At 40.6% G+C, this 288,358-nt stretch overlaps 4 protein-coding genes across 8 annotated transcripts; 2 read left to right on the forward strand and 2 right to left on the reverse strand.

Annotated features, from left to right (window-relative positions):
- Positions 1-16,718: 16,718 nt before the first annotated feature.
- Positions 16,719-167,871, forward strand: LAMA4 (laminin subunit alpha 4). Of its 5 annotated transcripts, none has more exons than XM_032650950.1 (39): positions 16,719-16,733; positions 17,031-17,377; positions 56,872-56,973; positions 67,982-68,106; positions 74,682-74,762; positions 83,743-83,957; positions 86,176-86,271; positions 88,134-88,285; positions 90,315-90,425; positions 96,049-96,160; positions 99,206-99,373; positions 101,595-101,788; positions 107,484-107,600; positions 119,913-120,061; positions 123,249-123,390; positions 123,999-124,095; positions 128,608-128,724; positions 130,307-130,486; positions 132,825-132,964; positions 135,375-135,551; positions 136,225-136,370; positions 137,022-137,184; positions 138,067-138,200; positions 138,667-138,838; positions 141,862-141,993; positions 143,430-143,572; positions 145,168-145,306; positions 145,762-145,899; positions 147,529-147,662; positions 148,578-148,742; positions 150,602-150,755; positions 155,653-155,840; positions 157,128-157,317; positions 158,061-158,216; positions 159,597-159,756; positions 161,718-161,848; positions 162,899-162,992; positions 163,463-163,582; positions 167,408-167,871. In XM_032650950.1, the coding sequence occupies exons 2-39, from the start codon at positions 17,183-17,185 to the stop codon at positions 167,551-167,553; spliced, it is 5,475 nt and encodes a 1,824-aa protein (XP_032506841.1). In that variant the 5' UTR covers positions 16,719-16,733; positions 17,031-17,182; the 3' UTR covers positions 167,554-167,871. The 5 variants fall into 5 exon arrangements, with proteins under 5 accessions (XP_032506841.1, XP_032506840.1, XP_032506844.1 ...); XM_032650949.1 differs by lacking the exon at positions 16,719-16,733 and adding an exon at positions 16,762-16,927; XM_032650951.1 differs by lacking the exon at positions 16,719-16,733 and adding an exon at positions 16,779-16,927 and having other exon boundaries at positions 86,176-86,250.
- An 8,202-nt stretch (positions 167,872-176,073) lies between these two features.
- FAM229B (family with sequence similarity 229 member B) lies at positions 176,074-184,902 on the reverse strand. Its single transcript, XM_032651515.1, has 3 exons — positions 184,699-184,902; positions 177,451-177,589; positions 176,074-176,288 (listed from the first exon to the last, which is right to left on the reverse strand). The coding sequence occupies exons 2-3, from the start codon at positions 177,573-177,575 to the stop codon at positions 176,162-176,164; spliced, it is 252 nt and encodes an 83-aa protein (XP_032507406.1). The 5' UTR covers positions 177,576-177,589; positions 184,699-184,902; the 3' UTR covers positions 176,074-176,161.
- Positions 184,903-184,910: 8 nt separating this feature from the next.
- Positions 184,911-204,310, forward strand: TUBE1 (tubulin epsilon 1). The gene is given in 13 exon segments (XM_032651517.1): positions 184,911-185,018; positions 185,113-185,186; positions 185,822-185,874; positions 188,354-188,411; positions 192,054-192,169; positions 194,792-194,913; positions 198,318-198,505; positions 198,713-198,812; positions 198,815-198,893; positions 199,698-199,838; positions 202,642-202,782; positions 203,422-203,596; positions 203,906-204,310. Coding segments are annotated over 13 exon segments (1,431 nt in total). The 5' UTR covers positions 184,911-184,993; the 3' UTR covers positions 204,065-204,310.
- Positions 204,311-204,700: 390 nt separating this feature from the next.
- On the reverse strand, positions 204,701-214,941 carry CCN6 (cellular communication network factor 6). Its single transcript, XM_032651514.1, has 4 exons — positions 214,650-214,941; positions 210,548-210,790; positions 207,080-207,273; positions 204,701-206,043 (listed from the first exon to the last, which is right to left on the reverse strand). The coding sequence occupies exons 2-4, from the start codon at positions 210,552-210,554 to the stop codon at positions 205,762-205,764; spliced, it is 483 nt and encodes a 160-aa protein (XP_032507405.1). The 5' UTR covers positions 210,555-210,790; positions 214,650-214,941; the 3' UTR covers positions 204,701-205,761.
- Positions 214,942-288,358: the final 73,417 nt, after the last annotated feature.

The following is a 288,358-nucleotide window of genomic DNA, read 5'->3' on the forward strand; positions in this document are numbered from 1 at the left end:
GCACATGCGTGTGAGTTTCTCCTGGGAATTCAGGGAGATGCAGAATAGCTGGGTCACAGGTATGAGGATGTTCGACTTTACAGTCCAGTGTCAAACATTCCCTGGGAAGTGTGACTCCTAATTTAGATTCAAATGGGGACCTCATTCCACAAGAAAGTAGCTCCTCCAGAGATGTGAATCAGGAAGCCTGTAGACTCTAGATTGTGGAGAAAGCATAGTGACAAGCCCTAGGCCACAGATAGCTAAGGGCTTTACTAATTCTGATGTAGACGTGCTCTGAGTTAACATTAGACCCATGCTGGGAAAATCTGTGTTTTGTGATGTATTTTTACGATCCAGTTAGCTGTTTAGTAAACTATGCGTAGTTATTTCCATAGTGTGTGGGCTCAGTCATTCTCAATAAATTCATTTATTGGTTTGTAAATATTCAAATTAAGGAGCTTCTCCAAGTATAACAGCCTACTCCCTGAACTGGGGGAGTGATGTGAGAGCACCAACAAATATAGCAAGATTCTGGTATCTGAAGGGAGCAATCAGATAAATCAGATACTGTTTTTAGATACTGCCTTACTGGCTTATGTGAGTATGTTACATAAAACCACCATTGTAGAGATGCTTCTCCATGCCATTTAAATGGAACTGTTTTCATTTTCAAGAAAGAATCCAAATTCTGTATTTTTTTCTCTGATTTTAATTTTTTTGTTTTCTCTCTTCTCCCTCCTGCCAAATTACTAGACATCATTTCACTTTCTCTTATAATTGTGCCTGTTTTCCCCCTTATGAAACAGTCTTATAATCCACTGTGGGCTTAGAAACCACTAGCCAAACTTGTTACCATTGTGGGTAACATAAGAGTAAACGGGGTCCAAGAAAGAGTCTGAAGAGGCTCTCTTCCAAGTAAAGTGAATTTCATGGGCTTAACTTTTAAGGGCTAAAGACCTCTTTTGCTCACTTTCTTGTTTTCAGTTGTGTTTTGAGTGGGAGAGGTAACTAAATGGCCAAATTCCAACTATTTAAGATAACTGAGCAAAGGATTCAGACCACAATTCAGGTTCTATTTCAATTCTGATATTTGATTTCTATGTGATTAAGCACAGCCTTAATCATCCTTTAGCTCTCTCAGTTTATGAAACTAGAAAATGGAAATGGCCACCTCTCTTCAGGTATAGAAAGGCTTAATTGTCACCATGTACCTGAATCTTCAACTGGATGGCATTGTCACAGCATAGGCATTATCCTAATGAATTAAGATTTCCTTAGCATATGTTGACCCCTGTTTAGAAATCTCAAGGAAAGAGTCCCAAGTTTCTAAGCCTTTCATCAGGCAAAGAGCCAACTAGCTGAACTTTCCTAACAGATATTCTAGCTGGTGCAAAAACATCATACCAGGCCTGAAGGAAGACATTTTATATAGTTGAGGAGAAAAAATCCAAAATATTGGATATCTAGAAATCTAAGTTTTTCTTAAACCGTTATATAAAGTAGTGTTGTACCGAAGTGGATCAAGTGAAAGAAAAAGGCAAGGAGAATGGTACATTTATTCTTCTAATTATTTTCGACTAAAATTTGCCAAAGCAGATGACAGCAAGCTCAGTGTGGTATATTGCAAATATGATCACAAACTCATCACTTTTGCCCAGTAGGACATTAGCAAACTGGACACATGCAAAAGCTGAACTTACCCTTGCACACTGGAACATGTCTTTTTATTGTTCTTAGAATCTGCCTCCACCATGTAAAGAAGCCTAGACTAGCCTGCCGGAGAATGAGAGAATTTCTGCAGAAGAAGCATGTGCCCTCAGCCAGCCGACCCTCCAAAGTAAAGCCACGAGTCCACCCATACCTGACTTCAGACACATGTGGGTCTGAAATTCAAAAACAAATGAAAGAACCATCTAGATGAGCCCAGCCTAAATTGCTAACCCCCAAATCATACACTGAATAAATGGTGATTATTTTAAGCACTAACTTTTGCGGAGGTTTGTTACTCCATAATAAACAGTTGGTACACTGAACATCTATTCCTCCTTTCTTGCTGTCAGACTTCAAATTAGTCAAGTGATTTAGAAGATGGTGACCTAATCCCCTCCTCTAAGAATGAGTCTTGATTGATCTAGGCCATTGATCTACTACTATCTTGCCATTTATGGTTTATTGTCTATGCCATTAATATCTGCAAGTTGTAAATGATCAATTGCCATTGATTGGTGAGTAATGAAATCTGAGGGGGCAATCTGTTGGGGGGCTGGATACTTCTCTGCTTCTAAGATAATATCTAGTATGGCTATGAGACCTGGAATTGCTACCAGCCCAAGGATAACCAACATATAGAGGAAAGAAGAACCAACAGATTCGCAGAAAAGCAGAGCTGGAGCCCTCACACCCTGTGCCTGTGGCTATAGCCCCTGCTTCTGGACCTCTTGTGATGGGAGAACCTGAATTTCTCCATCGTCTGTGCCAGTTGGAGTAGGAGTTTTCAGTTTCTTGCCTTCCTTGAATACTCACTCCCTGTACAGCAGCTAAACTAATAGCTAGAAATGTGTCACTTGCAATAAACGTTTTACAGCTATTGCATAAAACTGTTCATCTTTTAAAAATAGAAACACATAAATAAAATATTTACTTTCCATGTTTCCATACACTTTGATCTTATTACATTCTGGAAATATTCTTTGATGTGCAAAGAAACAAAATTATGCTAGCAAAGCAGTGAATATAGTTATGGGAACATAATTTCAGAGCTACATACAGGCTTGGGCAGTTATAACCAAAGTCAGTTCTAAGACCTAAAGAAAAATGTAATGTATTTGTTTATCTGTTATCAAATAAACTGATAAACTTGGCCTCTATAAAATGCTAAGTATAATAGCACAGTTTTTCCACTTGGAGATACATGGAAATAGTAATTTTCAATGGAAATTAGTAGATACCACTTAAAAGACAACTCTTTGTAAACCCAAGCAAGACCAAATGAGAGACAAAGTGAGATGTCTACTGACCACTTAAAAGACTTTTGAGCCGGAGTAATATTGAGTAAGTATGAAATTGTTTTATCCATTTTAAAAAACGTGTACATCTCTGATTTCTTTCACACTGATATGGAACTTGCCTGCAATGAACTGCCAAATGTTTACTTTCTGGAATCAGAAACAATGTCAGGCAAAAAGCTCACCATCCGTTCTGCATGGCTCTCACCAAACTTGGCCCTTACATATAGCTTACTCCTGAATGAATTCAGTGAAATGACACATCAAAATGCTTCTTTTAGAGAATGATTTCTTTTTTCTACGTGTAAATTTGCCAAAATGCATTCCTTTATTTCCAAAGATTCCTCAATAGGTTTCTTTTGAAAAGAAGTGTTCCTTGGGGCTTCCCTGGTGGCGCAGTAGTTAAGAATCCATCTGCCAATGCAGGGGACGCAGGTTCAAGCCCTGGTCTGGGAAGATCCCACATGCTGTGGAGCAACTAAGCCTGTGAGCCACAACTACTGAGCCTGCACTCTAGAGGCCGTGAGACACAACTACTGAGGCCGCATGCCACAGCTACTGAAGCCCACGTGCCTAGAGCCCATTCTCTGCAACAAGAGAAGCCACAGCAATGAGAAGCCTGCATACCGCAATGAAGAGTAGCCCCCACTCACCGCAACTAGAGAAAGCCCGCACGCAGCAATGAAGACCCAACACAGCCAAAAATAAATAAATTTAAAAGAAAGAAAAGAAATGTACTTATAACACACACACAAAAAAGAAGTGTTCCTTGGTCTAATAAGTGGAGAAATGCATAGGACCAGTGACTCACAATGCAAGGCTCTGAGAAGTATTGCTGTTTTTTTTTTTTTTTTTAGCTCTTGTTTATGCCATTATCTGTAAGATGCTGCTTTGTGAAATGCTGCTTTAGTATAATCTATTGACTTGGCAATAGATAGGAAATGAGGTTCAAAAGGAGAAAGTAGTAAAAATTGTGTTTACATGTTGAGGCTGGCTGATTGGAAAAACGATGGTTCTTTTAATAAGAAAGGAAGCATGTAGAAGTTTTCAGGTGTGGCAGAATGAGGAGTCCCATTCTGAGCATACTAAGTTTGATGTGAAGATCCTTTTTGGGGTATAACTGTCCACCAGTTGGAAATTCAGGACTACAGCTTACTAGAATGGTCCTGACCAGAGATGAAGATTTCACAGTCATATACAGAAGCAACAATTAAAGCCAGGGCAATAGATTAAATTGGGAAGGAACTGATAAAAGAGAGGAAAGAGTGCCAAAGGCAGAACGTCTCACTGTATTTAGGGAGTCTAATCAGAGAGTTTAGAAGAGAACAAGAGATGTATGTTCCTTTAGAAGCAAGAAGAGGAGACAGTCTTAATAAGGAAGAAATGCCACCCAGAGATTGAAAAGATGAAGACCAGAGATAATAAGGTCATTAAATGATGTGATCTGAGGTGACTGAGGACCTTCTAGAGAACAGGGATGGTGTTATGGTGAGAACCTAAGCCTTATAAAAAAGACTAAGAATTGAAGGGGTACCAAGGAACATATGGCCAAGGAGCACTGACTTAGTATGTCAGTGATGAAAGGAATGAGAAAGATAGGTTGGTAACTTAAGAAAGAGAATACAGGGAATATTCACATTTTTAAGATGTAGGATGGCCTAAGCTTTCTTGTAGGCAAAGGAAGTGACTCCAGATGTAAGTTAAAAGGGAGATAGTTGATAAAGTAACATTTCAAAGAAGCTGGAGGACTGAGGTCAGAAGGCTGATTGCTGTTGATAGAAGATAAATTGATAAAGTCTTTTTAGAGAGCAATGTGACAATATCTGTCAAAATTATATGTATGCGTACCCTTCAACCCAGCAATTTCACTAATATGATTCTGACCCACAGAAAAACTAAAGCAGGTATGCAAGGATATTCATTATAATACTAATTGTAATAGCAAGAAATGGAGAACCTGAATGCCCTTCAACAAAGAAACATTTAAATAAATCATGGTAGACCTCTTGTATAGGATACCACACAGCCATTAGAAAAAATGAACAAAATATATATATACTGAAATGGAAAGAAGCTCAGTATCTTTCCACAGCACTGTAAGCTCTACTGGAGCAAGAACTATGTCTGTTTTCTCAGCTTGTATATCCATGCCCTAGCATAGAGCTTGACCCAAAGTAGGTGCTCAATAAATACTTGATAAATGGAATGTTGAGTTTTAAAAACATGTTGCAGAATAACAAGTAAAATGTGAAAAGATTCACATTTGTTTTACATATACATACATATGCTTAAAATATGTATGTATAGGTTTGCATGTGCATAGAAAGAAATTCTGGAAGACTACTCAGGAAATTAGTTACCTTTGGAGAGTAGGATTGGATGAGAAGTGGAGCAAGAGAAGTAAGTACATATACTTTTAATTACTTCTGTATTCTTAAATTCTTAAGTTCAAACATAGATTTCTTTCATAGTTTCAATATGTCGATAAAAGATATAAAATCACTGGAGAAAAGGGAAGACAAGTGCAATAGAATGGGTTAGCCTTGAACAGGGTCAAAACCCCCTCTTCCTGAAAGAAGGGAGTGAACCACAGCAACATTACAGAAAGGAGGAAAAAATAGAGAACCCAATCATGTTGCTCAATAAAGTAGGAGCCAGTGTCATCCCTAAGAGTGAGGGCAGTGGTGACTGGCATCTGCGAAAGGTTGAGAAGGTTCAGAACATGGACTCGGTTCTAGAGCTGTGGAGGCCTTGGAGACGATTCAATCTAACCACCCATTTTACACAAGGATTTGCCAAAAAACACACATTTTTGTGAGCGACGATGCCAGTCCAGTACAACAGCCTCTAAAAATATGCAAAAATAACTCGAAACAGATGAATAAATGGATTGCCAGGCATTTGTGAGGGGTCTGATAAAGTTAAGAGGGAGGAAATGTATAGAGTCTATGCTATACTATGGCATTCTGCATCAAGGCCAGGCAGTCTGTAAGCTGGAGCAGAGGGAGGCAGTGAGTGGAGAATGGGCAAGATGGTGATGAGTCCTGGCAGATAAAAAATGTTTCAAACAATAAACACATAAAGAAGCAGAATGAGGAGCTGGAACTTGTAAGCTAATGAGAAAAATTCTTTCTGAGCTTAGAAAAACGGTGTCAAAATGGGAGACAGCAGCATTGATGACTGACAGATTGGAGTTTAGATTGACTGACTCAAATGAGCGATAGGCCACTGGATTGTTCCACTTTCATCCAAAGAATCATATCTATGCTAGTGTCATGTGAGTAGATAAGTGGACGGAGCTGTTGCTTCAATTGTAAAGGCAATACCCGCTTGCTTAATAAAACATAAAAGCACGCCAGTGAATCAAAATGTCTGCTGGTTCCCAGAATCCTCAAGGTGGATCCTGACCTACCACTTTGAACAGGTTTAGGGCAGTTCAGCCCTTCATGAAGGCAGTGGCTGATTAAGGCTAAACGTCCCGGCAGCTGTATCTGGCTGTATAATAGAGGGGTGAATTAAGGACAGGAGACATTTTTAAATTCTTTTCCTTTTAAATTCTTTCACTTTGGACTGAAAGAGCCAAGTAATTAAGGACAGAGTGGTTGGAGCCATGAATTATCTGGATGGTGCTAAGGAGTAAGATGGGACCTATAATGAAGGGCTCGATGTTATCTTAGGTTGATAATGAGACCACAGCCATGTGATAGACTGAGTAGCAACCTCCATGAAAAATGTTAACAAATATTAGATACCATGTTGATAATAAAGCATCTATAATTAAGCTATAGCTTCTGAATATTAAAATGACTAAAAGAAAAGTGAGTACTTACTGAATTGCTATAGGCAACAGAGAATTTTATTAACTTTATCATCAATCTCTCTCTCTATCTTCTAGTTTACTCCAGAACACATTATTCATATAACAACTGGAATAATACTAATATTGGTAGTAATGATAATAGTGGCTGAAGTTTATTGAGTGCTCACTATGTGCCAGGCATCGTTCTGGGCAATTTATATGCATTATCTTATTTTACCCTCACAAAAACTCTATGAGGTCGGTACACTCCCCATTTTACAGACGTGGCAGCTGAGGCTTTGAGAATGAAATAACATCCCGAGGTCACACAGCTGGCAAGTAGGAAAATTGAGGAAAACAAACAATCTGAATCTGTAGACTGGGTTTTTAACAACTACATCTAAATTATCTTTTAATAAATGTCTCCAAACTGACAAACTTATAGAAAATCAATATATTGCATATACAGGTTTTGCTTTTCTGTTGACTCCTTCCAGAAGACTAACATCCCTGTTAGTGGCTCTGCCAGCCACCTCCTATTTCTCACTGATACACTCATCACAGTCCTTTTCAAAATCACATTTCTTAAATTCCTACTGTTCTTGTATCAGAATCCTTTTGGTTTTCAGTAACAGAAAATCTAGCTCAAATTGACAATAAAAAGGTATTCCCTGGCCCATGAAACTGGAAAGTTTAGAGTTCAGTTTGATTTCACAGCTGAACAACTTCTTCCAAGACCCATTTTCTTCCTCTCCTCACACTATCTTCCATGGGGTCAGTTTCTCCTAAAGGTGGCTTCCCTTGGGACTGCTAATGACTGCAAAGGCAAAAACGTCCCTCTTCCATATGCAAGATATAAGAGCTGCCCACCTCTAGAGGCTCTCTCCAAACAAAAGAGAAAGCCTCTTTCCAGAAGACCCTAGCACACCTCTCCTTCCACACGATTAGCCTGTGTCAGTCACATAACTATCTCTGACCCTATAATTATGCTCCAGGATGGAATGGGATTCCACTGAATCATTTAGATCTGAACCAAGTACCCCTCCTCTAGAGCAATGAGACACTAGCATAGGTACTGGGCTGGGGAGTAAAATAAGAGTAGTTACCAAGAGCTCTCTTAATTTCTCCTAGAGTTCTCATCAGTATCTCTAGGGTCCCAGCAATATTAGGGTGAAAACTAGTTTAGAAATCCCAATAGAGGTACTTCCTTGGTGGTCCAGTGGTAAAGAATCTGCCTTCCAATGCAGGGGACGCCAGTTTGATCCCTGGCCAGGGAACTAAGATCCCACATGCCACCAGGCAACTAAGCCTGCGTGCCACAACTAATGAGCTCATGTGCCTCAACTAGAGAGCCTGCATGCCACAAACTACAGAGCACACGGGCTCTGGAACCCATGCATCACAACTCCAGAGCCCAGGTCCCCTGGAGCCTGCGTGCCACAACCAGAGAAGAGAAAACCTGCATGCCACAACTAGAGAGAAGCCCTCGTGCTGCAATGAAAGATCCCACATGCCTCATTGAAGATCCCGCATGCTGCAACTAAGACCAAATGTAGCCATAAATAAATAAATAAATAAATAAAATGAAATCCCAATAGAGAAATGTGGCTGTACTTAAAGGTGAGAACCTATGTTGATGGGTCACTTTATTAGTAAGAAACTACATGAACTACAATCCCAAATATCATAATTGTTTGTTTTTACATACTCTTCTTTAATTATTAAAAAGAAAAGAGGTTTTGGGAGCTGACTTAATAGGAAAGATTATCTTTTTATTAAATAAAGGAAATATGTACTTAGCTTGAGATAAATATAATTTAAGACAGTGTGGGACTTTTGAGAAAGCAAATGGGGACTAAAAAAGAAGAAGAAAAGAAAGCAAGAACAAAAGAGAGAGGAAGGGAGAAAACCATTAGTGGCCATTTGGAAGTAGTCAAAATAGTCAAAGTAAACCCAGGGCCAGTAATTAATCAACTTTACTTAAGGATGATGCGTATGATGGATAGAAGCTATCTCAAGGAATTACTGTCAAGCAACACCTTCCACTGGCTTGGCAAACTCATGATGGTGTGTGCTGGCTGGGAAACACAAGTTTCAAACATTGCTTTCTTTCCGGCCTATCCGTTCCTTCCAAGGCTAGGCGGTGGGGGGGCAGGGGCAGGGGGCTGACTCTATTCAAGCTAAAACTCACCTCAGTTTCAAGGAAATATTGGTTTTACAAATTGAGATGTCTGTGATGCAACTGGATTGGTCCAAGGATGGGGAGTTGTGTTTGGGGGACACAGTGACAGTTCATAAACATTATTCTATTTGTCAGCTGAGGCCTAGACTGTTATTGCAACAGTCTCCCAACTGGTCCCCCAGGCTCCAGTCTCTCCACTTCAGTGCTCTCTCCACATGGTTATTTGATTAACCCCTCTGTGAGCCTCTCACTCTCTTCTAGTAGTAAACTAGTAATCAGCTCCATACCTATCCATACCATATTATCTCCAATTATTCACCCAAAAAAACTTCACCCAATGACTCACCCAGTCTGCCCTTGCCTGAATGTGCATGTATTTTCACTCTCCTATTCCTGTGTCTATGCTGTTCCATTTGCGTAACATTCCCTTCTCCATGCCCTTCCCCCACCAGTCTTTCCATATCTAATTCCTATACCTGTGTGGAGATCCAGCTCAAATCTATAATACCTTCTCTTCTTATTGAGCTCAAAGGGGTCCCTTTCTGCTTAAAGCAATGGATTTATGCCCACCTTGACCACCTGATGTTACCCACGTGCTACAAACCTCCCTTACTAGACTGTAAGGTCATCCCATAGTATTATCTACAGTATTACCCACAGTGCCTTGTAGATCCCAAGTAAAAAGACAGTTTGTGCCTGATGCATTATGTATTATGAATTTATAATGTTTTAAAAACAAGTATTTTAAAAAAGGAAGGAATACAGTGTAAGAATCCAATCTAAGAAGCATCTCAAAAAAAACTTGTCCAAAACTAAACTCTTCATCATCTCCATTGCCAACTTGCACCTCCGATTTTCCTTCTCATGTTAGTAATGGCAAATCAATCATTTAAGTCTGTTCAGGCCAAACAACATGGACTTCAGCCTTGAGTCCTTTCTCACTCTCATTCTTCATATCCAGCAAATGTCATTGGTTCTACATTCAAAATAAATCCAGAATTTGAAGGCTTCTCACATCTATTGCTAACATTGTGGACCAAGCCACCATCATCTCTCACCTGTACTATTGCAAGAGCCTCTGCATAGTCCCCCTACTTCCTCCCTCATCTCTTTCCCTAAAGTCTATTTCCCACATGGCAGAGAAAATAAGTCAAATCATATCACTTGTGTGCAAAGAACATCCAAATACTTCCCATCTCACTCAGGACAGAAGCCAGAGTTGTCACAATGATCTCAAAGGTCCTACATAACCCACCTCAGTGGCCCCCTGCCTTTCTGACACTGTCTCCAACTACTCTTTACTTCCATCACTTCATTCTAGCCTCTTCCTCAACAAGGCCAGCACCTTCCCCCTCTGCAGCCTTCACTCTCTATCCCACAGCAACTTCATGTTTCTCCATAGCACTTACCATTTGACATAATGTATTCCATGCATACATATTTCTCTTGCTTGTTTATTCTTTCTCCTACCTGTGCCTCAGTTAGAATGTAAACTTCATGAAGGCAGAAATTTTTATCTGATTTCTCCTTTGCTCTTTCCCAGAGCCTATAAAAGTGCCAATGGCAAAGTAGACACTCAGAAAATATTTGTTGAATGAATGGGTGATGAATAAATCTTATTTAGAGTGTTAAATATTCAGGGGCTGTAGACCACCTAAGGGATGTGGTGGACAGTGACTTGAGAATCTTTCTTCTAAAGGTCAGAATCTGTACAACTGAACTTTTAGAATCGGATCAGTTTCTCACTTGTTAGAGGAACAGTAACTGTACTTCAACTCCAAACTATAAGGCACCGTGCAAATATAAGGCATTGTTATGGTTATGTGCTCCTTATTATGAAATATTTTTTCCAAAGTCAGTTGATTTCCCAAGGTAAGCATGTCCAGTATGCGTTTTCTAGAGGATAATGCACGGGATGCAGAGCTAGACTGTGGAACTTTTGAGTTAGCATCTTACAGCCTGGTCTGCAGCTGCTCACACAAAGCAAGTTAGAACATATTTTAGCCCTCCTCCCTGCTTATATGCCCACCATGGTGACAGCAAGACTTCTCTTAAAGAATCTTCTCCTCCTTTTGTGGTGCTGGGGGTAGGGTGTGTGCAAGGACACAAAAAGCCCATCTTTCAGGCCTCCTCTTTTGAATGTTGCCCAATTCTCCTTAATTTCATTATCAAGTCCCAGGTGCTCCTATTTTCTACTGATCTCATCACTGAGTTAAGGGATGCTGATGCCTCTGTACTCAGTTGATTACATTACCACAGAGCATCCATCACTTCCCTTTAGCCTGATGAAGTAATTATTCCAGCAGACCTAAAGGAAGGTCACAGCTGAGGCAGTTGATAATCCTTATTAGGACCATTCTCTCTTACCTGTTGGTTTCACCCTTTCTCCATCAGGATGAACGACTTGCATAAGAACATCCTCATTTCTGTTATCATTCCTAAATGCTCTCTGAGCCCCCTCTTCACTGGTACAGTCCCTGCCCTTGGAGCTGACAGAGCCAGTGTGAAGAGAAAGGGCTTCCCAACCTCCTACTGGTCCCTCAGCACTGCCCTTATCCACACTAGCCAATCCTCCCAAAATGCCAATCCGAACACTGTGAGCTACTCACAGTAACACTGGAGTTACAGTGACATGGAGAAAAAGTTTTAAATATTATATACAGTTTGATTCATTTCTGCAAGAAAAAAGGAGATGGAATCTGTAAAATGGATATATATTAAAATATATTTTACATGCACAAAAATCTATGTATATATAACAGAATACATAAAATATAAAAACAGATGGAATCCGTCAACATAGATGTAACAAAAGCCTGAAGGTTACATTTACACCCAAACATTTTCAGTGTTGTCAGTCATTGCCCCAGAGTGGTATGATTCCTGGTGCCCCTCACTTCCTTCTTGTGTGATAGCTGTAATTTCCTATTTTACTGTAATTATTATATTTGGTACTTTTTAAACTCTTTAAATGAAAATATGAGCATGTCATTCTTGGGCTTAAATTTTTTCACTTAAAAAAAAACGATCACGGGCTTCCCTGGTGGCGCAGTGGTTGAGAGTCCGCCTGCCGATGCAGGGGACACGGGTTCGTGCCCCGGTCCGGGAAGATCCCACATGCCGCAGAGCGGCTGGGTCTGTGAGCCATGGCCGCTGGGCCTGTGTGTCCAGAGCCTGTGCTCTGCAACGGGAGAGGCCACGACAGTGAGAGGCCCGCATACCACAAAAAACAAAACAAAACAAACAAACAAAAAAAACGATTACAGTTTTATGATGGGATTGGTCAGAGAAGCAAACATGAGCTCTCCCCTACCATGAGGTCTCCAGCTGACCGTCAAGTGGCAGGAAGTTAAGGTGGGAGATGGGGTCTTCTGCTCGCACTCCTCTCCGGCCACACGTCTCCGAACGATTCTGGTGGCAGTTCAGGCCACCTGAGGAGGAGCAACAGCGAGAGTGCTGGGAGAGGACAGAGCTTTTAAAAGTGGTTCTTCCCTGTAGATAAAATACCACATTGTACCCTTCAAAACTGGTTAAGAGGGTAGGTCTCCTGTTGTGTTCTCACCACAATGAAATTTAAAAAATTTTTTTTATTTTTAAAAAAGTTGTTCTTCCTCCCAACAGTTTTCTCAGGCTTTCGATCAGGACGTGAGTAGGACTGTGAACAGCTCCCCAGTCTTCAGATATACATTTTGGGAGGATCCCTCTGTGGCGGTGAGAGACCAGTAGGAGGCGGGGAAGCTGTGTCTTCTCACCGGGCTCCGTCTCACAGCCCTGAAGGCCATGACTATGAGCTGTGAAGAGGGAGGCTCAAAGAGCCTTTGGAAATCCCACGGCCTTCTCACCCTCCTGTGGCATCGGGGCTGTGGCACATTTGTCCCTCTGCACATACAGTTCTTCCCCCTGGACCACCATTCTTCCCTTCCTCCCCTCAGTTAAGACAACACAGTTTCCCCCTTCCGGAGCCTTCTCCCACACTCCCTTGCTGAGCTCCAGTAAAGGGCTTGTTCTTCTGCTTTCAATCCATGTTAATCACTTTGCATTGCTTACAGGGTCTACTCATGGTCTGTCCCACCAGACTCTGAACTCCTTGAGAGTCAGGATCATGTTTTTATTATTTTACCTTCAGCATCTCACATGCCATACTGAAGTGTTCAATAAATGCTGATTAAATAAATGAATAAGTGAATTAATGAATAAATTAATTAAATAAATACTGGATGGATGGATGGAAAGGATGCAGGTGGCACATGCTAAAAGCCAGGTGAGGCTGTGACAAGTGTCATAGTCAGGAGACAAAGCATAGGGAGCACATACTACCCACACCCCGAACAAAAGTCTGAACAAACTGATGGGAAAAGAACCACTTTTAGAAGACTTATCCTCTCCCAGCATTCTCGCTGTTGCTCCGGTGGCCTGAACTCCCACCAGAGTCATTCACAGAGGAGACTCCTGGCCAGAGAGGAGAGGAGTGTGAACAGAAAAAGAGACCCCCATCTCCCTCCTTACTTTCCGTCCACTTGACTATCAGTTAGACAACTCATGGCAGGGATAATGCATCTTGCATCTCTGACCAATCTCATCATAAAATTGTCACTAGTACACAGTCCCCACAACAATCCCCTGTCTAATTATGTCCAAGATTAGCACTTAAAAATCCTAAATAGCATGTGACACGACTTTCTATTTGCAGAAGGGCACATGGGATACATTAACAACACCCTTGCCAGATCCTTGGACACTATGGACAGGCCCAACAGCCAAGTGCTGAAGGGAGTGGGCAGCCTTGATCTGTTGCTAACTGCAGCAGGGGACTCAGAAGAGAATTCCAGAACCCTCTGTTGATAAAGCCTCCAAACCACCAGATCTGCTGCTGCCAGAACTAAAAATAGCTTGGTCTGGTTAGGAAAGCATTGGTCTGGGAGTCAGAAGGCATGGGGCCCTCAGCCTGCAGTAACCGGCCTAGTGTCCTTGCCATTTAACCTCTTAGCCTGTCATAATGCCATGCTCTCTTCTGTGCGTTGGGAATGATGGAGCAGTACCCCTTCCATCATGGGGTAGGTGGGGGTCCCAAAGGAGAGAGTGGACATGAAAGTACTTGCTGAATGCCTGAAAAGGGAGAGAAGGAGGGTCATGATAAGAAAGCAGCCATACTGGAGACACTCCACAGTTGTAGTGTTAGCAGGAATAAGATCCTCCCACATTCAGGCCTTTGATGGTCTTGGGGTGGCCCTTTGGTGATGATTACCTTTGTTCTAGTGCCTTCCAGCTTGCTATAAAATAGTCAGCCAGTCTCCCTCCTCGCCTGACTGCTCTATCACTCTAAGATGCCTCATTCATGGTTAATACAAGGAAGTCCCAAGTAGCAGCCAGAAATGTGAACGGCTATTCTCAGCAAATAGGAGGTTACCCAAGTCACAGGATAAATAAACATGCTTATTTTTTCTCTTTAAAAATAATGATTCTGTGCTTTTTTAAGACTTTAAAATAGTTAAATAGTAAATATTGAGCAGTTGACTATATGCCAGGCTGTGTTAATGCTTTATTCACATTATTTCATTTACTACTCATGAAAGAGGCATCATTATCCCATTTTACAGATGAGGAAACTGACACCCAGAGAGACTAAGTTCTGTCAAGCTCCCAGAACCACTGTAAACAGACTTAGGATTTGCAGCCTAATTTATTTCATACAAAACCCATGCTTCTTGTGTATTTTGCTGTTTTGCCTCAAAACAAATAATACTATCTGGAGAAAGATGAGGAGGAAGAGTTAGAAACATATATTTAATCAAAAAGTTCACAGGTCTTGAATAAATGCACTCCTACCCCCACTGCTCAGGCCTCTCATAGAACCTGACACTGCCTGGCAAGCAGGGAAAAGAGGCACTGGGTCAAATAAAAAGTGTGAGATTGATTGACATTTAATGAAGAACAGGACATAATCCAGCAGGAAGCAAATGTGAACAGCTTTTGTGTACTGACGAGGTCTATATCTGAAGTCAGAATATAATATGTTCCTAAATCATTATTGTTATTAATTATTATTTAAAGTTTTTTCAAAGCGAGAGTAGGACAGGATATTTGAGCATCATTTTTTCCTCTTCAGAGTCTGGCCATCTTGTCTCCCAATGTAAGTCTCTTGAAGAACCAACCAAACCAAACATATATTTTTAAGTTCTTTTACTTAATTTAGTGGGTTAACCAGTTTATGTGGAAGAAGATGATCATAATTTAGCTTAATGGTTCATTGCAATACTATTTTTATATCTTGAATTGAAAACATTACAGACGCTTTGGGAAATATGAAAACTTTTTGCTTCTTCCAGCTTTGGCACTTTTGTATTATACCAATTTGTTGTTGAAAACACCAATGACCTTAGCATCAGATTTACCTGTTTTAGTAGTACTTTTACCATGTACCCATTACCAAATGTGTATGACAACGCCTATCTCATTATAGTGAAGAGGGAAATAAATGAGATAATTTATGCAAACTTTTTGGCACCTAGAAAGTACTCAAAAACTTGGGATTTTTGTGAATATTTTAGTGCAACTCTTCTATCTCTGAATTTGTGGACTTTATTTCATGAATTTCAGTGTGGTGTAAATGTGCAAGATAGTTTTGGAATCAGTGAGGAGTGGGGCCAGCTTTCTAGCAGCTGTGTGACTTGGGCAAATGTCTTAGTCTCTCAGAACCTCCCTTTTTAATCCTATAAAAAGGAAATAATAGTCCTATTTTGCAAAAATGCTATGAGGCTTGCAAATAACACATGCAAAGTATCTGGCATATTGTAGGTGCAAAATAAATGGCTGCTTTGTTTATCCTTAGATAAAATGATTTTTGTTCCATAAATAGAGCTAATGATTAGACTTCATTGAAATGCTTAGTTGCATGATTGTGAGTGATTTCAAACACCTAGAAACTTAAGTGTTATTCTATGGTTGTCTCACTTAATCCTTTTTAAAACATGTTTGGGTCTTGTGGGAATGTTTAAAGCTCCTTATGAAGCCAATGAATGCAAACATATCTATCAGCTATCAGTATCTAGTGGCCATTGACCCATCCACATTGGTACCCCACATAATTGTAGCTCAACTTCACCCCGAAGCCTTGGAAAGGTTACATGACAGACAGATGTAGTAGGCATGAGATTACAGGGCAAAAGGAAGAGGTCGGAGCTGTGGGCAGTATATTTGACAGGCTCATACACTGCAAGCCTTGTTCCGAGCCCCTTACAAAGCACCTCTTTAGGACGGAAACAAGATGTTCTTTGTAAATAAAAGTTCATGCATTTGAGTAATGAAGTCATTTTCCAGTGCTGCAGTGAAATATATTCTTCTCCCAAGCCCTCTGGGTGAGGACTGTCAGGGGGAAGAGGGTGGCCAGCCAGTCTCCAGGGAAGGTATGAGCACAAACAGTGCAGTAGCCTGTCTCTAGAAAATGAGAAACACTGCCCAAGAAAGGGGGTGCCCTCCCCCTCTGCCATCTGAGAGCATCCACCTCCGGCTCCAGCCCAGGAATCCCTTTTCCACCCACTTTACTGCAAACTATCAGGGCCACATAAAAGATGTACATAAATATAGATAAGACATCCGGCACCTTGGCTAAATAAATAAGAGATGTGAGGAAGCAATCACAAAAGCTGAATATTCATCTGGGGCCCTTGGAGGGGCTCCAAACTGAGAGGGGAGGGGAGGCCGCCAGGAAAGGCCCGGCCACGGTGTCTGAAAGACCAACTTGGAGGGGGAGGGCCTGGAAGTGAAGGTAAAAAGGGAGTGGTGAAAATGGGTGTGGGAAGGAAGCCAGGACAGCGCAGCCCTCAATCCCGACTGCCAGGGACAGGAGGTGGCCGGCGCTCGCGGGGCTCGCCCCAAACGCATCCGCCTCTTGATGCTGAGCTTTAAGCTCCATCCATCTGTACATTCTGCAGCGAGAGCCTCTGGGGAGAGAGAGAGAAAGTGAGAGAGAGAAACGGAGGGGGGAGACAGAAAGAGGAGAGAGAGAGAAGGGGGGGTGGAGCAGGCTCTGGCTTACTCTCTCACTCTTCCTTTTTCTACTAAGTTGCTCCCTGGGCTGCCTTGAGTTCCCACATCTGGATACTGCAGACGCACAGAAGGTAAAATAAGTGAGGCACCGCTGCACCACAGGGGGGACCGGCGAGGACCAACAGTGGCCGAGCCCCTGGAAGAGCCCTGTCGGATGTCAGCGGAGAGATGGCTTTGAGCTCAGCCTGGTACGCAGTCCTGCCCCTGTGGCTCCTCTGGGGCGCCGCCTGCTCCCGCGCCGCGTCTGGGGACGACAGCGCTTCTCCTTTTGACATTGAAGGGAGCTCAGCGGTCGGCCAACTAGACCTGCCTGAGACCATCGAGGCCCGCGTGGCTCTCGGAAGTCTGCCGCCTGCTGCCAAGGTACAGTGCCCCTGCCATTGTCACCCTGCTGGGGCACCTGTGCCCCGTGTTGTGTGTGTCACACTTGTGTCCCCCTCTCTCCCCACCCCCTTTCCCTTCCCCACCCGCCTTATGAGTTTCACCTGGACGGGTCAGTTCAGAAACTTGAAATAAAGAGTTTTACTTTGTACGTTAGATTTGGACTTTGTGATTTGAGAGCTGAGGCTTTGGAACACATCCCTGTTCAAGCTGGTAAAAGGGCATGTGTCTTGCATACTCTGAGTTAGTAGGCTAGACTCTCAGCTGGGGCTGCAGTAGCACGTCTGTGACTTTCCGCCGCTTGTTATGTCCCAATAGAGTCATTTTTGTCAAGCCACACCACTTAATGTGTGTGCCCTGTCACTGGCTTCCTGCTCCTCTGTGATGTTAGGACAGTGGGAACAATACTGCAGGACTAATCTTTTTGTCACAAATTAAACAGAAGGTCCTCTGCAAGAGGGGAGGGTGAAGAGTGGGTGAGGGCACTAAAGCTGTTAGGAAACTGCAGAGCAGTTACCTTAAATAGACACAAGCCATTGTATTCCAGAAACAAGAAGTCATGATGAAAGACAAGCCCCATCCCAAATGTAAAAATGACAGAGATATGCTACTGATGATATGCTTATTCAAAGAGCTGCTGTTTGAATCCCTTGCAAAAGCATTTATGTTAAAAGCAAAACCAAAGTGTAGAAACTGGGTAAAGGTGGATGAATCCAGAGTAAGTGATTTAAGAACCCCCTGAGCCGAGACGGACAACAGCATGTCCAGGGCGTGGGAGACACGAAATAGGAGGAAAATGAAGTCACCTAAGTTCATGGGAAAGGAAAGAGCAGTTGACCTAACAACACACACACGCACACACACACACACACACGCACATGCACACACACACACACACACCCCCATAGCTATGATTACAGCAACTATAGAACCAAAGCAGTTATGTGGATTGATACATTTCTAATGCCATTGATGCATTTCTAGTGCCATTTCTAACAGCACTGAAGTCTGGATTATTGCTATTAGTCCTACTAATTGTTAGTATAACCGTAGTTATTAAACTACTAATAAGATAATATGCATGAAGATGGTCCTTCTCCAGGAGTGAGCCCTACCCACACCCCAAAATGAGGGGAGGATGGGTAGGGCCAAAGCATACCAACTCCCATTGTGGTGTGAAATGTAATCCCCATGAGAAAGAGGGGCACGCCTCCTGGTCAACTTTGTACTCAGACATGGGGAGAAGCCAGACCAGGAGACACTCCACACAATGAGAAGGCTTCACTTCTCTACAGGCTTGGAATCAACCCCCCAGGAAGCATTATCTCCACCTGTTGCTTTGAGTGGAAAGTTCCAGAATGAAACGCTTAAGAGTAGGATTGCCAGATAGAATACAGGACACCCAATTAAATTTGAATTTCAGATAAACAGCAAATAGATTTTGGTTATGTCTCAAATATTTCATGGGATGTATTTATACTAAAATTTTTTTCACTGTTTATCTGAAATTCAGTTTATCTGGGCATCCTATCTTTTTACCTGCTAATTCTAAAAAGACAGGCACACATAACTTTTTGTAACTCTCATCTCACAAAACGTAAGAAAATAATTGATTTTTTTAGGGAACCTTAAATTTATTGCTGAAACCCTGAGCAACTGCTTATATACTCGTATGTTCAGTGAAATAATATGAAGGCAGCACAGCAGAGGGTTTTAGATTGCAGGCTTTGCAGTCTGATGGTCCCAAGTTCAAATTTCAGCTTGCCTGCTCCTTACCTTGGGCAAACTACAGATGCCCAACTTGCAGATAAAGAAACTGAGACTTAGATAAGTTATTGATGTCTACTTCATATTTCATACAGTTACTGTGATGAAATTAGATAAAATACATAGAGGACTTAACACAGTGACTAACATGTATAAATGCTTAATACATCCTACGTGTTGTCTTTATTATTATTATAAAAAATACATGGCTAGTTGGATTAAAAGAAACCCTTATTTGGGAATATTTCTCAGAACTTTATTTTCATGGTGCTATTTTACTTAATATTGCTTGTCTGTATCCTTCCAATCAAAAAGAATGTCATGTAGTATGTTAAATTTGTAATACTGTCGGAGACTAATAGGTCCAGAATGCCCGTTGAGGCTTCTGGTTTAGGGAAACAGAATCTATTAGTCATTCCGAAGGGTCATATGATGTAGAAAGGGTGGGATTGGGGTAATTATGTTCCCACTGCATAGTTTCACATAATGCCCTCCAGTCAGCCTGCAGTCCCACAGCGATTCCAACGCCCCACCATTCGGGTTTCCCATGCTTTTTATAGCCAGTAAGGAGACCTGAAAGCAAATACATTCTGGAGATTTAATAACATGGTACAACCACTCCACTGAATTGGTTCAGGAGGTTATATTTCATCTGTAGAGAAAAAGAGAACATGGACTCATACAAGACATTATTCGTGGGCGTTTGGAGAGGTGGATGGAAGGATATTCTAAAAATACATTCATTTTATTTGAATCGGATATATATATAAATGGTCATTCCTCAATTCTCCTTCAAAGGGAAGAAAGAAAACTAGTAAAGCAAGCATGGAGCAGTGGGAGGTGCTAGGCTGACGGCCTTCCTAAGGCTCTCCCACACCCCTCCATAGCAGGACTGGCATCCTCTCCACCCTCAGCACAAACTAGGGCATACTGGTACACAGTGTGGGTTAGGAGAACAAATACATTCAACATGCACTGAATAAAAGGATGGGAAGCATGGGCTGACCAAGAAGGAACGCCCCTCCTTTCCTTCTAAAATAAGCACAAGCTCCTCCAGGATGCAGAGAATTTGAAAACAGGAGCACCACGGGTGCTAGTTGGTAGGATTTTCCTACTATCTGCTTTTTTACAAGCAGATAATTTACTGAGTCCATTATTTCTGAGTATATGGTGAGAACAATGATTCTCAGCAGGTGGGGTTGGGCAAAGGGGAAACTAGGTAGTGTCAAAAAGTGTATTTAGTATTCTAATATTCCACTTTTAAGAAAAGAAAGACTTAATTTTATTATACACATTATAGCAAGTGAAACTAGGCAAAAGTCTTCTTGGCCAATACGGAGATGCAGAAGAATGGGAGGGGACACAAGGATGGAGATGGGAACAGTCCCCCAGAAGAGGGTATCAGAGTGTCCTTAGGAAGAATGACATTCTGGTTTATCAAAAAGAAGCAGGAGTTAAACAAGGTCAAGAACACAGGTTAGAGGTTGATTAAAAGAAACGCTTAGTTGGGAATATTTCTCAGAACTTTATTTTATGGTGCTATTTTACTTAACATTGCCATATCCCTGTTGTCTATATCCTTCGTGGCTGGAAAGAAGCCACCCAGAGACTCAGAGAGGAGTGGGGACTTTGCTGGAAGGGCAAAGCGGGAGGTGGTGGAAGGCGACAGTGCTGTTACTGCCTTTGGTAGATTATTGAGAAAATAAGGAAAATAATTGACAATACTGAGCAAACTTCCCTGAGAGGGGAAACCAGGAGTTTATCTCCTGATAACCTGATTGGATTTTGCAGTTGCTGTTCTTAGCTTCCCTCCAAGAAGATTCGTGCCCCATGAACCACAAATGTACCTCGCGCTAGACAAACTTGCTTGCTAAGAAAAAAAAAGCAATATGAACTAGACTAATTTTGCGGGGCTTTTCTTCTAGACACCCTTCATGGTTGATCTGTGATCCCATGCTCCAACACGTAGTTAGGTGCCCTGCCACTAAAGGATTGTAGTATGTTTATTAAAAGACAGCTCAGATCCCTTTCACTATCTGCTTTCCGTTGCCTTATCTTGCTCCCTTACTTTGAGAAAGGCTTTGTAGAACAACATCAAGACTTCCAGTCACTGGCCTAGGCCATCATTCTATACCACTGTTCAACAGAGCAGTTGGTAATTTAACACCCACACCCCACCCCCAGCCTGGCATGCAGTCATTATTTCACTCACTTAATACCATCCAAAGAGCAGGTTTGGAGACCTACCATGTACACAGTAATAAAGCAGGCACCAGGCGGGACAGAAAGAAGGCAGAGTCACATCCCTACCCTCAAGGAGTAAGCAATCTAAGACAGAAAAATATACACGTAGCCACTATATAAAGCAGAATGAATTTATGTTCTGTAAGAGCGGCTATCAGCTAAGTGCCATGGGGCTAATGTGGAAAAAGTATTACTCCTGGGCTAGGCCAGTAGGGCACAGCCACTTACTCACCAAACACCAAAGAAAGTTCCTGGGAAACATTATTTTAGAAGGACTGGAATACAGTAATGGTAATAATAATAATAGCGTGGCTTATCGATGACACTCATTGAGTATTTACCACGTGCCAGACACTGGTCTAAGCACTTTCCATGAGTTATTTCCTTTAACCCTCATAACAGTTCAGTGGGATTGGCGTACTTATTATCTCATTTTGCAAACGTGGAAACTGAGGCACAAAGCATTTGCCCAGGCAACCTGCCTGGTAAGTGGCCCAGCTAGGAAGGAGTTTATGAAAGTAATTCAACTGTGCAAGAATATCTAGAAAAATGTGGTGAGGTAAATGTAACTATCTGTAGGAACAATTTTAGTCAAAGTTTGATAATTTCTTAAAGTGAAGATATATAAAATACCATTCAAAGACCATTTATGCAGTGCTTCCTAGATGAGTAGCATAAATTACATGGCCTATCTTACAGAATTTATTATAAAACTGCTGGAAAACAGAGAATTCCATTTGCTATAATTCCAGAGTTCTCAGATTTAACCAGAAGAAATGGTTTTTTTTAATTGTGGTAAAATATACACAAAATTTATTATTTTAACCATTTTTAAGTGGCATTAGGTCATCATCATCCATCACCACCCATCACCATCACTACCATCCATCTCCAAAACTTTCACCTTCCTAAACTCAAATTCAATACACATTAAACAATAATTCCTGTTAGCCTTTTCCCCAGGCCCTGGCAACCACCATTCTACTCTCCGTTTCTATGAATCTGACTACTCTAGGTATCTCATATAAGCGGAATCTACAGTATTTGTCATTTTGTGCCTGGCTTATTGCACTTAACATAACGTGGTCAAGGTTCATCTATGTTGTAGCATTTGCCCAAATTTCATTCCCTTTTAAGGCTGAATAATATTCTACTGTATGTAATATCACATTTTACTTATCCATTTGTCTGTTGATGGACATTGAGTTATTTCTACCTTTTGGCTACCGTGAATAGTGCTGCTATGAACATTGGTCTACAATTATCCATCAGAGTCCCTGCTTTCAGTCCTTTTGAGTATATACCTAGAAGTGGAATTGCTGATCCTATGCAACAGAGACAGTTTTAAAACTCAGATTTTTACAGAGGCCGAGCAAAAAATAACTGGGTAGGGAAAGGAACACATCCTGTGAGTGGGGGGGCCCAAGCAACAGCAGAGGACGGGATGCCTCTTCCAGAGGGCACCCACCTCTCTGTGTTGCCAGGCCTTCTGTTTTTTTACAAGAAGACAGAATCTGGATTCTTAAGTGAAATTGCTGACTCAGTTTTTTTAATGCCCTGTGGGAAGCACATCTGAGGACTGTTTATTTGCAGTCTCTGCTTTACAACATTTGAAATTCACCTTTCATCAAAGGCACAATGTGGGCATCTAGCCAGACAGATGTGCTATGAATCCAGCTCCCCTACTTTCTAGCTGTTTGACTTTAGGCAAATTAGTGCATTTTTCAGAGGCTCCGTCTGTTTGATTTTAAAATGAATACAAATGTATTTTCTTTGCAAGATATTTGTGAAATTTAAGTGAAATCGTGTGTATAAGCTGCCTAACTCAGTCTGCCCTCATCCTCTCTTCTCTCCCTCCCTCCTCACCCTTTTTCTTCCATTATCTGTTTTTATCTACCTGCGAGTTCAGATTTGTAGTATCAGTCTATTTTCATCTAAATTTTTACTTATTCTGTAAATTTGATTACTTTCAACTTTTGCTTACAAATTTGCTGATTATCCAACATTGGACAAGAAGGAGACTAGTTTAACTATTAAAATAATTGTATCCCTAATGGTTCTTTAAACATAACCTTTCCCCAGAAATAGGATAATCTGAGCAGTTAAGAGAAATGAATGAGTTTTCCCAAATACCCAAAAAACTAAACAAAAAACCCAGCATATTTGCTATGACAAGGACTATAACCTTTTTTTTTCCCTTTCACAATTAAATTCTAAAATCTGACTTGTCATAGATTCTTGAAGCATATAATGCTAAAAACACTCCTCTCCTTTAGGGTTTTTATGTGCTGAAAGTAACCACATAAATATAATGATGGCCAGACATAGTTATGAGACATTTGATTGGTTAGAAACCATTAAAATCAGATTGCCAGTACATGCTTTGAGTTACAAAACTTAGCATTTCCAAACAATTACTTTCGTGTTTTCTAAAGCAAATAATCTGCTACTTGACTGAGATATAGTGACCACATAGAAGAATATTTAAATATCTACTCCAGCATTTGCCAAAAAGCAGCATTCTTTTTTCAATTGCTTTTCTTTTTGCTCCTAGTGTGGTAAAGTTAAATTCTGGGAAATGGTTTACTAAAGGGAAGTTTAACCACAGATGTTTGTAATTCCAACTTAAGTTTCCCATCAAAGTCTTAATGAAATTCAGCTGCCAAGCAGTCAGCTCTGAATCTGAGTCTTTTTATCATGAGAAACTTGGGGAAAACAGCATTCTGAGGCTGACTGGTAGTGGGAAACTGTTCATATTCAAGCCCAAATCCTCTACATGAAGGAAAAAAAAAATACACGAAGAAACAAATTCTCTTAAAAAAAGGCTTGGGGGGTGGTCAAATGTACTTTAAGTAACATGTAATACGGCCCTCTTTTCACTTCCAGGAATTTCTTAGTTTGTGTGTTGTGTTTTGCTGGAGGCTAGAGATCTAGTGTTTACCTAAATGGAGTAAAGTATCAATGTTTATGACTCCATGAGAACCAATGAGTTGGAGAAATCCCATAACATTAACAGCTGCATTAACCCAAGCCCCCTGGAGACTAGAGCAGTGACCCATGCTGCATACTACAGCTAAAAGGATGCTTGAGCACAGTGCAAATTCTGTATATTAGTATTTATTTTGAAATTATGCCTTCCATTCCATGGAGTGGCATGATTACTTTAAAGGAAATCAAGATGTCTAGAGATCAAAGATGTCTTCACTAAAACTCACCTTGGACGTGACTGTTACATGCAACACTGTTGTCTGTTTACAAAGTGAACTGCAACATGGCACACTGCACTGAGCAGCTCTGTAAAGCCAAACGTCGACCCAAAGGAATGCATAATATAGACACAGCAGAAGGCAAGATAAATGTCTAAAAAGCCTTGTACCGTGGGATGCCAGGGCTGTAGAATCATCTAGAATCACTGCAAGAGCCAGAGCACAAATTCAGGGTTTAAAATCATGGCTGGCTGCTTCTTCCACACAGAATTATTCCACAGTGCCTTTCAAGGTTCACAGCCACAGTGTGTATGTTTCCCTTTGATGATCAGTGATATAATTTGACAAGCTAAGTGTGCCCTAAGTGTAACCTCTCTTCCTGCCGATATGCCATGAGTCCTAGGAGCAGCAGAGCAGTTCTGTCATCTGTGATTCTGTTAATCCCCAGGTCACAGGTGAGGTGCTAAATGCCTGTTATTTGGAGACTGAACTGAGTTTGAATGCCTGGAGATGGGCCAGTGTTTCTTTGTGGTGAATGAATAACTGCCTCATTCTATATTGTTCCCTTGGAATTGCTGGCTGTCGTGATCAATGCCAGCAGACACCCTGAAATTCCTCTCATCAGGGACAAGCCCTGAAGCCTCTATTGCAGCACAGAATTCAGCATAGAGGAGACGGGTTTGAATGCGGAGCCAGTGGGTGGTTATTATTGGATGCATAACTCTATTGGACCTTGCACTGGGAACCATAAAATCAAAGGGATCATAGGATGTTAGATCTAGAAAGAGAGTTGAGAGATTCAAACCCTCTCATTTTGTAGGTAAGGAAGCTGGGTTTCAGAGGGGTTGGGGTGCTTCACTCAAGGACACAAAGTTCCTTAGCAGCAGTGCCAGGAACTATGTCTTCTGACTTCCAGCCTTATTTTCTTTCAAATTATTTCAATCAACTGAATCATCCTTAGCTTTAGAACTGGGGATCATTAAGTAAAATATATATTTTTTAATAAAATATATATATGTATACACACATATATATATATATACACACACACAGATATATCTTTAAGAGAAGAATTATTTACTTCTAATATACTATCACTTTACTCTTCATTGTTTCTAGTTAACCTTAAGTTGAATCATCAGTAGGAGAGTCTCCCAGAATTGAGTGGAGTGGGGAAAGCACTGAACCGTGAGTCTGGAACTAACTATTCTTGTCCATGGCCGTGCCACTAACAGCCAGATTACCCTTACCAGTTAAAGGAACCTGGGTAAATCCCTTCACCTCCTGGGACAGCTTGAAAAGAACAAAACAAAATCAAGGTTACTTCAAGCAACCAAGTTCTATAACTGGCTAATAAATAGATCAAATTGTAAACTACTTAAAGGGGAGCTGACCTAAGGAACAGAATCACTCAGAGTCACAGCTGCTGTCCTAGTTAGAACCCCAAGATTTAGTATCCAGAACCTGAGGGAAACACAGGGTCCTGATCTGGTTAAGAGGGTTGGGTGGGGATGGTTTAAGAGTCCTTTTTCCTGCTTCCTTCAGGGTCAGAGCTGAGAATGGTTTGCAGGACAGAGCACTGGCCCAGCCACTGACAGGAGCCTTTCCAAGATGACACGCCCAGGAGGTTTCCCAGCCAGCATCCGGTGCAGACACCTAAGTGTGCCCAATGAATATTAATGGTCTCCCATGCCAGGGTTCCTGCTGCCATCTGCCCTCTCCAGACCCTTCAGGGTGACCCTAAGCATGAAGCTCCACATGGAAAAACAAGAAGGATGACAATGGATGAGATAAGGGACATGGGGACTTGTGTCCCTGAGTCTTCTAAAACTTAAGTGACATGTGACAGAGGGTCCAGAGAGGAGAATGTCTTTTCACTCTGCACAAAAGGAAGGAAGAGCCAGTGAGGGATTATTAATTCACTGTAAACATCGACTGAAATCACTGCATTATAGTAGACACACTAATGCCACCAACTAAGCCTTCATGACAACGTAAAGAGGAAGCTTAATTTGATAGCCTGCTCTAGATTGAGCAGAATGCAACATTTGGAAGCAAATATTTTAAAGGGCCTTTCTGGAAGTCAGAATCGCCAGTGTGTGAGGGAGCCTGCCCTGGGGGTGTGAATGACTGTGGGGAGGAGGGGTCGAAATCATGGAGGCCCCAAATGTGGCCCAAGGACAGCGGCACCAGCGGCACGAGGACCCGTACTGGGAATGCAGACTCCCAGGTCCCACTCCGGAATCAGAATCTGCATTTTCACCAGATGCCCAGGTTGTTCACATGCACATTAAAGTATAAGAAGCACTCGTCTCTAAAGTGCAGCTGGCCTTAGATTTTACTGGACTTCAGGAAATTGAGAATCCAGAAAAGGGAAGCGTTTCTGACATAATTATAGAGGGGCCTATAAAATAAAACCAAATCATGGCTGCATGAGGCTAGTGAGAGAGCTCATAGGCCCACCGGGGTACTAGCCCCCAGCCTGGAAAGGTGCACCTTAGAATAAAAATCAAGCTTCAAAGAAAATTGCTGCTTCAAGGCATCTGGAGGAGCTGAGAAGGTAATATCACTTCCTGAAACCCTGGCCCGCACGCAGCAGGTGTTCAGGAAGGGAATTTAAAGAAAGACATGAATAATAATAATATTTTTAATGTTTATTAAAATGCTTAGAGGATATCAAACAAACAGACAAAAAAGCCAGACATGAAGTGATAAGGAAGGTTTCCTACTCCTAGCACACACAGCCTAGAAACAGGACCACTGGAGATCTGTGTCCTTGAGGGGAAGGGAGCAGAGACAGGAAGAATTTACTTGTGGAACCTTCTTGGAAACAGGGCATTGCCAGACTCTTAGGAAATAGTGGGATTATAACGTTCTCTCTTGCTAACAAGGGAAGCTTTCTAATTCAGGATAGTGTGTCTTCGGGAAGTGAGGAGTGTGGTCTCTGGCCTAAACTAGAAAGAAACTTGATAAGAGATATGGAAGAGCTAGCTCCCCGGAATGAGAATTGCCAAGGCTAGCCCCCAAAATGGAACCTCTCTAGAGGGATTGAGATTTGCAGGAAAGTGCTCTTGAGACAGGGTCTCGGTCTCCTCCTGCATCAGCAGTCATCTCCATTCTCCTGGCCCATTCCAGGTCTCCTTGATGCAGCCACAGCCCTGAGAGGGCCCCTTGTTATTCTGTAACAGCCTTACAGGACAGCTGTCACCCTTTTGATTTTAATGCCTAACCACCTGCTTAGCACTAGCTGTGTCCTAGGCATTGTTTGAGGTGCTCTATGTGTATTATTAATTTTGCTCATAAGCTAATGAGGAAGGCACTGCTATTAGCACTATTTTACACTTGAGGAAACTGAGTCATCTAGAAGTTGAATAATTTACCCAAGATCACAGTTTAGGGAATCTGGCTCCAAGCTCTTAATCTCTGTCCTGTAAATGACCCTCTAATGTCTGTTTCTAAATCTCAGAGTGTCTTACAATAGCTCAGCTAACAAGGGTCCCCAGTATCATCCAGGAATGCCAGAGTGGTCTTAGAAGCTGATGAGTCTATTTAAAGAACATTTAACTTAGTGGTATGTTTATACTTTGACTTGTTTTTCAAGTTATAGAGTAAACTCACTCTATCATCTCAATAACAATACGAGGTTATTCTTTAGGCATAATAGGAATAAAGATTGACATAATATCTGAATGTATACGTATTTATGTGTCTCCAAATATGCTAAGCATTAGTCATTTCAGTGGAATCCTGAGTTTACATTAGGGACCTACAACTTAAAAGAACTTGATAGAAGGCTAAAGAAAGAACTTGAACTGTAGTAAAAGCAGGATCTCAGGGGAAATGATTAGACAAAGTATGTCAATCATAGGAAAACTGAATGAAGTCTTAGAAACTATTTATCTTTAAAAATTTTTCTTTATAAAGGAAAATATGGAAAGAAATGGAGTTTGGCAACTGAAAGGATTCAAGTCAGACCTAAAAGACACATAAGCTGTTAACTTCTTTCCTAGAAAATTTTTTTAACCTTTGCTTTTCATTGCTTTTGTAATTTTTTTTAACTTTAATTTTTTTTTAACATCTTTATTGGGGTATAATTGCTTTACAATGGTGTGTTAGTTTCTGCTTTATAACAAAGTGAATCAGTTATACATATACATATGTTCCCATATCTCTTCCCTCTTGCGTCTCCCTCCCTCCCACACTCCCTATCCCACCCCTCCAGGTGGTCGCAAAGCACCGAGCTGATCTCCCTGGGCTATGCGGCTGCTTCCCACTAGCTATCTACCTTACGTTTGGTAGTGTACGTATGTCCATGCCTCTCTCTCACTTTGTCACAGCTCACCCTTCCCCTGAGAAAACCATAATTCAAAAAGAGTCATGTACCAAACTGTTCATTGCAGCTCTATTTACAATAGCCTGGAGATGGAAACAACCTAAGTGCCCATCATTGGATGAATGGATAAAGAAGATGTGGCACATATATACAATGGAATATTACTCAGCCATAAAAAGAAACGAAATTGAGCTATCTGTAATGAGGTGGATAGACCTAGAGTCTGTCATACAGAGTGAAGTAAGTCAGAAAGAGAAAGACAAATACCGTATGCTAACACATATATAGGGAATTTAAGGGGAAAAAAATGTCATGAAGAACCTAGGGGTAAGACAGGAATAAAGACACAGACCTACTACAGAACGGACTTTCCTAGAAATTTTCAAGCACTATATAAAACAACATGTCTGAAATAAGTGAGTTATTCATTCAGCTCAAGTGATTAAGAGCTGAGAGGAACCAGGCAAGGCATCAGTGATTCTGTCTGGAACAAACCCAGGTAGCCTCCACCCTGCTGGACCAGGAGGATAGCTCTGCTAGCAGCAGTCACTTGTGGAGTCTGCTGTTAGCCTGGAAGAAAGGAAGGTCCCCCAGATAATCACGCCCAAGAATCTCTACTGCTTCTCCTATCCCTCTAGCCTCAGGTTTTGAAATGTTTTGCTTACTGTCTTAGTTTGCTAAGTCTGCCATAACGTTATACCACAAACTGGGAGATTTAAACAACAGAAATTTATTTTCTTACCTTTCTGGAGGCTAGAAGTCTGGAATCAAGGTGCCATCAGGCTTAGTTTCTGGTGAGAGCTCACTTCCTGGATTGTAGATGGCCACCTTCTCTCTGAGTCCTCACATGGCCTTTTTCCTGTGCACATGCAGAGAGAGAGAGAGAGAGAGAGAGAGAGAGAGAGATCTCATCCTCTTTTATAAAAACACCAGTTCTATCAGATTAAAGCCTTACCCTTACGATCTCACTTAACCTTTACTAGCCTCTTGTATGCCCTACCTCCAAGTACACTCATATTAGGCACAGAACTTCAACATATGAATTGGGATGGAGGAGGGGTGTTAACTGAGTTGGTAACACCTACCAAGGGAAGCGTGGTAAGCAGTAACTCTTTTTTTAATTAGGCAAATTAATGTATAATAGCAAAAGAGAGCTTCTGGTAAAATTAGTAGTGTTATCACTCTGTATTAACCTCAGCCAAAAGCAAAAACAAACACAAAAATTTCATTAGCATTTCATTTTGATTGTATATTTTTATGAATGTGTCACAAGTAATTTTTATTAGATATTTTGAAATATGGAGAATAGTACATTCAGCCCTATATTGCCATCTTGTATTCCTTAGGTGTTCAGGGACACTTGATTGATTACCATTAATGTTTTTATTCTCTTATTTTAAAAAGGTACCTACTACCTCAGCCAAGTTGCTTTGTATGATATAAACAGGAATAGAATCCAGTCAAAGAGATAAAACAAGTAAACAGTAGTGTAATACAACTAAATGTTATCAAAACTCTTAGAGGGTTTAGAAGGAATGTTCACTCCTGGTGGGAAGTTCACAAGTGAATTCATGGAAGAGGTGACATTTGAGTTGAATCCTTAAGATTGAAGAAAATTCAAGCTGAGGCGATAGGATAAGTAAAGTCAAAAGACACAGGGTTCTTCTGGAAAGGGATATAGTCCTAGTTGGTGGTACTGGATAACAGGGAGCCACTGAAGATTTCAGAGCAGAAAAGATGCTCAATGAGAATTCTTCATCAACATTAATCTGGACATGGGCTATTGGATGGAGGACGCAGTAGGCAGCAGAGAGCCTGGAATCGGGGTAACTTATATCATGTATTGGTAATTGTCCAGGAACGAGTAAGAAGGGTCTGGATTTAAATAGTGGCCATGGTCTGGAAGGGAGAAAACAGACGCTGGGGTCATTGCAGAGATTCTATCAGATGACTTGCCCTGTTTTGGAGAGCAAGGATGACAGAGAAGTCAGAGGTGCTGCTGCTGTTTGGAGAAATGTATTACATCATGGGAAAAAATCTTGAGTTCAAAGACCTTTTAACACAAGACCTACTAAATCAGTGGCTTTCAAGCTGAGGCTTCATGGAAATGCATTGCCTTGGGTATAACTTGGGGTAAGGGAGGCTGAGCAGCAAGAAGTGGGGGCTCTTCTTCCTTCAACCAGTGCATCTTTTTAATCTGTCTTATAGATGAATTCTACATGAGATTTCCCTGGGAAAAAAGGAATTCTCTGCCCTACAATGTTTGAGAACCATGGTGCTGGGGGCTTCCGAGTTGATATTCTAAATCATGACAGGTCTCCAAAATATTGCCCAAAATCTCATTCAAATCAGTGCTTCCTAGGCAGCTTCTCAGTGTTACATATACCTGCCTCTGGGCCAGTGCATATTGCTGATTGCACAGAGCTGCTGGTGTTCTGAGCATCTCTGCTGCGGCTCCAAACACAAGTTAGAAATCACTGAACAACTGGTGCTCTCCTAAGAGATATTTATATGCTTCCTGTTCCCTGTCTGAGGATATTTTTGGCCCTTTCCTAGGAAATTCCACTTTTGTCTCAGTTATTAACTGGGAGTGCTGAGGAAAAGGCAAAGGAGTTTTGGAAAGTTTTGGAGGGTGGTAGTGGGTTGAACCGATAACCGGTATCTTTCAGTCCTCATAGGAACAGTCAGATGTTTGCATGGTTCTTATTTTTCTAAACCAATGGTTTCATCATTATTAACATCATCTTATCCTAAACCTAAACAGTTACTCACCTGCACTCTGACCTAAAAAGACAGCTCTTAGTCTTACTTTCCCCTCCCTCAACACTGGATTACACCCACCTTTGGTCCTTCATCTCCAAGGGCCAAAATGCTTCCACTATGAGTGTTATGTCTATTAAAAGGGAGAAAATAAACATCTAAAACCACATTTGATTTTTTTTATTTGAATGAGAAAAGTGACACCTTAAGCATTTCACAGTGTCATTAAGGCAAGTTGCCACTTATTTTATTTTGCTTTATGACATATATTCAGAACACTGAGAACTGATCTGTTAAATTAGGAAAGCTTCCTATATATCTCAACCCAAGTTTAAAGAGCACAGCTTTCAAAAAGCTCTTGACATTGGACAAATGTTACTTACAACTGAAAAATATTGGAATATCCAATGACTACTAACTCAGTTGAAAAACAATGTTAATACTTTAAAGCTTCCATGAGGGGATATGGGGATATATGTATACATGTAGCTGATTCACTTTGTTATACAGTAGCAACTAACACAACAATGGAAAGCAATAAAGATGTTAAAAAAAAGTAAATTTTTAAAATGTTAAATAAATAAAAAAAAAGCTTCCATGATTTACAAGGTATATTCATACATATTTCCACCTTTATTCCTTTCAACTATATTACAAACCAGGCAGGCCACTGGTTATTAATCTAATTTATATAAATGTGGAGATGTTAAATACTTTGCCCAAAGTTTCATAGCATGGAACCAGTATGAAACAGCAGGCAGCTTTATAAAATTCTAGACTGTTAGGATGGGAAGAGCCTAGAAAGCATCGTGCCACTAATATCATTGAAAGAGGAGGAAACTGGAGCCAGAAGTTAAGTCACTTCCTCGAGGTCCCACAGCAAGTTTCTACAACTGGAACCAGCCAAGTTTCCTGACGCTTAGAGCAGTCCTCTTGTCCTACTGAATGACAGCATGGATGCCATCACCAGAATAAATAATAGGGATGAGGAACACCTAGTGATCTGTATGTTGGGATATTAAACAAGTTGGATCAGACAAGAGCATATCCATGTGTACCTTCCCGTTATGACTTATGTCACCATCTGTGCCTTAGTCCTAAATAATTTAACTCCTAAAATATTAATTCTCTTGGCCTTTTGGTCAGTATATTTATCCCAATTTTGAATTTAATTTATAACCACACTATTCATACCTCTTCTTTCATTTCAAGGATTTTTGCTTTGTCCCCATATGGCTGTTGACCCCTTAAATTATGCTTTCAGCACCCATACTTAAAAAGAAAGCTTTCAAGTGCACTAAGATTTCAGAATTTCCGGTTAGAGTTTCCTGATGGTCATATAAAAATAAACAACACATCCTGGATCTTAAAAGGAAGAAAGAAAATAAGATCAATTTCAAAAATGAACAATGACACTTTTGTTTTAAAACAATTGAAGAACTAAGTTTTAAAATTCCCAGACCACATTATGTCTGCTTTTCCCCCTGCACAGTCATCATTCAGGTTTCCACATGACTGTAAGAAACTTCCCTATCATGTAGCAAAACAATTATAACATGAGAAATTAATGAGGAAAATTAAATGTGTGCTGGCACCAAAGTGGTCTACTCTGGCAGTTGTACCCCGTTGTGACTGCCCCAACCTGCTTTAAAACAGTTCTGAGTTTCAGCATCTCCATTTTTTGTTTGTGGAGCTTTTTCACTGCTGATTTCAAAGTCAAGTCACCCCACTCTTGTAACAGCAAGTTTCTCAAAGGCAATCTACCAATTGCCAGCAGAACTGTAGTTAGTAAAATCCAGGGACCGCACCAGGAGTAGCATCTGCTTAGATGTGCCCTGAGTCTAATAGAGGATAAGAAATAAGGAAGATTTCAGGGGTTGGGGCAGCCTGCTGTGGTCAGCAAAATAAGGTCTTTGGGAGGCAGAACAGTTCTAATCTGCTGCGCACTCAGTGGTTCACTTTCAGAATGGCAGGCACCATCATCCCTTGTTCTCTCCCGTGGTCTTGATGTGAGGAGGCTGCTCAGTATGGTGAAAGTAATACCATATTTAAGGAAATATAAATATCTTTGTCAGATCAGAGTAATAATCTTTTGGGGAAAGGAAAATATTCTTTGTACCGGGCTTAAAATCTCTGTGTTTTTTTAAAGGGCTGGGCTCTTCCTACTCTCAAACAGTATTGGTGATTATTTTGGCAGGTGAAGCACATTTTCCTTGTGACCTGTGTTTTGGGACCTGCAATATATCAAAATGTTCAGTGGAAATAAGCATTTTGTTGTTTTCTTTTCTGCAGAATATCTTTTTATCTGCTCTTCCATTCAGTTGTTTTGAAAGCTAACAAGTGTTGGATGCTTGTTTTAATTTTAAGACATTATATCATCATCTCAGATTATCTAAACTGTTTTGATTTTCCTTTGATTACAATCTCTCTTTTTGTAATCTGCTAACATAAGTTCATCTAGAAAATGTGCTTTCTCCTCAATGTCATAAGTCACCATGGATTTCCTTGGAACATAGTTCATATCGTCTAAGAAATTTACAAACTTTTTTTCTTTATATGCTATTCACTTTTTTTTAACATATTTATTGAAGTATAATTGCTTTACAATGGGGTGTCAGTTTCTGCTGTATAACAAAGTGATTCAGATATACATATATCCCCATATCTCCTCCCTCTTGCATCTCCCTCCCAACCTCCCTATTTCACCCCTCTAGGTGGTCACAAAGCACGGAGCTGATCTCCCTGTGCTATGTGGCTGCTTCCCACTAGCTATCTATTTTATATTTGGTAGTGTGTATATGTCAATGACACTCTCTCACTTCATCCCAGCTTACCCTTCCCCCTGCCTGTGTCCTCAAGTCCATTCTCTACGTCTGCATCTTTATTCCTGTCCTGCCAGTAGGTTCTTCAGAACCATTTTTCTTTTTTTTTTACATTCCATATATATGGTTAACATACGGTATTTGTTTTTCTCCTTCTGACTTACTTCACTCTGTATGACAGACTCTAGGTCTATCCACCTCGCTACAAATAACTCGATTTCATTCCTTTTTATGGCTGAGTAATATTCCATTGTATATATGTGCCACATCTTCTTTATCCATGCATCTGTCAATGGACACTTAGGTTGCTTCCATGTCCTGGCTATTGTAAATAGAGCTGGAGTGAACATTGTGGTACATGACTCTTTTTGAATTATGGTTTTCTCAGGGTATATGCCCAGTAGTGAGATTGCTGGGTCATATAGTAGTTCTATTTTTGGTTTTTTAAGGAACCTCCATACTGTTCTCCATAGTGACTGTATCAATTTACATTCCCACCAACGGTGAAAGAGGGTTCCCTTTTCTCCACACCCTCTCCAGCGTTTATTGTTTGTATTTTTTGAGGATAGCCATTTTTACTGGTGTGAGGTGATACCTCTTCATAATTTTGATTTGCATTTCTCTAATGATTAGTGATATTGAGCATCCTTTCATGTGTTGGTTGGTAATATGTATATCTTCTTTGGAGAAATGTCTATTTAGGTCTTCTGCCCATTTTAGGATTGGGTTGTTTGTTTTTTTGATATGAGCTGCATGAGCTGCTTGCATATTTTGGAGATTAACCCTTTGTCTGTTGCTCCATTTGCAAACAGTTTCTCCAATTCTGAGGGTTGTCTTTTCATCTTGTTTATGGTTTCCTTTGCTGTGCAAAAGCTTTGAAGTTTCATTAGGTCCCATTTGTTTATTTTTGCTTTTATTTCCATTACTGGAGGAGTTGGATCAAAAAGTATCTTGCTGTGATTGATGTCATAGAATGTTCTGCCTATGTTTTCCTCTAAGAGTTTGATAGTGTCTGGCCTTACATTTAGGTCTTTAATCCATTTTGAGTTTATTTTTGTGTGTGGTGTTAGGGAGTATTCTAATTTCATTCTTTTACATGTAGCTGTCCAGTTTTCCCAGCACCACTTGTTGAAGAGGCTGTCTTTTCTCCATTGTATATCTTGACTCCTTTATCAAAGCTAAGGTGACCACATGTGCGTGGGTTTATCTCTGAGCCTTCTATCCTGTTCCATTGATCTATATTTCTGTTTTTGTGCCAGTACCATACTATCTTGATTACTGTAGCTTTGTAGTATAGTCTGAAGTCCGGGAGCCTGATTCCTCCAGCTCCGTTTTTCCTTCTCAAGATTGCTTTGGCTATTCCGGTGTCTTTTGTGTTTCCATACAAATTGTGAAATTTTTTGTTCTAGTTTTGTGAAAAATGCCATTGGTAGTTTGATATGGATTGCATTGAATCTGTAGATTGCTTTGGGTAGTAGAGTCATTTTCACAATGTTGATTCTTCCAATCCAAGAACATGGTATTTCTCTCCATCTGTTTGTATCACCTTAAATTTCTTTCATCAGTGTCTTACAGTTTTCTGAGTACAGGTCTTTTGTCTCCCTAGGTAGGTTTATTCCTAGGTATTTTTTTCTTTTTGTTGCAATGGTAAATGGGAGTGTTTCCTTAATTTCTCTTTCAGATTTTTCATCACTGGTGTATAGGAATGCAAGAGACTTCTGTGCATGAATTTTGTATCCTGCAACTTTACCAAATTCATTGATTAGCTCTAGTAGTTTTCTGGTAGCATCTTTAGGATTCTCTATGTATAGTATCATGTCATCTGCAAACGGTGACAGCTTTACTTCTTTTCTGATTTGGATTCCTTTTATTTCCCTTTCTTCTCTGATTGCTGTGGCTAAAACTTCCAAGACTATGTTGAATAATAGTGGTGAGAGTGGACAATCTTGTCTTTTTCCTTAACTTAGAGGAAATTGTTTCAGTTTTTCACCATTGAGAACGATGTTGGCTGTGGGTTTGTCATATATGGCCTTTATTATGCTGAGGTAAGTTCCCTCTATGCCTACTTTCTGGAGGGTTTTTATCATAAATTGATGTTGAATTTTGTCAAAAGCTTTTCTGCATCTATTGAGATGCTCATATGGTTTTTCTCCTTCAGTTTGTTAATTTGGTTTATCACATTGATTGATTTGCATATACTGAAGAATCCTTGCATTCCTGGGATAAACCCCACTTGATCATGGTGTATGATCCTTTTAATGTGCTGTTGGATTCTGTTTGCTAGTATTTTGTTGAGGATTTTTGTATGTATAGTCATCAGTGATATTGGCCTGTAGTTTTCTTTGTGACATCTTTGTCTGGTTTTGGTATCAGGGTGATGGTGGCCTCGTAGAATGAGTTGGGGAGTGTTCCTCCCTCTGCTATATTTTGGAAGAGTTTGAGAAGGATAGGTGTTAGCTCTTCTCTAAATGTTTGATAGAATTTGCCTGTGAATCCATCTGGTCCTGGGCTTTTGTTTGTTAGAAGATTTTTAATCACAGTTTCAATTTCAGTGCTTGTGATTGGTCTGTTTATATTTTCTATTTCTTCCTGGTTCAGTCTCGGAAGGTTGTGCTTTTCTAAGAATTTTTGCATTTCTTCCAGGTTGTCCATTTTATTGGCATAGAGTTGCTTGCAGTAATCTCTCAGGATCCTTTGAATTTCTGCAGTGTCAGTTGTTACTTCTCCTTTTTCACTTCTAATTCTATTGATTTGAGTCTTCTCCCTTTTTTTCTTGATGAGTCTGGCTAATGGTTTATCAATTTTGTTTATCTTCTCAAAGAACCAGCTTTTAGTTTTATTGATCTTTGCTATTGTTTCCTTCATTCATTTCTTTTTCATTTATTTCTGATTTGATCCTTATGATTTCTTTCCTTCTGCTAACTCTGGGGTTTTCTTTGTTCTTCTTTCTCTAATTGCTTTAGGTGTAAGGTTAGGTTATTTATCTGAGATGTTTCTTGTTTCTTAAGGTAGGATTGTATTGCTATAAGCTTCCCTCTTAGAACTGCTTTTGCTGCATCCCATAGGTTTTGGGTCATGATATTTTCATTGTCATTTGTTTCTAGGCATTTTTTAATTTCCTTTTTGATTTCTTTAGTGATCTCTTGGTTATTTAGTAGTGTACTGTTTAGTCTTCATGTGTTTGTATTTTTTACAGATTTTTTCCTGTAATTGATATCTTGTCTCATAGCATTGTGGTCAGAAAAGATACTTGACACGATTTCAATTTTCTTAAATTTACCAAGGCTTGATTTGTGACCCAAGATATGATCTATCCTGGAGAATGTTTCATGAGCACTTGAGAAGAAAGTGTATTCTGTTGTTTCTGGATGGAATGTCCTATAAATATCAATTAAGTCCTTTTTTTAAAAGGAGAAAAAACTGAAAAGCAGTTGAAGCTTTAAATGAGGATAGATTTTTGCTCTATTTCAGCTGTTCAGTGACTGGGCTATTGACAGTAGAGTATTAAAAACCAAGTGCACCAGGTTCTTGCTTTAATTATTGATAGATTCTCAGTCAATTCAATCAATCTTGTAGCTACCAAGAGAGCCACACAACCAAGTATTCCTATTACCATTCTTTTGCTCATCTCACTTTGGGTAAAATGCATTAGCAGAATGAAAGAGGATAAAAAAAATATTCTCTTCTTACAGTTGAATGGCATTATCCCTATGCATAAATTATAACTTGGAAATTATTGTCAATTCCAAACTACTAACTTTTAAGCCACATGATAGTCCCTTATGGGATCCTGGTGACCACAAAGAACTAATGAGGCTTCTAGGCATACCTAACACTTAGTTCAGGGATTAGGGCATGCCTCCAGTATTATCTACAATATGGGGACAGAGAGTGGTATCTCTGTGTTAGTATACTGTAAGCCAGAATGTTGCTGAAGATGTCACATGAGTTTAATCGCTGATATTAAACTAATCCTTCCAAAAAAGATCACAGAAAGTAGGAAAAAAGTCAGTCCATCTGGTGCCTTTTATTGAAGTAGATTACGTGGCCGGGGGGAGGATGCCAAGTTTGAGCAATAAAACAAAAGGAATATAAGTTTGAGCCTCTCTGCCTTATGGGAAGTGACTAAAAAATGCCCTGTTTTCCAGCCTTTAGGCTTCAGCCTTCTCCTTGAAGAAAACCGTGCAAAAATGCCACCTCCTCTGAAGAACCATTCTTGATCCATCCCCCACCCCCATGTTAAAAGTAATTTCCCCTTCCTCTTTACTCTCTCAGCATTTCTCTGTACCTCTCCTATACTATGATTCTTAGCACTTTCTACCATATATTATAGTAATTTACATATGCACTTTAAATGCCCCCACTAAACTCCTGGAGGCCAGCAGTGTCCATGATTCATCTTCTGATTCCCCAAATTGACTGGCCAAGTGCCTTCAGTATAATACTTGCTCAAGGAAATAGTTCATGCATTCCTTATTTGTTGAATGCCTGCTTTGTGCCACACCCTAAACTGGGCCCTGGGTAAACAGTGCTACATGAAACAGAGAGACAGAATGAATAAGTGACCATACCAAATACTGAAAGCCAGAACGGTGCTGAGTTTTCTGTTTGTGGCATGTGTCCATTCTGACATAATCCTGTCATATACCTCTGATGAACAAGTCAGCATTCAGCTTGACATCAATAATGAACCATGACATCCCTAGGCTGTTCATTCCAGGAGCTCTGTGCTACGGGCGAGAATGCCTTTTAAGCTAAAAGCTTTGTCTTTCCCACTGTATATGGAAAAATTGACTATGCACTTTCATGGAGAAGGTCTAGCTAAGAAATGTTTATATTGGACCAAGCCCCATCTCTAAATCTGGGCTTGTTGCTGAATGGTATTTTGTTTCCTTGGATCAGGGAAGGGGTCTGGAAACATCTGTAACTAAAGTATTGTTTTAAAAGCAGCACAATTTTTCCCCCTCAAATTACAGATAACAAAATTACTTTAAATCAAACATTCTCAGCCTTCCTCATCCATTTCCTTTCATAAATGTGTATTATTTTGCTGTCATTAAAAACAGCAGTGCAGAGAATAGATCTATAGCACTTAAGGCATTGCCATCTCCTTTGCAGTCATTTTCTTTTCACTTTGTGTACTTTACCTTCACTTTTATAAACATGCTTTAACACAGTAAGTATCTGGATCAAAACAGTAATTTGGGCGCAAAATTTAAAAGCTATAAACAGATAATGTCAGGTTGTAAAGTGATTCTGAAACTACCCTTCAAAATTTTTACTAAAAGGAAAATGTGCAGGTTATTTATGCCATTTATCAACGTAAAATTGAATGAAATAAAGATTTAAATAGTATTTTACCAAAATCACAAAATAAAATTTTAGGGGAGGGAAGTTAGGGAGGAAAATTATAGGAAACAATCCCAAATAACATGAAAAGAATGGAAATTCTGTACCAACTTTGAATCTCATTCATGTTCTAAAAATAATAGAACTTAGGAACAGTTCATAATATTGTAGTTAAAATTTTGTTCATATAGATTTACCACTTGTTGGAAAAGTTTTTCTGTTATTGTTGTTTTAATTAGCTCCCCAAATTGAGGAGCTAAATGTTCAGGATGATAACTCATTTGCGTTGCTTTCTATAAGCAGTTGGTGTTTGATATATTTGTTTATTTATGAACTGTTTGAAAATGGCCCTGTCATCAGAGACCCTGAACAGACCATCACTCTGAAATACTTCAGTCGTGGCCAGAAGATTCATTCTCCTGAGCCTTTTAGGTGCTTGACACATCGTAGAGACGTAAAATGTTTGTTTAATGAATTCTACTGCTCCCATTTTACAAATAAGAACACTTGGGGTAAGAGCTCACTGTCATTTGCCTCATAAAATTTGTCTTATAAAATATATCAAAATATATCAATATATAAAATTTATCAAAACTTACAATCCTAAGTTTTGAACCAGTCACAAACCCTCTGTGGGATCTAGCCTCTCTCAGTGTTGAAGGGCAATGGTGTTAGTTTCATGGCCCAGTCAAAATTGTAGTGATGGTATTTTATTAGTACAATTTATAGGTCATAGTTTTCCTGTTAGGTGGGTCAAGCTGTCATACATTCTGCCCAACCAGACATCTGCTTCTGATTCATAAGGGAAACACCTGCATAACCGCTGCTGTATGTTACACAAAGGGGCATCCTTTCCCAAGGCCCATTGTCAGATCCCTCAAATGAAACAAGAGAGGTGTCAGGGATACAGCTGGATGTCATACAACCAGCTTCTAACAAGAGTTGACTTCTCTAATGAGTAATTACATTATTTGCTTCACAGTCTATTTCTATCTGCACTAAACAGAAACTGCTAAAAATTGAAACACCAGCTATAAATTATTATATTTACATTACAAACAATTGCCATATGCCAAATCTAGTAATTACAGAGGGCCGACGGACAAGGTTTCCCATCTCAGCTGAGCCACACAGAGCAAACCTGAGCAAGATTTAAAAAGTGTTCTCCCCCCTCACCTGCCCCCACTTCTCCATCCCATCTCACCCCACTCCCTCACCCTCGTGCCTGGGGAGTGGTAGTCAGAACTCTGGATGATGATGGCACTCACCTGTGAAATGAGGGCGATGGTACTACTGGAATAACTTTAATGAGATTCTTGATAAATCTGATAACCATGAGCAGAGTTGACCTTTATCCCAGATAAGCCTGGGAAAGGCAGAAGTGGACAGTGTGGGCCTGTTTGCAGCCCCAGAACAGCCCCCACCATTCTTAACATCACTTTTTTCATCATCATCAAGAAGTGTGGTTTAGTGGAAGGTGCACTAAGGGTGGCATTAACTTGCTGTATGTACGTGACTTTAGATGAGTCCCTTACTTTTCTTGGTTGCAGTTTTCCAAACTTTAAATAAGAGGTTAGATGAAGGAACAACTAAGATCCTTGGCAGCTCTGGAATCCTGTGATCCTATAATACCAATGTATGTATAGTGCCATACATTCACTACATATTCATTAACCACCTGCTGTGCAAGGCACTGAGGATACAGTGACAAAACAGACAAATCCAGATTCTGTTCTCTGGAAGCTAAGTCTTCTGAGGAAGAAAGACAATGAACCAGTAACTTCAGGGGTCATTGCTGAGCTGTGTTCCATAAAGGAAGACTTATAGCTTACTGAAAAGCTACCAGTTAAAACAGATAACCTGGCACAGACACATCCAAAAGGAAGGGAGGAAACTAACAGCTATTGAACCCCTTCTTTACCCTTCCATTGGACTTTAACTGCACAATATTAGTTGATACTCACAACCACTCTAAGAGATAATATGGTGATCACTCCCATTTTTTTCAGAAAGAGAAACTGACACCTAGCGTTAAATAAGCCAGGCCAGGTTACCCAGTAGTAGAACTGGAACTGGAATCAAGACCTCATGTTTTCCACTGCTCCCAGTTGTCTCCAGAGGATGCCACTATAAGGAATTATGGCTCCTGTAAGAAACAGACTGTAGTGCACCACATCAATGCACATAGGAGATAAAACAGTGATGTCTAGAAGCTGGGGGTATCCTCAATGGAAGCATATATGGAGAAGAAATTGATCCATTCACTCAACAAATATGTACAAAACTGAATGGCTGCCAGGTATATGGCTGACAAATGGGGACTTGAACATGGATATACATGTGTGCACTTCTTAAAATGGCAAAGAATAGATTTTCAACATATTCTGACAATTTAGGGTGCAAATTCTAAAGAAAAACTACCTAAAGAGATGTGCTATAGAGTGCGGGGCAGAGGTGCAGGGGGAGGATTTGTAAGCTGTTGGAAGAATAAGGGATAAAAAGAGGGACAGAGAGAATACATTCGAAAAGAAAATTTCCCCCTACCTATGAAATGCTCTTAATCTTCTTGATTTAACAATTAACTGACTGCATTTATACTAAGAAACCTATCAAAACTGATACTTGAAAGGGATCCCACCCTTGAATACAAACTCGTTATCTATTTAGATTCCCTAAAAATATGCTCCATCAACTGAACAGGGGAAATATGTCATTTTTCCCAGATTGTTATAAATTATGAAAGAAGAGTCCAAACATGTGAAGTGCAATCCATCTTTAGATGGTGCAGCTTCAGCCTCCAGATGAATAGAAGTCAAGTTGCTAGCTCTTTTCAGTCCATTACTGGCTATTCCAAACATATTTCTTGTAAGAAGCACTTATATCCATGTTCTTTCCTGACTGTGGCCCCTAATGGACCCACTTAAAAATCTGTTATAACCCCCAAATTAATATTTAGGATGATTACAGCTAAAAAAGACCTTTCTACTTCAACAGAGAATTGTTATCTCCCAAGAGTTGATTAAATGTATATGAAACGTTAAGCTGAGTTCAGGATGTTGGAGGAGATCATGGGTGTGGTTATGGTTTTGCCTGTGTTCAGAGGCTTATGCCTGAGGAAGGCTGAAGAATAGGGCTCTCTAAGGCAAAAAACGCAAAGGAGATGCACTGCTCTCCACCAACAAAGCAAGGAGTGGGGCCACAAGGAAGATGTGATTAAAAAACAGCTGGATATAGATAAACAAGGTCCTACTACATAGCACAGGGAATTATATTTAATACCCTGTAAACCATAATGGAAAAGAATATGAAAAAGCATACATATATGTGTGTGTGTATGTAGGTATAACTGAATCGCTTTGCTGTATATCAGAAACACAACATTGTAAATCAACTCTACTTCCAAAACAAAATAACTGGATATAAATAATCCTAAACTTTTAGCCTAGTTCTAGCTCAATACACATAGTCACCATAATTTCTGGTATCACATTTAATAATTTTCTAACAAAATCTGACTTTGCTTCTGTTTTAGTGTTCGAAACCATCCTAATTAGTAAATTAACATTTTTTAATGCGCCTTCAAAGATTTGGTAAAGGTTATTTGATTCTTTGAAAGCGGCCTTGGCCTGGACTGTCTGAGAAAGTCAATCGGATGTCATTTTCTACATCTACTTCAAATGGGGACCATTTGAATCATCCCCAGATAAAGAGCTAGCAGGTCAATTATTTCATACTGCTGCTTGAGTACCTTCTCCTGCCACACCCCTGGGAATGAGGGTGTGTTGCTTACTCTCCACCTGCCCACTTATATTCCCCCCAGACCCTAGCTGTGCCTGCCTGCCCACCTTGCTCTGCCTCCAGAGGCAGACCCCTGAAGACTCCTCACTCAGGCTCCCCTGCTGAGTCAGAAAGGAGAGTAGAGAGGTGGGGCAGTTCTGCCCTGCTCCCTCTCTGCCTCACCATTGCCTCTTGGGCAGAAGCTGTGACTCCCCATGCCTGCAGGTCCAATAGCAGCCTCTCCTTCACAGCTCTGGCTGCTCTGTAAGAGGCCAGAGTAAGAGCTTTCTCTGTTCCTTGGGCCCTAGGGGTGCTAGGCCTCTGTTCCCATGGCCTCTCCATTCCTTGCTGCATTAACCTCCCCACGTGTCTGTAAACCATCCATCCATTCTCATGTCTTCCTTCTCTTCACTTGAATCCTCTAAAGTGACTTCTGTTTCCTACTGGGCTCCTGACTGACTGATTGACTAAATCAATGACAAGCCCTCTTTCAAAATTCATGGCTTTTTCCATTTCCTTTCTAGTGGGGGAACCCTTTCCAAAAGTACCTCCTGCAATTAGCTATTGTAATTTACAAATTATTTTAGTTTCGTGTAAAGGAATAATGGAGAAGAGAATATACCCCCAAAAAATTAACCAAGTATAAGAACATAATCTTAAATTCCGTAAGGCAGCTTCATTTAGTTTGAATCACTGCACACTCTTTTCCCATTCCCCTTTTTCAGCTCCAGGCCAGCTGGAGAGGGCAACCTTTAGCCGAGTTTGTGGGTCACTCTGCCATGTTCTGCCAGTTTAAAGCCAGAGATGCTTGGGGTTCCCACTATTGGCTGTTTTGGTCCCTGAGGAGGCAGGAGTCTGAGTCTGGACTCCAACTCCCCTCTTAGAACAGAAAACTAGCCTGTAAACCATCTCACATAGATTTTCACATTTTAGTTTCTCAGTCATTGGAAAATGGAAGTATTGTGCACTATTTTGAGACTATTTTACCTCTGCCTTAAGTTAGTAAGCCCCAACTAGAATAAATAAGCACCCTAAAAGTCCTTCAGATTGCACAGGTAGCCTAGGACACGTAGCTTTACTGATAGAATAAATTAAGTAGTGGAAATCAAATTAAGCAGTCATTTGAACATTTTAGAAGAACCTAAAAGCTGGTGTACATTTTAACTGAGACACATATACAGACACGTGAAAGGCTTCCACATGGGATGAGGTAGCTACTAGCTGTACGATGAAAAACAAAGGAAGAACAAATTAAGTAAGGAATGTTCCTCTGCTTATTTTTTGTAACTGTGTGAAATGATACTGGTACATAAAATGAATAACAAGGAAGTTAGGGAAATTATACACAAGCAGCTGAATCTATTATTATGACCACATTAGTCACTTCCTAGAGATGATGTTTTAGAGACCTTACCAGGTCTAGACATGGAAATCCAATAGCCAGCCAACCTACGTGGGATCTTTTGTCTTTCTTTCTTTCCTTCCTTCCTCCCTTCTCTCCCCTCCTTCCTTCCTCCCTTTCTTTCATTTTTTCTTTCTTTCTCTTTTTCTTTCTTTCTTTTTCTTTCTTTCTTGTCTTTCTTTCTTTCTCTTTCTCTCTCTCTTTCTCCCTTTCCTTTCTTTCTTTCTCTTCCTTTCTTTTTTTTCTCTTTCTTTCTTTTTCTTTCTTTCTTTCTTTTTCTTTCTCATGAGCATTTGTATCCCCTCCATGTATCTTAAGAAATAAAATATTGCCAATATAGTTAAGCCCATATATCCTCAATCTCATTCCTCTGCTTTACCCTTAAATTGCCTGATTTCTTAGGTTCCCATTTATTTCTTTTATTTTTCTTTATATGCATGCAGCCTTACACAGTGTATTACACAAAATTATTTTGCATGTTTTAAAATACAATATAAATATCGTACTGTTTCTATACTGCAGCTTGCTTTTTTCCTTAATATTATTTTTTAAAGATCATTCATGATTGGAAATCTTCACTTGTGAGATTTGCCAAATTTCTCTCCAAAGTTTTTACATGATTTTCCCCCTCTTGGTTCGTTCTTTCCAGGTTCAATCCATTTTTTCAACTAACATATTTTCAGCATCTACTTGCTATTTGTTAATCACTCTGATAGGTGATAAGGATACAAAGATGAATAAGACACTCCCTGTTCTCAAGGAGCTCACGGTGATTTCAGGGAGGCTAGAGTACAGATTAAAACTTGCAATAGCATGTTCCATGTGCTCTAAAGAGGTGTGTGCAGAGTGCCACGTGAACGCAGAGGAAGAGCAACTGAGTCTGAGACCGAGGAAAGGATTCATAGGTGATGGTGAGGAGAAAGGCACCCCAAGACCCTTTGTGCAGTACATGCAAAGTCAAGTTGGTCAAGAGAATGGTATGTTGGGGGAGGAGGGAAACATGTAGTTTAATTAGAGCAGAGGGAGCTGAGGTTGAACCTGAAGAGACAGTTAGGATTTTACTATGAAATAGGAGGCTTGTATGTCATGCTAAGGAATTTTACTTACTCATGTATGCAATGAATGAAGAGCCACTGGGAGGTTTGAAGCAGAAAAGCAGTATGATAAGGTCTTTAAAAATTAATTCTGGTAATAAAGAATGGACTGGAAGGGAGAAAGCCTGGTGACCAAGAGAGTAGAGTAAACGTAATTATGATAATCCAGGAGAGAAACGCCAAGATTCTGACCTAAACAGTGGTATTAGGAACAAGGAGGAAGAGTCATCTTGGTAAATCTCAGAGGAAGAGTGCAAACTCTATGAGGCAACAGTATACAAGGGTGATAGGAGGTGGGATCAGTCTTACTCAGGTGGAGGCAATAAGGAGTGCATTGTGTACAGAGAATTTTAAAACAATAATAAAACTTACTAAACCACAGTCTGCTTTTTATTAGCACCGTGTGCCAGCAATTCTAAATAATGTCCATGACAAAATTCTCCTCCCTGAGAAATTTTTTGTTGTCTAAGTTCTAAGCAGTCGCTGTGGTAACTGTTGAGTTTTAATAATATAACAAATACGTAAGCTTCAACTTAGCACATTCCAGTTACTTAACCTTGATAAACATGGTATTCTACACAGAAATTAATTTGGAGAACATCCAGTCCTACTGTCCACGTAGATAGAGATATTCATTTAGAGAGTAAATTTATAACAGATCAGAATTGTGTAAGGTCGTTTCTAACTTGAGACTCTAACCTCTGTGATACTTCATTTACCTCCATTTAAACCATAGATTTGAAATAAACAATGATAGCAAAGTGCTTGTAAAAAGGAAGAGATAAAACGTGAGTTCTTAAACTTTGTCATTCTATATGCAAACCATTCTCTGATCCTTGCAGAGTTCACTCTTTTGGAAGCATTTCCAAAAACTACATTAATGCAAAATACATTCATGTGATTTAAAAGCATTAATCCATTACTATTTCCCTTTATGTTCCATAATCTTTATAATTAACTGAGATATAAAGAAAAAAACAGATTGGGGAGAGAATATTATAAGGTCAGTGTGGGATACATTTAACTCCATGTGCCTATAGAGCTGGAGAAGGACTTGTCTAACAAGTACTTGGAAACAAGAGTGTGGACTAAAAGAGTGAGATCCGGGTTATGTAGAGAGTTTGGGGAGTTACCAGAATATAAACGGAGGCTGAAACTGTGGCAGAGGTTGACCTCACCCAGCAAGAGTGTGTTGTTAAAAAAGAGGGATACAGAGGTTATCTTGGGGAACACCTACAACGCAGGGGCAGCAGAGGAAGAGGAACAACCTACCTTCCTTCCCCCCAAATGCTCCCCCCACAGATACTGAGAAAGAGAGGCAGGAGAAAAACCTAAAGTAGGAGTTGTCCTGCAGAGAGAAGAGAGAATTTCAAGGAGGGAATTTCAAAAATATTAAGTACTGGAATAAGAACAAGTAACACTGGAAAAGCAAAGACATCACCCGACAGCTTTGTCAGGGCAGTTTCAGTGGCACCATGGAGACAGAAACTGGTTGATGGATACAGGCATAGGTTGGCATGAAGGAAGCGGAGCCAGTGTGATTGAGTTCTCACTCACCAAGCCTGGCTGGGCAAGAACGGAGGAAAATGAAAAAGAGGCAGAGCTGAAGGAAGGTGTTCTTAGAATCTGAACCTGGAGTAAGAAGTCAGGGCTTATCCAACACAAGACCCAGCACTTAACTGTACTCTGCTTCTCCTCATCCCTGTGGGTGCAAAGAGGTGGGTGGCATGTGAGGGAGGGAGGCTAGGTGACGGGTCAGAGCCTGCTGGCCACAGGTGTGTAAGCCCCAGAGCACGGATAGAGGGCTAGTCTTTCCTAACAACAAGAGAAGCACTACCTCCTCTGAGGTGGGCAGAGGACATCAGGATGAGTCAAGATAAAGACAAATTTTGAGAAAGAGAAGAGAGATAGATAGTATGAGATTTTCTACCCAATGACCTCCATGAGTAGAGATTTGGGATGCATTTCTCCTCTCCTACTAATTCACCATAGCATTTCTTCAGTGATGCCCAGACCCACAAGGAAGAGCATAAAGAATGACAGGTACTGCCAGTCACATTTTGCTTTGCATCCTGAATGGTCCAGTGTGAAGGTAGCAATGAAGTACACAGGGCACCTCAAGACAGAAACAGGTACATCTACTAGCAATGGAAACTGACAGAATACCCCAAACAGAGAACTCGCCTCAGGAAGCACTGCTGCCTTCCCTGGGCATACTGAACAGAAGCCATAGTCAGTTTATAGACAAACTTCCCAATTTCTTGTAAAAAGTAATAGTAATTTAGGCAGACATTTGCAATCCTGTGGGCTATTAAATGGTAATGATCAAATCAGAATATCTATAAGGAGCACTTAGCTCAGTGCCTGGTGTCTGTCAATAAATATTCGCTGTTATTATTCACAAAAACCAGTTGAAGAGGGCAGAGATGCCTGTCATCTCACAACACTGATTCCTACTAAGCGGTTAAGGAGTCATATCAAAATCCCCTAAACCTTGTAACTCTGAAGTCATTCTTCTCTCCTTGCTCTTAAGGCTAGCCCTTGTGGTCTGCATCTCTTCCTTTCTTGGAAATGTGTCCATGGCATTTGCCCCAGTAAATTAAATAAAACTGAGTCAGTTTTCAGATATAAAAAAAAAATCTTGCAGAGGCTATGTTGTATAACCATAGCCTGGAAGGCGAGGAGTGAAAAGCACAAGCCAGTTACATGAGGCAATGTGAGGAGGACCCGGAGCAGAAAGCTAGATGTTAGCAGATTTCTTTTTTAAGAAAAATCAAAGGAAAAAAGGCACTGCTAAAGCCCGATTATGTTTTATAAATGGCAATCACCACTATAAATGAGCAACTTATAAAGTATTTTAAATAACTTTTCAAGGAGAAAATTAAAGAAATTTTCATCAGTATTAATGAACATAATCATCCTCCAATCCAACACTTCAAAAGGAAAATCTTTATGGCTTTAGGGCTCTAAACTTTTCTTGTTTGATCCTTTTAGTTTTACAACTAAAGAGAGCTATTTACTGGCAAGTGTGGTAAGTACTTCATCACAGCCTGAGTCTGTTGGTATGTAAAAGTCCAAATAAGCATTTGATCAAGTGCAGGGCTTGAGAACAGTTATCTGAGACCTTTGAGTGAAGCGCTGGTTTCCACGCCCAAGAGAATACCCAAAAGACCCATAAAGAGTGCTGAGGAATAGCCACATAAATGTAAAGTAAAGGCCATGATAACTATCTCTCCACTCTACAAAATTAAAGGACCTGGCTTAACTATGGACAAGATAGCAGTGCTGTGCTCCTCAGAATTCCTCGGAACCTAAATCATTGTCTCTAATTCATTTGGTGATTAAATTGAGGGCTGGAGTGTTTTGCAAGTTTGCCACGGAATGGCAGATAAAGTTCCCAAGCAATAAGCACAAAGGTAGCTCTAAGAGCCAACTAGGAGAAACCAGTACCATAGTTTGTGTTCAGCTGATACCCCAGCTTTATTTATGCCAATCCTAAGAAAAAATATCTCTGAACTGGATAAACCCCTGAGGAATGTTGGAACCACTTTCCTAATCAAGCTATGGTGAAATCACTGTCAAAATCTAAAAATTAACTTCGCCTATTGAAATGTGGGGAATTTCAATTACGCAAACAACAGCTTAAAGAGACACAAGGGAGGGTACATGGGTAATTCTCTCTATATTCAAGTAAAGTCAATCAAGAAGGCAACTTGCTAACTGTAACCCACTGCATAATGCGTTTTAACTTATTTTGGCACTTCCATTATAGTTGTGTATATGAACAATCAAAACATGCTAAGTCCTACCAGAAAAAATACAGAGGCAAAGTTATCAATAGCTTAATTCAGGACTGCTTTCCATGTCAGATACTTTATCTTTTATTTTTATAGACACAGAAAAAAATAGCCTTTGAAATACCTACCCGTGTAATAAATTCATATGTTCTTAGAAGTCACTCCTCCTCAGCAAAGGCCAAATTGATATTTTTAAATAGATTCAATTGAACAATTGGTTCCTATTAGGAGGTCCCTGAATACTATCGGATTCTTAATTCTGCCCAAGTTTTAAGCAGATGGAAGTCAGCATTGTGTAAGATCCAGAGACTCTGAGTAAAGGCACAAAGCTTTAGCTCCTAAGTGAGCATAACATTCAATCTTAAGGTGACTAAATTTTAAGGTGACTAATACACTAAAACAAAAAATGGAATTCACTAAAACTAAAACTAGAGCTGAAATCATTGTTGCCTGGAAACAAGAAAAAAGTGGATTGATTATACCCATACAAAAACCTAAGCAGAAAGATAATTGAATGTGGGCTGTTAAGTTTGAAGAATACTAATTTGGAAGGTAGCAATGACTCTGGATACAAATGAATGAATTCAGAGAGATTTTTTTTTAAAGCTTTCCACATTAAGCCTTAGTAAATTAAAGCAAAAGTTGATGAATCAAAATTTTACAAGTCTAATTCAGAAAGCAAGATGAGTCAATATTTGTAAAATGTTTGTAGATCCTTGGTTGAAGACACAATGCAAATATCTATTCCAATTTTAGGTCAAATCCTATTAGAATAGGCACAGGGCTGTGGCGTGTGCTCTCTATAATGAATTTTATTATAATTAATTCATTATTTTTGTTGGAACTGGAGATTAGAGTCTGTTTCTCTCTGGGACATCAAGCACCTACTCAGAGATCTCAAGATGTGTCTCACACACTCAGATGACAACTTCAGGCCCCTCCTAAATCTGGTCAATTTTTGCTATTGTTAGTTTATTTTAATGGGTGATTGGAGACCTCAAATTCCTAAAGAATGCTATTAGAGCATTTAAATTGTTTAGTCAATTGGGCTTTTCAACAGAAATTCTGAAGGTCTTAGACATTCACTATCTATGCGAAAGTAGTGGCTTGTGGTCAATTAAACTGGCTCCTCTGTGACAATATTTGGAAAACACAGTGAGATTTTTATGAGTTTTTAACTTAATATTACTTTGCTTGGTATTCACTTTATTTGATAACTCCAAGAGATTTTTAGAAGTTTGCCACACCCAAAGGATGCAGACTGGACTATACTTCAAAAGAACACAATTTAAGAATTTTTAAGAAAATTCAAAACATGTTCTGTATGATGACAGTATTGTTGGTTTAAGTCTAGTGTTTTCAAGGAGACTTCTTTGAATGAGGACAAAAATGATCAATCAGCTGTATAAATGCTATCCTTTTTGTTAAGAAACAATCTTAATTACATCTAGTGAAATAATTAACATTGTGATTATACGATGAACCTCTGGAAATAATGCCTTCTTCAAGGATATCAGCATATATATACACTGTCATTTCCAGTTCCTCTAAATATAAGTGGCACATGGATATACCACACTAATTTCCTCCTAAGTTCTATCTAGTTCTGATTTCTATAAATATAAAATTAGTCAAGTAAACATATACTGATTTTTACTCCAAGCCAGACATCACACTAATCATAACAAAGTAAGCAAATGGCAATTTTAACTCTTATTCTTCAAAGGCAGAAGTAAATATTATTGATTAATCCAATCTCAGTGTCAGAGCAGGAGGCAAACTGTAGTAACAGAGTGGCTTAAGAATGGAGAGCTGCGAGCTTCCCTGGTGGTGCAGTGGTTGAGAGTCCGCCTGCCGATGCAGGGGACACGGGTTCGTGACCCGGTCCGGGAGGATCCCACATGCCGCGGAGCGGCTGGGCCCGTGAGCCATGGCTGCTGAGCCTGCGCGTCAGGAGCCTGTACTCCGCGACGGGAGAGGCCACAACAGTGAGAGGCCCACGTACCCCAAAGAAAAAAAAAAAAAAAAAGAATGGAGAGCTGTAAAAAGTCTACAAGTGATTTAGTGGAAAGCAAAATGACAATGTGGCTGAAATAAGTTGTTTAAAAAGTAAATATTCCCATTCAATGGTTTTTATATATTAATGATTGTATATATTTTTAAAGAATTTTTTCTGGGGCTTAAAGGAGAGGTTTTACATTTTTTATTCATTTCAGCCTGCTGTGGATTGTTCATAACAGCAAAAAATTGGAAATAACCTAAATGCCCAACAAGAAGGGTTTGGTTAACATATATTAATGGTACACCAGCAGGTTAAGAGCTCAAATGTGGGAGTCAAACAAAGAATCTAATTTCTGAGTCCACCATTTCTTATCTGTGTTACTTGGCCTGAATAACAATTCCTGTAAGCCACACAGACCACATCTGCAAAACGAAGGTAACAGAACTTACCTCATAGAGCTATGGTGGGGTAAAAATGCAAGACCTATACAACATGACCAACGCAGTGACTTAGCATGATAAATATTTATGTTCAATTAATTAAAATGTAAATTAAATAAAATTTTGAATTTTATTTATTTATTTACTTACGAGGGGCAGCATGGTATAGTAGAGAAACAAGAAGATTTGGAGCAGTCTGAACCTCTTATAAACCTATGTGACATTGGATACATTTCTAACCTTCTCTGACTCTCGGTTTGTTCATTTCTAAAATGCAGGTACTTATACCTAAGAGCAAATACCATAACATGGATAAAGTACTTATCACCATACTTGGTCCACAGGCTCTCAGTAAATGGTAACCATATTATAGTTATCATCATCATCATTATTGTCATTATTATCAATTTTTTAAAGGTTGTGGCACCATCCCAGAAGATACACATCTCCCTGAGTGCTCTCTAAATCACCCACCCACGTGTTTATACAGTTGTCTGCTGTAGGTCAATCTTATGTGGGCAAGACGGTTCAGGGTGGCATCTAAAAATTGATTGTAAGACTTCTCTTGCTTACTCACAACACTATATAATACATAAACACATCTTTGTTTAGTAAATTCTGGAGAATATTTCCAAAGAAAGCACACAGATATTATTCTCCTTGTGAGAAGACTATTCAGCTTTCACAGGCCTCTAAATAGCACAGGTCTTAGAATTACTTAGAGAAAAGATTAACCAAGAGCAAAACTAAAAAAGTAGCCACACTTTCATTCTTGAAAATATCTACCTTTTAATATTATGACAAAGGTCAATTTGCCAGTTCCTATAGAATTTCAAGAAGAGAATCCAAGTAAAACTTAACAGAACTTTCTGGGGAAAAAATGATGAAATGTTTTTACATAAAAGAAACAACCTTAAACAGCTCTTCCTGAGGATACTCAAGCTTCTTTTGAACCACTTAACAATCTACTGTTTCAAGGGAATCCTCTAAAGTTCTACAACACAAGGGTTCAAGGTATCCAGTGCATGGGCTCTAGTAATGACATCAGAAGCTCCCCATACCCAGGGCTTCCATTATTCCATATGGTGCCTTTATGCGAATTTTAAAATGGTGCCTCCTCTCTGGATAGATGAGTTAGAAAATACAATCCTTTCAAGTGTACAAAACTCAGCAAGAAAGGAGTTGGCCAGGCTTCCAACCCTCACTGCCCTCTTGGCAGGGGGCCAAGTGACTATTCCACACAACCCTGTCCCTGCCTCCCTTCTCTTCCCATCTCCCACAGTATGAGACCTGAGCCAAATCATCCTTCACACAAGGTCAGAACCTTCGTCTGGTGGGTGGATAGTGGATAATGACAGATTCTCAGAGTGAAGTCTCCTCCTAAACTTGGCATAACAAAGATTTCATCTTGTACACAGTCTAGTCAAGGCAGTGGCTGCCTGGACTGTGCTGAGAAACATTGGAGACCCAGTCCAGCCCCAGCAGAGAGCGGTGAGTAGATCAGCAGGGTAAACCACTGGTTTCCAACAGCACATATACCTCCGATGCCCTGTCCTGGTCCAAACCATTCAAATCACAATCACAAGTTCATTGAGCAATGAACATGTACAAGGTACTGTGACAGATGCTTTGAAGCAATCCTTCCAAACTTAGTCTCACACTGAAATCTTCATGGGGCTTTTTAAAAATTCAGATCCCTCAAAATATTTCAGTAAACCTAAAACTCTTCTAAAATACAAAATCTTCCTTTTTTTGTGTGTTTTTTTTTCCTATGTTGTGATAATTTTATTTTTGTTTTTTAAAAATGAGTCTCTTAATTTAGTCAGGGCCTCAGGCTAATAAGAGATTAGCCACTGTCATATTCACAATGATACACTTATTCAGGGCCAATCTTAATTTTCTTTGTCTTCGTCAGAAGAATGAGCTGCGAGAATGCCTAAAAGACTTGCACTACTATCAATTTAAAAACACCCTTTCAGAAATTTGATTCCTTGGGCCAGAGGAAGGTCCTTACTGTAGTTGATGGTACAAGTGGGTCTTTTCATGTACCGTTTCCAGGCATCTCTATCAGACTCCCTGCTACCACCAGTGTGCTTTTCTCTTCCAAATACACCTCCAGTCTCTGCCCCACTCCTTGGAACTCATAGAAACAGAGACCAGAAGGGTGGTTACAGGGGCTGGGAGGGGAGACAGGGAAACAGGGAGAGGCTGGTCAAAGGGTACAAACTTCCAGTTAAAAGATTAACAAATTCTGGTTATCTAATATACAGCGCCTTGATTATAGTTAATAATACTGTATTATACACTTGAGAGTTGCTAAGACAGTAAATCTTACATGTTCTCACCACAAAAAAGAAATGGTAGTTATGTGACATGATGGAGTTGTTAGTTAATGCTATGGTGGTAATCATTTTGCGATACATATGTATATCAAATCAGCATGCTGTACACCTTAAACTTATACAACGTTATACGTCAGTTATATCTCAATAAGGCTGGGGGGAAGAATTAATTAAAATAAATAATTTTTTAAATACACAATTTATTTTATAAAAAAAAATGTAGATTCTTTGGCTTCACCATCAGAACTATTGAATCAGAAACTCCCCCAATCAGATGTCTGTAACTTGGTCAGTTAGAGAACTCAGAAACCACTGGTATGGAGGGTCCTGAGATAACTAATACTAAGGCCCTCACTACTGTTATCCATTCCTTTTATAATTAAAAGCCTCCTAATGTCAAAATGCAGGATGCAAGACATTCATGGGTCATCAAATCAATGATATGTCTTAGGACCAGGATATATTTTTAAATAAAATAAAATAAAATGAAATAGAGAAGTTTAAAGTATATGACACATAGTAAGATTAATTACTGTTTTGTGAGTCTTTTTTCTTACTCTTGTTTCTGGGAATTCCTTTTTCTGTGTACTGCATCACAGTGAAAACATGTATTTCTTGTATTTTGAAACAAGTTAGAAATATGTGAAATTAGGTGGTGTGAATTAAATGCTTCCTACTGCAATTTTAGCACCTTTCCCTCTCTTTTGTTCCCTAGTGGAAACTGAGAAAAAGGCTTACCATCAACTACAAAGTTTCCATTATAAATTATAAATTGGTCCCTTCTCAGCCTTATTTTGTCTTCACTTAGACAGAATTTCTTTGCCTTTTCTTCATAGGCAAACGACATTATGCTCTATTAAACTTCCTCCAAATGGAATATGTTACATTTTAGCTTTAGGACTATGGGGTTTTTATACTGTGCATGGTGTCTAGTAATTCTTTCTCTACAGAGAAAAAAGCAAGAGGAAATGGGTTTGCATAACAGTCAGAGGGACCTCAGCCAGATACAATTAAAAGTTTCCTGGTAGCCAAGACAGTACAAACTACGAGTCAATGGCGGGTGTGATAGGAACCCTCCTCCTCTGTAAGTTTGTGGAAACCACCCAGATTCTTATCTGTCTGGAATTCTTTAGATGTAAATCTGTCTGACAGACAAGGAGTGGACTTCCAGGCCTATGATGTCATTTCTGCCTTGCAGCACTGAAACATTCCAAAGAAACATAAAATACATATCCATAAACCCAATGGCATAAACCAAGAACAATCTCACAAAGTTTCTCAACCTGAGCACAAGCGACATTTGGGCAGGGCAGTTCAGCAAATGCAAGATCGGTTAACATCACCACAACCCACACCTCTGAGTTTAATTATCTCACCACCGGAACGAAGAAAAACAATGTGTTTCTCGCAGTTACGAGGACAAATGAAATATAGGAAGAGCGCCCACGAAGGACCTGCTAAGTGTAAGGACTCATTAACTTCCTTACCCCTCCCTTTAACATTTTAGGATCTGAAAAGCATATTTTTTTAAGAGCTCAAGTTTATGACAGACACATCTCTAAGTTGTTCTGCCACAGCCAATAATTTCTGAACCCACAGGTCTTTATTCATAGGGAGCATGATGCAGTAGCGCCTCACCCAAATAGTGTGGATTTGTCTTGTTTCGGATTGGAAGAAAACATTAGAAAATTTCTCCTTCACTGTTACCTAAAATCTTACTTCCTCACAGTGATAGGCTGTGTCAAAGGTGCTCCTGTTCTGCTAAGAAGTGACAGGCGTTCACGCGGCGAAGGAGAGAAAGAGACGAGATCTTGCTGCGCGAACGGCTACGCATCGCGAGAATTGGACGCCATTTGTTCTCGTGGTGTCCGGGCCGTGGCTGGTCCGCCAACCTCTGCAGGAGCCCCCGACCCCAGGCCCTCCCCGCCCCCCCAAAAAAGGAGTGAAAAAAGAGGCAGAAAAGATACATAAAGAAAATTGGATATACATCATTGAATGGTAGTATAAATAGTTCATGTTAGTATGTTCTGTAAAGAAATATTTAGATCATTTACCAATCAGCTCCTCGTACTCCTCTCAGAAAATGATGGCCAAAATTGATCTTTTCAGTCATGAAGATGCTTTTGTTGTGTCTGTTTCAGAAATGTGACGCAGGATTCTTTTTTGCCCAGTCGGGAGAATGTTTGCCCTGTGACTGTAATGGTAATTCCAACGAGTGCTTGGATGGCTCTGGACTCTGTGTGGTAAGTAGGGGTCATCTATCGCTTCTCAAATATTGCATCGAGCCTTTGCATCTTGGGTGGGGATAAAAATATTCTTCCCGGATGTTTGAGCTACCTAGGAGCAAACTGCTAATCAAGCTTTCTTAATACCCTTCACTTTTCCTGTAAAACACCTCATATAAACTGCGTATGACTGTAAGTGGTCACCAAGGTGTATGTCTGAATGTGCGTGTGCCCCTAGCAGTAACTGCCCCGCCACCCTCGGCAGCTGGTTTCCTGCTAACAGCCGTTGGTGATGGGCTTGAAAATAATACACAGAGGAGGAAATCATCCATCCAAATTCCTCTGTAATAGCACAGTTTGCCATATGTTTGGCTTCACTCCACATAGACCAGGAGAATAAAACAGTTGTTTCATAGCCTATTTTACAACTTAAGATAGTCAGGTCTATAGATCAAAATTTAAAAAAAAAAAGGTTTAAACCAAATAGCTAATAAAAATGAAAGCTTTGGCGTTATGGCCTTTGTAACTCTGTAATCAAGCCCCCAAAGAATTTTTTTTTTCCTTAACTGAAATGAATTTTCCAATAGACAGTGAAACATGATAGAGATTTATGAAGGAGAATGAGAAACCTTTTAGCAAAAGTACGTGCTACATATTACCCATTTTCACTAAAAGGACTGACAACCTAGTGAAGATGGGGATTGAAATATTTACCAGAAGTGACTTCAGTAGAAGTCATAGGAGGCGTTTTTAAAGACTTATGCCTTAAGATCATGTTTTCCTTCATGAGTGATACTATTACACAGCAGTATAACAGTAGAAGTTCCCATGAGGCGAAGAGGTGTTCCAAAACTGCAAGAATATTTTTGCATAAACTGCAAGAATACTTAAATATACCTACCTACCTCAAAATTAGCATAATTGTCTGTATTAAGCAGATAATTTTGATTGTAAGTGGTCTTCAAGGTGCGTACTTGAAGGTGTTATTTTACTCATGTATTACGTTAAGATGCAAATTAGAACGTTTCCATTTATTTTAAACCTAACAATTCACATTTTTCTAGGGACAGAATTAAGTTGCAAACACTAAACATTGCTAACTCTTTGTAGTGTTTGTTTAGTCCTGGCGTTTCTGTTTTCCCCTTCCCCCATCTTCTTAAATAACCATTACATCCAGGATGTCCTCTGTAGCAGTGTAGGCACCCGCAGCTGCCAAAGTCTACCCCTTTCTAATGCTTTCATCTCCGGTTTCCTGTTATTTTAATCCCAGTGACATTTGAAAGGAAAATCCCATGGATGCACTTGAACTAATAATGTACACCTCTGATAATTTGACCAATTAAATTTGGGCTCTTTGTCATCTAGTTTATTTAAATATAAGACAACAGGGATTAGCCAGCCCATCAGCTGCTGTTAGACAGTCAGTAAGATGGAAGACTGAAATGAATTAAAGGGGAAAAATGTCCCTCCTGCTAGTGCCTATACAGGGCTATGACAAAACTACTGTTTGTTACAATGACCTGGTCAGAATAAGAGCTATCATGGTTTTATCTTTGACCTGGACTTGAGCTTCTGAAGGGGGCAGTCATCACGTGATTCCTTCATAGCTCCTGGGGCATACGAAGTTCTAATAAAAGTTTGCGAGGGCTTCCCTGGTGGCACAGTGGTTGAGAGTCCGCCTGCCGATGGAGGGGACACGGGTTCGTGCCCCGGTCCGGGAAGATCCCGCATGCTGTGAAGCGACTGGGTCCGTGACCCATGGCCGCTGAGCTTGCGCGTCCGGAGGCTGTGCTCCACAACGGGAGAGGCCACAACAGTGAGAGGCCCGCGTACCGCAAAAAAAAAAAAAAAAAGTTTGGGGATGGGCTAGGGTGTAAACATTTATATGCACACTCAGGGAAGTTGCCTATCTTCCTGTAATTACTTTGTTCCAAGATAGAACATTAAAGAAAAAAAGAAAATAGCCATCTTACTTCTCAGCTCCTGCCCTGTAGCCCCAGCTCCTTGTCATCGTTCAGGGAGCCAGAGAAGACACAGCGGCTCCACCTGAACACCTTGCAATTCACTGTGGGCACCAGAGTTTCAATCAGTTCTTACAGTTTGCCTGGCCTAACTCATTTCTCCCATATTCCATAAGCAACAAAATAAATGGCCTTCTTTTATTTCATTTTGTTTTATTTTGAAGGCTTGTAATGCCTCTGTCTTATCTTCGCCTCTTGGTTTCTAATTCTTCCTCCATTCCCATGATCAATTTCAATTGGACCTTATATTTTACAGACTGATTTTAAGGAACTAAGCCATTTGACAAAATATATATAGTAAACAAAGTTATGCTACCATTTCAGACAATACCAAAAAATCTTAAGAGATTTCTTCACAAGAGGAATGCCAACTCTTCAAATGCAGAAAGGTGGTTAAGTGAAAAGTGGATTAACTAATGAAATCCAGTATGCATTGATTGTCTTTCCAAAGGGCCACTTTGCATCTTATCAGAACCGGGGTGCACTGGGCAGGGTTCTCAGTGGAGTCAGCTAGGCAGAGACTTAAAGGCCAGGCAACTCCAGTGGGCATGGCAGACTCTCTAGGAAAGCTCCCAAAAGAGGCATGAGAAAGGATTTAAGGTGTAGAAACAAACAGAAGCAGACAGATGGCTAGTGATAGGAATGCCTGGTCACTGATAACCTATAGTTTATCCCCCGATCTAGAGGCTAGGTACAGAGAACCAAGAAGAGACCGTGACTAAGTCCAGTTACCATCTAAAGAACTGGTGCTTCATCATTAGGAGAAAGCGTGGAGCCCAATGACCAGAACTAGAGTGGAGAAAATCTGACTTGAAGTTCACCACTGGCACGGGCTCCTCAGGTTCCCTTTTTTTTTTTTTTGAGGTACCAGGCCTCTCACTGCTGTGGCCTCTTCCGTTGCGGAGCACAGGCTCCGGACGCACAGACTCAGCGGCCATGGCTTACGGACCCAGTCGCTCCACGGCATGTGGGATCTTCCCGGACTGGGGCACGAACCCGTGTCCCCTGTATCGGCAGGCGGACCCTCAACCACTGCGCCACCAGGGAAGCCCTCAGGTTTCTTTTGATTAAGCATTGGTGTATCTGTTGATTTCATTTATCCACTTAACAAATAAGCATTTTTTGAGTACCACTTATGTGCCTGGCACTATTCTAGGATTTGGATTAAGTGCTTTCCACTGTGTGGACTGAAGGGCTGTAGGGACAGAACACCTACTTGAAAATGCTTGTGGACGTGACCAACATAATGAAGTTCAAAGTACGAGGACCAGGGGCGCTTTAGAAACACATGCAGAGACCCCCACCTGCTCAGTGACAATCAAAGAAAAAAAAATTAAAAGATTTTGAGGTCTGTGCCAGCATTTCAGGAAAAAATCTAAATCTGAATGAAAAGATTTGGATTTGAAACCACTAAATAACTGCGAAACATAATTGAAATCTAAAAAGAAAACCATCAAGCTGTTAAGGATTCACATCTGGCTGGTAGAAATGTGGACGGGCTTTTATTTTCTTCTTTTCACTTTACAGTATACCTGCCCAAGTGTTCTACAACTGCCAGTAATTTTATAATTAAAAAGATATTGATATTTAGATGGACTTCTACCCCACCCTAAGCACAATGGAGAAAAGGAAGTCATTTAACATATTGAAGGCTAAGGAATTTTTTATTACTCTCAAAGCCTAATTAAAACCTAATTCAGGAAAGCAAAGTTATTACATTTCTAATTTCGGTAGACACTAGCATTTTTCTCCTGATTTTCAAACTGTCCTTTATGTGTATTAAGCCAAAATCAACCAATGTAAGTCCCTTTAAGACTAAACATGTGTGATGGATAAAGCAACACCCTTATTAGATGTCCAGTAGAAAGAAGAAATTGAGTAATAGGGAATTCTTTTTCCTGTTTTACTTGCAACTATAAAGTTGGTATCTAAATCAAGTGCATAATTCTTACATTAAAATTTTGACAATTTTCCAATCTGTTGCAAGCTTGGAAAAACCAAATTTTGCAAATAGTGATTGATTTGGTTCCATGTTAGCTAAAGTTTTGACATAAAGTCATAAAATTTGTGTGCAAAGGATTTTAAGGATGGCTAGCTCAGTGGAGTCTCTTGTTGCTTTGTGCCCCCAATGTAAGAGTATGATGGGAACCAAATGCAGATAATAAGTTCTCTATACATTGTTTTTTCCTTCTTTTCTCAACCCTGAACATGTTCCTCCTCTTGTATTCCCCACCTCAATTAATGACAGCACCATTCTGCCAATCCCTCATGCTGGTCCCAGATGCTTCATCAACTGCCTTTTCCTCTTCACCAATATTCAGCTGAGCACCAAATCCTGCCAGTTCAACCTAGGAGAGGGCCTCCTCTGTTCTGTGCCATCCCACTGTCTTAATTCATGCCCACAGTATCCCTCCCTGACCACTAGTGTAGCTTCTCAACTACTCATTATGCCCTTCTCCAGACTCTCTTCCCCCTCATCTGTCTTCCTCACAAGCAATGGAAACATCTTTAAAAAACATAACCTAATCAAGGCATCCCCCTTTCTAAAATCCTTCAAGGATTTCTATTCCAGACCCACTGAGCTTCTCTCTGCCACCTAAACTAACTCTGTACTTTCACTTTCTGCGTCTGAACTTGTGTTTCCCTGTTCTCTGCCTGGGATTTCTTGCTTATCCTTCAAGGCCTAGTTCAGATGTCACCACCTCCATTAAGTCTTGTCTTGCTTTCTCAGGAAGAGTAGACCCTTTCCCTTCTTTCTGACCCATAGTAGAGTCATAGCACCTAGCACACTATATTCTTCTCAGTTTACCTCACTGTTTTTATCACAACTTACTCAAAGTGAGTTATTCAAAGGCAGGAACTGGATCTTCTTCATTTTAGTAACTGTCACAGCTCATTGTCTGTCATTATATCAGCTTAATCCAGGTTTAAGTGAATGAATAACAAATTTACTTAAAAGCAAAAATCTTTAATATTATAATTTGAGACTGGGGTCCCCTTTATTGCAGTAAAATGCACTGTCTTGTTATTCTAGAGCCTTAGGCTTGGGCCGAGTGCTGAGTAACTAGCAAACAGTGCTACCGACATGAGGTGTTTCCATCTAGACCCTTGCTTCTCAAGTATAGTCTAGACCAACAGCATTGGTGATACTTGGGGGCTTGTTAGAAATGCAGAAACCCAGGCCCAACCCAGGCACCCTGAACAGAATCTGCATTTTCACAAAATCCCCAGTGCATTCTGTGCACACAGGTCTGAGAAGCTCTGATCTAGACAGAGCAGCAGTTCTCAAACTTTTTTGTCTCTTGAGCCGTTTACACTCGTTAGAATCACTCAAGGTGCCAAAGAGCTTTTATTTATGTGGATTATACCTGTTCATGTTTACTGCATTTGAAATTTAAAAGGGAAAATTTTTATAATATTTTCTTATTAATCTATTTGAAAAGAACAATAATAAACCCATTACATGTTAACATAAACAGTATGTTTTTGAAAAATATAAACGTATTTTACATATTGAAAATAGGTTTCATGTCTGGCTTAATGGAAGGCAGCTGGATGTCATATCTGCCTCTGCATCAATCTGTGGTGATGTCTCCTTGTCACGTAGCCTCAGGAAAACCCCCCTTACACACATGAGAAATGAGAGTGCAAAAGAGAAATAAAACCTTAGTATTATTATGAGACTAGTTTTAACTTCCCTGGACATATTTTGAGAACCACAGGTCTAGATAGACTGTAGTCACGCATGAAACCTGTGACTAGCCACTAACCTGATCCTTTTAGGCTTTCTTCCCACGTTAGGCTGGTGCTGTGGCCCAGTCATCAAGAGACTCCATTTTTCACATGAAGGAGACACAGCTGGTTCCCAAATGTCATTCCTGACACTTAACGTGCAATTGATTATCTAGATGTAGCTTTCTTAACCACTGGCCAAAAATTCAGAATGCTTTTTTCATTTTTAAGTGGGGTCGGTTTCACTGAAAAATAAATTTGTACCTCACTCCAACAACAGCGTACTATTTATTGTCATTTTTCCGTTTTGTTTTTTAAATGGCAGAGCAATGAAGGTAAAGGATGTTTGCAATCTCAGAGTAAAAGATTTTCAGAGCTAGAAGAAACCTTATAGACCGTCTCAGCTAGATCCTCGTTTTACAGACAGAGAGACCCAGAAAAGTCGAGTGACTTGCTCCAGGTCAACCAGCTAGAAAAAGGAGGAGCTAGGGAACTCTGTCCCTGCTGCCAGCACTATCCCTGCTGATCTCCCAGAATATGCATCAGTTGCCTTTTAGGGAATTTCATAACTAAGTCTTTAAAGGAAGGCAGATGACAAGAGTCAGTGTTTGCACTCTGAGCGTTTAGAGGTCTTAGTGATTTGGAGGCTTTTTGCCCTTGAGGGTAATTGCTCCCTGTGGCTGCCATGGAAGAATTAGTGCCCTGACAAGGAATCCAAAGCATCCATCGAGTCATAAGGTGACAGAATTGAGAATTGGCTCATTTTTGCAGTTAAATAGGCGCTTCAGGCATGAAGAGTGATCTAACATCTTACAACAGGCTTGTTTTCTTCTGCACAGATAGGCTTCATCTGTCCAACAAGGACTCAGACAAGATTGACCCCAGTCTAGAGCTGCCCTGACGGATTGCTTATGGCTTAGATTCCTGGTAGTTGGATAAGGCTCGTTGGTTTTCCCTGGGATGAGAGATTGCCACCAATTTTGAGCTGGCTTTGGGTGCATGTTAATTTCCTTTACTTGCTCCAGATGCTAATTCACCCTTTCCCACTTTTTCCTTCATTTTTCTTTCCAACAAACATTTACTGAAGATTGACTTAGCACTTGATACAGCATTAAGAACAGTGAGGGAAATATGTTAACATCCTGTTGTCTGTACATCATACTTTATTTTCAGTTTCTCTTCTGTCAGGTGGTCTGAACTAACCTCTTATCAATAATTCTATTCTGTTAACGTAATTCTAATCAGGACCCAAAGACTGTCCACATCTAATGGCAGATCAAATGCCCAAAGAGCATTCAACCATGATAGCTGTGGCCCATATCAGGATTCCTCTCTTTTGTCTAGTGTGTTGTTCTTGATATGAAGCTCAAACTGTTAGTAAAACAGTCTGACACTTTCTAATGCAGTCATTTTATGACTCTTTTGGGAAAGAAGCCTTTTCTCTAACACACTGGAGAAGCAGTATAATATGGGAGTTTCCAGCCTAACCTCTGGAGCCAGATTGCCTGAGTTCAGATCTCACTTTTGAGACACACCTACCTCTGTGTGACACTGGGCAATTTACTTAACCTCCCTGTGTCTCTATTCATTTGTAAAATGGGGAAAAAATAGTAACTTAGAATTATTGTGAGAATTAAATTAGTTAATCCAGATAAAATGTTTTGAGCAGGACCTCACTATTATTTTGAACATCAACATAGAACATAGAGACAAAATAACAAACTCAGAGTTAAGTTTCCAGTCACTCCGTTTTGCCTTCCGCAAGATTCCTCCACAGAGCCCAGTTTTTAAAAAGTTATCTGTTGGCGGTGGGGGCTCGAGCCGCGGCGACCAGGCCTGCGGAGGCGCCGAGCCCCCAGAGCCGCAGTCCTCGCAGAAGCTGCATGCCCATGCCAGGAGCCGGGAACGAGCGGAAGGGGCCGACCCGCTGCGGCTGCGGTACCGGATTCCGGCGGCGAGCGACGCGGGCCCGGCTCGGGGAGGGCCGGGGGCTCCTCTCTGCGCTGCTATGCTCCGCCCCCGCTGCGCCCCCTGCAGCCTTTGGCGGCGCTCAGCAATCTCCAGTGGCGCGGCCTTTACCATCCACCAAGTTTGGAGGGATGACAGTGTACATTGCCAACTGGATTGAAAGGGTTCCAGTTCAAGCTACCACACTTTTCCTATTCCTCCACCCACCTCTGACCTCCGACCTCCAGGGCCTGCTGCTGAATTGGCGTATTTGTTCTGCCAGGCTCCTTCTGTGTGGACCACTCAGCAAGGTATATTCCTAGTACCAATGGTGTGCTGGAGCTGACTCATACCAAATTACAATTGCAATAGCCAATTGTTGAACTTCAGGAATTTTGAAAGCTGGTGATTAAGCTCAGCTACTATTAAAAATTAAATTATATCTTTGACATAAATCACAGCAAGATCCTTTTTGACCCACCTCCTAGAGAAATGGAAATAAAAACAAAAATAAACAAATGGGACCTAATGAAACTTAAAAGCTTTTGCACAGCAAATGAAACCATAAACAAGATGAAAAGACAACCCTCAGAATGGGAGAAAATATTTGCAAATGAAGCAATTGACAAAGGATTAATTTCCAAAATTTACAACCAGCTCATGCAGCTCAATATCAAAACAACTAACAACCCAGTCCAAAAATGGGCAGAAGACCTAAATAGACATTTCTCCAAAGAGGATATACAGATTGCCAACAAACACATGAAAGAATGCTCAACATCATTAATCATTAGAGAAATGCAAATCAAAACTACAATGAGATATCATCTCACACCAGTCAGAATGGCTGTCATCAAAAAATCTAGAAACAATATATGCTGGAGAGGGTGTGGAGAAAAGGGAACCCTCTTGCACTGTTGGTGGGAATGTAAATTGATACAGCCACTATGGAGAACAGTATGGAGGTTCCTTAAAAAACTAAAAGTAGAACTACCATATGACCCAGCAATCCCACTACTGGGCATATACCCTGAGAAAACCATAATTCACAAAGAGTCATGTACCAAAATGTTCATAGCAGGGCTTCCCTGGTGGCGCAGTGGTTGAGAGTCCACCTGCCGATGCAGGAGACATGGGTTCGTGCCCCGGTCCAGGAGGATCCCACGTGCCGCGGAGCAGCTGGGCCCATGAACCATGGCCACTGAGCCTGCGCGTCCGGAGCCTGTGTTCCACAATGGGAGAGACCACAACAGTGAGGGGCCCGCGTACCGCAAAAAAAAAAAAAAAAAAAAAAAAAAAGAAAAAAAGTTAATTGCAGCTCTATTTACAATAGCTAGGACATGGAAGCAACCTAAGTGTCCATCAACAGATGAATGGATAAAGAAGATGTGGCATATATATATGCAATGGAATATTACTCAGCCATGAAAAGGAACGAAACTGAGTTATTTGTAGTGAGGTGGATGGTCCTGGCGACTGTCATTCAGAGTAAAGTCAGAAAGAGAAGAACAAATACCGTATGCTAACACATATATATGGAATCTAAAAAAAAAAAAAGTGGTCATGAAGAACCTAGGGGCAAGACAGGAATAAAGATGCAGACCTACTAGAGAATGGACTTGAGGATATGGGGAGGGGGAAAGGTAAGCTCGGACAAAGTGAGAGAATGTAATGGACATATATACACTACCAAACGTAAAATAGATAGCTAGTGGGAAGCAGCCACATAGCACAGGGAGATCAGCTCAGTGCTTTGTGACAACGTAGAGGGGTGGGATAGGGAGGGTGGGAGGGAGGGAGGTGCAAGAGGGAAGACATATGGGGACATATGTATATGTATAACTGATTCACTTTGTTATAAAGCAGAAACTAACAAAAAGAAAAGTTATCTGTTGAAGTTCTCATGCATAGATGTTACTAAGGGAATTGCTCAAACAGGAGGGTGCCCCTTCAATGGCGTTCTAATTCTAACAGTACAATTTTTCACTGAAAAGCCTATTTAAACTTTATACACTCTGGTGAATGTAGATGTCTTCTTTTCATCTTTGAAAATATCGTAGTGCTACTGGCATTGCCTTGTGCAATCCAGTCATGTCCAGTTGGAGAAAATATCAGTAGACTAGCATCACTGACTCTTCCAGAGGACTAGTGAGAAATTAATCCATCAGCTCAACAAACAGCTGCTGAGTACAGACTCCATTCAAGTTGATGGCAGTATAATGCTGAGAGACGCAGTGTGGAGGGAAGCGCTGCTGAAGCTCGGAGCTGATGATAACAGTACAACGTGGGCAATGGAAGGAGAGAAGGATCGGGGAGGGGGGCATCAGGAAGGAATCCTGAAGCTCTCAAGGCCTGGTGCAGATCTTGAATGATAAACAGACATTCTAGGCAGAAGAATCAACTGTTTTGTGCTTTTTATCCAATTATCCCCACCACAAATGGAAAAATCACACAATAAACCTGCTTACTATTTTTTGTATATCATTATCCAAGATATCAGCCCATTAGCAGAATATTCCTTACTCCAGAATATTCTACTCCATTTATGCTTTATTTGGACACATTTTGTTCTTCCAAGCGCATAAATTTTTTTAAAATATTTATTTATTTTGTTTTTGGCTGTGTTGGGTCTTTGTTGCTGTGCGCGGGCTTTCTCTAGTTGCGGCGAGCGGGGGCTACTCTTCGTTGCAGTGCGTGGGCTTCTCATTGCAGTGGCTTCTCTTGTTGTGGAGCACGGGTTCTAAGCACACGGGTTCAGTAGTTGCAGCATGTGGGCTCAGTAGTTGTGGCGCATGGTCTTAGCTGCTCCGCGGCATGTGGGATCTTCCCCAACCAGGGAACGAACCTGTGTCCCCTGCATTGGCAGACGGATTCTTAACCACTGGGCCACCAGGGAAGTCCCAAGCCCATAAATTCTTAAAGTGTTCCCCCTGGTGCTTACCCAGGCGGATTTGTTTTTTCATTTCATATTTATTCCAAGTCAGTAAACTGATGCTTCTAGGATATCCAGAGTTTGATCATTCTGATTATCATTCTGAATTGAAATGAGTAACTGATGAATAATGCCCTTTTCACACAAACTCTGAAGAGTCCCCAGGCTGCTAGTGCACACGCAGAGGTCATCCCCATTGTCTGCACTTTGTAGCACTGACTGGGGCCAGCGTGGCTCCTTTGTGCTGACCAGGACCATCGCACACCATCTATTTTGTCGCACCAGGACCATCGCACACCATCTATTTGCTTGAACTACTGCTTGATTGCCAGATTTGCTGTGTATAAAGTTTCTTACTGTGTTCTTGTCAGTTTTCTTATCTTTTGTCTTACAGCACTGCCAACGGAACACAACAGGCGAGCACTGTGAGAAATGTCTGGATGGTTATATCGGAGATGCCATCAGGGGAGCACCCCGCGTCTGCCAGCCGTGCGCCTGCCCCCTGCCTCATGTTGCCAAGTAAGTCTTAAAGAAAGATGGTCTCTTCTACCACTTATCTGCTTCATTTTTCTTTCTTTTTTTTCTCCCTATACAGAGTCCTAAGGTTTTTCCACAGTCAAAATTGAGTATCTCATGTTGCAATGAGACTGGAGAGGTATAGGAAAGTTTTCTAGCCTAAATCTACTTTCAGGAAAGCTTAAGCACTGCAGCATATGTGATGACTCTGTTCCCTAAATATTGGGGGTGGGGTACGGGGCACATCACAAAAGTCAATGAAGCTTCCCAAGTTTTATAATCAAGGCTAGTCTCATCTTTTCTTGGCCATCCCTTGACCTAGTAAAATCACAACTGGTGATGCCAACAGACATTATAATTCGTCATTTTCAGTGGTAGTGTTTCTCCTGCTCCCATAGAGCAGACATTTTCTACATGTGGCGGCTAAGTAGGCTTTCTATCAGAAATAGAACACAGATAAACAGATGTGCTTTAGACCAGTCAGCTCATAGAAGATATCTGAGAAAATGAATTTTCACTTCTGGCTATGTTTCCTGAGTGAGAAGTTAAAGACAATACACGTGCATCTTAAGGGAAATAATAGGATTCTTTTCAGGCACATATATGTATAAATCCAGTAGTTAGGTCATGACTAGCCATTTTATTGGCTGAAAAATGTAGAATGTAGAATTAAAATGATGTAGTGGTGTTTGGTTTTACAAGTATTCAACCAGTTCTCCAATTCTCTGACACCAGCTGGTGTCCTACAATCTAATCAAATCTGACACTAACCACTAGAGTTAGTGCAGACCCCATTGGTTAAGGGCTCAGTCCCACTTTGAAAGCCAGCCACAAGTTGGGGTCCCAGGCTACTCACTTTTCTGCCCAGCTAAGTACAAATTCAGCAGTCCCTTCAATGCCTCTCCAAGTTTGATAATTCTCTACAATGACTCACAGAACTCAGGAAAGCATTGTACTTACAAATACAGTTTTATTACAAAGGATACAACTCAGGACCAGCCAAATGTAAGAGACGCAGGGACATGGTATGGACAGGGAGATGGGAGGGAGCAGAGCCTCTGTGCACTTGCTCACCAGGCGCACCACCTCTCAGCAAATCTGTGTGTTCACCAGCCCAGAAGCTCCCCAAACCTTGTTGTTCCGAGCTTTATCAAAGTTTCATTATAGTCATGATTGAATTATTGGTGATTGAACTCAATCTTTAGCCCCTCTCCCCTTCCATGAGGTGGAGGGAGGGATGGGGTTGAAAATTCCAACGCTACTACAGGAACCCTACTACAGGAACCCTACTACAGTAGTAGGTTCCTCCCGCAGATCAGCCCACGTCCTGAAGCTACTGAGTCACCTCATTAACATAAACTCAAAGACCGTTGGGACTTCCCTGGTGGTCCAGTGATTAAGAATCCTCGCTTCCACTCCAGGGGGCATGGTTCGATCACTGGTGAAAAAAAAAGCCTTAAAAAAAAAAAGATACAATTGAAAAATTGAAAGGGACTCATTATGAATAACAAAAGACAGTCATGTCACTAAGAAATTCCATGGATTTTAGGAGTTCTGTACCAGGAACCAAGACAAAAATCAAATATATATTTTTTATTATCCCACAAGTGGAAGAAGTAAAAAATCTAGGTTCATATCTCTGCATTGGCACATTATAGCTGTGTTATTTTAGACAAAGTCCCTTCTCTCTATGTCTCACTTTCCATGAGATTTCAGGTCAGGGAAACTAGATTCAGATGTTAGCTTCATTTGTTGATTTGTTTAACCTGCTCTGGATCTCAGTTTTTCCCTTAGTAAATAAAAGTTTGTGTAAGGATCTGCCTCACAAAGTTGGATTAGGATAGCACGTGTGGAGCACTTGGGTTGGTGCCTCACACATAGAAAGGTGTATGTAGATGTTGGCTTTACTGAACACATACTTTATATTTTTTCTAACGCATTTTGCATACTCTATGTCAGGCACTCTTCTAAGTGTTTGGATGTAATATTTGCTTGATAGTTGTAGTAAAAATTAAGTAATACATATAAAATAATTTTTAAAAGACCTGACGCACAAACACACACACACACACACACACACACACACACACACTTTTCTTTTTTTTCTTTTCTATTATGGTTTAATACAGGATATTGAATATAGTTCCCTGTGCTGTACAATAGGAACTGTTTATCCATTCTATATATAACAGTTTGTATCTGCTAATCCCAAACTCCTAATCCATCCCTCCCTCCCCCTTTGGCAGCCACAAGTCTGTTCTCTATGTCTGTGAGTCTGTTTCTGTTTCATAGATAAGTTCATTCATAGATAAGTGTCATATTTTAGATTCCACATATAAGTGATATCATCACACATACTTTCTTATAAAGAGAAAAAAGATGACAACCAAATTTCCCCCTAATGTTTTTTCCCTTTATTGAACACCAGTACCACCTAACATTTCACCTAGTAGCTTGTGATTTGTTCAAATCCTCTGATGAGTCTGACAGTCAGTGAAGAAGTCAGATGTTTTACAGCCCCATCTTTCTTTAGAAACCATTAAACTGTCTCAGCCTTTGCTTTGTGATTTTTCATGTCCAATGGTATTAATAATGTGTGCAAAATGGATGGTACTGAGAGTGAGAATGGAAAAAAACATTGTGTTCTATTATTTTCATTCAAGTGTGTCCTGATTTACGAGCTCCCTTTGCCTCATCTAGGTATATTCTTTAATTGTTCATTAATATTCTGCTCTAACATAGAGAATGGACTTGAGGACATGGGGAGGGGGGAAGGGTAAGCTGGGATGAAGTGAGAGAGTGCATTTATATATATACACTACCAAACGTAAAATGGGAAGCAGCCGCATAGCACAGGGAGATCAGCTCGGTGCTTTGTGACCATCTAGAGGGGTGGGATAGGGAGGGTGGGAAGGAGATGCAAGAGGGAAGAGATATGGGGATATATGTATATGTATAGCTGATTCACTTTGTTATAAAGCAGAAACTAACACACCATTGTAAAGCAATTATACTCCAGTAAAGATGTTAAAATATATATATATTCTGCTCTAAAACATGAGTCTTAACCATATGTGATGAGATGTTTAGCATGCTGCTCCCTTACCGTGGTATAGTTATTTTGTTAAATATATTAACCTCCAACTTTCTAATAACAGGTTTCACTCATTCTCCCATATAAACAAAGATGTTATATAGCACCATCTGCTCAAAGCAGCTTTATAAGCTTAGAGCTGCAGTTTCTTTAGAAACTACCAGATGAATTAGAAAGGTAATCCCAAATTCTTCATTGTATTGTCCGACTTTTGTACTTTTTGCACCATTCATATGACAAGACTTCCTTATCTAAATTATAGGACATTAATGTCTTGAGATATAAGTCTTCTGGAGCCTCATTCCTATGGGCTGAGAAGTCTTGTCTACATAAAATCAACAAATATTAATCAAGCACTTATTATGTGCCAATCACGTACTGGTTGTTGGTCACAGTTGTGAATAAAACAGTTAAAAACTCCTGCCTTCATTGAAATGGATGAAATTACAGCAATATTTTGAAGCTTCTAAAGCAAATGACCTTTTTACCTTTGAGCCAGATTATCCAGTATCTTAGTTCATCAAGAAGCTCTTCTGAAGACTGTTAACTCTTTCAGATAAAAGAAGCAGAAACTTGCCAATCAGGTAATGAGCTTCTTGTCTGGAAAGAGGAAACACAGGTAGTTTCCATAGGCAACAAGAATCACCATTTCCACCCATGTTCTTTCTCTGCTGTGTGAGTGGATCCAGGTTCAAAAGAGCAATTGAGGGATTTAGGGAACAGGCTGTGCAGTTAAGTACATATTCACAGATGTAAAAGCTGAAGTCTCTAGAGCAGTGGTCCCCAAACTTTTTGGCACCAGGGACTGCTTTCATGGAAGACAATTCTTCCATGGAAGGGGCAGCGGGGGATGGTTCAGGCGGTAATGCCAGCGATGGGGGAGCGGCAGATAAAGCTCCGCTTGCTTGCCCCCTGCTCACCTCCTGCTGTGCGGTCCAGTTCCTGACAGGCCTCGCCTGTACCGGTCCTCAGCCTGGGGGTTGGGGACTCCTGCTCTAGAGGACAGATTTGAGGTGGAAAAACCTGCTGAAGATTAACACAAAAGCAAAAATATATGACCTATAAGTAAAGAACATTAAGTGGGAGTGTGGAGGAATTGGGAAGGGTGGAAGAGACCTGCTTTCTCTGTAGTGGCAATAGTTCTACTTCCTGAAATCCCTTGGGGGAGAGAACTGGATACAGAAAGCGGGGGTGGGGTGGGGTGGGGTGGGGGGATAATGTGTGATCATAGAACAGGACAGACTTGCCTGGATCCTATAAAGTGCTAGTCTTTGATCTGGCCTTATTATTGACTGAGTTAATGAATCTCAAATACTAATCAAATATCATAAAAAATCAAACTCCCCACTGCCTCTTTCAGCTTTTCTTAAAATTCGTATTTCTACTTTCTATAAAAAATCAAAGTGCCAGGACTTTTGTTTGAGATTTCAGAAAGGCACCAAGCGTGGAATCTGAATTACACTTTGAAAGATATGCAGGTTGAGCCTACAGACCCAGGATTTGGATCTCCAGATATTACAATAGCCACATCAGAAGGCAAGGAAGTGATGCTTGAGGGAGTTTTGCAAACAAAGAAGTGCTGAGTCTATTTTCCTTTAAGTTCCCTGAGGGTTTTCCAAGAACAAAAGACTCCCTTCCACTTAGAGAGGGCACCATGGTTATTAGTGTGGGCTGAGAAAGGTGCAGTGTTTTCATTTCCCTAGCCCAAAACAGACTTTAGCCTAAGCAAAATATAAACAATTAATGCTGATGGAAAATGGAAAAGGAACCCTCAGTGGCTCTACTACCTCTGAGTCTCCCTCCACCAAGACCAATATTCACACAGCTATTCCCAGGGACCATTTGCACAGAGCTCATTTATTTATTTTAGGGTTGGCCAGACATCCTCCATGTCTACTAATAATTGCTCCAAACAAGGAAAACATCGTCTGTTTGAAACTGTAGGACATGAGCTCAAAGCAGACAACTCCAGGCAGATATTTCATTCCTTCAAGCCATGGGTGGGCTGCTGGGCGGAACATCTTCAAAGAAACATGCATGTGGGTTTGTTCATGTTCTGGACACTTAACTGATACTGTTTCTTTAAGTAGGCTGAGGAATAAGAACAAGCAAAATAAAGGGTAAATGCCAAAGAAATGTAATTCATTGGAATGTTTTTAACCAGACTATTAGAGAAAATAAATTGCATGTACTGCCTTTCACTGAGAAGCACATTTGTTTTCTGACTGATTTTATAAATATTTTCACACAAAGCAAGCATATCCATTTGCTTTCCTCCAAAGATGGTTAGGTCTTTGCTGATACATGCAGGAATGTGAGAACAGCAGGTCACACTCCACGGATTGTACAGTACCTAAGCCAAAACTAATTTAAAAGTCTTAAAAATTTTGTACACCCTCCTCATGGGGATGGATTCATGTGTCAGTGTAGGTAGAATTTTCAAAACATATGGAGAACAATATTCCATTTCCCTTGCCTTCATAATTAAGATAGTTATTTATTTTGCTGAAACAATATATTTATTTGTTTTCTGTCCTGTGTCCTAATTTTTATTATCAAAAAAAAAGAAGAATCAAGAGAGTGGGTTTCATGAACTAGAATCCTTTTACTATGGGTCCTATTTCTTGCTTGAGTACTTGCTTTATGACTTTGATCAGCTGAGCCAGTCCCTGCACCCTTTATTCCTAATCTTTAAGGTACACATGAAAGAAATTAAAGTTTTGTGGAGATTATAAAGCATAGTTTAGAATTGGTTCATGAGCTTGAAGAGTGAAAGAGAGCTAGTGCAGAAAAAAAGGGGGAAACTTTCAAGTGAATACACAGAAAGTGGTAGGAATAAGAGAAAATTCTCATAGAAATCTAAAATCACAGGTAAAATTTACTTATTTTACTCTAGCTTTAGGATATGTGTTTTATATTTGCATTAAAAAATATATACATATATATTTATACATACACACATACACATATACCTGATGTTCTGGAAATTCCCACTGTTTCAAGTAAAAATAATAAAGTGCCTCTATGGAAAAATAAATGAGGTAGACATGGGAAATGGTGTCACCAGTGGTGTGTCACTTTCTGTCTGAGCCTGATAGTCTGAGCTCTCCTGAAAGGAGGAAGATTTAATTTAACTGAAGCAAATAATTGCACCCATTTGAACTTGAGGGGACCAAGGTAGAGACGATCTAATCAAAATCAAAAGTTAAGGGCTTCCCTGGTGGCGCAGTGGTTGAGAGTCCTCCTGCCGATGCAGGGAACATGGGTTCGTGCCCCGGTCCAGGAGGATCCCACATGCCGCAAAGCGGCTGGGCCCGTGAGCCATGGCCGCTGAGCCTGCGCGTCCGTAGCCTGTGCTCCGCAAGGGTAGAGGCCACAACAGTGAGAGGCCCACGTACCGCAAAAAAAAAAAAAAAAAAAAAAATTAAGACAGTCTCTTCAGTGATGTATGGAATTGACTTCTAATATTCTCTTTCAATTCCAGTTTTGCAGAATCCTGCTATAGGAAAAATGGAGCTGTTCGGTGTATTTGTAAAGAAAACTATGCTGGACCTAACTGTGAAAGGTAGGCTACTGAAAGTCACCATGTGCTATGGGGGTCAAAGGAAACTTCCTGTTTCTTACACTCATCAGCTCTTCCATGCTTTCGTTCAGTAGGTCTTAAGAAGAGGGAGTGGGAGATAGCATTTCAGAACCCCTTTGGGGAGCGTTCCCAAATCCCATGCCTCATATACAGCTATGAGAATGCTCCCTAGGTGTCCAGGGCTACATCTCAGGATAAATGGGTAAGGAAAGAGGAAAAATGAGTATGCGTATTTTGAAGAGATTCTCTAGATGGTTTTGGTAACAGTCCTCTCTCTCTCTCTCTCTCTCACTGAGAACGAGTAGTACAATTAATGTCCAAAAGAGAGAGAGAAAGTCTTCTTCAGTGATTCCTTTTTTATCAGCTGGTCAGTTATTAGTGTGATACATTGAAAAAAAGCACAAACCTATTATTTAACCTATTCTTTGTACCATCTCCTCTCCTGAAAAGTAAACTAATTCCATGAGTTTGGATTTTCTGAATCCCTTTTTGGTATTTACACCTAACACTCTTTTTTAAGTTGCTTTGGGCTTTGCTCAAACAAGAATGGCCTTGGCAAGCAAGGGTGCAAGACTCCCACTGAATGATTCCTGGCAAGATGTTTCCCATCCTCCCTCAGCTGCTCACAGCTTTCTAAGATAAAAGTGCTTTCACTGAAAGAGTCTCACAGAGAGGCCTTCTTATTTTTAACGTAAATGCCATTAATATCCTCCCCACTGTGTTTAGGCAGTGAAATGATGTGTGGTGTCCTCAAGACAGGGAGGGAAGGGGCAGAAGGGACCGGTCAGACACACAGTCCCACATCCCCACATCTGCAGCGTGCTCACTTCACCACAGCGTGCTGCTTACTGCCCTGGGTGGAGCTCAAAGATTCAGCCTGGGGCTCAAAAGGTAAACCTTAAATACCATCTCATTTCCAAGGAAAACACCCTCCATCTCTAAAAGTGTAGCTCTGGAACTCTTTTTAAAAAGCCACAGTGTCTATGGTACATAGAAAAATCTCTGTATTTTGAGGGCATTGTTATTGTGATTATTAAATTTGCAAAATGTGGATAATTCTTTTACTAAGGAGCTGTGGGATTCTCCCCCTTTTACTGTAAGAGAAGAGGGAAGTAAAAGGTGAGGGACCATATGAATGTCATCCTTTAAGAGGGACTTCTAGAGATGATCAGATGACCCTCGGCTGATTAATGTTGGTGACACGCTTTTCCTGTATTTCCTTATTTGGGGACCCAGGAGCATGAGCCACCTGATTTACTCATTATCTGGCTCAGTGGGGGTGAGAGGATTGTTCATCAGCCAGGGATGGAGATTTTTCTCCTCAGTGTCTGAGGTTTAACTCAGTTTAGTCAGATAAGGATTGAGCAATATTACCAGCTAATGGGTGTTGTATGGCTCTTGAAGGGGGAATTAATGGCCTTAAATAGAGTCCTGCTGACCAAATGCAAGTTCCTCCAGAAGTGAGTAATCTCAGCCCTAAGGGCTCAGTCCTACAAAATCACACAGGGGTGCGGATTAGGGTTCTGTCAGTGACAGTGGGGGGCCTGGCACAGGACATCATGCCCACCTCAACATGTGGCATTGTAGATGACAAATCCCCTGGCCCACATCAGAGGTTCCTGGAACCTGCCATTAATCAGCAAGGCTCAGTCAGATCTGCTGCTTAGCCTGGACCTGGATTGATAGGATGGAGGAGAGAGCACTAGTTTGGGAAGTGGAAGTACCGTGTTGAGATGTAGCATCAGCCTGGGTGGCTGTCTCTCAGCTGTAGCCCTTTATGGTCTCCTGGGCAAGTTATTTGATCTCTAAGTGGCTATTTCCACATCTCCAGAAAGGAAAAAATGAAAATACCCACCTCATAGGACTGTTGTGAGTAATACTGTGAAGTTTTTAGTATGGCACCTGGCACTTAATAAATGCTCAATAAAAATTAACTGGTGGGCTTCCCTGGTGGTGCAGAGGTTGAGAGTCTGCCTGCCGATGCAGGGGACGCGGGTTCGTGCCCCGGTCCGGGAAGACCCCACATGCCGCGGAGCGGCTGGGCCCGTGAGCCATGGCTGCTGAACTTGCACGTCCGGAGCCTGTGCTCCGCAGCGGGAGAGGCCGCAACGGTGAGAGGCCCGCGTACTGCAAAAAAAACAAAAAACAACAACAAAAAAAACATTGTAACAGTACGAGTCATTGTGCCTATTGTCCTGTTGCCACTGCTGGCATAATGTGTGCTTGGGACAAGCTGGCTCATTTCCCTGAATCTCAGTTTCCTTAGCTAGAAATAGTGCCCTTTATTGATTGTTTCCTATGTCCTCTCTCAGCCTCATAACTACCCTGAGAGGAGGTCGTATTTTGCATATGAGGAAACTGTGACTTATCTAAAGTCACATCACTGCTAAGTGGGGGAACCAGGACTTGGAAAGTTTGGCTTAAAAATCTGGATTCTTCTCCCATTCTGCTTTTCCCGAATGTCTTCTAAGAGTCTCCTATTTTAAACATTGACAATTAATGAATTAGATGAACTTCTGATATGGAGGAGAAAAATGGTTAGTCTGTTAAGTAGATTCCCTTTGACAGGAGGCTGCATTTACAAAGGTGCTGGAAGTAAGCATCCCTTCTAAGGCCTTTCATCTGCATTGGGGGAGGATCACTTTGAGCAACTTTCATTTCTCCTTCTCTTTCCCATCCACCCTTCCTCTCACCCTGTTCTTTTAAAAAGAATCCACTGAGGTCTTTTACATCAAAAATTGACCTGACAATCCAGGTAACTCTTTTTCAAAATAGAAATGACCACACAAACAGATGGGTGGGAAGAGTAGGGATGCAATACATCTAAGACATGTTCTCTTGTCCTCAATGAAGTCAAGGCTAGGGGAGGAGACAAACCTGAAAACCATTCATTGCAAGACAGAAAAAATGAAAAGCTAAAGAGAGGGCAAGGAGAGGCTCTTCAAAAGCGTAGTGAAAGGAGTGGTTTCCTTCCCACAGGGGGGCTGGATCATCCCACAGGAGGTGGCCTTAACTGCTTTTGATTTGTTTGACTCTGGGACTGAGGGGGTTTCTGTTTTGAGTTTACTCATCAAGTTGTTAAATTGTCCCAATTAAACTTCATCTAATATGTTTTCAATGAATTTGTAAACTCAGATCTCTCCACAAGATCTTTCCAAAATATGCAGCTGATTTGCATGGATATCTGTCTCATTAGTTCAAACAAGAACACTCTGGGTGTTTCTGTACCTAAAGATCATTTAATCGGGGTGATTTTCAAGTCTGACTGTGTGTAAGTATCTCCTGGAAACCTTTGGATTCCCTAGCCCTCCCTCACCCGCTCCGTGCCCCACTGAAAAGAGACCTCTCAGGTGAGGCCTGGGGACCCATATTTTGATTCCCCGTTGGGTTCTCACACCAGTCCTCTCACTGACTTGTGAACTACTGCTCTATTTCAACCTTTAATACCACACCCGCAAAATACAAAACAGTGATTCTCAAACTGGGGCTCAAGAGCCACTGACTGGTGTCCTTGGAAACATTCGTGGAGGTTCATGGGTTCTCAGTGAGTGTTTTCTTAATTTTGTGTTTCATTTCAGTGATAATCTTGAGAAAAAAGTTCATTGAAACATGTTCTGGACTTTCTGAAGTACCATTTTATAATAGAGGGGGATCTATCTGCCTCAGAGCTGAGGAGAAAATAATGGCTGATGGTGTGTCAGTGAGACATTACAGACAACTGGAGGCCGAATGACATGACAGTGAGGCACACAGAGTCGTGACATAGCACAGGGCAGGTCATGCATGCTGAACTCAAACAATCCTCTACCACATCACATTGCAAGTAACCATTCAGTTGCAACGACATCATCCGTTGCCCTGAATTAATAGTGTTCATTTGAATTCGATCCATTTTATAGTTTTGTTTTATTTGGAAAATTTATCTTGGTTTTTCAAGATGTATACAAGTCATAGACATAAGGAGTTACTACTTAGTTTTATGTTTGAAATATTTAAAGGTAATTTAAATGAACACTGGAAGAGATATTCTGTATGAATGTTTTTCTTTTCACAAGGATCCATACTACATACAATTTTGAGCAACACTGGTCTAAACATAAGACACGAGCCTCTTCTAGTACTGTGCAGAACAGCTCAAAGCACGCTTGTCTTCCCAGTAAGGTCCATGTTACTTAGCCTGCTCTGGGTCCTGCCTGTCTCTTCCCAAAGTCCTGTCTCATCTCACAATTTAAACTCCCCATGCTGGACTTGCTGCTCTTAAAATCCACCAGGTCAACTGTAGAGCTTACCACATTTTATTACATTTAGATGATGATCATGATGATGATGACAAAAATAATAACTGACATTTATTGAGTGTTTACTCTATGCCAGGCACTGTTGGAAGCAGTTCACTTGCAATGATACATTTAAACTTCAAAGTAAAATCCTATGAGATACCATTTTCATCCTTATTTACAGAGAAAGAAAGTGAGACACAGAGAGGTTAAGCCACTTGTTCAAAATCAAACAATTTTTTAAAATCTCATTGAAATATGAGCTTCTCAGCAGAAGTAGCATCTTATTTATTTCTCTATCCATTCTTCCTCCATTGCAGTGTCTAAAACATTGTAGGCACTGAGTTATATTTGCTTCAATAATACTTTTTAAAAACATTTTTTACTAAAAAAACCCCAGAATTTTTAATGTTCCTTTAAGAAGGCACGATGTAGTGACAAGAGTCAGTCACTTCTTGCCCCATTTGATCCCCCACTTCCCACCCCATGCCTGGAAAATCAAAGACCCAGAATTGAATAGAGGTTGCAAATGGAAGTCATCTTCCGATGCAAATAATTATAAGATGCACAACCGAATGGACAGGCGTTTTGAATTCTCATTCTCGTTCCAGAATGACCTTCCCTCTGCTCCTAAGTAGTACATTTTAAAGATGAGGGACCTGAGACTCAGAGCCATGAAGAAACTTAATCTAAGGTCACACAATTGACCCTCAATGTTCAACACAAAGTTTTCAGTTAATAAACATATATGATGTCAATGCCTTAGTATTCCACATTGTCTCTTGCGGCAGCTTTAACAGTGTACCTTTATCCATTCAGTTCTGCAGGGGATTGAGAGACATGCTAAAACCGTATGAGGTTTTATCATGTGGATCTTATTGCTTAAGGATCAGGAAAGAAGAATGGGGCAAATTAAAGCAAATTCAGGGAGACCTGAAAATCCTAACAGGAAAGGCCGAACATAGTATCATCAGGGACGATGATGACGGTGATAATGATTTTGATGATGACCTTGATGTTAGAAAACAATAATAAAGAGGAGGAAGAAGAAGACGCAGCTAACATTTATTGAGGCTTATGTTATGATTCAGGGCTTTAGTCTGATTCTTTCTGCAGGCGTCAAGTTTTTCAAACTTAAGGTATCAGCCCTGTTATCTGTATAGAATTCTTATTACTCCCTACTCTCTGCCCTGCCCCATTTCTGGATTCTGGCTCTGTGACCTGGAATGGGTTACTTATATTTTCCTAGCCTTAGCTCCCAGTCATTCGTAGAGAAGTAGAGAGCATTTATATGGCATCTACTATGTAACAGGTGCTTTTTTTTTTCTTCATTTAATTTAACCCAGATGACAGCTACAGAGTGACATCCCCCGCCAGAAAAGCTTCTATGCCACCTGGGCTGGGAATTTTGGCACCTTTGATAAAGGCATTTAGTAAGAGGTATATGGCCTTGGGAAGAGAAGAAAAGAAGAAGGAGCAGAGGAGAGGGAAAGCGCTACAAAAATTCCCAAAATAATAGTTGGTCAAAAGCATTTTTTTCCAAACAACGTATCTTTTTGTTTTCCATTTTTCCCAAATGATATGATCACTGACTGAAATGACAAAGTTTGTATGTCACAGTTCTTTCATTTACACTGTAATTTTATCAGCTCTATTTTCGCCAAGTGAATCAAGTCATTAATAAAGCTAGAAACAAGATTATGGAAGAAAATAAGAGTGCACCAGTACTGGGTACCTGGGCTCCAATGCTGACTCTAAATCCGACTCCTTGTCCTTTTGTATCCTTTGTAATTTGCTCTTCGAGGACAGGAATTAGGTGTATTAATGGATAGCATTTAATTACTCAACTGTTATATCATTAATGGACTTATTAGTTAACTCATTAACGCCAGATTTGTGGAGTGGAAAGAGCATAAGCTTGGAGTCCCATACGATGCTTGAGCCCTGAAGCAGTGAACCAATTGTCCAGCTTCTCCACGCTGTAGTTTCCTCATCTATAAAGTCAGGGTTAGAGGGTGCCATGAGTACAAAACCTTCGTGTGCTCATTCTATAAAATCTGGAGGGTTGAAGTTGGGACTGTGACTTCAGAATTGCCTCTGAGCCTACCACCAAAAGATAGTCTTGAAATTCAAAGTAACTCAAAGTAGGTTTCCACTGTGGTTGAGATTCTGACCAGTAGAAGACCAGGGGACCACCTATGGAGATCAAATACAGTGGAATTAAACGGAGAAAAGGAAGCAACTGGCATCTGGCTTCTGTGAGCTTGGACAAGTCCGTTCACTCCCAGACCTCAGGCTTCGCAGCTGCACACTGAAGTGGCAGATCTGAGTCCCATTTTAGTGAGCCTAAGTATCTAATATTCTGTTTGGTGAACTGCGGCACGGGATAGAAATTCAATCCAGCCATGTGTTCCATAGAGGAATGATTTATGCTGACTTGGGGACAAGAGGGCCTGTGAACCAAAGGTACAAAGACATGAGTATGAATAATAAAATTTATCAAACATTTCCTCAGGGGGATGTCTCTTTGTGGGTTGTGTGGCACTTACATTCATTCTTATCTTTTTCATAGTCCTCGACTTCTGGAGTTTGTGTAATTATGCCTAATTCTTTTCCTGTTCTTTCAGTGCATAGGCTATGTGTTTTTCCTCTTCCTGTCTCTTTGTGCCTTACACAAAATAGACATGAATTGTCCTTCTGTTGGATGAATTCACTCATTGATTTATAGCAGCAGCAGTGTGGTCCAGGGCAGAGCAAAGGAAAGAACATCAGGGTCAGAAGGTCTGGGTCTTACGCTGTCACTTCCTAGCGTGTGAGCCTGGAAAACCAAAGTAGCCTCTCAGCCTCAGAATGCCAAGCCTGTGTGCCCTACCTCCCAGGTGTCTGTGGTAACTAAATGAATTTACCTGGGTGAAGTCATGAGATAAGTTGCAAGTGACTGAACATACACCATTATTACAACTACATCAAAAAACTGGGACATAGGAATAAAACCTGGAAAAACATATGCAAAATGTTGAACAGTGATTGTTAGGGTCTTGGGATTACAGATGTGATTTTTTTTCATTTCTCTATTTTTCAAATCTTCTGAATCATGATTCTTTTACTTTAAATGGAAGCATTTAAAAAGGTGGTGTCCTATTATTGCTGGCTGGGTCTTATTGGTGTCCTTGGAAAGTCTTCTCTTCCTTTCCACTCCCAAGGCATAGGTCCCACCCCAGGCCCTCCCCACCCAGCCCTGGTCTCCCATTCCAGCCCCGAGTCCATCCTGAATTCTGATGCCAACACCAGCTTCATTCACCATCACTTTTATCACTCAGAAACCTTCACTGGCTCTCTTCTTTTTCTTTCTCATCAAAACTAACTCCTGTGCCTGACCTTCAGCCCCATGACGGTGTGACTGCACATTCCTTCCAGCCACTCCCAAAGCATCTTCAGCCCACCTTAGCCAGTCTTCAACACTGATTTAGGTCCATAGCAGAGAGGGGGCCACAGCCAGCCAAAAAGTGTGTAGTTTGCCTCAAAAAGTATTCTTACAAAGTTTGAGCCAACCTTTAAAAACTGAGATTTCACATAAAAATCCGAATATCAACTTTTTCCTTTAAAAATAAGATCTGACAACATAGATCCTTCATTCCTCAAGGCTACAGTATAGAAACAGTTGATAGGAGCTGAGAAGCAGCTACCCCCTTAGGTGGGGCCTGTGGGCCCATCACTCAGAGCAGGGCCTCTGCTGGCCGACAGGTTACCTTTTGGAAAAAGTAGAGAAAGGGTCTTTTCCTCTGGTCAGAGGCAGCCGCCCCCCAGAGTGCATAGCTTGGCAAGACCAGCAAAGGCTGGAAGTAGTTCACCCTCTGCTCTCCACCTGGGCTGGAGTCTCTCATTAAGGCCAGCTGGCATGACCGTAGGCCTCAGCTCTGCCTCCACAGCAAATGCAGTTAGGCACCTGGCCTCTGTAGGCTCATATATCTGAAACATACAGAATAATGGCCATCTGGCCCCAGCTCTGTTTATCTGTGGTACTCCCAGCTCTGCCCTCTGCTTTGTCTCCGCACTGTCTTCCTTCAGTCACAAGATGGCTGCCAGAGCTAAGCGTGCTGCCTGCCTCTTCATTCACCTGCAGAGGGAGAGAAGACCTTCACACAACCCTCAAACAAGAGCCCTGAGCTCCACTCCAGCTGAATCACTCCTGAGCCAAACCATTTTGGCCAGGACAATGCCAGGCACTGGCTGGCTCAGGTTTAGGTTATCAGAACAATTCACTATGGCAAGGTAGAATACATACCAGTGTTTCTCAGTAAAGGTATTACTAACATTTTGTCTGGGGCAATTCTTAGCTATGCCCTAGTGGCATATCTCACGGCCAAATGTAGCATATCTAGTACCACCATCGTATGCCAGCTGTGCACCCCAGTCATTGGAGTGACCAGAAATGCCCCCACCCTGGTCATATCCAGACACTCCTGCACCTGAAGGTCTCGCCGAACTGAATGGGCTATACAACACAATGGGGAGGGGTAGTTCCTTAAAAACAAAGTCTGGTCCTATTAGGAAGATGGGAGAGTGGGAATTAATTCTGGGAGAACAATACACAAATATTCATTACACTTTCTTCTAGGTGGGAAAGAAGCTAAAAAGGAAGAAAACTGTGGATGCTAAATTTTTAACATGTGATTCCCCTTCAGATGTGCTCCTGGTTACTATGGAAACCCCTTGCTGATTGGAAGCACCTGTAAGAAATGTGACTGCAGTGGAAATTCAGATCCTAACCTGATCTTTGAAGACTGTGATGAGGTCACTGGCCAGTGTAGGAATTGCTTACGCAACACCACCGGATTCAAGTGTGAACACTGCGCACCTGGCTACTATGGGGATGCCAGGAGAGCCAAGAACTGTGCAGGTATGGTTCTGTGCATGCTGCAGCAGCTACCCAGGCAGCACATGTGTGATAGGAGCAGGGTCTCTGTCAGTGCTGGATTTAGATGAATTTATCTTGGGGAAATATTGCAGTTACCCCCTTGACACTTTTCCAGGGCAATATAGGAATGTGCATCCCATACTTCTAGGGGTCGGTATTTTTATCAAGACTAATGTAGCTTAGCTCATGGGTAGAATGAACCATGAGACACTAACACTAGTGAACTTTTGTCTTATCATCTTCATGTCCTTTCAATTTTGATCAAATAAGTAAATCAGACTTCCATAGATTACCTGTCATTGACCAGAGGACTGAATGAAAGTTTGCATGTTTGACATCAATTTTCTTACTCTGCAAGCTATTTGTCTCTTTTTAGTTACGTTTGGTAAAATCAACATTTCAGTGAAATAGATTAGCAAGCCGTAGGTAGTTTAATCACCCCCCTATTTCCTCAAATTATCAGAGTAAATATTTCAGGGATAATATAAGAAATCTTCCTGGTCAGACTTCAGTTAGACTGAAAGGTACACATTTTATTCAGGATTTCTCCAATCCATTTGCCTCAGAGAGTGAAGGTCTTCAGAAGAAAAGTTAAATTGCCTTCCTCTAGGACTAAAGGGAGTCTGAGACTGAATATTCCTTCTCTTACGTGACTTTGAGGGGAAGAAGAGTGAGGGAGAGTTATTGTGCTCTTGTGGCATGCTTCAATTGGAGATTCTCTCACTGAAACAGATTTCCACTTGAAGAGATTTTTAAGAAGTGAAGAGTTTGAAATTGAGAAGAAAACAAATATGATCTGCAGAAGCAATACAAGTAAACATGTTTCCAGGAAAGCTATGTGCATAGAAGCGTAACCCCGAGAATAACAGAGTGGAGAGAGGAGCTCTGTGCCCAGTCAGACTAAAGAGAGAGAAAGTGGGCATCAGAAAGAGTGTTGGCAAAATCAAAGACTTAAACATTGACATCCTGATTCTCAAAATATTGACTCATATCAATATGTCAACTCATGTTTAAGTTACAGAGATGCAGATCAGTCTTAGAAAAGAAGCTGATGCTAGAAGCAGTAAAGCATGATCTTGCTGAATTGTTTAATAAATCTACATTTTGTGGAACATTCAACAGCCAAAATGTAATAAATGTATGTTACCCTTGAAGCTAATTTTTTATGATTATTCTGTAAGACAGTTAAGAGGTGGGAGGAAATTCACAATTCCAGCTTATTGCTAGCCTAGATAGCTTAAGAAATCCTTTGTAAATATTAAAAATTAATCTCCACTCCAGAAGCAGCCACATAGCACAGGGAGATCAGCTCAGTGCTTTGTGACCACCTAGAGGGGCGGGATAGGGAGGGTGGGAGGGAGACGCAAGAGGGAGGAGATATGGGGATATATGTATATGTATATGTATATGTATAGCTGATTCACTTTGTTATACAGCAGAAACTAACACACCATTGTAAAGCAATTATACTTCGATAAAGATGTTAAAAAAAATTAATCTCCACTCCAAAACTCAGTGGAAAATGAACAGTCTAGTGAGATCGGGGTTTTGTTTTTGGTTTTTTCCAAAAGGCATTCTTGAAAATTATCAGTAGATTAATAATGGGCACCCAGATCTTCTAAATTCATGTAAATATGGTCCTAATTCTTTCCACGACATTGTTGCTAGCTATCCCACTGATAGCTGTCATTTGGAGGTTTGGAGTCAGTCTTGCCAAAAGTCAAGCACTGTGGGACCCAAGAATCGCTCTTGGGTCTCCTCACTCACACCTGGCAGTAATCAAACCTGGAGCTGGATTAACTGGAGAATTTGACTGTGATGAAAGGATGGCTTTCAGATTCCAGCTGAGTGATGGACTCTGTGATCATTTTATACCTTATGAAACTGACCAGGAGCTCTTTGGACTGAAGCATTTGCAGAGTCATGTCAGAATCTCAAATAGTTGGGAAAGGAATCCTAGAACATTTAGATTTACTTTTGCCCCAGGGTCACCTTTGAAAATCTCCCTGAGCTGGGGCTTAACTGGGTGAGAGGAATAATCACTAAATCATGTATTCCACACGATCTTAAGAAAGAATATAATTAATCCCCATTGAAGAATTATATACCGATAGCCAGTATTTCTACAAACCACAAAAACATTGTCATATTTTAGGCATTAAGAAATGAATCCCTAATCTCTTGTTTTTGTTTCCCACAGTGTGCAGTTGTGGGGGAGGCCCATGTGACAGCGTAACCGGAGAATGCTTGGAAGAAGGTTCTGAACCCCCTACAGGCATGGACTGCCCAACCATAAGTAAAAATAACAGTACATGATTGACTAACCCCACTTTCTCTAATGTGCTGCAGGTGTAGGATTAAGAAAAGCTATGCAATACTCTCTAGAAACTGCCTGAGTCCAACCCTTGGCTTTAACCCTGTCTGTGCCTCAACCAAATGGACCCTAAACAAAAGACATTCAGTCCACTTGATTCCAATGGGCAGATAGGTGATTTACATTTAAACAGCTCTATTTTAGAAAATTTATTTTATCAAGTCTTTAAGTTCGGCATCTTACTTAGTAGGTAAAGGCTAAGTTGGAAATACAGTTCCCAGTGACTGAGTTCATTTTAGCTCCTTTTTCTATATTATCTCTTCAGGTCCTCAGATAAAGTAATCCACAGACTATGTTTTACAACATTGGGGAAACTGAGATGCCAAGAGATTTAAGTGGCTTTTCTCAAATCACTCTAAATCTGAAGTGGCACCAGAAATATAATATTCAGGCCTTATGAAATGGAGCTGCCTTTTCTTTCGGGCCCCTCTGGTTATTCAAATCATGAGTATTCCTAATGGTGCAAGAACCTGCTGAAACATTTCAAAACAAATGCCCAGACCCGGTCTCAATGACTTCTCAAGCATCCTTCAAGCCCTTAGCCTAGAGAAGTCCATGATTGAGTTTTTAGAAGGATTTAAGGAAAGCTTTGCCTTAGAAAACCTTCTATCAAGAAAGTAATATTTGGCTTTAGGTAGAGTGGTTTAAAGACTGCTTTAATATTAGATATCCCTTCCCCTAAACAAAAGTATCTTGGCCGCTCAGGCCCTCTAGGCACAAGAGATTAATATTACTGAAGGTGACATAGGATGGGAGGCACAAGCAGGACAGAGTTTATACACTGACAGCATAGGTGACCCCCTAAGCAAGGTCACTTTAAAGACATCAAGGTGCCTGCTTGGCCCTACGCATCTTTTCCACCAGCCTGATGTACTGGCTGGGGAACCATTCCTTTGAGAGCATATGAGGAAGTCTGCGTTGAACTTCAAATAACAAATTAACATATTAACAACCATTAACACTTTAGTCTCCATTTATCAGTTCTCTAGGAGAGAGTGCAGTCTGGGGGAAAGAGATTGGGAACAGAAAAGTTTCAAAGGGTGTCCTTTGTGTGTGTGTCACAGGAGGGCGCTGGGTCCTGGGGGTGATGACAGTGGTCAGAGGAACTCAAACGTGAAATGCAGGAAGCAGCGAGAACTGCCACCTACCTAACCATGTGTGCAGGTTCGTCAGCTATCAGGGAGTGATATTCACAAACAGTGATGCCCTGCAGACCTGCTTCTGCTGAACCATTCATCCCGACAGGAGGTCGGGCCATGGGGAGGCGCTGAGACATCCCTGGGGTGAGGTGAAGGCATTAGAGCCTGAATAGGCAGTAAGAAAAGCTGCCAGGAGAGGGGGAATACCTGGCACGTTCCATCTTCACTAGCCGGCACCAAGAAGAAGCCCAAAGCCTGACATGGAGAGAGTCATCCCAGATAGCTTTCCTACCACCAAAGTAAAGTGGAGAGAGGGTTCTCCTTTGCCACCCATCTCTCAGATGCCTTGCCCTTTGTGCTTCCTTTCTTTCTCAGTTCAACCTTTAGTGTTCATGTTAACCTAATTTTCAGTTGCATGTGTTTGTTTTTTTGTTACGTTTTAAGTGCCCGATTAACACTTTAGCTCATCTTAGGCCCTACTCTGTTTTGAGTGTAAGGACTATTTCCTGGCCCAGAACAACTCCTCAGGAAACAAAATTACAAGTAGTATTAACCAAGAAAGTGCATATAATAATCGACTTAAAGCAGTACGCTTCCCAGCTGACCTTTGATTTTGAAGAAATGACATACCCACTTTACCCCCAGGCTGTGATAAGTGCATCTGGGATCTGACTGATGACCTTCGGTTAGCAGCGCTCTCCATTGAAGAAAGTAAATCTGGTCTGTTGAGTGTGTCATCTGGTGCCGCTGCTCATAGGCATGTGAATGAAATCAACTCCACCATCTACCTCCTCAAAGTATGCAGGAATGGTATACCTTCTGTGTATTTTCATTCTGGTTTCATAGGGTCACTCCTGCTAATTCCTGTCCATTTTGGTATGAGTCCAGTGGTTATATTACAGATTGTTAGACCTAGGAAATTATGAAAAGTTGATTACAGTCATGAACTCCAGCCTAAACCAAGAGCTGTCGTCTATTAAAAAGGTTAATAGGGAAAATGAAATGACTAAAAAACTAGTATCTGTGTACAAAGCTATTGATGGAGGAGAAACACTCTTATTTCAGTGGAGCTGTACATTGGTTATTCAAGTCAACACTGCAGACATACCATTACCTTAGCTTCAGTTTGCTGTGTTTTCAGGAGTTTCTCTAAAAACTAACACACACACTCTCATTCTCTCTTTCCTCCTTCTTCCCTCCCTCTCTCTCCTGCCCTTACCTTTCCTTCTCACTGACACACATTCTTTCTCATCTCACACACACACTCAAATACACAGGCACACTCACATGCTCTGTTTCTCTGCCTAGATCTAGTGGTTAACATCTAATAAGCAAGTGAAAGGCAGGCAATAGTCAAAAACCATAACAGTGCTTGTATATCTAAGCTTTAAGAGGTGTTTTTTCCCCCTTTAAATCATGGGCTTCAGGGCTTCCTTGGTGGCGCAGTGGTTGAGAGTCCGCCTGCCGATGCAGGGGACACAGGTTCGTGTCCCGGTCTGGGAAGATCCCACGTGCCGCAGAGTGGCTGGGCCTGTGAGCCATGGCCACTGAGCCTGCGCGTCCGGAGCCTGTGCTCCGCAACAGGAGAGGCCACAACAGCGAGAGGCCCGCAAATCATGGGCTTCAATCACAACCAACGGATATTTTTTAAAACAATAATGATTTGCTGAAAGGATAATAGAATTAATACCAGCATACTTTTTTACTTTGTTAGTCAGTTTAGCATAATGGTTTAAGAGCAGAAACTTTGACACCAGAATGCTTGGATTCAAATCCCAGCTCTGACACTTACTAGCTATGTGACCTTGGGTAAGTTATTTAACCTCTTTATTTTTCAGTTACCTCATCTGGAATTGAGGATAATTATTACACCCACCTCATGGGTTGTTGAGGGAATTCAGTGAGTTGTTATATGCAGAGCAGTTAGAACAGTACCTAACATAGAAAGTGCTCATTACTCTGCTTTTCGGAGGTGCAAATGATATCCACAGCAATTGCCCAAATGTGCAAAGTGTAAAACAAAACAAAAATCACAAAATTGTAAACCTGGATGGTCTGGATGGAATCTTAGTAAGTACTCTATTCCCAGTTTAGGAATTGTTCTTAACCAGACTCATCTGTTTGGACACATAAAGGCACTGATTCTCAGAGGAGTTACCCAGACTCAGTCCTTTTGATACCACTTGAATCCTCTTTCCCCAACAGCACAACTTCAAGGTAGAAATAATTATTATATTATATTATATTATATATAATAATATTATAGCTGATGGGAAGTCAGTGCCAAGATTGAAGGGCTTACTCCAAAGTAATCGAAGGAAAGCTGCATTTGGACCAAACGGCTCAAAATGGAAAAGAAAGGGGAAAATGGTCTGAAATAAAGAGAATTGTTCTCCTTACACCAAAAAGAGGAAAGTGAATTTCTAAACTCCATTTGCACTGATTGATGTGGTTTATCATTTCCTCCAAGACCTGCGAAATTGAAGTTTTAAGGCTCAGACACCCAAGGCCACTGCCAGTCTATATTGTGCCTTTGTGCAGATTTGGAAAAGATACCCTTTCCCCAGAACCAGCACAGCCCAAGCCAGAATCTCCAGCCTGGTACGTGGAGCTTGCAGAATTTCTGCCCCTAGGGCCCTCCACCCCCTTGTGCAGACCTCAAACTTCATACCAGCCTGCAGTAGCCTGTGGACCCCACTATTTTGAGAATAAAGGCTCACACTCTGCTCTGAGTCCTCTTGCACTGAAAGAGTTTTCTGCATATTTTTACAAACCTGGTGTGCACATCTACTGACTATGGAAAAATACGTGTTTTTTTTTCCACAGACAAAATTGTCAGAAAGAGAAAACCAGTATGTCCTAAGAAAGATACAAATCAACAATGCTGAAAACACAATGAAAAGCCTTCTGTCTGACGTGGAGGAATTAGCTGGAAGGGTACGTGTTCAGTTTCTGGGACTAACTTCAGAGATGGGATTTAGCTGGTGTGAGACTGGCTAGTCACAAATGACTGAGGCTTAACACAGCCCAGAAAAAATGCAGTGACCCAGGTGCCTTAAAATAAATCAAGGCAAGACATTAGGAGAAAGTTAATATACTTGGTCTCTACTGTGTCTTCCCATTTTAATTGGTTTCCTTGAAAAAACAGGTTTATGGAAAACTCTCATTGTATTTGCTGCTGGTAAATACGGTTGATACATGTTTTAATTAGGGTAGTCGTTCAGTTGTTCACCTTAACATTTTATGGCTAAGAGCAATAAAACACCCAGAAATAAACTTCATTATATAGAATATAAAATTTAAGTGTTTGCTAAAGTATGCATTAAATAATAAAAGGAAAGAAGAGAAATTGTGTTGAGAAAGCAATTTTGCAGTTTGGCAGGAAAAAAACCCACTTTGGACCCTCATTTTATACCATATACTAAAATAAATTTCAGACAGATTAAAGACGAGTTTAAATCTCAAATCTACAAGAAAACACAACTAGATAATTATTAAACCTTGAAAGGAAATAACAATACACTTAAATATAGTGTGAAGAATTGTAATAAAAAGAAATAATAGATTTGACAAGAAAAAATTTCAAATACATAGTAAAACAACTAAATAAATGAAAAAAGTCACCAAGACTAAGAAAAATGTCAAGGGAAATATGACTTATAAAAGCTCTCAAAAATTAACAAGAAAAACATTAAAACATGAGCAAAGTCAATGTGAGAGACTATTAAATACATTCCCCAAGAGCCTAATGGAAAAATATCCATCCTCTGTACTAATAAAAAAAATACAACTAAGCCACAAGGCGCCATGTTTAACATGTTAAAATGTTGAACACATTTTTTTCCCTGATTATGTTCCACCAGTTCTGCCCAGAGTACTCTGGAATTTCTGCTTTCAGATACTGATGTTTGATGTTATAAATTGCTGAAGTTCTTTTCAAAAACAATTCTCATTTTCTACAAAAATAAAGGTTAAAATAACTCTGATAATCTCTTTTGACCTTGGACCTCTTAAACTAAGAGATTATGCTTCTAAAAATGTGAATTACTCTAATTGGATCCTTGGAAGATTCAACTACTTTTAAATGCATATAAAAATTGTGTCCCTCCCATGCAAAGGAGCATGTTAATCCAACCATGAGCGTTTGAAGAGCAGTGAGATCGCTTAAGTTTCAAAGGAAATACCAGGAAAGAAATCTTTGTGAAAACTCGTTGTAATTTCATTTGTGTCATGGCTATAACTTACTGAAAGTGTCTCAAATTCCTGAGGAAATGTTTTCACCAAGATTAGCTCCTCCCATAGCTCAGACATGGACTTACTGATTCTTTTGTTGTACCATTTTCCTACTTCCAATATAAGTTAAATGCAGGCTTTCATGGGGAGGAAATAGTGCAAGCTTGAAAGGGACATCACAGAAAAGGCTCCTGAACAATGAGAACAGACCACCAAAGCCAAAAGTTGATGATAAAGCGACTGGAGCATTCACCCAGCTGTTGCCATCGATTCTTATTGAAAATAACATCCTTCTGGCTATGACACAAACAGTCCTGATGGTGAAGGAACCTGCTGAAACATTTTGAAACAAACACCCAGAGGGGGTCTTAATGACTTCTCAAGCATCCTTCAAGCCCTTAGTCTAGAAAAATCCATAATTGATTCTTAGAAGGATTTAAGAAAAGCTTTATCTTAGAAAGCCTTCTATCAAAAAAATAACTAATATTTAGCTTTAGCTAGAGTGAAGGATTCCACTGTAGATTCCCACAGTGTGATAAAAAAAATCACAGTAATGTTGCCTCTTGAACTTGAAAATATGGTTGATCCTTGAACAACACAGGTTTGAACTGCACGGGTCCACTTATATGCAGGTTCTTTTCAGTAAATACGTACTACAGTATTACATGATCTGCAGTTGGTTGAGTCCACAGATACAGAACCTCGGATACAGAGGGCCAACTGTAGAGTTATATATGGATTTTCAACTGTGTCGGTGCCCCCAACTCCTACGTTGTTCAAGGGTCAGCTGTACCTCTGTATGCAAAGTACCTGTCACATGAATCTCATGTAATCCAAATCTCACAATTTATATTAACCTAAAGTTACTGTGTTTTTTCCCGACCTCCATATCTAAGTCCTCTAGCCCCCTTTTGATAAATCTTACTGCCTTTTCCCACCTGCTACTTCTGGGAAACCCCTACAGGATGCCCATGCATTTGTGTTCCCAAATAGCTGCTGCTCAAAAAGGTCTCACTTGTGCCAGTGCTGATCATGTCTGTAATGAAAGTACCAAAGCCTATGTCAAGATTCCACTCTCCCATATTCCCAAAGCCACCATGCTCAAAGTCAGAGTGGGACTAGGCTACAAGCAGAAGTGAAGATGGTGGCCCTCTCTCAATCTCAGTGCTGCCCTTTGCCATCTGGATCTAAAAGGCACACTGTAGAGCCCAGTCTCCAAGGGCTGGCCCAGGAGGGTGCTGCACCATTCCCTCCACTTCTCCATCTCCTCCCTACTCCTTCCCTATGTGGAGCCACAGCAAAAGTTCCCCATATATCAACACGTACAAAGATCTTTAGGGTTGGGAGGAAAGTGGGTCACTTCCACACATCAAAAGCAACTGAGCCTGATCTCCGAGCCTGATCTCCAATCCTGATAAAAAGACAGGACAAAAAGTCAAAATATGTTTCAATTCCAATTGACCAGAAGATTGAAGAACTTTGGCCTTGGCCTTGCAGAATATTAAAGCAAGGAGCAGAAGACAATGCTGAAGAAGTTCTCAGAGGCCAAATCATGAAGAACCTTTCCCACCATGCTCATCCTGTGGACTTTGGAAGATATTAGAGCATTTACCTACAACAATGAGCTGATTAGGTGTGAAGTTTCAGAAACATTCCTCTGAAGCGGGGATGGTAGGTTTAAGACTCTGAAGACAGGGACACCCGTCAGTAGACTGCCGCAGTAGTCCAAACAAGAGTGGTCAATTCCTGCCTTGTCTTCATTGGAAAAGAATTTGCAGTGAGCAGTGGTAACATGAGATTGTGGCGGTGGGGACCAGGAAGAGAGGCCAGAATGACAAGTGGAATAAAAATGACTCAGTGACCAATTGGATATGAAGAGTTGCAAGGATGTAAGCTCTGACGTGGAGAAATAGATGGCCAGGACTAAAAACTCAGAATGGATTTCCCTGGACCTTTTAAGGGTGAGCTCTCTGTGGATGCCAGAGATTTTAGTCTGTAGCTCAAGAGAAGAGATCAAGGCTGGAAAGGTATTTGGAAGTCAATGTTTAGGAGATAGTTAAACCCAAATTAGATATCACTGTACAGATTCTGAAATGGCACGCCAATATTCCTACTAGCATTTTGTCCAGCACTGCCCCTGTTTATGCTTGTCTCCCAGAGTGATTATTAAAAGTTCCCCTTTCACTCTCAAAAGTGTCCCAGTTTAAACAATAAAGTATATGGCCATCCTAGATATTATCATCCTCAATTTAATAGTATTCTAGGTACACTATACTTTATGCACTGTATAATAAATAAAATTCTTGCCACTTTTTACATCAAATATGTACAAGGAGAATTCGCTCTTGAGGTGAGTAAATGATTAATCCATTTGTAATGTTAAACATCAACCGGCTTATAGTTGAAAGCTAATTTTTTAATTTCAGTTTTTCTTAAAGCAGGGTGCACCTGTTTTACCATGTGCCTGTATCATTATTTTCCTTCCATAATCAAAGTTAAAGAAAAAGTAAAACTTTCAAATAAGGCGTCACTATATATTATATCCAGTAATTTTGCAATTTAAAGTAACATGTTCCTCTTTGCCGCAGTCTTTTATTAAATACATATATCTAAGCGCCCTCTGGTGTTTGTCAGAAGAGGTTGTCTTAGAGCTATGACATCTGCCAGCTGTCTTTCATTACTTCAATAATTCTCAAAGTTTCCATATCAAGAAATCAATTAAATGAACACAGTAATAACAATAAATCTTTTCCCCTGAAGGATAAAGCCAAAGTCAAAAATACGCATGTTGTGTTTTTTAAGTATAACTCAATTTAAACTGGACCAAAAATCAACTTGTTAAAATTTTTTTAATGTTTTATATGTCTGTGTCCCTATTTTTTAAAGGCGGGGAGGGGTGACATCAAGAATAGATTGATCTTATTTTCTGTATCATCTAATTTTAAAGTGGCCACAGATTTTTGTGTCTCTGGGAAGCATTAGAACAGGATAAGAGGGAGACTGGAATTGGGGGAAAGAACATCATGACTCAAGATTGCAGTGTCCATTCAGAGAGCCCACACTTTAGGGAAGGGGCTGCTGGCCGCAGTCTTGCTGCGCAGGGAGCTTTGTATGGAGGAGATTTCGGATAAAATGCCCGATGAAAGGCTCCTGGGGCATGTGTCTGCTAGGATACCATGTCTGCATTCTCTTCCTTGATGAAGAGCCACTTGCTTGGGTTATGCTTGGGAAGTGTAAAAACATTCCAGGTAAAATCATGGCCTAGTCCTCCAGCTGGAACAGTGGATGAAAGGAGAGAAATTTGAAATAGCCACTCTCCTGTCCTGGGGGAGTCTACCAGCCAGAACTCTGTGTAGCAGATCACCCTGCAGTCCAGTCAGGTACTGCAGCCCTTTGTCACAGAGCTGAGCCAAAAAGACACTGGACGAGGCAAGTGGGCACTTCACCAAATGTCAGACTGAAGAACTCTCCCTCCTCTCAAATATACCCATGAGTCAGTCTTTCTGATGCCAAAAGGAAGTACACGTCCCCATGCTGTGCATACAGGCCTGTGTCCTGGCCTTGAACCATTTTTTAGATCAGCTTCTGACCTTATACATACAGAGAGAAATACACACGTACACATGCACACCCACACATCCTTTCTTCAGGAGCCACATTTGAGCTGGAATTTCATTTTGACAAATCCTACGTGGGAGCTCTGTGAAACAGAGTTGAAAGAATGAAAACGGCTTCTCAGGGAAGGACTTCATTCACTCTGAGCCAAAGCTACTTGAGTAGTTATTTGTGCACAAGTGCCATCAACGTTGATGGGAATTTGAAAGGCAGCACTGAAAGTAGCATTTAGCACAGTGAGCATAATCCTTTAAATCTCTGTGGCAATTCAGTTGCAGCAGTGGCTGGACCACCCAGAAGCCACTGAATGCATGGAGCATTTTGAGATCTGCCTGCTTTCTCAACAAGTTTCCCTTTGAACCTTTAATCATTTCAGTTAGCACAATGACAAACTAATCAGCAGACATGGCTAATTCCCTAGTCTGGCATCTTGAGATACAATAAAAATTCAGAGGGTAAATTACATATATAAGATGGTTGGTTTGGGTTGAACTGTGATTGATGGCTTAGGAATAGCATCTATAATTCTAAAGTGGGTCATCACATCCGTCTTCATGCATGATTTCTGAGACCATGTTCTATATTCTAGAACTTTCACATGTCAGGGAAATTTATGTTTATGGAATACATTATGCCCACCCATCCCCACATGCACATACACAACCTTTCCTTCTTGCAAATTTAATCTGGTATTTATGCGGATTATTTATAGGAAAGTCAAGCCACAAGAAAGAGCCAGTTGGCTCAGAAGGAAAGCATGGATACCATTAACCACGCAACTCAGCTTGCAGAGCAAGCCCATGATGTGAGGGATAAAATCCAAGGTAAATATATTCTCTTCTGGTTTAGCTTCATATCAAGGAATCTTTCATGTTATTAACAACAATAAAAATAGTGGCTACTGTTAGTGTTTATTGTGTGCCAGGACCTGTTGTTAGAGTGTTATAGGTTTAAACTCGTGTAAGATCTTTCAAGTTTGTTTACCTGAGACTTCTGAGCACTCATCTCTGCTTACTATCTATTTTCAATAATAAATGCACAGGGTAGAGGGAATTCCCTGGCAGTCCAGTGGTTAGGACTCGGCGCAGCAAGGCCAAAAAAATAAATGTAGAAAATCATTCCCTTTCTAGGCATTTCACAGAAATGGAATGCCAAAATACCTTTCTGGTAGAGGAAATTACATGCTGTGCTGTCTGTAAAATGCAAGAGTTGAGTAGGAGTCACATTTTTCTCAATAATATGCTGTGAAAACACTGCCTTTAGAGTGGCAGTAAACTGTCCACTAATCCAAATCGTCCTAAACTGTGTCTATAATGCTTTCCCAAGAACCAGGCAGGCCGCATGCTCTGGTCCCCAATCCAGAAGAAAAGCCAAGAGGGGGTGTGGAAGATTTCTTTGCCCTAAAGCATAAAATTGTAGCAGACTTTACCTTTCTTCTTGAGGGTTTACTTATTTGTGTTCTAACTTCTCACAAGTGCAGGCTGCATTTTGAAGACTATCTTAATAGCACACTGAAAGCCAGCCTTCAATTTACCAACAGAAAACAGGCGATTGTGTTTGTTCTAAGATAAAGAGAATTTCCTTGGGTTACAGTCTGCTAAGATACAGTATTTGTGTGTTTCCATAGTTTTTATTATCCTATATATTAAGAGCTGGATGACAACTCCAGGTGCATCTCAAGGGCACACGACAGTAAAGGGACCCACAGTGGAAGATTCATATCTTTACACTGAGCTATAGAGAACATATTCCAGGAAAAGGGATGTATGGAGCCAAGATTAATCTTTTGCTATATTTCCTTTGGTGCCCATAATATGTAATAGAAACAAATGGTATGCATTTCAAACATCCCCTGCTCCCATCCTCACTATCTCATGCTTTTGCATCTATGAATAAAATATTCTTTTCCTATAATATTTTAGAGTTACTGTTGATTTATTTGAAAAGTAAGATTAAACCTAGATTAGCTGATCTCATCTAATTAAGAAATAAATGTCCCTCTAGGCAGCAAATAAAGCCAGTATCTTATTAAGCCATTGAGAAAAAAATGTCACCTTTCCTGTTGTAACTCAAATTTTGATTCTAAGTTGTTTCATTTGGAAAGAATCTAAGTCCTCTTATTTGACCCTTAAGGCATAGGAAAGAAGGAAAAAATACAAAAGAAATGTAAAGAGGAAACAATAATTTACCTTTTTTTTTTTTTTTTTTTTGCGGGACACAGGCCTCTCACTGCTGTGGCCTCTCCCGCTGCGGAGCACAGGCTCCGGACGCGCAGGCTCAGCGGCCATGGCTCACGGGCCCAGCCGCTCCACAGCATGTGGGATCTTCCCGGACCGGGGCACGAACCCGTGTCCCCTGCATCGGCAGGCGGACTCTCAACCACTGCACCACCAGGAAAGCCCCTTACCTTTTTTAAAATAATATATGAACAGTCTCAAAAACCAAAGGCAAAAATATTGTTCTCTGTATTTCCTTTTTCTAATCTAGACCAGATGTGGCTAAAATAAAATAAGCCATATTGTAAATATAATATCTGCATCAAAATGCCAAGAAATCTAGCATTGCAAGTGCTAGATCTGAGGAAAAGTATCTATGATTAGTTTATTTCAGGAGTTGATATTTTAGACTTTACTTGAAAAGTGAATATTTAATCCCTTCAGAAGTTTTTTTCTTTTTTTTTTTTTTTTAACATATCTTGGTTTCCCTAAAACTTTCTCAGTAATATTTACAACACTGAAAACCTCTTCTCCCATTTATCTCCCTCTCTTCAGAGTTCAGGGATGCTTCACAACACCAATAGTGTGTCATTCCTTATTGCCAACCATCTCCAAACCACCTCTAAAATAACTACTGGTGACCTTCAAGCTATTATCCATATAAAATACAAGCCCTTATCCTGGTATGATTTATGTGAGACCAGTGTTGTTTACCCATCTTGTCTGGCCAACCACATAGATCATAGTAAACCAAAGACAGACAATTTCATTTATGCCAGGGAGATAAAATGCTTCCTCCTGGAGCTGCCATAGGACAAGGTGGCAATTACATAACTATCATCTGATCATATGTAGTAGGAAGAGGGAGCCAGAGGCCTGCTCATCGCCGCCAGTATTCAGACAACTCATCTAATGCCTCTGATCCTCAGCAGTCCCTGTTGGTTCTGAAATTCTCCGTCCTACTTACAGATGTGGGGTGAAAATGACCCAAAGTCAAAACGGCACAATCTTGACAAGCAGTCATACCACAGAAGGCAAATAGCAATTGCAAAAAAAATGTATATATTAATGAGCAAAAGCTCACATCCTACTATAGCAAACCTCTATATTGTATCTAGTCTGTACGACAATCTGAAAGACTTGTTTAAACAACCGTCAATATACACTCATTTTGGCTTAGAGCTTGGGTAAAATCCTTGGCTAAATTGCAGTTAATATCTCCAATGCCTACTGCATGTGACAGGAGATACCTCAGAACATTTTCTCCATGTTATGTATTTTATATAAAAGGTTGGTCAAAGACCCCAGATTTGTGTGTCTTAAATATTAACAGTTTTGAATCAGAATAGAAATCAGATTCAGCTGAAATCAGGGCAGGCTTTGTATTAATTCCATTCCTGTTCTGAAGACACCAAATGAAAAGCAAAGAAGAGTGATTTCCTCGGGTTTAACCTCTCCCTGGAATATATGATGAACTCTGATGCCAACACATTCACAGCATGAACATCAGCATGCTGTCTTTGCTGAGTCTCTCTTTCCATTTTAGGATCAGCCCTTCCCTTTGTCCTCACTGTCCGTGTTTTCAGTGACATCACTGTCAAATGCCCAGTCATCTCTCCCTACTGTCTTCTCTCACCGTGTCCTTCCTTTCAGAGATCAACAACAAGATGCTCTATTATGGGGAAGATCGGGAACTTAGCCCTGAGGAAATCTCTGAGAAGCTGGTGTTGGCCCAGAAGATGCTTGAGGAGATCCGACGCCGTCAACCGTTCCTCACCCAACGGGAACTTGTGGATGAGGAGGCAGATGAAGCCTATGAATGTAGGTGTATTCGACTCCTAGAGCCCAGCATGTGTCTGCTTCCTTTGTGGGTCCAGGAGAGGACCCCCAGTCACAGGGCAACATTTGGTCAAAGCAACCAATTCCCAATATTCAGTTATTTAGTTTATACGTGGCCTCAGGGAGTCATTCAGGACAACTTGACTGTATGACCAGGATTTTTAGATCCAGACCCAACCTTGAGCTTTTGAGAAACAGCTGAGATTCCACAAGGAATCTACAAAATTTTACTCCTGAGGAGAAGAAATAGGAACTTAGCAGTTGGTGAAAAACAAGGGAAGGAAAGCTAAGGGGAACCAATTACCAGAACTACAATAAGAAGTCTCATTGAGAAGACAGTAAAGCTACAAGCCCAGCAACATTCATGTTCCAATGTCCATGAATGACTTTTTAATGACTTTGAGCCTTCAATGGAAATTGAACATTTCCTTTAATGATTAATGTAGGTAACAAACCACAGTAGTATTAGTGAATCTATGACTTGGTCACTGTATCAGTTATAAATTAGTATCTCACAATCCACCCCAAACATATTCATTTAAAACAATAACCATTTATTTGCTTGTGATTTCATAGGTTGGTAATTTGGGCTGGACTCAACCTAGATAGCTCATCTCTGCTCCGTGTGACATGGTCGAGCTCACTCACATGTCTGGGGTCTTAGTTGAAATGGCTGGGCCTCTCCCTCCATGTGGGGTTTTATCCTCAAGGAAGCTAGCTGAGGCTCGTTCATATGTCAGAAGCCTTCCAGGAGGGCAGGAATGGAAAGGGCAAGGTCTCTTGAGGCTTGGCCTTGGAACTCAGCAATGTCATCTTCATTCTGTTGATCAAGACTGTCCAGATTCAAGGGTGAGGAAAAAGACTCTGCTCTTGATGGGAAGAGTTACAAAGAATTTGTGTCCATTTTAATCTACACAATCAACAAAAGAAGCTCCAGGTTTGCATATCATATTTTAGTTGTTACTGTTAATCTCACAACATTAAATTCATCAGTAATTCAAAGTTTTAGCAGTTATTGGTCTCACCTCTAAATCTTGTTAGTTAATGCATTCATAAAGAAGCACATATTACCAATTTTTTTAATATACTGGTCTTTTTAATTCTATGTATTTTATCTTGTGCATTTTAAAATACATAAGAAGGGCTCTGAAGGCTTCACCAGATTGTAAAGGGGCCCATGATACAGAAAGGGTTAGGAACGCCTACGTTAGCTCATTTTCCTACAATTGTCACTATCAACTTCTGTTAAAACTTACTGTGAATATTCTCGAAGAGGAACATTCTGGACATAAAGGCCTATTGTGATAGCAAACTTATAAGGTCTTAGAAACAGTAAGAAATAAAGAAGAATCTCAGGCCCATTTCAGAGTCAGGATGAGGCCAGCAGTCAGGAAGGTTGGAGCTCTGATGTCACAGCCAGATACTTTCACGCTCCTTGCCTATTTTGGGATTTAACAAGACTGTTCTGGGGAAATGGAACCAAGTACATCTCCTACTTAGCCGCCTTCCGCCTAGTGAATGCATTTTCAACCACTTTCTCAACTCAGCCGTGAACTTTGTATCTTCTGCTCATGGTGATGAAAGTAAATAGAAAACCTCAATAAGACAGACTGATAGTCCCTGGAGAAAAAATAGAATTAAGGCACATAGTCAATGTGTGTAACTTTGATCAGAGAATTAAGATATATGCAAAGTCTAAGAATATATCATTGCCATTTAATCTTCTTTCCAAGATAATGATTTAGGTTTGACCTAAAGGAGCTAAGTAAAAACAGCTGCCTGGAGAGAATACAGAAAATGAATGGTTGTGAACATCATTTGCCAGTAACAGACAAAACAACTGGGGTTGTCTCTAATAGTAAGACTGTAGTATATCCAAGTTTCCTTTGTATGGTCAAATTATTAGTAATCTCGGTAATAATAAACCTAGTTTAATTACATCATTTCTACTTAAAGCATAATCTTCATGGGAAAACTAATCAACTCCCATTTTAGCTAATGGTGGTCCAGGGGCTCCCAAACCCTACAAAATAGTATTTAAAACTTCAGATATCAAAGATGGGGCTGTTTTTGTGAACAACAGCTTCAATCGCTATTGCTAAAGAAGACATACCCTGATGAATTTACATCTTTCTAAGTGCGGGATGGGATGGGAGGAGAAGGGAGAAGCCCAGACTGAGTTTCTATGTACCTTTCTTCCCAGTGCTGAGCCAGGCTGAGAGTTGGCAGTGGCAGTACAACGATACTCACTCTCTGTTTCCTGTGGTCCTGGAGCAGCTGGACGACTATAATGCTAAATTGTCAGACCTCCAGGAGTCACTTGACCTGGCCCTTGACCATATCAGGGATGCTGAAGACATGAACAGAGCCACAGCAGCCAGGCAGCGGGATCACAAGGTACAGTGGACACTCTAACTGTAAATGCATTTCGGGCATATACAACATGAAGTTATGCCAAGAAGGGACAGTTGGTAAACAGTTTTTTTTAATATTGGTACATTTAAATCTTTATTTTTAAAATTATCTGTACATTTTTCGCCACAATAATTTGCTAATATAAGTGTGTACACCTAAACTCAAGTTGAAACCATTGTAGTTGTTGAGCTTGTGCATTGATAAGAATGCAGTTGTTCCTGGTGCTTGTGTCCACCTGTGTTGGATGTATTGCTCTTGCAACTGAGTAGACAAGGCATGATTCCTGTGCCTAACTTTTTTTATACTGAGAGCAGTAAAAATCCCAAAGCAACCCGGAACCATGTTCCTGTAAAGATGTGTATAATTTTTGGAAGGGCCTGAAAAGCAGATCTCACAGCCTGGCTGGTCAGCAGCTGCAGAGATAGGGAGTCTAATTCAAGCTAAGGTCATACAATTACAAAGAGGTGAGAAAAATTCCCAGGCTTGGCCAGAGGTTGCCAAGGCAGTCACCCTACGGGGCCAGGATTTGTGCATGCCCATACCACCAGACTTAGAACTGGTGATGCTCACACTTCTGTGCCAAGTGATGCACACACTCATCACCAAGAGTGGTCATCTTCTGATAGGAAGACACCTGCCTCTTTGGACATATTTATAAAGGTTAGAGTGGAAAAGCAATGTCAAAAATAGGAAGCAACTGTGTGCAAACTCATTACTTTAGCTATGTTTATTGTCAGCAAACCCAACTTAAATTAGGTTCTCTGCTCTGATTTTCAGTCATCACTTTCTCTTAGTAAGTCATTGTAAAATTTCCTAAATAAAAGTGAGTTAATCTCTTGCATTCCTACACACCAATAATGAAAAATCTGAAAGAGAAATTAAGGAAATACTCCCATTTACCATTGCAACAAAAAGAATAAAATACCTAGGAATAAACCTACCTAAGGAGACAAAAGACCTGTATGCAGAAAACTATAAGACACTGATGAAAGAAATTAAACACAATATAAACACATGGAGAGATATACCATGTTCTTGGGTTGGAAGAATCAACATTGTGAAAATGACTATACTACCCAAAGCAATCTACAGGTTCAATGCAATCCCTGGCAAATTACCAATGACATTTTTTATGGAACTAGAACAGATCATCTTAAAATTTGTATGGAGACACAAAAAACCCCGAATAGCCAAAGCAGTCTTGAGGGAAAAAAATGGAGCTGAAGGAATCAGACTCCCTGACTTCAGACTATGCTACAAAGCTACAGTAATCAAGACTATATGGTACTGGCACAAAAACAGAAACATAGATCAATGGAACAAGATAGAAAGCCCAGAGATAAGTTCATGCACCCATGGTCAACTAATCTATGACAAAGGAGGCAAGGATACACAATGGAGAAAAGACAGTCTCTTCAATAAGTGGTGCTGGGAAAACTGGACAACTACATGTAAAAGAATGAAATTAGAACACTCCCAAATACCATACACAAAAATAAACTCAAAATGGATTCAAGACCTAAATTTAAGACCAGACACTGTAAAACTCTTAGAGGAAAACATAGGAAGAACACTCTTTGACATAAATCACAGCAAGATCTTTTTTGATCCACCTCCTACAGTAATGGAAATAAAAACAAAAATAAACAAATGGGACCTAATGAAACTTCAAAGCTTTTGCACAGCAAAGGAAACCATAAAGACGACGAAAAGACAACCCTCAGAATGGGAGAAAATATTTGCAAACGAATCAACGGACAAAGGATTAATCTCCAAAATATATAAACAGCTCATGCAGCTCAATATTAAAGAAACAAACAACCCAATCCAAAAATGGGCAGAAGACCTAAATAGACATTTCTCCAAAGAAGACATACAGATGGCCAAGAAGTACATGAAAAGCTGCTCAAGATCACTAGTTATTAGAGAAATGCAAATCAAAACTACAGTGAGGTATCACCACACACCAATTAGAATGGGCATCATCAGAAAATCTACAAACAAGAAATGCTGGAGAGGGTGTGGAGAAAAGGGAACCCTCTTGCACTGTTGGTGGGAATGTAAACTGATACAGCCACCATGGAGAACATTATGGAGATTCCTTAAAAAACTGAAAATAGAATTACCATGTGACCCAGCAATCCCACTAGTGGGCATATACCCAGAGAAAACCACAATTCAAAAAGACACATGCACCCCAGTGTTCACTGTAGCACTATTTACAATAGCCAGGTCATGGAAGCAACCTAAATGCCCATCGACAGACGAATGGATAAAGGAGATGTGGTACATATATACAGTGGAATATTACTCAGCCATAAAAAGGAACGAAATTGGGTCATTTGTTGAGACGTGGATGGATCTAGAGACTGTCATACAGAGTGAAGTAAGTCAGAAAGGGAAAAGCATCGTATATTAACGCATGTATGTGGAACCTAGAAAAATGGTACGGATGAACCGGTTTGCATGGCAGAAATTGAGACACAGATGTAGAGAACAGAGGTATGGACACCAAGGGGGGAAAGCCGTGGGGGCGGGTGTGATGAATTGGGCGATTGAGATTGACATGTATACAATGATGTGTATAAAATTGATGACTAATAAGAACCTGCTGTATAAAAAAATAAATAAAATTTAAAAATTTTAAAAAAGAAAATGAGATTCTGTCTGTTTAGGTATTCTCATAAACTCCAAAACTCCACCTTCCCAAGACTGTTTCTATCTCTTTTTAAGTGTCAGGAAACTTTGTTTTATTTTTTGCATACGTGAAATGGATACTGAAGCATGCTAAATAGTGCTAATTATTGTCGTTTTCACTAATTATTAGTTTCTAAACTTCCTTTTGTTCAAATTGTCCATCTTTCCGTGGGAATATCTTTGTTTCAAAGCTAATTTTATTCATTTCTGTCTAATGCTATATCTGGTAAATGACAGAAACCCTTTAATTTGAAGCATATCATTTTCCAACTACTGCAAATGAGCTTATCAGGCAGTGCTGTTCACACGTGGCTTTGAAGTTTGGTTGTTACTTCAGGGTGTTAGCTGTGTTCCATTAAGGCAACTCAGATAGAAGCGCTTCTGGAAGGGGTCATATCTCAAACTCTATAACAGGAAAACTGCTCTGAGACAGCTAGATAATACCAATCTTTTTGACCTCGCTTCCTTACATACTTTAAAATATTGCTTTTGTGTAGAGCTGTATTAACTACCTCTCCTTGTGAAGACAAGAACAATTAACCCCAGATAGTCGCACTGTATGAAGCTTGATGGATTTTGAGGGGAAATTGATTTTTTTTTAATGTTCTTGCTTTAAGAGGATGATCAAATGAGATACTTTTCTGTCCCTAGACCTATGTCTTTCCCTGTAGCAAGATATTTGGAGAAGATGGGTTTAATTCTTCTTTTCCACTAAATCAGAAAAGAGTCTAGGGAGTGAGAAAAGACATTAAGATGAACTTAGAAAGTTTTAAAGTATGTCATTCAAGTGTAGGCTTTTATAATTATTTCTGTGATATCCTAGATTATACCATAACAAAAATTTCAACCCTAATTTAAATTACCATTTCTAAAGTAACCAGCTCATTTTTTACTCAGATTATAAAATGGGTCTTTTACTTTTTGCATGTTAAATTTCATTCTGTGTTGCTTTCAATCTCTGAAGCTCTACAATATTTCGTCAAAATCATAAGATCCCTGACTCTAGAACCCCAGAGTCAAAGTATAAGTTAAAGTATTCATCAGAAAATATATCCACACTTGGAACAACCCAATCGAAAAATGGGCAGAAGATCGTAATAGACATTTCTCCAAAGAAGACAAACAGATGGCCAGTAGGCACATGAAAAAATGCTCAACATTACTAATTATTAGAGAAATGCAAATCAAAACTACAATGAGATACCACCTCACACTGGTCAGAATGGCCATGATTAAAAAGTCTACAAATAAAAGGGACTTCCCTGGTGGTGCAGTGGTTAAGAATCCGCCTGCCAATGCATGCCGCAAAGCAACTAAGCCCGTGTGCCACAACTACTGAGCCTGCACTGTAGAGCCCAAGTGCCACAACAAGCCCGCACGCCCTAGAGCAACTACAGAGCCCACGTGCCTAGAGCCTGTGCTCTGCAACAAAGGAAACCACAGCAATGAGAAGCCCGCACACCACAACGAAGAGTATCCCTGCTCGCTGCAACTAGAGAAAGCCTGCGTGCAGCAACAAAGACCCAATGCAGCCAAAAATAAATTAAATTAACTTTAAAAAATTAAAAAAAAAAAGTCTACAAATAACAAATGCTGGAGAGGGTGTGCAGAAAAGAGAACCCTCCTACACTGTTGGTGGGAAAGTAAGTTGTTACAGCCACTATGGAAAACAGTATGGAGGTTCCTCAGAAAACTAAAAATAGAATTACTGTGTGATTCAGCAATCCCACATCTGGGAATATACCCAGACAAAACTATAATTCAAAAAGACACATGCACCCCTATGTTCATAGCAGCACTATTCACAATAGCCAAAACATAGAAACAACCTAAATGTCCATCAACAGATGAATGGATGAAGAAGATGTGGTACATATATACAATGGAATACTACTCAGCCATGAAAAAGAACGAAATAATGCTATTTGCAGCAACATGGATGGACCTAGAGATTATCATACTAAGTGAAGTAAGTCAGAAAGAGAAAGACAAATACCACATGATATCACTTATATGTGGAATCTAAAATATGACACAAATGAACCTATCTACAAAACAGAAATAGACACATAGACATGGAGAACAGACTTGTGGTTGCCAAGGGGGAGTGGGGGAGGGAGAGGGATGGACTGGGAGTTTGGGGTTGGTAGATGCAAGCTATTACATTTAGAATGGATAAACAACAAGGTCCTAATGTATAGCACAGGGAACTATATTCAGTATCCTGTGATAAACCATAATGGAAAAGAATATTAAAAAAAGAATGTATACATGTGTATAACTGAGTCACTTTGCTGTACAGCAGAGATTGGTACAACATTGTAAATCAACTATGCTTCAATAAAAAAAAAAAACTGAAAAAAGAGAAGAAAAAAATATAACCACACTTGGGCAATTTCCCTCCTCAGAACATCTGAGCATCTAACATAAAGAGCTCAGAGTAGGAGGAAGCGAGATCACAATTTTATGTTTTGATAATAGGGCCATTTTAAAATTTTGAAAGGACATTAAGATTCTTTTGTATATACTTTATTCCTGTCCAAATGAGCTATTTGTGCCTGGCCCAAAGTTAGCACATGATAAATGCTTTTTGGAATTAATTCAGTTTTCAATTACTGCAAATACAGAGCCTGTTCAATGCTATCTCCCTAGCCTCATTTCACATTTATGGAGAAAGAGGCAAGGGCCCTCTCTGGAGTGTCAACTCTCTTTGATGTGGTGGCACTGTAAGTAATAATCATAACTAAGTTCTTTGAAGCTCCTGAGGTGCTTACTTTCATTATCTCCATTTTATAAATGAGAAAGCTGAGGCTGGGCCGGGTCAAATTGCCCAGAGTGACACAGCAATTCATTGGTGGGTCTGGGATAGGAACCTGGATCTGTCGGAGTGCAGTGGCAGCAAGCTGACAGCACTATCCCTGATGCCTTCTTTATCTAAAGCGACCTTTTCTTCCTCTCTCCCTTGCTCTTCCTCATGCAGAAACAGCATGACAGAGTGAGGGAACAGATGGCAGGGGTGAACGAGTCTCTGAGGATGTCTTCTGACTCACTGACAATGCCTCGGATGACCCTTTCAGAACTTGATGACATAATAAAGGTAAGGACACACGTGACTTGTTCAGGTTAGTATTTATAGCAGGTTAGAAAAGGAGCTCAGTGTCACAGAAGAATAATCAACTCCAATTCAATCTATCAAGTTAGCAGGAATTGTAAAAATAAGATCAGTTGACTGAATTTTTCAGTTCCTTTCATTGTACAGTTGCCACTAGCCACACATGGCTACTTAAATTTAAATTACTTAAAATGAAATAAAATTAAAATTTAATTCCTCAGTCACATTAGCCACATTTCATGTGCTCAACAGCACCACATATGGCTAATGTCTGCCATTTCGTTCAGCACAGATAATCACAGAAAGTTCTGTAGAAAGTGTAAATCTAGATACATCCTACTCACTCTTTACTTGTAAGTTGTGTGTTTAATAAAGCTGATATTCAATATCAATAAATGTCACATTTTTAAAGTAGAAATTTTCTGATGAATGCATCACGAAAGTACTCTTTTTTAAATTTAATTTTATTTTTTTTATACAGCAGGTTCTTATTAGTCATCAATTTTATACACATCAGTGTATACATGTCAATCCCAATCACCCAATTCAGCACACCACCATCCGCACCCCCCCACAGCTTTCCCCCCTTGGTGTACATACGTTTGTTCTCTACATCTGTGTCTCAACTTCTGCCCTGCAAAACGGTTCATCCGTACCATTTTTCTAGGTTCCACATACATGCGTTAATATACGATATTTCTTTTTCTCTTTCTGACTTACTTCACTCTGTATGACAGTCTCTAGATCCATCAACATCTCAACAAATGACTCAATTTCATTCCTTTTTATGACTGAGTAATATTCCGCTGTATATATGTACCACATCTCCTTTATCCATTCGTCTGTCTTAGATTGCTTCCATGACCTGGCTATTGTAAATAGTGCTACAGTGAACACTGGGGTGCATGTGTCTTTTTGAATTATGGTTTTCTCTGGGTATATGCCCACTAGTGGGATTGCTGGGTCATATGGTAATTCTATTTTCAGTTTTTTAAGGAACCTCCATACTGTTCTCCATAGTGGCTATATCAGTTTACATTCCCACCAACAGTGCAAGAGGGTTCCCTTTTCTCCACACCCTCTCCAGCATTTCTTGTTCGTAGATTTTCTGACGATGCCCATTCTAATTGGTGTGTGGTGATACCTCACTGTAGTTTTGATTTGCATTTCTCTAATAATTAGTGATGTTGAGCAGCTTTTCATGCACTTCTTGGCCATCTGTATGTCTTCTTTGGAGAAATGTCTATTTAGGTCTTCTGCCCATTTTTGGATTGGGTTGTTTGTTTCTTTAATATTGAGCTGCATGAGCTGTTTATATATTTTGGAGATTAATCCTTTGTCCGTTGATTCGTTTGCAAATATTTTCTCCCATTCTGAGGGTTGTCTTTTCGTCGTCTTTATGGTTTCCTTTGCTGTGCAAAAGCTTTGAAGTTTCATTAGGTCCCATTTGTTTATTTTTGTTTTTATTTCCATTACTGTAGGAGGTGGATCAAAAAAGATCTTGCTGTGATTTATGTCAAAGAGTGTTCTTCCTATGTTTTCCTCTAAGAGTTTTACAGTGTCTGGTCTTACATTTAGGTCTTGAATCCATTTTGAGTTTATTTTTGTGTATGGTGTTCGGGAGTGTTCTAATTTCATTCTTTTACATGTAGTTGTCCAGTTTTCCCAGCACCGCTTATTGAAGAGACTGTCTTTTCTCCATTGTGTATCCTTGCCTCCTTTGTCATAGATTAGTTGACCATAGATGCGTGGGTTTATCTCTGGGCTTTCTATCTTCTTCCTTGATCTACATTTCTGTTTCTGTGCCAGTACCATATTGTCTTGATTACTGTAGTTTTGTAGTATAGTCTGAAGTCAGGGAGTCTGATTCCTCCAGCACTGTTTTTTTCCCCTCAAGACTGCTTTGGCTATTCGGGGTCTTTTGTGTCTCCATACAAATTTTAAGATTTTTTGTTCTAGTTCCGTAAAAATTGCCATTGGTAATTTGCCAGGGATTGCACTGAATCTGGAGATTGCTTTAGGTAGTGTAGTCATTTTCACAATATTGATTCTTCCAATCCAAGAACATGGTATATCTCTCCATCTGTTGGTATCATCTTTAATTTCTTTCATCAGTGTCTTACAGTTTTCTGCATAGAGGTCTTTTGTCTCCCTAGGTAGGTTTATTCCTAGGTATTTTATCCTTTTTGTTGCAATGGTAAATGGGACTGTTTCCTTAATTACTCTTTCAGAGTTTTCATCATTAGTGTATAGGAATGCAAGAGATTTCTGTGCATTAATTTTGTATCCTGCAACTCTACCAAATTCATTGATTAGCTCTAGTAGTTTTCTGGTGGCATTTTTAGGATTCTGTATGTATACTATCATGTCATCTGTAAACAGTGACAATTTTACGTCTTCTTTTCCAATTTGTATTCCTTTTATATCTTTTTCTTCTCTGATTGCTGTGGCTAGGACTTCCAAAACTATGTTGAATAATAGTGGTGAGAGTGGACATCCTTGTCTTGTTCCTGATCTTAGAGGAAATGTGTTCAGTTTTTCACCATTGCAAATGCTGTTTGCTGTGGGTTTGTCATATATGGCCTTTATTACGTTGAGGTAGCTTCCCTCTATGCCCACTTTCTGGAGAGTTTTTATCATAAATGGGTGTTGAATTTCGTCAAAAGCTTTTTCTGCATCTATTGAGATGATCATATGGTTTTTATTCTTCAATTTGTTAATATGGTGTATCACATTGATTGATTTGCGTATATTGAAGAATCCTTGTATCCCTGGGATAAATCCCACTTGATCATGGTATATGATCCTTTTCATGTGTTGTTGGATTCTGTTTGCTGGTATTTTGTTGAGGAAATTTGCATCTATATTCATTAGTGATATTGGTCTGTAATTTTCTTTTTTTGTAGTATCTTTGTCTGGTTTTGGTATCAGCATGATGGTGGCCTCAGAATGAGTTTGGGAGTGTTCCTTCCTCTGCAAATTTTTGGAAGAGTTTGAGAAGGATAGGTGTTAGTTCTTCTCTAAATGTTTGATACAGTTTGCCTGTGAAGCCATCTGGTCCTGGACTTTTGTTTGTTGGAAGATTTTTAATGAAAGTTTCAATTTCATTACTTGTGATTGGTCTGTTCATATTTTCTGTTTCTTCCTGGTTCAGTCTTGGAAGGTTATACATTTCTAAGAATTTGTCCATGTCTTCCAGGTTGTCCATTTTATTGGCATAGTGTTGCTTGTAGTAGTATCTTAGGATGTTTGTATTTCTGTGGTGTCTGTTGTAACTTCTCCTTTTTCATTTCTAATTTTATTGATTTGAGTCCTCTCCCTCTTTTTCTTGATGAATCTGGCTAATGGTTTATCAATTTTGTTTATCTTCTCAAAGAACCAGCTTTTAGTTTTATTGATCTTTGCTATTGTTTTCTTTGTTTCTATTTCATTTATTTCTGCTCTGATCTTTATGATTTCTTTCCTTCTGCTAAGTTTGGGTTTTGTTTGTTCTTCTTTCTCCAGTTCCTTTAGGTATAAGGTTGGACTGTTTATTTGAGATTTTTCTTGTTTCTTGAGGTAGGCTTTATAACTATAAACTTCCCTCTTATAATTGTTTTTGCTGCATCTCATAGGTTTTGGATCATTGTGTTCTCATTGTCATTTGTCTCCAGGTATTTTTTGATTTCCTCTTTGATTTCTTCAGTGATCTCTTGGTTATTTAGTAACGTAGTGTTTAGCCTCCATGTGTTTGTGTTTTTAACGTTTTTTCCCCTGTAATTCATTTCTAATCTCATGGTGTTGTGGTCAGAAAAGATGCTTGATACGATTTCAGTTTTCTTGAATTTACTGAGTCTTGATTTGTGACCCAAGATGTGATCTATCCTGGAGAATGTTCTGTGGGCAGTTGAGAAGAAAGTGTAATCTGCTGTTTTTGGATGGAATGCCCTATAAATATCAATTAAATCTATCTGGTCTATTGTGTCATTTAAAGCTTCTGTTTCCTTATTTATTTTCATTTTTGATGATCTATCCATTGGTGTAAGTGAGGTGTTAAAGTCCCCCACTATTATTGTGTTCCTGTCGATTTCCTCTTTTATAGCTGTTAGCAGTGGCCTTATGCATTGAGATCCTCCTACGTTGGGTGCATAAAAATGTATAATTGTTATATCTTCTTCTTGGATTGATCTCTGTAGTGTCCTTCCTTGTGTCTTGTAAGATTCTTTATTTTAAAGTCTGTTTTATCTGATATGAGTATTGCTACTGCAGCTTTCTTTTGATTTCCATTTGCATGGAATATGTTTTTCCATCCCCTTACTTTCAGTCTGTATGTGTCCCTAGGTCTGAAGTGGGTCTCTTGTAGACAGCATATATATGGGTCTTGTTTTTGTATCCATTCAGCAAGCCTGTTTCTTTTGGTTGGAGCATTTAATCCATTCTCATATAAGGTAATTATTGATATGTATATTCCTATGACCATTTTCTTAATTGTTTTGGGTTTGTTTTTTTGTTTTTTTTTAATTAATTAATTTATTAATTTTTGCTGTGTTGGGTCTTTGTTTCTGTGCGAGGGCTCTCTCCAGTTGTGGCAAGTGGGGGCCACTCCTCATCACGGTGCGTGGGCCTCTCACCATCACGGCCTCTCCCGTTGGAGAGCACAGGCTCCAGATGCGCAGGCTCAGTACTTGTGGCTCACGGGCCCAGTTGCTCCATGGCACATGGGATCCTCCCAGACCAGGGCTTGAACCCGTCCCCCCTGCATTAGCAGGCAGATTCTCAACCACTGCGCCACCAGGGAAGCCCTTTGGGTTTGTTTTTGTAGGTCCTTTTCTTCTCTTGTGTTTCCCCCTTAGAGAAGTTCCTTTAGAATTTGTTGTAGAGCTGGTTTGGTGGTGCTGAATTCCCTTAGCTTTTGCTTGTCTGTAAAGCTTTTGATTTCTCCATCAAATCTGAATGAGATTCTTGCTGGGTAGAGTAATCTTGGTTGTAGGTCCTTCCCTGTCATCACTTTAAGTATATCTTGCCACTCCCTTCTGGCTTGTAGAGTTTCTGCTGAGAAATCAGCTGTTAACCGTATGGGAGTTCCCTTGTATGTTATTTGTCGTTTTTCCCTTGCTGCTTTCAGTAATTTTTCTTTGTCTTTAATTTTTGCCAGTTTGATTACTATGTGTCTCAGCATGTTTCTTCTTGGGTTTATCCTGTATGGGACTCTCTGCGCTTCCTGGACTTGGGTAGCTATTTCCTTTCCCATGTTAGGGAAGTTTTCGGCTATAATCTCTTCAGATATTTTCTCGGGTCCTTTCTCTCTCTTCTCCTTCTGGGACCCCTATAATGCGAATGTTGTTGCATTTTATGTTGTCCCAGAGGTCTCTTAGGCTGTCTTCATTTCATTTCATTCTTTTTTCTTTATTCTGTTCCTCAGCAGTGAATTCCACCATTCTATCTTCCAGATCACTTATCCGTTCTTCTGCCTCAGTTATTCTGCTATTGATTCCTTCTAGTGTATTTTTCATTTCAGTTATTGTATTGTTCATCTCTGTTTGTTTGTTCTTTAATTCTTCTAGGTCTTTGTTAAACATTTCTTGCATCTTCTCAATCTTTGCCTCCATTCTTTTTCCGAGGTCCTGGATCATCTTCACTATCGTTATTCTGAATTCCTTTTCTGGAAGGTTGCCTATCTCCACTTCATTTAGTTGTTTTTCTGGGGTTTTATCTTGTTCCTTCATCTGGTACATAGCCCTCTGCCTTTTCATCTTGTTTATCTTTCTGTGAATGTGGTTTTTGTTCCACAGGCTGCAGGATTGTAGTTCTTCTTGCTTCTGCTGTCTGCCCTCTGGTGGATGAGGCTATCTCAGAGCCTTGTGTAAGTTTCCTGATGGGAGGGACTGGTGGTGGGTAGAGCTGACTGCTCTGGTGGGAAGAGCTCAGTAAAACTTTAATCCCCTTGATTGTTGATGGGTGGGGCTGGGTTCCCTCCCTGTTGGTTGTCTGGCCTGAGGCAACCCAACACTGGAGCCTACCTGGGCTCTTTGGTGGGGCTAATGACAGACTCTGGGAGGGCTCATGCCAAGGAGTACTTCCCAGAACCTCTGCTGCCAGTGTCCTTGTCCCCATGGTGAGCCACAGCCACCACTCCCCCCGCCTCTGCAGGAGACCCTCCAACACTAGCAGGTAGATCTGGTTCAGTCTCCCCCAGGGTCACTGCCCCTTACCCTGGGTCCCAAAGCGCATACTACTTTGTGTGTGCCCTCCAAGAGTGGAGTGTCTGTTTCCCCCAGTCCTGTCGAAGTCCTGCAATCAAATCCCACTAGCCTTCAAAGTCTGATTCTCGAGGAATTCCTCCTCCTGTTGCCAGACCCCCAGGTTGGGAAGACTGACGTGGGGCTCAGAACCTTCACTCCAGTGGGTGGACTTCTGTGGTATAAGTGTTCTCCAGTCTGTGAGCCACCCACCCAGCAGTTACAGGATTTGTTTTACTATGACTGCGCCCCTCCTACCATCTCACTGAGGCTTCTCCTTTGTCTTTGGATGTGGGGTATCTTTTTTTGGTGAGTTCCAGTGTCTTCCTGTCGATGATTGTCCAGCAACTAGTTGTGATTCTGGTGTTCTCACAAGAGGGAGTGATAGCACGTCCTTCTACTCCGCCATCTTGGTTCCTTTCCCACAAAAGTACTCCTAGCTCATTTTTATTACCTTTAAAAGGTTTTTTTTTTTTTTTTTTTTTTGTGGTACGCGGGCCTCTCACTGTTGTGGCCTCTCCTGTTGCAGAGCACAGGCTCTGGACGCGCAGGCTCAGCAGCCATGGCTCATAGGCCCAGCCGCTCCGCGGCATGTGGGATCTTCCTGGACCAGGACATGAACCCGTGTCCCCTGCATCGGCAGGCAGACCCTCAACCACTGCGCCACCAGGGAAGCCCAAAAGGATATTATTTTAAAGTCATCTGATCACCATCTCATTCTTTGACTATTTTAGCTTCCTTTCCATCCCTGTCTTCCTCTCCATCCCTACTTCCACCACTATCCTTGCTGACATCAAAATCCAGATGGATGAGTCCACCAGCTCTCAGACCTCCGGTTCCTTGAACTTCTCCTGTCCAACAAGCTTTTCCTCCCATCCACCTCTGTAATCCCTAGTATGACCAGACCCAGATCTTGTCATCACTAAGAATGCCTCTCCCAAATCCCAGTATCAAGCACCTCCCTCCCTGAGCACCACCTCTTATCTCACTTACTCTAAAAGGCACACTCCACCAATTCTCTAGCCATGGCAAAACCTCCTCCATCTCGTTTGCCGTTCCTTCCTTAAGCTAAAATTATCAGTATAATCATTCTTTGGAAACACCCTTTACTTCCATACTTACCTCTTCCCCTATTGTACTCACCTGAGAATTCTAATCCCTTAACCCTGTAAACCCAAGTACCCTCAGCATCGTGGCCACACCAGAGAAGCCAATATGACTGGTGGGAAACCCACCTCCCCTTCTGTCAGTCTGGCTGGTGAATTTGCTTCATGCTTTGCTGAAAATTAGGAACAAAGAGAGGATAATTCCCCTCATCTTCCCTCCCCAAAGCTACCAGTCTACCTGCATGTGTATCTACACTTCTACCTTCCTACCTATTATAATTAGTGAAACGTCCCTTCTCCTGCCAAAGTTTACTCCCTCCACCTATGCTCTGAATCCCATCCTTCCTCTGCTCAAAAACATGGTTGCTGGGTTTCACTCCCAAACTGTGCCCTCTCTCTTCTGTTTTGCCCAATTCTTACTCTTTACTGAGTCATTACTGCCAACACAGAAACATACTCTAGTGTCTCCTACCTTTTAAAAATTAAAAAGAAGAACAACCCTGCTCACATCCCCTCTAATCTCTGCCCCATTACTCTGCTTCACAGCAAAACATCTCAAGAGTCATTTACAGTTGCTGTTTCCACCTTCCAGCCACCTGCTGACTACTGTACTCAACCCACTCCAAGTGGGATTCCATGTCCCTTCACTGAGACTGTTTTTGTCCAAGTCATTAGCGACCTCAACATAGCCAAAACCATGGTTGTTTCTCTCTCCTCAGCTTTATTAGCCCTGCCACTAATTACCCTTCCCTCTATTTTTAAACACTTGGAGCTCCTGTCCTGGGTTCTCCAATACCCCACTCATCTGATTCTTCTCCTTCCTCCGTGGCCATTTCTTCTCAGCCAACTTTGATAGCTTCGCCTCTGCATGTCCACTACATGGTAAATATTTTATGCTCTGCAGGCCACATAAAACTGTTCTCCCTTATTCTTCTTTGTTTGGTTTGGCTTGATGTTTTTTAGAACTCTTTAAAAATGTAAAAAATATTCCTAGTGGGGAGCTATATAAAAATAGGCCTCAGACCACACTTGGCCCTGGGCCATGTTGGTCCCTGCTCTGGATAATGAATGGCTCAGTGCTCAGTCCTGGGCCCTTTTTTCTACTTATACTCTCTCCCTAGTTGATCGCAATGAATCCCATGACTTTAAAGAACAATTAGATGCATGATTCCACAATGTGTACCTCTAGCTCTGAGACCTCCACTGAGTTCCAAGCTTCTATATCCAAATGCATACTTGACGTTTTCAAGTAAGAACTCAGTGTGGTATGTAGCTAAATCACAGTTTCATCTACCACTTAGGTGTGTAATAGGCATATCAAACTTAACATATTCTGAATAACTCCCTCTTCCCTAGTTTTACCTAGCTCAGTAACTGGCACAATCCAATTGCTCAAATCAAAATTCTGGAGTCCTTCTTGATTTCTCCTTTCCCCTCACTCCCATTTCAACAAGACCTGTTGGCCCTACCTCCAAACCGAATGCTGATTTCTGACCACTACCCTCTTCTCTGCTGCTACTCTTGAGTATGGGTCCAAGTCTCCTCATCTCCAGTATGGACTTCTGAAAGAGCCTCCTACTGATTCATTTGCCTCCACACCTGCCCCTCAAGATCCATTCTCTACGCAGCAGCAGAACAATCCTTTAAAAACATAATCAGATAACATTGTTTATCCCACACAAAACCTCCAGTGATACTTAAAGTAAGAAACAAACTCATGCTACATGGCCCATGAGGCCCTAAGTGACCTTACTCTGGCTCACCTCTCTGACCTCATACCCACTCTCTCCCTCCTCACTACACTTCAGCGCACTCCTGTTCATACACTCCAACTCCTCCCTGTTTTTCAAACATACCATACTTTTTCTTGCCTCAGGACTTTTGCACCTGATATCCCCAGATCTTCAAATGGCTAGTGTCCTTGTGAACATTCAGTCCAAGTAGCTCTCTTGCCCTCAGTCACTCTCTAACCCATCGTACCTGTTATCTTTTTTTTTTTTGCGGTATGCGGGCCTGTCACTGTTGTGGCCTCTCCCGTTGCAGAGCACAGGCTCCGGACGCGCAGGCTCAGCAGCCATGGCTCACAGGCCCAGCCGCTCCGCGGCATGTGGGATCCTCCCGGACCGGGGCACGAACCTGTGTCCCCTGCATCGGCAGGCGGACTCTCAACCAGTGTGCCACCAGGGAAGCCCCGTACCTGTTATCTTTTATTCAAAATATTTTTTATTCCCTGAAATTAGCTTGTTCATTTATTTAATCACTTGTTTTATTTATTACTGTATATTCCCACTAGATTGTAAATTCCTTGAGAGTAGAGACTGTGTTCATAGCTATGTGTTCTATATCCTGAAAGAGTACCTGGCACATAGTGGGTACACAATGAATATTTGTTGAGCAAATTAATGAGTAAAGGTAGAATATCCATGGTATTTTTTCTGCTTATACAACTAAAAACTTTTTTTTCACAGTCTTGTTCCCCAGATGACCAACGAAATGGACTACACCCTTAATGCTGTAGTTATAACATAAACCCTATGTGCTAGGGACTATGCTACATTCTGGGAGTATAAAAATAAATTAAACATAGTCCCTGCCTTCTAAGATTATATAATCTGGTGGGTGGAATAATAATGTGAAATCATAACAGTTGTGTGGCACGTGGATAATTGAAATATGTGGCAACACAGCTCACCCTAGAGAGGTTAGAGATGGCTTCATAAAGGAAGTGGTATCTGAGCTGAATTTGGAAGGATGAGTATAACTTTTCCAGGTGGATCAGACAGAAAATAAAGAGAAGTTACTCCAGACAGAGAAAATATGTGAAAAGGCACAGGTGCCAGAAAAAATTACAGAGCATGAAAACAACAATTAGTCAAGTTTGGACCATGGGATGCGGTTGGGTGGGAAGTGGTAAGAAATGATGAAATTAGTAAGAGGAGGAGTCAGTTGCTGAAGCCTCGCTTAGGAATTGGATTTGTTCATGCAAAGCAAGTGGCTGATTTTGAGAAGGGAAATAATATGATCAGATTTGCTTAATAGAAAGTTCACCATTCCTGCAGGGTGGTGGAGAATGGATCAGAAGACTAAAAGGCTGGGTTCAGAGAAAGGAGTTAGATGGCTCAGACAGGAAAGGCCTGAGTCTAGCCCCTAGGAACACCAGCTTTGAAAGTCTTCTGCCTGGCCAGAGAAATAGGAGACCAGGAGAGAGCAGCATCACAGAAACTGGGGGAAAAGAGGGTTTTAAGGCAGAGACTGTGACCAACACTGTCACAAACCAGAGACAGATCTGGTAAATACAGGAAAGTGTCTAATGGACCTGGCAGTATGGGGTCTGACATTGGGAACCTTGGGGCAAGAACCATTTCTGTAGTGAGCACTTCATCAACACAAGAGAAGAAGCTGTAGGGGAAGCTAGAGTCAAGTAATTGTTTGTTTGTTAGTAGGAACTTAAGCATATTTATATCTGAGAAGAGCCAATAGCTAGGGAGCAAGAAAACAGAAAACAGGGGCACTGAGAAAATAGGGGAGCATGCCTTGTACAGAACAGGAACACTTTTCATCTTAAAATATGAGGAAGATGTAGCTATAAGTAAGTGTATAGGGTTGGCTGGGGAGGGAGCTGGGGGTGGTAGCAAAGAGTTGGGGAAACTCCTGGTTGTCGGTGTTGGAGGCTCTTAGGGGCTATCAAAAAATGGTACCCCTTTCAGCACCCAAGTTCTAAACAAGTTGAAAAATAAACAGTAAATATTACGACCAAGAATATCACCTTTATTTCAGCTAAACTGAGGGTGTGGCTTCTTAAGAGATCTCTTAGCCAAGTGGGATTGCTGATACTCAATCCCAGAATTAGGCAGGTCTGCCCAAGGAGACCGGCAACACCGCAGGGTTCCTGGGGCAGGGAGGGGCTTCTCCCCAGGACAGCTTTTGCTGTGTGCAGGAGCACAGGGAAACTCAGCTTTCTGCTAGCTGCTTGCTCCCAAGAGCAGAAGGGTGGAGTTGAGCAGGCTCTGTATAGTTATCCCCTAAATTGACCAAGCAAATAAACCACTCCTCCTCTCAGGGCAGAATAAGGAAAAGGTGGAAAGGCCTGTAGTTCCACTAATTGAGCTGCCTTCATAGGGAAGGAATATCGCATTGGGAGCTGGAAAAAAGTGTTCCCACTAACAGTTAGCTTATGTCTTCTAAATAAAAAAGAAAATAAAGTGACCTGATGAGAATCGGAAAGGGGTGGGAGAAGGAATTATTATTGGCTTTGGAATGGTGACAGTGTTTAGAGTCACTATGAGAGTGACCGGGAGAGAGAATTCTTTTCAGCGTTGAGGGCCCAGCCAAGGCTGAAAGTCATAGGTTTGCAGCAGCATCCTGTGCGTGGTCTTTAGCTAAGATCATAGGTCTACTGTTGAATTGAAAATTAAGAGAGGTCATGTTACAACGTGAGTGTCAGGGAGAGTAGTCAGCAAAAGAAATACAGCTGAGAGGTCAGATAAGATGAGAACTGAGTGATACCCAGTAGGTTTAGTAACTCAGAAATCATTAAGTGAATTTCTGTGTTGGTGGAGTATTGAGGTAAAATCCAGACTGGAATAGGTCAAAAGCGTGAATTTAAAGGTGATGAGATAGAGATAGCATGCATAAACACTTTTTTTTGGGGGGGGTGTCTATTTTGCTATGAAAGGGATAAAAAAGTAGGGTAATAACATTAGGGAGAAGTGTGGACAATGGAGGGTTTCTGTTTAGTTTTCTTTTCGGACGAGAGATGGCAGAGCATGTCTGAATTGTAGGGAAGCAATCAGTAGAGAAGGAGTTGAAGATGCAAGTAGATAAATATCTATGTATGACCTTTTAGACTCTTGTAGATCTGTTCTGAAACTTACTGAACTCCATAGTAAGGAGGAATAGAGATTATCTTTGGTGCTCCCTGGGAAGAATATTTTAAGTCCCTCTAAATTCAATTCTTTTTTAAATATTTTTAGAATGCATCAGGGATTTATGCTGAAATAGATGGAGCCAAAAATGAACTACAAAGAAAACTATCCAACCTAAGCAACCTCAGTCATGATTTAGTTCAGGAAGCTGTTGACCATGCACAGAACCTTCAACAAGAGGCTGATGAATTGAGCAGGTAATATCCTGGTTTTAGAAATGCAAACATCTTTATAGGCTGAGTAACTTATTTTTATTCAGTTTCACATGACAGGGTTGCTGGGATACAGTGTTAGCAGTTTGGTTTTAGAGTTGGGTTTGCTTATTTGTTTTTCTGTTTGTTGGTTGGTCAGTCTGAGAGACAATTATTGTTTATTGCAGTTGCTTTGGGGAGACAGTTTTTCAATTTTAAAAAATCTGTCAGATTAGAGATCTGTGTTGTGGGAGGGGTAGTTCTGTTCCACATTATTGATAAGATAACCTAACACATTTTAGTTATAGGGATATAACTGCTGCCCAAAATAGTATCAAGTAAATCAGATCCTTCTGCAAGGTCTAATTCTGCCATCATCACCTATTTATTTCAGAGACAGCATTAGCTTTCCACACCCAAGTGTCTTAAGTAAAGCTGGTTGGAAGGTGGCAATACGAGGGACTTGTGGCAGATACTCCAACCATTCCCCAGTGCCCAGCAGGAACTATTTGATTTCAGCACCTGTTAAGAGAAAAATCAATTGATAATTTTCCTCGCAGTATCTAGAAGAGAGTCCTAAGCACTCATTTAATGTTAATTGAAATGTACTAAAAGACTGGCATTGAATTCATGACCCTGAAAAAATAGGTAGATAATGAGATCATTATAGAGAAAGATTGCAAGTCTGGCAATTAGAAACAAGGATCGTGAAGGTCATGAATAAAATAAGACCCAGTATTCACTTCTGTTCAAAACTTAAATCACCTTTCTTTCCTGATTGCCAAGGGCAGGGGTGGGAGTGGGGATGGAGAGATCATGGGTAAAACCTTGGTGTGTGAGATGGTGTTGTATCCAGCTCAGTGTCATGCTCCCAGGGAATGTGCTTCTGATCAAGCCAATAAAATGGAACTTGGAGAAAATACTAGTTTTGGTAACAACTGTATTGGTAGATTATTATTTTTGAGATTAATTCTGTGGCCCTCTTCGTTGTTCTTTTGTCATTTAGTAACTACATCCCATTGAATGGGATCCCAACACAGACCTTCTCAACCCTGCAGCAAACAGTGTTCCAGCTAGAACTTCTAAGGAAGTTACCCCATGCTTTACATGAAACATAATCAGAAATATCAATCACCCTGAAGTCCCTTTTTTATGTTTAGCATATCTCTGACTACATATATTCAGGAAAACATCCAAATTTATAGACGTCTTCACTTCAAAATGTGAATATTCTTCAGCATCTTTCTGGTGTACCCAGTGGTTTGCATGTTTTGCCTCAAACAGAGATAAACATAATTCATCAAGAAGCTTCCATTTCAAAAGCACATCTTTATTTTCTATATTGATGTAGTACCTGTTTTGTGCCTAGTAATGAAAACAAAGTAATAAAGGCTTTTTGTTTCAAGCTCTTTGATATATCTGCTCACCACTCTAGCCAGCAAAATTTTTAAGTATTAATAAATATTGGTAACATTTTATACCTTTTATCCCTTTCTTTTAAAACTTCCTCAAGTTTTACTCTCTGTGCCATTTCTGAGAACAGGGGGTTGTGGGGAGATTTAAGTAGCAGGCATTTGGATCAGAATTTCCTCTGCAGAGCAGGGCTGCGTTATGACCTTCATGGGCCATAAAAAAATTTTTTTAATTATATGTCATTACTACATTGGTATAAAGGCTAATGTAATCATTATTGTTATCCTCATTTTTTTCTTCTGATTTTAAAAAAGTTAACATGAAAGCATCTTTTTGGGCCCCTGAATGGTTGTCAGCCCTACTGCAGAGGAGCCAGAATGATGGTGAACTCCGACAAAAAAGAAGAAAGTTGCCAAGGAAATAAAGAGGAAGTTCCTCTGAGCCTAAGCCGGTGTACAGGGACTGAAACTGGTTGGAGGAGGCTGAGAAACAATTGGCTGAGCTCAGTAGGTCAGGGTGGTGTGAAGAGAGGAGCCAGTGTAGGATCTGCAGTGTCATGTACTGCATCACAGAGAATCTTCTGAGAAGTTACTGATGAATAAAGTGATACTAGTCATAAATTTCTAGAAATGGGAAAACAGTATGGAACTGGTGGAGTTAAGACTGAATAAAATTAAGACAAAGGATTTAGGATGAGCTGCAGAAGAGGGGGCTGGAGTTTGTATTATAGAGGAAGAAGTGTTTGTCAATAATATGAATTATTGTGTGGATACACTTACAGTTTGAAATTTCCATTTAGGAAATGGTTTAGGTATAATAAATCCTGAGATTTACTGCATGCCAGGCATGGAACCAAGCATTACGCATATTTTATCCCTGTTAGACCTCATATGAATCCTCTGAGGCACATACTGTTATCAACCTCTACGTGAGGGTGTCCAGTGCATCATGGGTATCAGTAAATGTTAGAGGAACCTTACAGGGGCCAGAAGGGACAAAGGCAGAGAATATGGTGTCAGGGCAGGGGTGGTTGTGAGATGAGGCTGTGCACTTAAGCGGGGGCAGCTGGGCCTCAGGAGTGAGACCTTAACCATGTTTGCCCTGGGCAAGCTATGCACCCTTCCTCAGAGCCTCAGCAACTTTTATGGAAAAAAGGAATAACAATATCAACTTCATGGGTGTGGTAAGATTTAGACACATAATATATGGCACGGGGCTAGCCCAGTATCTGTACATGATGCTCAATATGTGTTATAACCTTTCTTAAAGAAAAATGTGATCTGTTATATAAAAGAAGGAAAAAAGATTGAATAGAGTGAAACCAACTAATATTTAACACCAGCTGAGGTTATGCACCCTCTCCAAGGGCCTTAGTTTCTTTGCCAGGGAGGAAATAACAATGCTGATTCGGGTAAGCAGCAGGTGGGGATGATTGTGGGTTCATTCTTCTGCCTGACTTCACCACGTAAACAAACTCTTGAGTAAAGAGGTGCAGCCGCTGTTTTTAAATCAGCATTTTCTTTCCCTGAGGCTACTGCCAGGCAGGCAGTTGCCAAGGAACCAAAACAAGGTGAAGCCTTGAGGGAACCAAAAGTAGAGGAATGCAAAGAAAATGTGCCCTTAGGAAAGGCAGCTCGGGAAAACCTTGCCCAGCCAGGTACTTTAAATAACAGGAAGGAAGTACCTTTGGTCCCAGAAGTGCTCCAATCAGGCCCTTAAAATGGCCCTATTTCCCAAGGAGGTAAGAAGGAGAAATAATGCCACGTTTGTTTATTAACAGGAATTTGCACAGTTCAGATGTGAATGGGCTGGTACAGAAGGCTTTGGACGCTTCAAATGTCTATGAAAATATTGCCAATTATGTTAGTGAAGCCAACGAAATGGCAGAACAGGCTTTGAACATCACTGATCGAATTTATGATGTGAGTATTCCCTTACTTTAACATTCATTTATATGTTGCCTTTTCCTGGCTTATGACTTTTCTGTTTCCTAATGTCATCTGTTGAGCTTCCAATGTAATACAAATGGCAGAAAGGGCAGGAAAACTAAGAAAAGACCATTTTATTTATGTTATGAATGTTTTCAGTAATGCAGGTTCTTCAAGATGTGTCATACTCCAATCAGCAAATGCCAATGTCTTTGACAGCTTTTTTAAACCAAAGTCCCTGCGTAAAAAATATTTAAGACTAGTTCCTGCTGATAGAAAAGATACTTTATGCATACATTCAGATTTCCTCAACTCAAAAATTGTTTATTGAACAGCTTTTTCATGACAAGCACTTTGGTGGGCCCTTGGCCAAGCACTATTCCAAGTTCACTGAATTTTCCTCAAAAGCCATTTATCTTGAAAATGTCAAGGATATTATTTTCTCATGTTCACATTTGACCTTGATTGTGAGCTGTGAAAATGAAGCTGTATGTATCTTGCTTGGTGTTTAGCAGATAAACTGTATCATTTAAATCCTAGAACGATGAAAAGTTGATTTCTTCTGCCGTCATTCTTACTCTCTCCATCCAATTTCCTTGTAGGCTGTGAGTGGGATTGATACGCAAATCATTTACCATAAAGATGAGAGTGAGAACCTCCTCAGTCAAGCCAGAGAGCTGCAAGCAAGGGCAAATTCTAGTAAATATTTTCTCTTTCCTGTCTTCTGATTTATAGCTGCTTCCCTCCTTTCACACAGTGTTTCTGCATATAAACAGAGGTTTCAAAATGCTAGGATTAAAGAATAAATTATATTTCATCTGAATAATAAAAAAGCAAGTATTAGATATTTTCAAATAAATTGTGGTTTAAAAAAATTCCATGTAGTAAAATTACATGGAAACATATAGTTACCCAATATATAGTGGATATTCTTGCTAATCAAAAAGGCTAATTAATAGAAACCTACCATGAATGCCAATTTTCAAGGAGATAGTACCATAAAATACACTTTAACCCTAAAATTATACTGCACATAATGTAACCTTCCTTGAACAATTCAGAAGGCTCTTTACAATTTTACCATGAAGGGATGGGTCAGCACTGTGAGAGTCAGGAGGACAGGGTACCACAAAGCCATCTGGTTTTTTGCACTTTCTTGTAGTTTGTGTTATACAAGGTTGCTGTATTTAGGACAAGCCTAATGACCATATGGAAGAAAGCACTTCCAAAGGTTGGTATCTGCACCTGCTAAATCAAGCACATCCCAGAGTGGGAGAGGCAGGAAAAAATAAAAGTGAAATCATTTCAGTTAGTTTTGAATCTTATGAGTTACTCTTGAAAACAATCAAAGAATTTTACTAAATCTTACTCATCTCTGAGGTAATGAGCTCATTCCTGAGGATATTAGAGCATTGACTAATGAGGTTGGAAATCCATTATCTAGCTAACTTCTACCACCTAAAAACAAAGACCAAGTTTGAAAATTTCATGTGATTTTATCAAAGCAATTAACCTGCAGTCTAACTGTACATTTTCTCTCTTTTTTAAATGTAGAGCCATTATATAGAGAACATAAATGCATTTGTTTTTCATATGCAGACTATTTAACTATTTAATTACCATAAAGCAGCTATTATCTGAGTAAACAGACAATAAAAATGCTGTTTCTTCATTCTAATTAATTCATTATACAAGTTTAGTCTTAAACATGCTCTTTAGAAAAGAATTAGAATGTTAGCAGTAAAGAATTAGAATACTTATATTAAAATATTTTTGGATAAATGTTGTCATATGTATGTATTGCTTTTGTTTGTCAAGACCAGAGTATGTGGGTCTTCACAATGCAGTGACTTAAATACTTTATTCTCCTTGATAATTTGCAAAGTATTTTCTCAATCCTGTCATTACTGATTTGTTGAACCTCATGAAAGCAATTTTTCTATTCTGATAATGCTGTCTCTTCAAAGTTCCATATTTTATGTGTAGAGAAATCTCTCTGCTTTGGTCTCTTTGAATATTTTTCAGATCTGGTCACCTATTTCATGATCTTGTTTGGTTAAATCCCTTCATATGTTTATTTGCCAAAGGGACACTGATGGGGAGTTAGGACTGTGTGGATCAGAACTTGCCTCCCTTTAGAAAATATGCATGTTTGGGGCTTCCCTGGTGGCGCAGTGGTTGGGGGTCCGCCTGCCGATGCAGGGGACACGGGTTCATGCCCCGGTCCGGGAGGATCCCACATGCTGCGGAGCGGCTGGGCCCGTGAGCCATGGCCGCTGGGCCTGCGCGTCTGGAGCCTGTGCTCAGCGGCGAGAGAAGCCACAACGGTGAGAGGCCTGCGTACCGCCAAAAAAAAAAAAAAAAATTCAGTTATAAAATATGCATGTTTGTAATATAAATTCAGGTTTTCAAATTGAACCATATTTCATCTGTTGAGTTACACTGTAATTTCAGATTACTGTTAATTCATTTCCAGATGAATTTCAATGATCAGTAATCTTTATTTACCAGATTTCCTTTTTTACATTATCTATATCAAATAGCCATCTGTAATAAACTCAGGAAGCTGCTGTCTTTTAAAATCTTCTACTGAATTAATTGGTAAAATGAAAAATGTCTATGTAAGACAGTGGGTTCCAAATAGGACAGACTTTTTATGAAGCATTTCTTCTTATAAACATCCAGCCCCAAATAGACTCCCTTTCTCCTATTTTATCAAAAACTCCAAATACAGTTAAATATATTCTTTCTCAGTATATCAGCAAGTGTTTTTTGCAGTAACAAGACCCAAAAGGAAGAGCTGAATAGATTGCTTGTATTACAATATTCAAAAATTGAAACTAAAAGAGGAAGAGAGGGTGCAAAACAACAACAAAGTATGTTTAAGACCCTCCTTGAATTCTGGGAAATTTTTGGCACTACCCAGAGGAAACAAGAAAGAAATGCTTGTACTTTGGTTACATTGTACTTGGTACAAGTACATTGACAGGATCAACTAAGCATCACCCATATATACCCATTATGTACATGTATGGGGAAAAGATAAGTGAACAATAAACCAAGCACACCAAGACTGTATAATTGAAAAAAGACAGTACACCATGGGAGGGTATATATTTGCAAGCCCATTGGAGAGAAAGAAAAGAAGGGGAAGTGAAGAAATTATTTTTTTGTTTGTCAAGATACATACATTTCCTGATGCTTTGGAAGTAAACAAAGCATGAAACAAGAATTCTTGGGAAAGTTGATCCTTCAGTTCAGGTGACAAGATATTACATCATGACTTTTTTAGATTTGTGCCAAGGTAGCCCCAGTTAGGGTCTATGCTACAAGTACATTTTCAAGAATAATTTTTTAAGAAAAAGACTAATTATCAAAACTGATGCAAGAATGAATAGAAAATCTGATAGAACTGTATGTATATACATGTGTATAATAAATCTAACCAGTAATTAAGCCCTCCCACAAAGAAATCTCAAGGCTCAGATGGCTCCACCAGTGAATTCTCTGAAACACTTAAAGAAGAAATGACACCATTAGTACATGAATTCTTCCAGAAAATAGAAAAGGAGGAAATACTCTCTTTCTTCTATGAAGCCAACAAAACTTAGATATCAAAACCTAAGGACGTTATAAACAAGGAAAAATATAAGCCAAATTCTCTGTTAAACAGAGATGTGAAACTCCTAATCAGGATATTAGCCAATCAAACCTAGCATACATAGAAATGGTAATACATGACCAAGTTGGGTTTATTCCAGGATTTCAATGATATTTTAACATTTAAAACATCAGTAGCAATTCACCATATTTACAGAACACAGGAGAACATTCATATGCTTATCTCACTACATGCAGGAAGATCATTTAACAAAACTCGCTACCCACTCATGTTTTAAAAAAACTCATAGCAAACTAGGAATAGAAGGAAACTCCCATAATCTAATAAAGAATAATAAAATAATATTCAACAAACCAATATTCATACTGAAATATTGAAAGCTTTCCCATTAAGATTGGAAATAAAACAAGGATTCCCCACATTATCAATTCAATGTGTAAATAGCCAGTTTAATTCTATGTAAAACAATTAGAAATTAACTATTTTTAAAATAACACCATATGCAATAACATAAATTACCTAGGAATAAATCTGATGCAAGATGCTAAGATCTTTACACATAAAACTATAATATGCTACTGAAGAAATTAAAAGATGATCTAAATAAATGGAGATCAAAATGAGAATTTAGATCTAGGGAAGAATAAATAAAAACTGTGTTCATTAAGTGGAAGACTTGAATTTGTAAAAATAACAGTTTCTGCCAAAATTTATCTATAGATTCAATATAATCTCAATTAAAGTACCAGAACTGTATATACATATACAGGATGCTTTTAGAATTTCTTTGGAAATGGGGGTGGATGGGGGTAGGCAAGAATAGCCAGCACAGTCTTGAATTAAAAAAAAAAAACTGAAGGACTTAAACTACCCAATATCAAGACTTACAACTGTACAAAAATTAAGACAGAGATACAAAAAGATATAAAAAATTGCAATACTCTATCATTTCTTCTGAATAAAGCTTAAAAATAGACACAACTAACGGGCAGAGATAGCATTCAGAATAGTGGTCACCTTTGGGTAATCATGGAGGTCCCAGGAAACCGTAACGGGCTAATAATGCTTTTAAAAATGCTTTTCTTGACCTGGGCACTGGTTATATTTTGTGTTCAGTCTGTGAAAACTCATCAGGCTGTACACTTATAATTGTGTACCCTTTTCTAGATGTGTGTTGTATATCAATTAAAATTTATTAAAACAATCAAGAAAAAATAATTATTCTTATCTAACCAGTTGTCACCATAAGTATAGATAGATCTTTTCAGCTCTTTATCAATCGTGCTGCTCGTAGTTGTTAGTCACAGCAGTGCTATATTTTTCAATCAAAAAAGTTAGCCATTATCTGTACATCCGTAAGAGTTACTTTATGACATCCTAAATCACTCCGAAGCAGTGTTACAAGTTTTCTGCAATCCTTTACCTCTGAGTTGAAATGCCGCTTTCCAGAATTGGTGTTCTATGTTATATTATATTCAGAATATTGCAGATGACTTAGTGATACAAACCAGAATTTTTCTTGTTGCAGTGGAGATTTCTTTCCTGGCATCTTTGCCCTACTTGTACTTTTTTTGGCTTCTTCTCCACAGGCAATGACGAGGCAGTGGCTGACACCAGTAGGCGCGTGGGTGGAGCCCTAGCAAGGAAGAGTGCCCTCAAAAACAGATTAAATGATGCCATTAAGAGACTACAAGCCACAGAGAGAGGTGAGGATCTCAGGGAGAACTTAAGGCTCATCTGTTTGTTCACTAGTATTAAGGTAAACCTTTGAGGAAAGAGTAGGTGATTCTTTGCTTATTAATCTTTTTATAAATAAATATTGCTTTCTGATGACAAAAGAAACTATGTTTATCTCACTGACACACGCACACACATACACACAAAAGTCCTGGAAAATAATAAAAGCTGTAGTCATATCACCTAGGGGTGACAATTAAATTTGAGAGCATTTTCCTCCAATCTTGTGTGTATGTGTGTGTATGCACGCATGCATGTCAATGAGATCATGATGTTTATACTATTTGGTAACCTACTTTCTTGTGAACATCCTTTTTCATTAACGAATATGCCCTAATTTGGTTATTGGGTTTCTCTGGCCCCAGAAGTAAACAGCTGCTCTCTGTTACATGCCATGTCGTTCTTATAGTGCAAGCAGGGAGACCACTGAGCCAGAGAGAAAAACAAGAGCGCTCATGCTGCCTAATCTGGAACTACAGTGCTATCTTAGAAAGATGTGATCGGGCGCATAAGTGCCTTTCCCGGCATAGTGGAAGTTAACACATTGCTGCTGGATGTGGTGTTTCACTACACAGAGCAAATTCAGCTACAGAACTACAGGATGCCAAAGCCCTGGCCAGAAGGGTGTCATCAGCATCATCAGAGCTACCACATGCTAAGCACTGGGCTGTGTTTTACAAACATTATCTCATGTGGGAAAGTATTGCTGTTGCCTTTAGGCTGATGTGTACCCTGAAGCTTGTCAAGGTTGGGGAACTTGCTCCAAAAGGCACAGCAACAAAAAGAAGCAGACCCAGGATTCAAAGCTACATCCATCAGAGTTCAGAGCATGTGGGGTTAAGTTAAATGTTTCTCCAGTTAAAAATAATTAAAGCTACAACCTCACCTGAGTGATTTTTAATTGTTTTTATTACAGAAATAATACATGACCATTATAGAAAAATAAGAAAAGAGAAAGAAGAGAAATCTTTTATAATCTCATTACCCAGGAAAAAACCGTTTTGTTGTAAACTTATATTGGTTTTACTTTAAATATATAACTTTAAAAAATTTCACTATAGATCTCTTTTGAAACTTGCTTTTCTTATTCAAAAATACCTTTCCTTATCAATTTACTTCTGTACTAGAGCATCATTTTTATGACAGAAGCTGTCCCACAAAGAAGAAAGTGATATTTACAATGAATTTCAGACATAGGCATTTTATGAGTTAGTATCTCATATTCATTTTCTGTAGCTTCCTCACCAGGTCTCTAACCTGAAGAAATACTACTCTTTTTTTTAAATTTCCCTTTAATTTGGAAATGTTTTAAATGAACGACATGATTTTAATGAGACTTTAGAGTCTTTCAAGCTCACTTGTTAATACTATTTACAATATTCTAGTGTACCTGACTTACACCATAATTAACATTTATTTAATTAAAGATCTCGGTTTGGCTGAAAAGCCTGAATTTGAGGTCTCTTTCATCCCAGTGATGAAATGGATATTCATGACCCCATCAAATGTCCTACTTCTTTGCAAAGTAAATGTCCTGTGCTCTGTGTGAAGGTGACGCTCAGCAGCGCCTGGGTCAGTCCAAGCTGATCACCGCGGAAGCTAACAAGACCACAATGGAAGTCCAGCAGGCGGCCGCCCCGATGGCTAACAATCTAACCAACTGGTCACAGAATCTTCAACATTTTGACTCATCTGCTTACAACACTGCAGTGGACTTTGCCAGAGATGCAGGTATCACTTAGTAACTTCACAATTTGCATCCAATTGAGGAATTGGCCATTAAACCCTACACATCTTTTGTTAAGAAGCAATTTTTTTCATTCAAGTTTTAGATTGGAATATTGTAGGAGTTAGCTTAGAAAAGGATAAACTTTTTGCTCAGTTCATCTATCAATATATATGTATGTGTGTGGACATAGGAAATATATGTATTTCCCATAAATAAACACCAGACAGACTGGTTGAGTTAATTTTTTTCTGCGTGAAATAATGGTAACACTTGTTTTTATCAATGTAAGACTGATTCTTTGGGGAAGAAGGGCAATCACCTGTTAGAATAAATATGTTAACAAAATATTGGTTTGCTTTTAGGAAAAAAATTTACTAAACAGCACTGCTGTTACTAAACATCATTGCTTTTTCCTTACCTGAGTAAAGCAGATTATTACCGACAAGTACTGAATATGGCCAAATATAACTTCAGCTTCCCATTAAGAAGTAAAGTCTGTTGGCCAACTTGAATATATAGTAATGAAGATGAAATATGTTGATATCTATCTAATTAATTTAGTTATACATAGATATTAAAATCACATATTACTTGAGAATTATTTTCCAGTCTCATATTTTTATTCCATCTTTTCGTACCTCCTAAATATCAATGTCTTTGTCATGATTAGAACTTCAGTTCTCCAGAATGGTTTTGCAGACCGTATTCCCTTCACTTTCATCTGGATTAAGAACCAACTTTTTAAATCCACGTATGGATTTGTCCATCGCTAGAAATTTTATCCCAGGGCACAATATCCATTCCTGTAACAGGAAGATAGCTCTTTTATACTCATCTTTTAAGTATATATTCATGAGCCCTCCATGTAACCACTCAATTTCTTTTGAAACTTAATCTTTAAAAAATTTGCCTACGTGATAACCAATATTTACATTTGTAAAGATATTGTCTCAGGAATATTTACTAAATTGGTGTTAATTTTTTTTCCTCCTTGTTCAGTCCCATCAGTGATGCCAGTAACCAGCTAGGACTAACACTGATTGTGTGCTTTCCTCAAATAGCATTTTGTGGTTCAAAACAAAGTAAATGAAAAAGCATACCATAATATGAGACTTCATAAAGACTCTAAAGTGGCTCCCTTTCTCTGAGAGAATTGAGGGTAGAGAAACCTGTTTTGTACACATTTTCATAATCAGCGTTTAATGTAGTGCTTTAAACATACTTTATTGCCTCTGATGTTGAAGACTATTATACTATAACAATAGCCATTTTATAGCATAGCTATTGTGGTCAGTGATCCAAATAACAAATATTTACCGCTGTATTAACAAATACACTACATGATAGTAGCTATTATTTACCTGATTTCATTCCTTTTGCTGGAGAAGCACCTTGTTTCCTAAGTACAGAAAAGAGAAGTTTCCCAGGTCCTCACTGACATATTCTTCTGAATCTGAGTTTAGTTTGGCTCCAGGAAGAGGCTTGCTTTTGTTCAGCTGCTAATGCTCAGTGACCATGCCCTACCCTTAGATAGGAGTTTGCCCAAAGATATTTATTTTCAAGTCCAGTGGTTCTCAAACACTAGTGTGCATCGGAGTCACCTGAGCCCCACCTCCATGTTGCTGGTCTGGGGACCACACATGGAGAGCCAGTGCTCCAGTCCATGAAACTTTGGAGAAGTTACGGCATTCTCTGTATCTGGGGTTCTTTCATCAAGCTGTATCCTTATGATTTGTGCTCTTTTCTCTGTGTGTGTTATACATCCCCCCTCCCCACACAACAAAACATAACCTAAAAAGTCAGTAAGATCTGCTCCTACCATCACCTTTGTCTGGGACCATAAACCATGGCTGCCCCTCACCTTGGCACAACTGCCACTTTTCTGGATGCTCCCTTGTTTCTTCCATCTAGCTCTGCCTCTGCTTGGACCACTGCAGTGGCACTCTGATATGTGAACAGGCATTTTGGAAAACAAGATGCCACCTCCTTTTGCCCAGCATTCCTTTTGACCTGTTATATCAGTTATATTAGAAATGCAAGCAGAACTTGTGCTATATAGTGAAATGAACATCTGCATATTTGTCATGGGCCCTGCCCTTTAGAAGTGGACATTATATGTCAGCTTGCTCTGCATACAATTTATAGTTCAATATGTATTATAAATGTCACAAGATAGGAACTGATTATGCTTTGGGCTTATCTACTAATTTTTCAGAATTAAAAATAATTTCTTATAGTTCTACCAGAAGTAACCATGTATTTGTTGTCTCTTCATCTCATTCCTGAACTAGACTTAATACTGAGATATCTACTCAAGTGATTAATTTTTATTAACTGCAGTTGGAAATCTGACAGAGGTTGTCCCTCAGCTCCTGGATCAGCTTCGCACGGTAGAGCAGAAGCGGCCTGCAAGCAACGTTTCTGCCAGTATCCAGAGGATCCGAGAGCTCATTGCTCAGACCAGAAGCGTTGCCAGCAAGGTAGCCAGTGAAAGGAGTCGTCATCAGTCACTGGGTGATAATGATAGCGTGAGGCTGAGCTCAGGCTCCTTGGGCAGCTTCCAGAGCTGGAAACTTTCTACTATATTATCCAACTTGGTAGTTCTCAGCTCCATCCGTTCATTAGAATCACATGAGGAGCTTTGAAAACCAAACCAATTCCTGGTCCCAACCTCAAAGCAATACTCATGCTCTCTAGAGGAAGGGCTCAGAACCTGTATTTTTTTGAAGCTCCTCAGTGATTCTAATGTGTAACCAAGATTAAGAAGCACACATTTAACCTAGTCAACAAAGCTCGTAGAGCAAAAGGAATCAAGGAAAGCTAACCCCACTAAAAGACTCAATTTTATTATTATTATTCATTATCCTAACAGCTGTCTTTGTGCAGTTACTATATGGAATAATCTTGCTCATCTACCTCTTCAAAGAATTCTCTAATGCAACATAGATGATATGAAGCTTTTACTGACCTCTCTACAGGCGTAACACATAGCAGCTAAACTGAACAATTTCAACAAAGACCTCATCCTGAGATGCTATACAGAAGCAACACAACACCATAACCAGTGCTGGCGTTGATGGGAAATATCCTGACACAGCAATTAACATTTTCAGTGTGGCGAAACATGGCTTGTTCTTGGCCCCCTTTCTAATTTGTTTTTTATTAATTTATAGACCAGCATTATTTTTTACAACCAAATTATATGGTTTTATTTTTTCAATTGAGAGTCAGCCTGAACAGACTGTTGGTCCTAATTACTGACAGAATTAAGAACTGGAAATCAACTATTTTGTAATGAAGGAAATTATTATTGGTAAATATACCCAACTTTTTTTTTTTTTTTTTTTTTTTTGCGGTATGTGGGTCTCTCACTGTTGTGGCCTCTCCCGTTGCGTAGCACAGGCTCCAGACGCACAGGCTCAGAAGCCGTGGCTCACGGGCCCAGCTGCTCTGCGGCATGTGGGATCTTCCTGGACCGGGGCACGAACCCGTGTCCCCTGCATCAGCAGGCGAACTCTCAACCACTGCGCCACCAGGGAAGCCCCCAACTTTTAAATGATATATGATAATTGGTCCCACCCCACAAATCACCTTTTTTAGATACCTTGAAGAACGTTTCAAAAAAGATTTATTGTCAAGAAGTGGCATTTCCAATGCTAGGTTTCTGTGAATGCCTTCTGGTAGTTTTATTTCTGTGGGGTAGAATTTGGGGGCCTTAATCACCTGAAACCATTTTCTGAAGAGAGTCTTGGCAATGCCTTTGGGGCCCACACAGCTCCCCAAAGGGAGATGCTTTCTATGCATATATACATCTTTTTCAAACTCTCAGTTTTTACAAAGGAACTTTAATCCCATACACTGCTTGATTGTTCATTAAGATTTATTGTGCTTTACTCAACTGGCAACATAAGACAGCTGCACTCTAGGCACTTGGAAATATAATCTTGAACTCACTGACCATCAGTATTAATCAAATTAATATTATTCAGTTATGTAATACATCTACTTATTCATAAATATTTGCATAAACGACATGAATATACACAGTCCATCTACTTATTAATACTCTGAAAGTCACCTCGAATCAGAGCAGTTCAGCACGTTATATTGGGCCTCTTAGAAATGTATTTACTAAATCCTGCTTTGTTGTGATGCCTTTCTAAGGATCATTATAAGAAACATCTTAATGAACTCATCACTACAGTTATTATAATGATAAAGCCAGGCACTGGAAAACACTTTACAGTTATCATCTGGTTTCATTCTCATAACAAATTTATTGTCCTCATTTTACAGATGAGGAAACTACAGGTTAAGTGATTTGCTCATGGTTCCATAGCTAGTAAGTGGCAGAGCCAGGTTTTAAGACCCCATCTAAGACTTCAAAGCTGGCCTCTAGACCCCTCCCAACTGTCCAGACATGGTCAAGGATATTGCTCACAGCCTCACCCCATGCTCCTCTTTTGAAGACCCTAGGGAAAAGGTCCTAGCTATATTAGTACCCAAGATTAGTTATTATTCTCCTGATCAATTAGTTGTTAATTTTATGGGCGTTGTGAATTGTATAACTGACCAAGTATCCCTTCAAGCGGTTTAGTTCACCTTAACCAAATATGTAGTTCATTGTGGAATGCATATTTATCCTCATTCTTAGACCTACTTTGTCACCTTTTTGTTCTGCTTTCTTTCACCTCACTTTAAATTTAAACTGTATTATCTTCCTTAAATCCTTTCTCCAACAATTTGAGGACATAAGTAAACAAAGGCTTGGAGGTCATGGGTAAAGCTCAGAGACCTCATAAGGAATGAGGGAAGCCCATTGAGTACCATGGGAAAGCACTATGCCCATTTCTGCAGGGTACGTTTAATAGAATAATTTTGTAACTCCAGATCCAAGTCTCCATGATGTTTGATGGTCAGTCGGCAGTCGAAGTGCATCCCAAAGCCAGAATGGATGACTTAAAGACCTTTACGTCCCTGAGCCTGTACATGAAGCCTCCTCCTGTGAAGCAACCAGAGCTGGGTGGGACTGCAGATCAGTTTGTCCTATACCTCGGAAGCAAAAACGTAAGAGCATGTGGTTGTAAATGATGGAATAATGTTGAAAGGAAAGATAAGTGCTTTTTCTCTTGCCTTAAAACAAAGCTACCTGTGCAAATAAACAAAATTTCTATTCTAGCACCTCAAAAGGTATAGACCATTTTAAGGCCAAGACTAAAGTAGTGACTTTAGGACAAGTAATTCCTTCTCTGTGTGGGATATTTCTGTGGTTTCTTCATATCGGCCTCACACTGCTAACTCTGAGGAGTCTGAATGCAGCATTTCAAAGACACCCAGAGTACAGAGACCTATTATGTTTAATGCTGAACCCTGCTTTGAAGGTGCATAGCAATCGGTATTGCCAGGCTACATTATATCCCCAGATTAACCAAACAAGGTTAGCACCCTCCTGACAGCCATCAAATGTCCACAAGCCCACAGTTGCTTGCCTTCCTGCCCAAGGTATATTTGGACAGGCATGGAGGGATCGGGGGTAGGGGCAGCACACTGATGCAGCCACAGGGAGGCTGCAAAGAACGGGGCGCTGCCCAGTCTAATGGGCACTTTGGTAATAATTCAAGCCAGACATGCCTTATATACAGCCAAGCATCTGGATTGCTAATTGTCTTTTAAAGAAATGAGGACGAAAGATGATATTCATTCATATGGATTTTATTTAAGAGACTTCTTGACATTTCAGGCCAAAAAAGAGTACATGGGTCTTGCAATCAAAAATGATAACCTGGTGTACGTTTATAACTTGGGAACTAAGGATGTAGAGATTCCCCTGGACTCCAAGCCTGTCAGTTCCTGGCCTGCTTACTTCAGCATTGTCAAGATTGAAAGGTAAAGTGAATCCGTGACACAGGGCTCATCTGCAAATTTCATAAAAAATCTGTTGAATGCACTCATGCACGCACACACACACACACACACACACAGTCTTTCTATGGATGTTGCTCCTCTTTCTTCCATTATTCCTATACTCCTTCACAAACACCTTAGTGGAAAACAAAAAATCAGAAAGAATAGTCATCACTTCTAAAGAGCAATCTGATTATTAGATGTTTTTAATCTGGCCAATCCATGAATTGATTCCAAGATGGAATGTCTTTTTTTCCCTTTCCCTTTGATTGTTGACATTATATAAATGCTTATGAAAGTGACAAAATCAAATCACCAATTCTGTGATGAAGGGACATTCACATTTTGACATTTAAAAAAAAAAAAACATATTTTCGGGCTTCCCTGGTGGCTCAGTGGTTGAGAGTCCGCCTGCCGATGCAGGGGACACGGGTTCGTGCCCCGGTCCAAGAAGATCCCACATGCCGTGGAGCGGCTCCTGAGCCATGGCCGCTGAGCCTGCGCATCCGGAGCCTCTGCTCCGCAACGGGAGAGGCCACAACAGTGAGAGGCCCGTGTATCACAAAAAAAAAAAAAACATATTTTCTACAAATTATCTGGCTAATAAAGAGTGAAAATTCTTTATCTGAACAGGGTAGGAAAACACGGAAAGGTGTTTTTAACAGTCCCAAGTCTAAGTAGCACCGCAGAAGAAAAGTTTATTAAAAAGGGGGAATTTGCGGGAGATGACTCCTTATTGGATCTGGATCCTGAGGACACTGTGTTTTATGTTGGTGGCGTGCCTTCAAACTTCAAGGTGAGCTGTCCAGCTATATTTTGACTTATTGCAAATCTATAGTGATTGTTTTTAGAAGTCCATAAAGCCTACAGTGATTCAGCGCTTGGATGGAAACCTTAATATCTTAAAAAAAAGAGTTTAGCTCAGTGGGTGGTAGAATTCTGAATTAGGATCTATAAATCTGCTGCTTAAATCTGGTCTGTGCTACCCATATTTTCATAGTGTCAAATACTTTCAAGCTATATCTAACACTTGAATATCAATTTATTTCATTCTGATACATGCATATGTAATTAATTACCCCCACCTACTGCAGGAATGTCTGTACCTTGTGGGTTTATAGCTAGTCTTCAGGTTTACAGACGACAGTTTCAAAAATTCTGTTATCTCAGCTAATATACAGGCATGAAATGAAATACCTAGGATGAGGGAGGGGGTGGGGTCTAGGAGGGGAGATGAGACCTGTTGAAGGGCAGATACAGGAAAAGCCCAGGAAGACAGGGAGTTGATCCAGGATTTCAGTTGCAGAACTGTTACTCACTAGTGAGAGGCACATTATTGAACCCCTCTGAGAATTACTTTTCCCTCTCTTTATGTGAGGACAGGAATACCTTCCTCACAGAGCTGGTGTAAGGATTGACTTTGGTCATGAATCCAGTCAGGTGTGTGACTGGCACATATTATATGCTCAGTAAACCCCACCCTCTCTGCTAAGATATGGACAACTGAAAAATCTTTGTTATTCTAGATGGTTTAGCATAGAATAGACACAAACTCAGGTCTAGAAAGATATTTCTATCAGTGGGAAGGTCCCCTTGACCTACTGTTGTCTCACTGCCTGATCTGTGTGGACTGGATGAGATGTGGTCATGTCACAGTTGACTTCACCTTGTTTCACAGCTCCCTGCCAGCTTAAACCTGCCTGGCTTCGTTGGCTGCCTGGAATTGGCCACTTTGAACAATGATGTGATCAGCTTGTACAACTTTAAGCACATCTATAATATGGATCCCTCCAAATCAGTGCCCTGTGCCAGGTAAGAACGTGTTAAGAGTACTAAAAATTTGATAGCCATGCAAGAGCTGCAGATGAGACAAGTGTGGGTAAATATTCAGGTTTTCAGTCTTTTTTGGGGGGAAACCAGTTTTGAAACTGCATAATAGTCATGCCTGCACACAACTTTTCAGTTCTTCTCTACCATAATGAGCATGCACTATTATTAAAAGTGTTAAACTACTTGTTTGCAGCTTTGGTTTCAGATTCCAGAGACTGGGGTCTCACTGGAACCTTCTGTTATCTTAGCACATAGGGTAGAGAAAAAAAAAATCCATTACAAACAATTTGTTTAAATGCTTCTTTGTGTCTCCCATGCAGACATCAGGACTTCATTTAAATGCTATTAAGGCCCATGAAAAATGTCGTGAGAATGGGTTAAAAGGGCCTCATTTGAAAAGCATAACAGAAGCTGTCATATTCATATGATCCTTGTATTTTTATTTCAGAGATAAACTGGCCTTTACTCAGAGTCGGGCTGCCAGCTATTTTTTCGATGGTTCTAGTTATGCCGTGGTGAGGGATATCACAAGGAGAGGGAAATTCGGTCAGGTGACTCGCTTTGACATAGAAGTTAGAACACCAGCTGACAACGGCCTTGTGCTCCTGATGGTCAATGGAGTGAGTAAAAATAAAAATTCTACATCTTCTCCCTTATTGCCTTTACTTTCTGCTGTGCATGTTTCTAGGAACCTTCCCAGGTTGAGTGTGTCATGCCATCAAACTGACGTTTTAGCTTAGAAAGCAAAATTGGGTTTTTTTCCTTCAGGGAAATGATGTCAGCAGTAAGTAAAAGCAGCCATGAGATGCATTTCCCTGCAGTACGTTTTTGGATGTATATTAAATATAACCCCTTTAATAAACTAAGGGAACTTTAAGGAAAATCAGCACCAAGATCTAGGCGAGCATGTGTCTACAGAAATTTAGCACTGACTTTTTAAATCATATGCCCTAATCAGTTAAAAAGAAGTTTGCATGCTTAATATATGTGTGTGTGTGTGTATATATATTTATATACATATACACACACACACATACATCTCTTTATTAATGATATACTACATATGAATATAATATTCAAAACTAGGAAAAAGATAATTTATATAAAAACTGAATAAAAATAAATACAATTTTAAAATAAAGATGAAGTAAAATAAAATTAATTTTATTTTGCTAATGATACAAGAATTATTAATGGCAGTGTTAGTGAGAACAGTGTAATTAAACATGCTTAAGTATTTTTGAAAGTCTCATTAAACACATTGTGATACAAGTTTTGTCCTGAGTCCAGTTTATTTCAATACTAAGTTCTATTGGCTATCATAACTAGACAAGATACCTCATATAAATAAAAATGTAGGAAATATATGATTGGCTGTGCTTACTAAATCATGGTACGGTTATTCAGTCTCATTCACCAATTGGCAAAAGTTGTCTTTGAAATTCAGCTGGCAGATTTTCATCTTTCCTGATGTCAGTTCTTGCAAGGTAATCAGATATCGTATCATTTTGTAAACTTTAACAAAGGAATTCAAGACGGTTAAAAATCTTCATTTGAAAGACTTTTAAACAGGTTAGAAATTTCTTTCCAGAAATGTTTTAATAGTGCAGATATGAGAGTTTTTATGGTAGTATACTTACATTCTTTTCATCAACAAATTTACTTACCAATAGAAAACTTTTCGATATACATTTTTTAAAAACCATCTCCCCAGGGCTTCCCTGGTGGCACAGTGGTTAAGAATCCGCCTGCCAATGCAGGGGACGTGGGTTCGAGCCCTGGTCCGGGAAGATCCCACACGCCGCGGAGTAGCTAAGCCCATGCACTACAACTACTGAGCCTGTGCTCTAGAGCCCATGTGCCACAACTACTGAAGCCCGTGCACCTAGAGCCCGTACTCCACAACAAGAGAAGCCACCGCAATGAGAAGCCCACGCACTGCAATGAAGAGCAGCTCCCGCTTGCCACAACTAGAGAAAGCCCGCGTGCAGCAACCAAGACCCAATGCAGCCATAAATAAATAAATACACACATACATACATACATAATTTTTTTTAAAAAAAACCATCTCTCCAGAGTACAACTTTCTTCCCTGCCAAAATAGTTTCTCATCCATTGTTACAATGCCCCTACCTTGAAATTACAGATCAAGTATGTTTTTTTTTTAGTACCTAGTAGGTTTTATACTACTAAAAGACATTTGTCATCACAAATAAAGGTCAATAAATTTAGAATAGTAATTCATTTTATAAGGAAAATGTGTAACCCTCTTGAAACTTAACAGCATTTTTAGTAACTTACAGGAAATAATCTGCAAACATCTACATGTCTCAAAATATTTTCACATCACTGTATCTCAGTAGAAAATTACTGTAAATAGTCTATTATTAAGTGACCTCACTCATAAATCCACATAACCAGGCACACATAAACGTCAATAATTGCAATAGGCTAAACACAAAGAAATGAGTGGGGGGGCCATGGCCTGCCTTCAAGTGTGGAACTTCATTCTCAAAGCCTCACATACTGTGTGAATCTAAATCCCATGAAAATCCATCCAAAGGACAAAATGAAGGCCCAGAGTCAATCCATGTATTAAATATTAAAAGTTAGCTTCTTTCTCTATTTTAGAGTTTTAAAATGAGTATAAATAGAAGTTGAAATATTTTCTTTCTATACCTCAGTGGATTTTGTTCCACATTCTCAAGAGTATATAAATTCTGCCCACAAGATCACTTTCTGTGAAATAGGGACTTTCCATAATACTTTATTTTTCAAATCCATTGAATTCTTCTTTTTTTTTTTTCAGTCTTTATTGAATTTGTTACAATATTGCTTCTGTTTTTATGTTTTGGTTTTTTGGCTGAGAGGCATGTGGGATCTTAGCTCCCTGACTAGGTATCAAACCCGCACCCCCGTGCATTGGAAGTGCAGAGTCTTAACAACCGGACCATCAGGGAAGTCCCGAAAATCCATTGAATTCTTGTGTCTATGAACTATCTTCTAAAACAAGCAAGCCTGACCAGTAAATTACTTGAGTGTTACAGAATTACTTTGGTTCTTGAATATCACATGGTCCAAGTGCATAATAATTCCATATTTATCTACATAACTCCAGTGTTTCAAAATAACACAGGAATGGCCCTCTTTTTCTTAGGTCCATATTTGCTGATAATTTTCTAAGATTCTTTTCAGCATACCTTGGAATTCTTTTTCAATGTTAACCAGTTTTGCTCTTAAAGTGAAATGTAATCACATCTATTGGCCTGTTATAACTTTGAAATGTTGCCTTAAAAAAGGGCAGTTTGAATACATATGGTCTATAATACTCTGTTTTCAAGATTGTTAAAGGTCAATAAGGTAAATTTTAAATTTCATTAATTCACAAAGTAAATGAAAAACAATAGAAGATAGTTGTTTTAAATTGTAGATAAATATTAAAATTTTGGTGTATAAATGAGACATAACCGCTGATATGGATGTAGTTGTGATTTTTATTTCATAATAAGAATATCATGAGACTTCTTTAGTCTGCAAACAGTTTCAATAATAAAGAATACAGTGTTATTTCTCAAATTTAGCTAAACCTTCTCTTTCATAATAGCAGACGCTCACATCTTATAACTTTTTGTCTCCTCCACAGAGTATGTTTTTCAGCCTGGAAATGCGCAATGGTTACCTACATGTGTCCTATGACTTTGGGTTTAGCAACGGCCCTGTGCATCTTGAAGACACAATGAAGAAAGCTCAAATTAATGATGCAAAATACCATGAGGTACTGATCGTTGCAGTTTGAGTATTTTGTTTTGTTTTATTTGTATTTAGATCTACTGATCTAATCAGATGGTCAAATGAGATAGGTGAGAAAGTAATTAAACTGAACACCTTCACATATAAAAACCAAGTGAAAGGCCCTCACCTACTCAACTCCAGGATAACATTTGCTTTAAAAGAATGGATATTTTATCATATTGGAGTTGTTTGTTTGTTTTAATAAATTTATTTATTTATTTATTTATTTTTGGCTGCGTTGGTTCTTCTTTGCTGTGCACAGGCTTTCTCTAGTTGCCATGAGCGGGGGCTGCTCTTCATTGCAGTGTGCAGGCTTCTCATTGCGGTGGCTTCTCTTGTTGCAGAGCACAGGCTGTATGTGCGCGGGCTTCAGTAGTTGTGGCACACAGGCTCAGTAGTTGTGGCACACGGGCTTAGTAGCTCCGCGGCATGTGGAATCTTCCCAGACCAGGGATCGAACCCATGTCCCCTGCATTGGCAGGCGGACTCTTAACCACTGTGCTACAAGGGAAGTCCCATATTGGAGTTTCTAATAAAAGAGTCAGTGAAGATTCATTTTAATTGCTTCATTGATCAAAAGACTCCCATTAATACTCTATCTCTTGATTATGATGGCACTTCTATACATTTGTTGAAAATGAGAGTGTAGATACACAGCCATTTTTTTGCTTTTTCCTTGAGTCCCATTAAATGTAAAAAGAGTAGATATAAGTAAATCATTTCCTTTTAAACCATTTATCCAAAACTTAGAAAATACTAATACAGATTTTCTTATAAAGAAAACCCACAAAGAGTGCTCTTTAGTCCTGAACAGATGTGAAGTATACTGATAATATATTTCTTCTATTTTCACTAACAGCTACTTTAAATCTACACTTTAATAAAATATATAAAAGGCATAATATCTTTTAAGTTGAACTGAAATGGAGAGACTAGAGGCTATATTTCTCTTTTCAGTTCAAAGTCCATAGCCTTCATGAGGATGGTTTACAAAGAATATTTTAACTATTTCTCTGACTGGCACTTTCCCACATTCATTAAAGCATCTCACTACACCACCAAAAAATGACACCTGGCAGCATTCAGTCCAGGGCCCAGAAGGTAACTGTTTATAATTTTTTTCCTGAATCCCCTCAGAGGGGCAAAATAAAACAGTTGGTCTCATAGCAAAATTTTTCTTGGGCTAGCCCTATCTCCTTATGGAAACCCTTCTCCAGCAAATATGAACTTCTGGTTATGTAAGTAAGAGTTTTCATGTCTGTGAGTAAGAAAGGAAGATCTTATACCCCGCTTTGTGAACAAACAAGCATAAGAACATGGAGGCCCAGCTCTTACAACCAGAATAATTAAAATATATAGCAGTCTTCAAAGAGGTGATTGTTAAGCAGTGATCAACTTACTGTGCACTATTTCTCCCAGATCTCAATCATTTACCACAATGATAAGAAAATGATTTTGGTAGTTGACAGACGACATGTCAAGAGCATGGACAATGAAAAGATGAAAGTACCTTTTACAGACATATACATTGGAGGAGCTCCCCCAGAAATCTTAGAATCAAGGTAAGCTTTTTTGCTGTTGTTAAGCTGCTTGTTCCTAACGAAGCACTGGGCTGAGGATTCAACATCCAGGAGAGGTGTAGTAAATGTTTGAGCATTCCCATCTACTACACTTGTACACGTTTACAGAAGCACACACACAGCCATTCACCCATGGGCCCTGTGCAGCTAGTCCTCATGACCCCCTTAAATTGTCATCTAGTAGATGTGATCTACAGATTTCTTTAATTATTTATTACTCTTAGAATATAGTCTAATGCAGTATTTCTTATCCACAAGACGAAAGGTGGAGCATGTGTATTATGTGAAAACAAAGAAATGTTGTGTTCATTTACTTTGTTTTAGTATTAATTTAGACTTATTTGAACTCTCAAATAGCATCTTAGGGTAAACAAAAATTTTAAGCCTGTGGGGGTTGTGAATTAAGTATAATGAAACATTAATATATTCAAAATTTCAGCTGTCTCACTACCATCAGTTCATAGCATCAGAGACTCTTAAAACTGAGAGACAACTTTAGGATATTCCAGTCCAGTCACTCTCAACCCTGCTTCACATTAGAATAAACTAGAGAACTTTTATAAACATCGTTACCCATGACCATGCTCCAGAAATTCTAATTGTTCTGGGATGAGGCCCCAACCGTAAGCTTCCTTTCCAAACTAAATATCCTCTTCATTTCCTTCAGCCATGCCACATGGGATATTTAACCATTATGGTTGCTGTATGTGCACCTCAGTCTGTCAATTAGCGTGATCATGCAGGTATGATCTTGTCAGAGCAGAGTAAAGTGGGACTGTTACCCCTTAATTTGGCCAGTGTTCACCTAAAATACATGGAAGTCATTGTAACTTGCTCAAAATTAACTTCATATTCATACAATATCCAATAATATGTTCTTGGGTACTTCCTATCTATTAGCCATAATGATGGGCGCTAGGATTACAGTTTTGAGCAAAATGCCATCCTTAATCTTAAAGATAAAGGATTTCTCACTTTCCTGTTGCTCCAGAGGCCCAACGTTCACTAAAACCTTCTCTAGCCTTAGTTGATTAGTGTGTTGCAGATACATTTAGGACAAGTAAATGAGTTCATGACCCAAGTGGATTAGTGGAAGACTGAAGACCCGGGTTCAAATCCTAACTTACCACTTGTGACATTAAAAAAAATTATTTAATATTTCTGTTTCACTTTATAGGTAAACCATGTGAAACTGCCAATTTTTGACCCATACATATGTCAGTTCATTATGGTTCAACCTATTAATCATCTGTAAAAGGGAAATAATAACATCACCATCTATATCACTGAATTGTTATACAGATAAAATGAGCTAATGTAAGTTAAAGGATCTTGAAAATTATAAAGAAGTAAACAAATTGGCTTCATGCAGAATAAAGCTGTTCTGTATGCAAAGATTAGACATTACTGTGTGCTTATGAAAGAAGGCATGAGAATATGAATAATTATACAGCTATTAAAAATAACTATAAATAAAATCAAATTTTTATATCCTACATATGTAGGGTAACATCATCATCACCACCACTACCATCATCATCATGGCTATATCAGTAAAGACTAATTTTCTTTTCCAGGACCCTAAGAGTACACCTTCCCCTGGATATCAATTTCAGAGGATGTATGAAGGGTTTCCAGTTCCAAAAGAAAGATTTCAATTTATTAGAACAGACAGAAACCCTGGGAGTTGGTTATGGATGCCCAGAAGACTCTCTTGTAAGTACACGATCAAAAGGTTTTTAATAAATAGACAAGAAACGTACTGCTCTTAAAAGCTGAAAAAGCTCTTTTCTCTGTAATCCTGTGTACACCTTGGGCTCTTTTCTGCCACCAGTGGAAAGAAGAATCATTAAGCTAAAAAGGCTTGTGGGGATCCTCTGTGACTTGTCCAGTTGCTTCACTTTTCAATGGTTGGGGCTACCAGAGCCCAGAGAGGCTGCGTGAGCATCTTCACTCACTCACGGTGGAGGAAGTAGGGAAGCTGAAACCCCATCTTTTAGAGGCATACAGAAGAAAGGCTAGCATGCCTGAATTTCAGTATAAACCAGAAATTAAAACATAACTATTAACATAGGAACTAGCAGATAAGGCCTTTGGTATGTAAGAAATGGGCATTTTAAGCTTTTTGATAATTATCCAAACACTGTATTCCTACTTTCTTTGGCACACAGATATCTCGCAGAGCATATTTCAATGGACAGAGTTTCATTGCTTCAATTCAGAAAATATCTTTTTTCGATGGCTTTGAGGGAGGTTTTAATTTCCGAACATTACAGCCAAATGGGTTACTGTTCTATTATGCTTCAGGGGTAAGTATTTGTTTTTCCCTGTGGAATCTTCTTTGTGGTAATTGTTTTGTCTGTTAAAAATACTTTTAAGCACCTTAAAAGTGATTTTCAATTCAGATTAATTTTGACTCGTGTACACACACAAATGTCTCATTTCCAACACTTTGTAAAATATTATATATGTTGTATATGAGGAGTTTTTAACCTGGGCTTCATAGACCCACCTCTCAGGGGTTCATGGAAAGAATTCAGTGGGTCTGTGAACTAGGTGAGAAAAAATTACAACTTTATTTTCCCTAACTACAATTTAGCATTTTCTTCAATTGTGAATGTTGGCAACAAACCACAGTAATATTAGCAGTACCTGTCACTTTGTCATTAATAGAAATCACAGGTATTTTTCATTGCACATTATAGTAGTCACAGGTATCTCAAAATATTTTTGCTCATTGCTACTTCTAAATTGCAGTAGTTATTAGATCTGCTAATAGATTTTATTATTTAGTGCCTTAATGTAGAAATACATATATAACTATATCACATATTTATTGTTTCAATATTTTGAAACTGTATTTCAATGTAATTGGTTTCTTTTGTATTCCTACATATTTTGTTCAGTGATTTTAAAATATTTTATGAAGGGGTCCATATGTATCACCAAACTGCCAAAAGAGTGCATAGCACAAAAAATGTTAAGAACCTCTGTGTATATATACAAACTCATGTGTGATTCAGTTTGTGAAATAGTTCTTGAATTTGGTATAGAACACTGTAGCTTAGCTTATAAAGATATGCTGTGTTGAGAATAAAATAAGGTTTGTAAAAGTTTGGTGACCTTAAGTTCTAACTGATTTATCTCTGAAAAGGTCATCACCAATATATACACTGATGGACCAGGTCATAATATGATTTATAAAAGCAGCTTTTACTTTTCATTCTTATTACCTTGTACCTGTCACATTTATATCCAATTTAAATCAGTAGCATCTGTGAGAATTTACCCAAAACACTTTGTAGGACCTCTGCCACCAAACCTGCCTCAGATTACCATGGTTAGTTAAATAATACCTTTTGTCCACAAAAGTTGAGGGCTAACTGTAGAGGTTGATGCCCACATAGGGAAGAGAAGGAAGATTATTTTGCCAATATTTTAAGACAAGCAATAAGCAAATTCAGAAAAAGATGTTAACTTCTGCTATTTAAAAATTTTTCTTTCTCTGTAGATGAAAAGTGAAACATTTTTAAAAGCCACATTAGCAAATTAACCTATGCCTGGTCATCTAGCTACATCCCCAAGGAAATTCAAATATTGCCTTTTCAAAAGTGAGACTGATGACAGAATAGAAATGCCTGAGTTAAGAAAGTAACTGATGCCGGGATGACAACTACTTAGCATGACAAAATCGCCTGAAATCTTCAGTTCAAAATACAGGAAATTCCTCTTTCCATTGAAATGTATCTGATTTTATAGGTGACACCAATACAAGCAATAGAGTATTTTGTTGTTGTTGTTCATAGAAATTATTTTTCAAGCAAATTTCCCACACGATGGGTGTTCCTTTAAGCAATCCCATTAAGTAAGTGTTGAAGACGTGTCCATCTTTTGGATACCTGGCCTCCCTAGTTAAAAAACCTGTGCTTGCATTTCAGTCAGACGTGTTCTCCATTTCATTGGATAATGGCACTGTGATCATGGATGTAAAGGGAATCAAGGTGCAGTCAGCAGATAAGCAGTATAATGACGGGCTGCCCCACTTCATCATTACCTCTGTCTCCCCTGCAAGGTACAGCTCCTCACTTTATTTTCTTTCTACCAGATGGCTTTATCTGTAGGGCATGATTCTGTCCAGTGACCACTGTGAATAATAGGCTATATTATTACTTTTATAGTGTTTAAAAAAATGATAGAAGGAACAACTTACCTTCTTTTTAAAAATTGATATTAATTTTTAAGACATGCCAAATAAATCGCTATAAAATTAACTAACAGGTATGTAAAGTTTTTTTCCCAGTGAAACCATAAGCTATAATCTTGAGAGAAGTACCTGCACATAGCACTTACTAAATGGAGTGCAGTGTTTTGCACATAGAAGGAGCTCAGCAAATAATTGGTTTCATTAGGTTTTAATTAAACAATTGAGAATGTTGCATTTACGGCCACATTTTTAAAAGTCTAATAACTTTATCTTTAAAATATGTAATACTGAGTTTCTTTTTCATAAAAAGAAAGTCTTTCTGGAAAAAGAAAGGAATTTCCGTTGTAGACTGCTGCTATTCTATGTCCACTTCTATGGAGCCCTCCCATTATAAAAAACATTAATAGGTCTTTTCAAGACACCATTTCCAATCACTATCAGTGTGCTTTACAATGAAAATAGTTTCCCACAAGTGTGATTAAATGATCACCATGATTTATGTTCTGATTTTTCCACACCAAAGAAAAAAATAAAAAGTTGCCGATGACTAGTCATCTGAACTTGCTTCTATGGGTTTAAATTCTAGTCATAGTTTGGAGAGTCTTTTCTGCATATAGACATAGTCAGCCGTTTTATCCTGAGTCTCACGAAGAGTTTGGCAACTTTTTATCTTGTCATTAACCAGATGTTCCATTTCAATTCCATGAGAAAACCTGCAACCTAGAATGGAACTCGAGGTAAAATGTTAGCTGTGTAGTGCTTAAAGAAGCTTTTTCCTTACAGGTATGAATTGATAGTAGATAAAAGCAGACTTGGGAGTAAGAACCCTACCAAAGGAAAAGTGGAACAGACACAAGCAGATGAAAAGAAGTTCTACTTCGGTGGCTCACCCATCAGTCCCCAGTATGCTAATTTCACTGGCTGTATAAGCAATGCCTACTTTACCAGGTATAATATTTTTATTATTCATAAATCTGCATGATTGATAAAGAAGATTAAGTTGATAATGAAAATATTTATGGTGTTAAAACTTAGAACTATGAAATATCAGAGGCATTAGAGGGTAGTAATTAAAAGCTTGCATGTGCTTGAGAAACTGACACACTTGGGTTTGTGTGTAGGTGTTTTGCCTTTTAATTTCTGTATGACATTGGCTAAGTAAGCCTTCATTTCTTCACCTGCAAATTGCAGATAATAACAGGGCCTGCCTGGTAGACTTGTTATGAGGATTAAATGAGATAATGTGCATAAAGCACCTGGCGTACAGCAAACTATAAATATTAAATGCGATTATTTCTGTACTTATTATCAATGGTATAGTACAGAGCAACATACCCAAATCATCCTTAAAGGTCTCAGAAAGTCTTTTTTAATTTAATGCATGACTTCATTTTTGTCATCATTTTTCTTTTATTGAAATTTAGTTGACATACAGTATTATGTTAATTTCAGGTGTACTACATAGTGATTTGACACTTGCATATGTTATGAAATGCTCACCAAGATAAGTCTGCTAACCATCTGTCCCCATACCGTTATTACAGTATTATCGACTGTATCCCTTTTGCTGTTTGTTACACGCCAGGGGCTTATTTATGTTGTAAGAGGGGCTTGTACCTCTTAACCCTCTTCACTGGTTTTGCACCCCCACCTCCCCTTTGGCAGCCACCCATTTGCTGTCTGTATCTATGGCTCTGTTTCTGTTTTGTTGTCTGTTTTGTTTTTTAGATTCCACATATAAGTGAAGTCATGTAGTATCTGTCTTTCTCCATCTGACTTATTTCACTTAACATAATACCCTCTAGATCCATCCATGTCACACATGGCAAGATTTCATTTTTTGTGGCTGAATAATATTCCATATACATATATATACCACATCTTTATCCATTCATCTATCAGTAGACACTTAGGTTGCTTCCATATTGTGGCTATTGTAAATAATGCTGCAATGAACATAGGGGTACATATATCTTTTCAAATTAGTGTTTTTGTTTTCTTCTGTAAATACCCAGCAATGGAATTGCTGGATCATATGGCAGTTCTATTTTTAATGTTTTGGGGAACCTCCATACAGCATAGTGGCTGCACCAGTTTATATTGAGGGTTAGCACATCCTCACTAACACTTGTTATATCTTGTCTTTTTTATGACAGGCATTCTGACAGGTGTGAGGTGGTATCTCTTTATAGTTTTGATTTGCATTTCCCCGGTGATTAGTGTTGTTGAGCATCTTTTCACATGTCTGTTGGCCATCTGTATGTCTTCTTTGGAGAAATGTCTACTTAGGTCCTCTGCCCCCTTTTTTAATCAAGTTGTTTGTTTTTTTTTACCTTGAATTGTATGAGTTCTTTGTGTATTTTGTATATTAACCCTTTATCAGATATATTATTTGCAAATATCTTCTCCCATTCTGTATGCTCCATTTTTGTTTTGTACTTAACAAAGACAAAAAAAAAAAAAAAAAAAACAAAGACAGTGAGGGCCCCCTGAGTACAAAAACATGCAAGGAAGGAATTTAATACAGATTAAGTAACACAGATGAGGTCCCCATCATCCAGAGCATGGTGAGGGAAAACATGTTCATCTGTCAGAATGTGCTGGTGCCAGGTACAAAGTTATTGGTTAATTGGTTAAATGATCATTTCAAGGGTTCTCATTAAGGTAGTGGTTGGTGGATAAAGGCCCATCATGTACGTTTGCACACACACACATTTTAATTGCTAAAGTTCTTTGACTGCCATAGTTTCATCATGTAATTCTAAACAACATTTTTAAGGTTTTTCTTTCCTCTATTACAAACACAGGTTGGATAGAGACGTGGAGGTCGAAGATTTCCAGCGGTATTCCGAAAAGGTCCATACTTCTCTTTATGAATGTCCTATTGAGTCTTCGCCATTGTTTCTCCTTCACAAAAAAGGAAAAAAATCCTCAAAGCCTGAAACAAGTCAGAATAAAAAGGTAAAAGATAATGCCGTGCCAACTTCTTGATTGCCCTTGTATTCCACACACACAATTCTAGACACTGATGCTTTATAGAATTTACTCTTGTTTGCAACTGTGTACATATGAAAGATACGATTCTTGTAGTATCTGATATTGCAGTTTACCAGATTTGTTGTATCTTTTCTTGTTCCCAGAAAAACAGTTTGAATAAGCTTTTACTCATACTTCCAACTACTTTTCATTACAATGGTTAAAATTACTCTGTACTTTATAATATATATTATTTATTGTGCTAATTCTCTAGTATCATTTGCTTTCACATAACTATCTCTGGTTTCTGTCACAGTCATGGAAATTATTAGTTTCTGATCTTACCCTGTTTTCCCCTCCTTTCTTGACCTTCATTTTAACCACTCACACAGTTGACCTGTGCTATCAACTAGGGCAGCTCTTTCATCAAATTCTTGAGTCCTAAATTGCGTTCACTGATGACTATTCTTTCTCGTTCATTTACTCCTAGCATGTACACTATTTGCCTTCATTACAAGCGAAAGTCTAATTCCTTCTCATTATTTCAATCTAACCCTCCCTACTCCTTCCTGGTCAGATGTTAACAATGCACTCAAGTACCAGTGCTCCCATCCTGGTCCAAGCCATCATCATCTCCCATATGAATTACTGTAATAGCCTCCCAAGAAGACTCCCTGCTTTTACCTTGTTGCCCAATAGTATATTCTCAGCACAACAACCAGATCCTTTTAAACATGCGCTATCATGTTACTCCTCTGCTCAAAGTGGCCCCCCACTTCACTCAGAGTAAATGCTCAAGTTCCTACAATGTCATAAGAGGCCCTATATTTTCCAGGCCTCTTTCCCGCACTCACTCTTCTCCTCCCATTGATCTCCTGGCTATTTCTAAAACAGGCCATGTTCACTCCTGCCTAAGATCCTCACTTGAGCTTTCCTCTTGCCTGGACCACTCTTCCCCCAAATATCTGCATGGACAACTCCTTCGCCTTCTAGGACTGCCCAACTGTCATCTGCTCAGTGAGCCCTACCTTAACCCCTATTTTATTTTATTTGTTTTTTTAAAATTGAAGTATAGTTGCTGTATAATATGTTACAGGTATAAATATAGTGACTCACAATTTTTAAAGGTTATACTCCATGTATAGTTGTTATAAAATATTGGCTGTATTCCCCATGTTGTATAATATATCCATGTAGCCTATTTTATACCTAATAGTTTGTACCTCTTATTTCCCTACCCCTATATTGTCCCTCCGCCTTTTCCTCCCCCTACTGGTAACCACTAGTTTGTTCTCTCTGAGTCTGCTTCTTTTTTTGTTATATTCACTAGTTTGTTGTATTTTTTAGATTCCACATATGTGACATCATACAGTATTTGTCTTTCTCTGACTTATTTCACTTCGCATAATGCCTCCAAGTCCATCCATGTTGCTGCAAATGGCAACATTTTGTTCTTTTTTATGGCTGATTAGTATTCCATTGTGTATATATATACCACATCTTTTTATCTGTTCATCTGTTGATGGCCATTTAGGTTGCTTCCATATCTTGGCAATTGTAAACAATGCTGCTGTGAACATTGGGGTGCGTGTATCTTGTCAAATCAGAGTTTTTGTTTTTTCAGATATATGTCCAGTAGTGGAATTGCTGGGTCATATGGTAGTTCTATTTTTAGTTTTTTGAGGTACCTCCATACTATTTTTCACAGTAGCTGCACCAATTTACATCCCCACCAACAGTGTAAGAGGGTTCCTTTTTCTCCACATCCTCACCAATTTGTGTTCTTTTTGATGATAGCGATTCTGACAGGTGTGAGGTGGTATCTCACTGTGGTTTTGATTTGCATTTCCCTGATGATTAGTGATGTTAAGCATCTTTTCATGTGCCTGTTGGCTTTTGGCATCTCCTCTTTGGAAAGGTGTCTATTCAGGTCTTCTTCCTATTTTTTAACTGGGTTGTTTGTTTTTTCAATGTTGATGTATCTTAGCCCTTATTTTATACCCCAGCCCACCTCCTGCCTTCTACCACTACTACTGATCTTTTATCTTTTCCTAGTTGTTCTTTTTTCCATAGCACCTATCACATTTTAATTTATTATAGACTTTATTTATTATGGTTATTATGAGAGGCCTAATAGTTCATAAATGGAAAATGCACAAATAATATACCCTTTATAGAAAAAGGCAGAAAGCTGTCCTGCAGAGAAAAGGAGAATGAAAGCAAACACTGAGAAAAACAATGCTGAGATACCAGAAACATCCAGATAAGGAGTACCTTAATTCTTCCTAGCTTTCCAATTCCTGATTCTTGCCTGTGGTAGGACCCCCACTACACTTTCTTTTCTTGGATTGCGGAAGATACTCCTATATCCTTATAACACATTTCCCTCTTTGTCTTAAGTAGCTCAACCAGTTTGGCTATAATCTGAAACAAAAGAATCTTGCTAAATTGAAATTGGTACCACCAGTTGGATTGCAACTAATAGACCTTCAGAGAAAGAAATTACACTGGTAAAGTCAAGTCTAGTGGGGTTTAGTGGGAATCCACACACACGTACCCATTTTGGGATAGTAAACTGAGTCTCTGTGTTATATGGTAGCAAAGCAATTGATTAAATTATAACTTTTCTTTTTTTATTGTTATTCAGAGCATATATCCACAGAGGATTTAGGGTATTTGGTTGCCATATATAAATTTTATTAATTTTTGCAGCAGACAGAAGACAGGTCCTAGTCCATGTAGTCCCACGGTGAAGCAGAGAAAGGCAAGGCTGGTCAATTGAGACTCGTGATCCAACAAGCCCTGCTTTGCTGAGCCCCTGTTGTCTAAGTTACTGTCACTCTCCTCTCACAGCTAAGTGGATACACTGGTTGAGGAAAAGTGAGATCCTCTCCACTGGAATGGAGAGAATGAAGAATGGCCAGAGTTGGGGAAAGTCCCCGACCCCCACCAATCTCTCACCCGCACCCTCCATGCCACGTGCACACCATTTCCAGCTTTGTTCCTCAATGAGACAAAGGTGATCAATCTCCCATTATAAGGCTTGTTACTCCACTGGGGTTGGAATACAGTGTGGAGTCAGGGGAAATTTCCCAAGATACATTAGAGGAAAAGAGTCTCCCTGAAGCTCCACTCCAGCCCGTTCTGCCCACCCGTAGCTTGAAGCTATGGCCGTTATTTATAGGTGAGAGCCTGGGCCAACCAAAAACACATTGGTGACTGGATGTACTTCCTCCATCCAAGAGAGAAGGCTTGCTTCTATAGCAGTGAATCAGGTTCTGAGTCCTGACAACTATGTGAGGAATGGAAGAAGGGATGGTAGAACCAGGTGGGCTTTTCTTTAGGACAGGTGAGTCTCTGAGCACCACTTCACTTTCTCCAATCTAACCACCACTGAGAGAGTTTCCAGTATCAGGACCCAACTTTAAGAGCCTCTGCCCTGAGAGCAGGGCACTGGCACAGCTGGTCTGCCCTTTAATTCATTCATCTGCCCTCTGCCCACCATACCTGTATTTTGAGGGTAATTCTGGGATTTGCCTGGAACACTGATTTTTTTTGGAGGTCTTATATTTTGCCCATATGAGATTAAGAATTTTATTGTCAGTCTATTCCAATCCGTATTATTATCTTCTGGAAATTCCACACTGCTTTGTTCGACTAGTAGAAAGCCTCATAGACTTCCAGGACTATTGTGGATTTATTTTCATGTGTATAGTTCTTCTGACATTTCAGTGGGAATTAGGGAGGAGGAAAACTAAATGTGTGCATTCATTCAACAGCCTGAACCAGAAATTGTCTTTTCTCCTCTAATCCTGTGTCTCATCCTGACTCTTACTGTGTTCTCCAATTCTCCCTAGTGCCAAACATTTCCTTTTTCTCCACCCTTGCTTTGTTGCAGGATTTCTTCCCAAGTGGGTCAGATCAGGCCACTCCCTGCTTTTAAAACCTGAGTGTCTCCTCATCACCTAAACACAAGACCCCATTCTTTACCAAGTCATCTAAGGTCCTTTCTGTCCAGCAACAACCTGTCTTCCAATTTGTTGTTTAAAAGCCTATTCTTCCAAATCAATTTTCAGTCCTTAAAAAACAGGAAGCATGTCTCACTCACCTTTCTGTTCCCCACCACACACTGCCCATGGAAGGCACGCAGAAACGTTGATTTCTTTCCCCTTCACTCCTACCTACTAGGTACTCAATAAACATTTGCTTGAATAAATAAGTAGATGAATGCTCAGATTTACTTGCATGTACTTTTGCTTCAGAAATTGACTAAATGACCATTAAATAGTAGTCTATAGTTTCACAATTCTAAATTTTAAAATCAGTAGTGCAATTTTAAGAGCACAAGATCGTTTTTAAAAATTGTTTTATATCCTGTCACATAGGTTTGCTACATATCACCAAAAATATTCTTAAATATTTTGAAGATGTTACTAAGTTGTTAACTTTTTATACAGGATGTGTAAATAATAATATGTGTATTCAAGTGATATTGTTGCATATGATATGAGGATTTTATTGATTTGTCTCAGGGTTGTTTTATTGCCAGCTTTTTCATTTTTCATCATTGATTAAGATGTGCATTTAATTTACATCACAGAGCACTTGTCTCTATAGCTTCACTATCACAGACTAGAATTTTGGATTTGTTAACATACTCTGTTGTTGTTTGTTGTTGTTACTGCTGCAGCCACTGCTGGCATTTGCTTATGGTGGTAGAGGAAGGGAGAGAGAGGCCTAGTATTTTATGAGTGGAAAATGCACAGATAATATACCCTTGAATTATTTATCATCATTATTAATGATAAGAAAATCAAAAATGAATTTTTGCTACTAGTATGTCAGTTTTGTCCCTTAAATGATTCGTTGCCTATTCTTATAGGGAGAGAAAAGCAAAGATGCTCCTTCATGGGATCCTGTTGGCCCGAAATTCCTAGAGAGGAATGTTCCAAGAGACTCTCACTGCCACCTTTCCAACAGCCCTAGAGCAATAGAGCACGCCTATCAGTACGGAGGGACAGCCAACAGCCGCCAAGAGTTTGAACACTTAAAAGGAGATTTTGGTGAAAAGTAAAGTAACATACTATCCTTTCAGAAACTGGATGCCATGGCTGGGCTGCATCCTTATTTGCCATATGTCATCCTTTTCCTATAATTTTTCTGTGCCAAATTAATCGTATTCGTTTATCATCAAAACAAATACTAAATAGTACATGATTCATACTGTCCAACAAATAACATTCTCTGTGACTTTCTTCCCAAAAGTAAGGTGCATAAAACAGCATTCTCCTAGGAGTTTGCTGTACTTTATCAAAAAGAAAAGACAATCAAAGAAAGGAAGATGGGGTAAATTTTAAATGACTCATCATTTAACCTTGCTATCACCTTCCCTCCCCCATACAAACTGCTTTCAGATTGTAAATGGGAATGCATCTGAACTGCTGGAAGGTTAATAAGGAAAGACACTGAAAATACAAATGCGCTTGTATCTCTGTTGGCCCTCAAGCTATCTCTAAAGTTCATCACTCTTCCTGGTATTTCACAAATCTCCAGGTTACTTAGTATTATTGAAGATTTCTTTGTAAACTGTTAGCACCCAAATATTCTTATATAGGTCTTATATAGCTCTTTCAAACATTCATACAAGCAGTGCATTCAGTAAGAAACTCCTAATGCCTTCTAATTTCCTGTTTTCCTAATGGGCAGAATCAGTATTTTGTATTCTTCAGGAAAAATTTAGAGTTAATCAGACTGGAAATTAGCCTCATAAATGTATCTTACCTATGGCCTAGAGCTAAATTTCTGAAATTTTTATTTAATTTCTACACATTCTGGTAGCTGTTTTTAGCATGTGATATCCATCGATTAATTTTTACAGGGAGAAAATTGAATCTGTATTTTAGACAGTACACAAATCATATTGTTTCTATGCAAAATTATATATGCATATTAATTACTACTATTTTGTCCACATGAAGCTTCTTTAACATAAAGATTTTTACTAAACTAATTGCAACCATACTTTAAAAGGAAGACATGAGATTATCCTTTACTGAAACAACACTTTCTTAAATGTGGGATGTATCCCTGTTGTGTGAGGAAATGGAGAAGGATTTACATTTTTGAACTAGCAGTACTTACCCGATACTCACTAATAATACTAAGAATGTTAGTATTCTAATTTAATCTTTAATAGTATTCTATTCTAATTTTCTAATAATACTAATAATTAGAAGAATGTTGCTTGGGATTAGATTGAATGGCTTTATTCTTCCTTACACTCTGTTGCCTTGGAAAGTTAGAGATCACCCTCAGTCTCCTTTGACAGGTGGTAAGCTTTTTCTTCTCATTTACCAGATCCCAGTTTTCCATTCGTCTGAAAACACGTTCCTCCCATGGGATGATTTTCTATGTCTCGGATCAAGAAGAGAATGACTTCATGGCTCTCTTCTTAGCCCATGGCCGCTTGGTTTTCATGTTTAATGTTGGCCACAAGAAACTGAAGATTAGAAGCCAAGAGAAATACAATGATGGTTTGTGGCATGATGTAAGTTGAAGGCAGAGAATATTATTATCAGCCAATGTCCACCACTGTCAAATGGACTGACACTAATACCCACCAGGGGTTTTTCTAGAAACATCCATTTAAAAATTCTGTTGCTATATGTTCAATTTCAAAGCCTTCATTAACTCATTATAAAAATCTTGAAGCATATTATTTTAAAAGAAATACAGTCTGAGTATAATATTTTTGACAGATCAGTTTTTTTTTAGTGCAGTTATTTTAAACAAAAGATCAATGGCCAACATAAACCGAAGTTTGGTTTTTAAGGATATTTCACTCGACTGGTTTTTTTTCCACTGCCTATAATGTTCTAAATTTTCAATGATTGCTGAGTGTCTCGTAGACTAAGCTATGGAAGGTACAAAGTGAAGAGTAAATCTGTTAGGACAACAGGATACAACAGGTAGAATAACCTAAATATCAAAGCAATTCAGTGTGTATATACTGGAAAGAGTAAGCAGTGTCAGCTGCATTACAATTAATTATAATTAAATTTACAAGAGAAAGCACGTGGGCTGGCCAGCTGGGCAGAGCCTCAGAGAACTCTGCTAAACATAAGCTGTATTCGGAAATTAAGCCTATAACTTTAAATCAAGCATTAAAGGAAGAGACTCCTAACCTTCAGATGAAAGGACCACTTTTTTAAAGAACTTCTGTGGCATTGCAGTAGCAAAGTTGGGAGGAGAGGCAACACAGCCTTCTCTATTGTCCATCTCTCCATCCAGGTGATATTTATTCGGGAAAAGAGCAGCGGCCGACTGATAATTGATGGTCTTCGAGTCTTAGAAGAAAGTCTTCCCCCTACTGGAGCTACCTGGAAAATCAAGGGTCCTATTTATCTGGGAGGTGTGGCTCCTGGAAAGGCTGTGAAAAATGTCCAGGTAAGCCAGACGTGACCAGGTAGAGCCATCGACCTTTAGAGCTGGAAGATCATTTACTCTGGCCCTCATTTTACGATTAGGAAACTGGCAAAAGTAAAGCTGTAGTTTGGCTGGAGATGGGGTACATAAGTGGGTATTGTCCTGAGGTTGTCTGTCCACCCTGTGACATTACAAAGCCCAGAGTGATCTTTTGATTCTAGGGTAGAGGTGAGATGAAAAATGTTTCAGAGATACAAACTATCATGAAAATTTATGTCTCAAGGAGATGCTTATTTGTTCAGCAAGTAACCATACTTTTAATCTTAAAAAAATACCCAAGAAAGAATTCCCTGGCGGTCCAGTGGTTAGGACTCTGCTTTCACTGCCATGGCCTGGGTTCAATCCCTGGTTGGGGAGCTAAGATCCTGCAAGCCATGTGGCACAGCCGAAAAAAAAAGAAAAACCAAAAAAGAAAGCAAGTCATTCCATTATATCAATATATTATTGGATGAAAAAAGCCTTTCAGGCCCTTATGTAAACTATGATCTCATTTTCGTTTCTTATACACACACACATACACACAATTTGTAAATGTGCAAGGAAATGTGGTTACCCCTGGGGAGACATGAGGATATAGTAGAAAACAACAACATTATTTTTGTAATTTAAAAGTTTAAAATATTGGACCTTTAAAAATTATCTAGCAATAAAGGAATGCATCGAAGGACTAAGTTTTTTTAACATAAATATAGATTTGACTTTAACACAAAGAATTAATATACTTCTAAGATCTGTTAATATATGTGGATAAAGCAAAAAAGGGGGAAAATGTTCATGTTTAATTAGATTTTAGGTAAGTACCCACAATTCCATGATAACTTCTTTAAAAGAAAGATTTCCAAAGCAGTGTGAAATCAGTTATCTCAAGTGGCCCGTGTTCCATGTTCTGTAGCATGATAAATGCTCAACCACAAAACAATGAAGACAGTGAAGCAAGCTTTCTGCTGTTTATTTAGCCATGGTAGATTTAACGGTTAAGAACTTTGCTAGCCCTCATCAGCATTAGGTGATCTAGGGCACAGCTGTTCTTGAAGAGAAACAAACGAGGGTATTTCTAATGTTCAATTTGAAAACCACAGCTACAATTTACCTTGTCTTGAAAAACGTAAAAATTTTCGTTACCTTAATTACGGTAGGCTGTCATTATCAAATACAAAATTCCAGCTTCAAAGAGCTAGTTATAAAGCAACAACCTGGAAGACCACTGATCAGACAGCTAAGATAAATAAGGCAAGAAATTACTTGGTTTCTCTCTGGACTCAAATCCCTTCATTTTGTTTCCCTTGGGTACATCTGTGAGTGTTGAGAAAATGGATTTTAAGAAATGTCTTCTTCTCTCAGATAAACTCAGTCTACAGCTTCAGTGGCTGCCTCAGCAATCTCCAGCTCAATGGGGCCTCCATAACCTCTGCTTCTCAGACATTTAGCGTGACTCCTTGTTTTGAAGGCCCAATGGAAACAGGAACATACTTTTCAACAGAAGGAGGATACGTGGTTCTAGGTAACAATGACTTATGTTAAAACGTGAATCATGAAATACTTCATTCCTAGAGGTGGCTAACAGGGATATTGGGCCCAAAGATAAAAACCAGAAAATCTAACTCAGCCCTAGAAAATGGCCTCTTTCCATAAGGACCACCTTTCTCCTCTCCTACCCTCCAAACTAGACACATGGACCGTGCCCATCCCTGTTTGCTTTCCCCAGCCAGTGCTTCTCCACAGCTGCCAAACCTCTGGAGGTAGACCATCTTGGCCCCTTTAGAATTTCCTATGCTGTACCATGGTCTAACCTGTGTTGGCTCTTGGCCACCTCAGTCTCTAGGTCTTTCTCTGCTCCCTCTAAGCATCACCCATTGTTCCTACTAAGGAAAGGTCCACTTCTTCCCCTTGCCAGCAACTCTAGCAGACAACACTATCCCAAAAACATTTTATTTCTGGATTTTTATTCTCCTCAACTCTTACTCTCTCACTCATTCAACAAAGTTTTTATTGTGTGCCTCTGGTATGACAGTCCCTATGCCAGGTGATGGAACATAATAGTTCTAAAAATAAATAAATAAAATCCTGGGACTTCCCTGGCGGTCCAGCAGTTAAGACTTTGCCTTCCAATGCAGGGGGTGTGGGTTCAATCCCTGATCAGGGAGCTAAGATCCCACATGTCTCGTGGCCAAAAAACCAAAACATAAAACAGAAGCAATATTGTAACAAATTCAATAAAGACTTAAAAAAATAATAAAAGCATCAATAATTCCAAAAAATAAATAAATAAAATCCTAAACAGACTGCACACAATCACCATCCAATCCATTCCACCAACATTCTATAGAGCAACCATTAGGTGTGAGGAAGGTACCAGGACAGATGCTGGGAAAGAAGATAGGAGAAGGGTATAAAACCACATGTTCCCTGCCCTCAACATCGTCTGAATAAAGACATTACAGTGCAGCCAAGTATTCCTTCTTAAACCACCCGCATATCCAATAGAATAACCACAGGTAATATATCCTCTCTTTGTCTAGCTCATGGTTTCACTTTCCTTTCTCATCCTTTATCCCTACTAAAACACCTACAGGCACATTTCTCAACCCTTCATTGAATTTCGGTGATAAGAACTCAAAGACTTGGACAGCCTGAAAAGCATAGCAACCTGCACAATTTATTTTCTCAATAAACATTAATTAATATCAGGAAAAATTAAAAAGTTATCTATGAGGAGACACGTCAAGTGAACATTATTAAGATGCCCAGGTTTGCAATGAGTCTCTTGGAGTGAACACGGCTAGTCTTAAGAAGAATTCATTTTCTTGCATCACTGCAATAACAGCTCCTAACTGCTTTTGCTGCTCTCACTTTGTTTTTCCTCCCAAATGCTCTGCAGCACTGGCACCAGTTACTTTTTTAAGAATTATTTTAAATACAGATCTGATCAAGTCAGCTCCCTTGCTCAATGACTGCAAAGTCAAGTCTGCCTTCCATACTGGAGCACTAGAGCCCTTCCCAGTGTGGCTCCCACCAGCCTTCCCCATTCACCTTGCCTCCGTCTACCCTTACAGGGGACAGTCCAGCCACACTGGCATTCACAGTGCTCTCCAAATGTTCCAGCCTCTGTACTTGTGTTCAGACGACTCACTCTTCCCAGTTTGCTCTTTCCTCCTTCTCACTTTTGAGATATTAAATGGTCCTGCTAGTTGGAATCAATTTCTCCTCACCTGTGTTCACACAGCCATGCTGTGTTTTCAGCAAGCTGTTTCCTCCCCAGGCCCCAGAGCAGGAGTGGTGTGCTAGTTATCTCAGACCCCCACGGAGCTTTCCATAGTGTGTTGGACATGGAAAACAACACTTTCTGCTTACCTATTGAAAAATGCATCAAACTTTCAAAAACAAGTAAAAAACCTGCAATCAAACCATGGTTACAAAATTTAGGTTGCTGTTCTTGAGAACTAATAGTATTTCTCTCCATAGATGAGTCTTTCAATATTGGATTGAAGTTTGAGATTGCATTTGAAGTCCGTCCCAGAAGCAGTTCTGGAACCCTTGTTCACGGCCACAGTGTCAATGGGGAGTACCTAAATGTTCACATGAAAAATGGGCAGGTAATGTGTTAAAAATTGTCTTAACAGTCTGTCTCCTCTGATCTTGGATTCTGGATCTGAAGCAGGTTTATTTCACAGAATTATTTCATCAATCTTTCCTAACTGGGGGAAAGAACAAACAACAGGGAAGGTATAACATAAAATTAAAATGCAGGCAATATTCGGATTCATACGTTGGGAATTGATTTGATTAGAGCAAAGAGCCACGAAATTGTGGCAAAAATCAATAATTAAAAGGTTTTAACAAAAGAATCGGAAGAGAAATTTTTTACAACAAATGGAAGCAGCAAACATGTTCAACTATCAAAACCAACAGGTACTAAAACATCGCTCTATAATCTATATGCATATATTTTCAACTACTAAAAACAAAAAATTCTGTTATAAACACCACTTTCATCCTTAAATAATATTACTAAAGAACATTCATGAGAGTACTCAAATAAATATGAAGCATACTTTCAATGATGTCCCTAACTTAATATAACTGATTTTCATTTGAGTTCCCGTATATTCTATTAAACCATATAATAATAAAACAAATCCTTATATGGTGCTTTACTGTGTGTCAGATACCATTCCAGTTGCTTTATATGGCTTAACTCATTTAATCCCCCCAACAGCTCCATGAAGTAAGTATTATAGTTATCACCCTTATTTTGCAAATGAGAAAACATGGTGCAGAGTGACATAAGTGGGAGCGCTGGGGTGGGAACCCAGGCAGTCTGGCTCTTAGAGTCCATGCTCTTCATCAGTACCTTAGCCTGCCTTGTATAACACATTTCATCTTTAAAATTAAAGGAATTTATTGTGTTATCTTACTGTTCCTTGCCCCCTCTTCTCTCCTGTGTCATTTTTTTGTTCTCTCTCTGAGGAACAGTTTAAACTTTCTGTAGCCTACTAAAGAGTGACCCCTTGTGTTCAAATTGCAAAGCTAATCATGTCTGGATGTTAAAAGTTCTCCTTCCCTGTGGTAAATGTAAGAAATTTCATTTTATCACAATGAGGAGAAATGAAATTAAATTCCACAATGTGCCTTGTCTTTTGCAGGTCATAGTGAAAGTCAATAATGGTATCAGAGACTTTTTCACCTTAGTGACACCCAAGCAGAGTCTCTGTGATGGCAGATGGCACAGAATTACAGGTGAGAAAAGCTGAGTGTCCTGGGTTTCCTTAATAAAGTGAGCCTACACACCCACCTGTGGCATGATGGCTTGGCAGAACTTAGACTATAACTTATATGACAGAATAGGTAATAGATGACAGTCTAAAAGTGGCCAAGAGAAGAGAATCAAATGTTACTGTACTAAAATGTGTATATTGAATCCACATGTGATTTGAAAATACTAATGCTGCCAGAATAGTCTTCGGGAGTTGTTTAAATAATGCATACCTTATGGAGCAAAGAAGTAGCAGAAAGAGTATCCTAACTATTATCCCTTTCAAAGGAAAATGTTATTTTTTGCTTAGACATTGATGTTTTCAGTGATTAGAGGAAAGTGTATGGTTTATTCCAGAATAAATAAAAGCCATTACTGTAATGAATTATTGCCTTTCATGTGAAAATTAATCACTTCAGTGTCACTTATGACCACTCTTTTCTCTGTATTTCAGTTATTAGAGATTCAAATGTGGTTCAGTTGGATGTAGACTCTGAAGTAAACCATGTGGTTGGACCCCTGAATCCAAAACCAGTTGATCAAAGGGAGCCTGTGTTTGTTGGAGGTGTTCCAGGTAAGAGTTATTTTAAAATGACAAGTTTCCAAATCCAAAAAGACACTAAGTTCTCATAAATGTTATTATACTATTAAGAATTGAGCTATGTATTTTCATAATTCACCTAATAACTCAAAGGATTTTATATACAATATCCTTTCATAGGAAAAAGTGTACTGACAATTATGAAACGTTATCCAAGGATCAAAACAAAGTAACACATAAGAACTACACCACGGCATTCTAACCAGTAGATAACTTCTCTCCCTCTGCTGCATCTGCTTAATTTTTTTCTCTTCACTTTCCATACCCTCCTCACATACACACAGTAAAACACACTCTATCTTATCTCTGACACAAAGAAATCTCATACACTATTGCTGCTCTAGGATCTGAGGAAGAACCTTGGAGCACTAAAAGTTTGTGGATAGTTGCTCCTCTTCCACACTAAGAGAGAATACACAGTTCTTCCCGACCAGGACTAGTTTGAAATGTGAAAACAGCTGCAGACCAGAAGTTCTGTTGTTCCTATGTAGTCACATTCCCTGAGAGGTTCCCAGCTGCAGTTCTGTAAACATCATCAGTGACATCACTGCTGTCATCTGCCAAGAATGGTGTATAATCCAGGATGGTGATAGGACACTTATGGACCCTCCACAATTACTTTAAACCTCTGAAGCAGGGACCATGGCCTTATGTTGAAAGTGATTGTTTCACACACTTCATCAACTTGGAAAAATTGAATGATAAAGGTAGCAAGAGGGAAAAATCAAGCTTTTACATCTGGAATTTGGTGGGGATTTTAAGGAGAAACTTAACATGGTACCTCACATCCTAACTAGACTATTTTAGACTGACCCATGTAAAGGCAAATAATGCTTTAAGAGAGTGAGAAAGATTAAGCATCCAGTCTTGCGTACTCACAAAATAGTAGCAACAAAGCACTCTTCTGCTTTGTAATATGAATTTTTCAAATACCAGTATAGACAATAACAGTAACTCACTGATGAAATATTTGAGACCCTCAAAAAGCAACGCTGCTTCTCCTTTACTCCCGCTGTCCACTCCCATCTCCATTTCTCAATCCTCCCCTCCTGCTCCAGGCTTTGGTTCTGAAAGAAATACTGGCAGAAACCACATTGCACTTCATGCAGGTACAGTATGGAAGATGTGTCCTATCAGTTCCTCCATTTCTGCACATTGCTTTCTTCCGGGAAATCACAACGTAGTTTAAAATATTTCACAGGTTCCCAGGGGCCTACAGGATCAAAGTCAGCCTGGCATGCAAGGTCCTGATCATCTGCCCCCCCCCGCCCCAGCCTTGCCCCTGCCTCTGGGGCCTCCCCCTACCTGCTGGGACTTGCAGTCCTCTGGATGTTCAATGATGGTCTCTTTGCTCCAGGCCTTTGCACAAGTGCACAAGGCATCAGTTTCTGGAAGATGTCCATTTTTGCCTCCCCTAGTACATTTTCAAGGAACTTCTCCCACTCTTCCCCCAACTTTACTCCTATTGACCTTGAGGATCCAGCTCAGACTTTTTACACACATGCCCCCCTCCCACTAGAGTGTGCTATGCATACCACCTTTGTGGCACTTATTGCAGAATATTGTTGAAGCTAAATTGTACACTCCTTGCTGCCAGAGAACACGACTTCAACAGACAACAAATATGTATTGAGTGTCTATTAAGCACTGTGCTAGGCTCCAGGAGATGAACAAAACAAGCGTGGGCTCATGGAAGTTATGGTATTTGTTCTTTACTTTGTACCCAGAGTGCTTACTATATCAAATATTTGTCTCTCATTCAAACAAATATTTGTCTCTCTGATTTGTGTTTGTTTTCAGAGTCTCATCCCAGCATTACACACTGCCATCATCTCTCACTGTAAGACTTGCTAAGCTCTACAGACTGGGTGGGAAAGATATACCTGAAGCCAAATTCTGCCTGCCTGAGACATGCAATGAATAGCAAATTTTAGCTAATGAGCCAACACACAGGAGCTAGCAAGGCATACCCACCAGCCCACTGCACCACTGCAGCCCTTAATTCCATCTACGAATCATGCCAGCAAGCCTAGAACAGAAGCAATTATAATCTAAGCCGAACATCATTAATCACATAATTTTGAGCTGTTCAAGATTAATTCCAGTAAAATCACGTCAGAAACTGGGGCATGAAAAAGAATAACTAAAGGAAATTAGGCATAAACAAAACCCCTATATGCACTGAAATCTCTTAGAATCCCAATCAGCTCTCTTATACAAGGCAGAACCCTGGTAACACATTGTTTCTATCAATAAAAAGCTAATGCATTGAAAGTCAATGAACTTTATACCAGAAAATTCAACTTCATTGTATGATCATTTAAAAATCAAAATTAGAAGTTAATTTTTTGAGTTAAGGATGATTCATTCCTGTACTGAAGATCCTGCATTATTCTGTATATAGTCAAGCTTTCAACCTGCGGAATGTTTGCTCTTAAAATCATGTGTTGATTTTATCAATCAATTACTTAGGGTTCTGGGGCACTTTATTGTCACTACTGCAATAAATTGTGTAGTGAATTATGCAGACCATAATTTCTACATGAACTATTTCCTCTAGAATTTGTCCCCCATGAACCAAAGGGTGGTAAGCTTGGGCAGAATCAAAATCCATGTTCTAAAACTAGTGTCCAAAATGAACAGAAGAAATAGATGTTTCTACCCCTTACATTCTTTCCTGTTCATCTTTATTCTGATGATGAAGTACACTGAACAGGCGTGAAGAATATATATAGTCATACTAATCTAGAGACAAAGGGAATTGATCTCTTAGGACCCTTCCAAATCTAAGACTTGATAATTATCATTCTAAATATGAAATGTTATTTCCATGATTTATTTTCAATACAAAGCTTCCGCATATTCTTAATCTACATTGCTTGGAAAACTTATTACAGCTGCTTGATGGTATTTAATTTGCTGTCCTTTTTTATCTTCCCTCCTGAGTTACTGATTTCTAAGTGTTTTCCATCTTTTATCTGCTACTGCTCACATAGCTGTTTTGTACATAATAATAAGCTTTCACTAAATGGATTTTAATTTCATGATATTTCTAAGCTCTCTAAATTGCTTTAAATTATATTGCTTCTATCATCTCAACACATTTAATTGTGTCTGTACAATTAATAAGCATCAAGGCTTCTTCTAGATCTCTAATTAAGATAATGGGAGGAAAGTCCCCTGGCATACCCCAGGGCACCTGTACCCACACAAAGACTAGGCTAGTTATCATTATCCTATTTATAGTTCTTCAGCCCTGAGCTCAGAAAAATTAAAATTTAGTTTACTTGAATTCATTATTTTCTCATTATATTTTATGAGCTTGGCAAAAATGTGGAGGATTAAGGATGAAGGGTAATGATACAAATTAAACAAACATTAACCAATTCCAAGAAGAGTTTGGAAGCTAAATTTTCTTTCCTCTGTCTCAGTAAAGCACACAAAATAAGTGAGGCCCAGGTGAAATGAACTCTAAAAAGCATATGTAGATCCCAAAAATTCACTGCTGAGGCTTTACTTGTAAGAGGTAAATTTCAATGGTAAATACACAGCTGAATTATACTCTGAAATTTGATCATGGAAAACATGGCAAAACTTTAAAATTACTACATGTTCATATTACTTCAAAAGCAGATAATATTTCTGAGAAAATGCGTAAATTATTACTATATTCCGTCTTTGACATGTAAATCATCTTGATAATGTGAGCGGTTATGATGTATATTTTTGCCACAAAGTAATATTTGGGCTTGGAACGCCTCAACTGCAGTCTTTGTGTTCATTTCTTTCTTTTTCCAGAGTCTCTACTGACACCACGCTTGGCCCCTGGCAGACCCTTCACAGGCTGCATCCGTCACTTTGTGATTGACGGGCGCCCAGTGAGCTTCAGTAAAGCAGCCCTGGTCAGCGGTGCCGTGAGCATCAACTCCTGTCCAGCAGCCTGACACAGCAGAGCTACTCAAGTATGAAGTTCTTTAGAGCACTGAAAGAAACACAAAGCCAGGAGGAGTGGCAGTTCTTCCTCTTGGTAGAAGCTTTCATCTAGTTGAGCAGGACTTAAATGAATCATCAGGGACTGGATGTTTATTATTTCTTATTTGGATTCTTACACCTTGGATCCAAAATGCCTGCCATGGATAACAATCAAAGGAGCGTTCAACTTACCTGTATTGTATTACTTCCTGCTGGCGAAATTACTGTTCCTGTGTCTAATAAAATAGAAGGGATTCTAAATAAACACTGGCACACATTTTTAAATCGTGGCTAGATTCTCAGATTCATCTTTCATTTAGGTAAGATAACATTCAACCTATACCAAAATATCTTTGGTATATCTTTTATATACCATAAAATCTAAAATTAGATTATAGATTTGCTTTTAGCACTTTTGTTTGGTCTATCAGTTTAGCAAGAATATTTTAGTTTTGCTTTTTTTTTTTTTTTTTTGTGGTACGTGGGCCTCTCACTGTTGTGGCCTCTCCCGTTGCGGAGCACAGGCTCCAGACGCGCAGGCTCAGCGGCCATGGCTCACGGGCCCAGCCGCTCCGCAGCACATGGGATCCTCCCGGACCAGGGCACGAACCCGTGTCCCATGCATCGGCAAGCGGACTCTCAACCACTGCGCCACCAGGGAAGCCCCACATTTTAGTTTTATCAAGGTTTAATAAAGTAAATTTCTAACAAATTATCAGAAAATGGTAATATAATTTGTTTCTAGGAGAGAAAGAAAAGAAAGCCTCAATCGAATAAATGCCTACTTTTTTTCCTTTCTTCCTTAAAAGAAAACTAAAATTGTGCATGAGGGGAGGTTCTTGTAGGATATTGTTACTGTGTGTTCTGTAGGCATCATGAAAGACATTATAGCAAAGAGAATAAGACAAAGTCATACAATTCCACTTAAAAGTATAGAAGTCCTTTTATTAAAAGTTTTTTCCCCCACATACCTGCAACACAACTAGTCTTATTTCTAAAATTTTATAATTATTTTTTAGGTATATATATTAATAAAGTCTAGAAAAGGAAAAATAGGCTTGACTAGCTGGTAGAATATTAAAATATACAGACTGAAATAAAAGAATTATACATGAAAAGATAATCAACAATGAAGACAAAATGAGAAAACAGACCCTCATATCAACAGGATTGAAGGTACATAAGAGGAGTGACTTTGGGGGTATGGGGAGGGAGTATAAAGTATTTTGAGGAATTACTAAGGGAATAAAATAATTTCTTACATATATATGTAATTATTTACATTCCCCTACTACCCTCATGTCTCAGGTACATTAATAATAATGATGAAGATCAACAAAAATAGCTAATATCCATAGAGGACTTACTAAGTGACAGCCTCCACAGTAAGCTAAATTAAAGCAGATTTCACTTGATCATCACACTAATCCGATGAGGTAGCATTTGCAGATGAGAAGCCTGAGATTTAGAATGATTAAATACCTCGCCTGCTGTCATTCAGCTAGACTGAGGAGCCAGAATTGGAAATAGGACTGCTGCCTGCCTCCAGGGGCAGTATGACTGTCCCCTTGCTTCCTGCCCCCAGGGGACTGTCTGCCTTCAGGCCAACTCTCAACTGGTCTCTAAAGCTGGAGTCACAGACTCAACCACCTATACAGCCAGAGAGGTATCATGAAGGAGTGAACCTGGTGGTGTCTGACTGAAAAAATCAAAAGGGCCAAAATTTCCAAAAGAAGCTGGAAATGTGAAATTTGAGGGGCTTGAAATGGCCTGATTTTTCAGTTAGTAACTAATTAAAATTAAAACAACAGCAATCACAAGAGCAAAATACTGGGCTGACCAAACAAAACCTTCTGAGAGCTATGGCCTCTGGGCCTATGTGGCTTCTGAGCTGAAGACTCTGAATCCAATAGTCTAGGGCCTTAACCAGTACAGATTGGACCGATGCTTAAGACACACTAAGCCTTCACAGTCCTCCCTACAACAGACCCAAGATGGAGGCAGTAGCTCTTGGGTCTAAAGAGCTAACAGCCTGCCATTTTCTTTTCTAAGAGATTTTCCTGAGACATCCTAGAGGGCCATTCTATGCCCTTCATTCTCAGCAGTGGCCCAGACCCTAGCCAGACCTCCAGTAACTACAACAAGTGTGTACGCAGACTCACATATATGCAGACTAAAGTCACAAAAATTCTTCTACCTTCTCTGCAATTCACAGGGCCACTTCTTTGCAGTTATTTCACATTCTTATGCTCAGCAAGTAAGAATCTACTGACCCATATCTGCTGACCCTCTTAATCACACAATGTCCTTCTGAAACCTTGAATTTACCATTTATAAGAGCTTGATCAGTTCTTAGATGGGACCCCATCTTCTGTCAACTGTCTAGGGAGAAAGAAGTATGATTTCCTTTCTTTTAGTTAATCATAGTATATTGGAACTTCATACATAGAAATATAGATTAGAGGGGCTTCCCTGGTGGCACAGTGGTTGAGAGTCCGCCTGCCAATGCAGGGGACACGGGTTCGTGCCCCGGTCTGGGAAGATACCACATGCCGTGGAGTGGCTGGGCCCGTGAGCCATGGCCGCTGAGCCTGCGCGTCCAGAGCCTGTGCTCTGCAACGGGAGAGGCCACAACAGTGAGAGGCCCGTGTACCGCAAAATATATATATATATATATATATATATATAGATTGGATGTTCAGAGTAATTTTGACTAGTTGTCATTCATGGCCCCTGCCAGTTCAGAGCACCTTGGAAATCAAGAGGCCTCCCATAGCCCCAGTTTGAAGAAGCAGCCCTATTTGGGCCTGTATCCCACTTCCTCCTCTCATGGCCACAGCTGATTGGGTGAGGGCACCATCCTATTGCTTTCCAGTGAAGCAACATCCCACCATCTGGTGGTATGAAAAGATGAGTTCCAACAACTGAAAATTTTCTCTTGAAATTGTGAATTGGGAAACACAGAAAGAATCAAGCCCATAGCAATAATAGCTGAAGCCAAAATGATCTTACCTAGAAGAATGGTTTTAAGTGTTTACCATACACATTTATAGACACATACTTCCCATTCTATAAACATAGAATAATATATATCCACCTACCCTCTGTCCAGTAAGAACCACCTCAGTTCTCAGCACACAGTTTGTAAGGGGGCATCTCAGAAGACACTGGGCTATTTCTGTTCCCTGGGCTCCCACTTCCTTGTACATAGCATGGTAGTAGAGGGTGTTAAGTAGGGTCTTTGCTTACCTTAATTGGTGACTACAGCCTATAACTAGGACCATAAAGCAGTAAATACACATTTTAGGTTCACCAAACTTTGAGGTGTGAAGCCAATCCCTTCTCTTTAGGACTGGCTCAAAGAAGTCATTTCAGTATAACCAGCAATGTAAAACCACAATGCCCCCAACACACTACATAACATGTCACACACACACACACACACACACACACACACGCACACACACACACACACACACAGTCTGTATAAAGGCAACAGAAGAGGCACTGTCCAGAATGTAAGTTCCACAAATTTTTGTCTGTCATCCAATGATGTGTTGTAAGAGCCTAGAACAATGCCTGGCATGTAGGTATATGCTCAATAAATATTCTTTGAGTAAATTTCAGGAAAGCCAAGTTTCCATAAAAGTTACCCCCTCATCTCACCTCCCAAGGCAATCACTTAAAAAGTGCCTGGCAATCTTCAGAAAGGAAAAAGTGATACTGACTTCTCCACTTGGGTTCCCCTGAGCCCCAGGGATCTCTGATTTGCCTGAAGATATGGAGAGAAGACGAGGGGAAAAAATGGCATAGCTGATCAGAGAGACAAGAAGCATTCCCTCAAGTCTTTGGTAACCTTTCAAGTCCTGAAAAGTAGAGGAAAAGATCAGCTACCATGGATAAGGCCACTCAATTTGTAAACTTCACAACACCAGAGGACACCATTCGCAGAGGGTACTGCTAGGGGGCAGGATGGGGTGGGCAGAGCATAGATGAGTTTTAGGGGTGAAAGCCTGCTAATCTGCCAAATCATGTGACAGAGAGGCTCACACTGAAGAGGAATGTAACATGACACTACCAACCAGAAGAATAGCAACTGAATCCCTCAAGGAAGGAAGTGTAGTGATGGTAGCTGCTTAGCACTGAGTCCCTCACTAGCCCAGCCAGACCACAGTGAGTTTACAGTGAGCTAAATCAGCAACCTCAGAGAACACGTTTTCAAATGATCATGTCTAAAGATGGATGATTCGTGAGCTGATGTCAACCGAAAGGAAGGTTATGAAAGCATGATGCCACAGGGTTGCCCTCAGACTGTTTATAATACTCCCTTCACAGAAAGCTCCTGCCTAGGAATGTAAGGAATATGGGAAGGCATTTATTCAAGGTAGAAGCCTTAGAAGACTAAAGAATTCATCCCAGTGAAAAACTCTATTTATCCTCCTAATGTTTAAAATTTGCAGTGAAGTCCCACTCTCATTTCTGATATCAGTAATCTGTGTCCTTTTTTCTTGTTAATTCTGCCTAGAGGTTATCAATTTTATTGGTCTTATCAAAGAACCAGATTTTGGTCTCATTGATTATTCTCTATTATTTGTCTTTTATTTAATTAATTTTTTCATCTTATTTCTTTCTGTCTGCTTATTTTGGGTTTAGTTTGTTCATCTTTTCTTCTTTCTTAAGGTGAAAGCTTAGATTAATTGACTTGAGACATTTCTTTTTTTTCCCTTTTGGCCACACCGTGCTGCATGTGGGGATCTCAGTTCCCCAACCAGGGCTTGAACCTGTGCCCCCTGCAGTGGAAGCTTGGAGTCCTAACTACTGGACCACCAGAGAATTCCCCTACATTTCTTCTTTTCTGATGAAAGAATTTAAGGCTTTAATTCTAAGCACTACTTTAGTTGTACCCCATGTGTTTGATATGTTGTTCTCATTTTCATTCATTTCAAAATACTTTCTAATTTCTCCTGTAATGTCTTCTTTTATTCATGAGTTGTTTGAAAGTGTTTCATTTAGTATTCCAATATTTGGAGAGTCTCCAGACATTTTTCTGTTGAATTTGAATTTAATTCTGTTGTGGAACGTACTTCGCACACTCTGCATACTTTGTTTTGTTGCCTATAACATGGTCTATTCTTGGTAAATTTTCCACGTGTGCTTGAAAAGAATGTATAGTATTCTGCTGTACTGTTGTTCTACTACCAGTTGTTGAAAAATGTTAAGCTATAAATATGGAGTTATTTGTTCTTTCCATCAGTTTTTGATTCATGTACTTTGAAGCTCTGCATAACATTTAAGATTGTATGACCCTTTTATCATCATGAAATGTCCCTCTTTATTTCTGGTAGTATTCCTTGCTCTAAAACCTTCTTGTCTATTATTAATATAGCTACTCCAACTTCCTTTTGATTAATGTTTACATGGGATATCTATTTTTATCCTTTTATACTTTAAAGTAGGTTCATGTAGTGCCTGGTTAGCTCAATCAGTACAGCATGAGACTCTTAATGTAGGTTCATGTAGGCACCATCCACTTTTCTAGCCAATCTCATAATCTGTCTTTTAACTGAAGTATTTACACCTTTTGTAATTAATGCAAATGTCAATATGGTTTGGTTTACATCTATTATCTTTGTTCTTTTTTTCCTCTTTTCCTGCCTTCTTTAGGATTGAGTGATATTTATTCCATTTAATCTCCCTGACTGGTGTATTAGCTCTCTGTTACAGTTTGCTTTTAGAGATAAATCTAAAGTTTACAATTACATATTTACCTCATCACAATCAATCTTCAAATACTATTATGCCATTTCATAAATCACCGAAGACACAAAAGTAAACTTCCATTTTCCTCCTCCTGTCTTTTTTGCTATTGTTACCATACATCATACTTTTATGTAAATTATTGTTATTAGTTTTGCTTTAAACAGTCATTTGCCTGTTAAATAAATGTTTAAAAATGAGAAAAAAGTCTTTTATATTTACCCACATATTTTCTATTTCTGGTGCTCTTTCTTTCCTTATACAGATTTCCATCTAGTATCATTTTTTCCTGCCTGAAAAAACTTCCTTTAACGTGTCTTCTAGTACTGATCTACTGATCGTCCTCTAGTACTGATGAAAAGTCCTTACCTCACCATTTTTGAGAGATACTCTAAAGATATGACTTCATTGCCTTCTTGCCTGCGTGCTTTCGGATGAAAAGTGCTCTCATTCTTTTTGTTGTTGTTGTTCCTCTGAATGAATGTGTCCTTTTGTTCTATTGGGTTTTAAGATGTTCTCTTTATCCCTGGTTTTTAGACAATTTAATTATATAGTTTTTTGTTTGTTTTGTTTTATTCATGTCTATTTCCTTTGAGGTCAGTTAAGCTACTTGGACCTGTGAATTTATAGTTTTCATCAAATCTGGAAAAAATGTGGCCATTATTTCTTCAAGTATTTTTCTATTGTCCTCCCTCCTCCTTCTGGGAAGCTACTTACATATATGTTAGACTGCTTGCTATTAAAACACAAAATTTATGCTCTTTTTTCCAGTCCTTTTTTCTTCATATTTCATTCTGGATAATTTGTATAGCTGTGTCTTCAAGTTCATTAATCTTTTCTTCTCCAGTGTATAATCTGTTCTTGATCCCATTCAGTGTATATTTTTATTTCAGAGATTGTATTTTTCATCACTAGAAGTTCAGTTGGGTCCGTTTTATACCTTCCATTTCTCTCTTCATTGTGATTATGCTTTCATCTACTACTTGAACACTTATGGTAGCTTGTCTGCTAATGCTATCATCCAGCACTCTGAATCTGTTTCTATTGACTAAATGATTCTCTTGACTATGGACTGCATTTTCCTTCTTTTTTGCATGCCTGGTAATTTTTTGTTGGACACCATCATTGTGAATTTTACATTTTTGGTGCTGGATTTTACTGTAGTTCTTTAAATCTTGAGGGGTTTTTTCCCTCCTTGGATGCAATTTAGTTACTTGGAATCAGTTTGACCCTTTCCACTCTTGCTCTTAAGCTTTGTTAGGGCAGGTCCAGAGCAGCCTTCAGTCTAAAGCTATCCTCCACTCCAAACCCACCCCCACTGAGGCAATATCTCACTGAGGACTCTACTCCATATATTAAAAGCTCTTTCCACTATGGTTGAATCACAAATTATTCCCAGCCTTGTATGAGCTCTGAGGAATTTTTCATTACTCCTTTCTCCTTTCCCATGATTCTTTCCCCAGCCTTGGGCAATTTCCTTAATGGATTTTTTTCTCTTCCTTTGAAGAGTATTAAATTTTTATTTGGCAAATAATTAAGTTACTCACGGATCATCTTGATTCTTTCAAGTCTTATTTTTAAACTTTGTTAAAGTTAGTATACATTAACCTTTAATCTAGTGCTACTTTAGACCTCCTACTAAGACATGACCTTTCTGAGGACTCTACTCAATGCCCCACAGGTTCAATAAGGTCTTTCTACTCTGGCTGGTTGGAATTCAAACATCTCCTAGCACTGTGTGAGCTCTCAGAATTTCTCCATTTATAAATCCCTGATGAAAAGCTTTTCTTTTCACCTCATGTAGCACACATGTATCTATATGCAAGTAATTATAAGCTAATAAACCTTTCACTTAAAAAGGTTTATATATATATATATCTTCAGGAGCAGAAAAGTAGACAAGAAACTGGAGAAACTATATCTGACACTAAAGTCAGTCTTTTGGAGAAAAAAAATTTCATGGGATGAAGACTGGCAACCATCAAGAGGTAAAGAAAGCAAGCTGAGTTTCTTGGAACTATTACAAGAAGAAAAAGAAAACAGAAAGAGCTGGCCTACACCTCAAAACTGAACCTTAAGTCTAATTGAATAAATTTAAAAAATAAAATCTGAGGTTTCTCAATACTAACTGTAGACAATTTCAAGATGACTGGTTGGGACTTGAGGTAATAGTGTGACGATGAGACATCATTTTGCCTGGAAAAATAGGGGTTAGAATCACAGCCTTGACCTCTTTATAATAAATTTAACCAATAACCTGAGCTCCCATATGATAGCAGTGTATATGCTTTGCAGATTAACCATGGACTAAGAATTTCCTTCAGTCTTGGGTATTATTTCAAAATGCATAACCCACAGGGCTCCATTTCTCACCCAGTATAATCATTCCTGGGCAGAACATTATCAAAAGACAGAAACTGGCTTAGGGTATTCAAGTGAAAGGATTCAGCTAAGTAGCAACCCAAAAATAAGCAAAGGAAATCAGCCCAAAACACATTAAGCATTTAGAATGGGCCTTTCCTGACTGATAATCAAGGTGGCTTAAGCTTCATTGTGAATTGTTGATATTAATGATCCACTGTGAGCAAGATGATCTCTAAGGCACTTTCTAATTGTGAAATATTATTCTGTCTTATCTATCAAACATAACTGATGGCTTATCACTACACATGTTTTACAGACTACATTCCGGTCTTTCCCTACAAAAAGTAAATATTTCAACTACTGTCACCATCCAAAGGTGCCACCACTTTTATTTGCTTACCAGATCATAAGATGATACTGGTCCATTACCCTTGACCTAGTCAAACCTCTACAAAAGACTTAATGATGGTATTTAGGATGCATTTCCTCGTTGCTTTGTGCAGGTGGCTTTCGCATTGTTGCAAAGACAGTGATGGGAACATTAGTTATTGTCAGGCAATGATTTCCAGGGCATCTTCGGAGTTGCCTAAATAAAAGAGCAAATGACATGTACTTAGATATAAAAAAGGAAATTTTTTTCAGAGGACCAAAGTTTGAGTGTATATTCATTCAACTGTTTTAAGTCTTTTTGAAATCTCTGAATGTCACAAAATAAATATAACACGGTGGCACTAATGAGGCAGACATTTTAGACTTACATTGCAAAGAAATTGTTGTTAAATGTTGTGCCATACACTTAATCAAAAGAAACTTATAAATACAAAGATAACCCTCCAGATGTTCTTTTGAAAGGTATGCAGTGATTGCTAAATGGCAAAGAAAAGTGGGGCAGGGGGGAGTGCATAGTTATAAACATAAGTGATAATACTATGGCAATTCATACATATATGCACCTTAAAATCACTCCAGTTGAGTGATTTTAAAACTAGAATATTTGTGGAAAAATATAAAACTGAACATATTATTCCACATACTATTCAAATGTTGATAGGATCTCAGGTTTAAAAGAGCCCTTAAATAACATCTAGTCTAAAAATACACCTAGTACTTGAATTTCCTTTCCAACATCCCCATCAAATAATAACCCCACCTTAAACATTTCTAAAGACTATTGATCAGTATTTCTGAAGTAGCCTATTTTATCCTTGAATAACTCTGATGTTTAAAGTACCTACCTTATTAAGCTTAAATCTGTGTTCTGAAAATTCCAAGCCATGAGAAATCAAACAATGTACTATGGTAAACAGAAGAAAAGTGGAATAAATCCTATTATAGTTTTCTTCAATTTTGCAAAAATAGAATCTTCACCTCTCCTTCTGCCAAAGGTCAAGTCAAAGCCAAAGTGACACTGACTCTGAGGTCTGAGTCTTTTTCATATTTTGTAGCCTTAGTCCTAGCACAGTGCCCTGCAAATAATAGCACTAAAGGTTTGCTTATTTGATTGAATGTTATATAATCTTGAAACTATTAACAAAAAACTAGCTAAATATTTACCCCCCAAAATTGGTCTATCATTCAGACTTACAATATACAGACTCTATGCTAAGAAAACCTAGGCTCTGGTAATACTAATTTAATAACAGCAATGCTCCTAGGCTTCTTTCTTACTAATTCAATGTCAGCTAAAGCTTGCATTGATGATAGCCATTACACATCTCCTCAGCTGTTAGGACAAGAAGACTTTTTACCTGGTTAGTAACATCTCTTTCCCGTTACAGGAAGCACTGGAGCTCAGCCCAGGCTCCAGCCCAACTGAAGGATCTCCCCCTTCCATTGGAAACCTCCTTGGCTGGGTCCCAAACCGAAAAGGCATAATTCACTGAAAACCTAGGTTAGAAAGTTAAAATAATGGAGAGGAGGGGTGAGTTGTTTTTAAATAGTTCTTTGAAATTCTTAATATTAATTTTGCTATAGGCATATAGAAACATTCTGAAAATGACATACTTAATATAAAAGTACATAAATACTCTATAACTCTCCTTTACATACAATTTTAAGTCTTGAGCAAATATAAAATAGCTACTAGATGGTAAAGTAAACTGTGCCCTATGGTTAACATAACTGAAGTCCATTTATGTTATGTGAAAAAAAATTATTTTCCTTTGAATGGTTATGGCAATTGACAAGCTTGAGCTCCCACTGCCTCTCTGCCTATCTAAACCCTTGTCTTCCTTTTAAGTACAGGAGTTTCACATCTGCCTGATATCTACAGCTATTCCTCTCTTCCTGGTGATTATTTGTTAACCCCTGCCTCTCTACATTTACAGTGCATTAGTTAAGAAAGTGCCTTGGAAGAGCTGGACTGACCTGGATTCAAATCCTGGCTCTGGCTCTTCCCAACTATGCGATCTTAGGCAAGGTACTTAACCAACTATGCTTCTCAAAGATAAACTGAGCTCGGGGCTTCCCTGGTGGCACAGTGGTTGAGAGCCCGCCTGCCGATGCAGGGGACACGGGTTCGTGCCCGGGTCCGCGAGGATCCCACATGCTGCGGAGCAGCTGGGACTGTGAGCCATGGCCACTGAGCCTGCGCAATGGGAGAGGCCACAGCAGTGAGAGGCCCGCGTACCACAAAAGAAGAAAAAAAAAAGATAACCTGAGCTTAATAATATTATCTACCTCCAGGGTAATAGTGGGGATTAAATAAAGTAATACATGTGAAATGCAGTACCTAACACGTAGTACAGGCTCAATAAATGTTAACTGCTATTACTCAGCAGATACTACTGAGCATGATTAAATATATACATACACATATACAATGTAATGTATATATGAGATACATACGATATATATGATACACATACACACAACTACACTGCCTACTGTTGCCTCTGCTTGGAATTCTTCCCCACCTCACTGCTCCCACACTTTAGTTGTTAGGGCCAACTCATTCATTAAGTCTGAATTTAAATTTCACTTTCTCGGAGAAGATTTTTATAAACCCTCCATTATATGTTTTCTTAGCACTCTACTTCTGCTTTATAGCAGTTATCATCACTCTAATTCAGGATTTCTCAACTCTGACACTATTGACATTTAGGGTCATATAATTTTTTGTTTAGGAGGGAGGAGACTGTCCTGTGCATTGTAGGAGGTTTGTAGGAGGTTTTGCAGCATCCAAGGCCTCCACTCACTCACTCACATGCCAGGAGCACCCCACCCCAAAGTTGCGACAAAAATATCTCCAGACATTGACAAATATCACTTAGTAGAAAAGGGGAGAAAAATCTCCCCCTGTTGAGAACCAGTGCTCTAATTTTTTTGTAAATGTTTTTGCTTAATCATTGTCCCCCCCCCACTCCCATTCCATGTCTGTCTTTGTCACCACTGATTAAATCCTTAATACCTAGAACAGTGTCTAGGACACAGTGGGCAATTAATAGCTCTATCTTGTATAAATTTACATGTCTTCAGCAAAGGGCAGGAAAAATGAAAAATGTCTTGTAACTGTTTCTTATGCCTAGTGCAGTATTCTATGCCTAATAAGTAAGTGTTTATTGTGGTAATAATAAAACTAAATTATTAAAAGTTTTGGAATTTGAATATTATATAATAGTTTTTATAGACTGTGTGTCCATTATCAAAGAAAAAAGTGTTATGCTCAATGACAAGTTAGTAAAACCATAGTAAAAACTATGGTTTAGTATAACTAGCTATCATATGTAAGTATTAAGCTTCAGCTAACTTGATCAAGGATACACAGACTTATCAAAATAGGCCGAGTCTGATTCCTGTAGAGATGTATAAATCAATTGCTTCTACTGACCTTCCAGAGAAGGCTGGAATTGCCAAAGGAATGATGATCAAATGTTCCGGTGATACCCAGAAATTGTGACACCAGAAGATTCTTTCACATAATTTCCTACCTGCTAACAAATATCATGATTCATAGCTCCAGCAACAAGCTGAAACCTAGCTAAAAAATTGTCTCTAAAGTTTGTGTGAAGCTTTTATTCTTGTTGTCATTGCCTTGTTTATTTTCCAACATTAAATATTTTAATTTATTAATTACTTTATCTATATCTATTCTAAACCAACAGTCTAATCAATCTGCACAAAATCACGAGATTCTCCTCACTTTATATCCCAGTCTCCTCATTACCTTTGTCTTCCAGACTTTCCCTTGACTAATAACCCAAATTAATCCAATCTAGTCATGTCCTCGTCCTATGCCAAAAGCCTCAAACTGCACCTTTACAAATTTCTTTATCGTTCTTCCTATGTAGGACTCTCTAAAACCTCTCTCTAATGCCTGGACTACCTCTTCTCTCCCGTTTCCTCAAAAGGGGCTTGAAATTCCCACGTGACAGGAATAAGGAGAAAGGAAGAATACATCTTATACTGTCTGCCTTCAGTAACATTATACCACTTCCAACACAAGAAAATTACAAGAATATATTCTATTTCCCCTCTCACACCCTGTATTACTTTGTTGTCATGTACTTTACATCTACGTATACCATAAACCCCACAACACATTATTATTAGTTCTTCTTTAAGCAATCATCTTTTTAGGAAATTTTTCAAGAGAACTCTTTTATATCTACCCCCATATTTATCATTTTCAGTGTTATCCCCTTGAGTAGGTCCAGATTTCCATCCAACAATTTTCCTTTTATCTGAAGGTTTTCATTTAAATTTTGGACTTCTGGTGATTAATTCATTCACCTTTTGAATGTTTTTCCTTAATCTTCATTTTTGAACATTCTTTTTGCTGGGTATAGAATCCTAGGTCAACAATTTTGTGGGTTGTTTTTTTTTTTAAGGACTTTAAATATTCTTCTACAGTGTTTTTTGGTTTGCATTGTTTCCAACAAGAAAGTCTGCTGCCATTCTTATCTTCGTTCCTCTGTCTCCCCAACTCAGGATGGCTGCTGGGCTGTGTTTCGATGCTATTCATTAGAAAGAAACCACTAGGTCCAGCCCAGACTCAATGGGAGGTGATTACACAAAAATAGGAGGCAGATCATCTGTAGAGAAGTTCAAAAAAAAATAGGAGGCAGAGATCACTGGGTACCATCTGAGAGGCTGCCTATCACAGATACTGTGTTTTGGTGTCATGTTTGAGAGTGCTTGTGATACACTTACAAATGTTTTTCATCAAATATTTCTGGCTTTCTGTCTCCCAGAAATTGTAATTCTTAGTCCCCTTATGATTACTTGGAGCCCATGTGACTAGCTTTGGCCAGTGAATTAACAGCAGCCATTAATGGCAGTACAAGACCCTCCTGAGTTGTCTTTCTCTTTGCCACAAAACCCAGGAATTATCAGAGTGGTAGCTCAGCAACTTGGGTGCCAGGGTGAAGATAACATAAAGCATAGCCACCAGACTCCCCCCCTCTAATGGACATGTATCATGTGCAAAAAATAAACAACTGTTGTTTTACACCACTGAGATTTGGGGGTTGGCTGTTACCACAGCATAATAAAATTTATCCTGACTTATACAGACTTAGGTCCAGACTTAGGTACTGCCATAACAAAAACATAAGTCAAGCAGCGAGTGTCAAGAAAATTGTTATTGGAAACTGAGAGGATAGTTGTCTATGTTATTCAGTGGCAAACCTACTGGAAAAAACTTTGGAAAACTCTGTGATAACCTGGAAAGCAGATGATTTGCTGGTGAATGCTAGGTGAAGAGGTTGGAAGAAAGAATGTCAGTAACATGTTAGCTGCTGTTGGCTGTGTCTGTCAAGTTATATGACAAAGAGATGGGCTCAGAAATGCAGTGTGCAAGCAGGAATAAAAATTGATAGAGTGCCCACAAATTCAAAGTATATTTAAATGACAACTTTGAAAGCCATAGAAGTATATTTTTCTTGGAACACATTTTATTCCTTCTCAGAAATTTGTAGCATCTTTGTGATGTCGTCAAATACTAAATGTATTATATAGATGAATCTAAAGGAGCCTTATTGCTTTTTCTCCATGCCGCCCCCCAACTTTTGTTTCTTGCCTGTGTACGTAAACAGTTCTTTTATTCTGAAAACTGAGTAACTGAACCAGGATATATCCCTTAGTGTTGACTGTTCTATAGAAATTATTCCATGTAACATGGTACATGCTTTTAATCTATAGATTTTTCCTCCTTTATTATTTTCTATATCAATAAGAACATTTCTTCTTCAATTTGCTGTGTTCTCTATTTCAGGGGCACTTATTAATCTTATGTTGAACCATCTTTACCTCTTTCACATATATTATCTTCCAAGAGATTTTATACCTTTGTCCTTTGCCTCAGTATTCTCTGTGATTATATCAATCCTTTCTTCTAATCAGTAATTTGATTTTCAGCTCTCTAGTCTGCTTCTCTGTGCTTCTAATTATTCATTAGTCCTTTAACATGTTTTGGTCTTTAGTTTCCTTTCTCTTTTATTTCCATTTTAGTTCATTTATTCACCAAATATTTATTGATTACCTATAGTACACCAGGCAAAGTACTAAGGATACAGTAGTGAAAAAAACAAGGCAAGACTCAGCCCTCAATACATTATTTTAGCATCTTGTCTTTAAGTTCCTGTACTACCAAATTCATATTCTTATTATTAATAAGTTCCTCTACAGCACAAAAATTATATGAGTTTTCTTTTTTCCCCTTAGGTTAAGTTTTACAGGTCATGTACTTCATTCATCTTTTACATGCTAGTTTCCTTCCATCCTTCCTTCCTTTCACAGGAGTAGTCTTTATAATTTTCATTGATGTTTTTCTCTTGCTTACAGTTAACATATAAAATTTTGCCCAATCTATTTGCTTGGTGTGTTAGACAGCTATTGCTCCAATACTATTGCACCCCAAAATCTCACAGCTTTAACCAAAAACCTTTTTCTTGTTAAGACTGTGGAGAGCCTGCTGTTCAGCTGGTCTCCACTTGCCTCTCCTGGGTTTGGTTAGGATTAGCAGTACTCCACACTTCAACTGAGATGCAGATTCAGATCTGATCCACATGTCTTCCTCATTTTGGAAACAGCAGCCACCTGAGGTAGTTTTTCTTACGAAAAATAGCAAAGACCAAGAGGCAAAAGCATGCAAGCACACCTAAAACCTTTGATACCTGATATCATTCCACTAGCCAAAGCAAGCCACCTGACCAAGCCTGACCAATAGGACAAAGACGTATACTCTGCCTACCCCCCTATGCCAGGAGGTACTGCACAGTCATGTGCAAAGGGAGAGGGTAAAGAATTCAGAGCAATACTCCAATCTACCATACTCTGCTATTCTGTGGGTAAATTCTCCTTGACTTCTTTCCTACTTATCTGAAATCTGCTCTTCCACTCACAGACAGAGTTTGAAAGGTAAATCATATTTTCTTTTTCATTGTGTTTTTATCAGAGGAGGTGTATCAGAGAGAATTCCACGAGAGCTGTGTGTAGCCTTCTGGGTGGCCTGCGTTCTGCTTGCTCTTCTGAAAGTTTGTTGAATATTTTAAATGAGGTTTCAGTCCATCTAATTAGGAGTGCATTCAACTTTAGGATATGTTCAGATATATGACTTCAAGGTGGACTCCTGGAAAGTATAAACTCTAAAATGTTTCTTCTGCTTCTACTGAAGTCCTAAAGTGGCTGGTAGGTAAGGTTCTACCTTGACTCTCAAGCAGAATTTCCTCTCAGTCTGATTCTCCCAGACTGAAGTTTTTAATGAGACTTGTTAGAACTTTCTTAATTTAATTCTGTTCCTATGTATGACCTCTAGGGAGCCATGACTAGGACCTAACCACTGCATGAAGGGTAGAGCTCTGCAGAGGCCAGAATACCAGATGAGCTGGCACCATAGCTCACAGATACAGATCTACTCACAAGCTTTGCAAAATTTAGAAGTCCCAGACTTTAGGACTTTAATGTTAAGACCTAAGTGAAGTGTTAGGGGAACCTGACTGCACTTCTAACACTGACTCCATGCTCACTAATAAGCAGTTAAGAGTAAAATCCAGCAAATGCAAAAAATTCTTGACTGAAAGTTACCTATTAATCATAAGATATGTGAGTAATAAGGTGAAAAACATCTAAATGGAAATGTGAGAAAGCCTCAGCCTCATAAACCACCCATTGCAACTTCAAACTTACCAGATATCAGAGATATAGTAACAACTATTATTTGTATTGGTAGGGGAATAAGGTGGTCCAAACAAATATTACAATTCCTATTACCACACATTAGTTGCACATGTAATTTTAACTTTTTTTTGGTGGGAGGAGGCTTCCTAGTATTTTGTAGTTCCTCAGAATTTTTGTGGAAAATATTAATTTTACGAAAAAAGTGCTTGAGTTCTTAATTGAAATCTGGCCTAAATTAATAAGCGTTTACAGTATTTTTCAATGTTTGAAAATTTTAGGAGTTGGTCGTTTTCAGGAACACCTGATTTTTCAATCTCCTCCTCCTTTGTCCCACCTAAACACTGTACATAAATAAAATGCCTAGTTTTAATTTCATCTCTTCCATCAGACTTCTATTTACTTGTCCACACTCTCATCCATTGAATCCTATTACACTTAGCGCCACAAAATTGTCACAATTTTTTGAGTATTTCGTGTGTATCTTCAATCAGATTGTAAGCCTTCTGGAGCTGGATCTATGTCTTAATTTCTTTTGAATCCTGCAGAGGGCCTAGAAGTTAACGTTGGGAGCATACAGCTTCAACATACACTGGTTGGGCCTCTGAAGCGCCATTTTTGTCAATCTGTATAACCACCTAGTTTCGGTTGTACCCTGACACGTCTATTTGTCTGGGGTTTCTTTGTGCTCATCGACATTGTTTTCTATTAGAACAAAGGACTTGTTAAATAGATTAACGCAGCGTCCGGAGGAATCGGAATGAACGGAATTTGACCCACCGCCCCAGGTATTGAGACTGTAAATGAAGACTGAACCTCTGATAGATCCTAAACAGCTTTAAAGACACACGTTTTAAAATCCCACGCCAAAGCCTAGTTACCAGGAGTGACCCGGGCCCCCGGAGCTACAGTTGCTCAGACGTTTACAGGGCAGCGAAGATCTGCTATCGGGAGGACCAGTCGCTATGGTAACGGTGAGACACACGTGCACTTGCTGCGGCCTTCGAACGTAAAATCTTAGCCTAAAGCTAGAGCAGAGCGGAGCTACGGCAGCGACTTGCGGCAGCAGCGTGACTTACGGCCGCCCCGCCGCCTCGGAGAGAGCCGTTGTTGGTGGGCCGGAAATACGCAGGCCGGCGCGGGCTCCTGGATGCCGCGCGACGGCCGCGCTGCAGCATGACCCAGTCGGTGGTCATACAGGGTAAGCCGCCCCGGGAGGGTGGGGATCCGGTCGCCGCCGAGGCGAGTGGCCTTGTTGCTGCCTAATGTCTATTCTCTTACCTTCCTGGGCGCAGTCGGCCAGTGCGGAAACCAGATTGGCTGCTGCTTCTGGGACCTGGCGCTGAGGGAGCACGCCGCAGTCAACCAGGTACCGTCCCCGCCGCGCGGGAGACCGCCATGCCCTCCTGTCCCCGAGGCTCTTCCAAAAAATAGGAATTAATACTCTGGGAGCTTTTATCTGGCCGATATAAGTTGTATGGGATCTTCTTGGTAAAGGGCAAACTGGTTTTTAAACTTCTGTTGGCGTTAGACACAAGAGTCCAAACGAACACTCGCTGGAGACCTTAGTCTTAAGGTTCCTTAATTCTCAGGGTTGCATCTTTATCAGGGTTCTTGTGAGGAGCAATGAGATAGCATATGTGAAAGTACTTTGTAAAATAGGCATCATGTGTGGCATTATATTCCTTAATTTAACCAGTCAGCTTTTTAAATGATCACCAAGAATACAGGGAAAGCTCTCATTTGATGCACCTGCTCTACAAGTTCTGTGGGGACGCCTTTTCTCGGTACCTTCAGCTGCACTTAATCCATAGATCTCGCGGTATTTGCTCTTCTCTAGATTGGAAGAATCAGTATAAGCATTTTATGATTGTTTGCTTTTTCTCATTGTAGCCGTATGCCGGCCTTTAAAGTATTGTGGGATTATTAAATTAAAAGGACTTCGTTTGGGAAAGAGGCAAAACGTAATCAAGCGCTAATAAATGTGTTTTTTTTTTTTTTTAGAAAGCGATTTATGATGAGGCAATAAGCAGCTTCTTTAGAAATGTGGATACCAGGTAAGATGGGGTTAAAGTCTGTCACATAGCTTAATTATTTTCATGTCAGCAGTTTGGGAGAAAATTCTTCAGAGGATAGTAAAAGCAGTTGATGACTGTAAAGAAGTTTTTTGGCTTTTTTGTTTGTTTTTCTCATTATTGAAAGCATATTGTCATTCTCTTGTCATTAAATGGCATTAGGCAGAGCAGGACAACAGGTTTCCTTTTAAAGCCATATGAAGGAATAAAAAGAAACTTTAGTGTGCTTAATTTTAACTTGACCTTGAAATAAAGTTTCACTAAAAGGAATGCTGAAAATTTCCCTGAGAGTGTCTTGTTAGTGCATTTAATAATGGCTGACTTTTGAAAGAAAAATACATTGTTTACATTTCTGTGATATTACTTGTGGTCAGGAGTATTTGCTCTACAAATAGAATGTGCTAAAAAGGAGCAAAGCAGTTGTTGTCAGATTAGTTTTGTTTATTTAATAAAGGGTATATGTAAGTATATATCTTTTACCTGAAAGAGTAATTTGACATTCAGGGTGTGTTTCTAAGCTTTTAACGTTAAATCATGAAGTTCATGCATTTTCAAAATGCTTAATAAAACTAAACCTGCTGGGCTTGAACTGAAAAATACATACTTTATATCCAGTTTTAATCTAATAAAGATTTCAGTTCTAGTTTGAATTAGTTGGTTAGGTGTTTGAGGCAGTTATCTCCCTGGGAAGGCTAATTAGGCCCGACTTCCTTAGTGAATGTCAGAGTCTGACCCTCAGGCTTGCAAACTCAGAAACTTGGATGACATCTTGAGAATGGGTCCAGTGCTCTCTAGTACAGGCAGATAAACCAAATTCAGATAGGAAATTACAAAGCAGAAAGTCAATGTAGTCATGGACAGTAGGAGCTATAACTCGAAAAGACTAGACACCCATTTTCTTTCAAAAACACATTCTCTTCTGTAGGAAATCTATCAGGAGAGCTAAGTAATAAAAGGTTACTTAGTGACCATGGAATCAGACCAAGGTAAGTTAGGTGTATTACCTTAATGACTGGTGTTATTTATCTTTATTAATATGGAGATATCTGTCACATAGACTAGATTACCTGTTGTTTGCAAACTAGAACATCTTCTCCCCTACATACTATTAAGGGACTCAAATTTACCTTTGTAATACTTCCTTGTAGGTAGTATTCTAACTAAATCTGTACTTCCATTCCCTCTGTAATACTCCTTTCATTGAATATTACATAGTTAAGACTCAGCTGGAAGCCATTCTCTCTTAATCAGGTGACTTTACCTAACTATTCTCATCTACTCGGTTCGTTTTATAATTTAACCTGAGAGCATACTTATTTCTCCAATATCAAGTTTGAGGAGAAGAGCCTTGGCATCTTGCTCTTCTTTCCAACGTAGTATCAACACATGCAGCATCTGTTCCACAAGTTAGTACAAAAATTCTTTTTCAAAAATAAGACCAAACCTTTGTATATACTTCTTTATTTGAGGAAATTATCATACCTTTTTAATGGCATGATAGGAATTTACCTATACCAGGGGTTGGCAAACCTTTCCTGTAAAGGACCAGATAGTAGATATTTCAGGTTTTGCAGACCATAAAGTCCATATCACATCTCCTTGAGTCCGCCATTGTAGTGTGAATGCAGGTATAGATAGTACATAAACAAATGAGTGTGGCTTTGTTCCAATAAAACTTGTTTTCACAAGTAGCTGGTCAGACTTGGCCTGAGGATTATAGATTATCAACCCCCGACCTATAGCATCATCTATTGCTCAATTCAGCTTCCCTTCATATATTCTGTCTTGTAAACTATATTGACTTGTCCACTGTTTGTAGTCATAGATTTAGTTACTTTGGTGACTTATCTTCAACATGAAATTCTAGGAACAGCCTTAGATACTCAACTGTATATAACTAGTATGTTAGTTGATGTGTGTCTGGCTACAACAGAAAGCCTCACTAATGTTGGCTTAAACAATAGATGTATCCAGTTATGTCACATACAAAGAAATCTGTGTTTAGAGACGTGGCCTAAAGACCAAGATACTGTCATATTGTTTCTTGTGTTGGTTTTTTGTCGTCATGTTTTTTTTACTTCATAACCATAAAATGACAGCCTCCACTGCTAGGAATCCCATCCAGATTCGTGTTCAAGGTAGGAAAAAGGACCAACTGCATCTGGTCCTTTTTATCACAAAGCTTCCCAGAATATCTCCTTTTTATTTCATTACCCAGAACTGGATTACATGACCAGCCCAAACTACAAAGAAAGCCAGGGAAATAAGTACCTCACTTTTTCAGCCTATTGGGAGGTGGGTAAGGGAGAAGGAGATTACGAATGGCTTCTTTGTTGCCTTTTGTGTCTGCCTCACTTGGCCTATAAGTAGCTTTACTGTGTGAATAGAAGTTAACTTTATTACCTGATAGCACTATTAGCATGGAAGATCTTATGACCTTTTCTCATCTTTTATCTTTCAGAGTGGTTGGTGATGGTGGCAGTATTTCCAAGGGGAAAATTTGTTCTTTAAAAGCACGAGTAAGTCTTATACACTTGGATTCTTACATTGCATGTGTTTTTAAAATAACTCTACTTCCGTAACTATCATAAGAATAAAATTTTAATTTAACTTCTCAAAATAAAAAAAAGGTATTTGCTAAGCCACATTTAATATAAATATAATTAAGCAGACATTTGTGTCTCCATGAAACTTTAGGGGGAAAATTTTGTGCTTAAAATTTTGTGTGTAAAATTTTGTGTAAAGCACAAAAGTAAAATTTTGCGCTTACTGCATATTTGGCATTTTTTCTAAATGTTTTAGGGGAAATATATGTCTAGATAAATGATAACAAAAGCTTTTCTTAACTCTAAGCCTAAAATACATTTTAATGAAGGTTAATTTTCATATAAAAATGATGAAAGGTTTATTTGCACCAGAGTTACTATTCCCAGTACAAAGCATAGATTCAACCACATTCTAGTGAATACATAACATAACCATGTAAGACCTCCTGAACAAAAATACTTCTAGTCAATAGCCCATATTTAGTCTTAATCTCATTGCAGTTAACACTTCTCTTCTTTGATTGTGTCTCTGCAACAAACTGCTTTTTCCAACTGTTGATCAGTAATGTTTGACTGTGACAGAAAAGAAAGGCAGTTTTGGTGCTGTGGAAGTAATTGAGATGATAAGGATCAGACCGGGAGTAGTGGCTGAAAAAGTAAAGAGCAGTAGTGTTGTAGTACCTGGGAACCATCACCTTGTATCTGTGGTCTCCAGTGTCCTTGGGAAACAAATTTAGGGCAGAGACTATGCGCTTGTAGTCTGTTAGGATAATTGATTAACATTTGGTATAGTTCATGCCTTGGAGAGTGCTAACATCCCAATCCAAATCTTGCTCAGAGATAAAGAAACATTGACATTTCCTAGATTTGAGCTCTTTCCCACCACCCTACCAGTGAGCAAGTTGGGAAATGGAGGAAACACTGCTGGAAGAGAATAAATCAGCATGTTTCTATAGCCTTTGGCTTTTTTCCTAGAAGGCTCTGATCACTGAAGAGTCTAGGCTTCAAAAGATAATTTGGTGGCTGGGTTCCTCCACTGTGTTAATAGGCAAACACTCAGAATTTTGTAAATCCTGTGTTACAATTAAGGGGAAGCTCAAGGGCCTAAAAGCTATCACCAGGTAGCTCTGGAAGAAAATAATAAACATCGAATCTTGGAAGTTGTGACTCCAGGTCTTGGATGGCTAAGTGAGGAGTCCAGAATAATTCCTTGTAATTGTAATTAATTTCCTATGGAAAAACAAATCAGAGGTCTTATGTGACTAAGGAAAGATTGAAAGAGTTACAGACTGTCAGGGTTTAATGCTAAGTGACTATGACAGTGATGATTCTCTCAAAACTGACTTCAGGAGGTGCTTGAATGTCAGTTTGTATTCTGTATTCCCCTTCCTTTGCCTGATTGCAAAGTAATTGAAAGCATGACTTAAATATGTTTAATCTTCCACAAATCATCTCAGTAAGTCTATTTTGGAACAAGGACAGTAGAAGCTAATTTTGTTCTTTTTTGTAATCTTACACAACAGTGAAATCCCTCTTACATGGTTGATCAGGTGTTAAAGTCAGCATTTAAGATAAAAATTGCATATTATCAAAAATATCCTTGAAAATCCCTAAAATTGCCAAGAAATTACCCTGTATAGTCCTGTGTATGTATATTGATGCTGTATTTAAAGGAACACATTTATAAAACAGAATTTTACAGTCTTTCTAATATACCACTGTAATATGATGATATAACATGTGATATTACTCAGCCATAAAAAGAAACGAAATTGAGTTATTTGTAGTGAGGTGGATGGACCTAGAGTCTGTCATACAGAGTGAAGTAAGTCAGAAAGAGAAAAACAAATACCGTATGCTAACGCATATATATGGAATCTAAAAAAAAAAAAAGGTCATGAAGAACCTAGGGGCAGGATGGGAATAAAGACGCAGACATAGAGAATGGACTTGAGGACACGAGGAGGGGGAAGGGTAAGAGGAGGGGGAAGGGTAAGCTGGGACAAAGTGAGTGGCATGGACATATATACACTACCAAATGTAAAACAGCCAGCTAGTGGGAAGCAGCTGCATAGCACAGGGAGATCAGCTCGGTGCTTTGTGACCAACTAGAGGGGTGGGATAGGGAGGATGGGAGGGAGACGCAAGAGGGAGGGGATATGGGGATATATGTATATGTATAGCTGATTCACTTTGTTATATGGCAGAAACTAACACACCATTGTAAAGCAATTATACTCCAATAAAGATGTTTAAGGAAAAAAAGTGGTATGCTATCATACAATTAGAAATATATTTCTAAAGTACTGTGTAATAATATTTTAATTGCCAGCTTACAGTAGCGTACTTAATTACACAAATAATTGAATTCACAGAATTTAAATGGGCATAAATTGTGACTTCACTGTAGTCAGTACTCAGTAAGTGTCAAACTTGACTGTCTCCCTTTGATAAAATAATAGAGCATAGAGTTTGGTGGTTAAGAGTGAAGATTCTGCAGCCAGGCTAGCCAGGTTTGAATCAGCTCTACCACTTCCTAGCTGGGTGATCGCAGCCAAGTTATTTAACTTTTCTAGGCCTCAGTTTCCTCATGTGTAAACTGGGAGTAATTACAGTACCTATGCATAGGGTTGTGAGGATTAAATGGGGTGATACATGTACAGTGGCATGTAGTAAGTGCTTAATGTTACATGCTCACCAGCACTGAAAAAGCCCATAAATCAAGCACTTTCTCTGTGACACTGAATCAAAGGCTTAGGTTAAAGGGTACCCTAACATCATTTCAGATTACTTTTTTCAGCTTTGCTTTTTTATTTATTTAACTCTATTTTACTCTTTCATTCTTCTTCCTCAGTGTAGAAAATATAGAAAGTAAAGTACAAAACAGTGGGGACAGAGGGTATATAATTCTACTGCCAAACTATCTCTGCTTACATTTTGCTGTATTTCCATCCAGTCTTTTCTATTTGTCTTTCCATAGCTAATTTTATGTTTTATTTTCTCATTTTCTTCTTAGTAATAGAGGTTATCTCCCATGTCAATAAAGTTTGTGATATTTAGTGAGTTTGTGAATTTAGATTGTGAGTTACTTAGGGGAAGGGACACTGTTGTCATCTTTGACATCTATCCGGTGCCTTGGCTTTGCATGTAATAGTAGTTTACTGATTTGATTTGGACAGTTTTCGGCTGTGATTCATAAAGAGCAGCATGGTTATTCCTAGTGACCAAATACATTAATGAACCCTACATTTATTGAGAACTGTTTCTGGTTAAGGTTACCTTCTAAACTTCTGAGACCTTGTTCTCAAGAAATTTATAGTCACATAAGCATATAAATAAAAGAATTTTTAGAAAATCAGAGAGAATTATTCAGTTCCTTTTTTTCCCTCTTATTCTTAGGGTAAGAATTTAGAATCCATCTTTTCATTGGATTCCACATTTGGAGCAGAGTGAAATTATTTTTTAAGTTTTATAACAGACTGCACAAAGAGAGTCAAAGATTTGATCAAACTTAAACTATAAAAAGAACAATGCAACTTCAAGCTCAAAAATTCTTTTTATTTACAGAGTGACTAAAGAAAAATATGCTAATTACATTTTATTTGTCTTTCTCAGGCTGTCTTGATTGACATGGAGGAAGGGGTAGTAAATGAAATTCTTCAGGGACCATTGAGAGATGTATTTGATAGTAAGCAGCTCATCACTGATATTTCTGGCTCAGGGAATAATTGGTGAGAATATGCTGGATGTAAAAATTAAATGTCATCTGAAAAAAATGAGGAATCTTTCCTTTATTCTGATAGGTCCTGCTGACATGAAAGCAAGATACTTGCCATACCTAACTCTAGGCCTTTCAGCCCATCATCTTTTCCTTGATACATGATGGTGTTCACAATGCTTGGAAGCCATCTGTATCCTAGTTGTTTCTCTTTTTTTTGAAAAAGATGAATCATGAAAAATTGATTTACTAAATTTCTCGTAATTTGATTCTTGCATAACTGCTAAGTAGTGACAAAAGTTGTATTTTTTTTTGATATGTAGTTCCACATTTATATATTCTATAGAATTCTTCACTTGTCCATAAAGATACAAATGAAAGATTATTCACTGAAACATTGTTTTTAACATCAGATAATACTCAACAGGGGCTTGTTTAAATCAATTATAGTATATCCATACAATGGAAAATCATGCAACTCTTATAAAATGTAACAAATCTGTATGGAAATTTTCTAACATTTTAAAAATCAGAAATATTAAGGCACGGAACAATGTGGCTAGCATACTAATTTGTATATGAAAACCCTTACCTTTTTCTTTTTAACATCTTTATTGGAATATAATTGCTTTACATTGTTGTGTTTCTGCCGTATAACAAAGTGAATCAGCTATACGTATACATATATCCCCATATCTCCTCCCTCTTGTGTCTCCCTCCCATCCTCCCTATCCCACCCCTCTAGGTGGTCACAAAGCACCAAGCTGATCTCCCTGTGCTATGCGGCTGCTTCCCACTAGCTGGCTGTTTTACATTTGGTAGTGTATGTATGTCCATGCCACTCTCTCACTTCGTCCCAGCTTACCCTTCCCCCTCCCCGTGTCCTCAAGTCCATTCTCTATGTCTGCATCTTTATTCCCGTCCTGCCGCTAGGTTCCTCAGAACCTTTTTTTTTGTTTTTTAGATTCCATATATATGTGTTAGCATACGGTATTTGTTTTTCTCTTTCTGACTTACTTCACTCTGTATGACAGACTCTCGGTCCATCCACCTCACTACAAATAACTCAATTTCATTTCTTTTTATAGCTGAGTAATATTCCATTGTATATATGTGCCACATCTTCTTTATCCATTCATCTGTTGATGAACACTTAGGTTGCTTCCATGTCCTAGCTATTGTAAATAGTGCTGCAGTGAACATTGTGGTACGTGAGGCTTTTTGAATTATGGTTTTCTCAGGGTATATGCCCAGTAGTGGGATTGCTGGGTCACATGGTAGTTCTATTTTAGTTTTTTAAGGAACCTCCATACTGTTCTTCATAGTGGCTGTATCAAATTAAAAGTTGTAAGTATTTTTATAAACTGTTCTCTTACCTATAGTATTTGACTCTGTCAAAGTTTTCCCATCAGTCAGATTTAATAGAATTGATAGAGATGCAAGCCAGACCAGTGTCCCAGCATTCAAGGTCAGTCTGAGGCTATATTTGGCCCTTAAATATATAATGGTCTCTTCTCCTTAATGGGAAAAAAGCTCCAACAGTGATCATTTTAAAGTTTACACTGACACTGGTTTTGCTGTTTTTTAAAAAGTAAGTAGGTTCTTGTTTGCCAATCTAATATTTGTTATTTAAATTATTTGCAGTTAGTCCCTCAGGTTTATAATGTGTAATATTGTGTAATTTTACTAAAGCATGAATTTGAGTCTTGTGTTCTGGGAGACTTATTTGGGGAGAACCAGTCACTAAAATAAGTGAGTCCACCTAACCATCCAACCAGCTTTCTCTAATTGTCGTATAACTTATTCTGCAACTTTTGAGTTACACCTGACTACATGTTGTGTGGAAATCGTTCTTACATCATAATAATACTTGCAAATTTGGGCAACCAAAAAGGCTTGCAGAGCCTCATGAATATCAGTTTTCTACTGTGTGGCATTTCATCTAGTAATAACATGATATGACCAATATTTTTTTCATGTTTTAAACCAAAGTAGGTCAGTTTAAAATTTTTTATTTTTATGTCTTTCTAGTTCACCACATTCTGCTTTTTAATACATGAAAGATAGTGCAATCAGTTTACTTTCAATGAAGATGAGAAAAAACAAACTAAAAACTTGTTTTGTTGTAATTATACCTTAAGAGCAGATAAATTTTAAAAACCATAGTTTAGGGCTTCCCTGGTGGCACAGTGGTGGAGAGTCCGCCTGCCGATGCAGGGGACACAGGTTTGTGCCCCGGTCCGGGAAGATCCCATGTGCTGCGGAGCGGCTGGGCCCGTGAGCCATGGCCACTGAGCCTGCACGTCTGGAGCCTGTGCTCCGCAACGGGAGAGGCCACAGCCGTGAGAGGCCCGTGTACTGCAAAAAAAAAAAAAAAATTTTAATATCCATTGATAATGAACTATTTTATCAGGATATTTGAGGATTATAGGTATATATATTTGTTAAATTATCTTCCTATATCCTTGAGATATCATAATATGATTTATTGATGTTAAACAGGAATAGAATTTACTTACTACAGTAAAAATACTTTTTGAAGCTTATCTATAGTCTTTTCATTTAGTTCAGAAATAATAAAATCTTGAAATAATAAATGCAAGGATTTTTTTAAAATCTATATTCTTTTTTCCAGGGCTGTGGGTCACAAAGTGTTTGGCAGTCTTTATCAGGAACAGATTTTAGAGAAACTCAGAAAGTCAGCAGAGCACTGTGATTGTTTGCAGTGTTTTTTTATAATACATTCCATGGGAGGAGGTAAAATTATTTATTCATTTGTCTATAACAATGTGAAAATGCAAGTGAGAATTCATTTTGCCAACATGTCTTGTTTTCAGACCTTTGCTTAATAAATACAGAACTATTAAGAATTAAGAGTATGAATGTATGTACATAACAGCTTTTTATCTTAAATTTTTGTCAAATTGTGTCCCTCTGACCATTTTTTAAAATTTAAACCCTTTTAAACAGTCAGTAGAAATGAATCTGAAAAAATTTTTTCTTTTATCTTTAGTAGAAGGTAGATTTCAATATAAGCTTTTTGGGAATGCTGCCTTTCTCCTAAGAGCTTGCTTGTGCAGTTTCATATGCTGACTAGAACTAAGTATTTGTGGCATATTCATAGATACGTTTGCAAAAGAATATCAGTACCCTTTCTTTAACCACCTTCAATACTTTCTTGTGTCCAATAAGAGAAATAAGTAAAAGAAATCCTCTTAGTCAACTCCCTTAAATCATTCCTTACATGGTAATTAATCACCTTGACCTAGAATAAATGATCTGCATTGCTTTCTTTCCCAGGGAAGCCTGTACCTTGCAAGTGAAGTATTTTGCTCCCCTGTTCCATGAAGTAGAAACATATCATAATTTGATAATTTCAAAAGAGAATTAGCCTATTTTAAAAGAAAACTTTGCCATGCTTTTTTCCTCCAAGCTGAGATTAAGATTTTTATAGTCAGCAGGTTATGTACAGTTGACTTTCTTATACGTATCTGTTATTCAGTATGATAGCATTTGAAAATTAAAGTTAAAATTGCTATGAAACCATGCCTTTAGAAGACCATCATAATTATTAATTAAGAAACTAATTTTCAGGGCTTCCCTGGTGGCGCAGTGGTTGAGAGTCCGCCTGCCAGTGCAGGGGACGCGGGTTCGTGCCCCAGTCCGGGAAGATCCCACATGCCGTGGAACTGGTAGGCCCGTGAGCCATGGCCGCTGAGCCTGCGCTCCGCAACGGGAGAGGACACAAGAAACTAATTTTCTTTATACTGGTATAATTAACCTGCAGATTTTGAGTAAGTTTTCGAAAAAAAACCAATTTGATTTATAGTCCATTATGGTGCTTTTTATATATCCCTCCATTAGTCAGAATCTCAGTAGACTGTACTTTATTCATAATGCACTGAAAATGGCAAAAATACTTTAAATAATAATGAAGGCTAAAAATGAAGTCTTTTCCCACATCTAATCCCTAATCTCTCTCCTCACAGATAATCAAGTTTGCCAGTGTCTGTCCTTCCAGATATTTCCTGTGCCCATTGTGTGTGTTTTTACATAAACAAGATCATGAAATACATACTATCCTGTAATGTTTTCACTTTAAATCTTTCCTGAACATCTTTCATCAGCTCTGTCCAATTGTGAGAATATGTAATAATTTTTAAAGTCAGTTCCTCATTGATGGATGTCGAGTTATTTATGGTTTTTAGCTACTACATAAAATTCCCAGCGAACATCTGGTACCTATATCTTTGTTCATTTGTGCCACAATAGCTGTAGGCAGTATTCCTAGAAATGAAAGTGGAACCAAACAAAGAAAATGTACATTTTAAGTTTGGGTTGATATTACTAAATAACCTTCCTACATTATTGCATCAATCTGTATGATTAGCAGCAATTTATAAGAGTTTATTTCCGGGCTTCCCTGGTGGCACAGTGGTTGGGAGTCCGCCTGCCAATGCAGGGGACGTGGGTTCGTGCCCCGGTCCCGGAGGATCCCACGTGCCGCGGAGCGGCTGGGCCTGCGCGTCCAGAACCTGTGCTCCGCAACGGGAGAGGCCACAGCGGTGAGGGGCCTGCGTACCGCAAAAAAAAAAAAAAAAAAAGAGTTTATTTCCCGACACTGTCACCAACGCTGAGTATTATGAGACAAAATCTGTCTAATACAATATGTTCAAAATTATATTGCTTTAATTTGCATTTTTTTTTTTTTTTTTTTTTTTTTTTTTTTTTTCCGGTACGTGGGCCTCTCACTGCTGTGGCCTCTCCCGTTGCGGAGCACAGGCTCCGGACGCACAGGCCCAGCAGCCATGGCTCACGGGCCCAGCCGCTCCGCGGCACGTGGGATCCTCCCGGACCGGGGCACGAACCCGTGTCCCCTGCATCGGCAGGCGGACTCTCAACCACTGCGCCACCAGGGAAGCCCTAATTTGCATTTTTTAATTAGAGAAAAGGTTGAGCATCTTTACATCTATTTGCCATTTGATTTATTTTGAGTTACAATTTATATCCTTTGCTCATTTTTCCATTGCATTATTCATATTTTTTTGTTGTTGATTTGTGACCCTCTTTATTAAAGAAATTTAGTCCTCCATCATGTTTGAAGATTTTTTCTCAGTTTGCCTTTTTATTTTGTTTGTTTTTATATATACATAGAGAGAGGGGAGTTTTGTTTATTTTTAATGGAATCAAAACTATCTTCTATAATGGCTCTGGTTTTTTATAATACTTAGAAAGTCCTCATTAAAGATTAACCCAAAAATCTCCCTCGTTTTTTTTTTTTTTTTTTTTTTTTTTTTGCGTTACGCGGGCCTCTCACCGTTGCGGCCTCTCCCGTTGCGGAGCGCAGGCTCAGCGGCCATGGCTCACGGGCCTAGCCGCTCCGCTGCATGTGGGATCTTCCCGGACCGGAGCACAAACCCGTCATCATAGCCTTTTAATATTTATCCAAATGGGGTTAGAGCATTATTGGCTTATAAACGTTTTCTCATCTGGACAGCAAGAATACGTTTTATATTACAAACCAACACACACACAAACATACCAAACTAAAACAAAAGATTATTTACCCACACTATATGTGACATACTAATATTTCTTCTGCGTTTCATTTAAGAAGAGAAAATACTGGTCCTAACTTTATAAATTAGTTTCATAGCCCACTGATGGTTTACAAGCCATAGTTTGAAAAGCACCAGGGTAAAGGATTCCAGTTTTCTCTCTTTTAGTTCTTAAAAATATCTGAATTTATATATATGTAACTGTGTGTCAGAAAATTACCTTAATGAAATTCTTAGAGTTTCTGCTTTTAGATAGATAGTAAAAAGGTTTCCTCTTTGAAACTTTTGTAATTCAAGTTTGCATTTTTTACTCTTCAGTCAGTTCTTTTGACATCATAGAGATATAACTTGAATGTAAAAAAGTGTAAAATATAGAAAGGCCTCTCATCATCACAGTCAGACCCAGAGGTTGAATTCATGACTTTAAGTCTCACTACCTATATTGTCTTCATTTCTTTATCTGAAATTAATTAGTTAATATATAATCACAGGAATAAGTTTGAAAATTGTATGTCTTTAATACATAGGTTTTAACACAAAAACAGAATTCCGTTATATTCTGAACCATTTATGCTGTTTTCTTTTTGAAATCTTAATCTTCAGGAACAGGATCTGGACTTGGCACATTTCTTTTAAAGGTGCTTGAGGATGAATTCCCAGAAGTATACAGATTCGTGACTTCAATTTATCCTTCTGGTGAAGATGATGTCATAACCTCGCCTTATAATAGCATGTTGGCAATGAAGGAACTTAACGAGCATGCAGACTGTGTGTTGCCCATTGACAACCAAGTAAGAAATGGCATTGTAATATGTATACATTCAATCCTGTGTTATGCTTATGTGTGTACGTGAAACAGTCTCTTCACTTTTCAGCCTTCCCATCTAAGAGAAAAAATAAGTTTAAATTGCTTTTTTTTGTCTTTTTCTTCCTGGTAGAATGTCATTTATATCCTCTCTTCTTAATCGCTTCTCTCCCAATATTTTTTCCCTTAAAAGTCTTTATTTGACATCATTAGCAAAATTGACCTCATGGTGAATTCTGGAAAGTTGGGTACAGCTATAAAGCCAAAGAGTCTGGTTACTTCAAGTGCTGGAGCTTTAAAAAGCGGCAGGAGAAACCATTTGATGCAATGAACAACATTGTGGCAAATTTGCTGCTCAACCTAACAGGTAATCCGTTTGACAGTGTACTTAAGGGCAGTTAAAAAATTTCCCTTGCTTTTGATAATGTTTTGCAGTAGCATTTTTTTAGTTATTCTGAGTTGTAGAAGCTTTTTTAAAAAACTTTATTTAAAATAAAGATTTTAGTTTGTCTAGTGTTTTCAGATCTTGGAGTAATAGGCCAGAATTTTATTTTCTCTGACTCCAGAGGATCATTTTTTTTTCCCCAGGTACGTTCCATGGAATATTAACAGATGTTAAATGGTAAAGGGTTTTGAAGGAGATACACTTGAGAAACACTTGGTTAGACAAAAACAAACTTGGTTGTTTTTTTTTTTTTGCTGCGAAATGTCTTAACCTTTTAAACCAGCTAATCTATACCTCTTTATTAGCTGGTCCAAAATATTTCTTCGACTTTGATCTAAAAAATTGCTTTGGCATTATTATATTCCAAATTGTAGAGCATGTAAGCAAATCCCAGGGGAATTTAGTAAGGTTTGTAGAATAAATAACTGTTGAACTGTATGTATTTAATTCAATCTAAAGTCTGTTTTAAGTAAGATTTTTATGTAGGTAATTAGCAACTGTAGAGTAGTTACACTTCAGATAATCCTGAAATAAGAATTGCTGTAGATGTTATGTTATATTTTGATTATCTTTATACACGATGTTCATGATACTAAATTTCACTAATACAGAAAAAAAGAGCATATATTCTCTAATGGAGTACAGCGTACAAAAAGATGTAGGAAAGTGCCTGCTGACTAAATCAAGCTACATTAAGTTAAATATTTTTCATGCTTTAATGTTAATTTTTTAGCTCTGCAAGGTTTGAAGGATCCCTTAATATGGACCTTAATGAAATCAGCATGAATTTAGTTCCTTTTCCTCAACTGCATTATCTTGTGTCAAGCCTAACACCTCTGTATACACTGGCAGATGTTAACATTCCTTCTCGAAGGTAAGATGTAGTAACTTTATTCCAATTACTTGAGGGCTCAAATTACTTTAAAAACAAACACATTTTTAAGAGAAAAGTTTATAATAACTAGTTATTTCTTCATACCATTTTCTTTGTGAGAATTATATAAAATATAGGTGATGACAGCCATTTTTCCATTAAGTGAATGGTTTCCTTGTTTAGAAGTCATTGTTTAAAAATGTCAGTATTAAACTATTTGAAATTAAATCTAATAACTAAATTTTTAAGCTTATGAAAATTAATAAAGATATAATTTTTATTGAAAAAGATTTAAAGGCTTTGAAGTCTGATGTACTTAAATATGAATGCTAATTCTATCATTTACTAGCTACAGAACCTTGGGCAGGTGACGAACTTTTAGTTTTTCTCATCTTTAAAAATGAGAGTCAGAGTACCTACCTCATAAGCTTGTTGATATATTAAATAAGAGTATCTTTTAAAGCTCTTACCCCAGTCTAGCACCATAGAGGGTTTACAGATATTACTCTATTATAGCTATTATGTATCACTTCCAGGACACCTTGTTTTATAACTGTGTCATTTTTAAGCATAAAACTTACATCAATTTACTTAACAAAAATGTAGTTGAAACATACTCTTATCATATACAGTGATGATGAGCTTGAACAGGTCACACTGACATTCACAGTTGACTGAGGGAAAAGGTCTTGTCAAACTCTGCTAGAGGAAATTATGTAAATGATAAAGTAAAAACTAGATTACAGATCTTTTTAATAGTTTAAATTTTGGCAACATAATTCTATACTGTGGGAATGTCACAGTAATACTGATTAACTCCTATTTGAGCAAGTAACAAGTAACTGACTATGCCAACTAATAGGTGCGGTCTCTTTGTGGGATGCTGATGAGCTTAACAAGTTAAGTGACTTGCATAGTTTATTGAACATGGAAATCATCATTAAATGACTGCTTTTATTATCAGCCCAGCATATTAAAAATGAGTATATTTAGTAAAAGGTACACCTTTAATGTGAACACATAGAATGTAACTTGGTGCTAAACTATTTACTGTACAGTAGTGATTATCCAGACATTTAAAGTTACTCCTTAAAAAAATAAAGACATGTAATTTCTAATTAAATTCAGCATAATTCTGCTTGGTGTGTGTGTGTGTGTGTGTGTGTATACATTTTTTTTTCTTTTTGGTTGTGCTGGGTCTTAGTTGTGGCAGGTGGGCTCCTTAGTTGCAGCTTACCAGCTCCTTAGTTGTGGCATGCAAACTCTTAGTTGCAGCATGCATATGGCATTTAGTTCCCCGAACAGGGATTGAAACCAGGCCCTCTGCATTGGATGCGCGGAGTCTTAAGCACGGTGCCGCCAGGGAAGTCCCGTGCTTGGTATATTTTGATAAAAATAATAGTGTCAACATTTAAAATGTTTATTTATATATTTATAGCTTGTTGCAGGTTTGTTCTGTAAGGAAACTTAAGAATGTTAGACTCTTAAGGAACTTATCACAGTGTTCTTTCTAGCTTTGTGGGGGTTTTCCTTTTTTATTTTCTTTTTGCTTCTACTGTACTATAGGTATTTCAAAGGCTGCCATATCCACATATGGACACGTTTATCCTTGAGCAAACAGTAAATTGTTTTTAAATTGTACTATTAAAAGGCACAGTTTTAAGACTAATTTCTTATTAGTAGTTTACAAACAACTGAGAATGGTTTTTGGATGTGCTTCATATTAATAAACGTCATCTAGTCCATTTTTATCCATGAAAATGACAAAGCACATATTAGAGTGTGTATATTAAATTCCTTGTTTGTAATGTAAAGAGAAATATCCCAATAACTATAAATAGTTCCTTGCTAGTTTTTATTTTTTTTTTGACAAAAGAATGAGTGTGCCTACTTGTTGTATAGTGGTTCTTAACTTTTTCTGGGTTTCCTTGACTTCATAAAAATGCCCAAAAACACATCCCCCCCAGAAAAAATTCCCCAAAGCTCACCATCCACTAAGAGAGTCCTCTATCCTTCTTACTGTAGAAGAATCAGGATAGAATGTAAGCTCCATTAGAGTCAGAAATTGTTGTTGTTGTTCACTGCTGGGTCTCTTGCACCTAGAATAGTGTCTGGCACATAATAGGCGTTTAGTAAACATCTCCTGAATGAATAGGCAGCATAGTGTAATGCATCTAATATGACCCCAGACTGGGGTCATATTAAAGGCCTAGGAGCCTGCGTATTATTAGATATATCTTCCTCTCTTTAGAGGAATGATAAAAGAATGAAGTTAAAAGACTTCATTCACTTAAAAGCCTCCCTTTTCAGGAATAGTAGTATAGAGTAGTGTCTTTTTTGGAGAGCCTAACATTGTCCTTTGATAGCTTCCTCATTATTCCTAAGTAATTTATGATATATTTTATAGACAAAGTAATCTTAATGTAGTAGGTTTTTAATTAGTTTTGATAGTTCTGATACTACGAAGTAGATAAGCATACTGAACTAAGTAAAAATGACACAATTTTCAGAAATTAGTACTACAGAGCTCACTAATGATGTAGTCAATATTTTGTAGCTACCTGAAATCAGGTATATATAAAATATATTGCAGAAGCTTTTTATTCCCCTAAAAAAAAATATTGCGTGATTTTCTCTCATATTTATCCAGATTGCTTTGAGGAAATGATAGCTGAGATTCAGAATATATTTGTGTGTGAAGTTTATTTACCTGTAGATGACTGTCTTTTCATTTTATAGTTACACATAGAAGAAAGATGTAGTACAGTATTTTGTATAAACAGTGACTGTCTCATTGTTTTAGGTTGGATCAGATGTTTTCAGATGCCTTCAGTAAAGATCACCAGCTAATTCGAGCTGACCCCAAACATAGTCTCTACCTCGCCTGTGCCCTCATGGTTAGAGGAAATGTACAGATTTCTGATCTTCGCAGAAATATTGAAAGGTTCAATTTTATATTTTTCAAGATAATATTATGTGTACTGTTTGTTACAGTGTAGCATGTAGTTAAGAAGCACTGTGAACTTAATTGAACTGTGACTTTGAGCAAGCTACTTAGCCTCTCTGAGCCTATTTTCCTCAAATGTAGAATAAGAATAATAATAGTACAGAGTTGTTATTTATGTTAATTATGTTATGCACATTAAATGATGAGATGTTATTTTCTGAAAATGTTCAGGAAATTTAGCTATTGTTATTGTTTTTATTACCACCGCTACTACCACTACACTGCTTCTAAGTTTGTTTTACTATTTGACAGTCTTATTTTTTAGGAAAACTGCTCTATTGAATTACAAAGTAAGGAAAATTATAATACCTTCATTTCTTTTCATCCCCAGATTTCTAACGTTAAGGAATGTGTTTCTAGCTTCTTGAATCACCATTACGGCCAATTTAATGTCCCTTAGTTCACTGTTAGACTGTACCATAATACTGCTAGTATTAAAAAATAGGTAACTTACATTATATACTAAGCACTTAGAATGGTACCATTAGTAATGTCCCAGTTTAACTAATGTGAGCTGCCATAATATGGCAGATATTTTAGTACCTTAATTCTTACCTTTGAGTTTTTGCATCTCAGATTAAAACCTTCTCTACGGTTTGTCTCCTGGAATCAAGAAGGCTGGAAGACCAGCCTGTGTTCAGTACCTCCTGTGGGCCATTCCCATTCATTATTAGCTTTAGCAAACAACACATGCGTGAAGCCTACCTTCATAGAACTGAGAGAGAGATTCACGAGGCTCTACAGAAAAAGGGTAATTATCAGTACACCTTTTTAACTATATGTGTTTATTTTGGCTATTTAAGATGTGTGCTCAAGAATTAAAGTAACACAAATCAGGTGTGATCCTGCCTGCTATATCTTATACCTGTGTATTGATTATAACTGAAGAGGAGAGGCTTACTCAGACTCCAAATGAGAAATCTCATGGGTTTATAGGATTTAGATTCTCATTTTTCTTGTAAAGCTGAGTATGAACTATCATTTTAATATGAATATTTACATTATAGTTGTATTAAATTTCCTGAAAATGGTCAAGATCATTCAGTTTTTTTATTTATAGGCTCATCTTCATCACTATCTACAAATTGAAGGGATGGAGGAAAGCTGTTTCACAGAAGCCCTGTCATCTTTATCAGCACTCATACAGGAATATAACCAACTGGATGCCACAAAAAGCATGCCTGCAGAGGAGTTACCTAGACTAAGCGTAGCTGTGTGAAAAAGAAACCCCAAAGATACAATTTCTTTTTCTTAATTTCACATTTTTTGTCCCCTTACCTTTCTATTTTAGAATTTTTGTGATTCAGAAAGGCTGATTTGTGTTTTTCATATTGGGAAGTTTTTGTCTTTGGAGTAGTTTCCATTTAATCACAGTTTGTTGATGATCCCACTGTGTGAAATTAGCCAAGTCCTAGTGCCTTGACTTTAAACATCTGTCTTCCAAAAAGTCGTGTTTTCTAAAATTGAGAGAACAGAGTTCTTCAACATTTTATTTTATTTATAGTCTCATATGTAGGCATTTATACAGAGATAATGTCTTCAATAAGTCTTGTACAGATATATTTTTTGTATTTATTTATAATTTATGTCTTCACATTCTGTTTAAATTCTCCTAACTCTTTAAAAGTAAATACGGGAGTAGAAGAACACAGTATAAATATTTCTATGTAATACCCACTAACTTCAGGAATAGATTTTATTACAACTTGAGGTTTCATTTCTTCTTTGGGTAACCACTTGTTTGCACTCAAAAGAATCACAATTTACAATTATTTTAATTTGTATTAAATTATTTTTAAATATAATAGTTTTTTTATCAAACCAGTTAATTTTGTAACAATAAATGTCCATGTTTTTAAACCATGCTACTTATCAGTTTTGCTTGTCCCTTTTTTTTTTTTTGGGCCATGCCACATTGCATGTGGGATCTTAGTTCCCCAGCCAGGGATCAGACCTGCACCCCTTGCATTGGGAGTGCGGAGTCTTAACCAACCACTGAACTGCCAAAGAAGGCCCACCTGTTACTATTTATACAAGCAAACAGAACATTACTAAGCTTGATATCCTCTTTGAAACTTTGCAGTAAATGACTAATAGTCTAGTGAAAGTGTTCCAGTTACTATAAATCTCCAGTTTTAGTCTTCAACATTAATTTATCTTTAATCACAATTTATATTTAAAATTCGTAGGTGATGGAAGTAATTTTGAGCAACAATTTATTTTCAAGCCAGAAAAATCTGTTGGGTGCTTGCTTTAATGTTATTTTTTTAATTTCTTTCCTTTTCAGAGTAAGGATACTGCTCTTGGTCTTTATCTTGGAAATTAAGTTTTTTACAGTATTTGGTATAAAAATTTAGATTACAGTTGTCAACAGTGGCCAAAGAAGTTCCATTTTTTTCCTTCCAAAAGAAATCTTAGTAAACTGATATTCAGGATAGGGCAATGGAAATAATAAATATATTTACAGCTTAGTCTTATTCCTAGTTAAGATTTAATCTAGAAAATCTTGCTCACCCTATAATGATTATGTGATTGGAGCCTAGGCTGTATTGTCAAAGTACAGTTTTAAAACTTTAATATGCTTTTTATATAGCTTCAACAGATTATTTTCTAGAATAAAATGTTCTCTTGTAAATTGTATAACGTTTCATTATGGAATATGTAGATGGAACCAAATACTTTTGTATTACATAATTATACACTTTAAGAGCTCAATTTTAAGGTTTTCATATTTTACATATATTTTTAGGAGAACCTTTTTTAAAGCTTCTAATGCCTTAAATACAGTTACCTGAGAATAGCTAGGCATTCTTACTGTTTTAAACCAATAAGGCAGATTTGCCACCCTTTTAAAACCATTTTAAATTTTGATGTGATGACATGATTGACCTTAACTTTTTCCCCATGTGCTTGGCTTTATAGGATCTTGAGCTCAGAAAATATATCTCCTGGATCTCTGCAGTTTCTCTGACATACACAAGATGTAATCCACAGCATCTTCCATTTAAATGACCCTTCATTTGGGCAATCAAATTGAATGGTAATCATTTTAGACTTGTTAGGGACACAGCATCTTTTATCCAAGCATATCCCACAGAAAGTGGGTTTATAACTCTGAGTGCTTGAACATCCGGAAAAGACAAATTTTTCAGCTTTGACGGGTTGGAAAGTAGGTTGGCATGTTTTTCCTTTGGGGATCTGAAAAGATATATAACGTTAAGAAGTCACTCTTTAAACTTGATTACAGTAGTCCAGAAAAGCGATACTTTGTGGACTATTACATAAATACACAGATATAATTATTTTCAGGACATTAATAGTTGCCATTTAGTGACATCCAGCCCTTTCTTTTCTGCCTTTAAAATCCCCTCTCACCAAAGGACCTTGGAAGTCCTCCCTGTGCTTCCTCCATCATATTATAGGACCCACTCCCCAATGTTTTTCTGCTATCTACCCTTGACTAAGTTCCACAATAAATGAAAATTTCTGTTTTATTTAATATTAAGGGCCAAGACTTAAATTCTCTAACATGGCTCAGTTTTAAGTAGATGGATAGATGAACATCTTAATCCCTTTGAAATTGTCAGCTTTCTAATAAATAGGATAGGGAATAACTTAGGGATAAGATTGGTTTTGTAGCATTTCTAAAAATTACTCGAGACAGTCACAGAAGCAGGACCAGCTCTAGTTATACCAAGCAATCTTAGAGTATGTATTATTGTATCATAGTCCTTTGGCAAGTAGTAGCTAAGCAAAGCATTTTGGAAATAGTGTGGTTCCCTCTCCAAGTTGGTGATACATAAGATCAGAACTTCTCTGATGTTCCTAATGTTTTTATAATTATGATGTAGCAACCAAAATCTTTTATCAATTGCTCTGATTCCACTACATAAAATTAATATAGGAAAAAGAAGGTAGAATCTGAAAAGGATCCTCTCTGAAAAAACAATATACATGGTGGGGTGCCCCAACAAATCAGGCTGATCAAGACCCACGCTAGTAAGCTGTTAACCTGTTGATTCTAGATACCCTAACATTACCTCTCTGCTTGGTGAAATTTTTCCCACAAAGTGCAGTTAATATCTGCTTTCCTCCAAGACAGTTTGACTTTAAGAGTTATAATGAAGTGGTTTTATTAATAAACACTTCCAAAACACACACATACATAGACACACATACTTTTCAGGCGTCTCAGTATTGAATTATCATGAAGTTAAATCTACTTAAACTTTACCTTTACTGTCTTTGATATATTACTGTCACAAGGCTGAATGTAGCACAGTCTTTTCTCATTTCTCATTTCACAGTTGCTGTTTTCATTGGTTACCCTATTAGATATGCCCATCCCACATGTTCTGGAGCAAGGGGTCCACTTTGTTGCTTGCACAAGACATTTTCTTTTCCAAATAAGTGGGAGATTCCTATAAGCTAAGATAAAGGAGGAGGGAGTGCATGTGTATAAATATGTATTCATGTAGGTAGATAATTTTTAATCATTATTTTTAAGCTAATAGTTAATAGATCTGAACTTTATATAAAGTAATTCAGAATAAAATAAGCTCATGGTCTAATTATTCTTTTTCCCACTCCCCAAATTATCTTTCAGTCAAGTGTTACAGTGCAGTATCTTAGGAGGAATAAAAATACTTTATCTTTGAAAAACTGAGTAAAGTACCCATTTGCTTCTTTCTGCGTAGCCCGTCCTCTGAGCACTAAACAGGCTTATGCTTTGATGGATATCTGCCTTTTCCCTGGTTCTTGCCTCATGCTTGATGTTATTTTCAACAGAGGTTGAAACAGACATCAGTAGGATTAGGGAATTCAAGATATTAATCAGAACAAGGTGGTCTTACTGTTAAATTTCGTGATGTTAAAATCTAAAATACAAAAGTTACATTTGAGAATTCAGCTATCCATGAGACCAGTTATTTTCTTCTCCACTTTTTAAAATCTAGTCTTTTAGAAAACTCTCTACGTTACACTGAACTAACCTAGATACTTACACTAAGTCATGAAAGATGTGCAGTCCATTTTCCTCATTCAGCTTAACTACTACATTCCCTATGGCATCAGGCCTACGGTATTCCCTCTGTTGTCTAGACATTTCATCTCACTTCGGAGTGCATGGACGGATCTGTGGGTGAGTGGGTTGGATAGACAGAGCCCCCCTCCACTGCCTGCAGCTTAGGAGAAACAAGGGAGGGGACGGGGTGAATAATGAAAATATAAAGAGTGCATAATAATTCTTCCATCTTCTTGTAAATCCATGGGGAGCTTCCCTCTTGTTCTGCTCATGAATGAATCAGGCACTTGGTTCATTTTAAGCAAACTACTAATTGGTTCATTGTCTCAAAGCATTTCCTTCAGGTTAATATGCATCCTAAAGTGGGTGCTTTGGGAGTAAGGTGGAGATTTGAGTCTGCAATTAACACAGCAAAATTCAGGCTGCATTACTTTAAAATGTCAATTTAAAAAGGAACCACCCACCCCCCCTCAAAAAAATGCCTTCTTGATAGGGAAGAGTCACTTTGAAATATGTGCTATCTTTGAATAAAGTGATACTTTGTTACTGTTGTCAGTGTTATTACAGTAGGATCTTGCCATTGTACACAGAACTGAGGGAGAGGAAGCAGAAAACTGGAGATACCTGGAAGGTAGACAACAGTTTAAAGACCTCAGCGCAGGAAGCAGGTTAAAAGCTTGGCATGCATCTGCAATAAACAAAGGTAGGTTAGATTATCATATTACCAAGAACCCCCTTAGAGTTAAGCCAAGAGCTGCAGTTCAGGAATTGCTTAACATTCATTAAAGGGCAAGAAAACTAGAAGAAATTTTCAAAGTACAAGTTCAGTGTTTGGTGAGCAGTGAGAAAAGCATAGGGGCATTATGTCATTGCATGCTTCCTGCTGACCAAGCAAAAGCTAGATTCCAACTGTAGACTGTCTGGAATTAAGTATATAAATTACTATCACAAATATATCTTAAAGTATGCATGTGTCATTGTGCTCAACTTTGAAAGCAAACTCCTGTTTGGGCCCGTAAGTACAGTTTCAAAGTTAAGCAGAGGAGAGACATTAAACTGAACATATACTTCCTTTTAAACATATCTAGGCCTATATTTTAATTACCAGGGAACACTTGGGAGATTTTCTCATTTTTTGTAGCAAAGTACTGACCACTAAGAATGACCATCTGACGCCTCCTCCAACCAGGTTCCAAGTGAATCCACTGAAACTGCTCTGACTTCACAAATGAGACCAACTTGACCTAGACCCAAAGGCCTGGCCTTGGGGACAACTGCTGTTCTACGGTGGTCTCACCAGGGAGGTTCACGCATGGGTTCTAAGAACTTAACCCTGAGTCACCAAGATCCAATGCAGAAAATCAACTGTTCTTGTACATTTGTTAAAAAAAAAAATTTGGCTTATATTTTCAAAACTTTTAGAGCATTAGCAGTATCACGCGGTTAGCTGAAAACCGCGGATGGTGAATGCCGATTTGCTGTAACCTGTTAAAGTTTTATGAATTGGCATAATTGGAATCCCAGAGGATGTTCCTTTAAGAATTCGTTTTTACAGATCTAAGACTCATTTCTCTGATTATAGTTGCTTTTATTAACTATCCACATAAGTGAATTTAGGAGTCTTTAGCATACATAAGTATTCCATATTTCCATGGCACCTTTCATTTACTAAGCTCCAAATTTCAAGAAAAAGGCATTCTTAATTTCTGGATGAAAGCACAGATGTGAATAATAACCAGGCATCAATATTGCCCCTTTTTGAGTCCTTCCTCACCTGTGCTTCATTTGCTGGCATTTTTGAAACTCCTGTCCCCCAAAAACCCTGGCACCTAAATAAGATGCTAGCTTAGAGCAGACCAAACTATAAGGTTTGTGAATATACTGAGGCCAACTGTAAATGGCCAGGTGCTCCAGATGAGTAATAAGGATTCTCATTACAAGTTTCTGACTACACACATACCTGGGTAACCTACTTAAAAATGCCTGTGTGCACATTTATTTAGAGAAGTTGGTCATTGTTAAGCTTCATTTTCAGTGAATGAAAGGGTAATTTTATATTAGTTTTTTCTGTTTTTAGAAACGTTTACAAGTCAACGTACCCTCAAATATTTTTGATCATAGCCTTCCATTTCTGCTTTTACCATATGGAAAAGTTGCCTTTGGAAATTTTTGGAACTGGATGGTTCATACTTCTTGCCCATAATAGAACAATACAGATAAAAGTTTTTCCAGGCCAGGGTACATGTGGATAATATTTGGTCAGTTTGCCTGAGATGAGGTTAAATGGAAATAAGTAGAGGTAGTTAGAAGAGTTTTCCTGACCTAGCAGAGCTTTCAAAAACTGGAATATTTGGAGAGTTCCCTAGTGATCTAGTGGTTAGGATTCAGTGATCTCTCTGACGTCGCGTGGGTTCAATCCCTGGTCAGGGAACTGAAATCCCATGAGCTGCGTGGCCAAAAAAAAAAAAAGGAAAAAATCGAAAACATTATAAAGTTCCCTTTACAGATACTCAGAGCATACCTGCCTGAGGTAGAGACCAAGTATGATGGCACACTCAAACTAAATCTCACACTGATCACCAATCAGTAAGTACCTACTTAGTTCCTATGGTACGTAAAAGGAACATGAAAGAAAACCAGGCGAAGTCATACATGAGAGACAGTTGTACTTATCAGTACCTGGCATTGTTTTGTAGCTTGTTGACAGCTGCTGTTGTGATGACCTCAGGCCACATTTTGACTGATCAGTCTTCTTTCCATCTTTAGCCCTAGAGCAGTGCCTGTCAGCCGGCTTTGGTATGAACAGAGGTGTGCATCCAATGGCCCCACTCACACAGAGGCAGCTAAACAGGGGATTGGGCTGAAACACTTGGCCATTATGATAATGTACCCTGTTGAACTCACATCCCACAGCTACAAGGTCTGAAAAGAGAAAAGAGCAAAATCACCAAAGAAGCCATAACTGATAGTCTAGACTTCCAGTTATAAACCATAGAGGAAGTTGCTATCTCCTTTATGAAATATAGTTCTCAATTTTTTAGGCCACATCTGAAACCTCCTTCACAGAACATCTGTAAAAAGTGAAAATGAGGGCTTCCCTGGTGGCGCAGTGGTTGAGAGTCCGCCTGCCGATGCAGGGGACATGGGTTCGTGCCCCGGTCCGGGAAGATCCCACATGCCGCGGAGCGGCTAGGCCAGTGAGCCATGGCCGCTGAGCCTGCGCGTCCAGAGCCTGTGCTCCGCAACGGGAGAGGCCACAGCAGTGAGAGGCCCGCGTACCGCAAAAAAGAAAAGTGAAAATGAGACATTTTCATTATATCGTAGATTATCAGCCCTGAGTAGTCACCTTCAAAATTAAGACCCTGTTCCCTGTTCTTGAGTAAAGTTAATAAAAAATCACTATGAGTATAGCACTGGGATAATGACTGTAAACCTCAGAGCTGGGTTGATGGCTGGTGAGACAGACATCCCCAGATGCCCAACAACAGGCTGGGATATATTCCTAGGGAGTTAGGATAAGTGAATGGGTGAAGAAATCGTAATTTGTTTACAGTACTGCACAGTAGCTGATGACCTTTCACAGAACTGGAAGGTCAAAACCTTTTCAGAATACTAAGATGTGACTGACTGCACTGTGTTGACATTTGTGCTGATGGTGCAAAAGCAGCAGTGGCTAAAACTGCTGCCGGCACTTCAGCGTGAATCAAACTCTACAGGTTCGTCACTATTTTTCCTTGCCATACACTTGTACATAAATGTACTGTTTTTTAAAGTTCTTAGTTCTACCTAAGAATGTCCTTGATGACACAGTAAAAATTACTAATTTTATTAAATCTGAGTGATCAAATATACATGTCTTTTTAATATTCTGTGTGACAAAACAGGAAGTTACATAGAGCCTTTCTCTAGATATTGTACCAAAGTACAATAGTTATCTCGAGGAAAAGCACCTATGTTATTGTTTGGGTTGTGGGCCGAAGTAACCACTTTTTTAGTGGTAATTTCCCCTGAAGAAATGATTGACAGATACCTCATGGTTATTCAGACTTGGGTATTTGGCAGACATTTTCTTGAAAATCAATGAAACGGGCCTGTCACTTCAAGGAAAACAACTGACAGTACTTGTTGCCAGTGACAGAATTTAAGCTTTTGAGCAAAAATTAGAATTTTGGAAAACTTGTGTACACCACTGAGATCTTTATAGCTACCCAATATGTAGACTTTTCTGATAATTTTGGTACTAACTAATGTGATATTTTAAAATATCCATATAACCCATTGCTCCAAACTGGTATTTTCCAAATAACCAATGCATGGTATTACAAAATTATACTTGAGGAAAAGCCCCATTCCAAGTGGGCCTTTGAATAGAGGAAAGTATTTTAATGTCACAGAGTCTGAAAAGTTCACTGATTTGGTTTCCGATTCCACACGATTAGCAGTGATGCAGCTAATTTTTAAGAAACTCCACTTCTCAAGTTTTAATATAATATGAAAAAAGAATATTCACAATTATCTGAAAAGTCTTTTAAAATATTCCTTCCTTTTCCAACAACGTATCTGTGTGAGGCTGGAATCCCTTCATATATCCCAAACTAAAACAACATATAGCAATATATTGAATGCAGAAGCAGATGTAAGAATCTATCTTCTGTTAGAGAGATTTGCAAAAATGTAAAACAATTCCACTTCCACTCTTCTCTAATTTCTTTGTTTTTAAAGTAAAATTTTTTCACAAAGAATATATTATTCTTATTAATTTGCAATGGGTTTGTTATTTTTAAATGTATTAGTAAATATTTTTAAATTTCTAATCCATTAAATACCAAGAGGTAACTCACATAAACAAAAGCTCTTTGGGTCCTCATTAATTTCTAAGACTAAAGGGATCCTCAGACCAAAAAAAAGTTTAAAAAACATTGTTCTATAATGATGAATCAGCACATTCTCTGTAAAGTTATATCTTAAGCCTTTATAGATCATTCAGTCTCTGTTGCAACTACTAGACCCTGCTATTGTAAAGCAGCCACAGACTATATGTAACTGAACTGGTGTGGCTGTTCTCTGATAAAACATTATTTACAGAAACAGACTGTGGAGCGGATTTGGTCCCTGAGCCATAGTTTGTGACCCCAGTTATAGACCGTCCCCACCCCCATCCTCATGGCTGTGCTCTGTTACAATACTCATCACATTGTACATAAAATTACTTGTGGAAAGATCCGTCTGACACAATAAACTTTGACTCCGCAAGGGCAGGACCTGTATCTCTTTTTTCCCTGTTGTGTCCCCACCTGCTGGTCACAGTGTCTAGCTCAGTAGTGAATGCTCACTAAGTGTTAGGTTAATGAAATACCTTGCCTGGCACTGTTTGGGAGAAAGGGGTATCCTGAATGCCAGAGTCTGATAGATCACGTTTTTCCTGTTGAATTTCCGTAAGTAATAGCTAACATTTTTGAGAATTTACTACATACCAGATATTGTGTTAGGTGTTTTGGGTTTTGTGTCTTCATTTCATTTGATCCTCCTAACAACTCTATAAAATAGGAAGTACATATAACTGAGGCACAGAGAGGTTAAGCAACTTGATCAAGGTCACTCAGCAGACAGAACTCAGAATTTGAACCCAGACCCTACATTCTTAACCAATATACAATAGTCAAGTGCTGACAGGGGCATCAGGCTATCAACTTGAACTGTTCCACACATTCAGTCCAACTCCAGAGATGTGCTCTCATTCCATACTTAAAACCAAACTTCTGCTAGTAGTTTTCCTTCCCACTTAGACTTTTCTACAGAGTAACTTAACCACCCAGCTGACATGAGTATTTCTCTTCCCTTAGAAATTTTTTTTTAATCCTCAATAAATCGGTATCCTGAATTATTGTCAAGGCATAGGTTTAGATGGTCTCAAGCAGTCTCCAGAGCTGAGGCCCATAAAGCTGAGGATCCTGTTGTGATGTGGGGTGCCCCTACCTTCTTTTTTTACAAATGTGCCTCAGTAAAAAGTACAGTAACTTGGGCTTCCCTGGTGATGCAGTGGTTAAGAATCCATCTGCCAAAGCAGGCGACATGGGTTCGAGCCCTGGTCCGGGAAGATCCCACAAGCTGTGGAGCAACTAAGCCCATGCGCCACAGCCACTGAGCCTGCCCGCTAGAGCCTGCGAGCTCTAGGCCATGCTCCGCAGCAAGAGAAGCCACCGCAGTGAGAAGCCCGCGCACCACGACGAAGAGTAGCCCCCGCTCGCTGCAACTAGAGAAAGCCCGTGTGCAGCAACGAAGACCCAACGCAGCCAAAAATAAAATAAAATAAATTTTAAAAGTACAGTAACTTGACGGTTAGTTGGAAAGGCTGAGATTAAAGCTGTATGTCTGAATACTAGATATACATCCTTACATTTTAAAAAAGATTATTTTTTAGTCACAGAAAAGGTTGAATTCAGATTGCTTCTGACAGTAGTAACGAAAGCTGTCGTTTGTGGCACTTTAATGAGTCAGGCCGTTTACATAATTTCTCCTATTTTTATCATTAAAAGCAATTACCTGAGAAGAACTGCAAGATCATTTCAATGCAATAAAAGTAACAGGTTTCTGAATGTGTGTGTAACATCTGCTCATTTCACATGGTGTCCAAGATGAGAAGGCTAGTCTCACTGGTGCATGGACACTAAACCCACCTCTTATTTAGTCACATTAAGCTGATTATTCCAAAGTAACAATTGCAGGCAAAAATCCTGTCTAGACTCCACATTCGCCAGCCAGTGCAGAAGGAAACACTTACATGCACACACTCCAGTCTCGTACGTAGGCCCGTCTGCTGAGTAGTCACAGTACAGCCCTTTGTGGGGGTCGCAGAGGTCAGCTTCGTTGCAGGTGTCCCCTGGTTGCCTGGCACAGATTTTACAGCATCCACAGCCATCCCTCACCAGGCTCACTCCAGGAGGGCAGCTGGGCTTCTGGTGAGCGCACTGACAGGGCCAGTGACAAAACTGTTGACGATGGTGCACTTCTGCTACCTCACCAGGCCTTCCTTCGGGCGCTGTGTCTAACAGCCCAGTGCCCTGGGCCCTGCAGTAGAACTTCATTTGACAACAAAGGTGATGTTAGAAATAGCTCCTCAAACTAATTTCAGAGGTTTTCTGGAAATAGATTTCCCCCAGAGTACGAGAATACAGTGTGGTGAATTGTAACAATAATAGTATCTCTCAGTATTTGACATGATCACTTGCTCCTTAAACTTTTCTGCACTCAGCTTCCAACACATGACTCTTTCTCCTCCTTTCTCACTGATGGCTCCTTCTCAGTCTCCTCTGCTAGCTTCTTCTCATCATCTTCATCTCTAAACACTGAAACCCCCTGTGGGTAAAGACCTCTGAAGTAACTTCCTTCACTGCATCTCATATCTCCACCCAGGCCTCTCTTCTGAACTCAAACTGCCTACTTAACAGATCTCCACTTAGATATTTGACAGGCATAGCAAACTTCACATGACCAAAAACAAACTCCCAATTCTCCCCTCCAATCTACTCTTCCTTACAAGGAAAGGAGAGAGGGAGGTGTGTCAGAGAAGATGTGATGCTAGAAGCAGAGGTAACACGATGCTGCTGCTGAAGGGGGGCGTCACAAGCCAAGGAATGCAGGCAGCTTATAAAGGCTGGAAAAGGCAAAGGACAGGCTCTCCCCTAGACTCCCCCGAAGGAACACAGCCCTGCCTTGATTTTAGCTCTGTTTCCAGACTACAGATACCAGAACTGTAAGATAATATATCTGTGCTGTTTGAAGACCTTAGCAATTTATTCAGTAGCAATAGGAAACAATACACCCCATTTTACAAGGGAGGACTATGGGGCTCTGATTGCTTAACCTACTCCAGGTCACATATCAAGTAAGTGGAAGAAGAGGGACTTACGCCACGCAGGCAGCTTCCAGAGCCTGAGCTCTCAATCCTTACCTTCCTCCCTTCCCCAGGCCAGATCTTGCCACCAACCAGCTTTGATATTGAACAGATCACTGAATCTCTGCATCTGTTTTTCCTCTCTAGCCCAGACTCTCCCCCTGAGCTCACAACTAACTCATTCATCTCTTCGGGGTATATCCCACTTTGATGTCCCACAAGCACCTCACTTTCTCCCTCCCCACAAGAAACTGCTCTCAGCTAGTCCCCATTTTAGTGAATGGTGGCATCATCCCCTGAGTTCCCCAAGCCAGGAAGCTGAGATCAACCTCACCTGTTCCATCTCCTTCATCCCTCACACCCGAAGGTCAGCGACCTGCAGGGAAGTCCAAGCTCCTGAGCACAACGTTCAGGGCCCTCCTCGTCTCTTGCGTTCCTTAGATTCCTTAGCTTCTAGCGAGTGAAAGTGCCTGCCGTTCCCTGCATATCTGAGGCTGTTCCTTCCACCTGTAACCTTCTTCACCTGCCCCCACTCCTTCCCTGAGTTACCACCTTCTCCAGAAGACTTTCTATAACCTCTCTATGCTCCCTTTTACCTGTCGGTGTACTAAAGTTAGTGTATAAGTGCCTGTCTTCTCCACTCACCCTAAAGCTACCCAACCACAGGGACCTGAGGTTCCCTTGCTGGTGTACAAGTGGCACTTAGCACAGTGCCTGGCAAGTAATTTCTGTAATTAACTCTCAATTTTTATCTGATGGAACTGAAGGCAGTTGGACTGATTCAGACATCCTAAACCTCTTTCCAACTCAAAAACCCTACATTTAAGGGACACCAAGTGGGGAAAGCGGTTGGGGGGGATGAATTGGGGGATTGGGATTGACATATATACACTAATATGTATAAAACAGATAGCTAATATAAAAAAAGAAAAAGTTTGGACAATGAAAAAGAAAGTCAGAATCAGAAAAAAACCCAAAAACAACCCTACATTTAAAAGTATCTGTTTGAAATTCCACCATTAAATCTTAAGCCTTTTTTTTTTGCGCAGGCTCAGCGGCCATGGCTCATGAGCCCAGCCGCTCCGCGGCATGTGGGATCCTCCCGGACCGGGGCACGAACCCGTGTCTCCTGCATCGGCAGGAGGACTCTCAACCACTGCGCCACCAGGGAAGCCCAGCCTTTTTTCTTACCACTGATGAGACATGTATTCCCCAGAGTAACACTTTCAGCTACTATTTGAGTTGAATATACCATGTGAGAATAGACTTTGAGGATACAGTGCTGGGCTTCTGAAGGACGAGGAGGAACAATGGAAATCCCGAATGTAGAGGGGCAGAATATCAAGGCTACACATAGCGAGCGCCTGCTTCGCATTCTTGCCCAGGTTCAGACGTGGTTACCAGGGACCCTTTGCCGGGTTCGGTGGCCTCTCAGCTGGGCTCATGTTCATGAACTTTCCATCCTCCCCTCTCTAACGTGTTGGACTCTCAATTCTTGGCTTTCATTACACCAGCCCCACACCCCTGCCCAGTTCTACCCCTACCTCTGGACATACTTTCTCAATCTCTTTTGCAGGCTCCTGTTATGCTGCATTTGACTTAGATCTAAGCTCACTGGTGTTTCGTGACCTTAATGTATTGCTGTTCTCACCCTGCACACTGTCTCTTGACCATCTCATCAACACCCTTGCCGTCATTTTCGACCCTATGCAGCTTCAGATATAAATTTCCATCCAGGACTGCCCCGCTGAGTGCAGACCCATATAGCTGGCTGCCTACTGGACGTCTCCACTAGAACGTCCGACAGGAAAAACTCACGTCCCAAACTCAACATTGCCCCACCCACCCGAGACAGCTTCTCCATACCCTGGAGATAGGAAGCTAGGAGTCGTCCAGGTCATCTTCCTCTCCCTCACCTCCCATCGTCATTTAACAACTAATCCTGCTTATCATCCTTATAGCCCTAAAACTAGTCACTCTTCCCTCATTTTCACTGCTACCAAGTACTACTGCAGTTCCTAACTGGTCTCCCTCCCTCAAGAATGACTTCAACAAATCTACCACGTCACTGCTTTAAGGAGCTCTTAAAAAACATACCTGTCGGTCCCCAGCATCTCCACACACAAACAAAACAAAACAAAACAAAAAACACTGTATCTAGTTCTGTAAAAAATGCCATTGGTAATTTGACAGGGATTGCATTGAATCTGTAGATTGCTTTGGGTAGTATAGTCATTTTCACAATATTGACTCTTCCAATCCAAGAACATGGTATATCTCTCCATCTGTTGGTATCATCTTTAATTTCTTTCATCAGTGTCTTATAGTTTTCTGCATACAGGTCTTTTGTCTCCCTAGGTAGGTTTATTCCTAGGTATTTTATTCTTTTTGTTGCAATGGTAAAGGGGAGTGTTTCCTTAGTTTCTCTTTCAGATTTTTCATCATTAGTGTATAGGAATGCAAGAGATTTCTGTGCATTAATTTTGCATCCTGCAACTTTACCAAATTCATTGATTAGCTCTAGTAGTTTTCTGGTGGCATTTTTATGATTCTCTATGTATAGTATCATGTCATCTGCAAACAATGACAGTTTTACTTCTTCTTTTCTAATTTGCATTCCTTTTATTTCTTTTTCTTCTCTGATTGCCATGGCTAGGACTTCCAAAACTATGTTGAATAATAGTGGTGAGAGTGGACATCCTTGTCTTGTTCCTGATCTTACAGGAAATCCTTTCAGTATTTCACCATTGCGAATGATATTTGCTGTGAGTTTGTTGTAAATGGCCTTTATTATGTTGAGGTAGGTTCTCTCTATGCCCACTTTCTGGAGAGTTTTTATCATAAATTGGTGTTGAATTTTGTCGAAAGCCTTTTCTGCATCTATTGAGATGATCATATGGTGTCTATTCTTCAGTTTGTTACTATGGTGTATCACATTGATTGATTTGTGTATATTGAAGAATCCTTGCATCCCTGGTATAAATCCCACTCGATCATTGTGTATGATCCTTTTAATGTGTTGTTGGATTCTGTTTGCTAGTATTTTGTTGAGGATTTTTGCATCTATATTCATCAATGATATTGGTCTGTAATTTTCATTTTTGTAGTATCTTTGTCTGGTTTTGGTATCAGGGTGATGGTGGCCTCATAGAATGAGTTTGGGAGTGTTCCTTCCTCTTCAGTTTTTTGGAAGAGCTTGAGAAGGATGGGAGTTACCTCTTCTTTAAATGTTTGATAGAATTCACAAATAAAATTTGTATGGACACACAAAAGATCCCAAATAGCCAAAGCAGTCTTGAGGGAAAAAAAAAAGAGCTGGAAGAATCAGACTCCCTAACTTCACACTGTACTACAAAGCTACAGTAATCAACACAATATGGTACTGGCACAAAAACAGAAAGATAGATCAATGGAACAGGATAGAAAGCCCAGAGATAAACCCACGCACATATGGTCAACTAATTGATGACAAAGGAGGCAAGGATATACAATGGAGAAAAGACAGTCTCTTCAATAAGTGGTGCTAAGAAAACTGGACAGCTACATGTAAAAGAATGAAATTAGAACACTCCCTAACACCATACACAAAAATAAACTCAAAATGGATTAGAGACCTAAATGTAAGACTGGACACTATAAAACTCTCAGAGGAAAACATATGAAGAACACTCTTTGACATAAATCACAGCAAGATCTTTTTTGATCCACCTCCTACAGTAATGGAAATAAAAACAAAAATAAACAAATGGGACCTAATGAAACTTCAAACCTTTTGCAAAGCAAAGGAAACTACAAACAAGACGAAAAGACAACCCTCAGAATGGGAGAAAATATTTGCAAACGAATCAATGCACAAAGAATTAATCTTGATCACTTCCGGGAAGATGGCGGAAGAGTAAGACACGGAGATCACCTTCCTCCCCACAGATACACCAGAAATACATCTACACGTGGAACAACTCCTACAGAACACCTACTGAATGCTGGCAGAAGACATCAGACCTCTCAAAAGGCAAGAAACCCCCCACGTACCTGGGTAGGGAAAAAGAAAAAAGAATAAACAGAGACAAAAACATAGGGACGGGACCTGCACCAGTGGGAGGGAGCTGTGAAGGAGGTAAGGTTTCCACACACTAGGAAGCCCCTTCGCGGGTGGAGACTGCAGGTGGCGGAGGGGGAAGCTTCGGAGCCGCGGAGGAGAGCACAGCAACAGGGGTGCGTGGGGCAAAGCGGAGAGATTCCCGCACAGAGGATCAGTGCTGACCGGCACTCACCAGCCCGAGAGGCTTGTCTGCTCCCCCGCCGGGGCGGGCGGGGCTGGGAGCTGAGGCTCAGGCTTCGGTCGGATCCCAGGGAGAGGACTGGGGTTGGCGGCATGAACACAGCCTGCAGGTGGTTAGCGCACCACGGCTGGCCCGGAGGGAGTCCGGGGAAAAGTCGGGACCTGCCGAAGAGGCAAGAGACTTTTTCTTACCTCTTTGTTTCCTGGTGCGCGAGGTGAGGGGATTAAGAGCGCTGCTTAAAGGAGTTCCACAGACGGGCGCGAGCCGCGGCTAAAAGCGCGGACCCCCAGAGACAGGCATGAGACACTAAGGCTGCTGCTGCCACCACCAAGAAGCCTGTGTGCGAGCACAGGTCACTATCCACACCCCTCTTCCGGGGAGCCTGTGCAGTGCGCCACTGCCAGGGTCCCGGGATGCAGGGACAACTCCCCCGGGAGAACGCACTGCGTGCCTCAGGCTGGTGCAACGTCACGCCGGCCTCTGCCGCCGCAGGCTCGCCCCGCACTCCGTGCCCCTCCCTCCTCCCAGCCTGAGTGAGCCAGAGCCCCCGAATCAGCAGCTCCTTTAACCCCGTCCTGTCTGAGCGAAGAACAGACGCCCTCCGGCGACCTACACGCAGAGGCGGGGCCAAATCCAAAGCTGAGCCCTTGGGAGCTGTGAGAACAAAGAAAAGAAAGGGAAATCTCTCCTAGCAGCCTCAGAAGCAGTGGATTAAAGCTCCACAATCAACTTGATGTACCCTGCATCTGTGGAATACATGAATAGACAACGAATCATCCCAAATTAAGGAGGTGGACTTTGAGAGCAAGATTTATGATTTTTTCCCCTTTTCCTCTGTTTGTGAGTGTATATGCATATGCTTCTCTGTGAGATTTTGTCTGTATAGCTTTGCTTCCACCATTTGTCCCAGAGTTCTATCCGTCTGTTCTTTTGTGTTTTTCTCCTAATAATTTTTTTAATAACTTTATTATATTTTATCTTACTATATTTTATTTTACTTTATCTTTTTTTTCTTCCTTCCCTTCCTTCCTTCCTCCCTCCCTCCCTCCTTCCTTCCTTGCTTTCTTTCTTTCTACTAACTCTTTCTGCTTTTTCTCCCTTTTCTTCTGAGCCGTGTGGATGAAAGGCTCTTGGTGCTGCAATCAGGAGTTAGTGCTGTACCTCTGAGGTGGGAGAGCCAAATTCAGGACACTGGTCCACAAGAGACCTCCCAGCTCCACATAATATCAAACGGTGAAAATCTCCCAGAGAACTCCATCTCAACACCAGCACCCAGCTTCACTCAACGACCAGCAAGCTACAGTGCGGGACATCCTATGCCAAACAACTAGCAAGACAGGAACACAACCCCCACCCATTAGCAGAGAGGATGTCCCAAATCATAATAAGTCCACAGACACCCCAAAACACACCACCAGACGTGGACCTGCCCACCAGAAAGACAAGATCCAGCCTCATCCACCAGAACACAGGCACTAGTCTCCTCCACCAGGAAGCCTACACAACCCACTGAACCAACTTTAGCCACTGGTGACAGACACGAAAAACAATGGGAACTATGAACCTGCAGCCTGCAAAAAAGAGACCCCAAACACAGTAAGATAAGCAAAATGAGAAGACAGAAAAACACACAGCAGATGAAGGAGCAAGACAAAAACCCACCAGACCTAACAAATGAAGAGGAAATAGGCAGTCTACCTGAAAAACAATTCAGAATAATGATAGTAAAGATAATCCAAAATCTTGGAAATAGAATAGAGAAAATGCAAGAAACATTTAACAAGGACCTAGAAGAACTAAAGATGAAACAAACAATGATGAACAACACAATAAATGAAATGAAAAATACTCTAGAAGGGATCAATAGCAAAATAACTGAGGCAGAATAATGGATAAGTGACCTGGAGGATAAAATAGTGGAAATAACTACTGCAGAGCAGAATAAAGAAAAAAGAATGAAAAGAACTGAGGACAGTCTCAGAGACCTCTGGGACAACATTAAATGCACCAACATTCGAATTATAGGGGTTCCAGAAGAAGAAGAGAAAAAGAAAGGGACTGAGAAAATATTTGAAGAGATTATAGTTGAAAACTTCCCTAATATGGGAAAGGAAATAGTTAATCAAGTCCAGGAAGCACAGAGTGTCCCATACAGGATAAATCCAAGGAGAAATATGCCAAGACACATATTAATCAAACTGTGAAAAATTAAATACAAAGAAAGCATATCAAAAGCAGCATGGGAAAAACAACAAATAACACACAAGGGAATCCCCATAAGGTTAACAGCTAACCTTTCAGCAGAAACTCTGCAAGCCAGAAGGGACTGGCAGGACATATTTAAACTGATGAAGGAGAAAAACCTGCAACCAAGATTACCCAGCAAGGATCTCCTTCAGATTTGATGGAGAAATTAAAACCTTTACAGACAAGCAAAAGCTGAGAGAGTTCAGCACCACCAAACCAGCTCTACAACAACTGCTAAAGGAACTTCTCTAGGCAAGAAACACAAGAGAAGGAAAAGACCTACAATAACGCACCCAAAACAATTAAGAAAAGGGTAATAGGAACATACATATCGATAATTACCTTAAATGTAAATGGACTAAACGCTTCCACCAAAAGACATATACTGGCTGAATGGATACAAAAACAAGACCCATATATTTGCTGTCTACAAGAGACCCACTTCAGACCTAGAGACACATACAGACTGAAAGTAAGGGGATGGAAAAAGATATTTCATGAAAATGGAAACCAAAAGAAAGCTGGAGTAGCAATTCTCATATCAGACAAAATAGACTTTAAAATAAAGACTATTAGAAGAGACAAAGAAGGACACTACATAATGATCAAGGGATTGATCCAAGAAGAAGATATAACAATTGTAAATATTTATGCACCCAACATAGGAGCACCTCAATACATAAGGCAAATACTAACAGCCATAAAAGGGGAAATTGACAGTAACACATTCATAGTAGGGGACTTTAACACCCCATTTTCACCAAAGGACAGATCATCCAAAATGAAAATAAATAAGGAAACACAAGCTTTAAATGATACATTAAACAAGATGGACTTAATTGATATTTATAGGACATTCCATCCAAAAACAACAGAATACACATTTTTCTCTAGTGCTCATGGAACATTCTCCAGGATAGCTCATATCTTGGGTCACAAATCAAGCCTTGGTAAATTTAAGAAAATTGAAATTGTATCAAGTATCTTTTCTGACCACAACGCTATGAGACTAGATTTCAATTACAGGAAAAGATCCATAAAAAATACAAACACATGGAGGCTAAACAATACACTACTTAATAACGAAGTGATCACTGAAGAAATCAAAGCAGAAATAAAAAAATACCTAGAAACAAATGACAATGGAGACACAACAACCCAAAATCTATGGGATGCAGCAAAAGCAGTTCTAAGAGGCAAGTTTATAGCAATACAATCCGACCTTAAGAAACAGGAAACATCTCGAATAAACAACGTAACCTTGCACCTAAAGCAATTAGAGAAAGAAGAACAAAAAAACCCCCAAAGTTAGCAGAAGGAAAGAAATCATAAAAATCAGATCAGAAATAAATGAAAAAGAAATGAAGGAAACGATAGCAAAGATCAATAAAACTAAAAGCTGGTTCCAAGAGAAGATAAACAAAATTGATAAACCATTAGCCAGACTCATCAAGAAAAAAAGGAAGAAGACTCAAATCAATAGAATTAGAAATGAAAAAGGAGAAGTAACAACTGACACTACAGAAATACAAAGGATCGTGAGAGATTACTCCAGGCAACTATATGCCAATAAAATGGACAACCTGGAAGCAGTGGACAAGTTCTTAGAAAAGCACAACCTGCCAAGACTGAATCAGGAAGAAATAGAAAATATGAACAGACCAATCACAAGCACTGAAATTGAAACTGTGATTAAAAATCTTCCAACAAACAAAAGCCCAGGACCAGATGGCTACACAGGCGAATTCTATCAAACATTTAGAGAAGAGCTAACATCTATCCTTCTCAAACTCTTCCAAACTATAGCAGAAGGAGGAACACTCCCAAACTCATTCTACGAGGCCACCATCACCCTGATACCAAAACCAGACAAGGATGTCACAAAGAAAGAAAACTACAGGCCAATATCACTGATGAACATAGATGCAAAAATCCTCAACAAAATACTAGCAAACAGAATCCGTCAGCACATTAAACGGATCATACACCATGATCAAGTGGGGTTTATTCCAGGAATGCAAGGATTCTTCAATATATGCAAATCAATCAACGTGATACACCACATTAAAAAACTGAAGGAGAAAAACCATATGATCATCTCAATAGATGCAGAGAAAGCTTCCGACAAAATTCAACACCCATTTATGATAAAAACCCTGCAGAAAGTAGGCATAGAGGGAACTGTCCTCAACATAATAAAGGCCATATATGACAAACCCACAGCCAACATCGTCCTCAATGGTGAAAAACTGAAACCTTTTCCACTAAGATCAGGAACAAGACAAGGTTGTGCACTCTCACCACTCTTATTCAACACAGTTTTGGAAGCTTTAGCCACAGCAATCAGAGAAGAAAGGGAAATAAAAGGAATCCAAATCAGAAAAGAAGAAGTAAAGCTGTCACTATTTGCAGATGACATGATACTATACATAGAGAACCCTAAAGATGCTACCAGAAAACTACTAGAGCTAATCAATGAATTTGGTAAAGTAGCAGGATACAAAATTAATGCACAGAAATCTCTGGCATTCCTATACACTAATGATGAAAAATCTGAAAGTGAAATCAACAAAACACTCCCATTTACCATTGCAACAAAAAGAATAAAATATCTAGGAATGAACCTTCCTAAGGAAACAAAAGACCTGTTTGCAGAAAATTATGAGACACTGATGCAAGAAATTAAAGATGATACAAATAGATGGAGAGATATACCATGTTCTTGGATTGGAAGAATCAACATTGTGAAAATGACTCTACTACCCAAAGCAATCTACAGATTCAATGCAATCCCTATCAAACTACCACTGGCATTTTTCACAGAACTAGAACAAAAACTTTCACAATTTGTATGGAAACACAAAAGACTCCGAATAGCCAAAGCAATCTTGAGAATGAAAAACGGAGCTGGAGGAATCAGGCTCCCTGACTTCAGACTATACTACAAAGCTACAGTAATCAAGACAGTATGGTACTGGCACAAAAACAGAAAGATAGATCAATGGAACAGGATAGAAAGCCCAGAGATAAACCCACGCACATATGATCACCTTATCTTTGATAAAGGAGGCAGGAATGTACAGTGGAGAAAGGACAGCCTCTTCCATAAGTAGTGCTGGGAAAACTGGACAGGTACATGTAAAAGTATGAGATTAGTTCACTCCCTAACACCATACACAAAAATAAGCTCAAAATGGATTAAAGACCTAAATGTAAGGCCAGAAACTATCAAACTCTTAGAGGAAAACATAGGCAGAACACTCTATGACATAAATCACAGCAAGATCCTTTTTGACCCACCTCCTAGAGAAATGGAAATAAAAACAAAAATAAACAAATGGGACCTAATGAAACTTCAAAGCTTTTGCACAGCAACGGAAACCAGAAACAGGACCAAAAACAACCCTCAGAATGGGAGAAAATATTTGCAAATGAAGCAACGGACAAAGGATTAATCTCCAAAATTTATAAGCAGCTCATACAGCTTAATAACAAAAAAACAAACAACCCAATCCAAAAATGGGCAGAAGACCTAAATAGACATTTCTCCAAAGAAGACATACAGATGGCCAAGAAGCACATGAAAAGCTGCTGAACATCACTAATTATTAGAGAAATGCCAATCAAAACTACCATGAGGTATCACCTCACACCAGTTAGAATGGGCATCATCAGAAAATCAACAACCAACAAATGCTGGAGAGGGTGTGGGGAAAAGGGAACCCTCTTGCACTGTTGGTGGAAATGTAAATTGATACAGCCACTATGGAGAACAGTATGGAGGTTCCTTAAAAAACTAAAAATAGAATTACCATATGACCCAGCAATCCCACTACTGGGCATATACCCAGAGAAAACCATAATTCAAAAAGACACATGCACCCCAGTGTTCATTGCAACACTATTCACAATAGCCAGGTCATGGAAGCAACCTAAATGCCCATTGACAGACAAATGGATAAAGAAGGTGTGGTACATATATACAATGGAATATTAGCCATAAAAAGGAACGAAATTGGGTCATTTATAGAGACATGGTTGGATCTAGAGACTGTCATACAGAGTGAAGTAAGTCGGGAAGAGAAAAACAAATATCGTATATTAACGCATATATGTGGAACCTAGAAACATGGTACAGATGAACCTGTTTGCAGGGCAGAAATTGAGACACATGTAGAGAACAAACGTATGGACAACAAGGGGGGAAAGTGGTGGCGGCGGTGGAGGTGGTGGTGTGATGGATTGGGAGATTGGGATTGACATGTATAAACTAATATGTATAAAATGGATAACTAATAAGAACCTGCTGTATAAAAAATAAAAAAATTTTTTAAGTTTAAAAAAACCACTGTATCTGATTTTACTCCTCATCTCCTTGAAGCCCATCCAGTGGCTCCCCACTGTCAACAGTATATGGTCCAAACTTCTGAGCATGGTATCTAAACCCTCTGTGTGCTGGTCCTCGCCTTCCTCTCTAGCGGTAGCACTCAATGCACTCTGCTCCTATGCCATGCACCTGACAAGAGGCACCAGGTCAGTTTCTCCTCCTCTGAGGTCTCCTCCTCTAAGGTCAGGCTTTTCCTCACATTGCTCCCTCTAATGAAGTGCCCGCTCCCCAAACTTCCCACCTGGGGACACCTGTTTATCTCTCCAGTCTGGAAGCATTTCTATATGATCTCCGAGGTCAAAAGGTAACACGGTTGAAAACTAAGGATAAAGAGAAAATCTTGGAATCAGCCTGAGAAAGGGGGAGTATTACACACAGGAGAATAACAATAAGTATGAGATCTGACTTCTCATCAAAAGAAGGAAACCAAGATGCTCTTCAATAGGTGAGTGGATAAACTGTGATACATCCAGACAGTGGAACATTATTCAGTGCTAAAAGGAAATGAGCTATCAAGCCTTGAAAAGACATGCATATCACTAAGTGAAAGAAGCCCATCTGAAAAGGCTACATACTGTATGGTTCCAACTATATGACATTCTGGAAAGGGCAAAACTATGGAGACAGTAAAAAGATCAGTGGTTGCCAGGGGTTGGGGGAAGGGATAAATAGGTGGAGCACAGAGGATCTTTAAGGCAGCGAAAATACTCTGTACGATATTGTCATAGTGGATACATGTCATTATACATCTGTCCAAACTCAGAAGGTACAACACCAAGAGTGAACCGTAATGTAAGTGATGGACTCTGGATGGTTATGATGTGCCAGTGTGCTTCATCAGTTGTGTACCACTTTTGTGGGGGACACAGATAATCCGGGTGGAGGGGAGGCAGTGCACAGGAAATCTCTGTACTTTCCTCTCAAACTTGCTGTGACCCTAAAACTACACCAAAAAAACTATGTCTTTAAAAAAGGAGGTGGAGAAGGAGAACAAGGCCCCCAGACAGAATGTTGAAAGAAAAAAAACTGTCAACCTGAGGTTCTTTCTCCAGTGGAATTATCTTTTTAAAATGAGGGTAAAATTAAATACATTTCCAGATACACAAAAGCTGAGAGAAATTGTTGCTAGCATACCTGTCTCACAAGAAATACTAAAGGAAGCTCTTCAGTCTGAAGGGAAAATTACAATAGATAGTACTTTAGAAATACAGGAAGAAATCAAGGGTCCCAGAAATGGCAAATATGTGGGTAAATGTAAAAAACTGTATATAATTTTTTCTTCAGACATTTTGATTGTTGTCAAAATCAAAAGCTCAAGACCACAAAAGAATCATCAGAATAATACAACAGAAACAATGAGGGGTCTTGACCACAGAGCTGAGCTTTAGTATAACTCTGGGATTTAGATAACTTTCATTTATTTGATCTTTGAGCCTCAATCCTCCTCTGTAAAACAGGGCTAATAATGTCCACTTTGCAAGGTTATTTTGAGGATAATGACTAAAGTGCATAGCACAGGGCATGGCACATAGTAGATTTTCTATAAATGGTAGGTATTATCAGACCCTTAACTTTGCCATTAAGCATAATATTTTCTTGTTGCTCTCTACATAACCCCTTTTTGTGTTTGTTTCTTACTTTGCGCACATCTCTCTCTGTTGGAATATTTGCCGTTTAGGGAGATGCTGTAGTTCTCAGTCAACAAAAATGACAGGGTTTTTCTCAAGAGCAGTGGAATAGGCAATAGGCAGCCCCATCTCACCCCTACTGGAGAAAAGCACCCCTCCACATAATGGTACCACTGACATTCTTGTTATGACCCTTTTAAAATCTTCAATCTCTCCACATATAACAATTTTCAACCCCTTGTTTTCTAAAATACATCTACTACTTACTGCCTCAATCAAATTAACTCACAGACACATCCCTGTATTCTAAATAACCACGTTTCAAAAGCTCTGTCTTCTGGGCTAGCGAAAACCTCCACCATGTAAATAAATCCATAAATAAGTCACCCTGTTTTAATGGTCTTAATAAAAAACACTAAAGCAAAGAATTGCTCATATTAAATTAAACTTCCCTTTGGTCTGCTGTGTGAACTATTTAAAAATCCCCTGGACTGATTCCTTTTCATGAAAAGTCAAAAACTCATGGGTTAAGAAAAAAGAAATAGAATGTTTTAAAAATATAAATGTTTGCTCCGAAAAGCTCCTTTCCTACAAGGACTGGCTTAGTTGAAGAAAGCCATTAGGATCACTTTTTCCAGCGGCTCTGTGCCTTCTGCCCGGGCTGGCGCCCGCAGAGGACCACAGCCACCCCACCCACTGGGCTGCCGCTCCCCAAGTGCGTGTGCCAGCAGACTCCAGTAAAAAATACACCGTATGAAAATCTGGGAGCTGTTCAAACATATCGGAAGCAGGATTAAGTGCCCTTCCCCGAAAGGGAGAAATATTTTTCACTCTTTCCCGAAGCTAATGAACCAAAACAGGACTCGATTTGGAGAGGAAAATGGCTCCCTATTCGTCTGCAAGTATTTCCACAAGGAATGCATCCTTCCTCTTCCCCCATCTTCTCTTCCTTTTTATCTCTGACCTGAGGAAATAGGAGTCGCCGCATCCCCTGGGGGAAGGAGTGGTGGGAGAGCCAGGACGTACCTGTGACAGAGCAGCCAGGAGAAGCGTGGAGAGGAGCGGTCCTCGCATGGCCCCGGCCCGGCCGCGCGCAGCCAGAGATGCGAGGCCAGCGCACAAAGCTCCCCTGTCTCTCCAGGAGAAAGGACCCACGCCTTCACCTCTCCCGGCTCCTGACTTCGTGCTCCCGCTCTCAGACTCTGCTTTCGCTTTCCCAGATCCCTTTTACTGCCCTGTTTACTTTCAGGAGACTCTTCTCATATTTACCTTTGCGGTGGCCTGGAGCGCACTCCTCCCGGGACTGAGAAGGGCAGATCAGGGGTGACTTCTGTTTGAGGAGCTGTCCCACCTGCTCTAGAGATCAGAGCCCGCCTTGGGCAAAATGGTGAAGTTAGACGCAGTTACCCTCCTTGCCCTCAGCCTCTCGTCTGGGTTTGCCTCTCCAAGCCCCCTCTGTGCTGCTTGCTTTCCCCAGTCCTCAAGCACAGGGTACCAGCCTGGCCTCTGGCCACAGCACCCCCATCACAGCCTGCTGCATCTGGGCTTCTCCCTCCACATGGTAACAGGTTCCCACAGGCCTTCCCTCACTCCCCAGCTTCTACTCACAGTTCCCTGTACTTATCTCTGTTACAGCACGTTCCTCATAGCAGGTGGATTAGGTTTGGGGAAGAAAAATGTAGATTGAACCCAGGTGGACGCCGGCAGTACAGGGCCTGAGAGAAGCCCCTTTCTGTGGCTGCCGCCCCATGATAGATGAGAGTAAAGTTAACCCCAATCTTTTGGGGCTAAGATAAGACAATTACACTAGTGGCAATCATTCATTTAACAAATTAAGATTTTTTTTTAATTTATTACAGATTTTTACCCCCCTCTCCTTCTAATTCTCACCTCCCTGGCATGTGTGGTCACCAGCCCATGTCCTCCTGTGTCCTGTTGTGTGTGACCTTTGCTTACCCAGCTTCTCAACCTTGGTCTTTGTCCATGTGTCTTGACATGCATCTGTGATGGGGCTTCGTCTTCTTGTGGATCCAGTGTCTGGTCCATCTTCCTGCCCCCATCCTAGGGCCGATTTCTATTCCCTTTGACCTGTTACCTATCCTCTCTTTACCTGTTGCCTCTCCTGGGTTCACTCCTCACCTTTGTTTCTACGTATAAGTACACAGTGACTGACGCTCATTCAGTCCCAAGCCCAAGACCTGGGGAAAACCTGGGCTCCCTGCCAACAACGGGGAATCTGGGGTCCTGGGAGAGCCAGGGACTCCATAAAATGTGCAAACATACTCTACACAATTTACAAAGTAGTCAGTTACACCATAATTACATACACACCAAACAACAAGGAATACCAAGCATAGTTATGGTGTCATCTCCTCATCCTTCCTCCCTGAGAAACAGGACAAAACCTATGTAATAGGGAAAAACCTCTGCATTCTATTACAAGTCAATCACTAAAGGGATGTTGCCTATAAGCTAAAATTAACATAATGGCCCATCTCTGGGAACCCTGCCTCCCAGGTAATGAGAGTTAAGCTAAAATACCTTTGTTTAGCTCACAGGAAACATTCTGACCAGGCCCACCTGTGAATGGCTGCAGGAAGGAAGAAACTAACACACCCCCTCCAGAGCTGGATCAGAACCAAGGCTTCACCCCCTCCCCTTTTAGTATAAACGAAGCCTGAATTCTAACTCGGGGAAGATGGTTCTTTGGGACCACCCATCTTCTCCGTCTGCTGGCTTTCTGAATAAAGTCGCCACTCCTTGCCCCAACACCTCGGTCTCTTGATTGATTTGCCCGTCCTGCCATGAGCAGTACAAACATGGACTCAGTAACACCTGAGAACGGCCTAGTGAAGGAAGATGGGTCTGTGTTGGTCCAATCTTATCTATTATTTTTGTCTCTCTGGTTTAACATCATCTGATCTTTGGGTTCCCAGCCTCAGTGATTCATGCACCACACTGGCCATGAGAAAGGATCATTTCTCATTTCCTCGCTGGTCCATCAAAACCAGAAAAATCTACGCCCAGAATTAACATATTCATCAACTACATCCGTCCTCTTCCAAATGTGATACTGCACCTATCTGTTCAGTGTTTGAACTTAAGGAGATTCATGTTCCTCCCGTGTGCCCTCTGTGAAATGCTGGCAGCAGCAGCCATTCTTCTGGAAATGTCTTCCCTCCCTCGGCAGTCTCTCTGCCATAGGGCAGGGGAAGGTGTCATACTCCCCATCCTTGCCTCTTGGTAGGAAAGGAACATCTCAGTTGAGAATGAACTTGCGAATCCTCCTCCAGTGTGCAGAATGGATGGGCTCTGGGTTACTCACTGTGGCTTGTGTTTAGACCTCTCCAGCCATGGGCATGCTCCTCTTTAACTATTTCAAGCCCACTACAGATGGACTGAGTGACTATCATATTTCTAGAGGTTGGGGCTGCCATCTTCTACTTTAGACATCAAGAACCATCACAGTGTGTGTCTTGCTGTGAGCACTTTCCTCCATTATCTCATTTAACAAAATGCTAATCTGCCTGGGAGTTCATTTCACAAGTGTTCAGCTTGAGATGTACATTCAAGTAGACATGTCATTGAGCATAACTAATATTTGCAAGATGTTTCATGATTTACAAGGAAGTTCACATGCATTATCTTTTTTAATTTCACAGCTCAGTGAGGTATGCAAAAGCAGTATTACCATCCTCATTTAGCAGATTAAAAAGTTGAGGTTAAGTGATTGCACTTGGTCCATAAAACACACTTAATCCCAGCCCTCTAGAGCTATGTAATCTACTGAGTGCGAAGATGCTAAACAAATAAACATGCAAAATGTCCATGATTAAAAATTGAATAAAGGCTAAAGGCTAATAATAAAGAATAAGAAATTACAAGAGAGAATGATAGGTAGGAGCTAATTTAAATCAGGGGGCAGGGAGGACACCTGTAAGGCAGTGACACAAAGAGTTGAGAGAGAGGTACTTCCCTGGTGGCGCAGTGGTTAAGGAGTCGCCTGCCAATGCAGGGGACACAGGTTCGTTCCCTGGTCCGGGAAGATCCCACACACCGCAGAGCAACTAAGCCCGTGTGCCACAACTACTGAGCCTGCGCTCTAGAGCCCGTGAGCCACAACTCCTGAGCCCACGTGCCACAACTACTGAAGCCCACGCGCCTAGAGCCCGTGCTCCACAACAAGAGAAGCCACCGCAATGAGAAGCCCACGCACTGCAACAAAGAGTAGCCCTCGCTTGCCGCAACTAGAGAAAGCCTGTGTGCAGCAACGAAGACCCAACACAGCCAAAAATAAATAAATAAAATAAGTAAATTTACTAAAAAAAGGAAAGAGTTGAGAGAGGAAGCCAGCTGAAGAGTCGGGAAGACTCCTGGTCCAGTGGTCTCTCCACTGGCGAAACACACACCTCTGGTGGTGACAAGCTCCATCTGTGAAGAACATGTGCCACTGCCCTTCCTGTAAGATTCCTGAGCTTGTTCTAACAGCAACAGCGTCACAACTAGAATAGTCCCTTCTCCTGGGTCATCTGGGCAGGCAGAGATCAGCCTCCACACCTCCGTCAGTGCACCAAGCATGGGATGAGTCTCCCTTTCCTCACCCCGTCCTTCTTTTCCTCGCTTATTGGTTGTGGAGAGGAAGCTATTGTTAGTCCGAGAAAAGAACCGACATTGTTGGTGTAGTCGGGCGCTGAACGTGGGTGTCAGTGAAAGTAGAGCTTTATAATAACCACCGCTGGGCTTCCCTGGTGGCGCAGTGGTTGAGAGTCCGCCTGCCGATGCAGGGGACACGGGTTCGTGCCCCGGTCCGGGAAGATCCCACATGCCGCGGAGCGGCTGGGCCCGTGAGCCACGGCCGCTGAGCCTGCACGTCCGGAGCCTGTGCTCCGCAACGGGAGAGGCCACAACAGTGAGAGGCCCGCATATCGCAAAAAAACCCCCAAAAAACCAAAAAAATAATAACCGCCGCTAACAATTACCAAGTGCTCAGGGCGCCTCTCATCGTTGTGCCGAGCGCTGTACACGTGTGGACTCAGCTGCCCCTCACAGCATCACTGGCGGGGAGGTACAGTTATCACCATCTTTGAGGAAGCTGAGGCAAGGCCACGTGGATAGCAAGAGGTAGAACCAAGAATGCAAGCATTTAATCCCCTGCTCTGCTGCCCCTCTGCCTGGCCTGTAAATTACATAGAAATCCGCAGGATGATTTATTGAGATAATTAATTTGCACTGCATTTTCAAAGCTTTTTTCCCTTCCTGCTCACCTCTCTAGTTTCAAGAAGTTAGTGAGGCCATTTATATTTCCCTCTCTCCATCCTCCAAGCAGAAGAAGGAAGCTACTGCAATGCTTTCTCTCGTCTTTTAGGGAACTGGATCTCACTGAAGAGGTGATGGTGGGAGAGAAGATAGGAGTGAGTCTGAGGCAGCCAAAGAAGGAGGAAGCTCGGGAGGCCGGTGGGGAGGGGGGGGCGGTAAGGACTGGACACTCGGGCCACCTCCGCACAAGTTCCCCGAGGACCTCCGTGCACGTACAGAGCCTTCAGTGCCTACGCAGACGTGGACTGTCAGGGTGTGGGCAGGAAGCTCAGCAAGGGAAGACCAGAGGCCTGGCCTCTTCTCCAGGCACCAGCTAGGCCTCCTGGGTTGTTGATCAACCTCCGCTGGCGGCAGTGGTGGAATGGGGAGGAGCCCTCCAATGACGGCTTCGAATAATAAATTTATCTCCAGATGGAGATGGGGGAGGGTGCTTCAGAGCCAGGTTTAATTTAAATTTTAACTTTAATTAAGTTAATCAAATTAAAATTTGAATTTGAAGAAAATGAAGAAACGGATATTTCCTAAACGCCTGGATTTGTGGCTTCATATTCATGCTTGCTACGAATACCATAAGTCTCACAAAATCACCATTCTCCTAGAGTGCATATTCTCCCCTGAAAATTCACAGGCCTCAGAACCAAAACCAATGCCGGGATCCTCTATACCATCTCCTCTGGCTCTCCGTCCGCTCTGCCTGGGCCAGCAACTAGATCTCTAATCAAGGATTCTTCCAAGCGACTTGCTACTGCCGGCCCAACGGTGCTGAAGGGCATTCAAATGGCAGGTGTTCAATAAAAACTTGTTGGTTATTTAAAAGCACTCCTTTTAAAATCGCCCTAAAACTACCAAATCTATGCATGTCTCTATTCTTGCATAATTTATCCACTGCATCCTTATGTGCCCTTTTAAAACTAATCGTTGCACTTCTCACGTACCTTTTTCCTACGTGTGTATATCCTGTTAAATGCGCCCCACCCCTTTTTTTTTTTGCAAAGCTCAAGCCTCAAAATCCTGACATGAATTTCATGACACATGTCCGGGGAAGCAAGTTTGCTCCCTCTTCTTCCCCCACTAACCTACAAGCCTAGTTCACCAGCACCTGCGCACTCTCTGAGGGGCTGCACCATGCGTGCTAAGGTGCTGCCAATGCCCCAGCCTCAGAGGGCAGGTTGTAAGCGTTGCCAGGCTCTGCTTGGCCTCCTGTCCAGCTTTTAGTGAACCGGGTCCAAGAACGAGCAGCCCCTGACGACCGTAGAATGCCAGGCCTGCCATCTGCGTGGGCCTCATAGCAGTCTCCTTGAAAAGAAGCAGGTGCCCTCATTCCAGGGCATCAAAAAGTCAGGCTGCGGCCCAAGAAAAACAAGGCCCGCAAGGTTACCTCAGAGGATCTAACTCACTTTGTCACTTGGCCCTGTTAGACGGGTTTGCAGGGGGAGCCCTGTGTGGGAAAGAGGGCTGAGTTAATCAGATGCAGGAGCTGAGGGGCCTCCTGAGAGGCAGGAAGGGAGAGAAGAGGAGGACGAGGTATTTCCCGTATTTCCAAATGTGGGTGGAGCTCATCTATCAGGGAAGGAAAATGTGCATAATGTGGTGTTATTCCTGAGCCTAAAAACGATTGCACGTGGGAATCATAATCCAATTAGATGGGCAGGCCCATTGGCTGACTTGGAGCCAGCAGACCCCTGTTCACACTGCAAGTTCTGCTACTTACCAGCTCGCTGACCTTGGACAATATCCTCCACGTCTCCCCACCTCTAGGCTTCTTAACCTTCCAGTCCATCCTCGACACTGCTGCAGATTTATCTTCCTTCAACACAAATTTGACCAAGTCACTCTCCTACTCAGTACCTTTCTTTTACTCCCCCTTGCACCCGGGATAAAATCCACCTCCTGGCCAGCATGGTAGATAGCGCTCTGTGATGCAGCGGCCTTCCCACGGGCCTGTCCCCTCCTCACCCCTGCACTTACACAGCACAGAAATGCTGTGTGTGGGCTGTGCTGTGTGTTCCCCCAGACTCTTGCCTTTGCTTATGAAGTTCTACCAGGAGAAACCCGCCCACAGTTCACCGGTTTGGTGAACCATTCGCATTAGTGACTCTCTGCTGAGAAGCCTTCCTAACCAGCACCTCTGAACAAAGGTCCTCAAGCCCTTCGTCACAGCTAACGGCCGTGTAAAACCTGTATTGCAATCATGTGTTTCCATGGAAGGTTGCCAGATTTAGCTAATAAAAAGAATGGTAATAATAATGATAGGATGCCCCATTATTTTTTTAGTATATATGGGACATATTTTATATTAAAAATCTATTCGTTGTTAACATTAACCTCAGATTTAGCTGGACTTACGTTTATATGGATTGTCCCTACTGGACCGAGTCACCAGAGGGTGGAGACTGACAAGACCTCAATATAGCCTTGGTACACACAAAATGACTGGCAGGTGCTTGATAATCTTTATTTACCTTACATGATTGGCACCCGGTGTTTCTAGACTTAAGTTATTCGTTTTACAGGCAAATGAATAAACACGGCATTCATTTTTTTCTTTGCCTTTTAACATTAGGTCGCCTTTTGAAGGCTAAGCGTTGCCCCACGCACAATTCAGACTAGTTTCTGATGTTCAGAACTGCAGTTCTGCAGTTTTCCAGACCCAACCTGCAATGAACACTGATAGACGATAGATGGCGCAATGGACTAACGTACTGGCCTTCCGCCCCGCTGCGGGAGGCGGGTAAGAAAGAAGGCGCAGCGCTGCCGCAGAGCCCTGCGTTATTGATTGCAAAGCTGCCGCAGAGGTGGGAGGATCCCGCCGCCATCTCGCCACGCCAGGTCTCCCGCAGTATCCGGGATGTCCCTTCAAGATGCTTTCCACTCCCTGCCAAGTCCCTTGATGTGGGAGGAGAGAGCTGTCTGTCGCACACATTATTTTTCTCATTCATAGGAAGATTGGACCTCTCCATAGAATTATTTTAATTCACATTGTCACTGTGAAGAGTGGCACCAAAGAATAGCAGCTGTCCTTTCTGAAGACCACCGCCTTTTAAATCGACATCTATGCTTAAATATTACCGAGTGTAATTAAAAGGCAATAAAATCGTGTGGGGATGGGATGAGGGTGTTCATCACTCAATTATAAAACATTCTTTTATAAATAGATGAAACAGTTGAAAATAAATAGATGAAAATACTTGGGATGTAAAATAATTTCGTTATATTGATGTGTGAGCGCGGCTACGTTTTCAGCCCCATTGTAATCGGACACCTACCTGCACATTCTAACTGAAAGGAAGTGCTCTGAAAGTAAACCGTGGGTGGGGTCGCCGTGCAAATCACGGTTGGCATCCCTCACTGCTAACAGTAGAGGGCGATAATCCATTCGGACAAAAAGGAGAACCATGCGCACAAATGATACCTTTACGCAGCCAACATTTTATTGTAACAGGGAACTTAAAATCTATATTCACTCACCAATCGTTTTATTGACCCAATGCCTCTTCTTACAATATGGGTTTGCTGGTTAGAGTGCTGTATTATTTCCTTTCTTTGCAAACCACACACACATAATGCATCCTCTGTATTGTCTCACTGGGTTTCCTTAGTGAGATGAGAATTTAAAGACAGTACAAAGCATCTTGACTCAAGAATCCTTCTAGATGCTGTACTGATAACCATCAAATATAATTCAGCAATGCTTTTAAAATAGACTTTCCTTCACTGAGTCTTTCCAAAGCATTAAGCTGAATTTTTACTGGTAGCACATCCCTCTTTCTTTGTGTACTGGTGTATCACTAGTTTTAATAATATCTGGTCAAACTGTGTAATTACCGGAAAACCATCAATTGGAATTAACAGGTTAGGAAAGAAGCAAACAACACACCGTGGGCCCACTAAACAGTAGCCTGTGCAGTACCAGCCGCCAGCCCTCAATGAGCTGTGGACATCAGTCAACCTATTAGCTCAGGCTGCTGTAAAGAACACCATAGCTTGGGTGACTTACAAGCAACAGAAATTTATTTCTCATAGTTTGGGAGACTGAAAGTCTGAGGTCAGGGCCATGGTCAGGTTCTGGTGCGGGCGCACTTCCTGCTTGAAAGACAGGAGTCTTCTCACTGTACACTGACGTGGGGAAAAGACGGGGAGAGCTCTCTGGGCTCCCTACCACCATCACATTGAAGGCTGGATTCCAACATATGAATTTTGGGGGAGCACAAACATTCAGTCCATTACAGTCAGTATGCTTCACAAAGAAAATGGATAGCTAATCTGGCCCATCAGTTTCATGGAGGTCATCTTAAAAAGCTTCTGCTTGAATCTTTAGAACGAAAAAAGGAGCTGGAGGAATAAGGCTCCCTGACTTCAGACTATATTACAAAGCAACAGTAATCAAGACAGTATGGTACTGGCACAAAAACAGAAAGATAGATCAGTGGAACAGGATAGAAAGCCCAGAGATAAACCCACGCACATATGGACACCTTATCTTTGATAAAGGAGGCAGGAATGTACAGTGGAGAAAGGACAGCCTCTTCAATAAATGGTGCTGGGAAAACTGGACAGGTACATGTAAAAGTATGAGATTAGATCACTCCCTAACACCATACACAAAAATAAGCTCAAAATGGATTAAAGACCTAAATGTAAGGCCAGAAACTATCAAACTCTTAGAAGAAAACATAGGAAGAACACTCTATGACATAAATCACAGCAAGATCCTTTCTGACCCACCTCCTAGAGTAATGGAAATAAAAACAAAAATAAACAAATGGGACCTAATGAAACTTCAAAGCTTTTGCACAGCAAAGGAAACCATAACCAAGACCAAAAGACAACCCTCAGAATGGGAGAAAACATTTGCAAATGAAGCAACTGACAAAGGATTAATCTCCAAAATTTACAAGCAGCTCATGCAGCTCAATAACAAAAAAACAAACAACCCCATCCAAAAATGGGCAGAAGACCTAAATAGACATTTCTCCAAAGAAGATATACAGAATGCCAACAAACACATGAAAGAATGCTCAACATCATTAATCATTAGAGAAATGCAAATCAAAACTACAATGAGATATCATCTCACACCAGTCAGAATGGCCATCATCAAAAAATCAAGAAACAATAAATGCTGGAGAGGGTGTGAAGAAAAGGGGACACTCTTGCACTGCTGGTGGGAATGTGAATTGGTTCAGCCACTGTGGAGAACAGTATGGAGGTTCCTTAAAAAACTACAAATAGAATTACCATATGACCCAGCAATCCCACTACTTGGCATATACCCTGAGAAAACCAAAATTCAAAGAGAGTCATGTACCAAAATGTTCATTGCAGCTCTATTTACAATAGCCAGGACATGGAAACAACCTAAGCGCCCATCATCGGATGAATGGATAAAGAAGATGTGGCACATATACACAATGGAATATTACTCAGCCTTAAAAAGAAATGAAATTGAGCTATTTGTAATGAGATGGATAGACCTAGAATCTGTCATACAGAGTGAAGTAAGTCAGAAAGAAAAAGACAAATACCGTATGCTAACACATATATATGGAATTTAAGGGAAAAAAATGTCATGAAAAACCTTGGGGTAAGATAGGAATAAAGACGCAGACCTACTGGAGAACGGACTTAAGGATATGGGGAGGGGGAAGGGTGAGTTTTGACAGGGCGAGAGAGAGTCATGGACATATACACACTAACAAACGTAGTAAGGTAGATAGCTGGGGGGAAGCAGCCGCAAGGCACAGGGATATTAGCTCGGTGCTTTGTGACAGCCTGGAAGGGTGGGATGGGGAGAGTGGGAGGGAGGGAGACGCAAGAGGGAAGACATATGGGAACATATGTATATGTATAGCTGATTCACTTTGTTGTAAAGCAGAAACTAACACACCATTGTAAAGCAATTATACCCCAATAAAGATATTTAAAAAAAAAAACAAACAAAAAAAAAAAGCTTCTGCTTGAATTCAGGAAATAGTCATTGTTTTTCAAAAAACAAAAACAATAAAAAATACATACTAATCATCTACCACTTAGCCAAATCCACATGCAACGTAATTGAATCAATTGTGAGATCACATGCCATCCTAACTTAAGACCTGGCAGAACAAAACTGAGCTCCTCTCACCCCCAGTGGGGCTGCCAGTTGACGAGGTTCATCCACAAAGGCCTCCCCACAGTGAGTCCGTGTCAAATTTTCAGAGTGTGGAAAGCAACTCTTCAGTCCTGGCTGCCGGAATGCCATCTGTGTCCCCTTCCAGTCACACAGACACTGTCCTTACCAGCCCCTCGGATTTTATGTCCAAACTTAGTATATCCAACTGCAGCAAGCAAGAATTTTAGTCCTGAGACTCAGGTGCACAAGAAATATATATTTTTAGAATCCCTTAAATCAAGTTAAATGTGACTCCAGGTCCCCCTCCCACTGAGTTGATGGGCAGTTGGATCATTTTCATTACCGGGCACCTGCTCTGTCCTGATTTGTATCAGGGTTCCGGGTTCCTGCAGCCCACAGGCCACATTGTCCCAGCCCCTGGGGTTCCTTGGGGTCTAAAGACCTCGCTTGGGGCATGAGAATCATTGGTGAGCTGCAAGGTCCCACCTCTGGGGCCCAACCTCTCTAGCTAGGGACACTCTGGGGACATCCTGCCCTCTTTTCAGCGCACGGACAAGGAATGGCAAGCAGCTCCACCCTCACAAGACCTCTGACCAGTCGTAGGGGGAACTCTCTCCCGCATCACCCAACTGCCTCCAAAGGTACTCCTCCCACTCTAGGGCAGAATTTACCTTAAACAGGAGCAGCTGTGACCCGCCTTGGCACCAAGGGGCGGTAAAAACAATTTGTGGATTGGCGCTGAATGGAAATGAGTTGTTTTAATGTGGACAAAACAATTTTAAAGATTCAAAGCAGCTTTCATCAAGAATAGCCTGTCTTTTCCGGACAGTTATAAAAAGTGGAGGGATGGATACTACCCTACGGTGGAGAACACGGAGCCTCTGCTGTTGGGCTCTGCAAGCATCTCCACATGCAGACAATTCATCTTGTTAACGAGCATCTCCAGCTCATACATTCCTTCCATCCCACCTCTAATTAAGCAAGTGCATTAAATTTTCAGTATCAGCGATAAATGTCCCTCCAGCGCAAGAAATTTCTATTATAGTTGTATACCTTTTCTACTATAGAAAAGAAATAACTCACATTTACATGATTCCAGTGCTGGCTTTGAGTAAACGAATATGGGAGCAACTCAGAAAGGAATCCGAAGGAAGTATAGTGTTGGGAAAGAAGGCTGGAACTCACAGTCCCCTGGGAGCGGAAGGGTCGGTCCTGGTCAGCGAACTTCTTCTGTTAGGGAGCTCATTATTTCAGAAGACGGTCCATGCCATTATGACAACCCTCTGCAGCAGCACTGGAGAGTAGAATGTTCTGCAACGATGGAAAGATCCTATAATACAGAGTTTGCTCTTATAGTGTGCTTGCTACTGGGAGCTTAAAATATGGCTAGTGTAACCAAGAAACTGAATTTTAAATTTACTTAACTTTAGTTAATTTAATTTAAGTTTAAATAGTTGTATGTGGCTAGGGGCTCCCATGTTGGACAGCACATCTCTGCGGTCTTTTTCTCTTCTAATCTATGATTTGTACCTCATCTACTTTCGTAAAACTTCTAAAACGGATTACCAAAAAAATCAAGCATAGCGTGAAATGGCAAAATTGAAAAAAATTTCATAATAAAAGGAGAAAGTCATTCTGTAAAAGAGAGCCGAAAAATAGTGTTCCCAGACACATGGAATGAGTTAGTCATTGCCTTTGAAAATTAAATTTATTTGTAAATTGCTGGAAAGTAAGGCAAAAATGGAAAGTCACACAGGAGGCAACGTTGAAATGTGTAGTTAACAAGTGTTTGGCTGCCAGCAACCCTTATTTGTTTGGGAACGGTTGCCCTGCCTCTGAAGCTCCCAGCCCTCACCCATTGCATCTACTTGGTTATGGCAGAGCCACTGGGGGTGACTCTACCTCTGGCACCTACTGGCCAATCACAGTTGTCCTCTTGAGAGACTGGACTTGGGACACAGGAGAGTGTGATCTCTCCCTAGGCCAATGGACACAGGTGTGAAACTCGGGGTCTGTGGAGCTGAGGGACAGAAGACGGTGGTCTGGCACCAAGACAGGAGAACACAGTGTGGCGAGGGTCATGGGCACAGGCTCCGGGTTCAACTGCTGTCTTACTTACTAGCTGTGTGACATTGGCCACATGCCCTAACTTCTCCAGGCTTCCACTTCTCTAAAATGGGAGTGATTTTAGTTCAGATTTCACAGAGTTGTTGTACAAATAAATGCAAGGACATAATAAGTGCTTCACGAATATTATTATTAATTATAATAATATTAGGGTCAGAATCCCGACAGCACTCAAGTCACTGGACTGTGTCATTGCCAAAGTCTTAGCAATTACCAGCCCTTGGGCTCCATGAGACACACTGCTCCCCATACTCTTAAAATAATATTCTGTTCTGCATCAGTGGATTCGGACTGGGTTTCTAGTAACTGTATCAAGCAGAGTGTTAACTTGTATGCCATCTTTTGGAACGCTATCTTGTCTTCTTCCCTGTGCAGATGGCCAGGCCGACCTAACCTTCCTCAGACTCTTACCACAGGCAGGGGCATGGATAGGAGAGCTCAGGTAGACACACTTTAAAGTTATGATTTTTAGTGGACACGGGCCATATTTTTGGCTGCCCAGCACCCACACCATTTTATTTGGGAATAAACCTTGCAGAATACGTGTCTTGGAGGGAGATAGGGTCCCACTTCCTACTACAGGAGCTGGAGGTTGCCAAATGATGCTTTTCTCCACCCCTTGGCAGATACAGTGTGGACACATGACCTGGGCTGGGCTAAGTGAATGCTTGTGATGGGGACTCTGGAAGGAGTGACACAGATGTGACTTGTCGTTGTCATGGTGACGGTGATGCTGACATCCAGAGCCCTGCTCTGGAGGGGGCGGCACTGATGCCAAAGTGCTGACCCGATTGCTCCTGAGACCTGACCCTCACTGGCTCCCCCTGCCCAGCTTCCCATTTTCCAAGCCTAGTTCTGCAAATTTCCTGTGCATTCTGTGAGCTACCTAGTGTGTTGCCAATGAACTCCTCCTCTGCATAAGCTGGCCAGGAGGGGGCCTTTGGCTTGTAACCAAGAACCTTGCTTTTCCCTCTTACCCCTTTGAGAAATTAAGTGACCAAAAATAAACACAGCTTTCTCCCTGGGCTCTTGCTGCATCACCTTCAACGAATATTCCTGCTCCAGCCCCCAAAATGGGCACGTTTCTATCAACTCTTGCACAATCCCGTGGTGATTGGACTGCCACTTGGCCACACTCGGCCTGGTTCTTGTACCACGGCAGAGCACGTGATGGAAGAGGTCCGAACGACTGAGCAGGTACCAGACATGCTGCATTGCTTCCAAAGTTACCATTATCAGGTTGGAGGCTGATGTCGTATTCCGGAGAGAGGAAAGTAAGCTGTCTTCAGAATGACTGAATTTATACACAAGTCAAATGTTCATCTTTTATCTTGAATGGATGTGCCAGAACACCTCTAATAACGACCTTCTCCTTTAGATTAATAAATTAGTATTCTCTCTTGATGAAGTGGTGTTTATAGCTTCACCTTCTAACATAGAGTTCTTCCCAGAAACTTGTTGTTCAATAGTCTATCCACATGTGTTCAGCTCTCAGTTCTGTGTAGCCAGGAGCATATGTACCCAGAGCCTAGTGCTATTCTCAATGAACACTAGACAATAAATATTTGTTGGACAAATGAGTAAGGGAGCTAACTCATGAGTGAAGGTGCAAGTAGCACGCAGGAGAAGCGTGAGGCGCCAGCCATTTGCGTTTGCCCTGGAAGGACAGACCTTCCGTGAGCTTGGGAATGGAGAAGGAAAGAGCACAGCTGATGATCCAGAACATCTACTCATCACAGAAATATGAGGCTGTTTTGGTCTGGTTTTCGTCATGAGGAGAACTGACAATTAAATCCTTCTGTGAAGGTAACAAGCACAGCCAGTGGGAGACTTGGGCTCAAGCTATAGGACAGTCATTGACGGGGCAGGGTGCGATCACGTGTGGTGTGAGGCTGGCATGACCCTCCAAAGTGAGCTCACCTCTGTCATGGGAGGGGTGCCACGGAGCGCCCCCTCTTCATTCGTCCGGCTCAGCTCCCCAGGAGCCCCTGGAACAGCAGACTCTTCTGTCCTGGCCCAGATTCATCTGGATGACTTGGCTGATCACTTAGGACCTACATTTCTGATTTTCCCCCATTCTTTAATCCAAAACAAAGAAGGAAAAGAGCCATTTCGGACACCATTTGTCATCTCTGTAAGTCAAACTACATTTCTGGTTTTTTCTGCTTTGACCACATCAGGGGAATGCAGCTGGACAGATTTCCACCAATTCGGGATTGCCTAACTCAAAATATTGACTGACTGGTCTTTGGAAAATTTAATTTGGGGACTCTGAAGCCTCCTCCTTCGAGAGAGGCAGTTGGCCTCCAGGGTAGCAGACCTGAGGTATAGGAGGCCGATGACTACTGACAGGGAGAGACGTGCCTTCAATACTAAGATGAATGAAGACCACACAGGCAGACTCTCTGGATGGCAGGTGCTACATGGAGTGGAGCTGCTGTTCTAGCTCAGCGCCTCTGGGACAAATACAGATCTCCCGGGGATCATGATTCAGGATGTGGGTGGGGCCTGAAATTCTGCCTTTCGGACCAGCCCTCAGGTGGAGTCAGTGCTGGCGGTGTTCAGACCCCATCTGGAGCTGACAATTTCCAGAGCAACTTCTGTTACGGCAGATACACTCAATAAAGGAAACCTAGCATGCAGAAGAAGACAATCTTTTTTTTTTTTTTTTTTGCAGTACGCGGGCCTCTCACTGCTGTGGCCTCTCCCGTTGTGGAGCACAGGCTCCGGACGCGCAGGCTCAGTGGCCATGGCTCACGGGCCCAGCCGCTCTGTGGCACGTGGGATCTTCCCGGACCGGGTCACGAACCCACGTCCCCTGCATCGGCAGGCAGACTCAACCACTGCGCCACCAGGGAAGCCCAGACATTCTTTTAAACATTTCCATTCCTGTTCCCCTAAAGCAGTGGCTCTCAACTTGAGCTGCAATTAGAATCACTTGGGGGGCTTTAAGTATCCCAGGGCCTAGGCCTCACCTCAGACCAGTGGCATCAGCATCTTGCAGGGTAAGACCCAGGCGTCCAGATGTTTACAAGCTCCCCAGGTGATTCCAGTTGGCAGCTGGAGCTGAGACTAGCTGCCCAGAGAGAGCGTTTGCCCAGGAGTCGTTGGTATGATCTGCCAGCCCTGCCTCTTGCTGCTGCTTCTACTGCTTGGAATGGTGCTATCGTCCACCTGCCTGTGGAGCCTGTTCCTCTCCCCAGATTTGGGAACACAGGTCATGGCCCGTTTGCCATGGAGAGTCCATCTTTCTGGCCTCCAGGCCTACCTGTGCTGTCGGTGCTGACACCCACTCTGCTGTCTGCTGGGGTATGGCTCCCAGAGTCTGTTTTACACAAATACCACGGGGATGCTCATAGATGCTATTTAAAATGGAAAATACATGTATTTTTAAAAATGACAGTAGTTTGGGTTAAATAAAGTCAACCAGATTTATTTACTCTAGGACTTCTCAGATCCTTTACTATTTAATTGGCCAATGTGCTCATCCCTTATCAGAAGACACTAGAGGCACAGTTCTCCCAATTAATTTGACCACAAAAACTTTTTTAAAGCACAAATTCAGGAAACAGGTTTTGGAACATACCGCTCCAGGGTATGATTTAAATTTAAAATTTTCCTGGATACATTTTCTAATATTTTCAATATTGTTTGTTATCATGCACGTATTTTAGTCAACTCACTAGTGTTTTATAGGTAACCACCTAATGCTCTGGGCTATGTCGAGTACTAGGAAATATGAATTTGGTATCTGCTTCACATGAAACAATTAGAGAATAACTGTGCTTAACTGAGTTGTATTGTTAAACTACAATAAAATGTAATTCAATGTAAAACATAAAGGAATAATAAAAGAGTGCAGCTTAAGGCAAGGAGGTCTTCGTGGAAGAAGTGGTACCTTCCTTGAAGAGCTTGAATGAGTCGGATTTAGACAGGTATGAAAGAGAGCAGAAGGAAAGGCATTTACAGTGGAGGGAACAGCATAAGACAAAACCTAAGAGCAGGAATGAGTGGGGTGGGATGTGATATAGGGAGTAGGGTATGGGTGTGAAGGACAGCAAGTGGACAGGCCTGCATACGCTACTGATGGGAATACTGAGGGTATGCAAATAAATGCATTTGCTCGTAAGGTGATATCCAGTTTTCCCAATGAGACAATTTTTTAAAAAAATTACTCGCCAACCTGAATGTATAAACTCGCAAGGATATAGATGAACTAGCCAGTGTCTTCCTGCAATGTTTGTTAATCTGGTACCCTCCTGACGCAGGGCGAGTTCTCTGGAAGCAGATGCTGAGAGGGAGTTTGGGGTGCACAAGGTTTAATAGAGATCAACACCTGTGAAAGGACGAGGGAGGAAGCAGGATTGCGCAGAGGAAGACGTGTAACTGAGCTACAGGCCTGACAGTGCTTCCGCCAGCCCTGCCGGGAGCTCAGGAGCCAAGTGTGCTGACTAGAGACATCCTAAGTGATGCCCCAGGGCCAGGCCCTTGTGTCTCTACCTCGTTTGGTTCCAGCACAGGGGCTGCCCCCAAGAGTGAGACCTTGGGCTGGGGAGCTGTCTGCAGCTCAATGGTGCTGATGGTGAGACAGCAAGTTCTTCCCCAAAGACCATCTGGGCAGCACGTCTTTGTGTCTCAGAGACATACGTACAAACACTGCTTTTCTCCATTCTCACTTCTTATAACCCAGTTCTTGAAACACTTCTTATGTATCTTCATATACATCATCATCATTACTTACAGCTATATTTTGAGTTATGCATCACAATTTTCCAGAGCACACCATCTTTACATTCATCTAAGATGCTGGACATACAGCGTGACTTAAATCTGTGTGCAAAGTTGTCACTAAACATTTTATCCAAGCTGCAATTTACCAGTTCCATCCCATTAGGTCATTTTTTTTTTTAACTTTCTTCTTGTGGTTACATACTCATGATCTCCACAAAGTAACGTCGTCCTGTATTTTTCTAAGTAATCTTTACAAAATAAATCACTTTAAAAATCTTAAAAGTGAGGTCATACTCCTAGAAGTAATTACTAAACCATGTTAAGTTTCTTTGCTTCCTTTTAAAAAAATGATTCTAGCAGGTAGCCTCAATAAACATCCCAAACTTTCACCGATGTTAGTCTAATCCTATGTCCTCTCAGTAGTGTTCCAAATAAAGCAGTTCAGAAAACACTCAAATTTTGGTGCTCTTTACGAAAGTCATCAAACTTTGTAAAGACAAATACAAAGTGACTTTTCTTTTTCTGAAGGATGCTATTGGGGAAGAAATCTTAACTAGTATTTTGGGCATAAATGGTAAGTTTGTCCAGGTGATGTGAGAGCAGGTCACTGAAACTTTGAAGACCAAGAAGAGAAGTTAGATGTGTCAACTGAAAAAATGCACAGCCTAAAAGTTGAGCATTATGTTTTACTCGGTGGTCTTTCTGAGGACCTCAAGCCAGGAAGACAGCTTGTCAGATGGCTCTGAGGGAAGAGGTAAGGGACGAGCCCGGAAATATAGGGGCTTTTGCCTCAAAGACCGGGTAGTCGGAACATCAAAAGATTAATTAATAAAAAGAAAACCAGATATCTCAAGTTAATGATTTAGCGCTTTTCTATGTACGGGAAGATGCAACATGAGGACCTACTATATAGCACAGGGAACTCTGCTCAATACTCTGTAATGACCTATATGGGAAAAGAATCTAAAAAAGAGTGGATATATGTACACGTATAACTGATTCACTTTGATGTACACCTGAAACTAACACAAAATAGTAAAGCAAATATACTCCAATAAAAATAAAAAAGATGCAAGTGGGCTTCCCTGGTGGCGCAGTTGTTGAGAGTCCGCCTGCCGATGCAGGGGACACGGGTTCATGCCCCAGTCCAGGAAGATCCCACATGCCGCGGAGCAGATGGGCCCGTGAGCCATGGCCACTGAGCCTGCGCATCCGGAGCCTGTGCTCCGCAATGGGAGAGGCCACAACAGTGAGAGGCCCACATACTGCAAAAAAAAAAAAAAAAAAAAAAAAAGATGCAAGAGTCTGGGCTCATGGAAATCATTCCTTTGCTATGCACCATAGCTATCTAGGGCCAGCATCCTGGGTCCCCTCAGGGCTCACTGTTGGGGGTGGCTGCAGTGGCTGAGGATTGCAACATCCCTCATTTACTGACATGGCAGGTAACAGTTTTCATTCACAGATGGGATAGCATCTGGTTATGGAGCATGGAAGTGGCCTGATTCACATCATCTCAGGAAACTCTGTACAGCTAAAGAAGTTTTCAAGGTGTGTTTGGGGAAATATTTTGGAAACAAGAAAATCATCTCATAACTGCTATAATCAGAAGCTAAATAGTGTGGACTGTAGTCATGGCACCGGAAGTGGAGGCAGAAGCGGGGAGAAGTGAGTGGAAAAGCATTTCCAAAGAAGAATTAGTAACCTTGGAGGCAGCTGGATATTGGGCCAGTAGGAAAGTGAAGGGTCAAACGTGGCCTTAAGAACTTGAAAAGAATCCTTTAAATACAGTCCTCCCTCTGCATCTATGGGTTCCACGTAGATGAATTCAACCAATCATGGAACAAAATGTGCAGATGTCAGACTCTCCTGCAGATACAGAGGCCAACAGTACTACACCATCTTATACAAGGGACTTGGGCATCTGTGGATTTTGTTATCCACAAGAGGTACTGGAACCAACCCCTCACGGATGCTGAGGGAAAACTATACATAATTGGTGTATCCCTGAGGAATGGTTTTATAACCATTGTATAACTACAGACTCTGGTTGATAGACTCCTGGAAAAAGTTTTAAGCCGCAGCAGGACACAGCGCCTACCTTCATGTTCCCTGTCCACCTGTTCCAACAATTGCTCTTTGTCAAAAAACTAAAACCAGATTTTTTTTCTCTTTTGTCAGCACTGACCACTCACTACGATGGAATCACGATTAGCCAAAGCTGCATTCCAACCTCCGACTTTGCAGGGACCGCAGACTTATCAGATGCCTCCCACTTTAGTACTGCCCTGGGCCAAGTTATTGCCTTTGATCCTGCTACCACTGTGATGAAAGTTTTTACTTGGGAAACACAAGGACTGCCCTTTTTTATTACTTTGATCTTTGCACTGGTAATCATGAGTATTGGTTATCACAGTAAACATGGTAGATGGTCTATAGAAATGTAGGTATTGATTGGCTGGTTAGTTGGTTGGTTGTGTAAAAATCAATAAACAGAAACCTCAATTAAAATAGACCCAAGAGGCCAGAAGGGGGAACTCTCACCCCCTACCACCATAGCAGAGCTCAAAAGGAAGAAGAAAGACCTCCTCTTCTTGCCTGGCAAAAGCTCAGCCAATGAGAGACTGTCACACTCAGCCAATGAAAAACCACTATACTTTGAACTGTCAGTTCCTCTAATGGGCTCTTTGTTTACTGTAAACCCCATTGCCCTCCCCCGCCCCTTCCTTTTCCCTTCTTTCAAAGAGCTCTCCTCTCTTTGCTGTGTGGGGACTAGCTGTGTGGGGACTAACGTGTGGCTCATCGTGGTTGCAGACCCCAATTGCAATTCTTTGCTGACCCCAAATAAACTCATTTTTGCTGGAGAAATAACAGTCTATCTGTTTTAGGTCAACAGTTGGTTGAGGCTCCACATAGATATCTAGACTGCCTCCGAGCTGCTCCCAAGTGTCTACTCAGTGCTCCTCTAACTTCAATGTGCACACAGATCACCTGAGGATCTTATTAACTGCAGATTCCGATCCAGTAGGGCTGAGGCGGGGCCTGAGGGTCTTCAGTTCTAACAAGCTCCCACGATGACCAACCACGTTTATGTAGGAAGGTGGCCGTGAGCCACTGTGGACTGACCTCTCCTGGGAACATGTACACACATATTGTAGATCAGTGAGGCATCCACTGTGGATTCTGAAAAGCCAGGAAGCTCAAGGTAACAGGGCTTCAGGGCAAGTAGGAACATCTGTGAACCTCACCAGACAAGTCCTAATGGCTAGGGTGTGGATACTATACTGACAGCAAGATGCTAGGACTTGGAGAAGCCTGCAGGGCGTTTGTCAGTCAGCTGCTTCTCAGAGGAGGCTGCAGAGGAGGCGCACACATTTCGGCAAGAATGAGGACTATTTTATCTATTTTATTATGGAGAACTCCCTAATTATGCAGTTAGAGAATCATGTGTGGCACATTCCGGGGCCTACACAGCTCTCACAAGGATTCCACTGTTAATTTTAAGAAGAGAAACAGCAATGCAACTTTCTCAACTCCCACGCCATTCACACATTGAATTTGTGTGCCAACTCAAAGCATACCCACTGGAAATGAAAACAGAGTTAAAGCCAGCCCTTAAACTGAAGCTTGTCAAGCTACAGAGCTACACAGGGGGAGGGCTTGGGTTTCTTTCTCCCATTTCCAAACAGATTTTTCTCTCTGCCGTTTCTTAAATTTACATCAGACTTATATTTGTTAAATTGAAAATGCCAGAGCCCAAGTAGCCTAACACAGGGCCCTTCACATAGTAGGCACTTGATCCACGTTTGTTGATTGCCTGACTGGTCTTTTGTACACTTCACAATTGACCTAAGGAAATAACCTCCAATAAGAGCCCCTTATGAACAAACCCACATACTCACACTTTGGATGCTGCCCAAGCAACTCGGTCAATGATGGCCTCTCCCCCTGGAAATAGGAGTGGGCAGCACGGACGGAGCTCTTAGGTTACAAGAGACTGTACAGCAGTGAGACAGCAAATCTGGACCTGATCGCTGGCCGCGCCAGCCAGCTTTGTCCCGGTAGAGCAGCAAACTCTACAGAGCAAGGGCTTTCAAAGTCTCTTGACTATGACTCTTAGTGAGAAAAATATTTTACACCACATCCCAGCGTGCACACACAGGCACACACACAACTGAAACCAGAGCTTTATGAAATCATTGTCATCCCTGCTGTTATATAACGTGCCCTGTTTTTGAGTGATGGTCTCTTCAAATGCATCCTTCAGACAGCTCCTCACATATTTTCATACATGTTTCTTTAACACCAGCAACAAAACTACATGGCAGCTTTTTTCTGATCTCACAATTTGTAAAGTACTATTTTAATAATTCCTTTTTCCTTCATCATTCCCACTCAGTGCATTGCTCCTACGGTTCTTCTCCCTATCAGTGGATCTTATTCTCCTCTTTTAAAACCGAGGAAAGCAATTAGCACGATGATGATAGAGTCTGGAGCCAGGCTCACCTCCACGACTGCGTGGCCTGGCCTGGGGCAAGTTACTGAACCTCTCTGCGTCTCATCTGTAAAATGATGAGAATAACAAGGCTACCTCATAAAGCTGTTTCAAGGATTTAATGTGTTGATACGGAAAAAGCACTTAGATTATTGCAGAGCACAGATTAAGGCACCTGCTACCACAACGGCTATTACTGCTCAAACCCTCTCCTCTGGGAAGAGACACCCGCTGTGAACAGCCTATGCTTGGCCTTCTCAGCACTTATGCACTGAACCTAGACAGTGTCCTTCCACATCTGTGGGCACAGTCACACTACACCTACCCTGCATTTTTCCATCCTTTGGAGTTAACGTTTTAAGCATGAAAAAAATTTTTTAACATTTCTAAAATGTATTATTTAACTTAAATGCTTTCAGAAGATACTAAATCTACTTGAGGCTTTACTTGATTACAAGTGGCCATCATTAAAAACATCAATTGTCACACAAGGCTGGATCACTGAGATACCTTCTGAGCCCATGACAAGTTTCCTTTAGTCAGATGTTCCCATCTTCCATTTGCTCCAAAATGCTGCTCTGAGGCTGGCAGCCCAGAGAAGCATGTTTGTTAAAAGAATGAACAAAATCGTAAGAATAAATAGGTTATGTTTGAAGACCTCCTTAATGAGTAAAGGGCATGTGCTTTGGTGCAAGTGTTCAGGGACATTTATTCTGGCTGATCTGCAGACACTAGCTTTCAACTATGTTCTAGATAATTGCCACTACCCAAAAAGGGCATCTCGATTAGTGAGGTTTTGTTAGACACTGTTCTGGTGGTATTTCATGAGTGAGTGTAGCCTCTTCCCAACCTGATTCTAAGCAGAGTTCAGAGACTATGGTTTTTACTTCATTCATTCATTCACTCATTCTTTCAACCAAAAAGTGCCGAAGTGCCAGGCATTATGCTAGGTGATGGAAAATAATAACAAGCATGTACATGGGACTTTATAGTTGTCAAAGTGCTTTGGGGTAAATTACCTCATTTATCCCTCTAAATAGCTCCATGAAACAAAGTGATCTTATTTCCATCTTACAGGCAAAAAGAAAAGTAAAAGGAAATAATGCAAAGAAAAAGTAAAGGGGTAAGAAGTATTTATTAACTGACCAAAGGTTCTGAACATCCCATCCAGGCTGGTGCTGGCAGGAAAATGACACACCCGAGAGGCATGGACCTTGATCCCTGAACTTATGTGCTGCTTTGCCCAGCCCAGCACTGCATGCAAAGAGTCACAATATAAACACTTTGGAGGAAGGTAATTTTGATGTTGGTAAGATTTCAGGTTACGTCGGGGAAGGGAAAAAGGATGCTAATGAATTCCAGGAGCCAGAAAAAAGGAGGAGATTAACAATGCTTGTCCAAATATGTGTGTGTGTGTAGGGGTGCTAGGGAGGACAGGCAAGACTTAAAGGAAAGTAATGAGCATGAGGTTGATTTCAGTCTGGGGGGAAGGACAGCCCACCACAAAGGACACGGGGCCCAATGAAGGCATTAGAGCACAGAGACTCTAATGGAGTCCAAGGACCCCTTCCAGGATGTTACAAACTGGCCTCAGGAAAAAGGAAACACTCTTCGTGCTTTCACCAAAAACTTGCAGCCAGCAAAGTGGTTCCAGATTTCTGGCAGCCTTTTAAATTAGCTTCAGTCCCAAATTCAAAGAAGAAACTGCCCTAGCTTCCTTTGTTTCTCAAAATTTCTCTTTTCTGTTGCACCAGGCAGCTGAAGATGCTCCTCACTGATGAGCTTGTTGCTGTTCAAAGACGGTGGCTTCACAGATGAATCAATGAGCCAAGTATTTATTGGAGATCAGCCTCGGGCTCACCATGGTGAGGCAGGCTGTGATAAGAACAGATGGACAGTATCGTGGACAGCAGGCTGCCAGCATCAAGTACTGTGTGCTAATTTGCAGCAGTGCGCTTGTGATATACCCTTGTGGGTATATGCACTCAGCAAAAGAGGTTATAAGTGAGTGGGAAGTAGCATCAGATAGGTGGTGCGGGGCCATATCACAAAAAGCCTAAAGAGGAAGGAAGTTAAGTCAGAAGCTTTAACTAAAGTCTGGTGGCACAGTAAGTATCCAAATCTGTTGAATATACCCATGCATGAATGATTTAAAATGAGCGTATTGTCCCAGATCCAGGACACAGTCATCCCCTCTAAAGCACTGGGTCCTGGGTGTCAAATTATGTCAAAACACTTGTGTGATATTCACAGTTTTGTAGAATTATTCTGAGATTAGAGAAGGACAGAGGGCTACACTTTTCCTGAAGACAGTGACTTTTGACTACCTGAATCTATGATCACTTGGATACAGAGGAAAAGCTGAAAGAGAAGAGTACTTGGCACATAGTGGGCACAGCCTTCTAACTGCTGAATAGCAGAGAGATGATGAGTGAAAGAGAAGTCACTGCTATCACCAGATTCTCCTTCTGCTCAAGAACGGCCCCAGGAGAGCAGCCACAGGGAACCTGCAGCCTGGGAAAGGAGCTTCACCATCGCCCCTGCTGCATCCCTGCTCAACAGCCACTTCTGCAAAGGATGGTCCATACCGACCAACCACTGAGTGTTGTTTTTTTTTTTAACATCTTTATTGGAGTATAATTGCTTTACAATGGTGTGTTACTTTCTGCTTTATAACGAAATGAATCGGCTATACATATACATATGTTCCCATACCTCCTCCCTCTTGTGTCTCCCTCCCTCCCACCTTCCGCATCCCACTCCTCTAGGTGGTCACAAAGCACAGAGCTGATCTCCCTGTGCTACGTGGCTGCTTCCCACTAGCTATCTATTTTACATTTGGTAGTGTATATATGTCAATGCCACTCTCTCACTTCGTCCCAGCTTACCCTTCCCCCTCCCCGTGTCCTCAAGTCCATTCTCTACATGTGTCTTTATTCCTGTCCTGCCCCTAGGTTCCTCAGAACCTCTTTTTTTTTTTTTTTTTGGTTCCATATATATGTGTTAGCATACGGTATCTGTTTTTCTCCTTCTGACTTACTTCACTCTGTATGACAGACTCTAGGTCCATCCACCTCACTACAAATAACTCAATTTCGTTTCTTTCTATGGCTGAGTAATATTCCATTGTATATATGTGCCACATCTTCTTTATCCATTCATCTGTTGATGGAGACTTAGGTTGCTTCCATGTCCTGGCTATTGTAAATAGAGCTGCAATGAATATTGTGGTACGTGACTCTTTTTGAATTATAGTTTTCTCAGGGTATATGCCCAGTAGTGGGATTGCTGGGTCGTACGGTGGTTCTATTTTTAGTTTTTTAAGGAACCTCCATACTGTTCTCCATAGTGGCTGTATCAATTTACATTCCCACCAACAGTGTAGGAGGGTTCCCTTTTCTCCACACCCTCTCCAGCATTTATTGTTTGTAGATTTTTTGATGATGGCCATTCTGACTGGTGTGAGCTGATACCTCGTTGTAGTTTTGGTTTGCATTTCTCTAATGATTAGTGATGTTGAGCATCCTTTCGTGTGTTTGTGGGCAATCTGTATGTCTTCTTTGGAGAAATGTCTATTTAGGTCTTCTGCCCATTTTTGGATTGCCGACCACCGAGTCTTAAGTGCCGTGATTCGTTGTGCCTTCCTGACCCCCCAATCCTTTCAAATATATGTTGCTTATCTTGATAATGTCAAAGACACAGAATGTGTAGAAAACTGTATATTGAGGAGTAAATTAGAAAAGGAAACGAAGAAGGAGCAGCTGGAGAGGCTGGGAAAACTGGGAGGCTTCTGAGAGGCATCCAAAGAATGTTTCTGAATCAGCAGAGAGTGATCGACTAAGTCAAATGCACTGATGAGTCCAGCAACATGAGATCTGAGAGCCCTGGGTTTGGCAACGTGGAGGTCACTATCGATCTCAACAAGGGCAGTTTGAATGCAGAGGTGGGGACAAAAGTCTGATGGGAGAGGTCTCGGGAGAGAATGGAGGAAGCACTGACAACTTTTCAAGATATTTTGCCCTGGGAGGGAATACCCCAAACCATCCTTTTACCTGCCTTAACTTTCAGAACAGCAGAGAGAATGGCCATTGGAACTTCTCTAGCTGGAATTCTAGGATCCGAGGAAGAGAGGATGGATGCTGAAGATTTCACCTGACCGTTTCGTCCAAAGTCTGCCTTTTGAGTCCTTCTTACCACCACAAAGGCTGACTGCATTCTGAAAACTCGCATAGAAGGCCTGTCCCTGAAGTTGAAACCCTTGGTCATTGTGGTCAGATGAACCACACCCTCACTCAAGCCCCGAACATAAGCAGGGATGCCTTGACCCTGAGAGATGTATTGTGCAGCCTCCCTCCCAGGCACTGAAATGTCTTTAAATAACAAGGTTTCTAAGCTGGTGGGAGCAATGCACTGTTGTGCACACACTCTGGAGATGTAGAGCCAATTAACCTTGAACTAGGCAAGTTTCCAAGTCTCTCAGAGAAGTTTATTTATGCCTCATATAACTGAGGGCAATGACGGCAGCCTTTGATTTTGGTTCTCCGTTTGAGAAGGTGTGAGGCATTAATGCTAATGGACAGCAACGTGAGTAAATGAGCACCAGCTTGCAAGGAGTTAGTTAAGGAAAATTACAAGATTCTCTCACAAGTTTCTAGAAGACTCCATAGCATACTTTTCATAACTGTGACACCTAAGAGGACACAAGACCAGGCTCCAACAAGGCTGGAGGGGTAATACTAGCTGTCATTTACTGAGCGCTTACTCTGTGACAAGCACTGCCCAAGATGCTCTGTGGGCATTATTGCTTCATCCTCACAAGAGTCTTGTGAAGTAGTTACTTCTGTCAAACTCAATTTAAAGTTGGTGGGAAATGAGGGTGAGTGAAGTCTCACAGTTTCGTGCCATTCCCGTGGGAATCACAGGTGAATATGCAAAGCATGACAGTTAGAGCCTGGTCTATGGAGGTAAGATGCCCGCAGTTCACCAAGGAAGATGGAACCAGGGCTTCACGAAGAAACCAACCTGCTTCACTGCCCTGCATCTGAAAATGCTTTGGCAATAGGCAACATCCTTTAAAAGCCTCCATTAGAGAAAGAAAATGAAATGCTTCCTTTGTGAACTGAGACAGAGCCACGAATGGCCTAGAAGGTGTGGAGCAGGGGGGTTGCTCCTTATATAGAAGAAACCTCGTAAATACGGCATTCATTTCTGGACAGAGCAGTCTGCTGTTTATTGAGGGAGGCTGGGGTTTGGTTATCAGCTCAGCTGGACCATGCATGTTAAAGAGGGAAAGAATAAAAGGCAGCTTCCATTTGCTACAGCCCATGTGCCCAGTAGGATTTTTTTTTTTTATTATGGTAGTTATTTTAACAAGGTGAAATTTAATACAACACCAGTACTAAATACCACCAAAGTGTAAATGGTGCATGTGAGGCTGAGATTTGGCATATAAAGGCAGTAGCTGTTGGTTTCCAGAGCCTTAATGGGCTACCCAAGGCCAGATCTAGGCAGAAGTTTCAAATAAAAGTGATCTTCAAAAGTTCTTTTGATCGACACCTTCTTCATTTAGGAGACCCCAGACAGCCTCAGGTGACTGCTACCTGCAAGTAATCCCAGCGGCCTAGGCCTCTCCCCCATGGAGGCCCCTATTCCTGCCCCTTCTTGCTCTCGTCAGAATTCATGTCCTGGACTCAATTTTGTGAGCTCCCTCCGAGGTGATCACCAGACTGATTAGAACAGAGGGCTGGTTTTTCGTGGGAGGAAAAGCACTCTTAGGTGCTGTTCAAGCCACTGCCAACTCACCTTCCTTTATCCTGCTTTGGACCCACCTCCGAAACTGGCCGCGCCTTTCCCAGGCTGTGAATTGAGCATGTGAGAGGTGTGCGTGTGCTAAGCAAGAGGTCCAGGGGGAGGATCCATTTATATAAAATGATCTTCACAGATCTGATCATTATTTAATAGAAATTAGTTTCTCAAATCCAAGTGAGATACTAATAAGACAAAAACTACTCTCTGAAAAGGTTGCTTTTTCCTACTCAAACCTTCCCCCACATCACAAAACGAAAAAGCAACTCATATGCACACAGCCCAGCCTTGTAATTCAGTGTCTGTGCTTCGCTACCACACAGAACTAGGTTAGTTTCCTGTTGTTTCTGTTACTTGTTAAAGGATAACTGACTGACATCAGGCGACAACTTTCCTCAACTACAAGACCAAGGCTGTAATAACACGTGCCCCAAAGGGCTTTGTGCAGATCAGATGTGATAGCTCATGTGAAACCCTTAGTACCACACTTGGCTTCTAGTGAACATTCAGAAGATGTTGGCCACAGTACCGTCACTCCTTGAATAATAATAGCTACACTTACTGTGTAGTTTACCCAGTGCCGAACACTGTTCTAAGCAAGAAAGCTTGGAACGTAGGTCAACTCATTTAATTTTCACAGTCCTACAAGGTAGGTACATTGTCCCCATTTGAAAGAGGAGCAAATGAAGGCACAGAGAGATTAAGCGATTTGCCAAAGCAATACAGCATGCAAGTGACGGAGCTACAGCTCAAACCCTAGTAGTCGGGCTCCAGGGTTCGCACTCTTTACTAGGACCACCAAGCTCAGCTGCACCTGATGAGGGCTTCTCGAAGGCACACCAAGTTGAACTCCATCTTATAGCAAAGAAAAGTTGTTTGTGAGGCAAAGAGAAGATTGTGTGTGAACTCTGTCCCCAAAAGGAAAACAGAGTTAGCAATTCAAGAGCCTAGAGGAGACTTCCACTGGGAGAATATCAACTCTACATGGCCAGCTGGAAGTGAGTGGTTCTCAAATCTGCAAGTTAAGGTCCAAGTTTCTAAAAAGTTGTGAAATTTAAGGGGACAATGTTCCTCACCAGAAATGAACACAGGTCACTATGAAGTCAGAGACTAAAGAGATATTCTATAAAAAGTGCTAGTGAAAGAAGGGTGGGGCAGGAGGGGAAAAGGAAACAGAAGGGAGGAGGGAAGGGAGTAATAGTCCTGGAGTCGTAATTCACACGCAGCACAGGATCTGGCAGCGTTTATGGGGACGGCCTTGCCAATAGTACACACAATACACAATGCTCTAAGGACCTGTAGGATGTTTTAATGCTTTCTTGAACGAGATTCACAAAGGGAATTCTTGTTGTTTGACGTTCCTTCAGGTTTATTAGGCCACAATGACCTGTGTGAATTACTGTGTGTGCCACAGGGCAGCATTTAGCATATGTTCCCACTTGTATTTATTAATGCATGAGTCTTGTCTCTCCAGTTTGGATGCTGCTATATGCCTCGTATTTAATTCACTCATTTGATACTAGGGGAAGGAAAGAAGGAGGGGAAAAGAAAACCCTTTGTGGAGATTTGCCTGAAGTTTTCTTTTCAATAACTCTAAAGGAAATTTTCCAACTTGTGATTCTTTTCAAAAAGCATCTCATATTTTAATAAAATCTCTTTAAATTTGCATCAAAAGAGGAGATCTGCACCCAGGGATTCATCAGGATAAAGTCTGGGCTGCTCTACCTTTAGACTGCAGCTCCAGGAGCCAAAACTATTAGCTGCTGACCCTGCGGACGTTTCCTGGCCAAGTGGACAAAACCAAACCCAGGGTCCACTGAGCAAGTAAAAGGCCTCCAAGGTGTTTGCCGTTCCACCTTATATCTGGGAGTAGTTCTCCTGTTGCCATGGAGATAGAAGCCCTTTAGTTGGCGGGAGAACTATTATTTTCAGCGGCTGGCTACATGTTGGGAAGCATTATTATTAGTATTGTTTTTCTTTTCTCTTTTTTTTTTTTTTTTTTTGCAAATAGCACCTATCATTTCTACCAACAAACTCTGAAAAGTGGTTATAACCACTTAAGAGTAGAAGGGAACAAATTAATTGCATTTCAGCTCCTTTCCTTGCAGTCGTCCCTTTTGAGGGAAAGTAGAAATGATAAAGCAGGAGAATGGGCAATGTGTTCTTAACAGTTGTGAGCTGCAAGCTAACCATCTATGCTGTATCACTGCCATTAGGTACTCTAGAAATTCTGCACTGGGCTGAGCCAAGGCTGCATTAGATCTGTGAATTGCCCTCCACTTGCCTGGTGATCTTAGAGCTGAGAAGGGCTCCATGCCATCTGTATAGGCAACGACTCCAAAGGAGGCTTCCTGCTCCCAGGGCAGCATGGGGCCAAGCTGCTGCCTCCCCAGCCTCTTTTTTGATTTCCTAAAGGAGTTCTTTGACCACACGGATAAATTCTCATTTCAATTCAGGCATATACACCTACAGACTGATCGACAGAGACACCGTGAATTGAATGATAAATAATACATGCAGACAAAGACAACACCAGTGCTTATTTGCAGATGAAAGAACACTAGAAATTATTTCTGATGGAAATATAAAAGATTAAATTCAAGCAGGGAGTGGGAGAGGAAGTATTTTTTTAAAGCTCCTGAAGAAACAACCTCATTGTTTCACTTTCAAAAAGGCACTTTCTGTCTTGAGTTGGGAATTCAGTGGGCACTGGTAACTCAGACCCCAATGAAGATGCCCATCCCCTAAGGATAGAGCCCAAGGGAGCAGAAATGGAATTTAAATCTAAGATAGGGCACCTGCTGGTGGGGCGGTCTGGAATCTATCTCCCTCCTTCTGGTGATTTTCTTTGGGGAACTATGCCTTTTCCACTCCCATTCCATACAGCCAAATGGTATTGTGTCCCACCATCCACAGTGATGGGAACAGAGTTGGGATCCAAGTCCCAGTGAGACCCAGTTGCTGGGCCTGCCACTACTTTCACTGAAGTTTCCAGCCGGGGGGGATGTAAGCCTGGAGCTGCTGGGGCACATGCGGTCAGGAGATCCTGCCTTGAGAACACAGGAGAACTGAGCCGAGAAATGGAGAGATCCAGATTCCTCCCAATCGTGTAGCGTGAGTGCCTGAGTTCAGCCATTCCTGAAGCCAGGCTAACCTCGACATTTCAGTTACATGAGCCAATTAATTCACTTTTGTGTTTAAGTCAGTTTCAACTGGGTTTCTGTCACTTTCAGCCAAGCACTCAGTCATGTGGACTGGTGGTTCCCACTCAGATAGCTTACATCGCTGTGTAATAGAAACAAACCTGAGTTTGAATTTATGAGGAAAGGAGATGGAGAGATTATCACCCTATGCCTAAGCAATCACAAAGCCCAAGTTGGGCAACTTCTCATCTCGCTGGTATGATTCCAGCCTCACCTGTGATACTAAAGCTCCCAAGGGGGACTTGAGTGAGAACTTGTATTGTTAAAACTGAGAGGGTTTGGAGATCCTAACTGAGAATTACTCGTAGTACCCCTAACCTTAAAGTTTGACAGCTTAAATAAGTAAATATTCATAAATATGCATAATATGCATAAACATATATAGATATGGGTGTATGTACAAATATAGACATTACCAACATGAAGGCAATCTTCTTGTGGGTATTAGTAAGAAGGTTTATCCCACTGATGGGCAAAACTTACATAAGTAAATCCAGGCTTATCAAGTGATAACTTAGGGAGTAATTTATTAACTAAGGATTACATAAGATGTCTAGAAAGAATTACGTGGCAGACAAGGCAACTGGGGGGAACACTTCTCAGAAGGAGGGAGCCTGCCCTGGGAAGACACCCCAAAAGAGGTTTCATACAATATGGAAAATGCAGTTTAAAAGGGGCAAATTAAAACAAAATTGAGAATCAACAATGAACGTTATGAGAATATATGTTGTTGGAAACGGGCAAATGAGAAAGCTGTTTTTATAAACTGCTCCAAGCAGGAGAGACGACCGTTTATAAAGAAGAGGAAACCATGAAAAACCTGATATCCTGTATCTCAGGGTTTAGGAAGATCCCCACAGGGAGGAATCTTCCAGTCTATAGGGAGGAGCTGGTGTAGATGATTCCTACCCTCATGCAGATAGTCCAGAAGCCAGGCTCAGAAGATGAGCCGTCTTCTCTTCCCTTTCCACAGACACAGCCTCCAGTCAGGCTCTTTGATTCCTTACCCAGAGCTAATCTACCCAATCCTTTTGACTTTACCTTCAAAATATAGACCATAGCTTATTCTTCCCCTTAGGTCCTGGACACCATCAGCCCTCACGTGGGTTACTGTGAGCATCTCCTGGTTGGTCTCCCCGCTTCCACCCTCGCCCTCCTACAGTTGCTTCTATAGACCACAGAGTGAGCCTTTGAAAGCACGAGTCAGATCATGTCACTCCTCGGCTAGAAACCACTCCATCTCCCCAAGGAAAAGCCAAAGTTTGAAGGGTCAGAACAAAGAATGATTATGACACATTTCAGCCAGATAAAGAAATGAAAGCAAAGGGCAACATTTTGGTTATTTCTAGTTGAAAGTGCAAACCCAACAGAGAATACTAGCATACTGATTTTCAAAGGTTCATAAGGCAAAAGCTATCAAACATTTTAAAATAAAAGGAGAGGAAACTTGAAGCATTACGGGGAAGAAGTGAGAAGCACAGGACTGAAGTCGGACTGTCTGGATTTATAGCCCAACTCTGCCACTTAACTAACTGTGAGATGCTGGACAAATTACTTCACTTCCCTAGGTCTCAGTTTTTTCATCTGTGAGATGAGGGTGCCAACCATACCTACCTTATCAGGTTTTTTGAGGATAAGATAATACATGTAATGTGCTTAAAACCTTGCCTAACATATTGTGAGAATTCAATCGATGCTACTAATAGTTACCATTGTTTGTGTTAAAGAAAAAATTTCAGATAATCTATTTATGAGAAAGTATCAAAATATCACTACAATCATGCTTGCAAGGGAAAAAGGCCCATAGTATGCCAAGTCAGAGACACTCTAAAGGCAAAGAGAATGGGGCAAATATCATTGTTAGATACAAAAGAAAAAGAACGCCTGGTTAAAGGTCTCTGAAATCTTTTCTGATAACCAGCTGAAGTAAACTGGGTGGGTAAGTAACTAATTTCCTAGACCCAATCTTCATCTCATTAAAATTCAGCAGAAAATTGCATAAGCGTTTCTTTTCTAGGAGGAATTTATAGATTTTTATCACATAGAAAAGTCTGCTCCAGACCAGATTTGGAACAATTTTTCTATTACAGAAGAGAAGTACACTAAAGCATCATACTCTCTCACTGTTTCCTTGGAAGTTTTCTATAAGAGGAGAGTGATGACGAGTCATATTATCATCTCAAAATAACGAGAGTGAGGCCTCACTCCCAAAGTAGACCAAGTTTATGTGTTTAGGTCATATGACATGACAGTAGAAGAGTATAAAAGGCAATCCCATTCATAATAACAATTCAATGATATAATGGAAAGAATATAGTATTTTAGCCAAGCAGATTTATAGTCAAATCCTGGTTTGGTCACGTCACTTAACCTCTCTTAGTCTCACTCTAATTATCTGAAAATAAAGATGATGATCTCTATCTCACAGAGCGATTGTGTGGATAAGGTAAGACAAAATACATCAAGTACCCAATATGCTGATATGTCACATAAACTCAAGATAATATTCATCTTCCCTTTTTCCTGCTCCCCATTCCCCTCTACCTGCAATGCCAACTGTAGCTAGCAATCGTCAACTTTTATGTCAAATACAACCCATTAAGTCTCCAAGCTAGTTGTCACACCCCCGTTTCCTGCATTTATTAGGAATCTCAGGAGGGGAGCAAAGTTAGCAATAATAAGCCTCTCCCATACACTCCAAATGGCCACACTTATCATGAAAACCTAAAGCTCACGTCTAGGGTATTATTTTCTACTGGTCCCAATATGTCCAGTCTTCAGAGCTCCAGAACTGTGTGAGACCCCCAGTGAGGCTGGGAGAATGTCCCTCTCCCTCACCGCTGGGCCATGCTTTGTTACTTGAGCTTATGTCCACAGTCTGAGTGGTTCCAACCAAGCACAGCACTCACCTGCTCCTTGGACTCGGGGGGGGGGGGGGACACATGTTACAGTATCTCCTCCATCTCCCTCATCTTCTTTTCTTGCTCCCAGTTACAAAATAAAAATTCCCATGCATTAGATGAGAAGCAAACATGGCGGTGGTCTGTGTTTGCGGGAGAGGATGGAGAAGGGGTCGTTTATTGGAAGCAGTCAGTTCACTATGCTCAGAATAAACCTTTATTGAACATTCTGAATTTGAATGATGTCCAAGGAGGGGAGAAAATATAGACTCAGGCTCTATTATATTCATGGCCATTTGAGAGGAGGAACCTCCTCCTTAAAGCCAGAAAAGTCATGTCTCATTCTCTGTTATATCCTCCATACACTTGCTCATAATGGAACATCAACAGTTACTGAAAGCATGAATAAATTAGTGAATATTTTTCTCTAGCCAACTTAATATATACTCAAAAGATGTGATTTTTTTTCAAATTTTATAATATATCTTAATATTTATTTAATGAAGTAAACGCTTCATTTCATAAAATAGATGTGACCAGGGGATTGTAAGACAACTGGTACATTTATTCTGTAGGTTGGAATTCTATCATGTGAATTTTTGGAAGATGTGATTCTTGTCAGACCAAAACATTTTTTTTTGAAGACGTACTTTTTAATGTGTATTCTTACACCTTTTGAATTTTTTTTACCATATGCATGGATTACTTTTTTTTTAAATAAATTTATTTATATTTTTAACTTTGGCTGCGTTGGGACTTTGTTACTGCGCACGGGCTTTCTCTAGCTGCAGTGAGCGGGGGGCTATTCTCTGTTGCAGTGTGTGGGCTTCTCATTGCGGTGGCTTCTCATTGCGGAGCAGGGCTCTGGGCATGCGGGCTCAGTAGTTGTGGCTCGTGGGCTTCAGTAGTTGTGGTGCACGGGCTTAGCTGCTCCGCTGCATGTGGGATCCTCCCAGACCAGGGCTCGAACCCGTGTCCGCTGCATTGGCAGGCGGATTCTTAACCACTGCGCCACCAGGGAAGTCCCAGACCAGAACATTTTTGATGAAGTATCAGGGCACTGAAAATGACGGCTTCCTGTGTGAGTGGGAATAATAAAACATGTTCATTAGAACATGTTTTACTAGAGATTGGGCTCAGATCAATCAAATGAGACTCAACGAAGAAAAACAAAGTGGTTCCTATATGAACAAATATGGAGGAAGCAGAGAACTGGGACTGTTGGTCCAGCTAAGCACAAGTCATAAATGGTTTGGAATCCACAGAGGGCCTCACGGCAACAGCAGACCGTGGTGTGTTGGGCTGGGCTGCAGGGATTTTACTCTAAGGTCAAACGGGCATGTGTTCATTACTTTGGATTTGGCCTTCACTAAGTACAAACCCGGTGGGGATACTAAGTATATTCTTCAAGTTCCAAATTTCAAAACCAAGATAGACCAATCAGAGAAGTTTCAGAGGAAAACAAGAACAATAAAAGTTTTGAAAGATAAGTCTTATGAGAAAATACAAAAAAATGGCCTATGTTTGCTTTTTAAGGAGAGAGATGAAGGGGAGCCATGAGTCTTTAAGTGATTAAAGTGACTTTACAGAGAGGACAAAAATGATTTAGTCTCTTAAGTGAAGTAAGTCAGAAAGAAAAAGACAAATCCCATACGATATCACTTATATATAGAAACTAAAATATGACACAAATGAACTTACCTGTGAAACAGAAACAAACTCACAGACATAGAGAACAGAGTTGTGGTCACCAAAGAGAGAAAGGGGGTGGGGGAGGGTTAAATTAGGAGTTTGAGATTAGCAGATACAAACTACTATATATAGAATGGATAAACAAGAAGGTCCTACTGTATAGCACAGAGAACTGTATTCAATATCCTGCGATAAACCATAATGGAAAAGAATACATATATATATATATATATATATATATATATGTATAACTGAATCACATTGCTGTACACCAGAAATGAACACAACATTGTAAATAAACTATACTTCAATTAAAAAAATGATTTAGGGGCTTCCCTGGTGGCACAGTGGTTGAGAATCTGCCTGCCAATGCAGGGGACACGGGTTCAAGCCCTGGTCTGGGAGGATCCCACATGCTGCAGAGCAACTGGACCCGTGAGCCACAACTACTGAGCCTGCGCATCTGGAGCCTGTGCTCCGCAACAAGAGAGGCCGCGATGGTGAGAGGCCCCCGCACCGCGATGAAGAGTGGCCCCCGCTCGCTGCGACTGGAGAAAGCCCTCGCACAGAAACAAAGACCCGACACAGCCAAAAATAAAATAAATAAATTTATAAAATGGCTGATGTATATTTTTAAAAAAATGATTTATTCTCTCCATACACAGTGGAGAGTTGAAATAATAAAGACATGGTGCCGACAGTGCTTCATGAGCGCTGGTAAACCCATGACATAAGACAATGAGGACAAGCATTGGCATGGTCTGCTCCATTTGGAGTAAAGGCTGGCCTTTAGTCAACATATTACTCAAAAGCCCTGCTTTTCCACCAATAGCATAAACAAAATCTACCCTCACAGAAACCTCAGAAGGAGGAAACATTTCTTTATCCTCTCACATAGATGGTATCAAAATAAAAATATTACATTCTCAGAAAAAACATTATGGTAGAGTGGAGAGGCGTATGTGATCACCACCAATGCCAGTTCCTTGTAATTCCTGTGCATGTGAATTGGTGAGGCCTTCAGGTGCTGGAGTAAGTGGGGATCTCTGTCCTCTGTGGACTTTATACACTTTAATTTGGTTTATGCCTCCCCAGTATAGGCCTAAAACCTGTACAAGTTATACTGAGAAGCCAAAAGGAGGGTTTTTCATAGCATGCTGAGCAATATGGCTCTCCTCCGGATGTCTAAGCTCCCATACATCACCAGGGATACAGCCATAGGCACTCTACAGAAAACCTGATGGCTTCTCTCCAGCTCAGGCCTGCTCTGGCACCTCAGTCCCTCACTCTGGGCATATCTGTGCTGTTCTGTGTCTGCATTCTCTGTCTTGCTGCCTCTTCCCTAGTTTGCAAGCATGCTACTTTGTCTCCTCAGATTAAAGCTTCTTGTGTTGCCTCTGCTTGGCCCTCACTTCAGACTTTGCCTCAGTGTTTTCTTTTGGATTTCCTGGGACCGCATGTATGAGAGCCAGCCTCACCTCCCCACACGCCAGGTCGGAAGTCCCGGAACCCTCAGTCTAGGAAGTATCAAGCTGGATCATGCTACCCAAGGTCACTCTGAATATAAATGAATTCTAAGTATCTAGAAGCATCATCGAGATGAAAAGTATAGACATTTGGCCCAGATTCAGAATCTCACAACCTGCCAATCTGTAAGAATGTGAAGGAAGGAGATGGAGGTCCCCTTCCTGTAACCAAGAAAAAGCACTCTCTCTGTTCTGGTAAGACTTGGGTCACAAACAGTATGCCTCCAGGGCTCAGAGAGGTGATGGAAATGGCTGAAGTGGACCAGGAAGAGGAGTGGTGGGAACTGTGGCCCAGTGGAGAGCACGCCCATTTGTGTTAGTCTGCTAGGCCTGTCATAACGAAATGTCACAGACTGGGTGGCTTAAACAACAGACATTTATTTTCTCTTAGTTCTGGAGGATAGAAGTCCAAGATCAAGGAGCTGGCAGGTTTGGTTTCTTCTGACACCTCTCTCCTTGCTGTGTGGATGGCTGTCTTTTTGCTTTGTACTCACATGTTCTTCCTCTCTATCTGCCAGTGTCCTAATCTCTTCTTATAAGGACACCAGTCATATTGGATTAGGACCCGCCCAAAGACCTCATTTTAACTTAATTACCTCTTTAAAGACCCTATCTCCAAATCTAATCACATTCTGAGGTACTGGGTGTTAGGACTTCAACATATGAATTGGGGGGACACGGTTTAGCCCCTGACACCATCTAAAAGAGGAGTCATTACTTGACTCTTGCTAACGTGTGCCATCATAAGACGGGTCCAACATGGACGGTACATCTTATTTCTCAGGAGAAAGCAGAAATCTGGAAGTCCACATGAAATCCTCAATTCTTAAATGTGGACATGTGGGCTGTAGGGGTCCCTGGGGTAGCCAGTTTATGACCTCTTCAGTGAGGCATGTGGCTTCCCTAGGAGCCCCACAGTGGGCATGGCCACTTGAGATGCTTGAGACTAGGAAGCCCAAGCAGCTGTGAAATGTTCACTGGCCAGCCCGGTGAGCCTCTTCCCCCAATAACGTGCTGATCTTGACCTTGCAATGGCGAGAAGGGCTGAGGGAAGACCAGCCTCAGCAAAGAGTGGAAAGAGAAAGAGCGCATTTCTCCCTAAAGCCCGGGCTCTGGGGTGTAGCATCCTGCCCCAGGCCCCAACCTCATTCTGCTTGGCCTTTCCAGGGCAGGAGATGACACCACGTGGCAAGTAGCCCAAAGGGGAAACTGAACAAACTATTATGTGGAAGTCAAAGTATTTAAAATTGTTGCTTTTCACACCACAAGCTTCACCCCCAGCACCAGGGCTCAATAATCTCACTGATTCACATCAGCACCACTGTCTTCAGGGATAGATGGATGGAGTATGGGTTGTTTTTTTGTGTGTGTGTGGAGGACACAGGAATGCATGGGAGAGTTGGGTCCCCAAACAGCCTACTCAGAAGCCCAATTCTGAGTGACCTTCAGGAAAACACAATCAATCGGACCTGGCTCTGTCCCCAAGAAAATCCTATAAATGGGCACAGAGAAGAAACTAGTACATTTCAGAAAAGATGTTATTTCTCTGGGCTTCTTTCAAACACTTGGTTAGAGATGCTGCTTCCAGATACAGCGCAATAATGATGGTGGTAGAGGGACTGTGGGCCAAGAGTCATATTTGACCCTTAAAAGGCATAACTGTGCCAAATTCTGTAGAGTCCTAGTAGCTAAAGTCCAACAGGCCCCAGAGCTGTCCGGTAGGGACTAGGGACTAAGAAGAATGGTAGGTAGGCATCATCTGTCAAATGGGCAGGAGAAAGGTCATGTCCCGAGAGGCAGAGGTGAAACTAGCAAAATAGATCCATGTGGGCAAGGGCCATGATCTAATTCAGGGAGGGCAAACAGGATTGCACTCATGTGCCAATGCTGATTGGTAGTGGCTGCTGGGAGTTGAACATGATCTGCAACCTTATGGGCACCCCGAAGGAAAGACAGCTGAGACTGATTAGCTCTGTCTGCCCTGAACACAGGATGGGGAGTGGCCATGACTGTTTCATCCCTGCTCTAGGAGGTCAGGCAGTACCAATCAAATACTCAGGTTTGGAGATGGGAAACATCAAGGGTGTTTCAGCCACCGAGAGGCCAGAAGCTAGGTGAGGGGTCTCAGTACAAGAAGCCAGAACAGAAACAAGGGATTTCATGTTATTTGCCTGGGGAGAAAAACAAAATCTTAGGAGCATGGAGGTTAAAGCAGAGAACTTGAGGTGCTGGTTTTTGAAAGCTAACTGATAACCGGAAGGCCAGGAAAGAGGTAGGAACAGGCGGTTCTCAATTGCCGAAACAATCAAGGGGCCAGGACGCAGGTAAATAGGGGAAAAGAACGACAGCAGCAGTGATCAGGATGTGTGAGTGCCTGGAGGATGATTTGTTTGCCAGAGGAGCCAGGCAGCAGATACTCTCAGCCCGAGGGATGCGGATGTGCATGTCTGACAGAGAACCCAGCTGCATGCAGCTGGGTAAGAAAAAGCTGGGTCCTAAAATCACTTCAGGACCCAGCCGAAGACAGGCCAATTTCTGGACTGCAAGCTCACTTATTCACTCGCAGGAGTATTGACTAAACAGCTGCACTGTGTCAGGAGTGGAGAGGAAACAAGGCATACTTGGGCCCTTGAGGAGTTCAAAGTGAGGCAGGAAAACCAGGCAGGCCCCGGTCACCATACTGAATGTGCTGAGCACTGTGCTAAAGGTAAACACGGCATGTGGTACACGCAGGGCACAGGGGCGGCAGAAATGAATGCTCATATCCGAAAATGAGCCTGTTGGATGCAGGAGCCAGGATAGCAAATACTTATACAAAACTACCTCACATGTACCGGGCATCGTTATCAATGCTTTACACGGATTAACTCATTTCCTTCTCTGAGGGAGGTATTTTGTTATTGCCATTTTACAGATGAAGAAACTGAGGCTTAGAGATATTCAGTAACTTGCTCAAGGTCCCACATTTAGTTAAATGGCAGAGCCACAATTCGAACGTTTGTGGTCTGCCCCCAGAGGCTGTGCCTTGCTGCTTCTTGAGGAAAGGTTAGAATTAGATCTAAAAGGTCATTCTTGAAAGATGTTTCAGGGTTAAAATGGACCTTGGAGTCCATCTAGTCCAAGTGATACACCGGATTGGGATAGTTAGGCTAAAGCCTTCAAAAATCTTGGAATTCTAGGTTGTTCTGAACCCTCTGAGACTTCAGAAGCATCCCACACTTCTCTATTAAGGGTTAATATCCCTAGGACAAAATTAATGGGTACTTGGCAAGGATGCCACTCAATCTGAAATAAAAAGAAATCAAGGATGAATGATCAGGAGGCTGGGAGCTATCGTACCAATAAGAAGCCATGATCCCTTGCCCAGTTTCCAGACATGAACACGTTCTGTGGACTTGGAACCTAATAATTGAAGGAGAGGTTGGGTCCCTGGGACGAAGGACCCTGCAACATCATGGCAAGTGTACCCAATAATGATTCCTCCAATCCTCCCCCAGAGAGAGGTGTGACCACTTGCCACACATACACTGAGGAAGGGAAATGCCCAAACATTCTGAGGTCTATTGAACATAAGATCTGGCTTGATATTGATAACCGGAGACTCAAAGCATCAGCATGGCCCTCCTGTTGGAGTGAGGACATATCAGTTCCAAGTAATAAGTGGAGGTAGCCTGGCCCAGGTCTGGCTTACAGTGGGCCCAGTGAATCCGTGGACCCATCCAATGGTCATTCCCACAGTTCCTACATGTACAGTTCAATACAAATACACCCACATTGATGCCTTGATCTGTGGGGAAATTCAAGTGGAAAACTCTGAAACACCATTCTTCCCAAACCCAGTTCAAAATAGTAAATCAAAAGCAATAAAGCTTCCTGGAGGAATGGCAGAAAAGAACCCTAAAGGATGCATCTTACCTCCATTTACTTCACCAGTCTGGCCTCTGCAAAAACCAGACAGGGCCTGAAGGATGACAGTAGATAATACCACTCAACCAAGCCCAAATGCAGCTGCTGCACCAGATGTGGTATATCTGTTGGACCAGATGAACATGGCCTTGGTTACATGGAATGTAGCCACTGAGCTGGCAAATACAAAAAAGAGGACCAGAAACAGATAAGAGTGTATATTTATACTGTGGTTTGAAGGCTAGATTAACTCTCCCACCTGCTGTCATAATATAGTCCAAAATAAAAGCCTGGAGTCGTTAGACATCCCACAGAATATCACACTGATCCATTATACTAACAACATCACGCTAATTAGATCGGATGGGCAAGAAGTGGCTAACGTGTTGCAGGCCTGGCTAAGCCACATGCACTCTGGAGGGTGGGAGATAAACCCTATGAAGATTCAGGAATCCACCACATCAGTAAAAATTTTAGGTCTCCAGTGATCTGAAGAATGCCACGGTGTCCCCTCCAAAATAAAAGATAAATTATTGCATCATGCACATTGCTCCAGGTAGAAAGAAGGCCAACAATGCCTGGTTCCAGGAACCTGGTTCAGACTTATTAATACTTCACACCACGCATGGGGGTTGGGGAAAGTGGGCAATAAGAGTATTCCTGGAAGCCACCGCTGCTCAGAAATGGCCAGCAGTAACTTAACCATAAACAGAAGTGAATGCAAACCACTTAATCCAAATGTATCCCTACCTCACTTTCTTTTACCAGGAACCCAAAAGGCCACTCCAACAATACTCAACACAGAGGAAATAAGAGTGTAGATCTATCTTTCTAAAGTCTGTCCAGTGAACACAATGCTAGGGCCCCTCCCAGAGCCTTGAAAGGAGTCTGTACATGTGAGGGGCCCTGGAGTTCAAGTGCCATTAGCTTCTAGGTAAATCCATCAATGGCCAGGAGCCAAGAGAACAAGCACCTAGGTGAGACTGGGGTGGGGGCGGGGGGTGTCAGGCCAAGGCTGGACCGGATATGAGTGCTTACTTTTTAATGCACTTCCAGAATCTCTTTCCTATTCCTATGTATATAAATGTTTTCACTACTGTGGCAAGTGCTAAAGACTTTTTGTTTGTATATTTTATCGAACTAGATTCCATCAAATACTCTCATAATTAGGAATTGTTGGTGAAGTACAGGCACTGGGAAGGGAGCTGGCTCTCCATCCTCATCCAAAAAGAGACACGGAGGACTTCCCTGGTGGCACAGTGGTTAAGAATCCACCTGCCAATGCAGGGGACACTGGTTCGAGCCCTGGTCCCGGAAGATCCCACGTGCTGTGGAGCAACTAAGCCCATGCCCCACAACTACTGAGCCCGTGTGCCACAACTACTGAAGCCCGCGCGCCTAGAGCCCATGCTCCACAACAAGAGAAGCCACTGCAATGAGAAGCCCACGCACCGCAACAAAGAGTAGCCCCCGCTCGCAGCAACTAGAGAAAGCCCACGCACAGCAACGAAGACCCAATGCAGCCAAAACTAAATTAATTAAATAAATAAATTTTAAAAAACAAGAGACATGGAGACCAAGAGTCTGGCGCCTTAGCTGCTTATCTGAGTGGGAATTAGAAAGATCTGGACATTCTTGCCGCAGTCTAAAATTCAAGAGCTTTAGACCAAAGCATGAGAGCTTGTGGCTTCAGTTTTCCCCATCTGCAAATCGATGATATGTACCAGCCAGTGACTGCCAGATGAGTGGCACTATCGAACTGCAAAATATTAGTATCATTGCTTTTCCTCTTTGATTTCATGGGGCAAGATAAATTTATGATATTGTAATTGTTTCCATGGCAGCAAATCATATTGTCCCAAACAGGGGATTTTATGACTTCATGGCTGGATTAAGAAAAAGGAGAAATCAGATTGAGAGTGAGAAATTTGCTCAAGAATAAATATCTTTAATGATAGCAAAGGGAATAGCGCAAACTACAGATAGGCAAAATTGCTTTTGGCTTAAACGTTCTTTTCACAACTTCATCTCGGTGCAGAAGCCCCTTCTCCAGGCATGTAATTTGGGTAATGATGCCTCTTTGCTTGAGTTCACAGAAGGCTAATGGTGAAGCTCTTCTATTTCGGGAATGCTCCAGCAATGCTAATACTAATTGTTTTGCAGCAAATATCTGGATTTCTGCTGTAAGCTGTTTTGTTTGGCTTTTCTACTTGTTTATTGTTGTTTTTTTCACTCCCTCAAGGTCTTATCTACACACATTTATTTGAAATTAACCATTTTCCAGATAAAAATTGGCCTTTTGTCATCTGAAAATCTGTCAAAAACTCTCTCTCCTCACTAGAGGCATCTGCTTTGCCTTTCTTAGATTCCTATTGACTTTATTCCCACATTTCCAAAGTCTCTCATTAGTTTCTTCCTATTGCCTGATAAGAAAACAAAATTTCTTTCTAATTTTGAAGTCACTTAAATTTACCTCAGTTTCATTTAACCATAGACAACAAACGATGACTTGGGATTTTAAAACTCTAGGTCTCTCCCCCTTCTCTCCCTCGCCCTCCTCTCTCTTTTCCCCCCTCTCCCTTCCCTTTCTTCTCTCCTTCCTTCCTTCCCCTTCCTTCTCTCTCTCTCTCTCCCCCCCTTTCTCTCTCTCCCCATCTCTCCCCCAACCCTACCCCAGTCCTTTCTTTGCATAGTACCTTCTAAGAGTGATCTCCTCTCTTCCTTTTAACCCTCAAAAAACCCAGAATCTTCAAGCTCCTCCTGATTTGCAAACTTCTTGACAACCAGCTGGCCCAGAAGCACCACGTGGCTTCCACTCTGCACACCCTGGAGATGCGCTGCTTCTTATCAAGTTCCCTCAGTGACTTTCTCCATTCTTATTCCGAAGACTCCACCTTGTTGAATACTGTACAACAAATTGTAGGTAGACCTCAGATTTCTTGGTTTCCTAGTGCATGTAAAAGTTATGTCTACACTATCCTGTAGTCTTTTAAGTGTGCAACGGCATTATGTCTAAAAAATGTACATACCTTAACTTAAAAATACTTTATTGCTAAGTTGCAGTAGTAGCATCAAAGATCACTGATCACAGATCACCATAACATATATAAAAATAATGAAAAAGTTTGAAATATGGGGAGAACTACCAAAATGTGCGAGAGAGACATGAAGTGAGCAAATGTTATTGGAAAAATAGCACCATACACTTGCTCGATACAGGGTTGCCCAAAACCTCCAATTTGTAAAAAAAAAAAAGCAGTATATGTGAAGCACAGTAAAGCAAAACACAAAAAATGAGCTGTGCCTGTACTCCTCAATGTGACTCTATCGTCAGCTGCTCTGTGATGGTTAGTGTTATATGTCAGTTTGGGTAGACTATGGCACCCACTTATTTAATCAAATGCTAATCTAGGTGCTTCTGTGAAGGCATTTGGTCAATGTGGCTTTTTGGTCAACATTTGGTCAATAGTTGACTTTTAAGTAAAGGACATGACCCTGAATAATGTGGGTGAGGCTCGTCCAATCAACTGAAGGCCTTAAGAGCAAAAACTGAGGTTTTCCAAAGAAGAAATTCTGCCTCAAGACTGTAACATCAACTTCCACCTGAGCTTCCTGCCTGCTGCCTGCCCTACAGATTTAGGACTTACCAGAACCCTACAATCACGTTAGCCAATTCTTAAAGTAAATCCCTTTGTGTGTTTTCTCTGAAGAACCCTGAGTGACACAGGCACATAAAGAACACACTAGGTGTTCAGTGACATGCCAAGCAATATACTGTGAAAAATAAAGGACACATGAGATGTGGTTCATTTCCCCCGAAGAGCTTACAAGTCATGGGAGAACCAAAACTAACTGTGCCTTCACCTGCTCTGGCCGGTGACTGGTGGGAGGATGAGATGCAGAAGGCAGTTTGGAGGTTTGAGGAAGGAGAGAAGCCCTGAAACTGCCATTAGCATCTGCTGGGTGAACGCGCATTTCGCATGAATGGAGCTATGCCTGGCAGAGGCAAAGGGGTGTTGAAGGGGGAAGAGTGAGAATTGGAAATGAGCCCAGCCTTTCTCCAGCAGGGCTCTGCTTCCAAGGCACAATCCTTACCTGGATCACCATCCACCTCCAGAAAAAGGTGGCCCTTCCTGAGTGCCCACTTCATCAATAACACCACTTTGCCAACTCCATGACAGAGAACTTCAGAGAAATCTTTAATTCATTTTTAGTCTTTATTAATCCATTCACAAATCCTGCTGTCACTTTTGTCTCTTGATATTTAGCCTTTCTACCTTTCTTTTTGTACCATCACAGCCTGAGAACAGACACTGGTAATTTCCCATGGGAACCGTCTTCCACCCCAGACTCCTTCCCTCTAAATCTACTACCCTCGTCCACTGACCCTTGCCACCTCAGCCAGAATTATCTTCCCCTGTTGGCATTGTTTTTTATTGAACCATCATTCTTATTTTACTTTTCTTACCCATCTTGGGCTGGGATTCTAGCAGCTTTCCACATCACCAAAGATACAGCCAAGGTGTTGACCCTTTGTATCCAAGGACAGGGAGCTCTGCCCACTTTGCCTCTTCATTGTGTCCCTCCCCCTTGGCCTGACCTTCTTCTTGCCCCAAACCTGTTCCTAAGCTGTGCTACATGCTCAGCCAGGCCACCTGGGAAAACTTGCTGAACCAATCCAGTACCCGCACAGGCCTCCCCGGCTCTACCTGGTCATGTGATTTCCCCCACTCCCTTCATCTTCTTTTCACCTTGTTCATGGGCTCATCCTCATCTGTCACTCCCACGCCTGGCATATGGCCAAGGTTGGCCTGAGTCCATGGCTCTAGCCTGTCAACTCGAAGGACGGCTTCCACCTGAAGCAACTGCTTAGGTCCTAGATCTAAACATGTAGGGCGGAGGAAGCCCTCATGAAACCAGGGAAGCCCAAGCACAGGGATGTGCTCACAACTTTAAAAACAACAGTAAAATGCAGCATTTCCACACTAAAGTTTTGTTAAAAGGCAGTAGCAGAGCAAGCCCAGTTATTCCTGCAAATGTGCACTGTGACTGTATCAACCTTCAATGGGTTGAAGTTACAGGAAAATGTTCCCTCCCCCACCCCCAAATCCCTATTCCCATCACAAAACAGCAGAGTCATGGGCCAGGAACTGTCATTTTAGCCTTTCTCTGAAGACCTTCCCTCTGGCTCCTGACAGAGTTTGGAGATCACCCTTTGGACCCGTTTTTCAGAGGGAATGAACACCATCAGCCTGTGAGCTAACTTGGCCTAAACATCACCCTTGAGACTCAGAACCTGGCTTCAGAAGAGTGGGAAGGGCAGAAGACAAGGAGAGAACAGAGACAGGGCAGGAACCCTCTCTGGCTGATTACTGTTATTGGAGTACCAGGTCAGGGGAAAGAAGTCTTCAATAGCCGATAGCCAAGAGAAGAAGTGGGGCTTCCCTGGTGGCGCAGTGGTTGAGAGTCTGTCTGCTAATGCAGGGGACACGAGTTCGAGCCCTGGTCCGGGAGGATCCCACATGCCGTGGAGCAACTAGGCCCGTGAGCCACAACTACTGAGCCTGCGCGTCTGGAGCCTGTGCTCCGCAACAAGAGAGGCCGCGATAGTGAGAGACCCGCGCACCGCGATGAAGAGTGGCCCCCGCTCACCACAACTAGAGAAAGCCCTCACACAGAAACGAAGACCCAACACAGCCAAAAATAAATTAATTAATTAATAAACTCCTACCCCCAACATCTTCTTTTAAAAAAAAAAAAGTGGAGAGCCGGCCACCTTCTGAGAGTCGCTGTCACCAAGGAAGGGTGAGCAGGGGCCCCTGACCTTCCCCACAGACACTGCCTGTCGCCCCTTTCTGAGCTCCCCACTCCAACCTCTCCCGTTCAACCCTCCCTCCAGCTGGCATACACACTCCACAGTCAGAGAGGTTGATGCCATCCGGAGTGAACTCTAAAGGTAACCAATAAGGCTTAAGAAAAACAAATCCCAGTGATCTGTTTGGAGGATATCTGCTGGAGAAATAAAAAGACAACGTTTTGAGTAGCATCTCCAGCACTGATGGTTGTGCGTGGTGCAAGTGAAACAAAACTTCAGTCCTGAGCTTCTCTACTGGGGAAAACAGTAAGGAAACGTCTATCTCGCCTTTGTTTGCAGGGAATTTCAGAAGCATTCCCCTCTGCTGTTTTCATTCTGTGCTCTTAGCCAAACGCAAATCCTGAACCACACACTGGAGGTCGCTGTTCGTTACACTCCAACCTCATCTCGGAGTCGGGCGGGGGAAGGCCTCACGGCCTCTCCTCTCCACCGTAGGGGGAGCAACTTGCAGGCTGCGGCGGCAGGGAAATCTGCTTGGTCACACCCAGGCCAGGTATGGCAGGATGCAGGGGCCTGCAAGTACGTTGCCCTTCGTTACACAGACAGAAGTAAAAAAGGGAAAAAAGCAAATTACCCAAGGTGCTTCAAATTAATTTGAATTTGGTTGTGAAGTACTGCATACTTGGTGACCTTTAAATACTTGCCCTATTCCCGCACCTTCCCTTCCTCAACTACCCAATGGAATCACTTCTTTCCAAGTGACCCATCATGTACAAGAAGAAGGACCTAAATAAAAGCCAAGGTTTAAACAGATCATACCTGCAGTGAGCCACCACTACTGACGCCACCGGCTTGGTATCCTTCCCAGCTGGTTCTGTGTCCAGAATATAAAACGGGTAAGAAATAAAATGACAAGACAACAAAGCAGATAACGCTGTAGGCAATGACAGCTTCTCTTGATGCTGAGATTTCTAGAACTGCTACTCAAAGAGTGATACTATTCTAATCGAAGGCCATCACCCATGAACCAGAGTGCAGGCTGGCTGACTCCCATTATTCCTTTCCTAATTCTCCTATTTATGTTCACCTGTCCCTTCTTTAGTCCTGACTTTGTAAGCTGCAATTCATCCCACACAGACCAATCCCAAAGGCGATATAGAGGCCGGAGTTGACATAAAAATCAGCGGCGTTATTGTTTCCAGGCAAGTCATGAAGCATTTCTTTATTGTTTGCTGCATTTCCACTTCTGTCCTTTATTCTAGATCCAAAGTAAAATCTAGATGGTGACCCAGAGTCGTTACACAGGCAGACACTGCTACAAGACAATGTATAATTCAGCGTTAAGATTGTAGCACAGGCTCCAACTCTCAGAGAAATTCCTAAAAGATATAGCCCAAAGCACTGATGTAGACGGCAAAGATCTCTTGGTGAAGAGTGGGGCTTAGACCCTTCTGCCTGCAGGCTGCGAGCAGAGGTGGGAGCACATGGGGCTGGGGAGTAGCACAGCAGGGCCAGAGAAGTAAACAGGAGCATGGCTTTCCTGAGGAGGCGGGCCGCCTGCAGCCCAGCTGGCGCTCTTGTCCCAGGCTGAGGTGCCGTAGCTGAGTTGGAGGGGAAGAAGGGAACCACTAACAGTGCCAGAGCAGGAGGGGCATGACATGTATCATGATGGGCAGTCTGGCTGTACACTTTTTTTCTGTATCGTGGTAAACTATCCACAACATAACATTTACCATTTTCATCATTTTTAAGTGTACAATTCAGTGCCATTAGTATATCCACATTGTTGTGCAACCATCACCACTATCCATCTCCAGGACTTTTTTTTATCATCTCAAACAGAAACTCTGTACCTGTTAAACAATAACTCCCCATCCCCTCCTCCCTCAGCCCCTGATAACCTGTAATCTACTTTCTCTATGACCTCACCCAATCTAGGTATCACATACAAGTGGAATCATACAATATTTGTCCTTTTGTGTCTGGCTTATTTCATGTTGTGTAATGTCTCCAAGGCACATCCATGTTACAGTACGTGTCAGAACCTCATTCCCTTTTAAGGCTGAATAATATTCCATTGTACGTATATACTATATTGTGTTTATCCATTCATCTGTCGATGGATATCTGGGTTGTTTCCACTTTTTTGCCTGTTGTGAGTAATGCTACTATGAACATTGGTCTACAAGTATCTGTTTAGGTCCCTGATTTCAATTCTTTGGGGGTATATACCTAGGATTGGAATTGCTGGATCAATCTGGTAATTCTGTGTTTAACTTTTCTTTTCTTTTCTTTTTTTTTTTTTGCGGTACGCGGGCCTCTCACTGTTGTGGCCTCTCCCGTTGCGGAGCACAGGCTCCGGACGCGCAGGCTCAGCGGCCACGGCTCACGGGCCCAGCCGCTCCGCGGCACATGGGATCTTCCCAGACCGGGGCACGAACCCATGTCCCCTGCATCGGCAGGCAGACTCCCAACCACTGAGCCACCAGGGAAGCCCTGTTTAACTTTTTTTTTTTTTTTTTTTTTTTTATGCGTTACGCGGGCCTCTCACTGCTGTGGCCTCTCCCGTTGCGGAGGACAGGCTCCGGACGCGCAGGCCCAGCGGCCATGGCCCACGGGCCCAGCCGCTCCGCGGCATGCGGGATCCCCCCAGACCGGGGCACGAACCCGCGTCCCCCGCATCGGCAGGCGGACCCCCAACCACTGCGCCACCAGGGAAGCCCCTGTTTAACTTTTTAAAGAACTACCCAACTGGTTTCCACAGCAGCTACACCACTTTATATTCCTACCAGCAAAGCACAAGGATTCCAATTTCTCCACATCCTCACCAACACTTATAATTTTCTAGGCTTTTTTGATGATGGCCATTCTAATGGGTGTAAAGTGGTATCTAATTGTGGTTTTGATTTGCATCTTCCTAATGGTTAGTGACGCTGCACATCTTTTCATGTGCCTGTTGGCCATTTGTATATCTTCTCTGGCGAAATGTCTATTCAAGTCCTTTGCTCATTTTTGAATGACTGTACACTTTAGAGCAGCGGTCCCCAACGTTTTTGGCACAAGGGACCGGTTTCGTGGAAGACAATTTTTCTGCAGGATGGGCCACTGGGGGGATAGTTCAAGTGGTAATGAGACTGATGGTTCAGGTGGTAATGCCAGCGATGGGGGAGCGGCAGATGAAGCTTCGCTCGCTCCCCCGCCACTCACCTCTTGCTGTGCAGCCCAGTTCCTAACAGGCTGGTACCTAACAGACCAGTACCGGTCCACGGCCCAGGGGCTGGGGACCCCAGCTTTAGAGGAAGTATGATGTTTTGGTTCTGGCTTGGCCACTTCCCACCCGTCCGACCCTGAACTGGTTACATAATTTCTCGGTGCCTCCATTCCTTCATTGGTACGGTAGAAAAAATAGTATTTACCCTATTCGATTGTATGAGGATTGAGTGAGTTCATATCTGTTAAGCAGTATGCATAGTGCCATAGCAGACACGCAGTGTTAGATTTAGGACTACATGAGGTGGCTGGGAGAGGAGAGAGACCGAGTATGGGGGGAGCAGTCGGGAGACAGTGTCCTGCCACCAGGGTTGGTGGGAATGGCCTCACTCATGTCCTGGTCCAGCCTCTTTATATAACAGGAGAGGAAAGATACAAAAAGTGAAGCCCAAGAGCCCGGTGGCAGGAGGGGCCCTTGAGACCCCCTCTCCAGAGCCCAAGTCCAGGACTCTTTCTACCACACTTTCCCTCTCTGCCTTCGTTTCAGCCTGTAGCATTTGTTCATGTCTTCATGGGAAATGACTGAACATCTTCAGAACCACCTGAAGCTCTTCTTACTGGCATCACAAGCTTTCATCCATAGGCCTGCAAAAGCTGTCAGTTCTGAGGCTGGGACAGCAAGCTGGTGCGGGCCAAAGGCAGTGTTGCCTCCAGAATTCCATTTTGGAGAAAAGGAACCCTGGCCTCTCTCAGTGTTCGGGGCGCTCCAGCTTTCAGACGGCATCACAGTCCTAGATGACCTGTTCCCACCTTTCCCCCTTACCTCCTACACGCGTGGGAAGCCAGTTAGAGTAGAAGGCTAGGGCCCACGGGACCTGCACGCAGGGCCCAGGAGTGCAGGCAGCTTCACCCACATCAGACGGTGGTCTTTCTGACCAGAACCCTGCTTAACTTTGTGTAACTCTGATTACTCTGTGCCTGCCAACAAGGATGAAAAGGCTAACTGCCTCCCAGCTCCCACAGTGGCACGGGACAGAAATCGGTGGATAAATGACCAGAAAATGAGCTGAGGCCGCGTGGTCTGCAGAAGGTTTTCACAGCACCTCAGACACAGAACACCTGACGTTACTGATGCGTCAGTATGGCCTCATCTCACAGTGCCCAAAGCTGAAGTTCATTTTCAATTTCCTAAACTGTCCCACCTCCAGCAGCGGAATCTGTTCATTTCAGCTTAGGTCAACCCAGCCACCCCGCATCTCTATCTTAGACCTGGAGAATGTGCCTTCTCCCGTCCGTTGCCCTAAACAACACAGCACCATGCATGTCAACTCTGATGAAGCCGCACGGCCCCCCTTTGCACAGTCTGCTTTCTGATGATTCACATCAAATTTCCTGTTTGTCTTCTTTTATAGAAGCCTGGCTCCTGGTGTTTTCACCCATCTTCTCGTGGTGCATCCGGCCCGAGAAAACTTACCGCACTTGTCAGTTTAGCAGCTGTACTCCTCCGCTGACGCCACCCCAGGCAGAAGAAGACAGTTTCACATTTTAAAATGTTTTGATTATTTCTTCTTATACTTTTCCTCTCTTTTTCTAGGATTAGTAATAGTGGGATTTTACAACCCCAGAGTCCTAAATACATCTGAAATAGCCTGTCCAAGAGCAAGAAGCATGAACAGGCCCATCACAAGGCCTCCCCAAGGCAGGAGGACGAGGCCAAGGGAACTGCAGCACGAAGGATGGCCCCCCAGGCCCTACACAGCCATTTGGAGGATCAAGTCAGGGCTTTGGAGGTTGTCCAGTACAACACGGATTATTGACTCTGCCCACAGAAGGCAGCTGTGGTATAGATGGGTGGTCTTCAAACCGTGCTCCCCAGAGGTGCCGAGACAGAGACAGAACAGGTGGAGAACAAAGGAGAGACAGGCACTGGGCCTTCTTCCCTTCAAACAGAGCAGCTCTGAATTTCTATGCTTCATACACGCTTTTCCTTAGAAGAAGAGCATCTGTGGCCCCAAACATGCAAACCCACTAGTAAACTAGAAAGGGCTTTGTCCTGGAAGGCAGGTCCTGGGTCCAACCTAGCTCCGTGGCCTTTGGCAAAACACTAAGCTTGAAGTCTCCCTGCCACATCTGAAACTGAAAGCTTTAGGCTAGGAGGTTGTCAAGGCCTTTGACAAAGTTTGATGATCTCCTCTTGAATGTTATTTGTAACCTTTAGATGGCCATGTCAGTTCCAAGTCAGAAGGACTCAGGACCAAATTCCAGCTCTGCCACTGGCAGCTCTGTTACCTAAGGCAGGACCCTCCTCCTACCTGAATTTCAGATCACCCTCCCCTGTGACCACAAATAAAGACCTTGCAAGGTTATTGTGAGGATTAAAAATAATATCTAGAATTTTTCTCAGTTCAAAGTAGTTGTTAAATAAAGGGTAGCTATGACCTGTCATGATTCTTATACATTTCCCTTAACTCCTTAGTGCCAGCAACTTGCCCTCTGGGTATCTGAATGAAAGTTCACCAAGATGTTCATACAAGGATATTCATAGCAGCAAAATTCATAATACCAAAAAAAAAAAAGAAGTTGGGGGAGGGAGGACATATAGAATGTGCCCATCAATCAGAAACTGAATAAATAAGGCACAAATTAGGCCTTTCTGTATATTTGTATTTTGTGACCATGGATAGGTTTGTTCATTGATCTGTTTTATCAAAAGTGAGATTATAGCCTAACCTTTTGTTTATCTCTTCATACTTCTCTATATTAAAGGTAAGTTCAATAAATGTTATTTTAATGCAAAATTTTCTATATTCTATATATATTTGGTAAGTAAAGAAATTTTGACTGTAAAGAGGCTGAAGAGGCAGGTGATGATGTGTCACTTTCAGAGGGTAAAGGAATCCTGGGGTGTCCTTCAGGCCAGCTATCAACAAAGATCAGCCTCTTCAGATGGATTTTCTCTGGCAAATCTTTTTTTCTGGACCACATCTGTTCCACCTGATGAATTACTTGGTCCTTCCTGGGATCTTCTCCAAGTGAAATAACCCTCTGACCCTTGTTTTTATTTTTCTCTGTTTTACAGCAGAGAAACTAGGAGAAAGGGGAGTTTACAGTTCTCACCAGGGCTCAAAACATTTAACCAAAAGCTCCTCTGCACATCATCAGGGCTCTCCAAGGACAGACTCAGCTTCTCCATTTTCAATGTAGCTTTCTCAGCAGTTGGGTTGGAGAGTGAAGAGGCTTCCCATTCCCAAGCAGATAATCTATTCCACTTAAAGAAAAAAAGGGCTGCTCTCCTTACAGATAAAGCTCAGATCTTTGAGGTGTCTCGGTTTTATTCTTAAGATTTCTTTTCCTAACTGACTTTAAAATAAAATGTTCATTTTTCAGGTATTCAGCTCAGTGCTAAACAAATATTCCCACCTTACAAATTAAACGCTGTAGCCAATACGAGATGAAAGGTGCAGGATTTCTGGCCTAGAAAATAAATTTGCAAGTAGGATTGTTTGGTCCCTTTCTCATCTGTGAACATCCCACACACACATGTTGAATGTCACACTACTTCCTCTGGCTTCAGGGCCCCATTACAACATCCTGTCACACCTGACTTCTTCTGAAGTGTGTGGAGCTCTACACAACCTTTCCATCTCCTTCCCCACACACCCTTCTACCACCCTACTCCGCTATCCTCATACAAACTTGAATTTTCTCCCTCCTCTTGTAAATATCAGAAGGAAAGTAGCTGATTCACTAATTTAGCTTATAGTGTGAATGACTGGTGGCCTGATAATTTTCTCAGGGAAAGTGCAGTTTTCATCAGAGGCATTTAATGCAAATCTTTACCCTGCTGAGATTATAAATCCTCCACATTTTCTTTCCTCCATTCCTAACCCAGCCCAGAATTGGATGTTGGTCCACAATCCTATTGCGGGAGGGGTCCTCAGGGCTCATAAGATCTCAGCTCATCAAGAAAAAAGCAGTTTCTTTCCTGGTAGACTGTTCTCCTGTGGTCCCAACTCCTTCCTATTTGGGTATCACAGTCTTCCCTTCCCTTCCTCCATTTTTTCCCCATGGCCCAGATCACAGGGGACTCTACTCTTACAACCAGGTCTCCTAGATGCCAGCCTTCCATGCCCAGACACTCATCCCCAGGCTTGGGGAGCACTGCATAGAGAAAAGTAACTAGGATCTAGGCTAAGGGTCCCATTCATGAAATCATGATCACTGCCTGTTCAAGAGCCCCTGAGATGTCTTGAGTGTGCTTTCAGGAAGCACTTATTTTTCTCCTACCTTCTGCCACTCTCTACCCTCAAAGATTCCCCCTGCAAGGACCACTGCCTCCTGGCTGTCCTGTAGCTCCTCTACTTACCTTGTTGTGTTTCTCTGAATCACAGTCTTTTTCTGAATCACAGTCTAGGGGTGAGGTCTGTTTCCCACCATTTTTAAAAAGACCTTTTGTAAGCCAAAATATGAGACAGTTGGGCCTCCTCAGTGGCTTGGAGCTGCCAATGGGACCACTTTTTCATTTGAGTACAATTTGTACTTTATTACCGTTCCCCTTCCCTTTGGAAGCCGGCACAAATCCTCCAGACCAGGAGATATTGTGGAATGCTGGCTACACAAAATATCACAAAAACAAACATAAGCTGAGTGTATTGCTTACCGCAGGAAAGGAGAGCACTTTTCCTCAGAGTCTTAGTAGCATCTCTGAGCAGGAAGACCTAAGGAGATACATTTACTGGGATTTTGAAGTCTGGCTTAAGACAGGTGTTTCAAAGTAGGGGTATGGTCAAGACTGAGGAAGGATCATGATACAATTTAGGATTGGTGGACAGAACAAAGCAAGGATTTTGAGGCAAGAGACTCAAAGAGTCTTAGGGTATAAACTGTCATGGGATGCTTTTTTTAATTAAAGAACAGATAGGTCTTGCAGGAAGTTCCTACAATGATCAATAAAGTTATCTGTTCTTTTATCTCCCTGGCCAAGCGTTTCCTAGAAGAATCAAGTTATACGTTGAAGACAGTGGAAGAGTCACGTGTGAAGAGGAAGCTGAGTAGGAGGTTTGATCCTCGATAGTAGTAAGCGGCAATAGTGCTGTCCTCAATCATCTCCCTCCATTTCCATCCCATACAGCCATCCCCACCCTTCCTTTCAGAATCTGCAGACCTAGAAGTTTCAGTCCATCTTCTTCTCTCATAGTGATTCCTTCCTCATCCACGTCACCATCTGGCAAGGTAAAGGATTCCTATTTTCATGCCTAGCTCAGCCACACACTGTCTCTCCTCGAAGCTCATCCAGAGCTCCCGCAAAGAGAATTCCTTCCAGTCTTCTGGGCAGGCCCCGACAGGCCTGAATTCACACACGATAGGTATGCACCAGTGACGCTTGCTCTCATGGACACTTGAAGATTTTGTATAAGAGGCAGAATGTAAAACGTGGGCATCTAAAATGACACCAAGTTTGAAAGTACCACAGAAAAGTATCCACATTAATTACTTTGATTACTGAAGGAAATGGGACACAGATGGCTACGTGTCCGCCAACATTTTACTCCCCCCTTTCACAGTACAGAGTTATCACTGAATATTGGCTGCCCAGCCAGGGACCACATTTCCCAGCTTTTGTTTGCCTCTAAGTGTGGCCATGTGACTGGTTCTCACTAAAGAATATAAGCAGAAACAACTTCTGTCCTTCTAGGTCAAGGCTTTAAGAAGTGGGTGTACCTTTTTCACATCCTCCTTACCCTTCTGCCAGATTGATGTGGATAATGCTAAGGCCCAGGGGATATCGGGATATAAAAGAGCCCTGGGTCTCAGGATCATCAAATGGAGGAAAGACACCTGCCATGCCGGAAGTGACGGAGAAATAAATTCCTATTATGTTAACCATGAAAAAGGTTTGGTCTACTTGTTACAGCAGCTAATTCAGGAAGTAAAATGACAATAATACTCCCATAAGGAGTCAGGAGAAAATGATCTCCATTTTAATTGTTTTGAATTAAAAAACCACACCACAGTGAAGAAAATCAGGTTCAAGCTGTAGGTGGCCTTAATGGGACAAATTAATCTGGCTTTTGGCATATTAATAAAGTGGCAGGTATTTACATAACGTATTATTAGCTGACCATCCTTTGAGAACCAGTTTGCTTCTTGACAAAGGTTTTAGCAGCTCTGAATAGGCTGTTAGTTCTCATTGTTTCCCTGCTCATAGTAATAAACTGAGATTATTATAATTTATGTACTTCAGATGGAATGAAAGATAGAGCCAAAGTCACATTTGAGCCATTCTCAATACCTAGGCCATTCTTCTGGAGCTAAACTTGCTGCAGAATCAGGAGAACAGGGACTTCCCTAGTGGCATGGTGGTTAAGAATCCACCTGTCAATGAAGGGGACATGGGTTCGAGCCCTGGTCCGGGAAGATCCCACATGCTGTGGAGCAACTAAGCCCATGCACCACAACTACTGAGCCTGTGCTCTAGAGCCTGCGAGCCACAACTACTGAGCCTGCGTGCCGCAACTGCTGAAGCCCACGTGCCTAGAGCTGGTGCTCTGCAACAAGAGAAGCCACCGCAATGAGAAGCCCATGCAACGCAACAAAGGGTAGCCCCCACTCACCGCAACTAGAGAAAGCTCGCGTGCAGCAACTAAGCCCCAAGGCAGCCAAAAAAAAAAAAAAATCAGGCAAATAATCTCTCCCAGCGCCCCTCTTAATACCCTCTTGACTGGAAGAAAGAATGCCCTTGCCACAAAGGAGCCCTCACTTCTGGGGACTGTCCTGCAATTTTGCCTCCCTAAGTGTGGGTGTTTAACCTCAGTCAAAGAAAAAAATAGAACATGCCTACAGGATAGGCGAGAGCCCTCTTCTCCCTATCTTCCTATCATATTCTAGAGGAGGATGTAACATTAATCAAGGAACAACATCCATGCTAGGTTGCCTGGGACCACACGTCTACAAGGACTTAGCCATTCTGGTTCCCAGCCCAAGAACAGGGCGCTGAGCGGCGCCCTGTCTAATTCTGACGCTACCCTGCACCCATATGATGATGGTAAAGCATTTGATCCCACCAATTCTCTATAAAATAAGGTTGATAAAATTGGCCAATCTCATGGGGGAGATGTAGTTAAGAGATAGTAAATGATTACAGATAACAGCAGTGAGGGAAATACACAGTACCAAATATAAACACTACAGACATGCTATGAGCCTCGATGCTGGGACGGCTCTTTCTATCACAAGGTAAAAAGAGTCCAGTGGATTAAAAAAAATCTTTAAAAAACACTTCCCTTTCTCAGTAAAACTTTTATAATGGAAAAAAAAAATGTAGCATTTGTCTCATCCATCCTGAGGGCAAAAGAATTCTACAGGCAAATAATGTCATTAGAAGAAGCTGTCCAGCTCACACTTGTTCACTCATTAGTAAGAGTGTGCAAGCTCTCTAGCAAACAGGTTTTGTGACATTTTCAGGTGAGGAGGTCACGTGCAGCACATTCCCAAGTGTGAGCCTGGATTTGGTGGAGTTATGTGTGGGCAAGGCCCACATGAAAGCAATGCAGGTGGTTTTTTGAGTTTTAGGTGGGAGTGAAGAGAGAAGCTGGCTTCAGAGACTGGAGGGCTTGGAAACCTGACAGATTCAGCGCTAGGTGCTATTTTTAGATCGTAGTTCTTCAGCCTTATTGACATGATAAATGCCAAGTAAAATAAGACTCTAAAGAAAGGCCCCTTATTTAACCACTAAATGCAGCAGAGAATAAGCTCTTCTCCTTAATGGGCACCTTTACTCAGTTGGTTATACCTCTTAATTTCTGGGTAGAAGTTCACATTTCAGTACTTGAGGAGTGGAGGGAATGTCTTAGGATTTTATTATTTTTCATAACATGAGATTCTAAAATAAATAGATCTAAATTTGGTTTGGGTTCAAGTGTACTTTTTGTCTTAAAGTTTCCCAATGGAAATACCATTGAAATTTAGACCACCTGAGGGTTTATGAAATCAGAGATAAGTGTCGTCTTGACTAGGCTTTGTGGTATTGTCCCCTCACCTCCGGAGCTGGGACCTGCTCCCCTCACCTCCAGAGCTGAGGTGAAGGACAGCCCAAGCACACCTTCTGTACACCTGTCTGCTCTCCAGGAGCAGCAGCCACAGAAGAAAAAGTGGCTGTCCTTGTGGTATGTTTCAATTTGAGGAAAAGATACCCACTGAAGTGAAGTCAAATAAAAGAGATTTCTTATGGGAATACTTGAAAAATAAAAAAGAAGTGGAGGGCTTCCCTGGTGGCGCAGTGGTTGAGAGTCTGCCTGCCGATGCAGGGGACGCGGGTTCGTGCCCTGGTCCGGGAAGATCCCACATGCCACAGAGCGGCTGGGCCCGTGAGCCATGGCCGCTGGGCCTGCGTGTCTGGAGCCTGTGCTCCGCAACGGGAGAGGCCACAACAGTGAGACGCCTGCATACCGCAAAAAAAAAAAAAAAAAAAAAGAAGTGGAGTTCCAAGGCCATCTGAGAACAGGGGCTATAATAGAGCTAGGTCGCGGACGTGCTGAGGTGTGGTCCTGCCTTCAAGGACACTCAGTGGACTCCAGAGGGAAGAATGAATGGATCTTCACTCCAAAAAGTTCCAAGATCTGCTAAAACTTGTGTCAGATGATGCCATCCCTCTGCTCAAAATGCTCCAGTGACTCCCCATCTCACTCAGAGTGAAGACAAAGTTACTACTGCGACCACGGACCCAATATGATTCTCATGCCCTCCCTCACCCACTGCTTCCCCCTCAGTCACTCTGCTGGAGCCATGCTGCCCCCCTTGTGATTTTCCACACCCCAGGAACACTCCTGCCTCAGGGATCTTGCACTTGCTATTCCCTCTGCTTGGAACGCTCATCCCCTGTTACCTGCTATCACTTCTTTTAGGTCTCTGCTCACATGTCATCTTCTCAGTGAGGCCTCCCCTGACCCTGATACTTCCTGTCCAATGTACCTGCATTCTTTTAAAATTTGGGGGTTATGAAAAATTTTAAGCATTCTCAAAAATAGTATAATGAACCCCCATCTATCCATCATCAATCAGATGTCTAAATGTTACCGATCCTATTTCATCTATTCTTCCTCCTTATTTTCCCTGCATTGCTTCTAAACTTCCCCAGCACTTGTCACTAATGTAAAAATTTCTTCTTTCCTTGGTTATTTTATGTCTCCCCGACGTGAATGTCAGCTCCACAGGGGC

Source organism: Phocoena sinus, chromosome 12, assembly GCF_008692025.1.
Source record: "Phocoena sinus isolate mPhoSin1 chromosome 12, mPhoSin1.pri, whole genome shotgun sequence".
NCBI classification, from domain to species: Eukaryota; Metazoa; Chordata; class Mammalia; order Artiodactyla; family Phocoenidae; genus Phocoena; species Phocoena sinus.

What these genes read in the sequence shown, in the direction of transcription:
- FAM229B (XM_032651515.1), bottom strand. Translation starts at nt 177,575, where the DNA reads ATGCCTTTTCGGTTTGGGACCCAGCCAAGGAGGTTTCCAATGGAAGGG. An exon ending in AAAGAGATGTTACTAACCAG is followed by an intron (nt 176,289 to 177,450) that starts GTAAAAAGTCTT and finishes TCTTTTATTTAG; the next exon opens with GCAACTCCGAAGATGCCCTG.
- CCN6 (XM_032651514.1), bottom strand. An exon ending in ATATATCAAAGACAGTAAAG is followed by an intron (nt 206,044 to 207,079) that starts GTAAAGTTTAAG and finishes ATATCTTTTCAG; the next exon opens with ATCCCCAAAGGAAAAACATG.
- LAMA4 (XM_032650950.1), top strand. Translation starts at nt 17,183, where the DNA reads ATGGCTTTGAGCTCAGCCTGGTACGCAGTCCTGCCCCTGTGGCTCCTC. An exon ending in GAGGCTGATGAATTGAGCAG is followed by an intron (nt 120,062 to 123,248) that starts GTAATATCCTGG and finishes GTTTATTAACAG; the next exon opens with GAATTTGCACAGTTCAGATG. An exon ending in CCAGAAATCTTAGAATCAAG is followed by an intron (nt 143,573 to 145,167) that starts GTAAGCTTTTTT and finishes TTTCTTTTCCAG; the next exon opens with GACCCTAAGAGTACACCTTC.